General features: G+C 45.1%; 5 protein-coding genes and 4 long non-coding RNA genes across 17 annotated transcripts in view; 5 read left to right on the top strand and 4 right to left on the bottom strand.

Moving 5' to 3' along the window:
• Positions 1–9,610: 9,610 nt before the first annotated feature.
• On the bottom strand, positions 9,611–25,485 carry LOC137166367 (high mobility group protein HMGI-C-like). Its single transcript, XM_067568050.1, has 5 exons — positions 25,393–25,485; positions 22,142–22,225; positions 20,532–20,579; positions 13,281–13,371; positions 9,611–9,768 (listed from the first exon to the last, which is right to left on the bottom strand). The coding sequence occupies exons 1-5, from the start codon at positions 25,483–25,485 to the stop codon at positions 9,683–9,685; spliced, it is 402 nt and encodes a 133-aa protein (XP_067424151.1). The 3' UTR covers positions 9,611–9,682.
• Positions 25,486–52,708: 27,223 nt separating this feature from the next.
• On the top strand, positions 52,709–169,202 carry WDR82 (WD repeat domain 82). 3 transcript variants are annotated; one of them, XM_067568088.1, is made up of 15 exons: positions 52,709–53,087; positions 63,721–63,818; positions 67,796–67,862; positions 68,108–68,207; positions 70,523–70,639; positions 74,178–74,333; positions 74,896–74,965; positions 132,421–132,498; positions 147,969–148,147; positions 150,781–150,876; positions 153,147–153,251; positions 166,972–167,097; positions 167,260–167,410; positions 168,175–168,296; positions 168,712–169,202. In XM_067568088.1, exons 1-15 carry the CDS (start codon positions 52,927–52,929, stop codon positions 168,877–168,879), a joined length of 1,794 nt encoding a protein of 597 aa, XP_067424189.1. In that variant the 5' UTR covers positions 52,709–52,926; the 3' UTR covers positions 168,880–169,202. The 3 variants fall into 3 exon arrangements, with proteins under 3 accessions (XP_067424189.1, XP_067424191.1, XP_067424190.1); XM_067568090.1 differs by lacking the exons at positions 132,421–132,498; positions 147,969–148,147; positions 150,781–150,876; ... (3 more) ...; positions 168,175–168,296; positions 168,712–169,202 and adding exons at positions 78,168–78,310; positions 79,227–83,122; XM_067568089.1 differs by lacking the exons at positions 52,709–53,087; positions 63,721–63,818; positions 67,796–67,862; ... (2 more) ...; positions 74,178–74,333; positions 74,896–74,965 and adding an exon at positions 111,784–111,863.
• On the bottom strand, positions 84,802–99,236 carry PPM1M (protein phosphatase, Mg2+/Mn2+ dependent 1M). Its single transcript, XM_067568091.1, has 10 exons — positions 98,925–99,236; positions 94,605–94,728; positions 93,415–93,669; positions 92,421–92,533; positions 91,524–91,608; positions 90,699–90,817; positions 89,661–89,724; positions 88,160–88,267; positions 87,387–87,535; positions 84,802–86,575 (listed from the first exon to the last, which is right to left on the bottom strand). Exons 1-10 carry the CDS (start codon positions 99,152–99,154, stop codon positions 86,428–86,430), a joined length of 1,395 nt encoding a protein of 464 aa, XP_067424192.1. The 5' UTR covers positions 99,155–99,236; the 3' UTR covers positions 84,802–86,427.
• Positions 169,203–179,789: 10,587 nt separating the features above from the next.
• LOC137166366 (hyaluronidase-4-like) lies at positions 179,790–196,612 on the bottom strand. Its single transcript, XM_067568048.1, has 4 exons — positions 196,080–196,612; positions 186,288–187,296; positions 183,892–183,981; positions 179,790–180,853 (listed from the first exon to the last, which is right to left on the bottom strand). The coding sequence occupies exons 1-4, from the start codon at positions 196,097–196,099 to the stop codon at positions 180,461–180,463; spliced, it is 1,512 nt and encodes a 503-aa protein (XP_067424149.1). The 5' UTR covers positions 196,100–196,612; the 3' UTR covers positions 179,790–180,460.
• On the top strand, positions 189,496–196,181 carry LOC137166400 (uncharacterized). Of its 2 annotated transcripts, XR_010923688.1 has the most exons (4): positions 189,496–189,550; positions 193,583–193,676; positions 195,700–195,813; positions 195,905–196,181. It is a non-coding gene; the product is annotated as an uncharacterized lncRNA (long non-coding RNA). The 2 variants fall into 2 exon arrangements; XR_010923687.1 differs by lacking the exon at positions 195,700–195,813.
• On the top strand, positions 192,401–193,550 carry LOC137166401 (uncharacterized). Its single transcript, XR_010923689.1, has 2 exons — positions 192,401–192,829; positions 193,411–193,550. It is a non-coding gene; the product is annotated as an uncharacterized lncRNA (long non-coding RNA).
• A 5,359-nt stretch (positions 196,613–201,971) lies between the features above and the next one.
• Positions 201,972–220,600, top strand: LOC137166393 (uncharacterized). The gene is made up of 3 exons (XR_010923684.1): positions 201,972–202,121; positions 216,982–217,211; positions 219,710–220,600. It is a non-coding gene; the product is annotated as an uncharacterized lncRNA (long non-coding RNA).
• An 11,710-nt stretch (positions 220,601–232,310) lies between these two features.
• On the top strand, positions 232,311–240,897 carry LOC137166419 (uncharacterized). The gene is made up of 3 exons (XR_010923694.1): positions 232,311–232,395; positions 234,580–234,604; positions 240,681–240,897. It is a non-coding gene; the product is annotated as an uncharacterized lncRNA (long non-coding RNA).
• The window catches only part of ALAS1 (5'-aminolevulinate synthase 1), a 23,344-nt gene continuing 3,595 nt past the window's right edge, over positions 235,328–255,076 (bottom strand). For 2 of the 6 annotated variants that reach the window (XM_067568147.1, XM_067568148.1), the window contains 10 exons: positions 245,516–245,725; positions 243,506–243,712; positions 242,163–242,312; positions 241,792–242,014; positions 240,895–241,079; positions 239,691–239,870; positions 239,375–239,539; positions 237,754–238,022; positions 236,938–237,100; positions 235,328–235,748 (listed from right to left, as the gene is read on the bottom strand). In XM_067568147.1, coding sequence (XP_067424248.1) covers positions 235,588–235,748; positions 236,938–237,100; positions 237,754–238,022; positions 239,375–239,539; positions 239,691–239,870; positions 240,895–241,079; positions 241,792–242,014; positions 242,163–242,312; positions 243,506–243,712; positions 245,516–245,708 — 1,896 coding nt within the window. In that variant the 5' untranslated portion in view covers positions 245,709–245,725 and the 3' untranslated portion in view covers positions 235,328–235,587. Of the gene's footprint in view, positions 235,749–236,937; positions 237,101–237,753; positions 238,023–239,374; positions 239,540–239,690; positions 239,871–240,894; positions 241,080–241,791; positions 242,015–242,162; positions 242,313–243,505; positions 243,713–245,515; positions 245,726–246,123; positions 246,142–246,626; positions 246,766–255,076 lie in introns of those variants that run through there. The other 4 variants (XM_067568146.1, XM_067568151.1, XM_067568149.1 and 1 more) reach the window with 4 other exon arrangements.

Below are 255,076 nucleotides of genomic sequence, written 5' to 3'. Positions count from 1 at the left end.
AAAAAAAAAAAAGCTTTTCCTCCCAATTAAAAGCTTGTGGATTCTAGGAACCTGTTTGATCCTGGAGTCAGTAGTGGCCCTTAGTGCACAGCTAGAAGACAACTGGAATTTACAAAAAGGAAAACTAAACAATATTGGCTTTCTTTTTAGAGGATTTTTTTTTCCAAGACTCCTTATTACTGAAGTGAATTATTTTTTAATTCAGCACACAAGACTAACAAAGAATACTTCCTAAAATCAACAATAAATTTTGCAAATTGCTGTTAACCCCTTCCTTACATTTCTTTGGCAGTTGCTGAGCGATGCACTGGCCATATATCTGGAACCAAATGCGCACCTTGTCATGTGTTAGGGCTAAGACCTATATAATATAATAAATGAATCTAAGAGGGAAATTCTATCCAAACATTCTCTTGCTCTGTCCTGTGCTGAAAGCCCTTAGATCAATATAATACAGATAACAAGACTAAAAGATTACCACTTTGGCTGGGCTTGTACTTTAGCACTTTTAGTGTAATAGCACCTCCTTACAGGGTACTGGACATTTACCTATAATTTAGTAGATGCGTTAAGGTGTAATTTATCTTAAGTGCTCCTATGTTTTAAGCATTCATATGTAATTAAAGTATTTACATGAAACCTGGCATGATTTTTAGTCTCTCTTTCCTTTACATTTTTCAGGCTGAGCACATACACTCAAAGCATGCTGAATCAGTGTGTTCCAACCACTGTAGTAGATGCTGAATACTTGAATAATAGACTCCTCCTCCCATGGAAAAAAACAAAACAAAGACAAAACAAACAAACCAGCATGTTGGGATAAATCCACAGGTAAAAATCCACAAGATTGGATTTGCAGAGTTTCTGCTGTATGCTTCTCTCTGGTAGAGAGCAAACAGTGGGGTGAGACATCCCAGCAGTGCAGGTCACAAGGATGCATGTAGAAGCAGTGCAGGTACACAAGGAGTGTAGAAGCAAGGGCTTCTGTGGTTGGTGCTGTGTCCTCAGGTAGTCCAGTTCCTGGACAAGTCATGCTCTCACTGGCATTCCCACGAATACTACTGAAAAAATCCTTCTGAGATTGCAAAAGAGCAGGAGTGAATACAGTTTGAAGAAGCCCTGAGAAGTCCCTTGCTGATATCTACTAGACTATTGGGACTGCAGAGACCATAAGAATTGTAGAAAATTGATAAGAAAGCAAAGGACACAAGGTGAAATCTACAGCCTACAGAGCTAAGGACAATAAGGAGGAGTTATATTAGGAAAAAAAAAGAATCCTAACAATGGCATTGGCCCATTGCTAGATGGAAATGATAGAATTATCAATAATAACGTAGAAAAGACAGAAGTGTTCAATAAATATTTCTGTTCTATATTTGGGGAAAAACAGATTGTCATATCATCTGATAATTACTTTCTTTTCATTCCTGTAGTATCTCATGAGGATATTAAACAGCAGCTACTAAAGTTGAATTTTTAAATCAGCAAGTCCAGCTAACTTTTATCCAAAAGTTACAGAGAGCTGGCTGAGGAGCTTGCTGGACTGTTGATGTTGATTTTCAATAAGTCTTCAAGCACTGAGGGTGTTCCAGAAGACAGGATGAAAGCTAATGTTTTGCTAATATATAAAAAGGGTAAACAAGTAATTATAGGCCCCTCAGTCTAACATTGATCCCAGGCAAGATAATGGAGTGGCTGCTAGAAGACTCAATTAACTAAGAAAGGCAGGTAATATAATTAATGCTAATCAACATGGCTTTATGGAAAGTAGAGCCTATCAGACAAATCTCTTTTTTGATGAGATTACGAGTTTGGTTGATACAGGTAATAGCACTGATGTAATAGACTTTGAAAGGCATTTGATTTGGTAAAGTAGGACTTTTTGATAAAAAATAGAATATAAAATTGACATGGCACACATTACATAGAATCATAGAACTGGGAGGGCCCTCGAGAGGTCATCTAGTCCAGTCCCCTGCACGCAAGGCAGGACCAAGCATTATCTAGACCATCCCTGATAGCATCTGTCCAACCAACTCTTAAAAATCTCCAGTGACAGAGATTCCACAACTTTCCTATGCAATTTATTCTAGTGCTTAATTACCCTGACAGCTAGGAAGTTTTTTCTAATGTCTAACCTAAATTGGCCTTGCTGCAGTTTAAGCCCACTGCTTCTTGTCCTATCCTCAGAGATCAACAGGAACAATTTTTCTTCCTCCTCCTTGTAACAACCTTTAGATAGATTAAAATAGATTAAAAGCTAGTTAACTGAGTGGTTTCAAAATTGTAAATGGGAATCATCATTGAGTGGGTGTGTTTCTAGTGGGGTCCCACAGGGATGGATTCTTGGTGCTATGCTATTTAATATTTTTACTTAACATATTATGAGCTGGGAGAAAATAAAAAAAAAAATCACTGATAACATTTGCAGATGACACAAAGGTTGGGGGGAGTGGTTAAACAATGAAGAGGACAGGTCACTGACACAGCCATCTGAATTGCTTGGTAAGCATGGCACAAGCAAACAATGTGCTTTTTAACACGGTTGAATGTAAATGTGCACATCTAAGAACAAAGAATATCATCCATACTTACAGGATGGGGGATTCTATCCTGACAAGCAGTGACTCTGAAAAAGATTTGGGGGGTGTGGTGGAAAAATCAACTGAACATGAACTCCCAGTACAATACTGTGACCAAAAGGGCTCATGCAATCCTTGGATGCATAAGCAGGTGTGTCACAGGGTCCACTCACCCCTGGTGGTGTTTCCTCCTGCCCATCCCAGGGATTAGCTCTGGCCAGGAATTGCACTCTCCTCCAACAGTGTCTCTCCTGTTGTCCTGTCACCATCTGCCACTCAGGGGACTCCCTCTGAGTGACATGGCCAGGTTACCACGTGTGTTTCCCCTTGCGGGGGGAGGGGGGAAGGAAGGGAAGGGTAACAAAGTCTTTCCAAAACAAGTTGTACCAGGCAGCCCACTGTCCTCTACCTGGCCTGTGCCACATCCCCAGTGGCTAGTAGGAGAACCCAGGCCCACTCTCTTCTCTGGATTCCAGCCCAGGGGCCCTCTCATCAGTAGTCCAGGTCTGCACGCCTATTCCCTGATGCTTTTTCCATGAGCTGCTTCCCCTTTCTGGGTGTGCTAGCCTCCTCTTGGGTAGTGATCATAAACTACCTGCTACAGTCCTGGGCACACCTCCCTTCTCTCAGGGAGAGGCTATAGCCCCCAGCTCCTGGGCTTTATACAGGCCCCTCCTGCTCCTTTCCAGCTGAGCATCCTCCCAATTAGTGGCCCCTTCACAGCCTAAATGTCTCCCCTGCTCGCTGCTTAATTGGGCCCACTGGCCTAATTCAACCTTCTCAGGGCCAGTATGGGGAATACACCCCATCACAAGGTGAATCTCAAATAGGAGGAGAGATATATCACCTGGGTATTTGGTACTGACCTGACCGCTGCTGGAATACTGTGTCCAGTTCTGGTGCCCACAATTCAAGAGGATGTTGGTAACTTGGAGAGGGTTCAGAGAAGAGCCACAAGAATGATAAAAGCAGACATGTCAAGTCTCACTCATTGGATGTGAGACTCACTCGATAGCACATTATCTCACTCTCTCACATTCCTAAACTTATCTCATTCATTTTGAGTAAATATATAAAGATTTTAAATATGTTTACCCAGGTGTTGAAAGAGACAACAACATATCCGGGGCCCCAGGCTATAGGCTTAGAGCTTGGAAAGCTGCTTGCTTGTGTACTGTGGTAACCATGGAGACTACAGGTCCCAGAGAGAAGAGAGGCAGCTACACAGGGTTTTGTTTTGTTTTGGTTTTTTTGTATATATAATACTTCACAGTCAAAAAAACAAGTTCACCCAAAAAATGAGCAGGACTTGATTGAAAGTTTGCAGGTTCTGCAAAATACAGTTAAAAATTTAAATCACGCTGGACAAATTCATGGCCCTTCATTGTCTCGGTAGCAGGCAAGACTTCTATTTTTTAAATGAACTCTTTAAAAAATGTGGTCTTCTCAAGCCCCCATTGCTGTCCAGGGCTGCCAGCTTTGTCTTAGTTTTACCCCCACTCAAATTCAGGAGAAGAGAAAGCGTTCAGTCTTGTTCAAAAGAATAAGACACTATTCAGACCAAACCTTGGACTAGATGGGACACTGTCTTCTATTATCCAAGTGATGCTGGCAAATCCTGAGCCATGTTTCAAGTCTGAGCCACCAAAAGAAGTTATAATAACAGCAAAGGGAGTCTCATGGCGGTATAACAAAGCACATGAATAAAATGTGAAATGAAATTAGATATTAAAAGTAATGTGGAATCGGAATTCTTTATTTTTGGTTTGTTAGCATCAAGTTAATTAAATTTAATTTAATTATTTTATTTATTTTTTTATTTATTTCATGTATTGTTTGGTTGTTTTTATTTTAATTATTTATTTTGAATTAATTTATTTTGCATTTATCTACTGGAATCTGATTATTTTAGCTTGCTGTAAATGTAATACAAGCAATAATATACAAACCAAATAATATTTGTACTGCAAAGTGTTTTTCAAATGGATGATCACTGTGACAAGGCGATATGCAAAATAAACTTATTTTGCATCACTGGCAATTTCAAAATCAAGATTGGATGTGTTTCTAAACCATCTGCTCTAGGAATGATTTTGGGGAAGTTCTTGGGCCTGTGCTATGCAGGAGGTTAGATTAGGTGATCACAATGGTCTCTTCTGATGTTGGACTCTGTGAAGACTGCATTCAGCAGCGATTCTCCTTACCCTAGCTGCAACCCTTCCTGACCCAGGGAGCCTAAACCCTGCAGAGCTGTAGCTGACAAGCCCCCTTTGAGTTGTGAACCAGGGCTCTGCATGCTGCAGAGTTACTTGTCCCTTTTCTGCTCTGCCTCCTATCCCAGTCACTCCATAGTTTGGTCCCCTTGACCTGTACAGAAATGTAGGGGAGACCTATGCAGAGAGGGCATATGGTCATGGGCATAAAACGAAACAGGATGCTCGGGCTTCTGGGTTCCGATCTTGGCTCTGCCACTGCTTGCCCTTGGATTTGCAGTTATGCCAAAACTAGACTAGAAATATTCAGTCCCTGCTCAAGGTGTACAGGGAAAACCCTGAATCTAAGGGGAAATCCCCATAAAATTAGCTAGCCTCATTTCCCTGCTTTTTGTGAAATGACAGCCAATCAGAGCTACTGCACATGCTGAGGAACTAGACTGTCCATCAGACCAAGAAACAGGCATTGCTCTTGCCAACACTGGGCTGGAACTTCCCTGGAATCCTCCAGCTTTGTGCACAAACAGCTAGTTGTGGAGTAGCAGCTCTGCGACCTCAGATGGTGCCTCCTCCCACCACTGTCCTGGCAGAGGGGGAGAAGCAGTCCTCCTCTCCCACTGATTCACTTGCTGCCACATACTGCCACCCTTGTCCGGGAAGAGGGTGAAGAGGCTTCCAGTGCTGCTGCTACGTCAGCCACAGACCCTGAAAGGAGGTGTGTTTGGGATTGATTAGGATGAGAGTTAGCATATGGTGGCAGAATTGATGGAGGGATAGGACTGACTGAGGAAATATGCTTTGTTGGAGAGTTGTGTGGGGGTGAAGGACTGATCAATAGGCTGTGGAATTAATTGACGAGCTTGTGTGCATGCGTGCCTGTGTGTGTAAGAGCAGAATTAGTTGTACAAAGAGCTACAGAATTGATTTTATTGTGGGATGTGTCTGTTATGCAATAAATTGGGGGAGGCCTGTGTGTGTTCGGGGGAAGCAGAATTTAATTGTTACTCTGATTAAACCAATTCCTACTTATTCCAGTTTGCACACATTTAAATTTACTGTCTTTTTATCAGAAGATGCTGGCAAATAAGGATTTAGGTGTCTACCTTTAGGCACCCAAGTTTGAAAATTTGGCTTACGTGACTTGTCTGTTCGTTCTTATGCTGCGTTCCCTGGAGTTCATTATCCATTATTTTCGTGTAGACCCAAGGGTTGTGCCAATTATTATTTTATAATCTTTGTTTAAGATGAAAGAAGAAAAGCTCAGATGTCCTGAGGTTTGCAAATGCCATGCATTCTCACTGGGAAAGAGAAAGCACAAAGAGCAAAAAAACTGAACCCCCAGAGGTGCTGTATGATTTACATCTTTATTAACAAAATTCAAGGCTAATCCCAAATTAACATTATCTTTATCCATGGGCCAAAACCAGAACCATTTATCTGCCTCTGCCAAATTTTAGAGCACAGATAAAATGGGATATGAATTCAAACCTCCTCAATTTTTATTTTGCAAAATCATAACCTGGCCAATGAGATTTTGCAAATTGAACCTGTCTTTCTTGCTAGTTATTTTGATTTGATTGCAAAGACTTGATATATTTGACTTGATTGCATTGCAAAGATTACAAATTCATATGTTTAGATATAGGGCTTTGGTTCAGGCCCATTGCTTTGCACAGGCTGAAAAGTCAAATATGTGGGGAATAAAAAGCATTCAATGTTTTTTTCTAAGAACTAATAAAGCAGCAGAGTGAAATCCTGGCCTTATTGAAGGCAATAGCAATTTTGCCATCAACTTCAGATGGTCCAAGTTTTCACCTCCAGTCTGTTTACAAAAAGACTGAAACAAAAAGTACAGGTAGGTCTTTCACAGCACCAGACTCTTAAAAGGAGCAGACACATTAATTATTTCCCAACAATACAGAATTCTGCTTATTGTTCCCACTATAGTCATGTTTTTATAGATATTTTTTCTGTTGTGATTGCTGAGACAGCAAGAGGTAGCAAAGATCCACCCGTTTTACAAGACAGAGAACACTGATGGGGCCCAAGTGGATCTGCCTTCCCCACCTGAAACTAACCAGATTTCTCAGTCATTTGTGATAAAACAAAAGCCAGTCTCCTTTCCCTGTGTTTGTGCATACACACCAACTGAGGAAGATCTAGATAATGTATTGAGAAATGCCTGAACATCATTCATGGTAGTTAACCAGCCCACATATTGTACAAATGCTTACCCCAAAGCCATTTCAGGTGAAGAGAAAATCCCAATCTGGCATTTTGCCTCCCACACTCATAGATGAAAAATATTAGCTAAATCAGTCCTCAAGAGTCTGGCAGACAGAAGACTCTCATAGTATGTTAATTCACTTGGCATCAAGAACATGAAATGGATTTGTGTCCATAAAGCATGGCCTTTGAGTTGTGAGATGAGCCCCAACTGGATTACTGTATCTATCTGATATGAAGCCCAGCTCTAGTACCTGAACTCAGAAGAACATAAAATGGATTCTCTAACAGAATGTACCATAGATTATGGCTATTACTCATTATGCCACTGCAACCAGGTTTGGGAACAGTTAAAAGTGGTGAGAGTGGAGGCGTCTAAAGAAAATTAAGGAAAATGCAACAGGAAACGTACTCACTCACCCTTTCCCTTCCAAGACCCTATCATTGCACTCGTGTGGGGGGGGATGATGGAAACCACAAATATTATTTTGTCCATCTGGGGAAGATGGATTATTTTACAAGAGAACTATGGGTGAGTGAATAATCATTCCTTCATCCCTCATCAGTTCGCATCAGCATGACAGTCCAGAGTAGTTTTTGTGCCTGCTCTGAAAAATTTCCATGTCAACTTTGCAAGGTTAAAATTTTCTCTCTCTGTATATTTAGGAGACTTATTGCTTAGGGAAAACACCAGATTGTTAGCCCTGAGACCTGAATTCCTCTACTTATCTATAGAACAAGGATAGCATAAGTAGCAGTGCAATCTTTCCCAACCCTCACCTGAATGCCTCATTCTTGATGCGGGGGTGACCACTGCATTTGACAGGGTCATTCAGTATCTGTACCATTTCAGCCTTGACTGCGCTGACGAGACTGTCAGAAGAAGAGGGGCAAATAGTTATTGTGATGCGGTGTTCCAATAGGAACTCGGCTGAGCCCATCCAATACATGTCAAATAGACTACCATAAAGCAGCCATTAGACAAAAACAACTATTAGAGCAAGAAGTCCACCTGCATGGAGTCAATTACAGGATCAGGGTCTCAGGCCCAGTTCCAAAGGTATTTAGTTCCCTAACTTCCATTAAAATCAATGGAAGTTAGGCATCTAAATATCTTAGTCACTGTTATGTTGGATTGAATTGGATCTGAGGACCAAGAGATGAAAGGCCCCACTTTCCATTACTCATCTCCAGAATCATCCATTCCTCCTAAAAAAACCGACAGGAATTTTTCTGTGTGAAATAATTCCCTGCTAAAGGAACAGACCTTCTGTGAGAGATTAATTTCTGAGCTCAATAAATCCAGCCATTTCACAGGTTTCTGCTGTCACTCCTCTACATTTATAACCAATTATGTCCTGTTAAATATTGCAACTAATGTAAATCTTATATCTTGTCACATATAATTGAAATATTTACTCCACCTATTTTATGAAGCAGGCATCCATTCCAACTGATGGAAAATACCAGTGGGTTTCCAGTGTTTGGGAGTGGATATTAAAAATATCCTTGATCCCAAGAATTGGGATAGATCAAATCTGGCACTGAAACTTGAGACAGACAGCCTCTTGCTATAACTCAAAACTGATTAGTTATAGCTGTATCTCAAGGCACTCCTGAAATGGGAGTGTATTAGGATATTTTCATATGCACAACTACAACACCAGAGGACGCCACGTACCTCTTTTCTAAGAAGGCAGACACACCAGTTGGTGACTGAATTTACAAGGTGATTTTGGAATTGGTAACACCAGAGAAGCAAGCCTTTCGTATAGACACTCCTGTTAATAAAGGGTAGAAGCCAGGGGTCTTTACTCGGTGTTTTGCTAGTGCACACTCAGGCAACGTTTTCATTGATTTCACCAGGAGTTTTGCCTGGGTATGGACTGGTTGTGGGGATATGGCCCCCCAAACAAGCCCTGGACTGACATTAGCTAGAATAAAATATAAGGGTCATCAACCGCCATGTGTCAGGGAGCAAGATGATCAACAGGTGAGGAAGACCCTCTCCCCTGCCCAGCAGTACAGCATTTACAAGTCTTACACTTTCCTCCAAGGCCTCTAGACTGCTGAAGCAAAGATAACTGATTAGATGAAGCACTGGCCTATTGCAGTACAGCAATTCCCATATTTTTCTCAAATTGGGGAGGGTGTGAGAAAGAATTCTTTCCTGACCCAAAGAAATGAGCAGAAACTTAATCCAAGAACGGGTACCGAAGGGCTCTCGATGCCCTGTTGAAAATAGAAGACTATGACCCATTCCCCCAGATGGTATTACTAGATGAGCTCAAGCACTGGCAGTATGACTAGGTCACCTGCACTGTGTCTGCAGGTATTAAGTCAACCTCCCTTCCCTGTGGGACTGTGGTAATTCCAGGCAGCACAAGATTCAAGTTTTAAAGACTTTTTAAGAGACCAGTGTAACCCTAATTCCTTGCAAATGTCTAATACAAACCAGGTGAGGGAATCCCCTTTGCTGCCATTTTTTCAACACATCTTTCTGGCTGTCATGCCTGAGACAGCTGTCTGGAGTGAGCAGCAGGGCAGCAGGGGCTCTGGCTTGCCAAAGTTACAAGCGGGGGGACAATTTTAAGTTTGAAATTATGACTGGTTTGTTTTCCCAATCCTTGTGGCTTCAGTACGGCATCAGCAGGCAGGGGGCTACTGGTGTGCAGCTGGGGCGGTGCTCAGAGATCTCCTGAGGCCTGTAGTCCTGCCCGTTCTATGAGAATCTTTTCCAGTCATGCCTAAAGGGAGACAGCATGAGAGAGAGGAGGTTAGAGCTCTGGAGTCACACATACCTCCCCCTTATAGGGGTAGCACTGGGTTAAAGAGTTCCGAGCACCGTGTGCAATGGGGTGGTCCCTGAGCTTGATGCAGCATTGAGGGGCACCTTCCAAATCCCCAAGGCCCAAAGACCTGAACTACAGTAGTTAAGTGCACCTGGTCAGCAATGCCCAGTGGTGGTTCCAGTGGCCTGTTCCAGGCTTTCACTGGAGGGACAGCAAGAGAGATGGGGGGGGGGGGGGAAGGTGAGTCACACAGCTGTCGGAGGTTTTTGAGGAGGAGAGGAGGAAGGTTTGGGGAGCCTGAAAGTGAATGGAGGATTGTGAGGAGCTGGACTGAGAGAAACTCATAAAGGGCTTGGTTCACAGCCCAGTGAAGTCAATGGCAATACTCTCAGTGACTGCAGTCAGTATTGGATCAGACCCAAAGTCCACATAAGCATCTGAACCTTGCAGTGGTTACTTGAACGTGAGATCAGAGAGACCAGAGGTTATGGGCTGGCTGCAGGAATCCCTGGGTGAAGTTTTCTGGACTGTGTTACACAGGAGGTCGGACCAGATGATCAGGGAACCCCCATGATCAACAGCTGGTTCCCTGTTTCAGGGAAAGCTGGAATGGCTATTGGACTTAGTCCAGGGAAAGGAGTGGCCCAGCAGTTTGCAGTTGGGCAACACTCTCACACTATCAGCAAGACTAAAGGGGGGAGGAGAACAGTGGGAGATGGGCATGGGAGAAACAAAATACAAATCTCCCTCCAGCTTCTAGCTGGGTCCTGGCAGCATTGATTGTGGAGCTGGTGGTTTCTCTTGCTCCCATATGTTTCACAAGAAAGGATGATTTATTATTGAAACAAAACAAGCTGAGGCTTCATCTGTGGTTTTGGGGAAGTATGTGATGGTCAGCCTCATTAATCATGCAGCAGCCCGTTATGAGGGGTGGCAGGAACACCCAACCTGGGAAATCAGGGAAACGTCAATGGTTAATCTGTGGTTGGTGTTATCACAGGAAACAGGCAACTGAAAAATAATGAAATCTATGTAAAGCAAAATCTGTGAGCTGTTAGGAAACCTCTTTCTCCTGCCATAAAACCTGGGTGGCCCCAGAATCAGTGCCCTGGGAATATCACAGAAAGAAGGGGTTCGGGCTGCACAGGGCCCAGGAAACAAATTGCTATTTCTGGAACAGTTCTCCCAACTCTTCACCATTGCCTCCTCCACTACACAGTCGCAGGAGCCCCTCCTTTATTATTCTCCCCCTCCACTTCCCGACCCTCTCCCTCCTCCAAGCTCTCATTAAGGAGACCAGCAAGGTGTCAGGCCAGATCGCATCCACGGATATTTCCAGGTGTGGTTTTTTTAATTTGTGCATTAATATCATGATCATGAAACAAGGGACCATCAGCCCCAGTTAGAGAGCTGTGCATAGGGCTGGTCCTAGAAAGTGCAAGCTTCCTAACACGCTCCTATCACAGCACCTCAGTCCTGTACTGCAAAAGCCATGTGACGATTCTAATCTTTTCTGTGGCAAATCACATGGTGCAGAGCTGCCCTAGAGCAGTCACACTCTGTGTAGACACTGCAAATCCTGTCAGCAGTATAGCACTCCGTTTTTAACCTAGTTGCAGGTCCACAGAACTGGCTCAAGTCACTTTCAGCAACTAGCAGTTTGGAAGCAGCTGCAGCTGCATCACATTCTAAATGAATCTGGAATCTATAAAGTCTCCAGCAACTCAGAGTCACTGACTTTTTTCCATTCACTCCCTGAAGATTCCAAATACAAGACTGAATCCCAGATTCATTTTCAGACTAAACTGCTGTGCATTACTCCAGAGAGGAGGAATATTAGATTTTATACTATGCATGCTTCCACCCTTCACTCCAGGACCCAGTAGCTTTCCTGTCTCCAGTGCTACAAATCTCTGCACCTCCAAGAAGTGAAACACACACACTAGAAAAAGCATCCCAGTCTCCGTAGCAGAAAGTATAGAAATAACTAGCTGGCTGTGTTACAGCATCAAGTGCTACATTGCCATCTCACACTCAACACAGCATCTGCTTATCCTATCTCATCTGTTCTTGCCACATTGTGTAGCAGGAGGGAAATGTATTCCACATGCCACTGCCCTCAGTACTGCTCAAACTGAAAGGAAGAAGAAAGTACCCACTTAGGCTGTGGTTTTCGGTGATGCTAAGAGCTCTATGAAAAACAGAAATCAGAGAAAGAATTGGGCAGGAAGTGAGGTCATCACTTATAAGCCTGTGGCCATGCTGATGTCATCATGCAACTCAATGGCAGGAAATGATATGGGAGCATGAGTCAAAGCGGAAACAGAATCAAACAACTGAGGTTAACAAACCAGGCATTCATCATGTGGCATCTCCAGGGACTTTCTAAGAAACCAAGATTGGGTTTGGCTCCCCGACGTCAGTTAGCTTGCTTTTACACCAGGTTAAACACCACCAACGGTAGAAGGATGAGAGTGCAGCTGTGCTGACCGCATGTCAATGTTAATGACAACTTCTACCTCTTGCTGGTTCCCTTCCCATACCCACTCAAGGGAAAGTGTTAAAGTACTAGCTTCCTGCAACATTTACTGATGGTAAAACTTCATTCTGCACAAGTCTTTGTGACATAAATGGGCCCGAACTGCCAAGGTCAAATCTGGATTCAAATTTTTCCAGGGGTCTAGTGTATTCAGATCCAGGATTTAAGTTGATGCCCATCTCTTATTTTTTATGACAATGGTATTACTTTTATCTAGCATTTTTCATCCTGGAGAATCTGAAAGCACTTTACAATCAGATATACACACTATACACTGATGCCATTGCATCTACCACAGAAATTTTAGCATCTCTGGGGAAATCCCAGCCACTGTTTAATAGCACACAATACTAACCAATAGCTTAGGACAGAAAGAGGAGAGGAGTACCGTACTGGAGACAGCATGTAATTATCCAGAATAGAATTTATCCATGACAATAGCAACTTCCACACTCTTCTGAAAAGAGCAGAGGAGCCTTCACTCCTATTTTTAAGACCAGAAGGGACCTCATCTACTCTGACTTTCTGCATAATACAGCCTGGAGAATTTCATCCAGTGATTCATGCATCAAGCCCATAATTTCTGGTTGATCTTAAGTAGATCCAAAGATTACGAAGTGGCCAGAACCTCAGTCTAATAACTTGTTGAAAGCCAGAAGTACAGTGCTTCCTCTCCTCGCCTGTAATGCCATGCTGGAATATTCAGTACTGATTCAGAGGGACATGTCACATACTAGTTTGCTAATCCTACTTGATGCAGTGTTCCTTGGAGGTCTCGCATGTAAGTACTGACACAATCCAACACTGCTTAGTTTCTAAGATCCAGCAGAGTCCTAGCATATAGTGTTATAGATGCTGGGATATATGCATGGTTTACTGTAAGGATGGCTGTATATTTTAACCCTGTGTAATTTATTTAATCCCAAACCTCCTGTGGCAGGCGGTGAATTAGAATTCAGGTCACTGCTCCCTTGGGGATATCCTTCCTGGGTTTCTTTCTCCTGGATCAGTAGCTGAGGCTGTAAAAAAAACACCAACAAACAACATAGAAATCATGTCAGAGAAGGTAAAATGCAAATAAACCAAACCGAACCAATTTGATCTGAACAGAAAATCCTTAATTAGTGCCTTTTAAGTGTGCAGGAGTTAGGACAAACCCATCTTCTCAGCATGTGCACGTGTTTGTATTGTGTGTGGTGTCCAGATGTGTGTATGTGATGTGTGAAAGTGTGGAAACAGTGGTTGAAGGCATTCAGTTATTATGATATTTGTGAGGGAGACAGACCTGCAGCCAGTGCAATGTCGGCTTAGTGGGGAACACTCTCACGTATGGTGCAGGTGCACAAGACAGGGACCTGTCAATTTAATCAGGAAATCCCATAGCCTGCATGTGGAATATCAGAAATAGAAATCTACTGCAATCCATTAAACGAGAGGGTAGCCATTCAGCTTTGGTCTCTTCTAATTTCTAGACCATTTAACACATTTGCAGATGGAAAATAAAGAGGCTCATATCAGTATGCCGGATATACAGAAAATTTGATACCAATATCAATTTGCCATATGTCCTGAAAGAATCAAGATACCCCATTGGTCTACTGTCCTCAGTGTGATATAAAAGCATCAAGGAGGAATAAAGGATGGCATTACAATGGGAAACAAGCAACTGGTAAGATTTCACCATCAGTAGGCATAGATTCCAAGGCCATAAGGGATCATTGTAATCATCTATTCTGATCTCCTGTATAACACAGCTCATAGAGCTTCCCCAAAATAATTCCTTTTGAACTAGAGGATATCCTTTTTTTTTTTTAAAGGCATTCTCCGATCTTGATTTAAAAATTGCCAGAGATGGAGAATTCACCATGACACTTGGCACATTTTTCCAGTTACCCTCACTTAAAAATGTACACCTTATTTCTAGTCAGAATTTGACTAGTTTCAATTTCTAGCCATTGGATTGTGTTATACCTTTGCCTGCTAGATTATAGAGGCCATTATCAAATATTTGTTCCCCATGTAGGTGCTTACAGATTGATCAAGTCACTCCTTAACCTTCTCTTATGAATCAGTTGACTTGCACCTGTGCTCTAGTTTCCTCCCTTGCTGATTCTTCAGTGTATCATGACACTATAACCACTAAGGATACTTCATGGAAAGAGGGCTCTTAGATACCACTGTGTCAGGGGCTGAGCTCCAGACACGAGGCCCTGACCCCAGATCCTGGAGTCCTATTAGAGTTTTACAGATGTATGTAAAACACCAAAAGGCATAGTGCTTTACCCATCTGGGCTGTAATTTAATCAGTTTTCATAAGCTAAGGAAGAGTTGGGGCAAGTCAGTACTTGGAAAGGTGATCTTCAAGGAAGAAACAGGAGATGCAGGAAGCAATACTGGCAACTCAATAAGGATTTCTGTCAACACTAAGCCAGTGCCAGTATGGCACCAGGGAGAGCTGCGCTGCAGGAGGTGGCCAGTTTTACATGAGATGTAAAATTGACGTCGTGGCCAATTGTGGTCATTAATCATCCCTGGCACTTTTTTCAAAAGCAGTGGTATAAGCCCCAGTGCCCTGGACAAATTCCATCTTGGGATGTTATATTTTATGTCCCTGGATTCTCCTTATAGTTTCATATGCATAAAGTGTTTTTCATTTTCTCCTCTCCTAAAACTCTTGTGTAACGTTGCTGTGTTCTGTTAAATACCTGCTGTGTTCCACCCCATCTCATCCTAGGCACGGAATGAGGCAGAGCTCCTATAGTAAATTATGGTATGGGATCATCTAATGAAAGACTGTATCATAATGCATTGGCACAAAGGAATGAAATTATAGTTGCAAAGGCATCCTTAATACTGGCATTCCTAATTTTCTGAGTGTTTGACTTTGCAGCCTTAATGTCCTTTTAACCACAGCTAGTTAAAATCAGAATTTCTGTCCTGTAGAAGTGGTGATATTGTGAAATTTGTTTTTGGCCTAAATTGGGACAAAAAAATGAAATATCAATATTTTTCACAGAACAGTAAGTCCAAAAAATGAAAAAAAGGTTGATTCAAAATCTTTGATTTCAACACTGCCGAACTGAACTCTTTCATTTTGGTTTGTTGAGCTCATTGAAATGTTTTGTTTGATGTTGGTTTAACATTAATCTGTGCCTGCATAAACTGCTGTGGTGTCTCATGGAAGTTTCATTTCAAGGTTCTCCTATTTTCTGGCACTCCCTGGTTGGATCACATCTTCATGAGGCAAATGAATAGTCATGTGATTCCCGTGATACATCACATGATTTCACCCAAAGGGGAGACCATGCTGCATAATGGGAGATGTAGACTCCTACTCAGGGAATCTGGCTCACAGAGAAGAACTTGGGGCAGGAAGCATTTGAACTTTCATTTCCCATGAGGCACTGCATCAGTTCAGGTGGGCACAGATTGACATCAAACTGCCCTGAAACAAAATTTTTTAATTCAGTTTGAGCTAAAAATGTTCTGATTTGGGTCAGCCCAACCTAAAATGAACGATTTTGCTTAGATTTTTCTGACGGGGAAAAAAAAATTCCCTGTGGGAAAATTTCAATTTTTTGAAAACTGCATTTTCCACTGAAAAAAACATTGATGGAAAATTCCCAACCAGCTCTATTTTTAATGATTTTTTAAAATGTAATATATAAAAATGTGACAGGATGTTTTAGCTGTCAAAGGACAGTGCAAGGCTGTGCCACATAGGAACAATTCTTATTTTACTTGGTTTTGTGTTCAGGAGACCTCGGTAATTATATTTGGATACTTGATGCCTTTTTTGTCTGTCTGAGGTAGTTCATTATTTAGTCCTCATTAACATAAAGTCTTAATGTCTTACAATATTTAATATATTTATCCTCATAGCACACCTGGGAGGCAAGGCAGGTCTGTTATCCCCATTGTACATTTGGGGAACTAACGCACAGAAAGACCGCATGATTTACCCAAAGTCATACAGGAAATCTGTGACAGAGCAAAAAAAATAAGCTCTAAACTAGTGCTCTAATCACTGGACAATACTTCCTCTGCTGGAACAGCCTTTTCTGCCGAGCTCAATTATTTCACATTGGCAGAATCTCTTAGACCCTCTCAGTTCCTCCTACTTCTCCTCACCTCACTTCCTCTTTAGAGCCTCCAGGAAGATAGCAGATAGCATGCCTTTAAACTCATGCCTGGTTGTCCCCTCTTCCCTCATTGCACTTCAAATGCCACCTGGGGTGATCCTGGTCTCTCTACCCATATGTCAAGCACACTGAGAAGTTGTAAAGTGGGCTGAGAGTCATGGCTGAGCCAGTCCCCTTCCTACATGTTGTTGTCAGTTTAACCACAGAGCAGACTGTGCCAGCAGGTGTTTGACAGCTGGTCAGCGCTCTGAGTCCAGCAGAGCATCCCCTCCCAGTCGTGCTCTTTAGGGACCTCAGCTTTTTATATATTGACTTGTTTAGATTTCTGCAGCTCTGTAATAATAGTGCACCCAACCTAGGTTTTCCAACCTCTTATAAACTCACTGTTCAGATAAACAGATGCATGACTACTACGATGACAACATTTAATGTATTCCTCCCACCAGAATCCCCACCAGAGCTCCCCTCACACCACAGTACCTAGCCTCACTCGTCTCCTTATTGGCCTGGGAGAAAAGATGGGTTTTGCGGCAATCACTAGAGATTAACAAACTCAGATTACAGACCAATGGATAAATGTATCAAGAGTGTAAACCAACCACCACTGCCAACTCTCATCTAGAATTTGCAGCTTCTTTCCTTGCATATACCTACTATAGCCTAATAGCAACACAACTCACTCGGATAGGACACCTTTGTTTAGCTCCTTGACTGAGACGAGGGAGTGAGACCCCTTTTGCTTCCTGTACCTCTTCTTAGAGGTTGAAGTTTGCTCCCTTCAAGACCGGACTGTTTGGAATACCCACACGACAGTAGATCTCCTTAAAACTACAAGTGTTGAGAATAAAAACAGAGCAAATGGAATTTAAGCAAAAGAAGCGTTTTGCTTAACAACCCTAGATTTACATTTCTCATAAACTGAACTAGATGCTGCCTTCTCAGCTCAGTTACAGAGAAGAAAAGGCTCTCCCGTGTGTTTAAAGAGCAATTATCTTCTCTGAACTCCCCTGTCAGAGATTCAGCTCCATGCTCGATCCAAAAAGAGAGTTTCCCAGCACCTCCACTGTTTATCAAGTATCTTGAGGTCTTCTTAGAATCATAGAATATTAGGGTCGGAAGGGACCTCAGGAGGTCATCTAGTCCAACCCCTGCTCAAAGCAGGACTAACACAAACTAAACCATCCCAGCCAGGGATTTGTCAAGCCGCACCTTAAAACCTCTAAGGATAGAGATTCCATCACCTCCCTAGGTAACCCATTCCAGTGATTCACCATCCTCCTAGTGAAAACGTTTTTCCTAATATCCAACCTAGACCTCCCGCACTGCAACTTGAGACCATTGCTCCTACTTCTGTCATCTACTACCACTGAGAACAGCCTAGCTCCATCCTCCCTGGAACCCCCTTTCAGGTAGTTAAAACTGCTATCAAATCCCCCCTCACTCTTCTCTTCTGCAGACTAAACAAGCTTAGTTCCTTCAGCCTCTCCTCATAAATCATGTGCTCCAGCCCCCTAATCATTTTCATTGCCCTCCACTTGACTCTCTCCAATTTGTCCACATCCTTTCTCTAATGGGGGGCCCAAAACTGGACACGGTACTCCAAATGAGGCCTCACCAATGCCGAACAGAGGGGAATAATCACTTCCCTTGATCTGCTGGCAATGCTCCTACAAATGCAGCCCAATATGCTGTTAGCCTTCTTGGCAATAAGGGCACTCTGTTGACTCATATCCAGCTTCTTGTCCACTGTAACTCCCAGGTCCTTTTCTGCCAAACTGCTGCCTAGCCAGTCGGACCCCAGTCTGTAGCAGTGCATTGGATTCTTCTGTCCTAAGTACAGGACTCTGCACTTGTCCTTGTTGAACCTCATCAGATTTCTTTTGGCCCAATCCTCTAATTTGTCTAATTCACTCTGTATCCTATCCCTGCCCTCCAGTATATCTACCACTCCCCCCAGCTTAGTGTCATCTGCAAACTTGTTGGCGGTGCAATCCACCCCATCCTCCAGATTGGCAGTAAAAAGAGAGAAAATGGAATTAAAACAGAAGAAGCGTTTAGATCAGCGGTTCTCAACCTTTTTTTTCCCCGAGTACCACTCAGGTCAGGTACAGTCAGGTCAAGTACCACTTGACCTGACTGTACCTGACCCAAGTACCACTCGGGGAAAAAAAAAGGGGGGGCGAGACTTGCGGCGGCGGCGGGGTTTCGCGGCGGCGGCGGGGTTACATGGGGGGAACAATGCCCTCCACCGAAACCCTGCCGCCATTTGCCCCTTTTCGGCGGCAGGGTTTCACGGAGGTGGGAGGGGGGGACTTTCAGCGGCGGCAGGGTTTCACAGCGGTAGGTGGGGGGGGACTTGCGGCAGCGGGGTTTCGTGGCGGTGGGGGGGGGGGGGGGGGAACTTTCAGCGGCGGATTCGGCGGCACGCTACAGCTCGCATACCAACCAGCCTTCTTCGAAGTACCACCGATGGTACGCGTACCACCGGTTGAGAACCGCTGATTTAGATTATCATCTCTAGATTTACACTTCTCACAAGCTGAACTAGATGTGGCCTTTTCTCAGCTAGATGCTGGAGAAGAAAAGGCAATTTGATATGTGTAAACAGCATTTCTCTTCTCTTGCCTTCCCTGTGGGAGATTCAACCCTGAGCTGTGTCCAGAGAACATTCACCTCACTACCTGTTTGTCAAGTGCTTGCTCCTAGGCATACCATATCAGGTGAGGTCACCGTGCAACCCCTTCCAAGCCATGGCACTTTCCCCTAGGAATTCCCTCCCTCTGAGCCTCAAGTTCAGTCCTTCTTGGTTGCTTTGAGAGCAGCCAATGAACCTACCAGGTTGATAGGTTTCTCATGAGCCTATCCATTGTGTTGGGGATAGGTATCAGAGCATGACTTCAGTTTGGCGTGGGTGGAGTTTTTTTTTAACCCTATCCTCCTTGCTCATCTTCCTTGGTTATAAATATAGATTATTGATTAATCAGATCATCTGTCACAGGAAAGATCTCAACTTGGACCAGTTCGGTCAAAGCCATCAGAAGGCTTTGGAAGGGTGTAGCTTGCAGAATTAATTTAACATAGCACTAGTTTCTGACGCAAGTTCGCACTGAAGCCTGTGAGTTCCCTGAGCCCCACCGCCCATCTCCCACAGCCTTCTTATTACATTCTTGGGGAGGAGTTCCATGGGCAACATCTCCTGAGTTCAAAGATTAATAGATTTTAAGGCCAGAAGGAAGCACTGTGATCATCTAGTCTGACCTCCAGCATAACAAGCCACAGAGTTTCACCCACCGATTCCTGCATCAAGCCCATATCTTGTGGTTGAGCAAGAACATACTCTTTAGAAAGAACATACTCTTTACTTAAAGACCTAAAATAGCAGAGAATCCACCATATTCCTTGGTAAATTGTTCCAACAGCTAATTACCCTCTCTATTAAAAATACACACCTTCAGGCTAAAAATAAGGCATCTAGCTTTAACTTCCAGCCCTGGGATCTTATTATGCCTTTGTCTGCTAAATTAACAAGCTCTCTGCTAACAGAGTTCTAGATTTCTCACACTAGTGACCTTCTCTTTCCCTTGAATTCTAAACTTCCCCTCTTCTAGATGAACCTGAGTTCCAGGGATCCCTTTCACTCCATCAGAATTCCCAAGGAAAGCACTGCTCTTGCTGAAAAATCTTTTCTCTGCTTTTGAAACATGGGGAAAGGGAGTGGAAGAGATATGCTTCCTGAATTAAGTGTAACACACTGTCAGAAGTTCTTGGCTCTCAGAACAGCAGAGTGTTTTTGCAGTACAGCAGAGTGTTCAGCTGCTGGCGTGGGAAAATAGAAAGAATCTTGCTCTCCTGTGTGGCCAGATCAGTGCTCAGGACCCAAAGAAGGCTGCATCCAGGCCTCCTAGACTGAAAGAACATCAGCACAGCTAAGGCGCTTGAGAAAGGGAGCAGATCAGAAAACTGGGGTATCTCTGGGCTTTCTGAGAAGGAATTCGAGGAGAGGGAACAAAACAGGATTTTGACATCATTGTACTCACCCACTTTCGGGGTCTCCCTCTTGGTCTTTTCTCAGCTGAAGATTCTACCTTTAGTTAAAACAAAAGAAGGATCTAGTCCTTTTTCATAACTTTTTGCTGTTGTGATCAACATGCTAAGACCACGTCTGCACGACAGCCACTACAGTGGCACAGCTACAACGTTGCAGTGCTACGGTGTAGATGCTTCCTACAGCAATAGGAAGGATTTTTCCATCACTCTAGGAACTCCAGCTCCCCAAGTGATGGTAGTTATGACGACAGAAGCATTTTTCCATTGACCTAGCTGCATCTACATCAGGGATTAGATCAGCATGGACACAGCACTCAGGAGGGTGAAGTTTGCATAGCTACAGTGCTCAGAGGTGTGAATTTTATACAGCCCTGAACACTGCAGCTATGTTGCCCTAAATTTTAAGTATAGACCAGGCCTAAACTTGGTCAGGGTGGCTTCATGTTGAGGTCTTCCTGTGTGACTGAGGATTATGATTAGGAGATAACAATAGGAGGAGGCGATGGGATCTTTGGAAAAAGAGGAGTAGGCAAAGGGTAATGATAACTAGGTGGAGACAGAGGAGGAGGAAAACTAGGAGGAGGAGGTTGCTGGCCAGGCAGCAGGCAGGAGAAGGACAGGCTGATGTGGATTAGGAGCAGGCAAACTAGGATTAAGACTAGGACACCTAGAAGGAGGAGCTCTATAGGAAAGAGAATTTGGCAGATGAAGCAGTGGACTGGGCAGAGTTGGAGGCAGCCTAGAGGAGGATATCGACCAGGCAACAAGTTGAGGATGTTAGAGAAGGACTAGGCAAATTAGGATGAAAACTAAAACAACTAGAAGGAGGAGGATACAGAAGGTGGAAATTTAGAAGAAGGACTAGGTAGAAGAAGCGGAAACAGTGGACTGAGAGATGGAGGAATATCATTAGAAGGCAGAGGGTGCCAAATGGGAACTATGTGATGGTAGTGGACAAGAAGTATTAGGAGGAAGAAAGACAGTGGAAGACGAGGACGAGGATGATAAGAAGGAGGAGGACACTAGAAGGAGTGAGGAAGAGGATAACTATGACTAGGAGGACAGTTAGAGTGATGAGGAACAGGGTGCTGAAGCTTATGACTACTAGAACAATGGGCAGGACAAGGAAGAGGTCCAGGCTGAGGATGATTACGAAGAGGACTAGGTAGGGCTGACAATGAGGGAGAAGGATGAAGGTGACCAGGCAGCACAGGTGCTGGAACTAGGGGTGCTACCACATCCCCTAGCTTGAAGTGGTTTCCATTATATACAGGTTTTACAGTTTGGTTCAATAGCTCTCCGCACCCACACTATACGAATTGTTCCATCACCTTTACTAGGGAGCAGAAGATGACAGAGGACAATCAGTGGAGGCAGGCAGAGGGTGATGATGTAGTGGTAGCAGTAAGAGGAGTGTAAAGTTTGTCAGAGCTTGAAGACTTAAACAAAACTTAACAAGGAGACAACACAAACTGCCCACCTCTAAATGAGACAGCGCCTCTCTCTTGCTCCCCCAGCAAAAGCCTGGAGGGGAGGAGGGTTTCCTTGCCAGTTAGCTCTGCACCCTCCCATAAGTTGAGCATGTGCCCATGTCTCTTACCATCTGCCCAGGGCTGACACTCAGTTTTTTGTTTCCTTTTGGCCTTCCTCGTGGTTTCTTTAGGGGCAAAGGTCCCAGAAGCTCCTGCTTGGACAAAAAGATGGTAATTGTTACTCTGACACGCCGAAGATCTAGCAGTCAAGTAATAACTTCAGCTCATATTCTGTGGGTTCCTTATTTAAACTCTGATGAAAAGAATTAAAAACAAGCAGGCTTCTTTGTTTTAAGATTGTAAATGTGGAGAGAGTGAAATGTGTTATGCTGATAGCCCTGGAGGCAGAAGTCCTCTGTTTAGCCATAGGACAGAAGCTGTACCCCACCCCTCCCTATTAATATGCCTCGTCCTGCCCTGGAAGGCCCACCTCTATGAGAGAAAGCATTTTATCTATGTGATGCATAAGAAATGGATTTAGGCCTCAGACTCATACAAGCTACCAAACAGCCATCAGGTGCTACTGGCTTTCCATCGCTCCTGACCTGATCTCTGTTGTAACCACCATGACCAAGAAATGAAAGGATCCATACATATCCTATTCTGAGTCTTCCAGGAGCCACCCACCTACAGAGATAGCTGTGGAGAATTCACAATGATTCAGCTCAGTCATCAACTCAAAGCAACCTTTTTCAATAATTACATTGTTTGTGTATGTGAAACTAGAGTCCTGCCCCTGTGGCCTGACTCACTAGCATATCTCTCCAGAATTCATTCCTGAGTATGAAATTTACAAAAATATTAGCTGATTGCTTTTCTGACCTATCATCAGATTCCTAGTCTTAAAAAAAAAATTGTGTCTCATTCATGAGTAAGTATAATATCAGTTTGTATATAAGGCTCGCAAATGAGATAAGATTATCCGGATAATCTTAAAATTAATATTATCCGGCCATGATGACAACTTCTTTCTTTTCAAAGGGGAAGGAAGGGGAAAAAGGAAAATAAGTACAAGAGCTATCAGAAAAGTGACCAAGAGGAAAGTAACACAAACAAAGACAATGATGATGATATCAGACGGCACATGTTGATTTCAGTTCCATGTTCTCAGTTGTCAATGTTCTGGAACCTCACTCAGTATCTGAACATGCTCAGGGTTCTATTCCTAACTCGTACACTCAAAGTGACTTTCAAATTCATAATGGTGCTGCATCAGATTCTACCTTTGATCTATCTGATATAGCTGAGACACTCCCCGTTTTTTGGGGAGCTGCGTATATTAATATTTCTCTGGCTCTGTTTGATCAAGGTTATTCTGAGCACACACTATGAGCTTTGCAGAGTATACAGCTGGTAAAGTGGGGGCACAGGCTGCATATAGGTAGACTTGGGAGAAAATTTTTTTTTTTTTTTGAATTTCAATGGATGTATCAATATTTATTTTTAAGCTTTTTTTTCTATTTGTATAGATTTAAAATTTTTGCAGTTGCATAAAATTATGGGTTTAAGGATTTTTTAAATTGATTTCAATTTTCATAGTTGTGGGAAATTATAGAAAGGGTCAAATAATGACAGTTGACATTGAGATTCAAAAAGTTAAAGCTTTATAACTATTAAAACACAAATTGTCAACATATGTCAAAATATAAGTAAATATCTTTAAATCAAACGCTAAGAAGTTCTCAGGCAGCATTTTTCTTACTTTACCTATCTTAAAATTTCAATTACGTGTATCACTGATGGAAATATTTTTTCATTGGTTTATGCATGTAGGGTGAAATTGACATTTACTGACATTTACCAATAGAAATCTAATCCTTCCAAGCAGGGCCAGAAGACAACCGGGGTAAGTGACCCAGGCAACTGCCTGGAGTGCCAAGCTTCGGGGGCGCCAAGCTCAGGGTGCTGTTTTTGTTGTTAGTGACAAAATGGAAAATAAAATGTTTCAAGTAAAATGTTTCAAGTATTCCGTATATGGATTCATTTTTCACTAAGAAAATTAAGAAGTTTCTATAAGCTTATCAGAAACTTTTTTTTATTTGCTTATATATGGCATGAATAAATACAGATTTACAGATCCTAGTGTGCAAATTTATTGTCTTATATGACAGGGATAAATCATGCATGCAAATCGTGCATCAAAGTCGTGAAATGGGCTACAAATTCAATAAAAAATAAGGTATTCAAAAGTTTATCAAATGGGGGGGCATCATTTGGTCTAGGGCTGGCCCTGCTTCCAAGCCAACATATAGGTGTGTGCATAGACAGAAGATTACCTTAGCATACGTGGGTATGTCCATGTATTGTTATGCACAGATTTCATTACTTGTAGGTGTATATGCTGATGCATTATTTATTAATTTATCTGCACTGTATCTATATATATGGTGCATATATAAACACAAATACATGTATTTGGTTTTGTGTGCATATGCACATGAATGTATTGTGCATATATGTAGTATTGTATATATACGTTCATTCGAGCTGTGATGCATGGAATGAGGCATGAAAGAGCATATATCCTCTTCCCCCACCTTCCAAGTCACCCACACAGAAGCAAAACAGGGTAACTCCCTAGTAGAGCTGGGGGAATAACCGATTTTTCAGTTCAGTGGAGAAACCAAAAAATCCCTCCTGAAATTTTTTTTGGGTCAAACAAATATTGTGATCCATCTGAAATGAAACACATAATTTTGTTTTCAACCTTTTTTGTGTTTTTAGTTAAAAGTAGCTGAATTTTGAAACAAAAAGTCAATGTTTTATTTAAAATTTTAAAAACAAAACATTTACATTTGTCTGGAAATCCCCTCCCTTTTTTTTCTGGGCAATATTCACCATATTCAACCTGAATTTGCAAACCATTTCAGTCAACCCCATATTGCATTGTTCAGGAAATAAATTATTCACCAAAGAAATTGCACCCAGCGCTATTCCCCAGCACTCTTGAGTGCCAGAATAGGGTTGTGGCTAACTCACCTTATGACACTCCATGGCCCAGGTGGATGTGAGCTGCCAATTTGGAGGCACAGTTGAGACAACTAGTTATCTGCTGCCAATGGCAAGTACCAATAGTGTAACATGCTTTCCCTTTGCTGAGCAGCAGTAGTGTTTACCACAGAGAGCATTGCTCTCAAGACCCCCCACAAGCCATGCTTGTCCTGCACAATATAGTTTAATTTAGTTTCATAATTTCATTACTGCCAGCTTTTCTTGACTGCCAGTGAGCCACTGCCTACTCCGTGACTACTTAATAATCTCACAGGCTAACAACACAGAATTCTCAATTGTCTTCTTAAGGCCATGGGCACTCACTCACCTGCGGCTGCTTCTTTGGTCTTCCCCTCTTCCTCTTTGGTGGTTCAGGCAGAGGGGATGAGTCAGGATCCATTTGCTTCTCATTGCTGCTCATGGTGGCCCTTGCCACGTCTTGCAGATGATGGCCTGACAGGCTATTTTCCCATGTGCAGCTGATGGAATGGGAATGAAAATCGCACCTCCTTGCTCTCTTTTTCTTCTGTTGCAAGCAGACCCCTTCTCCACCTGCAGGGACTGAAGTGAGGATACAGTCAGGCACGACAGGGGTCGGTCCTGGGGCCGGTTTTGTTCAACATCTTTATTAATGATCTGGAGGATGGGGTAGATTGCACCCTCAGCAAGTTTGCAGACGACACTAAGCTGGGGGGAGTGGTAGATACACTGGAAGGTAGGGATAGGATACAGAGTGACCTAGACAAACTGGAGGATTGGGCCAAAAGAAATCTAATGAGGTTCAACAAGGACAAGTGCAGAGTCCTCCACTTAGGAAGGAAGAATCCCATGCACAGCTATAGACTGGGGACCGACGAGCTGGGCAGCAGCTCTGCAGAAAAGGACCTGGGGGTAACGGTGGATAAAAAGCTGGATATGAGTCAGCAGTGTGCCCTGGTTGTCAAGAAGGCTAATGGAATATTGGGCTGCATTAGGAGGGGCATTGCCAGCAGGTCACGGGAAGTGATTATTCCCCTCTATTCGGCATTGGTGAGGCCGCATTTAGAATACTGTGTCCAGTTTTGGGCCCCCCACTACAAAAAAGATGTGGACAATTTGGAGAGAGTGCAGCGGAGGGCAACCAAAATGATTAGGGGGCTGGAGCACAGGACTTATGAGGAGAGGCTGAGGGAACTGGGCTTGTTTAGTCTGCAAAAGAGAAGAGTGAGGGGGGATTTGATAGCGGCTTTTAACTACCTGAAAGGGGGTTCTAGGGAGGATGGGGCTAGGCTGTTCTCGGTGGTGGCAGATGACAGAACAAGGAGCAACGGTCTCAAGTTGCAGGGGGGAGGTCTAGGTTGGACATTAGGAAAAAGTTTTTTACTAGGAGGGTGGTGAAGCATTGGAATGGGTTACCTAGGGAGGTGGTGGAATCTCCATCCTTACAGGTTTTTAAGCTGAGGCTTGACAAAGCCCTGGTTGGGATGATATAGCTGAGGTTAGTCCTGCTTTGAGCAGGGGGTTGGACTAGATGACCTCCTGAGGTCCCTTCCAACTCTAATATTCTATGATTCTATGATTCTATGACAGCATATCACTATTCCTGTTTGTATGGAGGGCCTGAGGACACAGCTGCCTTCTAGAAGCACAAGACTATATTGTAAGCAGTTATTTGTTCTCACCACCCTCTCCTCTGACATGAAAGCCTTCCACTGCTATTTATTTTTAGGAGGTGAATTTAGTGCTGGTGTTAGCCCTCAAAGTTGCAGTTCTCTCATTATCCATGGAATGGGTTCCATATGGACAGCAACAGAAGAGGGATAGATTCAGCCCAGGGCTTGTAGAGCATTTAGCTCCTTTGGATGTCAGGTGCTGAATCAATGTTACTGTTTCCTTTAGGAGGGAGGCGCCTTTGAAGGACACAGCAAGGATGTGCAACCCAGGATCATGTCTCTCTCTGGTGGGTTTTCGTTAGGCACATTATTTTGTTTGGCTCCTGTATAACTGCTTTAGACAAACTAACATCCATGGAAAGATTCCATAACAGCAGAACTGTTTAATGTCCACTCCTCCCCTTCCCATCTGGCTCTCTTCTCCCCAAGCCCCGTTTAGACTCCACTGTGGTTGGAATCAGCTCTGGCCTAAGGACATGGTTGGCTCCAAGAAGTAACTCAGGCATGAGCTGTTGAGAGCACATGCGGTACCAGTCACTTTTCTTGCTCATGCTTGAGGGTTCTCCTCTAGTCCTGCTGCCAGAGAGGAGAAAGAAGTCAGACTATGAGGCCCCCTCACCCTCTAACTTCAGTGCTAGTGGTGGGAGATTGGGCCAATAGACCTTCTCCCTGGGATCAGTTGTCAGAAGAGGGTGGTGGAAGTGGAATAAATCAGGCCTTGAGTTGAGGCGGGTAGGGAGCCCCAGCAGTAATTTGTGTTGGTTACGTGTCAGACCATCCCTGGTGGGAGGTTGAGCAGCCAGTGCAGCCTGGCTCGCAGCACTACTTTCAGTTCACTGCTCTGCCTGGGAAGGACACTTGCCATCTGACCTACCAGATCTCTGCTCTTCATTTCCTACTGCACTGAATATGAAAAACGTCCAGAAAACTCTGCTGAGCTTAGCAAAGTGAGCCCTGCTGGAGAGATTAGGTAGATGGAGATTGGAGCCTCAACTGAATCCCTTTTGGGCAGTAATTCTGATCACAAAATAAATACAACAACAACAGTGTGGCCAAGGAACTAAAGCCATCTCTGCTCAGGAATCACAGGACTGAATATGTGTAGACAGTGCATCTCTTTCCCCCCTACATACAGCACTTATCTCTTTCTCCTCTTCTTGCCTATCTCAAGACTCCTATTCTATTTAATCTCTCCTCTGTGGAAGCTCCAGCCCCGCCTCAACTAAGAATAATTGTTTTTGTCCTTTTCTGGGCCAATTTGTTTCTCCCTTCTCTGAATCAGGGGTTGCAATGGTGAGTTCTCACCACCAGAGTGCTCCCTTGTGTCAGGGTGTGATGTTGCAGGGGTTTTTGTCTCCAGCATGCCCTTCCGGCTGTCTGTCTTTGCACATCACTGTCCTCCAGTTAAGAACTGGCTAGTCCAAACCCATTCGGGGGTAACAAAATGTCCCAAAGAAACACTGAATCCTGTGCTCAACCCTTGCCTGGGGTTCCACTGCCTTCTCCAGCTCTGCTATGCCATACTCTTCCACCCCACCTAAGTCTTCCTGAGGTCTCTATCCTCCAACAGCCTCCAGTGCTTCACCCTTCACAGGAGGGAGTGAGCAAGCCAGCCAGCTGCTTCTCTCCCAGACTGAACACTCTCCACATATTTATAAGGCCCAGGTGTCTGTTAGCATGTCTAACCACCTCCCAGATGGAGCAAATGTGTTTAAGTGACCTTTAACCTTTTCTCATCGTGATGGGGGTTCACCTCATCACAGGGGTAACATTTCCAAAAGAATGCTCCTAACTTACTTACCAGTAAGTGAATCCCATTTTCAAAACTAACGTGCATACTTAGGAGACTACGTCCCAGTGACTTTCAATGAGATTTAGGCTGCCAAGTGCTTGAATCACTTCAGAAGATTTTACCTAAGGTGACCAAAGCAGAACACAGTATTCCAGGTGAAGATGCGCTGCTGATTTATAGAACAGTGTAATATTTTCTGTATTGTTCTAAAATAATGCTGAGGAGGGAATAAGCTGGATTCAGTTCCTCTTCACATATGAACGGCAGTGTTTGTTAAATCCCAACCAGCTGCACCTTTGCAAACTGGGTTGCACAGGTGTCACTAAGGGCCTAGTTTTCCCCCTCCGTTTCTTGTGACTTTGAGACTTCTAGTATAGTGGGTTGTAGAGGCTGCTGGTGGAGTACACAGAAGGTAAGATGAGTAAACAGGTGTAATGGACATGGTTATAATGTGTATAAGTGAGGTGCGTGGCAAGTTGTTGGTGAAGCTGGCTTGTTGAGCAAAGAAGTGGCAAAGAGTGTGTGGTCGTGCAGTGGGCAGAGGGTACCTAATGTGTACACTGGTATGTGGAGAAATGCCATTCAGACAATAAAATCTCATTGTGGGGAGAGGAAGTGTGTGGTGTTGTCCCTGTTTTGGCAAAATGTAGTTTCAATGGAAATTTTTGGACAGCATCTAATGCAAAGTAAGAAAGAGTATTACTGATGTGGCATAGCTGATAGTGCCAAGGAAATAATTATCATAACTAGCTTTTCGATTGCTCTTTTCATCAATAGCTCTCCAAGCACTTTACAAAGAAGGTCAGTGTCATTATCCCCATTTCACAGAGGTGGAAACTGAGGTACAGAGCAATTAAATGATTTGTCCAAGGTCACCTTGCAGGCCATTGGCCAAACTGGGAATACAATGTAAAGGATGTATTTGGCTGGGGAGCGTGCAGGGAAATAGGACAGAATTAAAGTTGTTAACAGTATCTTAACTCTGCACGTCCATATTTTTAATTGTTTGGGTTTGATTTTTAAATTGTGCAGTTTTAACTGAGAATTTTGTGACCTTCCAACATTTGCTTATTGTAAAACTACAATGGATTTTGTTATTTTATGAAATGATTGATAGGAGTTTACAACCTTAATCCCAGCTCAACCAAGTTTTTGCTTGGGTATTTCCACCCCCCTCTGCCCCAGCCACTCTATATTTGTATGAATTGATCTGACACATCTCGGTGCTGCAATCAGAATTTTGAGTCTAATAAAGCTTGTAATGTGTGCTGGACCCAACAACGGACTTTACAAACCCCTGCAACTGTTGCTCTGGTCTTGTGCTGGATCTGCCAATGAAATGTACAAATCCCTCCAGCTTTCCCTCTGAGTTTTAGCAAACTTCATAGGGGAGAAGTGTGCAGTGAAACTGTCCCCCTGATCATAACCTTTCCCCGATGAGTCCACTCTGGCTTAGTGGTGGACTAAACCCAGGCTTTGTGTGTTGGGTGTAAATGTTCAAGTTCAGCAGGCATAGCATGCAGAACTCAAGTGTTTTCCTTCGCACAAACTCAGAGAGGTCTAGTCCTTGCATGGGGACCACTTTCTAAATCCGACCAGACTGATGGCAAACTTTATAGTGTCTGTCACACATCTGACAAGCTTTGTAAGGGCTGTCAGGCCTGCAGAAAAATGTATGAAGATGGCCAGGAGCTAACAGTGTGTTCATACATTTTTTTCAGAGGTGTATATTTGTTGGGGCATGGGGAGACTTGCAAGAAAAACTATTCAAGAAAAAGTCCTTGGAAGGGTGAGGATGGCTTCTAAACACCACATGATTCTATGCAAGGTTTGTACAAGACAACAGCACTTGTAACAATCATAGTATCTAGTTCTTACATAGCACTTTTCAGCAGTAGATCTCAGGGCTTTACAAGGAAGTTTCATCATTCACGTTATATTGGTGGGGAAACAGAGGCACAGATAAGTGAATTGATTTGCTGAAGGTCACCCAGCAGGCCTCTAGCAGAGCTGGGAATAGAATCCAGGTGTCCTGAGTCCCAAGACTGCACTCTAGCCACTACACCATGGGATTTATAAATGCCACTAGAGAGCTTATGGACCTTTGATTAATTTTGCAAAGCGCAGCAGGCCTGTCCATAGCTTAGGGGATGACACCAATGCCCTCAGTGGAGGCCTATGGTGTATTTATACCTTTCTATTTCTGAGATATCTCTAAAACTAAACATCCCACTTTCCATAAACATTCCTGAGCACTTCATCTCGTTAGGGAAATCTACAGTTTCTAAGCCAGTTTTGTTTTGTAGAAATACATGACAAAAACACTTGTTTTCTGTAAGACCCGTATCTCAGAAAAGGTTTGTATGGTTGCCAGAAACTTATTCTCTAGCTACAATGCACATCTGCAAAATGTGAAGCACTCACAACGTTTTTTTAAAGGAATATCAAGGGGTTAGATAATGGAGCCCTTCACTGTAGAACTGCGGTTGTCTCTTTAAAAGGAAAAGAACATTCACAGAACAAAACTGTCATTCAACAACAAAGAGTCATATTCTACTATCATTTATGATGGGGTGTAAATCCAAAGTAACTCCATGGACATCAGTGTGGTCATGCATGATTCACGCCGATAGAACTGAGAGCAGAATCTGACCCAAGCCCTGCATCAAACTGAGGATAGAATACTGTTCATCACAGCATCTACACAAAGGGACTGAGGAGGCAAGGCAAAAAGAAACCTTTAGTTCCAACAACCGTAGCAATAACGATTTGCTTTCACCTTATGGGAAATTACTTTCACCTTCCGAGAAACCAAACACTCATGTCTCTACAGACACTGCTAGCAGATCAAGAGATATCCGAGCTCACTGCCATTTCCTATGAACTCTTCAGCCAGTGCACTGGGCTGTCTGGGAAGTTAAATGTTATCTCTAGGAGAAGGGGACAGTGGCAACTGTTTGGAAAACATCCCCTCTCTGACAGATTCCTATATGGAAATGAAGCCATATTGCCTAGCTGGTCCCTCACATCAGAGAAATACACTTGAGAAACAGTTCAGCACCAAATCACCTGGAAAAATTCAGCCCTTTTGAAATATTAACAAGGTGAGTTTCCAAGCTGATATAATCAGCACCTCGGGAATCTTCAGATATGGGCACCAGTTCTGTGTTTCCTATGCCCATCACTGGCTACAGAACTCTTTGCTTTCAAGGGAGGGAGATGTGGGCTGCCTCTAAAGCAGAAAAAAAACATTGATCAATTATTTTAAAGTGGGGGAGAAAGATTCCCAACTCGCAGCCCAGGAAACTGAAATCTTCTCTTTAGCCACATAAGGTACAAGAACAGCAGCTGTGCAAGCTTCCCTACTTCACTTGATGACTATCTGTTCTATTCATTCCCTCTGAAGCACCTGGCATTGGCCACTGTCGGAAGACAGGACACTGGGCTAGATGGACCATTGGTCTGGCCCAGTATGGCCGTTCTTATGTTCTTCCCTGACTGAGAAGGCCAATTTGGGGGCTGAGGGAGAAGTTCTGTTTGGGTTCTTAGGGTTCAGTTCCTAACAGTACCATAGATTCTCCTGTGCATCCCTGGGGAAATCACTTAGTTTCTCTCTGTGCTTCAGTTTCCCCATCCAGAAAATAGGAATAATCCTTTAGATGCTCAGATATTAAGGTGATGGGCATGGGGTAAGTATCTGAATAAGCCTGGGGAAAAACGTTTACTCTCTGTCCATTCAGTCCCTCACCATTCTGCAGAGATAGCCAGCAGGGTAGCCAAGTCCTGCCAATTGAGATGGTGGCTTTCTATATCAAAGACTTGTCTGCTAGGAAATAGACTAGTGCTACCAGCTCATTTCACATAGGGGCCACCAGACAGCTACCTTCTGAAAAGGACTATTTATGGCTGACCTCGGCTGGGTTTCAACCACTCACGTAGATGTGATTTCTAGATAGAAAACCCACGCTTAGTGCCGTTCCAGTCAATCTGTTTCTTTGTCTGTCCAGCCAACTGGGTGTCAATCAGAGTAGAATCTAGGTGCAAAATTCATTGTTAAGATAATATAATCATCACAGTGGGCTCTGCTCTTGCTATCCTAGAGTTCAGTCATTCAATCTAGAATTCTTCCTCTTTCCCTGTCCTTCTCCTGTGAAAGGGCAGGTTTTGCACCTGCCTCTAAAAACAGACAGATAGAATGTGAAATCCTGGCTCCACTGAAGTCAATAGGATGTTCCACAGCCAAGGATCCAGCATCAAGAACGCCTTGACTCCAGCTTGTGCCATTTTCATTATAGACACTTCTAGTTTCTGTCCCTGATGAGCACAGCTGTCTTGGTGGGACATAAATGCAGAGATGGTGTAGACCATGAAATTTCAGCTAGGCTGGGCCTACTTATAAAATTCAGCTACCAAATTAATAAGTTGCATATTGCAAAGTATATGAAATGGTGGCTGGAGTCCCTTTTGAAAAGGGATGATTGTTTCTCATTGCAACACACCTATGCTGTCTTTCTATTCTCAAAGTATGTCTGGTATTTCATTAAGATAACTGTTTATTAATTGCCTCCCTTGTCTGGACCATTTTCCCTAATGAACTTATCCTCTGGGAGTAACTCATCTATGCAGTAAACAGAAATGTGTTAAATGCAGGGTGTGCTAGACCTCCATGGCTCCAGACCTCTCAAAATACCTTATGATCAAAGCCCATGGCTGGATGCCACCCCAGGTATTGCTCAATTTAATCACAACAACCCCAATACCCCTTTGTTTGAAGGGTGGAACACTGAAACTAAACAACACATCTAGGTGGCTAGCACCTTTTTCACTAAGTAAAGTGCATGGGTCTCTCCCTTTTGTGTTGTTTTCTGGAATTCCTGTGTTTACTCATGTAAATTACCAAAATGCTTTGAAAAACATTGGATTTAAGAATATAAAAGAGAAGCAATGGAAATAAGCAAGCAGGGAAGCTTCAAGAGAAAAAGAATCACTCTTGACAAGAAACTGACAAGAACTGCCATCTTGCCCAGCTGTCTTCTGAGACCAGGAATCCAGGCTCTAGGGGGAAGCTGCTAAGAGACCATCACCGCCTCTTGCCTGCATTGGTGAGGATAATTGCTTTTGCAGCTAAAATATACTGGACTTTTGGTTTGGGGGTTCATTTTATATGTTTAAAAGTATAATAATTAAAGCCTTTCTGTCATTATCGAACGAGAGTCATGTCAATTCCTGAGCAAACTAATAGCAGATCCCAGTCTGTGAGTTAACAGTGGGCCCTGACATACCCTGATCCAAGACCATGGAGGGACTTGGGCCAGATTTTCAAAGGCATTAGGCACCTAAAGATATAGATAGGCACCAAGTGTGATTTTGAGAAGTGCCTAGGCACCTAACTGAGAGTGAAATCAATGGGATCTGGGCACCTTTGAAAAAAAATCACACTAGGAACCTCTCTGAATTTTTAGGCTCCTAAATACTTTTGAAAATCTGGTGCTCTGAAGATTAGTACTAGGCCCCTGAAATATATGATTTAGAAGCAATCAAGGAATTGATGGAAAGCATGCAGAACTGTCTGATGTGCTCTTAGTGGCCAGTCATATTCACACAGCAGCTTCCCACATGTATGGGGCTAGAGTCTGATGGGCCTTGGCCAGCTGTCTTAGGCAGAAGGAGTTAGAGTAGCACAGTCTTGTGGAGATGAGCACATGGGTAACAGTTGCTAGTCTTTCCTCTGAAAGGAATGGGATTGCTGGAGTCTGGTCGTTGCTACTTTGCCAATGAATTTGCCTAGGAAAGGTACTTTGGGGCAGGTTAACATCACAGGGCGTGCCACTTGTCTACCCAATCTTGTGTGTAGCAGGGAAGTACCATTAATCTGAAAGCTGACAGGGTAAGGTGGAATTGGAGGCACAAACTTATCCTTTTTAGTCTTCCATTGCCTTAGCCTCTATCTCCCCCCGCCCCCAGGGGCTGAGAATGTTGCCATGTATGTGCTGTCATCTCTAACAGAGTCTTGCACCAGGAGTTGTCCCTCGCTCTCAGGATACTGTACAGAGGAGGACTGGTGGTCTTTAGGACTGAATATTCAAAAATAGTTAGAAGCCTAAATAAAACTTAGGAGCCGAACTTCCATTGAGCATTCAGCCCTTAGTCCCAGGAATTAAGTACCCTCAGGGTTTCTTTCTAGAAGCATGAGCCCAGGAGAGCATGTGCCATGGCATGGAATTGTTAATTTTCTGGAATGTGGGTGACCACATTTCTTATGGTAACTGGTAGGCTCCAACAGCCCCCCCGCAACATTTACCAGAATTCTGGACTCTTCCCAATCAGGATTCTGACCAGGCAGAGCACAGAGGAGTCTTGAGTAGCACTGCTGGGTGATGGATATGAACAGAGGTCAAATATCAATACTTACACAAGGAGCTCTACCCCACGGTTAGAACAGGGGAAAGGAGCTCAGGAGATTTGGGATATATTCCTGTGGCTCTGCCACAGACTATGTAGCCTCTTTGTGCTTCAGTTTCCCTGTCTAAAATTATGGGATAAATAATTATTCAGATATTAATAGTCACCACCTCCATGGGGTGGGGGAAATGGAGGGTTAATTCACTTCAGTTTTTAAAGCACTTTGGGATCCTCAGGCAAAGGGGGTAAAGAAAGGCACCATGATTATATGTGATAGCTTATTGCACCTGCTGTCTTAGTGAGCAAAATGGCAAGCCCTTGCTTAGGAGATGATAGGGAGGCATGAAGGGAGGGTGTGCTACAGCCCAGGATTTGCCAGCACATATATGAATTGCTTGCTACACCCTGCTGCACAGTGAAGACAGCCTCGCTGCTCCCAAGAGGCCTGGTTCCAGGGGATGGAGTGGCACAAAGTCATGAGCTAGAGTTCCCCACCTGACATCCCGAGGCCATGGCAGCAGCTTGAGTGCAGCCTGGGGCTCCTGGGAGATGGAGTGAGCTCAAGGGTATTGCTGAAATGCTTAGCTAATCTGGATGTTGAGCAGTCCCAAGCCAGAAAGGAAAGGTTGGGCTCCCAGCACAGCTCCCAGCCACTACACAGGTGCTGAGGGAGCGCTCTTCTACCAAAAATACCAATGTCCATGTCTGGATCCAAGACACTTGAAGTGCCTCCCAAACTGCAGACTCCCTAATCCCAATCAGCAGATCCCTCGCAGGATCTTTGTCCCAGGCCCCTCCTTCCCCAGTCTGAGTTCTAAATTCCCTGTTTGGACACCTCTCCCCGAAATCCATCCCATAGAAATCCAGGCAGATCCAATGGGAATAATCCAGAACCAGCAGAGAAATATGAGAATCAAGAGAAACCTATTAACACAAACTTAAAAAATCATATGCTTCTCTTATCCCAAATACCATCCAACACTGTGTAAAGCTCCAACCCTCAGCAGAGTCACTGGTGCACCCAAATCAGAAATTGGCGTTTACAATGTAGAGCCCTTGTATACACACCCAGGATATGGTTCTCTGCTTGGCCAGTCAGCAAAGATATCTCGGGGACCTGGCAGAGGGATGCACTAGGACCAGACGTTGCTCCGTCTCCATGACCTATTTCTATGCCGTGCTTTCTGGTTCCCAAATTGTAATTAATAATCTTTGCTTTCCCAATCCACATGATCTCCCCGTTTCTAACACATGAGCTGTGCACATGCATTTCAAATGCAGGCTTGGTAACGCGATAAGAAAGAAGCAAGATTACCTGTCAAGAACTTGGACAGCTCCACTTGACCTGGCTCCAGTAGAGATAGTGGTGAAAACAGGAGAGAAAGAGACAAAAATATCCAGTGGCTGACACTCCTCCTGCACTGGAGAGAGGGAACTAGCTCAGGTCTCTGCACACATTCATTTCAGGAGCCTTACAATGAGCCGAGCACTATTTATTTCACTCCCAGTTAGTGATATGGAAAGCAGTGCAAGCGTTGCCTGTGATCTCCTTCTGATGGCAGTCCTGAGTAGTGACAGCAAGTGAAACTTAAAAAAAGTTCACTTTAACTCAGCTGGAATCTTACAGTAAATTCACACACACACACAAAAAAGAACCAAATCACTGAGCCCTTACAACTGCCCTGCTTACTAAAAATAAGAATAGAAGGGACAGATCACTTCACAAATTCCCCACTTCCAACAGGGGTTGGTTATATTTATGCTGACCTTATTTTATGAGAGTTAGAAAAGAAAAAAAAATTGTAGCATCAGTCTGGCTTGAGATGAGACAAAATAGTTACTATACTGGGTCCAAAATAATTGTAGGGATTTTTGCCATGAGCCATAGTTAACACACAGGGTTGGAAAGTGGCCCAGGTTAGAGTTAGGTGTGCTTTGGTGGAGTTGAAAAAAGTAATATTGTCTTGCTATGTAAGAATTATATGTGATAGTATTGATGAGAGTGTTAACGATGGCTGCTGGGAGTATTTTGCAGATGAGAATATAGACTTTTAATATGCATGGTTCAGTTTCTAGCATACTGGTATGTATTTTAGTGTCAATCAAAACAGAGAGGTAGAGTAAGAGCCAAATTCTACCTGCACTCCTCATCCTGTGTAACCCAACTGACGTACCTAAGAGCCAGATTCTGGTACCCTCAAGGCAAGTAGTAACCTACACAAACAACACACTGAAATGAACCAGCAGAGCAATACCTCTCTTTCAGAACTGTGCATAAAGACTTTCCATGAGATTTAGATTTCTGAGCTGATTGGAAAATGGGACTTGGGTGTTCTTGAAAATGTCACCCTGAATCTTATTTGTACGGGATTTAGGCACTGGACTGGGATTCAGGAGATTTGTGTTCAATTCTTTCCTTTGCCACAGAGTTTAAGGCCAGAAGGGACCACCAGATCATCTCTAGTCTGACTTCTGTATAGCACAAGCGACCAGCCATCTCCACACCAAGACTAACCATTAGAATTAGAGCAAAGTATTACAACCCTCAGGATACTAAACTCCTGTGTGCCATAAGCAGAGAACAGGAGGGACAGCGGTGTGCCAATGCCCAGGATCACTGCCAGTCTGACCTGGGGGAAAATTCCTTCCCATCTATGGCGATCAGTTAGATGCTGAGCATGTGAGCAAGACACACCAGACAGCACCTGAGAAAAAATTCTCAGTGCCACCCTGTCCAGTGTCCCTTTTTCAGTTCTGGCCATCTCTGCTGCTTCAGAGGAAGGAAACAAAAAACAAACAAAGAATAATCACACACCATAATACATTGTGGTGGGGGGGATAATTCCCTTCTAGACGCTTTCAGGTGACTGCCTGAAGCATGAGATTTTAGGATCATAAGACATGAACTGGAAGGGATCCCAGGGCTACCAAGTCCAGTCTCTCAGCACTGCAGGCAATCCCATCATACAATCTCACTCATACAGCTCTACCCTAAAGTTAACTAAGTTGCTTGCCCCCACAACTCCTATTAGGAAGCTGTTCCAGAACCTCACTCCTCTGGTGGTTGGAAACTTTCCTATGTGATCTTGTGCAAATCATGTTCTCCATCTGTAAAATAAGGATAATAATACTTCTTTTGTGTGCCTTGCCTGTTTATACTGTAAATTCTTTGGGGCAGAGACCATCTCTCACTAAGTGTTTGCACAGTGCTTAGTACAATAGGGTTGCCACCTGTCCATGTTTTCCCAGGGTTGTCCCTTTTTGGAGACATCTGTTCTGGGAAATCTGCAAGCATGCTCAATACACACTACCAGCTGTCCAGTTTTATGGGCTCAGGAACATCCCAGATGTCCTGGCTTTTTGTACCTCAGAGATGCCAAACTTATTGCACAATGGGGTTCTGATCCTGGCTTTGGCTCTAGATGCTAATGTAATCAAAATAATAATACATATGTTATAAAAAGATTGCTCTTTTGTGCAACCATAGTCATCCACAAAATCAAAAATACTTTAAGAGTTTAAAGCTATCAGTATCTACCTAGCTAATTAGAAATTGCGTATAACACCAACACTGCAGTTTGTAAATCTATCCAAACCATAATCTTTTCTTAAGGAGCAAAATAATTTCATGCACTCCTAATTAAATAAATATAATTAGAGATGAAGTGACTGTGCAAACATAGAATAACCATAATGAGTAGGCCAAAATATAAAATGACGTCCATTATATTAAATCAGGAACTCTTCATGATACAACAAACTATTAGACTTGATAAAACAAAAGAAATGTACTACACATATAGTTAATTATCCTTCTTTATAAACATAAGTTACACACAAAAGAACTATGTTAAAAGAATATTATTGATGTTGTAAATTCAAGCCCTCAAAAGTTAGGAAATGAGAGTTAGAAAGTTAGCAAATAAAATCTTAGTTCTGTTCCCTTGTGTGTACACATTATGATAGAGTCTTTAATTACATGATGACATACTTCTTAGTTTCATAGTTTAATGCCAGAAGGGATCTTAGATCATCTAGTCTGACCTCCTATATATATCACAGGCAATTAAATTTCACACAGTTACCCCTGTGTTGAACTAGATAATGTGTGCTTGGCTAAAGCATATCTTCCACAAAGCCATCCAGTCTTGATTTGAGGATGTCAAGAAATGGAGAATCTACCACTTCCCTTAGTTGTGTGTTCCAGTGGTTAATCACCCTCACCGTTAAAAATATGTGCCTAATTTTTCATTTGAATTTGACTGACTTCAGCTTCCAGCCATTGGCTCTTGTCCTGCCTTTTCCCACTAGATAAGAAAACTCTTTGGAACCTGGCATTTTCTCTCCATGACAGAACTAATACACTCTAATACTCTCAATCTGCTTTTTGATAAACTACTCAGAATAAGCTCTTCAGGTCTCTCATTGTAAGGTAATTCCCTAGCCTCAAATCTTTGTTGTGACTCTTTTTGCAGCCTCTCCAATTTTTCATCATCCTTTTTGAAATGTGGCCACCAGAACTATCTGCAGGATTCCAGCATTGGTCTCACCAGTGCTGTGAAATCAGCTCTCCACTCCTCCTCACTACTCCCGTTTGTACATCCAAAGATCACGTTTGCCCCTTTTCCCACTGCTTCCCACTGCTGTTTTTCCACAGGACACCTGTATCATTCAGTACACAGGGTGAATAGCACTCGGTGAATGATCAGCTAGTCAAATTTTGTTTTATCCTCATTGTTCAATGTGTGGCCCAAGCCTTGTTTACTGTACACTATTCAAACCCTGTTCTGAAGTCAGAATTATTAATTTTCTCGTAACAGAGCTGGCCACCTCCCAAGCACCTCCTCATGGGGAGGGGTGGCTCTGTCACATTCTGCCTCAGTTTCCCTTTTTGGACTCCTTAATAGCTCACAAAAAGCTTTCACAACTCCAGTAATACCCCTCCTTCGGGTCTGGGTTTATTAACAAAAAGTTCAAAATAATTCAAACCATCCTCAAAGTCCTAAAATAATTCAAGTGGTCCCTCCTAGGTTTCTCCTACCTGGAGTTGTTCCATCAGCCTCTGCTGTTCTCCTGATTTCTCAGGCCCTGCAGCATCTTTCCACCCATATTTCAAGCTCTTCTTTCCTGAGGGGCCTCTTCTCTCCTCCAGCTCTCAGCCTGTCCCCCCTTGATTGTCCACAAGCCTCTCTTTTTCTAACCCCATTCCCGACCCCCAAGGCTTGATTTAGTCACATAAACATCTGTCACACATCTCAATTCATTTCTTCTATCTCGGGAGGCAAACAGCCTGTATCATAAGTGGGCTGGGCCCATCTCCTCTTGAGGGGAGAGTCACCCTTTGATATTCCAGGTGGGCTTTTCGATGCTTTCCTCAGAATAATATCTGAGTGCATTATAAATATTGATTAACCTATCTGTTATCAGATTTGCCTGTCACCTTGGGGTATGCTCATTTATTAGGGTTACTTTCCTGGAAGGATGTGTGTGATTCTGTTAATGTACTGCTTGTGTTACTTGTGCATTCATATGGCGAAAGTCCCCTCCCAATGGAGCTATCCTGCAGGACCTAAGGTTTTCAGGGCTGGGTTCCTCCAGCCCCAGATTCAAATAAACCCCCCACATATACACACACACATTCCAGATTAACCGAGTGCATCTGAGCGGACTGGGTTATCAGCACTTTCAGCTGACCCCTTATATGTCCCTGAACTCAGCAGGCTGGGTGACACAGCACTTTCAGCGGCCACCCTTATATGCCCCCTTGCACCGCACCAGAAGAGCACACTTCTGAGCAGGTTGGGTCCAAACAGCACTTTCAGCTGCCATCTTTATATGCCCCTGGACTCCACAGGCTAGGCAGAGCAGCACTTCTCAGCTGCCCCCCCCCCCCAACTCTACAATTGTTCTAGCAATAACCCCCTTCATGAGCAAACCCCACAGGATTTTGGGGCACTCCAGGAATCTTTGGCTTAGGTAAAAGCAGCGTTGCTGCAGAGCAAGATAGGCAAGCCAAGAATACAAAGGAGAAAATGAAGTTTGGAGAGAGAGAGACTGGCAACCAGCTTGATTATAACAGTTAGTTTATTGCCAGGTATATAAAACTTATGATACTAATAGTAATACCATACAATGAGAGAAAAACAATCAAACGCTTACAATACCACACAATTTCAGTTGGGGTATTGGAGAAAGCTAGCCCAGGTTTGATTACAAAAGTAGAAAGGTATACCTGGACTAAAAGAGAGAGAGAGAGAGAGAGAGAGAGAGAGTGTTGGGGAAGATGGGGGGGTCTCACCACTCCATGCAACTCAAAGCTTCCCAGGAGACAGGCTGTTCAGCTTAGAGTCCGGAGTGCTTGAGACAGGCAGAGCCCTCAACACGATCAGTCAGGAAAAGGGGAAGTCCCAGTGGAACTGATGCAGCATTTGGATCCAGGCATCAGAACCCAGGTTTGTACTTGGGCAGGGTTTTTGTAGGGAGGAAACAATGGTTCAAGGGAGAACACTAGGTTTGTTTATGGGTAAACAATGACTCAAGGGAGTATACCAGAGAGTTTTGTTTATGCTGGACAATAGAAGCTGATCATTCCTGGCTATGGGCAGTGTTCCTTGAGGGAGCTCACAATGCAAACAGGCAGATTCAATGTTTTGGATATCAATAACTAGAATGGTCTGATAACTGCGGAGCTGGGTGTGTGCAGGTGTGGGTTCATTAACATCAGGAGCAGAGATCTCCCATCATGCAGTGTGTCCCTGCTTTGCCAATCCCAGAGTTCAGTGCAGTTCCTGCTTTGGAGCTTGGTTCTCCATTCAGTATGCTAATTCTTGTTCCATCTTCGATGTAGATGAGGCTTCTGTTCTCCATTCGATGTGCTAATCAGGATGCCTCCTTTTTACATCTTTGATGTAGATAAGGCTAGGGGAGTTGCCTTAATCCTATCATCCTTGTTTGGAAGGGTTTAGGTGTGTCTCCCACTGCCTTTTCATTGCTTTTGGTTTCTGGTTCAAGCAAAGGCTGGGGGGGATTCAGGTGAGCCAGAGAGAGTCTGGGTTTTCTGCCCTGGTTCCCCAAGAACACAGAGCTCACAGGTAATATATCTCCACAATATGCATGTGCGATAAGCAAGGGTGTTATTCCCATTTTGTAGATAGCAATCTGAGGCACAGAGATTAAGGTCAAAAGTAGAGCTGGTCAAAAGTTTTCTGATGGAACAGTTTCCATCTGAAAATGTTGATTTGATGGAATAAAAATATTCTGTGGAGATGCCCATTTTGGTTGAAATTTTCAAAAACATGGCAGCCTGAGGCAGACAGTTAGAATGGAAATTTCACCTGAACAGTTAAAGTTTGGCAAAGTTACAAGCAACTTGAAAACAGGATTTTCTAATGGGAGGTATCAGGCAACCTTAATACTAGGTGGAGCTACCAGTCTGGCCTGTAATAAGTCATATAAGGGCCAGTTAACATTAAAAACAAAGGAAGGACTGACTTCAATGAAAGCTGGATCCAGCCACAAAATAATTGAATTGGGCCCTAAAAGCCGGGACAGACTTCAGGTTGTTTGGGTGCTGATCACTGACCTGGTTTTTGGGGTACTAGTGTATGAGCATGAATTGAGCTTTAAGGCTTATGTAACCCTAGTTTGTGCTTTCCATAGGGCTGGATTTTTCATCCATGTGTTCAGCACTACACCTCTTCTTCAGATGCAGTAAGCAACTTCAACTGCAACATGATGAAATTTTTATTTTGGAATTTTCTTTCTTTTTGTTGTGATGTCAGGCTCCTGCTGCTTCATGTAAACAAAGCAACATCTGAGGCAAGCTATCTCTGATGGTTGTCCACAGACACAGGGCACTGGAGGTAAGAGCGGACTTGTTAAGTCAGTAGAGCAGGGAGGTAATCCTCCTCTCTTGAGATCCTGAGGGAGACCCACATAAGCACACTTCTTACTGTGTGCCTGATGAAATTGACTAGGCCTTGACAAAACTGAGAACTGCTGTGCTCTTCATATGTTATGATAGGGGAATATGTGCTAAGGATGGCAATGGCATGAGGGCTATCTTGTAACTATGAGATGGTCACTAACTCCTCTTAGGAAGGATTCAGATTTTACCGCAACACAATGTAAATCTCTGTCTGCATTCTTATTTCTTGTTCATTTTTGCTAGTAGATTGGTCACCACAGTTTACTACAATACACTTCACATAACACCCATCACAGTTCACTGGGATGTAACCCCCATCTATAAGGCAGCAATAGAAATAGATATGAGGGTAGCTTCATCCACAGTTACCACAATGCCATTAGAACTTTTTGCTTGCACAATCTTGATATCTCTTATGAAGTAGAATAAAAACTAGTTTCATAGTAACTGTTCCAGGGATGCTTCTTATTCGGAATCCAGAAATAGAGTACAATTATTGAATGTTTTGTTTGGAATTAAGGATGGGTCAGATTTTATAAAGATAAAACATATGCCATGCCCTATTCTAAAATTGTGGTTGAAGTGTAATCCTTAACTTTGGATTTCCTAATTTTTTATTGTTTGATGGAGAGCAACTGCAAGTCACATGTACCAAATTTTTTTTTGCTGAATATAAATATGGGGAAGTGGCCAGGGATGGCAGAGAACAGTTCTTCAATGGACCAAATGATTGAACAGGGCACTTCCCTCTAACTTGTAATTCCCACTAGATCATGGAATCGTACATGTATCGATCCATCTGACTGGTAGTACTATCCCTACTGAGGTGCTGCGAATCAGCATGGCCTGATGTCCTAATCCAGGCCTGCTTCTACTTAAAGACTGGAATAACTTTCATTTCAGTTCAAAACTAATTTCAGTTCTGAATTGATCTCCATTGCAGTATTAAGGGAGCAGAGCTAGCTGAGTGGTGATTTGCACTAAACATCCCCTTTGGGATCCACTGGTCCCAGTGCACCAGACAGGAGATCCATCCCGATTCAGAGTGGATATACCAGTGTTTCAGTCCAAAAGTGCTGCTTCCAAGGAGATTATCTGAGATCGGCCCCACAGATCCAATGGCAGAATTTGACCCCATAAGAGGAGGGGTGAATCCTGGTAAAGCAAGAATAGCATAAACATAACCAGCCTTGGATGAGTCACAACCAGGCATGAGTTGAAGGGTGCAGGGAAAGCAGCTCGGAGTAACAGAGACAGGAAACAACATATTGCAGTGAAAACCCATATTAGACAGTCTCTTCCAATGGCGATGTGGGTTTCAGTTGGTCTCACATCCTCAGCATAAATCAGGGGCCTGTGGGGGGACAGGATTTCTGCCCTGTGCAGCCTGCACTGGCTCCAGCTGCACACAATGATCTATATGGCCACATTTCACACTTCAAACAAGGAGACGGTTAATGCAGGGCTGATAAGAAGCACAGGGCATGTTGGGAGAACACCTCCAGTTCAGGAAAGCAAAGTGCAGCTGCAAGATTAGAAAGAGTATTACTGGAACCAGTGCTGGGTGTGAGCTGGGAGCAGTGCTGGAGTCTTACTGAGACCAGTACTGAGAACAATATTGCTGAGGTCAGTACTGGGGTCTTACTTGGACCAGTACCAGGACCAGTATTGGATTATGTACTGGGACCAGTACTGAGACCAATATTGGCATCTATCCTGGGACCAGTACTGGTCTTACTGGGAGCAGTATAGGGATCTGTATTGGGAGCAGTACTGGAGTCTATACTAGGGCCAGTTTTGGGACCAGTAATGGGACCAATCTAATAGTCTCTACTGGGACAAGTGCTGGGGTCTATATTGGAACCAGTATTGGGGTCATACTGGGACCAGTGCTAGGATCTATACTGTGTTGAGATCTTACTGGGACCAGTACTGGGACCACTATTTGAGGTCTGTACTGGGAACAGTGCTGGGGTCTTTCTGGGAAAGGTACTAGGATCAGTGCTGGGGACACTACTGGGACCAGTACTTGGGTCTGTACTGGGACCAGTGCTGGGAAAAGTATAGGGAACTATACTGGGACCAGTGCTTCGAACTGTACAGGACCAGTACTGAGTTCCAATTATCAGAAAGGAAAGAGAAAAAGAATAAAAAGGAAGTGACAAATTGTCAATCAATTACCCACAGTATTATGCAACTCTGAAACCTTGCTAAGTATTGTTGGTGTTTTAAGTAAATCACCTTCTGGTGGTATCAATAAATCATCCTTTTGGGCCAGGATAAGATAATTAAGGCCTTGGTCCTGCAAATTAAAATATGCCAGGAGAATCCTTTTCCTGTGCCTCATTAAAAACGAAAGCCTGATCTACACTACAGAATCTTGTCAACCAAAGTTAGTTTTTGGCACTAAAACAGTGGTGGTGTACACACTACAATCCTCCTCCCACTCCCTGAACCAACTCCCCTGATTTGGCGACAAAATAAAATACCTCAATGAGAGGCATAGAGCTTTTTGTGCCAAAATGTCAGTGTAGACACCACGTTTGATTATGTCATCGTAAATGGTCTCCAAGAAGTGTCCCACAATGACCATCCTTGACCACTCTGGCCATCAGTTTGAACTCCACCGTCCTGCAGCCATCTGCCCCACCTCCTTTAAAGTCCCAGGAATTTTTGAAATTCCACTTCCTGCTTGGTCAGCATGGAGAGCTCACATCGCATCTTCCCAGCTGATCATGGCAGCTGCACGCACTAAATGCTCTCCTACTTGGAGCACACCGGAACTCCTGGATCTGATTAGCATTTGGGGAAATGAGGCTGTGCAGTCCCAGCTCTGCTCCATCCATAGGAACTTCATTACCTACGGTTGGATTTCTTGTGGCATGGTGGAGAATGACTATGAACAGGACATACTGCAAGGCCATGTAAAAATCAAGGAGCTGCAGCAGGCCTACCAAAAAGCTAGGGAGTTGCTCTGGTGCAGAGTCAAAGACTTGCTGCTTCTATAAGAAGCTGGAAGCCATCCTCAGCCACGACCCCACCTCCACGAGTCCCGTTGGATACCTCCGTGGGCCCAGAGACAGCAGACACCAGACTCAACCCTGAGGAAGAGGTCTTGGATGAGGAGTTCAAGTTGGAGGACGATGCAGAGCAGGGGACTGGGTCATTTGGTGACATGGAGAGCCAGGACCTCTTCTCAACCCCAGATGGTTCGAGCCAGTCTCAGCCCGCCAACTCTGGTGTGCCGAATGCAGGAGAGGGGAGCTCTCATAAGTGATTTTTTTTAGCTAATCCAACTTTGTTATATGAGATACAGTTGTCCTTTGCTTTGTTGCATTATACAGTTGGTTGAAGGGATAGAAATGTACAAGAATAGCTGTGTTTGCATCTGCTTTCCATTCCCCTGTGCAGCTAGGCAGTGTGGTGGAAAGGTGTGTTAGTACACACCAAGATTTCCCAGGAATCCTCCAGAGAGATCTCTAGGAAACTGTCCTGGAGGTACTTGCCAATCCTCTGCCAGAGATTTCTCGGCAGAGCTGCTTTGTTTCTTTCCCCATTGTCAGAAACTTTCCTATGCCAATCGGCAATCACTTGTGCAAGGACCAAAGTAGCACACAGGTGAGCAGCATAGGAACCCGATTTGAAGCTGCTTGCATAGAGGAGATGCACCCTAGCATCCCTGCTTACTCTCAGGATTGAGATATTGGCTTCTATGGCACCCAGCTCTGGAAAATGGTGGCACAATTTGAAATGTTGTCCCTATCTACCTGCATAAATCCCCCAAACAATCACCCAGAGCTTTTTCCCCACTTTGAGCGTCCCCTCCCCCCGGGCACAACTCACCATGCTCTGGGCATTCACCGAGCTGTGCACTTGCCAGGGGACAGTGAGAAAGAGGTGTATTTTCTAGTAATGAATTAATGCTGTTAATTCACTGACAATCATGCTTCTGTTCATTGTCTATTGTGCTGCAATAGATGTGCCCTCGAGGGGAAACCCCTACACTGGCCAAGCGCTTGCAACCAATAAGAAAACGCCTGCTGAAGAGCATGAAGGAGATGTTCCAAGAACTCATCCAGTCCTCTGAGGCAGAAAAAAAAAAGAACAAATGACATGGAGACACAATGTGGCTGAAAATCAAAGAGTCAATAGGCAGGAAAGAAGGGAAAACCAGGATCGAGTGATAGCAGGTCACGAGCTCACACTAAAAGCCATGGAGGAGCAAATGGAGCTACCAAAGTCACTCATAATGCTGCAGACTGAATTCATGCATGCTTGCCCCTCTTGCAGCCAATACAGAATTGCTTTCCATGCCCTCCTCAAACATTACCCACACATTCCTACCAAACTCCTGGCCTGTCTTGGTATCCCATTCACTCCACCCCTTTAGACAGCTTCCAGAATGATAATTGAACTTACGCCTGTGACAGCCCACTCTGCCTGTGATAGCTTGCGCTGCCCCTCACTGCTTTCTCCCCTCCAGCCCAGCGTTTTGTGTGTGTTGTGAATAATTGTTATTTAATAAAGACATACTCTGAAGGATAAGCAATCTTTGTCTCCTGCACACACGGGTGAAGCTTACACTGATACACAGTGCATGTTGGCTAGCAGTCATAGCAGGGCACGGTGCTGTTTACAAAGATACCTTACTGTTGCTCATTTTCAAAATGGTTCCTCCAACCCTCTCTGATTTGAATGGCCCCCCGTTGTGTCTCCCAATAGACATGACATCTAGTTGTTCATAGTCAGGGACAAGGCAATCCACCCCCGTGCTCCACCCAGGGGGAACCTTTTCACCCTTAGCTTCATAAATATTATGGAGCACACAGCAGGCAGCTATAACCATGGGAATATTTTCCTCATTTAGATCTAACCTGCCGTAAAGGCATTGCCAGCATGCTTTTAATCTGACAAAAGCATATTCAACCATCATTTGGCATTTGCTCAGCCTGTTATTGAAGCACTCCTTACTGCTGTCCAGGTTGCCCTTATAATACTTCATGAGCACTGGCAGTAAGGGGTAGGCTGGGTCTCCCAGGATCACGATGGGCATTTCAACATCCCCTGCACACTTGTGATAACGCAGCCCCAAGAGTAGACTTCCCAACTCCAAACTGATTAGTGACTGACCAGTAGCAGTCTGGAGTTGCCAGCTTCCACATGGCAATTGCCATGTGATTCTCCACCAAGAGGGCAGTTCTCATTCTGGTGTCCTTGCGCTGCAGGGCAGGGGCGAGCTCTGCACACAGTTCCATGAAGGTGGCTTTGCGCATTCAAAAGTTTTGCAGCCACTGCTCATCATTTCAGACCTGCATAATGATGTGATCCCACCACTCAGTGCTTGTTTCACATGCCCAAAAGCGACGGTGCACTGTGTGCAGATGCTCCATGAATACAAAAAGTTATCTAGTGTGGTTTGTTTGCATGGCACACAAGAAGCCAGGAGCCTCTGATTCCTGTTCCAACTGGGAGCTCATGCTATACTGCATGAGCAGCTGTGATGTGTTCAGAACACTGACCGTAACAGTGGAGAGCAGTGCAGGATCCATCCTTTCAGATAGAGATGGCAGGTGCACAGGAAACAGGAGCTGTTGAAAAATGCTGCGAAACGCCATCGGAAACACTAGGAACGATGGGACAGAAATCACTGCATCATGGCTCTTGAGCATACACCTATGATGCACTGTGATCCTCTCCACCTTCCCACAACTCCTAGCGGCACAAAGTGTCGAGTAGCACAGTCAGATAGCTACTCACAGTGCATTACTTTTACTGTCGATGCTAGAGCACCAACTGTGGATGTGTTTCAGTGACATAATGAGTGCTGTGTGAACAGGCACAAGCATTGTAATTATAGCACTTGTTGATCATTGCTATAACTTGCATCAACAAAAAGTTCAAGAGCAGGTTTTCATCATCATCACCATTTAATTACTTCAGACTTGTTAATGGCTTTTAACAGAGTGGCTGACTTAGGCCTGGTCTCCACTACAAACCTACATTGGTACAGCTATGTCAGCGGTGTGAAATATCCACACCCTGGAGCGACATTGTTATACCGGTCTAATCACTGGTGCAGATAGCACTATGTCAGTGGGAGAGCTTCCCCTGCCAACATAGCTACCACCTCTTAGGGAGGTGGATTAATGACACTGATAGGGCATGCTAATGTCTCCACTAAAACGCTGCAACTGCACCCCTGCAGTGCTGCACTTGTAGACAAACTCTAAGACACTCTACAGAAATGCAGTGGCTCTTTTGTTGACTGACACTAGGCTCAGGTGTTAAAACCCTATATTAAGAGTCAAGGTAAACACTGCTGAGTCATGATGGCAGGTGAGTTCAGTTTTCTCCAAACAGGATATAAAGGGGAAAAGCATGACTACATGTGAACTAAAAACCTAGGCTAGAAAATGTCGTGGAAAGAAACACTATGAACAGCCAAGCTTAGGGAGAAGGCTTAGACTGAGGCTTATGTTATGTTTCTGGCATACTAATAAAGCTAAACCCTAGGAAGACAGTCAGCTAAAGGGAGTGTTCTGGTACCTAGAAGGATAGATAAACATACAATCTTTATAAAGTCTTGTCTGACAAGAAAAGCTATAGGTAACATCCCACCTCCCAACAGTGCTGCATCTCTTCTTTGTCTGCATCAATTCTGGCTACTTAGACTGTAAGGTCTTAAGGGCATGTAGCGTGTTTTTAGATGCTGTATAAATCACAGCCCTTTGGCAATACTTCCCAGAATATATCTTTGGCCACAGGGGGGCAATAATGCTCTAAAAATGAAACAAAACCATATGCCAAGAAGAGGATGTTAAAGAAAAATATGTGTGATGGGGTAATTGAGGAGATTTAGTAGCACACAGGTCCAGAAGCAGGCGATCTCTCTTGTGATCGCTAGATGGTGCTGTAGCCTCGCACTTCCCCATTCTCCAGATCATTCAAATTTTTTGATCATCCGATCTGACCTTGGTGTCAATTAGATCAGATAAATGGCATTCTGTCTGTGTGTGTGTGTGTAATAAGGTGAAGATCATGTCACCTATGACAGCGGTTCTCAACTGCGGGGCCACAAGCCAGTTTCACGGGGTGTGTGAAACAGGACCAAGGTTAGACTGGCTGGGGCCCAGGGCAGAAAGCTCAGTGGCAGCCCCAAGCTCCGCCACTGTGTTGTGGAAGCCTGCAGCCCCGAGCCTCGGGGCTGAAGCTCAAGCCACTCCATCTGTGGGGCTAAAGCCTGGAGCCCAGAGTCCCAGCATCCCACAGGGCAGAAGCTCTAGCACACTACAGCTGAAGCCTGGAGCCCTAGTGCCCAGCGGGTCAGAAGCCTGGAGCCCCAGCACCTCACATCTGAAGCCTGGAGCCAGAGCCCCCCCACACTCCTCAGGGCAGAAGCTCCAAGCCCACGCACCTCCCGCCCAGCAGCTGAAGCCTGGAGCCCCACGTCCCTCCACCACCCAAGGCTGAAGTCCTGAGGACCCACCTGTCTCTATTATTTGTACAGTGCCTAGCACAGTGGAGACCTAATCCATGACGAAAGCCCCTACTTGCTACTGCAATACAAACAATAAATAATAATCCTCCTTTAGACTTCTAGTCTACTCTCTCCTTTTGAAAATCCTGATACGCTCCGCTCTGAGACTTCTAGCTGGTCAACACAATAACAGTATTTGATGTGATCAAAAAGACTTCTCTTCTATTTCCTGCTTCCAATATTTGGGATTAGAAAGTTGTGCTGTTTCTATTTTATATTTTTCTAAAGGACAACAGGCCTGATTCTGGTCTCACATTGGTAAAAATCAGGTGTAACTCCTGAAATCAGTGGACTTGCATTAACGTAAAACTGGTGAGAGATTAGAACAAGGTCCTACTTATTTTAGAGATAATAGAAGAAGTTCAGAAGAGGAAGTAGTCCTAAATTTGTAACAATATTTAAACTGCTTAGAGTGTGATAAAGGTTGTGGGTCTGAATCGCACTGCAAATACCTGGGGAAGACGAGCTACAAAAAAACTAAGATCCTGTTTTCATACAAATAACCTCACTCAAGAAAGAGATGGGGATGAAATACCTAAAACAAAGAATATGTATTGTCTGTAGACAAAGATTTCTTTGTGGTTTTTCTGGACGGCATTAGTGGCTCTTTCAGTTTTTGGAGTTGCCAGTGCTAACAATTCTAATTTTGCAGCTATTTTACCTACACAATCCCACATCCTGATTGCAACACCATTTTGCATGCCCCAAAAACTATTTCAGGCCACAAAAATATTATCACATCTTGATTATGTCATATGATGACCACCGCATTACTTAGTGATGTCATGGAAAAAATAAAATCACTTACTGAAGCACTCGCGCCTTTATCCAAGTCCACAATGGGCTTTGGATCAGGCCCTAGGAAAGAGGCAAACAAACACTATTTCTTTTCTGTAAAGGAGAAGGAAGGTAAAGGGAGCAAATGAGAATCAGGCCATTAGTCTGTAAAGATCACAGGGAGATACAAGCCCAGAAGATTCTGTACATGTACCTCAATGATAGGGAACAGCCCACCCTCTGACGAAACACTTCCTGCAGTCTTGCCAGCTTCCAACATGGTGACTGGAAATGACATCATACCAGGAGTTCAAAGCCTCTTCTTCTTCTTCTTTCCTTTGCCTGTTCCCCTGAAGTAAGCAGGAATGACATCAGGCCAATAAGTCTTCCCCAGCCCCCCTTTAAATCATTAGTTGGAAAATAAAACATATCTGCAATGTAACAAATTAGCAGGCATGAAACCCCACTGTAACTAGGGTAGATTACAAACTAAACTGAGCACTAATTTAAATATTAAGTACAACTCTGTGTCCTTGTCAGCTATAGATCTCAGCCTGCTTTACAAAGGCTAGCTGCTATCATTAGGCCCATTTTAGAGATAGAAACTGAGCTACAGAAATGGCCATTTTTCCCTAAAGAAGGGTGCCTACATCTTCGGGTGCCTGCCGTCAGACCCCAAAGCATCCATTTCTAGAGGTGCTAAGCATCTGCAGCTCCCACCGACTTCATCCAGGCCCAGCTCTGAGTATGGAGGCCTAAGTGACTTTTCCAAGGCAGCAAACACATCTGACTGCTGCGTTCCAGAGACAAAGGGGGTGAGGTAATAACCTTTATTGGACGGATTCCTGTTGGCGGGAAAGCTCAGAGGCTCCATGGATGGGGCTGTGAGGTGACTGGCAAGGGCCGCGCTGGGACAGGCGCTCCCTCCGTGGCCCTGGGTTGCGGCACCGTAGTAGAGCTGGGTGGTCCCTTTTGTAGTGTGATGGTGGCAGGGGAGAAGGTCTTGGGTCCCAGTTTATGGGGCAGGAAGGGGGTTTATTGGCCCGGACCCAGCTGCTGCTGAGGAGTTCGGTCTCCCTCGGAAGCGCCCTCGCCCGGGGGAAGGAGATGGCGGCGGCAGCTCCCAGTGGAGGGGCTATGGTAGCTACCACACAGGTCCCCCCTAACAGCGGGAGGGAAACAGGACGGGCTTCCGCTGCCACATACAAAATGGCCGCCAGAACCAGCCGAGGAGGGCGATGACGTCCCCCTCCTCTTCCCACAATGCACTGCTCCTCCAATCTCCTCCCCCGAGTCCGCCCGCCGGCGTCCCACAATGCACCGCCCCCTCCCCAACCCTCCCGTTCCGCCAGTCCCACAATGCACTACTCCTGCACTCCCATCTCTCCGCGCTGCCACAAGACCCCCCCTTCCGCCGCCCCACAATACCCCTCTCCCGCCCCCCGTCTTCGGCTGCCCCTGAGTGACTGTATCAGGAAGATGGCGGACACAATGAGCGGCAGCCGCCTTTCCGCAGCCTGAGCCGACCCCGCCTGTGGGCGCTGCCCGCCCGCCCGCCCGCGCGCGCCGGAGCCGCCTGCCCGCGCCGCGCCGCCCTTGCTCGAAACCCGCGCGCTCCAGACCCCCGCCCGGCTTCCCTTCGCCGCCGCTTCGCAGGCCCCGCGGGCTCTACGCTGCCGCCCGGCTCCTCCCGCTCGCCGGCGTCCGTGCCCGGCTCCTGCTGGGCCCCGGCCCGGCTCCCCAGGCCCAGCTCGCGCCGCCCCATCGGCCGCGGCATGAAGCTAACGGACAACGTGCTTCGGAGCTTCCGCGTGGCCAAGGTCTTCCGCGAGAACTCGGACAAGATCAACTGCTTCGACTTCAGCCCCAACGGCGAGACCGTCATCTCCAGCAGCGACGACGACTCCATCGTGCTCTATGACTGCCAGGAGGGCAAGTGAGTGGCCGGGGCCGGGCCGCCGGGGGGGCGCCGGGCGGGAGACCTGGCGGGGGAGGGACGTGGAGGCGCAGCTAGGTCGGACCCCTGGTGCAGAGGGGTGGTACTTAGCCCCTCGAGGCGCTGCTGCCTGGCGCGCGGCTGCAGGGGTGGAAGTGGGGCAGGACGGCATCGATCCTCGGGATTATCTGATGTGCCAGGTGAGGAGCCTGACAGGGAATAAAGGCGGGTTCCGTAAGAGCGGAGAATAGCACGAGTTTAGTGTATACCTGCTAGCCGGAGCGCTAAAGTCGCCAGCTAAAGAGCCGGGGGGGAGAGGGGGGAATGTATGGAAGGCGTGCGGAGAACCGCCCTCCCCAGTGCTGGTTTGACTCAAGTTCATCCCAGGTAGAAGCTGCTGAATGAAGCTGACATAATTTTTTGTTAGCTTCGCTGCTGCCGCTAAAGATTCTTAATAGCAAAAGTGAAGCTGACCAGAGAGTCCTATGTGCTTGGCTGTGCTGCTGCTTGGCAGACTGCTGAGCTGTAGCTGAAGGTGTTGTAATGGTGTGTCTGCAGACTGGGGAACCTTCTCTGCACGAGGATAGGAGCCTTTTTTAATGGAATGAGTGTATAGATATAAAAGAACGGAGAAAAATTAGGATTTGCAAATGGAGCGGTAGCAATAATAAGATTATTTTTATTAGATTGTGTCATGGCACTATGGTAGAAGCACCTGAGTTCTGTCTACACTACAGCTTTCACTTTTGTTACCTACAGGGGAGCTGAAATTGTGGTGATTCACTGCTACTAAATATAAAATTGTAGATATAGACAGGAAGACTTTTGCTTCATATTTGGAAGGCTACAAAATGTGATGTTTGCAATTATGGAGACTAGACTCTTGTTTAAAAAGAGCTAAAATTCTTTATGAATTGATGATAACAGGACTTGTCATTGACTATAGAAAACTTTCCATTCATTGGTGAGTAGACTAGTGGATTTTTCAAGCCTCAGTTTGGATTTAGTTAGTAAAATTGATGGATACTGACAGATAACTTAGGTATATGCCTATGGGTCCTACTTTGAAGTCAGTGGGGTTGCCCTAATTTTCCCTTTGAGCAAAATGCCTACTGTTGTTTACACATTGTCGCAGACACATTCCTTGATGAATCTTTCCATTGAAGATCTAAATCAGGGAGCAAACATTTGTTTGGGGCATGTTAAATATTCTGTTTGTGTTTAAATGAATGTGTTGAAATAACAAACTGTTTTCACATATTTTTTTAAAAGGCAAACTGGTCTAGATGTAACTATTTTTATATTTTAAATTCATAGCTGAAGGTGGCATACTGTACATGACCAATAACTTTTTCAAATGGTGACATTTCACTAGAATACATTCCCAATATTATGTAGGAAGAATGAATTCCACTGTGCTTTGTGTGAACCTGTTTTGAGTAGTTAGCATCTTTACCTACAAACTAAAATTGAAGTGTGTGTGTGATTCTACTGTAGAGCGAGATGAGTGCAGATGTTTTCAGAAACTGAACAAATACGGATTTAGACAATAGAATAGAGACATTTTGATTCATTAACAGAAGAAAGACATGATCCATGTATTAGATTCAGATCAAAATGAACCAAACCATAATTCCTAAATACAATTCTTTCAGAAACAGTAAATGTCTGGTGCATTTACTCAGACTTCCTCAAAAAGTGCCCGTTTCTGGTGTGGCTTTTTTGTTAGTATCAGCTGTGTGTACCGAGCTAGAATTGAGCATCACAGAAGACACAGACATGATCCCTGATTTGATCTTTTGATGTGAGTGAAGATGAGGCAAGGAATGAATAGGATTACAGATACGGTCATGTGGTTGCTTAGTTTAAGTATGAGCACATCTTGATTGTCTCAAGTGTTTTTTAATGTATTACATTTTTTTTCTCAAATCATATCCTGTAGATCTCAATGTAGAGCTGAATTTTTAGGGAGGATTTCAGTGAGGGCAACAGTGAAGTGGAATAAAGGACCAAAGTAGGCTGCATGGCATACATGAAGTAGGCCTTGTCTCGACTACAGAGTTAAATCGACTTAAGTTGTGTCAACAGCCATATGCCACTTTAATTACATCGGTTTTGCACATCCACACAGCGCTCTTTGTGTCAGTGGAGTGCATCCACAGTCAGTGCTCTTGAATTGACAGAGCGTTGCATCATGGGTAGCTATCCTGCTCTGCCATTTGCCATCCTCTGCCACTGGGAGATCAGGGAATGGATGGCAGTTCATCATGGGGGCTTGCTCACTGTCCTATGCTACCCTTCTTTCCGTCCCATCATTCCATGGGCTTCTGACTTTGTTTCACGCTGTTTTTTAACAGCCCCTGTAAACTGTGCGCCCGCCATCTCTGCCAGAAAACATGGATACTGAACTGCTGACCAGTCTGGTGATGAGTGTTACAAAATCAGCATGGCTGGTCCTGCAGTATTTCATGAGCTGAGAAACAAAAAGTGAATCTGTGGTGCCTGCTCTGCTGTGTGCAATGGAAAGAAACAATTCAAGATTGCAGCTGGCATTCACAAAGCAGCTGCACAAGGTGGACTGTCTAGGCTCAGGAAACAAGTACTGAGTGGTGGGATTGCATCATGATGCATATATGGAATGATGAGCAGTAGCTGCAGAACTTTTGGATGCGCAAATCCACCTTTCTGGAACTGTGTGTGGAGCTTGCCCTGCTCTGTGGTGCAAGGAAACCAGAATGAGAGTTGTTCTCTCAGTGATAAAGCCAGTGGTGATCACTGTGTGGAAGCTGACAAATCCAGACTGCTACTGATCAGTCACTAATCATTTTGGAGTAGGAAAGTCACCTGTGGGGGTTGTAGTGATACAGGTGTGTAGGACCATTAATCGCTTCCTGCTACAAAGAATTGTGATTCTGGGTAATGTGCAGGAAATAATTGATGGCTTTGTGGCAGTGGGATTCCCTAACTGCAGTGGGGCAATAGATGGCATGCATATCCCAATTGTGGCCCCAAACCATCTTGCAACAGAGTACATCAACTGAAAGGGCTACTTCTCCATGGTCTTGCAGGCATTGGTGGATCACCAGGGCTGTTTCACTGACATCAATGCAGATTGGTCAGTGACAATTCATGATGCACTCATTTTTAGGAACACTGGACTGTATAGAAAGCTGCATGCTGGAATCTTCTGGTTTGGAAAGAAAGTCCTAATGGGGGTGTGGAAATGCCCATAGTGATTCTGGGAGACCCTGCCTATCCCATGCTCCCGTGGCTTATGAAGCCTTACACTGGGAACCTAGGCAGCAGCAAGGAGTGCTTCAACAACAGGCTCAGCAGGTGCCGGATAATCATTGAATGTGCGTTTGACAGATTAAAGGATCACCGGCACTGCCTTTTCAGGATAGACCGCAATGAGGAAAATATTCTGATGGCCATAGCTACCTGCTGTGCTCTGCATAACATTTGTGAAGCGAAGGGGGAAAAGTTTCCTTGGTGAGCAGAGTGCTGAGGTGGATTGTCTAATTGCCCTGGTATATGGCTGCTCAAAATCAGCAGCTAGAGGCGCTCAGCGGGGGGGCTGTTAGAATCAGGAAGGCTCTGAAGAAGCATTTTGACAGTGAGCACCAGTAATGTCGTTGCCTGACTGAATGCATCACATAAAATGTTTACTTGCTGCCTTAAATGACCCTGTAAGGCTTGCTTCCTGAGCTTTAATTGTAATGAACATATGTTCTTGCCTATAGCCCCTGTTTGAATTTTAGCAGCAACTACCATGTGCGTGACCCAAATAAAGACTCATTTTGTTTCAAAGACTAGACTTTAATTAAAGGATAAAACACATTTTTGGCGAATGGGGCACATGGCAACGAGGAGCAGTCTCTTGGGTCAAGCTCTCCCAGATATGTGTACTCCAGCTTTCATCATGAAACCAGTCTTTGGGGTGGATTGCAGTGGCACTGACAGGGAATGGAAACATGCGAGGATTGTTTTTGGAGGTGGCATGGAACGGCGTTCTGTGTTGGCTGCAAGGGGAGTTGTACACGGATGTGCTCAGACTGCAGTGCTATGAGAGACTTGAGCACCTCTGTCTGGCCTTCCAGTAGTTTTATCATCAAATCCTTTCCAGGCTATCCAGCCTGGGTTTTTCATTAATTGTCTCTTTCCATGTTCTTGTTTTGCTATGTGTTGATTCTGTTGACTGCAGCACTTCTCTAAACATATCCTTCTTGCTACTCCTGGTTCGCCTTCTTGTCTGATGGAGACGCTCCACCCATGTCTAGGAGTTAGTCCTCAAGGTCATATCTGCAGAAGCCAAAGAAACAATGAACAGAGACAGTATTGTGAGTGCACTCAAAGCCTGGAATCACAAAAGTTACATACACTCTTTCTCACTGTCCCTTTGCTAGCACACAGCTTGGCGAGAGTCCCAAATATGGTGAGTTTCGTGGGGGGCAGGGTTGAGAAGAGGGGGAATGGGCGAGAAGGGACAAAGGATCTGGGTGGTTTGCGAAGAGGGTCACGACATGCGCTTAGGGAGATTATTCGGATTATTGGCACCCTTTTCCCCATGCTGGGGTAATTAAACCAGATATCTTGCTCCTGAGGGTAACCCAGGATGCAAAGGTGCATCTCCTATATGCGTGCAGCTTCAGAGTGGATCTGTGTTCTCATGCCTGTGTGCCACTTCGCTACCTGCAGAAATAATTGCAGATTGGCACAGCGAAGTTTCCTACAACTAGGGAGGTGGGGAAGAGACAAGGCAGCTCTGCCAAGGAACCTTTGGTAGAATATTGCAGAGTACCCACACAAAAGTTTCCTAGAGATCTCTATGGAGGATTCCTGGGACATCCCGATGTACATTAACAAACTTTTACGCCGGGCCCCCAAATCATAGCTGGATAGGTGCTCTAGTGTTAATTTGTATCCCTTAGCTCTCCTCTGCCATATAACCAAAGTAAACGAGACCTCAATCTCTTATCACAGTGCAGTATCAAAGCAAAACACATGCTTAGCATAGCTTGTCTCACTTGCTTAAGCCTGAGTGTTGGGACTGGCTAGACCTCTTCAGAGTCAAAAATAGGCTCTGTCTTGCCACACCACCAGGTGATCCTGTTGCATGTCCCTCATCCTCCTCCAACTTCACTTCCTCATCCACCACTTGGTCCTTTGGGTTGACTCCACTGGCCACTGCCTCCAGTTCCCCCAAAGTATCCATGGGGCTCGTGGTGATGGAGTCACCGCCAAGGATGATGTGCAGCTCCTCATAGAAGCAGCATGTTTTCAGCTCCGCACCAGAGCGATGGTTGCCTCCCTAGCCTTCTAGTATGCCTGTCTCAGCTCCTTAATCTTAGCATGGCAATGCTGCATATGCCTTTCATGGTCCTTTTCCTGCATGTCATGAGCAATATGCCCATAGATATCAAAGTTCCTATGGCTTGAGTGAAGCTGCTATTGCACAGCCTCCTCTTTCCACAAAACCAGCAGATTAAACAATTCTGGTGTATTCCATGCGGGAGAGCGTCAGTTGCAGAAAGCTGTCATGGTCAGCTGGGAAGATGCTGTGTGAAGAGTCCATGCCAAGCAAACGGAAAGAGGAATTTCAAAAATTCTGTGGCCTTTAAACAGGGAAGTGATACATACCTGTGTACCTGCAGGGCAGCAGAGTTCAAACTGTTGACCAGAGTGATTATGATGGGCATTGTGAGACATCTCCTAGAGGCCAATTAGTGCAACATAAGCAAGCACGTTGTCTACACTGACACTGTCTCACTCTAACTATGTTGCAAAAAGCTTTGTGCTGCTTGTCAAGGTGGTTTTATTTTGTCGGTGTACCAGGGAGTTAAATCAGCAGAAGGAGCATTGTGTATACACCTCCACTGTTCCGTTGATAAAACTGTAGTGTAGACAAGACGTGGTTTAAAAAAACCCCACACCTTTGTAGGGGAAGTCGAAGAAGCAGGCAATAATAGCAGAGTGGAGGTGATGTGCTGCTGTCCAATAAAATGCTGGCCCATGTGAGGAGGGAGAGGTGGAGTGTGATTGTCTGACAAGAAAACATGATAGCTCCGGTTATTTGGATATGCTTTATTCTCTCAAGCAAATTAAAATGAAATACTGTCACCGCTGTGATTGTTGAATGACATCTCTCTGCATTTTGGTTGTTCTGTTTTGGACTACTTTGTGTAGATTCTTTTTATTCTTGTGTTTAATATGTCACTGGGTCTTATGTGTAGTTTGTCCTTGCTTTCTAAAATGTTACTGTCACCACCTGTCTGAGCCTAAACCAAGACTTCAATTTATTTCAAATTCAGGTAAAATTCTAATACCCTAATAAAAATGGATGGTGTCCACTAATTTTGACACCTACATCTTGATTGTACGTCCTCCACTAATGCTGGCACTAGTGAGCGGTTACTGCAATTGTCTGATTGTACTTTTCGTAGTCCACTTCAAATCAGTAGACAATACTTGGTGGGACTGGGATGCATCTGTGTTTGGGCCACAGGCTTATATCTGCGTCACGTCCTGTTGTGGACTTGTTTAGACTAAGGTCATTGTGGAAAATCCACGGTCTAATATTGCAGTGCTAAAAGGCAATGAACAATTTTGTCAAGATAAATGTATCTGGAAGTGTAGGTTTCCTGGTGGCTACAGGATTTGTTAAAACCACGCATATCCGTTGTCATTGGTGAATTTGAAAGTAGGTGCAATTTTAAAGGCATCTATCGATGTAAGGCACTTTTCTCCTTACTCATTTTTATAAAGTGGCCTAAAAGGCACTTAATTTGTACATTGCTATATTGGATTATTTCTCTTATTGCTAGGCCATAGTGTAGATTCAAAGAACTAGAAACTGTGAATGATGGTAGTTGTAGCATGGTGAAATCTGACAGCATCAGGTCTGTAGATCAGTGGTGTTTTTCCTACAATTTTGCCTTTAAGGAGCCAGAAATCTTTACCCTTTCAAACTTGTCATCCCTAATGATATATTTTTGAACATAAGGGCAGGGTGATTTTTTCATTGCTGTGTTCCAACATAGCATTTCCTAGCTTTTGCAAATGCCCCGTCTAAACTCAGTAAGTTTTACCAACATTACTACGTTGGTGAGGGGATTGATTTTTATTATTATTATTATTGACATACACGACTGCTTTTATCAGGATAACTATTGGTATAAAGTGCTTTATACCTCTGTCACTTATTTCACTTTGACAAACCCCAATAAGCTCTACAGGTATATGCACTTTCATTTTGATATAACTGCTTCCACACTAGGATTCTTTTGCAATTTTGTGCCAGCATAGTTAAAGCAACAAAGCTTTTAAGGGTCAGCAAGGTCAAAGTCTCAGAAGGAAATAGTCTCCTTGAAATGCGAGAGATGGTTATTAACTTAATCGTAGAAAACAATGTGTCTGCATGGTTGCCTGATCTCCTCATAAATGCACCTCAATTGAGCTGTACACCCCCTGACTCCGTTTCTGTTGCATAGTCCAAATGGGTGACAACCAAAGGATTGTTCATTACTTTTGCTACAGTTGTTTGATTCACAACCGAGCGTCTCTGCATGCATACCTCCAAAATTGGTTGCAGTACTTGCCTCAAAGGCATCTTCTTAGCTTAGTTACTTATTTTTTTTACTTAAACTGTAAAATTTGAAATTTTCCAAGCAAATTCACGTTTTAAGATAAGGATAATGTTAATCCAGCGCATTCAAGTTTGTGGGTGATGGAGAATGCAGCATCACTGTGAGGAGACTGAAATGCTAAGCACCTTTATACAAGAATAACCTATACCACACACGAGAATACAAAGTTGCCCAACCTGTGTAGAATTGATGTGCATTAACTCTTGCTCGGGTATAGGCTTGTCAGTAGCTTCATCAGTAAGCCTATCTGAGAATTTCATTCTTAGAATGTCCTTAGGACACTTTGTAATTGCCTCTAACGTATATTGCTTCGTGGGTGTTTGTATTGTTTGATTCAGGATTAATGCTGCTTTTGGCTTGCTGGTGGCAGGACATTTCAAAATCTCTAAAATTTAAATTGTTTAGTGACTATTAATCAGTGGGGTTTTTTAAAGGGAAACTTTTGGCTCTGATTGTATTTTATGGAGTAATCTAAATAATAGGAGTTTCTTGTGGACAAAATTACACATTTTCTGTACATCTTATGAGCCAAAGTATAAGAAGAGAAGTTGAATGACTTCAGTGAATTAATTCTAAAGGTTGTGCACCAGCTTACAAGAGGACTGCCCTTATCAGATTCTCATGCTTTGTGCAAGTTACACAAAACATTAATCTTTCTGACATGAAACCCCATGGATATTTAGCTTTCCATTTAGGTGGCTTAGGTACTTTAGAATTACCATCTGTAGATTCAGGCTGCTTTTTTTTTTTTTTTTTTTTTAATAATACAAAATACGCAGTGTTATTAAATTTGAAAAATTTCTGGCAGTTTGTGTATAATTTTTAATACAAATGTGTTTTAAAATAGCATGGAGATTAGGGATTAATTTGCAAATTAAACTGGCTGGTCCTTGGAGCAGCAGAAAAGTTTGATTGCAAAGTTGTAACAAAATATTAGAACAATCATTTCCCTCGTAAGACAAATAGAATTGTTTTGCAGCAACAAGTAGTCAAGTTTATTTTACTTCAAAGTCTACACTGGCTTGGTTGGCAAGCTAAACTATCACTTAACCTTGTGGCAAAATGCCTTCAAATTATGGCTGTCATGAAGACAAGTCCATAGTCTTGGGCATGCTCAAACAGTTCATTACTCCCTCCTCCACCCATTCTCCTACGACACTACTAACTAATATCAACTAGGCCCATTTCTTCTCCTCCCCTCTGCCTGGTGGCAGCTCAGTTTTATTGCTCTGCTTTAGTCATTTCTCCTCTTCTTGTCCGTGAGGCAACCCAACTCTTTGCTGCACTCCAGCTTAGCTCCTTTGGTCACTCTCCCTCTGACTAGCACCTCTGTGCTACTGTGCCTGAAGTCATTCAGCTTTCCTGCTTATACTTATACTTATACTAGACTAGGTCCCTGAGCAATATGATTTTTCCCTGTCTAGCTAGAGTTATGTAGGGATATTAAAGAGTGGACAGAACTTCCAAATTTGATGTTATGGGGAAGAGAAGCCACTGCACAGGCTAGATTACTAACACTTGAAAAAATGCTTGAGAATTTGAGCAGTGGTACAACGAAGGTAGGGACATGGAATGTGCGTGTAATGGGAGAAGATTTAGTGGGCTAATAACAGATTTGATTCCTGGAATTTGGAGTTTTGATATGTAGGCCATGTCCACACTAGTGAGCTTACAGCAGCTCAGCTGTACTGATGCATCTGCACCGCTATAAGATCTCATGTGTAGCTGCTCTATGCCAGTGGGAGAGAGCTTTCCTATTGACATAATAAAACCACTTCAACGACCAGAGGTAACAATGTTGATGGGAGAAGCTGTCCTGCTGACATAGTGCTGTGCACACTGCCACTTATACCGGCAAAACTGTCGCTAGGGGGTGTTGTTTTTTTCCCATATCCCTGAGCAACATAAGTTTTGCCGGCATAAGTGGTAGTGTAGACATGGGCTAAGACACTCAGTATCTATGGAAATTTTGAATGAATACTTCTTCATACACTAGAAAATGTGGTGGTTGTCAGGTTGTGTTCAGTTTCAGACAATTTCCTGCCTTGAATTGGCTCTGGTTGCAGGCTGAAACTGAAACTTTACACTGTAGTATGTTGCGGTTGAAGTTTGTCCATTTGTATTCTGAAAACAAAACAAATGAATTTGTATTTTAAAAACTTCCTCTGGAATAATCAGGCATTAATTGAATCTCTTTACATGTCAGCCTGAAAGTCAAATTCTATCAGAGGAAATTTAGATAAAAGTTACTGAAATTTTGTCATATTAGAAGCAAATAGTATGTGTGGGTTTTTCCCCCCAATAACAGTCTTTTCACTGGTTGGAAAAAATGTCAAAGATGGTGTTCCCAGCATATTTCTTAAAACCGATCCAGAGTCTTCCACTGCTTAAGAATGAATGAATCCTTGCTAAGAAGAGAGATTTGGGTTTTTTTTAAGATGGTGGAAAAGAATCCAAGTTGCACTTCTTTTGGGAGGGTGCTGTGAGAGAGAGAGAGAATTTAGGACTGATGAAAGCAAGGAGCAAAGTGCCATAGCTTGTACTTTGTTTAGTATTGTAGCTTATACCACACAACTTTGTCAACAGTTGTCCATTCCTAGCTTAAAACACCCCTGCAAATCCACGTTTCCTGAGTCAGCATGAGCATGTGTCAGATTTGACAGTGACTATTGTGATAGACTAAATGAGTCCTACAAATTATTTAATTAATTATCTTAGTCAGGATTTTAATAGAGGTCCCCAGAGGTGGAAGGCTAATCCATTAGTGCACTGTGTGGCGAGGTCCCTTATGGTTCTGTTTCCTGATCTTAAAGATCAACAGTTTTCCTTCTTCATATAAAAGGACCGGGATACCTCAAAGGATTTATGTTGTTTGTTATATTGATTTATGTTGTACTAAAAAGTAGACTTTAACAGTCAGCAGGTTTTTGCTTGAGCTCTTATGTGTTGAAGTAAGCATAATTATGTCTGTGTTTTTCTTCTGACAGACCAAAGAGAACGCTGTACAGTAAAAAGTATGGAGTGGACCTAATCAGATACACACATGCTGCCAACACTGTGGTGTACAGCTCCAACAAAATAGATGGTAAGTGACCTACTATGGTTCAGTATGTTTAATCTTTTTGCACTTAGATGGCACATCCAGATAAACAGCAGTGAAGGACTGGGGAAAGCTTTGGTCTTGAGTGACTTGAATGGCTCATTTATAGGAATCTCTAGGATGGTAATAAACAGACATGTTCATCTTTAAAGCATAACTTGAAGGCATTCCCTAACATCTAATGACCTCTTGTAGCTAATTTCTGATCCTCTTTGCTATAATAATCAGAATGAACATGATGTAGTAGTTGAAAGGAGATAAGAGTTCTATTCTTGACTCTGTTGTTGACTTGCTCCTTGATACTGGTCCAGTCATTTAGTGTGTCTGTGACTGTTTCCCTTTCTGTCAAATGAGCATGTTTACTATCTTATTAGTGAGCTTTTGAGTAGTTATGCCTTGAAAAAGTGACGTGAAGATTCCCTCCCTCCCCCCAGTGAGTCCACAGCAAATTGTGCTCAAGATAACATTTTAAAAACGTGTTTTCTTTCTGACAGCCTTTCAAACTCAACTTGAGATCAGGAGGTCAAACTCACTTCTGGCTAGTGCTTCATCATTGATTATGATTCTGAATCTAGAACTTAGTTAACAATTCTGTTGCATGAGCTAGAATGGAACGCAATGTGCTTCTACAGCTGTATTGGAATTTTCAAAACAAGCAGATAACTCAAAATAACACGTGGCATTTAGCATCTTTCATTCCTATATCTCAAAATGCTTTACAAAGATAGGGATGTATTCTCCCTATTTGTACAGAATGGAGGGCAGGAAACTGAGGTGACATAGCAAGTCACTAATCAAGCCTAGAATAGAACACATCTCTCCTGCATCCAATTTTGGCTCTGTCCATTGGCCCCTCTACTTTCCCAGTGTGATATGTATAGGCAACCCATCTGTTTCAAAGTGTCATTTTTTTCTATAGTCCCTTCTAACCATAACTGCACTTCAGAAGCTTCAATGAATTAAAGTGCTTTCAGAGCCTAAGATGAAAGGCCTATAATCATGTGATGGGGGGATTTGATAGCGGCCTTTGATAGAGTGAGGGGGGATTTGATAGCGGCCTTTAACTACCTGAAAGGGGGTTCTAGGGAGGATGGGGCTAGGCTGTTCTCGGTGGTGGCAGATGACAGAACAAGGAGCAACGGTCTCAAGTTGCAGGGGGAGGTCTAGGTTGGACATTAGGAAAAAGTTTTTTACTAGGAGGGTGGTGAAGCACTGGAATGGGTTACCTAGGGAGGTGGTGGAATCTCCATCCTTAGAGGTTTTTAAGCTGCGGCTTGACAAAGCCCTGGTTGGGATGATATAGCAGAGGTTAGTCCTGCTTTGAGCAGGGGGTTGGACTAGATGACCTCCTGAGGTCCCTTCCAACTCTAATATTCTATGATTCTATGATTCTATGTAAAGGATTAGCTGAGTGTTAAGTTTTAATTTAATTCATCAACTCCCACAGGTACACATTCTTTCCTCAGCACAGTGATTCTTCTTCCCTGTGTCAGAAACAACTGGTATAAATGGCTGTGCTGCAGTATCAGGAATTCTTGGATAACTTAATTCCTGATGCAGTTCCCAATCAATTTTCTGACTCTCATACAGCTTTCTCTCATACTTACAATTTACTTTGTGCACTTACTGACTGTGTCATCATAATGATAGAGTTTTAATTTTGTGTCGATCTCCGTTATGGTATCATTCATTGAGAGAAGCTCTGATTTGGTGAAATATTTGTTTAGTTCCTTTATATTCGTTTTATTAAGGAAGTATTTGTAAATTGATGGTTTGAAGTTGATTATCATTATGTAAGCGTTTTCCCTTTGAGTAGCTTTTATAACAAACACACTGTTAATAGCAATGGATTAGAAAAGATTTTGTGTGTGTGTGTGTGTGTGTGTGTGTGTGTGTGTGTGTGTGTGTGTGTGTGTGTACTGAAAGTAATTGGAAACTGGTCCAAAGAAACTGGCATGTATCCCTGTTTTCCTCCTGTGATGGTCTAGATGCTGGTCCAGACTCTGCATTGTCCTTAATGAGTGAAACTATGGGCAAATGTTAACTTTGCAGGATGTTGCAGTTACAGAAAGAGAAGGGTTAAATCAAGCCATTCCTCTACTGTACGAATGCTGGTATTTGCGCACAAGTACTTCTGTGCCTCTGAATTGTTTCTGATCCAGTTCTTTCTGAAGGGTTCCTCAAGAGCTTCAAACCTGGTTCCTCTTGCCTAATTCCAGGCTGAGGTAGTAGTTTGTACAGTTTGAGGGTCTATGATACCACCCGGTACAGGAGATAACTGTACAGGCCACTGCCTTGCCTGGGACAGAGCACTGTCGGCTAAAAGGATTACCCACGCATGCTTCACAAGTGGTTTGTATTTTGCAGAGGAAGGTGAGATTTCACCTGCATTCTTCTGAAACAGGTAATTGCAGTTTCTAGCAGAAAAACTAGAGATAAAGCAGTGTTAAAGCAGATAAATACTAATGATGATGGGATGTAAAACTGTTGATTTTGGTGGATTGATTTATGATTGCGTTTGAAGTCATCTGAAGTTACTCGAAGGAGACTTTCAGAATGGTGCATCAGTCTGAGCTATTCATGCTTGGCTACAAAGTCACCGTTAAAGTTTTATTGACAGACTCTGGAGGATAGTATGGATCTCTGACCTTAGCTGACTCAATAGAAAATCTCTGTCAGAATTGATAGACTTGAGGGATTTTTCCACATAACATATATTCTACAGGAAAAAGTCATTTAGAAAAATATTTTAGCCTTCCAGATGTCAAGAATGTTCCACACAGATTAGACTCATTACCCTAACCCTGCCTTGCAGAAAAGTCATTTAGCCAGAGAGACAAAAAAACTGCAGTAACAAAGGTGAAAACAGAATTTTCCATCTTTACCTTAATTTGGTATTAATGTCGCAGTCTCAATTTTAGTATTGAACATGACAACTTGAATAGCCACTCAACAGATATCAAAGCTTTATTTAAAAAAAAAAAAAAAAGCTTCGGTTGTCCATAACATCAGTCCGTCCATATTTGAAAAACAAGGCATACATACATAAGCAAGAAGTTGGGAGAGAGTTAGCTGCTTTTATTTTCCCCTCTTTCTGTCTCTCGTAGTGAAAGTTTACCACAGATATTGGAGGCTTAATTTGATTTTGTTTACACTTCTCCATTCACAAATGCATGTATAAGTAAAAGTGGTTCATATTCTCAATACCTTTACTCAAGTGGATTATGTTCTTCAGAATTCTTTTAATCTGGGATGAAAATCTCAACAGAATCTTCCAAAATATAAATTGCTATTAGAGGAAAAGGGTCTTTTCTTCTGTTCTCATTTACCCCAAAGCCTTTTCCAGTCAGGAAGAGGTGCAAAGAAAGCATAAAGGCAACAAATGTGAGGTTTAAAAAAAAAAGCCTATCCAGCTGAGTTTTGTTTTTTAATGCCTGTGCTGAACAGCTAGTGTTTAAATGGTCCCAGCCTAGCTTTGAAGTTGGCATCTCATTGGTGTGCTGAGGGCAGAGTTCACACCTTTGCTGTGACTATTTAGCTGGGGATAGCTCCTGCATGGCTGCATTAACAGGACAGTGGCATTTGCGTGGAAAATCTATACTCTCTTTCTAGCAAGAAGGGCTGGCACCAACTTTTAGAAAGCTATAATTTTGTGAGAAGTGTTTGAATAAAAATTTGATAATTACTTGATTTTTATTTTGTTTCGTTAACTTTGGAGCCAAGAGTGTATAAATCTCATGGCAGTTCATTTACGCTATGTGAAGTATTCATATGATCTCCATACCATTGGGAACATCCTCACTAGTTCTGCTTTCTTTTTCTTCCAGACTGCTTGGCTTCAGTTTCTCACTTGATCCCATTTTAACACCCCTCTTGAAGACAAAGCAGACCAACATTGCTCTCTGATGGAGAAGGTTTATTGTACGATATTTGCTTATGCGTTTCTTATATATTTTTTGCAGATACAATCCGTTACCTCTCCCTACATGATAATAAATACATCCGGTATTTTCCAGGGCACAGCAAGAGGTAAGAGATGTGACAAGGGGATACTTCAATTATCAAGATCTTGGTGGCTGTGAAGCAGAACAAGAAAGGCCAAAGCAATGTTATAATGAACTTAAACCATGTTAGACTTAATTCGCTTTGGTTCTCATGCCATAAAAAATGTTAAGTATTTTGAACTTGTGTGAAACCAACAGGAAAAATGTTACATTGGTAACTTGCTTGCACATCTTTGTGATACCTGATCTATCTAGTTTTCTGTATTGCAGAGTGGTTGCCCTATCCATGTCTCCAGTGGATGATACCTTTATTTCTGGATCACTCGATAAAACCATCCGACTTTGGGATCTCCGGTCTCCAAACTGTCAGGTGGGATACCAAATTCACTTGCCTGTCTGCTGACAGTTGTCATTAAATGTGCAAGAAAAAGAACTTTCAGTTTGAAATGATGAAAATGGGTTGTAGATTGATTACACAAGTGGTCTGGTTTTTGTACTGTCATGATGTATCTTATGGTCCCCACCAGCCCTTCCTGGAATTCCAAAGACGTTATCTCAGGCAGAATCCCTCTTTAGGTATTCTTTTTGTGTATACACCACTGTGTCATCATTCACTTTCCTCCAGGATCCTATCTTGGGAAAGTGCTAGTAAGGCAAGAAAAAAGCAGCAACTTCTGGAGCTGATGAAACAAGGAGCTAGTTGAATGATGTCAGCATATTAACGACACTGTAGCTTCAAACAGTGTTCAGTGTTCTCTAGCAGTCTCCCATGTACCTTGGTATCAGTGGTGACAGAATGGGATCCCTTACTTGAGTGCACTGGCTTTGTTTGTTTTAAAATGAAAAACATTAAGCAGTTAAATACACCAGCAAACTTAGCAGAGTCACCAGGATCTACGTGTTTCCCAGCTATGCTAAGCTTAGTGATGCTGGAAGATTAACCCTATGTTAACATTGCAAATTTGCCTATGATAAGCCCTTACTCTTTCAAGTGCTGTGCATGTTATAACTAATTTATGACATACATGCATTATCCAAAATGCTGTATAAATAAAGCTTAACATAACTTTTTATATTTATTAACATCTGTTAATATTACCAGTTATGTCCATTATGCTGTACTTAGTATTTCTGGTTTCGTAGTAAAATCCCTCCAAAGCAGAAACTTGAAAAGGGCTTTTAATAAAATAGACACGGCAAGTACCTGGCGTTCACACAACCTGACTCTTGCAATGTTTACAGTACTGAAAAATGTTTGTGCAAGAGGCTGGCAGTCCTAAACACGCTTCCATTCTCACTGGGAGCGCAGAGCTTCAGAGCGAGACAGTCACTGTTTCATGAGGACAGACTATAAAGCACAGATTGAAAACTGATTTTTACTCGCAACATAGTTATAATCTGCCTAACAATAAACCTTTAAATCAGAAACTTCTTTTGTTTAGTAGTGTGCATGTTGGTAAGAGTCTCTTGCTTTCCGTACTTTACTTGGACTTCATGAAAGGTCAGCAGATGTTGCTGACATGACATTGTTCTCCACTTCTCACTTCCATTCTATGTGCGTCTTTATATCATTTTGACATTGTAAAAATCTTAGTCTTAGGGAAGACTAGTAACAAACTATCTTTTTTTAAGTCTAATTTCTCCTGCTTTGCATGGGTTCATGCTGAGGGTTTGTCTAAACACAGTGTTGTACCAGTTTAATTAACTAAAGCTATGTAAGAGTGTCCACTAAATAAAGTTGCACCATGTTATCTAAATTTATTTGACATAACACCTGTAGTTAAACCAGTGCAACTTCGTGTAGGGTGAGAGATAACTTGTCCCTTGCTTTTTTTCTATCACTTGTGGGAATCTGATCTCTTTGCCCCCTAGGTTCTAGAAGGTTTGGTTTTGTGTTAAATCAACATAGGCAGTGATGTTGTTTTTCAGAGCTATATCCGCTCACCTTCCTGAATAGTCAGTTTTAGCCCCATAACCTGCAGCCACCTGTTGCCATCACTTCCAGCAGGAGTGCTCTGTGATAATTGTTACCAACACAAGATGCATCTCCCTTCCCCACAGAAGTGTAGTATGTTGCCTCTGCAGCACCTTGTTCGGGTTGGTTTTGTTCTTGTGATACAAGTTTCTTTCCCAGAGGAGATGTAGATGTGTGTTGAGCAAGGGTGTATCTGAATGCTTTCTTAAATTTCTTCGGCAGTAATTTAGACCAGTCAATTCCCTCCTTCCAGAAGCAATCTGATTATTTCATCTTAACAGTGAAGTCAGCCTAAAGTCTTTTTCATCTTTGTCCCAAACCTTCTAACTTCAGAGTGTATTAGACTGATTAATCTTTTTGTGAAGAGGACCATCCGATGTCCCATAATCATCACATGCAACTAGGGGTGAGCTGAGGTCATGTATTTAGTTCCTCATACCCTTTCTGGATGAATGGCATCTTAGCTACTTCTCCAAACTCTTGTGTTGATATTCCACGTACAGAATTAAGGGTAGTGCCAGTGTAGGACATGAGATGCTGACTTTTGAAAAATTCGTAATAAGACTGAAGACTGACAACTGAAAATCCGGATGTTCTACCGGCAGACTGCCCTGGTGAATCTGTGCACGCTGAAGGAGCTGTCAGAAATGGAAGGAGTATAGGCATATATACTAACTTGAATTTATATTTAACTATTTTCCATTTTCTAGGGTTTAATGCATCTTCAGGGGAAGCCTGTATGCTCCTTTGACCCAGAGGGGCTGATCTTTGCTGCTGGGGTCAATTCTGAAATGGTGAAGTTGTATGATCTCCGCTCTTTTGACAAGGTAAGAGACAAGCTAGATGCATTTCTGACGCATTATAGCTTACAAGAAAGAGCATGTAAATCCTGGACTTGGGATGCCTGGATTTCCCTAGAAACATCTCAGCATGTACTACAGCCAGCAGCACCAAGGAGATAATTTTTAACATATGAAGAGGGCTTTGTATAAGAGTTTCTTGTACAAATAGGTGTCACCACCAGATTCTTAAATCCCATTTTGGACCTACATCTAAGTTCATTCTAGTTAACTTCAGAGCCAGAGAATTATTAAATATCTGAGTCCCTTGTAAAGAGCATTTGTCCTGGGTTATCTCCTTTCTTTTTCTAGTGCTTGCTTATGTCCATTCCATGTCAGGTGTGTGTGTATTCCACATGCACTGGTGCTGGAGACTTTTCCCTCAGTGGTATTGATAGGTCTGGCTCTAGTGCCCTTTGCAGCGAAATGTGTGTGCGCTAGAGTAAGGGTTGCTGCTGGCTCCCCTCCCCTCCCTTTCAGTTTTTTTTTATTGCCAGTGACCGTGCTCGAACGTCCTTGCCTTGGCAAGCCTTCTAACGGTGTTATGTGTAGATATTTGTTAGATAAGTTAATTAGTTAGAGTTGTTAGTTAGTTAGTCCCACAGGGACATAGCATCAGGGATGGGCCATGCCCCGGTCCCCTGGCTTCAAACCATGTGCTTCATCTAAGAAGCCCATGCCCATAAATGAGCCTCACCAGAGCTGCTTAAAGTGCTTGAGTGAGACCCACATCCGGGATAAGTGCAGGGTCTGCAGAAACTTCAGACTCCACACTAAAAAGGACCGAGACATCGGGTTAAGAGCACTCCTGTTGGAGTCTGCTCTCAGACCGGACTCTGAGCCTGACCACTCGGGCTCTGTGCCCAGCACATCAACATCAACTTGAAGCATCCTGCCAGCACTGAGTTCATCCCAGCACTGGTCACCATCCCCGGTGCCAAAGAAGTGGCACAAGAAGCTGCATGCCAGAAGAGAGTGCACCTTGGCCCCTAAGAAGGACATACAGAACGAGGGACAAGCCGAGACCCATGCCAGGCCACTCATCTGCTCTGGAACTCAGGTCAGCTACAGCTTCGCCCATCAGTTCCCAGTCCTCCCCAGGACCCAGCCATGGACTTGTTGTCGCTCCCTATGCTTCCCACTCTTTGGGAGGAGAGACCTCCATGCCGAGACCCTGTGCTGGGGCAGCCAGCTAAGTGTGTCGTGGGGCAGGCCTACGATGGGGGCCCTGCACAGATCCCCAATGCCTTGACACGGCTCTCCGACCCCTTTTCGGTCTCCGACTCTCCAACAGCGGTCACCAGGACTCTTACTGTCCCCAGAGCACTGCTGCCAACAACCGGACTCCTGATATTGATCACCAGACCCTTGATGCAGGTCACCAGCACCGCTACTGGTCTCTGGAGTACCATCGTCAATCCCCACATGCTCAGCACCGATTGACAGAGTCCCATCACTGCTCCCTGATACCGTACACTGCACCTACTGGTGCACTAAAGAGTTGGAGATGAGGTCAGCACTGCCCTGGTCCCCAGAAGAGGACCTGTCTGATTCAGAAGGGAGGAGATCACTTTGTCCAGGGGTCAAGTGGACCCAGCCATAGCTGCAGGTTTCCCCCAGGCTTACCATAGGGCTTGTGGCCACCAACACAATGGCCTGGACCATGGTAGGTCTGGAACCCATAGGGATTCCCTCGGGCCCCAGTGTCGCAGATGCAACAGTTGATCTCGGGAACATCTGAAAAACGCTCAGTGACAATGTCATGCCTGCCCCCAGACTTGGATGAGGAACCAGACCAAGCTGCAAGGATTTCAGTGATGCCTCTGGAATAGGCTTCCCTGGCGGCAAAGAATAGTCGCCCACTCCACCCTTACATGCCTTATCATCCTCATTGCCTGATGAGGCGGTGGCGGGTTCTTCTGCCTCGGTCCCACAGGATGATTTTAGAGTGCACCAGGAGCTATTTAAGAGGGTAGCTGCGAATTTGGGTTGGGAGGCAGAGGAGCTGAAGGAGCCAGCTCATGCATTCTTTGACATTTTGGCAGCAGCAGCCCCTTCTAGAGAAGCCTTTCCTGTCCATGAGGGAGTTGTCATACTTGTCAAGACCTTATGGTAAACCCCCTCCTCTCTTCCTCCTACATCTAAAAGGGCCAAGAAAAAATATTATGTGCCTGCCAAGGGGTTCGAATATTTGTACTTTCACCTGTCCCCAGGATCGTTGGTGGTGTCAGATGTGTGTCAGGTGGAGATGTGTTGCTCATGTCCATTCCATGACCCACCCTCCTTCCTCTCTGTTGGAGTTCCAGCAAGAAGTAACCTGAGAACGCTCCTTATACTGGTGCATATGTGCCACTATAGAGGGCACTAGACATGGAACAGACATGAGCAACAAATCTCAAAGAACAACAGTTACAGAAGGTTAATAACCTTTTTTTTTCTGTTGACACAACCACTTCTCACTTACCTGTCTCTTCCTCTCTGACATTTGTTTTCCCAGCACGTTTTCTCTCCTATCATATACCTATGCGTCTTCGTGCCCTTCCCCCCAACATACTCAGCACTGAACTGTACTCCGTTTCCTTAGTCTTCCTTTCCTGCATCATTTAACGTTTTTGATAACAGTATCACTAAGACTGGTAATGAACCTGGTCCACCTTCTGTTGCACCAGGGACATTGCTACACAGAATGGGGTCTGAAGCACAATCTACTAGTGCAGAATCCACTGTTGTTCTCTGTTGTCTGCCCCCAGGAGAACTAGCATCAGTAGAGGGGGCTGGGAGCAAGCCCATGCTTATCATCACTGAGGAGCTGAAGGGCATTGCTTCTTTTTTCTGATGACGCCCCTGGGAGTATGGAGGCTGATAGGAGTTAGGTGGCAATTTCAAACCATTTTTCAGGCTCCCGTAACCGATGGGAAGAAAAGGTGCTGCAACAGTTAATGTTTCTTCCTCCTTGCTGGCCATGCTGGAAGAACATCTGGGTGAGGTGGACCTAACAGCAACATCAGAGAGAGAAGGAAAACTGTAACTGGGGGACAATAGCTGCAAACAGGCTGAGAACAACTCTTATTTTTAGATCAAAGAGCAGCAGTGCTGATACTCCATTTCTTAGTTTAAATTAGGTTTGGAGGCCTTGTTGGCAAATAGCAACTGCGCCTGTATAATCAGATGTAATATGAGATTTGATTCTCCTCTCAGGTGGCTGTAATGGTGAACCAGTTGTTTGTTCACTGTCATTTCCTATATAGTGGTGAAACCACAAGTTTCCTAAACATCCTGTTGTGGTTTGGTTGCTATTGGAGATGACAGAATCGTGTGATCACAATGTGATAGGTTGTTGCTACTTTCCCTTGCCATCTTTTGCATAGCAGCTAGTACTGGCTTGTTCAATATCAGTCCGGTTCATTTCCTTTTAGGAATCTAAAATGTTTTCGTGTGAATATAAGCTGACTTTTACCAACAGAGTAAATGTCTGGGTGCGCATGCATCTAAATAATTCCCCCCACTTTTTTTTTTTTTTTTAAAGGGTCCATTTGCTACATTCAAGATGCAGTATGATCGAACCTGTGAGTGGACAGGCTTGAAGTTTAGTAATGATGGGAAGCTTATCCTTATATCAACCAATGGAGGGTTCCTTCGACTGATTGATGCCTTTAAGGGAGCTGTACTGCATACATTTGGGGTGAGCGTCCTGTCTTTGTTGCCTTCTTGGAACCCGCTCTGTCTTTGTGCTACGTCCTTGGCAGGGATGGGATGATGTGCTGCATTTATTAGCTTTGAGGATAAAACCCCAGTCCCTTGTATTCCAGGGGAAGGTCTCTGGGGTCTCCCTTCCTGCTACAGTAATAGAGGTAGCTGACCTGTGGATGATATAAGCGTTAAGGAAAGGGCTTCTTTACTAATTTGCTGCTGATTGGTCTCCTGATTTATCTTAAATCTTGGCTTACTTGAAAATTTCTCTCTCTCTCTTCCCTTTTAGAAATTACTTGTGATATTTAACTCCCTTTAGTGGAGCTTTCAAAGTTCCGCTAATGAGGGAAAACTGTTTGGGTTAGTACCTTGATAAATTATTGCCCATCCCTAATTCTTACATCTGTGCTCTGTCCCCTCTTGTGGCAATTGGAGGACTTCGCATAGGGCAGTCTGTAATGCTTGGGGAGGGGGTCCTGTTGCTCAGTAGGAGGTGTGGTTTGACATGTCCCTTGCCACAGGCTTGTAGGCATTTAACCTCTTTTGTATTGTAGGGTTATAACAACAGTAAGGCTGTCACGTTGGAGGCATCGTTCACACCAGATTCCCAGTTCATAATGATTGGTAAGATATCCTTACCCCCTTGTAGGCTGCCATTGTGGGGCCTATTACAAAGCCATTTCAGTGCTTTGAAACTGGGTATTGATATAATTAAACTGAAAGTTGGTTTAAAGGCAGGAGGCTATTTTAGGATTTACAAAACGCTCTCCTCACAATGCTGTGGGAGTCGCTTATAAGGCTTTCGAAATTCTGTCATTTGAATACAATGTACTATAACACTTAGTTTGGTAGATAGGTTAGTCTCCTGTTTCCTAGTGGCCAAGTGTTTGCTTCAGGTACTACTGCTACAGCTGACACTAATTCATAGTTTCTCAACCTGTCGTGGGGTACACAAGACAGGCAGGGGGTACCTGGGGAAAAACTAAGTGAAGGGGAGGCGGGCGGCAGCTGCTGACTTCTGAGGAAGCTGGGCATCAGCAGCCCGCTTCCCACCCGGTCCCAGCTCCTAGCTGGGAAGCAAGCAGCAGCTGCCAGCGTTTGGGGGAGGCGGGTGGCAGCCCCCAGCTCCTGGGGAAGCTGGGTGGCAGCAGCCCACTTCCTGCTGGGTCCCAGCTCCTAGGTGGTAGCCTGGTGGCAGCCTCCTGAGTCTCATGAGCTGGGCTTGCAGCTGGGTGGCAGCCACCTGCGCCCCGGCTCCAAGCCAAGGGACAGCCCCCAGCCCCTAGCTTGAAGATGGCCAGCAGTTGCCTGTTCACATCCCTGGGTCCCAGCTGGCGCGGAAGCCTCCTCTGCCCCAGCTCGGATTGGGTGGCAGCCCCTGCTCCCTGGCTCAAAGCCCTGTGCCCAGAAAACTTGTCAATTTCAGCTAGAGCAGTGAAATTGACAACTATGACAGCCCCAGATTTTATCAGTTACCCTCTTTTCCTGTCTCTTTCTCATCCCTTCCTCTTCTCAAGTCTATGGCAAAAAATTTGGCGTGGCACTTTATATTCCCCAGCATTGGCATTCTGCTCAAAGCCTCCTAACTTTGGCCAACATCACCTCTAGCCCAGGTATATACTTGAGTTGTGCACCCCTGGTGTAAAGGTGGTAACCCTGCCCACACTACATCTGACCATCTGTCATATCATGGCCTTATATATTGAGCCCTTCTTCCAATGTATGGCTTACGTTAGTCTGTAAATATAAAATCCCATGGAATATTGAGTGTTGGGGAACTTATTAAAATTTTTAGAAGTTAGGGGGTACTTGCTATTTAAAAGGTTGAGAAACACTGCACTAATTGATAACTTTGTTCCCCTCTTCCCCCCAACCCACCAAACACACACAAGTTGGTCCCCTCAGGCTGTTGTTGACATGGATTGGCAGAGCAAAATATGGAGAGTTATGTAGTAAGAAAAAGCAACTAAAGTAGCTTCCTCCATCCTACCTGAAGACTAGATTTTTTTCTTTTTTGGGCTCCCCATATACTGTAATCTGTTCAGTATCAGCTGGGATATCATAGGATACACTGCCCTCAGTGAATGTCAGCTGGTCTGCAAAATAACTCCACCATCTTCACATTCATATTCCTCCTAAAGATCCTCCTTACAGTGATGATTACAAGAAACTAACTGGCTGATTATCGCTGAACTGGAGGTAGTTCTGGATAATCTATACTACACACACAGTTATAACATTGCATTATGAAACCTTACTACCCAACATAGCCAATCACCACCTCTACCGCTTTATATCTTTTAGATCTTATACTTCAGATATGCTAATCAGTAACTTGCCCATAAATTCTTCTTAATAACTCAAGTTATGTCTAGGATGGTATTATGGCCTCTCAGGAAAGACAGATTTTGGTGGTGGTTCTTTATTCTGGTTGATGTCTTTTTCTGTTCCTGGAGACCCTCATTTTATCCTTTGGAGGCAGCTCAGTTCTGTCTGTCTTGCCAGGAATTATATCACTTCTCTAACTCTTTGGTATACTCAGTTCTCCTGCTATTGGACAGATTCACTTCTTTCTCAACTGCTAACCTTCAGAATCAAGCTTCCCTCCTTCCCCCATTTTACTTTGACTAATGTACCCTGTTAAAAAGTCAGGATATCCTGTGTAAAAGGGGCAATACTAAAGAATTCTTAAGGAGAGGTCAGTTTTAAAAATTCAAGGTGTCCCATTAAAATGCAAATTTGTAGACTTCTGCTATAAAAACATGTACATGTATTAGTGATCAGGGGAGCTGAAATCTTTAACAAGCTTTGCCATTCACATTTAGTGTAACTCATTGAAATCTGGTTTACATATTCTTTGGTTATATGCAGACTGCATATTTTCAGTGACTAGATTGTACTTTTCTGTTGCCTGATTTTCAGCAAGCTGTTGGTCATGCACATGTGTGAATCTTTTATTTGATTCCGCATGTAACTAGTAAGAAGCTTATCTTACTCTGTGTGTGAATTGGGAACTTGTGCAGATAAATACAGTATTCCATCTGCAAAGTAGATACATGCACAATTTGCTGAAAACCAGGCCTTCAATTATATTCAAATTGCAGGATTATAATCAGCTGGCTCTTAGGATGCTGTTCAGCTTTGTTTAGCACTACAGCTACCTTTTAACACGCCTCTTATCCTTTGATGTTGGTCTTTGAGACATTACTGTGCATTAGCAAGGCTCTTTCCTTCTTAGGGCTAGTCTGCATTAGAAAATTAGGTCAATCTTACTGTGTTGCTCAGGGGTGTGAAAATATCCAGCTCCTGAGCAACATCATTAGATCAACCTAAATCCCTGTGAAGACAGCACGAGGTGAAACGAAGACTTCTTTGGTCGACCTAGCTACCGCCTCCTGGGAAGGTGGATTATCTGTGCTGGTGGGAGAACCTCTCTCATCAGCATAAGTAGTGGCTGCACTGAAGCTCTACATTGGTGGTACCATTTTAAGTGTAGACAAGTTCTCACTCTGCTAATGCCAACTGTCGTCTTTGTCCAAATGAAGTGACTTGTTGGGGCTGCCTTTTGGTAGCTGTAACCTCCACAAGTTGGGGGTAAATTATCCCTTCAGACTTGCAAGTGAAATTCCCTTGGCTTTGAATGGCATTCTATATAGGCAAAATTTAGCTTTGTAACTTTTTTTTACAAAGCTAGCTGTCAAAGATCGATTTCTGTAGGCGTGCCACTCTCTTCAGGTGTCTCAATCACAATTTACCAGTGATACTTTGTGACTTTCTGTCCTCTGTGTTGGTCTTCCATGTGTGTTATGTCTTCTCCAACCCACAGGCTCAGAAGATGGCAAAATTCATGTCTGGAATGGGGAGAGTGGAATGAAGGTGGCTGTGTTGGATGGGAAACACACAGGTCCTATAACCTGTCTGCAGTTCAATCCCAAATTCATGACCTTTGCCAGTGCATGTTCCAACATGGTAAGAACACAGGTTCCCTCTAGATCAGTGATGTTCATCCTTTTCAGCCTAAAGGCCAGACACCTTATTTCTGGCAGGTCAATGGGCCAGAATTAATATTGAAGTAGATTCTCTGCCCTGTTCTATTCCCTTTGCACTGCTCAATGCCAAAAGAGTGGAAACCACCCACAAGTCCCCTGCGGGGGAGTGCCCAGCAGGCATAGAGCTTGTGTGCTCAACAAATATGCTTCCCTCCTCGCAGCCCCCGGTGCAGAAGTTGTGCTTGAGACGGGGGTGGGGGAGTGGCTGGCCTTCATATTTTTCTAATTCTCCTCTCCTGGCCTGCCCTGGATGACTGTGTGGGAGAGGGTAGTTCTCCTTTGCTAGGCATTCCCCTAAACTCAAGAAGAGCCAGTCCAATTTGTATACTGCCCTTCCTGGGGTTTCCACTGCGTGGCAGGTGGATGAAAGTGTGGCAGTACCTTGGAGACAGAAAGGAACAATGTACATGGACACATTGAGAACAAGCAGTGCATGTGCATGCATACAGAAAGATGGACTCTTTCAGGGCACTATAATGTGACACTCCATCATAAAAACTGGAGGCTTTAAGGTGCTATTCAAATTCACTCTTATGGGTCACTAGAAGTAGAGGATCCTGAGTTCTTAACAGTCCAGTGAAGGTATGGGAGGACTACTAGGTCTGCGTATGCCCGTCTATTGTGTGTAAGATATAGAATGAACAGTTGCCTCTGGCACCATCAGCTTGACATGCTTCCCAAACCAAACCAGTCCAAAGCAGGGATGCTAATCCTAAACTGCTGGTAGCATGTATCAGATTCCTTGGCTTGCTTTGGGGCTCACTGGATGAGGAATTTCAGTCCCCAGTGGTTAGGAAATATTCTAGCTCCATGCTTACATTATCTTCTTCTTTTAGGCATTTTGGTTGCCAACCATAGATGACTAATTCTGAAACCACAATTCCTTCTGGATGGCTTCCATACTGTTAATAGCAGCGTATGCTTGCGAAGATAGTGTTGGAGCTGCCTAGTTCTCCTGGACTGTATGTTCTCATACCCATGTACGTTCCTGTATGTCTTTTATTTTCTGCATTCCTTCAGAAGGAGTCCTCCATTTGACATCTGAGAGTCAGAAGTTGGGTGCAACATGTACCTACTTTCCAGTCAAAGTCCAGTAGGTTCCAGCAGAATTTGTATCTGGCACAGTGATACTTGTCAGAACGTGGTGGAGGAATAACGGACAGTCTGATTTTTATGAAAAGTTTGCTGCAGTCTCTAAGGTGTAATTGTGTTTTTGTTCTCTTTCTGTAAACACACAAGGCTACAGACGAACTGGGATGGGTGGGTAGGACATGCAATTCTGTCCCACACCTGCATGTTTTATCACGCCTGAGATCTCGAGTGTCATTCCTGAATTCTACAAATTACAAACTTCATTTGTGCCAAATACAAGCAAACTGACAGTTTTTAACCGAAATGTCAGATGCAGAGAGATTTCTTTTGCTATCGAACACTCTGGCAAAGTGAGAGCATGTCTGCATATATGCATCATGGCGTTCATCATCAATTTCTGGTGCTCTAGTATCTGGCAGACCATACAGGTTTCGCCTGCTGACAGAGAAAGCTTGAAGCAGCCTCTGTGCCATTCATCATCCCAGCATCCAGGGCACATAGAATATTGAAGAGATCTGGTGGGCATCCCAAGCAATAAAGGAGTCTATCAGCAGGAAGATGACTAAAACAAAGACTGAAACTGCAGTAGTCTCCTATACATCTTCCTTCTGTATCATCTTTGCTGATCTTACTTGTAAATATTATGGGGGGAGGATAGTAGGGGAGGGGTCATATTTTTTTACTTTTAGATATTAAAGAGTATGATATGGGCCAGTATTGTGGGATGAGTCCAGGCTGTTTCCCTTCCATTGATACAGCTTTCTCCTCCTGTTCTGTAAATAAGATCCATTAAATTCTCCCCAAACTGGATCCAGGCCTGTATCCCTTTTGTTAGTAATACTTTCACACACAATACTTTATTCCATTATGTATTTCCTCACACATTGTGCAGGTTCTCAACAATTACTTAAAAGGCTGTGGCTTATCTAAGTCAGACGAGTGTTATCCTGAGCCAAATGGAGAATTTTGAGCTGAGTGCACCTGATCCCTTTTTTCCCTTTGTATTTTGCCCTGGCGTTGCTGTAAGGAATGCCTTTGCAGAAGTATTGCACCTCTCTTGGTAGTATACTGCACTCTGCTGTCCGCTCTTGGGCAATGCAAAAAGTAATCAAGCCAACCAGCTGGTATTGTTCCACTTTCTTTTTTTTTTTTTTTTTTTTTTTTACTAAGTCATCATGTTGTAAAATTGGTCTGATGCATCTCCACTAGCATGATGAGACAGGTACAATGTACATGGAGCTATGCACTGTGCTCTCATCTTAATCAAATGCTTGAGACTTGGAGACTGAGCGTACAACGTTGGCTTAGAAAATCCATTCTTTCCCTCCTGCTGATGCCCTCACCCTCCAAAAAATTCAAGAGACTGTCAAGGTGGCGATCTGAACAGGGAATAGCTGATCCTGGATGCCATTTTAGTGTAATCTCATACCTGAAAATAATTGTTACACCTCTGGTAATAGTGATCTTGATGTATAGTTTCCATCTCCACTGTAGGGCCTTGCATATAACGCAGAGCATGTCCCTCTGGAATAATGTATGGGTTTGTGGTACAGCCCTGCCCTTTCTCTGCTCCAGCCTTGCTTCTTACAACTGTTAGCATAACACACACTTCCATATGCAGGGGCGGGGATGTAGAATGGGTTTCTCTTCACTGCCGGTCCCCTTTGAAGTATTAGTGCATGTTGTGCTGCAGTTTTATCTATGACAAGCACTCTACTCTGTATATCATCAAAAGGGCTGCTGTGCATGAGACAGTCTGAGAAATTAATTGTTTGAATCTATGCTGTGACTAAAAAACGCTGTTTAGACTCTGTGATGTGCCTCTGTGCTAATTATACTGTACATGTTTAAAGCCAATACTATGGTGTGTTCTGTGTTACATGAGTTAGTCTGTTACTCAGTCTCAGTGGGGTTGCTAGACTGACTCTTTTTTTGATCTTGCCAAATGCTTATGCTGCAGGAGTTCCAGATCAGAGATTCCTTTGTATGGTTGCACCAGCATCCCTCCTCCTGTTTTATACTGTGCTGATTTCACCTCAGAAAGCCAAGGGCAAAGGGAAATGGACATCTGTCCTCACACATGACTAGGCTTCTGCAACTGTTTCTTTTTCAGCAATTTACTGTTGCATTCCAGGCTGTTTGGGGCTATGGCTACCATTGTTAGTGTTTCTGTGAACAGCCATGTTTTGCAGAGGTTTATAATTTGGTGGTGGTGGTGGTGAGTTTAAAATTAAAAAAATAAAATCCAGGTTGAAACAATGAAAACCTGAAGCAAACTGACTTTCAGGTTTTTGCAGAGGTGCTTTAGATGAGTGAAACGAACAGTTAGTCCCCAACAGATATTACTTAGGCAGGGAGGAGACTCGGGAGATTCATTCTTTTGAAAAGTGCCACTTGCAAACCTGCTCTAAACTCTTTTTCATAAGACTGTGTTATGTATCCCCAGCTGCATTATAACTTTCTCCATGTGTATTTGCAGCATGGAATGTTTAGTACCATGGAGTACTGAAATATTGATCAAAGAATTTATACATCAAAAACATCAAGTTTTCAGGTAAAGAAATTTGCAGGATCAGACACAAGGCAGCACTGATGGTCAGTGTAAAAATTGGTAGTATTTTGTCTCTAGAGAACAGGATATTTTTCCCAGACTCGTTTTCTTTGTTACAGGAGTCTCTCTCAATCTTAACGTAGCTGTCGGGGTTTGTCAGTGTTTTAGGGAAAAATGGAAGGAAAGCTATCTTGTGTTGCCGAAACAGTTATCTGAAAACTTTAAAAAAGCAACTCAGTTGCAGTCATTAGCTTTCATATTATATAACAGACTAAAAGGTTTTCAAGGAATATGCAGGGTTTGAAAACTAAAGAATGTTAGGACTGACACTTCAGTACTTTAAGGGGAAACTGGGTATAGTCAAAAAAGTACCTCCATAAAAATAACATCACCTTACCCAACATATAGTGTGAGAGCTTCTGTAGCTATACCTTGTCACTTTCTGACTCCCATGGGCCCTGCAGAGTCTATGTGGGAGAGTGAGCTGGATTCTGTTATGCTTCAGGCACTAATCAGTGAAGTTCTGATTCAGAAATGGTGATGGTGGTGTAGAAAGAAGCCCAGTTTGACCTCTTCTCAGATCCATATGAGATTACAAAGGAGGCAGTTTTTTTTTTAAAAAAAAAATCCTGTCTGTGCCCTAATCCTGCAAATATTACACAGATGCTTAACTTTAAGCATGTCAGTAATGCCACTGATGCATGTGCACAGAAGTTTGCAGGATCGTGGTCTTGATTCATAATCTGATCAGATATGATAAGAAGCAACTGAGAACAAATAGGGAAGCTACAATGTCTTTTCTGATCTCAGTTCTGGCTATGTTTGCACTTTAACAATCTCCAGTGGGATTTCTGGGTAAGGGACTGGGATCCTGTTTGCCTTTGAGAGAGGCTATCCATTGTAACTGCTGTCCTCTGACTATACCTTTGGTTGTGAGCTTGGTTTTGTGAATTTAACTTTTAGGTGGTGACCATCTATTGGATGAGTGTAAATGCATTAATGTCAAATTATGAGATGCCATAAAAATACTGCAGATGTGGAAAATTCAGTGTTACAGCTGTTATCAAAATAAATATTTTATAGACAGATTGCTTTGAGTAATGTAGATTCTGCATTTACTACTTGACAATTTGTTTTACAATGCAAATTGATTTACTGTTTATTGGGGAAGGAAAGAGAAGAAACTAATTTAAAATTGCTGATTTATTTTATTAAAAATGCTCCCTGCCGCTAAAGAGTTTGTTCTACCTAATTATAAGGGTTTATAATGGAAAATGCTATCTTATGCTATTGCTATACTAACCATCTGTTATAAGATGCTTTTCTTGCCCTTAAATATACCAGTACCTAGAATAACTAGGCATGAATTTTGTATTGGGACTTGTTTGCTCGTGTGTGTAGCTGCACCCTGATCAGGTCACTGTTTAGGATTGAACCTATGACCTCTGGATTTAAAAGCATGAGCTTGCTATAAAGCATTGATTCTCCTATTTACCATTGTGGGCTGGATAGGCAGTTCTCTGTGTGTTATGTGGGCCTCATCCACACAATATATATACTACCTTTATAGCCCTGAGGATGTCACATGGGTCACAGCTGTGTGCTGATTGGGCCGCAAGTGGGCCATGGATTGAGAACCGCTACTCTAAAGGAAAAGATCCATTGGCTTGAATGTAGTGGGAGATGCAAACCTCTTAACATGGTCTGGCTGCTAAAGGATGGCAAAGATCTGCACTAAGCTAATGTGGGTTAGATATGAGCTGTTAAATCATTAAGTGAATTTTATTGTTCGTTTAACAGGAAGAAAATAGAATTGGGGAAGTAAGTTCTAATAAAATGCTCCCCCTAAAGTATGTCTTCTCTGAGCCCCTTACTTATTCCAATACATTGTTCAGATGGGCAGGAATTAAAGGCTCTTTTTTATATCCTCTAACTTTCCAAGCCTGCCTATCTAATTGCATAAAGGTTGTATGAGCAAAAGGTAATAAATGTCGTGTCAGGTAATGGCTGTCCATAAGCAGGCTAGAAAGAACAACTTGTCGAGATGAATTTCCCTACTGAATTCACCTGAAAGCTATTACCTATTGAGGCAAAAGTAAGGCGGGTCTAATGGAAAACTTGTGCAATTGCATGTGCAATTCTCCAATGTCCTGCTCTAAATCTGAGAGAACTGTTAAAGATATGAAAAGGATGGATCATCTGACTGGAAGTGATGCATTAACAGGTTTTTTATGCAGAATGAATCTGTAGAGAAATGATATTTTTTCAGTTAGCTCCTCTTATCCCAATGGAGCTTAAAGCACTTTACAAACAATGTATATTAGAGACTTTATTGTCACTGAAATCTGGCAGTTGTAGAATGCCGCATCTGTTTAAGAGTGCACAGAAATTTAGGATAGACAATCCTAAAACAGCAGACAGAATTCAGCGAAACAAATAGTTGCCCAAATCTGAGCTGAATCCTAGATGTGGAGCCCAGAAAAGCAATCATCAAGAGTTGCCACCTCTGAAAGATGGTACTTTCAGCACCATAGTCTTTCCTTTCACCATGCTGGGCCATTGGTTTGAGCATCAACTCAGTGACAAAACACTACCTTCTCAATCACCAACCCTACTTCAAGCAACCCGAGTCTTCCCTGGAGGTTTTCCATCCATGTACTAACTTTACCAGCTTAGCACTGGCATCTGATGAAAGCTGAAGACCCTGAGGTCATACAGGCCTAGAGTATATGAGCAAAGCTCTCTTGTTAGCAAGTGTTAGACTTACATAAAGATAATATATTTTATTATAACAATTCTGTACATTAAATTGCAAAATATACCATTCAAATGCTCTTAAATAACTGAACAATGTTTGTCTTTATACAAGAAATTTCTTGTGCATCTGTGAGGTTTATTTCGGTGTCTCGGATTATTCAGGGCTCCTTCACCAAATGCCATCTTCTGATTAAAATGGCATTGGTTGTAGGGACACCTTTGGGAAATGGAGGAGCTTGGTGCTGTTTCTTCAGCACTTGGATGCTTCAAATATGGATGGGCCCCGTACCTAGCATTGCAATCCTTCCCCACAGCTTCCCCTGCTCTTCTAGTGAACTGTAAATCTCAGACTACAGCGACTCCTGGTAGGTGAGGCATAGACCAGTCTCTATCTGACCGCTGGGCTCTGTGACGACTTGTAATGTATAGGAACTTTGATTAAAACCTCAGTTGCTCTTTGGTCTGCTTGAGCCCCAGATTTCCAGAAATAAAACTTACAAGCTTCCCAGCTGCCCTCAGCAAATGAATCCTCAAATTCTTGGTATTGGTAAACTATAAAAGAACTGTCCCGCTGACAGAGATGTTCAATGGGCCAAAGTCAGTGGAATAAAGATTATTCTACTAAGGAGATGTGGGGGTGAGACCTTTGAAACCTCCCTGCTGTGACCATCTGGTGCATCATAGAGATGCCTGAGATAAGGCCTGGTCTACACTAAAACATTAGGTCGACCTAGCTACATTGCTTAGGGCTGTGAAAAATCCACACCCCTGAGTGATGTAGTTAAACTCCCCTAACCCCTGGTGTAGACAGTGCTAGGTGATGGAAGAATTCTTCCATTGACCCAGCTACTGGCTCTTGGGGAGGTGGATTACCTAGGGGGATGGGAGAACCCCTACCATCGTCATAGGTAGAGTCTACACTGAAGTGCTTCAGGGCTGCAGCTGTAGCGTTTCAAGTGTAGACATGCTCTGAGAACTGCTTAAAAAAAAAGGTATCCATGTGAATTAAAGAACAAAGACAATTCTCTAGTGAGTGACCAGCCTTTCTTAAAGGGCTTAATTACGCTATACAAAGTTGGTGGAACAATAAGCAGGTTGTTTCTCCTTTCGAGATATCCTGCTATTGTTTAATGATTCAGCTTAATGGTGAGTTTTAACTGTGCCTAACTTCTTTAAGAGTCAGTTGTAGTTACCACCCTGTTCATGGGTGGTTCTTAGTGAGCCAATCCCCATCTTAGCCTGACCCCCCCTTCCCCCTTGTAGTTAAATCATGCATGGAGTTAGCCTCAGCAATTCATGTTCTTGCTGGACATCCAGTACTACCCCTCACAGCCTGTCCATTCTTGGGAGGTTAGAAGGGAATGAGTGGGTAGAGCACAGATGGATAGTTCCAGAAATGGCATAGTGAGCCATTGTCATGTTTGTTTTGTAGAAGAGTGTAGCAAAATAAAGTTCTCTTCCCATAAAGCCGGCACTGTTCCCATACCTGTCTTACCACAGTATCTGGTTATACAGTATCTATTCCTCTTAGTGAAAAGAGTGCACACAACACTGACCTTTGAAACACATCTGTCTCTTTTGGTGCTACTTAGCCATAAAGCCCTATTATGCAAGTCTCACAGAGCCTCTGTATGATGCTAACAGTTCTCATCCCTGTTGTACAGGGGGATCACAAACACAGAGATATCATCATAGGATGCCAGGCTATTGCTATCCAGAATCCACTGCTGGCCATTCTTCTTCCCCCGTGCTTTGTGCACCAAGCACCTGGCCAGTTCTGAAAACCTGCAACAGGAAAACTAGGTTACTTTGGATTCATCATGGCTCTATCCCTCAAGGGTCTAATCCATGGCACTTGCAGTGTTCAAGCATGACCTGGTGCCTGATTGACAGCCTCTTTATCACCCCGATGGAGGCCATCATTATCCTGTTTAACAAAAGGCAAAATAGTTCTGCCTTTCCCCAGTCCCCTGAAGGAGTCTTTCACTCCGGTGGCAGAAGTAGAAGTTAGGTGCTTTTAGCTCTCACCCTTTTGCTCAGTCCTACTAACCCTGTCTCACATCTCTGGGGCCCCAGATGATGCTCATAACAATTACAAGGGAAGTCAGTATCATTATCCACATTTTACAGATGAGAAAACTGAGGCACAGAGCCCAAGGTCAGCCAGTAAGCCACTGACAGAGCTGGGAATTGAAATTCAAGGGACATGAGTTCTGGCCAATGCTCCATCCACTGAGCCATGCTACCTCCCCCTGCGTTTATATAGACGGCCTCCAGTAGCGGATGTACGGATGCTGATGAGCCTTTAACCAGACTATGCTGGCTGATGGTACAGAAGGGCAACAATGTTCCACAAGTGACTGGGAGGATAAGCTAATTTGGTCTAAGTACAGAGGCTAATGAGGTAAGAGTTGAATTTAACACACAGGAGCAAGACCTGTTAGCCAGGGAGTGGAGTGATTTGTGACTTACTCCACAAAACAACCTTCACTGAGAAGATGAGCAATCGCACAGCCAAAGTGAGGGCAGATGGAGGCCCTTTCTCATCTCTGTGCCAGCTCCATAGAGTAGAACAGATAGAAAAGATCTATACTACCTGTGAGGGTCTGTTCTGTTTTCATCAAGAAAGCTTCTGACTATCTGGGCCACCTCTTCATTTGACAGAATGTCCCAAAGGCCATCAGTTGCCATGACAAGGGCATCATCTTCTTTAACGTCATGCGAAGCAAAGTCAAACACTTTCACCTAGAGAAGAGAGTTAGTGATTTACTTAGATTTTCCCCCATCAGCTCTAGCAGTACATGGCAAATGGTATTCTTCATGTTTCCCCTATTGTTTGGCCTCAGAAATGTAAGCAGATTCTTTCTTTGATTTCCCTATTTAAGGGTGGTCATGTTTAATTAATCTCTTACAGTACGTGACCAGGGTCTGTCCATGAAGGTGGACCTATTTGTTCTCCCAGAGTCAGCCAGAAGACCTCCTGAATCCCTGACTAAATGGGTCATCTTGGTTTATAACAAATTGAGGCACTAGTGTCACTCTAGTGGGTGGCTATAAAAGGCTGGTGACTGCACCATTGAATGGGTAAGCTTGGAACAAGCAAGGGGTTGGAGGTTCCTCTGAAAGAATCCTGTGGCTATGAAAAGAGACCAAAATACCTGAACCTTTTCCAATCCCTGTCCTCTCCACCCCAGGCACTGGAAGCTGTGCAGCATGCAAAGCAATATCGAGTTGGGAATAAGGCTATACTAAGTCCTGCTGCTTCAGAAAAGACATCCCATGATCAGACTGTTAAAGGGGGATCCCTAGTTCTGGCAGCTAGACTCTTATGCTCACTACTACAGTTCTCACGGCCCTATGGTCACTTACCTGGGGTATGCAGGAGAGGAACGGCTTGACTTCAATGTCAGTGTCAATAACTTTCAGCTGATGATCCCCCAGCCCTCGAGAGACAGCCAGGGTCCCCAGCAAACGAGTCTTTGGAAGGGAACAAAGCCACGTCAGTGCAACCCAGAACTCGGTGCTGTGAAGGAGCCATAGGGAGCTCTGTGACTGGGTATCAGTGCCCTGCCCCTTCCCAGGCAGAATTGCACAAAGGCAACAGGCCATGCCACTTGGCACAGACCAGGGGCCAGATTCTGCCTGGCCTAATATGAGTGAAAAGTCAGAGGGAGCAAATGCCTGTGGAATGTTTTCACTGACATGAATGCACCCGTCCACTAGACCTTAGCATTGACCAAAGAAAGGTCTGGGGCTGTGATGGAGATTCTGCCTACAGGAGGCGGGGCTGGGTTCAGGGCTCTTCTTCAGAACTAGGGAAGCCTGTTGGTGCAAATTCCTTTGATTTTGGGGACCTACGAAGTGAAAGGAGAGTCCCAGCTTTCTCTTAGAAAGGCAGATTTTAGTTCTTTTCCTTCTGGAGAGCCTTGAAACCATAAAGCAAGGTTTTAGCAAGGGGCTAGCAGCTGGGGTGCTTTAGCATGAGGCTGGGGTGACAAAGTCCCACCCAGAGATGCATGCACTTGCTATGCAAGATGGTGCTCCCCCCCCCCAAAGAATTCTGACTCTCCCCCAAATACTTAGCGCCTCCCCCGCACAGTGGGGTGATCATGGTGGGTGATAGAAATCAGTTATGTTTGGAAGCAGGGGCAGTAAGACGTTGTGAAGCCCTGCCTCAGAGTGCTAATGTTGGTGCTGGATGTGCTTGTGTGTGAAGGTCAATGCTGAAAATGAGCACCTGGTCTCCCAATTAATAGAGAAGGGGCCAGGCTGGATCAGACCCATGGTCCAGCTAGTCCAGTGTCCTCTCTCTGACAGTGGCCTGCACCAAATGTTTCAGAGGAAAGTGTGAGAATGACACCTGCAGATCTCATCCTGTTCTCTAATAGGGTTGGTGTCAGCCATGAAACAGGACATTTAATATCCCTTCCAAAAGTTTTGCTGTTGTTAATTGTAACTCTGGATACTCTTGATATCCATGGAAGTATCCACTTCCTCTTTGAATTGTGGTGAGTTCTGGCCTCAGGGCAATGCCACGCACGGCCGTGCCCCCAGCAGCCATTAGAAAGCACTGCACATTTGCAAAGGAAGCTGATGAGGCTTGCCTGGCTGCCTTTGCCTCTGGCTGTGTTTGCGGGAGTGAGCTGCAGGGGAAGCCATGGGAGTGTCTGATGTGGAAGGGTCGCCAGAGCTTCTCTCTGTATGGGATGAAGAGACTATGCAGGTCAGCTACTCCAGGGCCAAGCTCCACAGCACTGCCTATAACTAAATCAACTAAGGAGTGCTGAGCAGCTGTTGCTGCCTTGACAGGCATAGCTCTGTATGTCTCTTATGTTCCCAGTGCGTAGGGGTCTGTAGAGCGTTCAGTTACCTGCTTCCCATGGCCGTGGATAAGAGGGTACTTGAGGTCAGCTTTCTCCACTGTCTTGTATCCCCTAGAATAAATGCAATACATCATCAGCCTGGGATTTTATTTATTTAAAGGCTTTTCTATAGTGCCCATCACCTAGAGTGTGAGCCTCTCTCAACAATAGTGAACTCACAAGAGTGCCTGTGACTCAGGCACAGAGAGACTAAGTGATTTGCCTGAGCTTACACAGGAACTGTGTGGCAAAGCTGGGAATTGACCCCAGATCTCCTGAGGCTTGGTCCATTTCCTCAGTGACAGGACCAGACCCTTCCCCCCTCACTTCTCACCATTTGTACTTCAGCTGGTGCTCGCACCAAGACTGGATTTCCTGGTCAAATACCAAGAAAGATGATGTGCAAAAGGTCTTTTATGCTGCAGATGGACACTTCTCTGTCCTGAACCCATCGCCAAACTTCTTTAGAGATAGACAAGAACAGTGGGCTTTCTAATGGGTGGCAAAAGCATTGCCATGGGAGACTGAACTCAGGCGTCTGTTCATCCTTCCTGCTCGCACTGCAAGCAGCCAGTACAAACGCACCATCACACTCTGTGCAGCGGAAGGTGTGGGAATTGGTTGGCCATAAGCATTTTGCACCAGTTGCCATCTGATGGCCATGCAGTGGCCAAAGGAATTGGTGGATGGGATTCTGCATCACTCAAGTCTCCCTTATTGACACTCTCAGTAGAGGAGTCCAGAATGTAATGTGCATGAGACTGTAAACTCTCTCCTTGAGGCGAGCTGCCCCTGGGCAGAGGCTGAGGAACACTGGCAGAGCAGCTTGCAGTGTTGTGGTGGGGAGAGGACTTCAGTCTCCAGGGTGTCAATCCAACTCCTGTTGCCAGTGCTAAATTAACATGGCCCCTCACAAGCAGCGTGCAGGATCGGCGTGTTCATGCCAGCACCTCCCCTTCCTGTGTCCCACACCTCCTCACTGCCAAAAGGGAGACCCGGTGAAGGAAGTGCAATGATAATGGTATCTCTACACATTGGAGACTCACCAGCCGGTCATGAAGTAATCCCGGTACAGGACCTTCTGGCCTATGTCATCTCCTTTCAGTCTTCTAGGAAACTCAAACCGGGAGAACTCGTCTGCCAGGAGCTTGGGGTAGAGAAAGGCCTAGAGAAGGAATCGAAACGGAATTGTCATCTCCAGGGTTAAGAATGCACTCAGTCTTCTCTGAGACAATGACAGCCCTGAACCCCTGGATGGAGCCCAGGGCTGAATGTTGGCAGTAGGGTTGTGCTCTGTTCCCAGCTGTGTCACTGACATGCTGCGTCATTTTAGATAAATTGCATAATCTCTCTGCATCAGTTTCCCCAGCAGTTGCCCGGGAATAATGACACTTAAGATCATCTCATGATGCTTGAGATCTACCTATAAAAATGCTATGTTAGAGCTAAGTAGTAGCGTTATTCGCCATGATCTGCAGTAGCTCAGCCATTACCTCTTGGGGGTTGTGGAGCCTCAACTTGATCCCCTTACTTTTCAGTATGGCATTTAGGGGTATGGTGTTGCTGAAAGTGCAAACTGACATAAACTCTATTTGCTGAGCTCCCTCTACCACCGTCTCAGCCTGGCGTTAGGGGGCGGCGTCCTTCATAATCTGGCCATTTACCAGTTCCCCAGCATTGAAGAGGCTGTGCACTGCAAATGATGCTCCTGACAGCCTGGACATAATCCATGATGTTAGGGGAAGCTTTGCTGCTGGGGGCACTTACAGGGCAGGGGCTGGTGAAGGGCATGTGCTCACCTGTACCCTCTCACAGGCACACACATTCATCATTACGATATTTGCAGGCAGCTAAAAGAAGGCATCACTCACCAGATGTTGGATTCTCTGCCTTTCTGTCTCAGGAGTGAACTCACTGCTCAGAGGCACTATGCTCTGTTTCCGAACAAGGATTGCCCTGCATGGAAAAGAGGTGAAGTTCTAAGCTTATAGCTATCAGCAAAATGCTTTCTGACCTTCAATTTAATCTTCCTTTATGGTACTCCTTCTCTGAGGCAGTGACTGCAGTACAGTCACTCTCTGCTCCATCCTTCCTCATGTCACTACTGATTGTTTTGTTCCACAGGTTCAGCTACATACCAAAACACATGCGGCCCAATTCATCACTGGTGTAAGATGATGCAAATCCACTGAAGTCAAAGTTACAGGGGTGAATTTGGTGCATGGGCAGATGGATACAGCTGGCCTAATTCAGTGCTGATGTAACTTCCATAACCTCATTGCAGTTGCATTCTTACACCAGAGCAGAGTTTGGCCCGGTCAGTTTAAGAATGACACCACACTGCTGGAGGATGCAATGGACTGACGAAAGCCAAGGAGACTCAAAAAGCTAAAATCCTCTCCTCTGTATTCGAATGGATCTACAGGACAGGATCAGGAAGAAGGGACAGAATGCTTATGTCTCGCTAGCCCAGCAGGAGGTGGTATTAGCTGCAGCCTAATGGATCTAGAACCAACAAAGCAATCGGGGCCTCTTCGCTTGGTAGCTCCTTTCAAATCCAATAGCCCAATGCGATCTGCATGTTGCCAGTTAGAAATAGCCCCGTCCAACCTGTCACTCGCGTGTGGAGGCAAGGGAATTCTGTAGGGAGAGCACATTGCCTGAAGGAACAGATCTCCACTGACGGGATCACCCGGTGTGCCACATCCATGTGCTCCGCACCCCAGAAGCCTCCTGCAACACCCCCATGAGCTGGGATCTGAACTCACCTGCTGTCCCCAGCATTAGCCACATAGAGCTTTCCCTGTAGGTAGAAAGCAGCCAGAGCAGTGCAGCCCCCTGGTTGATTAGTAGCTTCCATCTCCAGACTAATCACTTCATCCTGTTGGTATGAACAACTCCTGTTAGTGACAGGATGGCTCCCAGGAAAGGTGGCAGACTAAATCCAGGAGGGGCACCAGAGAGCAGATAAAAAGATGCTGATGAATGGAGATGTTGCTTTGGCACAACTAGGAGAGCTGCTGCCATAGCATCCCAGGACCCTAGTATGCGACAGATCTCAGACCTGCTGGACATCAGTGTGTGGGGTAAGGGGTTGAGGGGGAGCTTTTCAAAGGAACAAAGGGCAGTTAGACTCCCAACTCCTATTGAAAGCCCATGGGAGTTGGGCACCTCACGCCTGTGTATCCTTGAATGTCACCCCCCCTAATTTCTCAACAGGGGCAAGTTGAGGGCTTGTCAATATGTGCAGTTGCATTCATTCAGGCAGGATGTACACTGATTCAGTTAAACCAATGCAAAAAGCAAGCTGGCACACTGACTCTGGTCTGGACCAGGCTTATTTCAGTTTTGTTTATGTCAATTAGGATCAGGTTTAAGCTAAACTACAATAAACTGCTCTGAAGCCAAACTAAAAGTGCGGCTAGAGGGGTTAACTGAACTGTTGTGAGTTTGGGTAGCCGTAGAGAGATCCAAGTGAGAAGGGAGGCGGGTGACTCCGCAGGAGGCTGCAGATGCAAGTTTGGACAGTGTGATGGCAGACTGGTTTGTGGCACACCAGGTAAGAGCTGGGCCTCACTGTGCTAGATGAGGAAAACTGACTCATTGTCCTCCAGCATCAATGTTGGAGGGAGAGAAGGGGCCAGTCTGAGTAGCACTGGGGCCTGAGCAATTGCTTTCATTGCTTGTGACCATCCCTGACACTGGGTGGGGGAGGAGCAGCAGTGGGACGGTTCTCTGAGTACTGACTGAAGGATCACTCACACATTCCTGGAAGGCATTCTCCAGCACTCCAGTGACCACATCTTCCTGCCGGATTTGCTTTTCCTCCACGAACTGGGGGTCGCTGGGGCAAATGCAGCAGCCACTCAGATGCATGGGGGGCTGGGCGTCAATGATGCCTTCCACCACCTCCTCCAGCTTCTGCTTGATGCAGTAATGCAAGTAGTTGGAGGCGATTATTGCTGCTTCTGGACCACCATGGCCATCAAACAGGGCCCAGTAATAACCAGTCAGATACTAGGGGGAGAAAAACAGTGAAGGTAAGAAGGGCTCTGTGCAGGTAGCAGGACCACAGCCTGGAAATTTTGACTACAGGGTTTTTATATATATATCATGCTGGCGGGACACATAACCCCTGATTGTGGCTTTTTCAGACTCACTAGCACATCATTTGACACCCCTGACGTACGGACTGTGCTGCGCTCTGGAAAGTTTTCTGTATGTTCTTGTTTTACTCTTGGTACAGGACAGCGGCAGTGCCCTGCAGGGGTAATGCCTGAGCTCATGCCTCCTGTAGTGTTTCTGGGGAAATTCGGGACGTTTATTGATAAAACCAACAAACAAAAACATGAATGTTCTCACTGCATGGCTATAAACCATCAAGCAGCATTTCTCATTCAAAGCAGGGGCAGGTCACCCTTTGCCACTCACAACTGCCTTTCCCTACATGGCTATGATGCAGACACAAATGGGTCACTGACAGCAGCTCTTCGATGGTAAATGACAGCTTAGGACATGGCATAACACCATGGAGTAGTTAATGAGAGCCACTTAGTTAGGGATATCAAGGATATTTGTTTACCAGCCGCTGGCCACATGATGGCAAAGGGATACACACTGGAACTCTGACAGACAGCAGTGGGTAGACTCATGCTATCGATGTGGTCAGAGCAGGTAGGGCCTCGCACCATCTAGATAGCCAGAGACAGTGGAACCTACATTATGTGGCCTGTGACTGCTTCCACCCCAGAGCGCTGCCCTGCTTCTTCAGACACCCCCTTTCAGTGCCTAATCCAAAACCCATGGAAGTCAAGGGGAGGCTTTCCATTGCTCGTTGTCCAAACAGGTGCATATGAAGGATCACACAACTCACCTAGGTTCCCTGGTGACTGGGGAACTAGATATACAACCATACCTGAGATACAGGTCGACTAGACAGAACATGTAATCACCTGATTGGAGCAAAGAATCAACCAGTCCTGGTTCTCCTCCATGCCAGTATCTTTCCTCCTGACGGATATCTGACAGCATGTTGCCTGGTCCTCATTGAAATCCGATTTCTCTGCATTGATGACTCTGAGGAAACAAACATTCCAATTTAACTAGGAAATGGCAAATATACCTGGTATTGTGCTAGATCCAAGACATTTGTGTAAAAAGTTGCAGTAGTGCCAACTCTTGTGATTTTATCATGAGTCCAGTGGTATCGGGTGTTCTTCAAACCCCAGCTCCTGGAATCAGGGGATTGTGAGAATCTCAGTTTGCATTTTAAAAAATATATATTTCTGGCCCTTCTGGCTGCAGAGGAAAACTGGGAAACATGACCCCTTCAATGGCTCAGTGGCCAGAAGGCAAATGCAAAGAACCCAACACTTACCTTTTTAAAAAATCTCATGATTTTAAAGTTAATCTCATACTTTTGGTGACACTGAATCATGCTTTTGAAATGCCATTGTGAAGCACACATGGGCAAGTCAATGCCAGGGAGGATCTCCTATGCGTCTGAGCAAATACAGGAAACTAATTACCAGGAAGAGCCCCAAGCCATTTATTGAAGATGGAGGTATCCCAGACAGTAGGAGTCAATGATGTCAGTCGTGTACATTCACTGCCCTTTTTACCAGTACAGGTGGTTTCGATGATATGTATAATAATAGTACTTTGTAATTCTCTAGCACCCTCCATTCAAGGATTCCCAAGTACTTTATAAACATGCATTGAGTTTAGCCTCACAGCCCCCTCTCAGATGCTGATTAGTAGCATTAGATACACCCACACCCTTTACAGATGGGAAAGCTGAGGCACGGAAAGCTTAAGGCCTCCATTTTCAAAGGCAGTCACTGATTTTTGGGTGCCCCACTTGAGATCCCTAATGCCTGGCTGTCAAGGGCACTGAGCACCCACAGCTCTCATTAAAGTCAGTTGCAATTGTGGGCACTCAACATTTCTGAAAACTAGGTGTGTGGTGTCCCAAGTTGACCACCCAAAAACAGAGGCAACCAAAATCAGTGGAGGCTCTTGGAAACATAGGCCTTCCTCGAGATCACACAGCAAAAGTGGAGCCAGGAATGGAATCCAGATTGCCTGACTCCCAGTCCTGTGTTCTGACCACCAGACCATGCTTGCACCCTTTTCAACCACAGTCATCTCTGTGGCACGTGACAGTGATCTAACAAACAGGGCTATTATGCATTCACAGCAGGAACAAGGAACCAGCTGAACTGGGAGGACATGGCTTTGTATTCAGCACATAAATGTCAGCAAGTAATAGGAGATAAGGAAAATTATAGTGTGATAATCTATTATGTGTACAGTATGGAGGGTCTGTGTTAGAGCTGGGGTTCTCTGTGATCTTCCTCACTTTGGCTTTGAGAGCACAGGCATATCTGGCAGCCAGGGAACTAGTACCTAAACCAGGAATTGTGCTGTGTCTATTTCCCTGCATAATAATTGTTGCATACATTTGTCCTAGTGTGAAAGTTTGCCCTCTCTTAAAGGCATCTTTCTCCATGTTCCAGCTGGTAGTCAAATCTTAATGCCAACAGGGCCAGACCTGTGCTATTGCTACGTTGCCTTGTGCCACTCTGGCAGTCCAAAGCAGCTGAAATGCCAGCTTACCTGACCCCCAAAGGATTCCCTGGGTGGTGTAGCGCTGCTAGGGTTGAGCACGGAGATGGAGCCTATCGAGTAAGGATTTAAAGGCTATTTTTGCAAGTTGCTATGCAAGGCCATGGGAACATATGGCCAAAGATAAAGCACAGTACAGCCAGAGCACAGGAAGACTGGTCTCATCATCTGTGAGCTGTCCAGCCAGTCTTGCTACTTTTAAACTCTTATTGCTCTTCTACAGAGTGGGACAGGCAGTCATCACCATCCCTTTTCCCTGCTCTCCTTCTAGATACTTCAGGCCTGGCACAGCCGAGAGGGAGAAGGCAAGGAGCCAGTACAGACCCTTGATTTTTTGCCCTGATCCTGGCTCCGCAGCATTTTAGAGCTGGCTGGGGGTTGCTCTGAATTGCATCAGCTGCCTGGGGCCCCAAGAAGCATTGTGCTCCAGCCATTCCCCCCTCTGCCCAAGATACATCCCTCCCCACCCCAGACATGCCCCCTACACTCAGAAAGGGGCCGAGGAGCCGGTCCCACCAGCAGTCTTCACCTGCTGGGGACTCCACGCATGCCAGGGGAATCCTAAGTACAGGACTCAGTTCAGGCTTCCACTCCCTTTGCACTGCAGGGGTCGCCAGAGAGCTTGGCCCATCCAGGGATGAAGCGAACAGCTCCAAAAACAGGCAGTATTGTTAATGTTAACCCTAAAGAGTTGCCAAAGCCCAAACATCCGCTTTGCTCTTCTCCACGTGGCTGATCCAATCTGCACTGTCACAGCCAGCACCACATTGATTTATCTCCTCAGGTTTGTATTTGCATGATTAGAATTCTTCAGCTGCTTTCCTTAAAGCAAAGGATTAAATCTCCTCCCCCACCTGAAACCCCTGGCTGACACAACACCTCCCTGCAGCCCGCCCTGCCTGCCCCTACGCGCGGAAGAGCCTCCTGTGACCAGTTCCCTGCAGCTGTGAGGTTTCAGCAGGGGACTGTGATAGACTTTGTGCAGCCCAATATAAACAAAGTCATCCCAAAAGAAGGCGGAACATTCAAAATGAAGAGCCCGACCCTCCACTAGTGGAAGCAGGTGTAGCTCCAGTAACTTCACTGAGGTGGTGCGGATTCACACCAGCCTAGGCCCACTGGAAATGCGTGAGTGGGTAAAGCTGGGGACACAGAGCCTCCAAAGCCCACAGTAGCTCCTCTTTATTTGCAGTTCAAGAGGTGCTGGCATTGTTCTATGAAATCCTGACTAGCTTGGATCCTAGGCACCTGAGAGGCTGCCTGGCTCCCCATTCACCTGTGCCTGGTTTGGCTGACTTTACAGGACATGGTGGCAAGCTGGGCTAAGCCCTTGCCTTAGCTCTTATTTACAGCTGTGGAACCTTTGTCTATAATTGTGTCAAGTCTCCCTTTCTAAGCAGCACTGGGTGTGGAGAGCACTTGGCTGGGAAATCTTCAGGGAAAGCCCTGTGTGCTAGGCAAAGCACTGCTGGTGATACACTGGAGGGTGTGCTTCTCACCCCCCACTTGAGCCATTGCCCCAGCATAGGCTAAGGAACTCTGCTGCCATCTACCTTGACTGGTATCCTGGCCAAACTCCAACAGCAATAATTACATTCTGCCTGTAAAATTCTCCCTGCAGTTTCAGGTGGCTGTGCCTTTCTTCTCTTTCTGCCCTAAACAGCTGTGTGGTGCTGTTAAAGGGCTGCTGAGCTTCATTCAAAAGATGGGATCCCTGGGCTTTGAGGTCCTTTGGTAGAGGCTCTAGAGAAATGGAAATACTATGTCATCCCAACTCTCTTGCTTCCTTTCTAACAATGTGGAAGATCTGGATCCTTCAAAGTGGAAGTCTTTGATCTGGCACCAACTGCTGATGCCCTGCGGAGCTGGCAGTCTATGAAGACAACAGTGGTTGTCTCCAAGCAGTTCCTAACTGGGCAGTAGTTCTCTGATCTCTACCTCTGCAGCAGTGCCTTTTTCAGCAGCTGTAATGGAGATCGAGGAGTCCATCATCCAGCCCTAGGGGCTGTATGAGCAGCAGCATGCATGCACTATTTCTGTTTACGTGCTAAATTCCCCTGACAGTGAAAACCCTCTCCCTTTCCTAGTCTATAGCCACTGGGAGACAGTGGGGGGAAGATATGTCTTGTCTACTTGGCACGTTTTCAGAAAACTCATATTTCACCATGCTGCACTAAACTTGTAGATCTTTCTAACTCTGGCCTTACCTCCTGCTGCTTTTCTCTCCCTGGCACAGCCTGGCACATTCCCACAGGGGTCACAAGACCACTAGAGGCAAGAAAGACACGCCCCCTGATAAATGTTGAAAGCACTTCTAGCCCCAAACCTTAGTTACTAAAACTGTGGCTGGTGATCTGCAGGTAGGGTCAACAACAGATACAAGGGGAGAGAGGACAAAAGGAACAGGATGAAGATCCAGCATTTGCATTTACTCCTGGGTTTCAGGCTGGGATTTCAGAAGGATACAATAGAAGGCTGCTGAGACATTCAAGCTGCTTATCCCATCACAGTTTTATTTCCCTTTCCCCCCCAAGCTGTAAGAAGATCCACATTCACATTCACACACATTCACACACACATTCCAGGCTCAGCCACACACTGGATTCTCCCCGTTCCCCCAGTAACCCTGAGCAAAGGGAACTCACTCCGCGTAGCCTGTCCTCCACTGCAGCGGCCTGTCTTGGGAAGGGCAGTAAATAGGCCGTCTGCCAAGCTGTTTCTCCCCGGAACAGACTCCACGCAGAAACTTGGGCCTTCTGTACAGCGAGGCAGCTGGCAGCTGCTGCTCCACCACCTGCCCGAGGGACTTGGCATTCGCTGAGTTTGTCGTGGATCCACTTCTCAAAAAATGCTTCTTAAACCAGTCTGAAGACATTAAAAAGGAGCGAGAGGGGAAAACATCTGCTTCGTGCTCTGCTCGCTGTGGAAGCAGGGGAGCTGCCCTGCTCTTCTCTCTACAACTTAGAGACCAAAAGAGAAGTTGGCAGCTGTGAGACGAGTCATAAATGCTAATGAAGGCCTCTGTGCAATCAGTGACCTCACTGCCTGTGACTCAGCCACACACACTCGCTGACTACAGTAATAACTCAGCCCCCTGCTTCTCTCCATGCTTTGCACAAGCCCTTGCAATACCAGAACTGCACACATGCTGTTCCCCTTGTTACTTAAGAGAAGATTTTGGTTATTTGCATTGCACTAGTTTCTGGATGATCCAAGCAAGATTGCAGTCCCATTGTGCTAGGCACTGTACAAACCTGGGGAGAGGCAGTCCCTACCCAAAGGGGTTTACAGGGTAAATGGGACAGACAAGGGAATGCTGTTATCTCCATTGTACATCTGGGGAACTGAGACTCAGAAAGAGAGGAAGTGACTTGCTCAGACAGAAATTGAACCTGAATCTCTTGAGTCCCAATCCAGTGCTCTAACCATAAGACAAGACTTCCTCAGGCCTGGATGTGCTTGAAACTACTGGGAATAGTAGGTTAGCTGTTTTCCTGATGGCTAGTAAGGATGACATCAAAGTGACACAATTATGGCACCAGACAAACTTGAGCAACCACTGAAGGGCAAAAACAGAACAAAAGAGGCCCTTGTCACAGGTTAGTAAAGGGCAAGGTCTAATGGTCTGAGCACAGGACTGAGAGTCAGCAACTCCTGAATCTACTGCCAGCTCTGACAGTTACTACCTCTATGGCCTTGGTTAAGTCATTTAACGCAGGGGCAAATTAAAATTAAAAGGGCCTCTGACCCTCCAGAACTACAGGATCCCCCCAAATCACTGAGCAACTTCTACTCTCACACTCCATGCTCTTCTCCAGGCCCCTGCACAAAGCTTTTAATCTTGCATCACAGTCTTTCCTTCCCCAGCCAGAGAACATATTAGACCCCAATCCTGCTGCTTTTGAAGTCAGCTGCAGGATTCCCCTCAGGCTCTGAAGCTGCTGAATTTTCCTGACTGAGCCTCCCTCATGGAGATAATATTGACCATCCTACCGCACAGGATTTGGGCACGGGGGGGGAAGGTGAAGATTAGTTCATGTCTGTAAAGTGTTGTGTAAGTGCTAAGATTGTCACCAGATCTGGCATAGATGTCTCCCTTGGGTCTCAGTCCTCTGGAGACAGCAAGGAGGTTGCTATTGTATGCCAATATTTCTCGAGAGCATTTGTTAGGGCTCCCACCCTAGAAAATGGGGCAGTTAATGCACATTTTGGGTGCACATCTGTGGCTCTCAGAACGCTCAATAATGGCCTTTGGAAAACTGGCTGGTGATGTGGCACAGGCTCATCTCCTCCTTGGCCTTGTCTTCACTAGACTACTTTTACCTTGAGTGGATTGAGTGCCAATTAACTTGAGATACTTAACCCACTTCTTAAGACTAGTGTGAACGTGCCCGCACGCATGACTTCCAGTGTAATAGAGGCCATAGAATTTCACTCGGTAATTCCTGTTTCGAGTCTAATCTATCTCCATCTCCTGGGGTGGAATCTTGGCCCCAGTAAAGTCAATGGGAGTTTTGCCATTGGCTTCAGTTCTGTTAGGATTTTACCCTTTGCTTCTAGCTTTTCCAGGCCTCAAGGAGAAGCAGCTGGAAACAAGGAGTATAGCCTTGTCTTCACTCAAACAGACGCTGTATCGCCTAGAACAGCAGTTCTCAACCGGTGGTACAGTGGTACTTACCGGAAGGCTGGGTGGTACGCGCGCCGCTGAATCCGCCGCCGCCGGAAGGGCCCTCCCACCCGCCCACGTGAAACCCTGCCGCTGAAAATGGGGAAACGGCGGAAGGGTTTTGGCGGCGGGTATTGTTTCCACCGCGAAACCCTGCCGCCCGTCTCTCCCCACGGCCGCGAAACCCCGCCGCAAATCCCTCCCGCCGCCACCGCGAAACCCCGCCGCAAGTCCCCTCCCTTTTTTTTCCCGAGTGGTACTCGGGTCGGATACAGTCGGGTCAAGTGGTACTTGACCTGACTGTACCTGGCCCGAGTGGTACTCGGGGAAAAAAAGGTTGAGAACCGCTGGCCTAGAGTTTACCTCAACACCATGCAATTTAAAACTACAACTTCCTTGTCTTCACTAGGATGGTAACATGGGTTAAAAATACCCCTTTTTCCGAATAAAGGCACAGCATAGAAGATCACTCTGCTCCTGCTGTGATAACTGGCCCTACAGATTTCCCCTAATTGTGAGCTCATCTGTAAAAAGTGAGTGAAAGTTCATAAGATATCACAATAACCTATCATAACAAAAAAAGAGACAGCAACACTAAATTAGTCAAAACCAAAAGGCTGACTTATAATTCAAGGTCTGTGTTAAAGTTGTGCCTGGTAAACAAGAACAGTGTCAGACTGGAAATCAGTAAACCAAAACTGGTGTGTCAGAAATTAGGCCTAACTGGTGAACAAAGTAGAATCATAGAATCGGAGGACTGGAAGGGACCTTGAGAGGTCTTCTAGTCCAGTCCCTTGCACTCAAGGCAGGACCAAGCATTATCTAAACCAGCGGTGGCCAAACTTACTAACCCCCCGAGATCTCCCTCCCCGCTGGGCAGAATCCTCTAGCTCCACCACCCTGCTGCACGGCCAAAGCTCCGAGCGCCCCACTCCAATCTGATAGGCGAAGAATGGGGGCGGGGGCATAGGGAGCTGCACAAGCTGCACTTTAACTATAAAAGAGCCATATGTTGCTCATAAGCCATGGTTTGACCACCCCTGATCTAGACAATTCCTGGCAGATCTCTGCCCAACCTGCTCTTAAAAATCTCCAATAACAGAGATTCCACAACCTCCCTAAGCAATGTGTTCCAGTGTTTAACTACCCTGACAGTTAGGAAGTTTTTCCTAATGTCCAACCTATACTGTCCTTGCTGCAATTTAAGCCCATTTCCTCTTGTACTGTCCCCAGAGGTTAAGAAGACCAATTTTTCTCTCTCCTCTTTGTAACAACCTTTTATGTACTTGAAAACTGTTACCATGTCCCCCCTCAGTCTTCTCTTCTCCAGACTAAACAAACCCAGTTTTTTCAATCTTCCCTCATAGGTCATGTTTTCTAGACCTTTAATCATTTTTGTTGCTCTTTTCTGGATTTTCTCCAATTTGTCCACATCTTTCCTGAAATATGGCGCTCAGAACTGGACCCAAAACTCCAGGTGAGGTCTAATCAGTGCGGAGTAGAGGAAAAATTACTTCTTGTGTCTTGCTTACAACACTCCTGCTAATACATCCCAGAATTGTGCTTGCTTTTTTGGCAGCAGTGTGACACTGTTGACTCATATTTTGCTTGTGATCCATGATGACTCCGTGATCCCTTTCCACAGTATTCCTTCCTAGGCAGTCATTTATTCTTATTGAATTTCATCCTATTTACTTCAGACCCTGTCTCCAGTTTGTCCAGATCATTTTGAATTTTAATCCTATCCTCCAAAGCATTTGCAACCCCTCCCAGCTTGGTGTACCATCCACAAACTTTATAAGTGTACTTACTCGCTATGCCATTGTCTAAATCACTGATGAAAATATTGAACAGAACTGGGCCCAGGACTGATCCCTGTGGGACCCGACTTGATATGCTCTTCCAGCTTGACTGTGAACCACTGATAACTACTTTCTGTGAATGGCTTTCCAACCAATTATGCACCGATCTTATAGTAGCTCCATCTATGTTGTATTTCTCTAGTTTGTTTATGAGAAGGTCATGCAAGGCAGGATCAAAAGCCTTACCAAAGTCAAGATATGCCACATATACCACTTCCCCCACATCCACAAGGCTTGTTACCCTTCCAAGCCAGCCAGAGACTCTGAGTCCTGCAGTCATGGTTAGGAAAAGATGCTGCTGGTTAAAGATGCTATTGGTTCAGGCTGGTAACAATAGGGTAACCATTCAGAGCAGAGCAGGTGAACAAGGAGGAAACTGAGCAAGAGCCTAAAGAAGAAAGAAGAGGGAGAAAGGAGAGAGGCAAGTGAGAAAGGGAAGAGGGGAGACCAGAAGAGAGGGAAAGAGGGGATTGAGGGGGAAAAGAAGTGTGGAGAGAAAGGAGCTAGTGAAGGAAGGGGAAGGGGGAAGAGAGGACAGAGGAGTGAAGAAGCAGAAAGGAAATGCAGGAGGGAAGGGGTGAAGAAGAGAATGAAAAGGAGGGTGAGGAGAGGATGTTTTTAGAGGAGGCAGCTTTATCAGATGAAACCTACTGTCATCTAGTGCTCTGGGCTGCCATGCCCACGATCCTGTCTTTATTTCAGAGCCTGCTTTAGGTGCAAATTCAGCAAGATACTGGTGCAGCTTTAAGCATGAGAGTAGTAGCCCACTCAAGTCAATGAGACTGCCTGTGTGCTTGACATTACGCATGTGCCGAAGAAGCTGGCTGGATCAGGGCCTTAGCCAGACTGTGCAGGTTACCACGTTATGTCAAGGAAACTGGTTATAACCTGGCTGTCCCTAACTTGTTTGTAAATTGAAGGCTCAAGGCCCATGTATTTAAACACGGTTAAAGGTCCGGTCTACACTGCAAGATGTAACTATGTTTGTAACCCAGGTTAAGGGACAACCAGGTAGTAACTAGTGTCCCTTACATGTAAGGGAGGGAGGGAGCCCCTGGAATGGTGGGGAGAATGGGGGAACCCTGCTGTGAGGTGAGAGGACTATGGGGAGGCATATAGAACTCTTGTGGGAGGAGATTGGGGGACCCTGGTATGGGGGAAGCGGGACATGGAGGCACAGAGAGCCCCTGCAATTTGGAGGAGAAGGGGAATGGAGGACATGGGGGAAGTGGGCATGGGGATATATCAGAGCCACTGACATGGGGGACTCTGGTATGGGAGGAGGGGAAATGGGGGGCACACAGAATCCCTGTCAGGGGAGACTGTGGGAGTTGCAGGAGGAAGCCCCTGAAATAGAGGGGGATGAGAGAGTGACACACAGGGAGCTGGGGGGAGAAGGAGGGATCCAAAGAGCCATCAGCTTGGTCTACAGAAAATAGGAAATGTGCGACCCAGTGGTAATATAAAGATATCTATGGGAGGAGATGGCGGAGTGTGCAGCAGGTGTGGGATCCAGTAACTCTATGATGTCATGTCGTGTGTAGCACAACCCTTCAGCAGTAAGATTTGGCATAGTTTGTCTTTAGAGACATTGACAATTCACTTTGTTGATTTGGAAACCTTGGCTGATGTCGATGGGATAGACTGAGACCAACTCATGCACCTGGGCACCAAAACAGTCATCAGATTATAATGGCTTTCAGTCACTGCCAACCTAGACGGGATTCAAACCTGCCACCTCAAAGGCTCCATATCCCAACATCAGGTTCCAGAATTATCTGATCCCCTGCATTAGCTCACCTGATTACACTCGCTACAGTTTCATGCTAAAATCAATAACATCATTTCAATGCATCTTCGACTGGAAGTACTCAGGGCACAGACTGTACCTTCACAGGTGTTAGTACACCAGCTAGCACAATGGGACTCTGACCATGACTCTGGGTGCTGCTGTGATAAACATACTAAAAATAACAATTATTCTGATGAAACCCAAAAGCAGAAGTGAAACTTGTGGGGGAGGAAGGTAGGGTGAGTTACAGGGACTTGCAGTTTATATTTGAATTGTTCCTGGAAGTTCAAGTGACACATTAAAGCCCTCCAAAATAAAAAGATTACATTATCCAGACACTGTTGGATAATTTTGCACCCAGACGTGGGGTTTGAGCTAAATGCTTCCATTAGATCTTGCAAACATTTTAATATTTGGAAAGAAAACATGCTTTTGTTGAGCTTGACATCTCCCACAACCCCAAAATAACAACTCTGCTATGACCAGGAAGTGAAAGTGAATATCAGCAAAAAGGGAAACTATTTCCACTGTTCATGTTGAGTAAAGAGCAGAAAACAAATGGTGAAAAACACATTGGGGTATACGAATTCTCTCCATCTGGTTCATTGCAGGCATTGGAAGTAACGCAGAAGAGAAGGATGTTTGTTGGATTATTGTACTGAGGTAGCGCATAGATGCCCCTATGAATGCCATTGAAACAGGTACAGGTATGTACAGGCATACAATAAAAAGATAACCCCCCCCCCCCCCGCCCTTTGTTTTTCATAATACCATGAGCTGATTTCCCTTTCCCCACAAAGATAGCCCTGGCTTCCAGCACATTCCTGACGTGTGTTAGGGGGTCACACCCATAGCTTCTTCCTCTGGGGGCAATCCCAGCAACAGAATTCAGGGCCAGCAACAGAATTCAGAGCAAACTCTAGGCTAGTCTACAAATTGCTGGACGGGGGAGTTTAGCACTAGTGTAGCTATTTATTCATCTGTGTAAATATTAATTTGTATGCAGTGTTGTAGCCATGTTGATCCCAGGATATTAGAGAGACAAGGTGGGTGAGGTAATGACCCACTTCTGTGGGTGAGTGAGACCAGATTTTGAGTTTACAGAGCTCTTCCTCTGACCTGAAGAAGAGCTCTGTGTAAGCTTGAAAGTTTGTGTCTCTCACTCGCAGAAGTTAGCCCAATAAAAGATATTACCTTACCTCACCCACCTTTTCTCTCTAAATATTAATTTGATAATTTACTGAATTAAGCTAAACTAGTATAAGACCAAGGTTTAAAATGGTTTAAGTGCATCTACATTGTGGTTTTAGCCATGTAACGAAATCTATTTCAAATCCATTTGGTTCCACTAGTGGAAGTTTTCTAATACAGACAAGCCCTCTGTGGAGTTCCTCTTCCTTCCCAAATCCCCTCCCAACGTTTTTCCTTGCAAGTGAGTAATCTGGCTTGTGACTTCGAACCTGTTCCTTAAGAAGCAAAGCTAGTGTCACTGCCAGTTAGGGTGACCAGATAGCAAGTGTGAAAAATCAGAACGGGGTGGGGGGTAATAGACACCTATATAAGAAAAAGCCCTGAATATCAGGACTGTCCCTATAAAATTGGGACATCTGGTCACCCTACTGCCAGTAGATGGTGCTAGATGATTTGAGCATCTCTGTGCTATTCACTCAGGGAAAGTGAAGAACTTGCTTTGCCTGCAGTGGGGTTTCTCTGGAGGTGAAGACAAAAGGAGTGGGAGAGAAACAGCAAACTGCATGTTTTGCTCTAAAATTTGGCCTCTCCAAGTTCTGGGGAAGAGAGACTCTCCATGGTATGCTCACACCTTGAATACAGCATACAGTTCTGGTCACCCCATCTCAAAAACGGTATGATAGAACTGGAAAAACTACAGAGAAGGGGAACAAAAATGCTTAAGGGTATGGAACAGCTTCCATATGAGGAGAGATTAAAAAGACTGGGACTTTTCAGCTTGGAAAAGAGATGAGTAAGAGGAGATACGATAGATGTCTATAAAATCGTGATTGGTATGGAGAAAGTGAAAAAGGAAGAGTAATTTACTCCTCATAACACAAAAACCAGGGGTCACCCAATGACATTAATAGGTAGCAGGTTTAAAACAAACAAAAAGTACTTCTTAACACATTGCACAGTCAATCTATGGAACTCGTTGCTAGGGGATGTTATGAAGGCCAAAACTATAACAGGGTACAAAAAATGAGCTGGATAAGTTCATGGAGGATATGTCCATCAAGGGCTATTAACCAAGATGGTCAGGGATGCAACCCATGCTCTGGGTGTCCCTGGCCTCTGACTGCCAGAAGCTGGGAGCGGACAATAGGGGATGGATCATTTGATGATTGCCTCCTCTGTTCATTCCATCTGAAGTACCTGGCGTTGGCCACTGTCAGAAGACAGGATACTAGGCTAGATGGACCATTGGTCTAACCCACTATGACTGTTCTTATGTCCCCTCTTGTCCAGTGTCATCCCTTGTCCTATGTCTTCCTACAACTTCCCTTGACACCATATTGCCCTGGCAGGATTACTCAACTGCCCTTCTCTGCCTCGTACACTGTCTCTTTTGCCCTCAATTCCCAGTCTCCTCTCCTCAGGAATCTTAGTTAGGGTCTCTCCTCAGACTCTTCATCTCCTTATGATGTGATTCCTTCATCTCCTGGCTGATGTGATTTCAGAGCCATTGGCTATTATCTTTGAAAGCTCATGGCAATTGGGGGAGGTCCCTGATGACTGGAAAAAAGCAAATATAGTTCCCATCTTCAAGAAAGAGAGGAAAGAGGATCCAGGGAACTACAGACCGGTCAGCCTCACCTCAATCCCTGGAAAAATTATGGAGCAGGTCCTCAAGGAATCCATTTTAAGGCACTTGGAAGAGAGAAAGGTGATCAGGAACAGTCAACATGGATTCACCAAGGGCAAGTCATGCCTGACCAACCTGATTGCTTTCTATGAAGAGGTGACTGGCTCTGTGGATGTGGGGAAAGCGGTGGACGTGATATACCTTGACTTTAGCAAAGCTTTTGATACGGTCTCTCACGGTATTCTTATCAGCAAGTTAAAGAAGTATGGGTTGGATGAATGGACTATAAAATGGATAGAGAACTGGCTAGAGCATAGGGCTCAACGAGTAGTGATCAATGGCTCCATGTCTAGCTGGCAGCCGGTCACAAGCGGAGTGCCCCAGGGGTCGGTGCTAGGGCCAGTTTTGTTCAACATCTTCATTAATGATCTAGATGATGGGGTAGATTGCACCCTCAGCAAGTTTGCAGATGACACTAAGCTAGGGTGAGTGGTAGATACCCTGGAAGGTAGGGATAGGATACAGAAGGACCTAAACAAATTGGAGGATTGGGCCAAAATAAATCTGATGAGGTTCAACAAGGACAAGTGCAGAGTCCTGCACTTTGGACGGAAGAATCCCATACACAGCTACAGACTGGGGACCGACGGGCTAGGCAGCAGTTCTGCAGAAAAGGACTTGGGGGTTACAGTGGATAAGAAGCTGGATATGAGTCAGTAGTGTGCCCTGGTTACCAAGAAGGCTAATAGCATAGTGGGCTGCATTAGTAGGAGCACTGCCTGCAGATCAAGGCATTGGTGAGGCCACATTTGGAGTATTGTGTCCAGTTTTGGGCCCCCCCACTACAAAAAGGATGTGGACAAGTTGGAGAGAGTCCAGCGGAGGGCAACAAAAATGATTAGGGGGCTGGAGCACAAGACTTATGAGGAGAGGCTGAGGGAACTAGGCTTGTTTAATCTGCAGAAGAGAAGAATGAGGGGAGATTTGATAGCAGCCTTTAACTACCTGAAAGGAGGTTCCAGGGAGGATGGAGCTAGGCTGTTCTCAGTGGTGGCAGATGACAGAACAAGGAGCAACGGTCTCAAGTTGCAGTGGGGGAGGTCTAGGTTGGACATTAGGAAAATGTTTTTCAGTAGGAGGGTGGTGAAGCACTGGAATGGGTTACCTAGGGAGGTGGTGGAATCTCCATCCTTAGAAGTTTTTAAACTGCGGCTTGACAAAACCCTCGCTGGGATGATATAGCTGAGGTTAGTCCTGCTTTGAGCAGGGGGTTGGACTAGATGACCTCCTGAGGTCCCTTTCAACTCTATGATTCTATGATAATCTAGGCCAGAGACAAACCTGTCCATGTTGGTAAGGCAAAAAGACTGAAAAACGTGTCTACAATACAGATTAAATCTGCATGCGATAGGCATACATTTCAACGGGAGTGCCCCATTGCACCCTCCACCCTATCAAAATCCACCAGCTCCTCTCAGTTCCATCCCACGTCTCCGTTACTGCTCCATTCTTCCAGTCTGTCTGGTCACCCACTGAACCAACTGAACTTCCCCTATACCTCCTGCTGCTACTGTGCCCCCTACTCTCCCTCTCCTCTGCCCCTTCCCCTCCTGTGCCCCTATTCCCCTTCCTCTGCTGCTGCTACTCTCTCCCCACAACCTCCACTTAAGGATGAAATGTGTATGAAACAAGCATAGACATCTGCCAGTCTGCCCCACAAATTAATCAATTTCTACCCCAAAGCCACCAATGCTCCTCCAGTGTCCCCATTGCACCTGCCATGCTTCTTTCTTTCCCTCTAGCCTAGCCTAGCTCCCTCTGCATGCCAGTCCTTCAGAGGTGCTTTTCGCACGTTGGGCTCAGAAATCTGGTTCCTGCTTCCAGCAAGCTGAGCGGGTAGCTCCAATTTCCTTTCCTGCCATCTGCTCAGTTCCTACCAAGGCTGAAGGCAGGGAGGGTACTGATTGGCTGGCAGAGGAAGGCGCGACAGAAGCATCAGTCACAAGCCTGGCCCACTCTGGCAGCCAGCTACAAAAATCAGAATAGAGGCAGACCTGAGAGAAGGGGCAGAAGGCTAGGGGTTTGCACGTATCGGGACTGCAATGCTTAGGTTCCCTGGAGCCACAGGTGTGAGGGACTGACTCAGTTCTCTTTAGTGGGTGTCTTCTGCCTGGTGATGATCTGGAGGAGATGAATCAAGTCACAAATTATCTAATTATCCCTGGTCAGTGTGACATACAGCAATAAGGACCAGGAAGGGTTACTGTGAACATCATGATAGAGGCAGCAAAGGGAAGATCAAGCAACCATCTCTGAGAGGCAGCTGCAGGTAGAACCTGGTGAGTCAGAGCCAGGAATAGCTATGAGCTGGCCCACAGCAGGATGAGAAGGGGAGAAGAGCAGCTCAACAGTATAATCACCTGGTGTATCTGGAGAAGCAAGGATGTGGTGAAAGGTCAAGGGTCAAGAAAGAGCCTAGGAGCCTGCAGGGAGAACTGGCACTGAAGCAACTCCAGCTGGCAGGATGTGCAGTCACAGGTGGGTAGTAATGCCAAGGGAGGGCCTTATTAAAACAACACTCCTCCCAGAATCTACAATAGCAGCTGCATTAACAACTGTACTGTGGGAAGAGGTCAGACACTGGGAGGCAGGCAGGAGAGGCTCAGAGATGGGGTTTCAGCCACCTGTAATGGTGCAGCAGCTTACCAAAGACTGCTGGGCACTTACAGGGATGGGGACTATTTTAGATGGGGATTTACCCAACCCAGGGTTGGAAGTGGGCAAATCAGGCCAGATGCTGGGGCAGAGGCGTGTAGGTATAACTCTCCTGTCTATCCAGGAGAAGCCCACAAACATGGTTCCATGGGGACAGCCAATGCTGAGAGCCCAGGTGGCGATGCGAGAGCCCCTATGGGGCACCAGGTCAGTAGAGGTAGAGCCCAGGCACTGCAGGCAGGGGTGAGACTAGGGGTAAGCGAGCAGGATGGTCATTGTCTTGCTTGGGGTACAGTACAGCTGTGATGCTGGGCTTTTGCTTTTTGCCCTGCTCTGATTGGCCACCCTCTTTTTTTGGCTCTGCTGATTGCCTGGCTGTGGGGTTGGGTTATTTTTGCTTGGCTGAGGGGGCAGCGCTGAAAACATTTTTCACCCTGGCCAGCAACATGGCAATGGCCGCTTCTCAGCCCAGGCCTTTGAGGCCAACTTGTTTGCTCTCCAAGAGAGGGTTGGACTTCAAGGGGCACCTTTGGGACTGGCCTTGAGGGGCAAGGTTTCTCTTATTGGGCAGCACCTAGCAGGGTCTATTGAGGGCTATAATAGGGCTGTGGTGTTGGCACACTTTTTCTACCAGTCCTACCATAGTGAAGATCCCTTGTCATCCTGCAGATGTCTGAGTTTAGTGGGCACCTACCCAGGGAGAGCCTATTGGGTCCAGCAGTTGACTTCAGCAGTCCTGTGCTCCTTCATCCGAGCAGGCACGGGTGGGTCTGGGCAGCAGCATGGCCTAGTGCAGTGTTCTTCATTGCAAGGCAGAGGAGCCAGTGGCAGCTCCCATCAACCCTAAGTGCGGCTCCCTGACTAATTGTTTATATTCCAATTTATTTTATTTTTAACATTAGAATATGTACCAAGCCTATCAAAGTCCGCCTTCTTTACACGTCACATTGACCACATGGTACCATGTGCGCAATAAGTACATCTAAGTATATCCATTGTATAATAACTGTAATATCACCATAGCAACCAACGTGTTAATTTAGTAGTTGATGTGGCTCTCACATTGAAGGTTTTTTGCCAAAGTGGCCCCCGCTTGAAAAATAGTGAAGATCACTGGGTGTAGGGCACCAGACTGGGACTTGAGAAGTTTGGGCTCTATTCTGGGCTCTGCGGGCCCCTGCCAGTCCCTCTGTGTAGGTCTGTTCGTTCGCAGGTGAGTGTGGGACAAGGGCTGGCTGTGCTGATGGGGGGAGCACCTATCACTGCATGGGGTAGGGGCTGGCAGTGTGTGCCAAGGGGTGTGTATAGCACTTAGCACTGAGGGGCCCAGGGCTGGCCTTGTCAAGGGGTGTGTGCAGCACCTTGCACTGAGGGGCCCAGGGCTGGCCGTGCCAAGGGGTGTGTACAGCACCTTGCACTGAGGGGCCCAGGGCTGGCCCTAGATAGATCCCTGTGTACCGAGGGCCCCGCAGGGTCCCTGGCCAGTGGGCTACGAGAGCCCCGTGACCCTGTCAGCGGTGCGGCGCCCGCCCTCGCTAGAGCTCCCGGCGGGGCCGGTCCCGTCACGGCGGCTTCCCGCCATCCTGAGGGGGTGGAGCTTGGCCAGGCCCCGCCCGGCGGCGGCGGGAACCCGGAAGCGGGAGGCGCCGTTGCTAGCGCCGTTTCCTGGGCAGGGCGGGACTCGGGAGCGGAGCCCAGCCGAAGCCATGGCTCACCAGACCGGCATCCACGGTAAGGGCGGCCGGCGGGGCGGCTCTCTCGGCCCCTTCCTCTCCCGGGCTGTGCCCGGACCCGACCCGACCCGACCCGACCCCCCCCCCGCCGCGCGTGTCCGCTCCCGCCACACCGCCCGGACCGACCCGCCCCGCCCCGACCCGACTCGCTCGGACACTCCCTGGCCGCGGCTGGGCTGCCCCGATGGCCTGGGCGTCCGGGCTGCGGCCCCGGCACCCAGCCGCTCCGCTCCTTAGAGATGCTTTTATAGCGGGATCCTTTCGAGCCTGAAGCGGCATCTCTGCCCTAGGGAGTTTGCGTGTCTCCCTGATCTACCTGCCCCCTCCTTCCCCCCCCCCCCCATGTCCTAGGCCAGGGGTTCCCAACCTCTTTGGCTAGAGGGCCGCAGATATCAGCTTTACAACCCTGAAGGGCCCCCAGTCTCTGCCAGCAGCCCCCGCCCTCCCCCATCCCCCGGCCAGACAGAAGGAGTTCAGGGAGGAGGCTGCCTACTCACTGATCTCCCATCTCCCCGGCTACAGCAGGGAAACTGCTCACCTGGGTCCCTAGGCAGTGGCTCCCTTCTGCAGCCAGAGGGATGGAGGATCAGTGCTCTCCTCCCTCTGGCTCCGGGGACCCCAGCACCTATGGACCCAGGCAGGGCACTTTTCACTGCTCCCTGCTACAGCCAGGGGCAGGGGAGTGCTGATCTCCCATCCCCTTGGCTGCAGCAAGGAGCCTACTCTGGTCTTTTAGCCCTGTGGAAATGTGCTCTGCCTAGGTCCTTATGCAGTGGCTCACTTCTGCCACCAGTAGGAGGGGAGCCGTGGGCCACTTTGAAAGCTCCAGCGGGCCACAGGTTGGGAACCACTGTCCTATACCCTGCACAAGCGTCCCACCATGGCCCCCTTTATCCAGATCTTTGTCCTCTACGGCCCATAGGCCCCCGGCACCAGCTTTCCCTGGAGAGGTTGTGAGCGTATCCCACATGCCCTCTTACCTGCAGTCACATTTCTTCTGTTTATTAGTTGTATTACGGTAATGCCTAGGTGTCCCAGACATAGACCATTGTGCCAGGCTCTGTACAGACACAAAAAAGATAGTCTCTGCCCCAAAGTGCTTACAATCCACATTAGAGCCCGTATGTGCTGCACAGTCTGCACTGGCATCTTGCCCTTATATTCTTGGGAGCATGTGTGTAGTAGCATCTCTGCTATAAAGCCTACAGACTTGCCGGGGATGGCCTAAAACATCATGCCTCACTAAGCCTTCAGCATCTTCCCTTCTACCATACTGAGCTTGATATGGCTGCAGCACCTTCTCTACTACAGTTTCTATATATGTTCACAGCCGATATTTGGTTCTATAGAAAATGGGTGCAAATGCATCCTATAGATATCTTAGTGTCCTCCTGTCTTTCTGCTCAGGAAGCTGTTTATCAGTAACTTTGTCCATCTGAAATGTTTTTGCTTTTCCTTTGCTGCTCCATTATCTCATAACAACATGTTTAGCTCTGCAGTGTGAATCATACTCTCGGGAACCATTTCCCTTTCTGCAAAGCAGGCTGCTGCTTGGTTTGTGTCATTTTTAACGTGTTCCCACAAAAGCCTAGCTGAAGCTTAAATAATATCTGCGTCTTAGGTTTTACCTGGGTCTTATTTCAACTCTTGATTTGTCAGGGCTATGGAAGTTTGAAGAGTGTGCATGGTTTGGTTCAGAACTCTGTATAAAGGCAGCAATGCCTTGTTAATAAGGTGTGGGGGGTAGGAGGTGGGAGAAGAGTTGAAATATAAAAAGTAATGGTAGCCAGGACAAAAATCTCCCCTACATTTGTTGTTCTCTTAATTGTAATGACTTACAAAAAATGTCCAGGGAGCAGACTGGCACGCAAAGCCAGACTTGATGATAAACACATTACATCTCCCAAAACAGCATGTGACACTGTCCCAGCAGGGTCACTTGAAGATCTCCCCAATATGTAGTCAGGCCCAGGTTAAAGAAATTTGGAGCCCTGTGCACTGTGAAAATTAGGGCTGGGCATCTGCCTTAAAGGGATACCATCCCACACAGACCCCCTAATGCCCCTGGCTCCCTACACACACCCCAATAACCCCTGACAGCTCTCTCACACATCCCAGCAGCCCTGACATACATCTGACTCACTGCTCCAGCACTTCAGCTCACCAGCCGCAGCCTCCAACACTCCCAACTTGTGCCTGGGATCTTCCTGGCCACTCACCAGCGTCCTTCATGCTGAGTGCACTGCTGTCATCCCAGTATAGGGGAGCTCCTCTCAATCCTGGCTGCCCTGCTCCGCTCCGTCCCACTGCACACCCTGTACTCGCAAGCCCCACACTACTCCCATTTGGCCCAGCTGTCCCTCCATCCATGGTGTTGTGTCCTGACGCACAGAGTGCAGCACCACTCAGGTTTGTAGTTTTGGGGGGTGTTTTGTTTTGTTTTTTCTGGTGTTTGGGACCCCTGTGCAAGTGCACCAAGAGCACGCTGGTTAATCCAGGCCTGCATTTTGTGCAGTTAGCCTTTCTTGGATGAAATGCTAGAATAAGACATTGAAAGGTGTCATTATTAAGGGGGGAGGAGTTGGCTAGGAAGGGCATAAGGGCTTATAGCTAGAAATAATTGGATAAAATTGAGCAAAAGAACATCTAAGTGAAATACAAGGAAGTTTTCCTATCAATGCTATTAGAGAGTGAAATAGGTTCCCAAGGTGAAAACTTGAGTATTTAAAAACCTGGCTAAATCAGAACACTCTGTTATTACTGTTGGGAACAATCACTGCACCGGTTGTCTATGCTGCTAATAAAAATATTATATCATAGACAACTCTCAATGATGGTAGAGAGCAGTGCACTGGTATGGTAGCTTTCTAATCTACAGGAAGCCCTTAGATCAGCTGTACAAGTCTGGGCAAATATCCTCCCACCAAAGCAGATCCTTGGCCTGGATGGTCATTAACAGCTGGGAATGCAACCAAAAGATACATTTGTGGCTGTGTGACTGTGTTGCTGAGACTATCTGTCTTATGGCCAGCCAAACATTCCATGGGACCAGCCAGAGTTAACCTCCTGGATTTCAGGTGTGCTCTTGCTGCTTTGATGATAAATCCCAAGAACAAAACTGGGGTTGATAGATTATCTGCTTGGAGCCTTTATTCTACAAGCTTTGTTCCAAAGTTCTTCACACTAATGTAAGTGCCAATTGTGTGTTCACCTTCTATGGATTTGCAGGTGCTTCTGGGGTGGAACATGACCATCAATCTGCAACAGCAAAACTATATAGGTTTTTGTTTATTTTAGCAGGAGGAAGGAATGCCTTCCCCTGGGGTTTCAGTTGGAGGAATTTCAGTAGTTGGAATATAATTCCCTACATTAGAATTTGGTCATTATGTTGAAGCTACCAGCTCTATTCTAGCAGAAAGTGCGATGGGATCTTTAATGAGCACGAGTGGTCAGGGAATTGGTTTTATGTCTCCCCTCCACTACCTCAGGGCTGTGGAGCCCTGGTGCAGTATTTACTTAAAGGGAAGCATTCCAAGTATCACCCCCATACCTTCCAGAGTTTCCTTGGAGGCATCTCCAAGTCCAGATTGTAGCTGCAGGACAGTGGGCAACTGTATATTGGACATTAGTAAGAATTCTCTTTTTAATGTCCTCTAGAACTTCTTTGGAAGCAGCTGACTCTTGTTGAATTAAGAAGTTAGCTTCAGAAAAAATAACCAGATAATTGGGGAAGGACTAAATGAGCCATGGGAGGTGATGGTAATTATATTCAAATTTAAGAGTCCAAACTATGTGTGGTTTTTCATTACTTTATATTGGTTTTCTATCTGGTAACTAGCTTACAGTATTAATCAAGACTTAAAATATTGCATAAATTACGCAACACAGTCAATATGAGAGCGTAGAAGTTAGATGCAGCCTCTGAGGTCATCTTGTCCTTCAGAGGCAGGGTTGTTCTCTAAAGTATATACTGCAGTATTTTGTCCAGTCTAATTGTAATGAATCAAGCAATGATGCTTCCTCCCACTACCCTGGAGAGACTGTTGGGCAATATAATAGATCTCTGTAATACTGAATGTTTCCTTATATTAAACATCTTGATGTGATTCTTTTGCAAGTGTTGAATTTATGGCCACGGTTACTTAGTGGCTCAACCACTCTCTTCCTATACAAACTTCTGTTACTCAAGGACAAAGCCAAGAATAACCTCTCCCTTATATGCTCCAGAAAAAGCTGTACTAAAAACAGTTGATGGTATTTACATACTTGTTACTCTAGGCTCTTCTGATGTGGTATTTGTCACTTATTATATTGGCGGATCTCAGCATTCTGGCATAACAGTCAGTGTTCTTATCCAGTAGCTAGGGTACTCTTCTTTGTCATGGGCTATCCCTGGTGCTCTTCCAGAGTGCTGCCTCCTTCATCTGGAAGGACTGGCTATAGGAATAAGAGGGGAGGTTGGACTCTATGGCCCATTCACTCCTATACCTCTCTACTAAGGCTGCCAACCTGGTGTGAATTTAGAGTCTGGATCCCCACTGCTAGAAATTGAAGTGAAACCCATCAGCTCACTCCACAAAAGCCAGTAAGCAGCCATCAGACAGCAGTGACTTTCAGCCATTATGGGCTGAACCTGCGCTGATGCCCTTAGGGGGAAATCTCCATAGCCCCTAAATGTAACCTGTCTTTTTCTCGTCCTTGCAGAAATATAGTGTCATGTGCACAGCACTGTAATGTAGCCCAGTAGGTCACAGAAATAAAGAAAATACAAGAGTAGATTAAGCCTAGCACCTCCTCCCCCTTATCTCAGCTCTGACCAGCTGCATTCTTCAATGGGCGAAATAGGGTTGATTCCAAAGATAGTCCATTCTATTTCCCCCCCACCCTTTGAAATCTTTCTGTTAGGGGTTGGTGTGGTCAACCAGCGGCATTCCTGGTGACTCATAGCATTTCCTCACTTAGTCAGCCATGAATCACCTGATGCTGTTTTGGTCTCTCTCCAAGGCAGTGTACATCATCGCTTCCTGTCTTCCTTTCAACTCAGTTACACACCCTTTCCCTCTTCAACCTGCAAGTTAACAGGAAGGAGGTTTGAATTGTTTTTTAAAGTAATTGCAGATCAGCACCACAGTGACAGAGGAGATTGGTGTGTGGAAAACCCTTTTGTATCCCATCAAGTTTGACTTTGTCCAGTCAATAGCATATAGTGGTGCAGCTGCTTGCCTATAGCACTGTCTGGCTTGGGGAAAACTAACTGGGTTTTAAAACTTCCCCTGGCAGAATTTAGCTATGTTAGTGAAATCTGGGTTAGCACCTCTAGATTGCCCCTCCAGGAACCTTATTAGCACATGTGAGGTTGTTTCTGGACATATAATGAACCATGTTAAGTCAGAATCATGTTTGAAACTGTCTCACTTAACAAGTCTCAGATGTTCTGGAACAAGCTTGTAGTATGGTATGGTATCAAAACTGAATTATGAGAATTAGGAGGGTGGTGAAGCACTGGAATGGGTTACCTAGGGAGGTGGTGGAATCTCCATCCTTAGAGGTTTTTAAGCTGCGGCTTGACAAAGCCCTGGTTGGGATGATATATGCCTGCTGGAGACCACCCAGCAAGAGACTTAGAGCTGCATATTTGGGCAGAGAACCTACCCCATTCTTTCTGCAGGCTTCCTTGTGTGCAGATCTCTCTCTGCTTTCTCTGCTCTCCTTCCTTGCAGACATACATTTAGAACCATCTCACACAAGCCTGCTGAGACAGGGATACAAAAGGGATGATATAGCAGAGGTTAGTCCTGCTTTGAGCAGGGGGTTGGACTAGATGACCTCCTGAGGTCCCTTCCAATTCTAATATTCTATGATTCTATGAATGCAAACTGTGCTACTGAACTTTCACCGGAGTTCTTTACCCCAGAGTAAAAGGTGGCATAGTGTGAAGGGTTTAGCGCTCTCTGTCCATTGTAGGCTAAAGCACCCAGTGCCATTTGACCTGAGCCTTCATCTGTCCTTTGGGAGGCAGTAAATGACTATTGGATCTATACACATTAAATTCTCTGAATCTGACTCATTTTGTGCTTCATGTTAAAGCTTCCAGGAGGTAGAAATTTCCTTTCTAAATATAAATCTACTTATCGAGTGCCTGAGATACAGAGCTCAGGCTGTGTCAGTGCTTTAAGGAAATCTGCTGATTGTGTTTCATATCTTTTTGTCCTCTACTGCTGTCTAGAGACTTCCCACCATGGTACTGTTATTGTCTTATTTTTCTTCCTGTGAAGAGTGCATAATGTCAGATCAGAAATGGCAGTGGCTAGACTCTGATTCCCAGTTTTGTCTTGAATGTCTGAGACAGGTAACTTGCAAGGAAGGAGGAAATTTCCAGATCCTCCCTATTCTTGAAATGTTTCTGGTTTGGCCTTCCTGCTAAGGGGCAGCTCCTTGGAGAACCGCTTTAGGATTGTAGCCTGTCCTGAGCTGGCTGACATCTAACAGCTAGCTGGCAATGGCTAGCCCAGTTTTAGACCAATTCAGAATGCCCACGAGTGATTGCTGCCATAGAAACCCTGACCTTACTTTCTGTTGTGACACCTCATGTTTTCCCCCACTACGTGTTGTAGTATGGAAAGATGAGCAAATATGGGGATCTTTACTAAGTGCCAGGCTGGCTTAATGGAAAAACATTTTCCCAGTGCATATCTCTGCATCCGTGTCCCTCAGCTCTTCTCTATGGGGACTCTAACATGCAAGGATTTACGTGCCACTTTTACCTAGTCTCAGATTTATAGGCATGATTTTTCAATCTGGGGAGGACGCAACAGTTGTGTCAAGGCACTGAGCTAGGGCCAAATACTAGCAGAGCAGAAAGCATGAAGTGACATGGGAACAATTTCTTCAAAGTAGGTAAAGCTTTTCAGGGCCTCCATTCCCTGATTCAGCATGTTGGATATCTAAAAATCCGCAGTGATACAGGGTGCCATCTCAGCAGGCTTGTGTGAGATGGTTCTAAATGTATGTCTGCAAGGAAGGAGAGCAGAGAGAGAGGTCTGCACACAAGGAAGCCTGCAGAAAGAATGGGGTAGGTTCTCTGCCCAAATATGCTGCTCTAAGTCTCTTGCTGGGTGGTCTCCAGCAGGCATATAGCTGGCTTCTATGCTTCCTACCCCATCGCCCCAGTGCATGGGATGGGCATGGTGAGAGAGAGGGAGTGGCTGGAGTGTATTTATCTCCAGCTGGCATACAGTTCTTAGAGGACTGTACACAGTTGCCATAAATTAGAGCAGCCTCCAGGCTGCTTTAACTTATGCTTGGGCTGGGGCAGAAAACCAAGGGTCAGTAACCCTGACTACCCCACTGCTCTGCTGTGGCAGCTGAACACAGCAAAACAAATTGTTCCCAAAACCTGCAAATTGTTGTTATAGGTAGTTATATGTTTTGCTCTGTAGCTGAGGATAGCTTTCCTCCTCTGGTCCTATTGGTGCTTCACTGTGACCTTTCTTTAGTGCTTGCTCTTGCAGTATCTGCTTTGCTGAAACAATGGATGCTTTTTTTGTTTTTTGTTTATGCCACACGCAATGCCTACTACATTAGAGGACAGAAGCTATAACAAATCACTCAGTGCTCATGGTAAGATTGGAGACTTCAGTCCACCGACCTTGAAAACTCAGCAAAATACCCTTTGTTACAAAAAGTCTCTTCCCAGGAATCTCTCCTTTGCTTGCTTGATACAAATTTCACAGGACTGGCATGCCCTTTCCCTTAGTAGGGGCATGGCAAGTCCATCTATGTTCAGTGCTGGGCTTGCTCTTTCAGAGAGGTTGTGATGGGCATGTTTTAGGGCTGTAAAGAAGGACCAACCCGTCTTGTAGAAACTGTACTCTGAAGTGAGCTCTGATAGGGGAGCAGTAAGTCATAGTCAAGACGAAGTGGAGAGCACTTCCAAAGGGGTAGCCGTGTTAGTCTGTATACAGCAAAAACAACAAGAGTCCTCTAGCACCTTAAAGACTGACAAATTTCTGTGGGCATAAGCTTTCGTGGGCTGCAACCCACTTCTGGCACAAGTGGAATTTGTTAGTCTTTAAGGTGCTACAGGACTCTTGTTGTTTTTGCTGTGGAGAGCACTGTTTTTCCTCTTGTCTGCTCAAAAGGAGAAGTTGATTGACTAAACTGGAAAGCTGAAGTAAAAACACTCTTGTTTTGACCATGTATAGTAGTATCTTATTATACTTCCTTTATTCTCAGCTTCAGGAATGTGCTGGGTTTGGGGGAAGGAGATATTCTCATCAGGTGATCGAATGCACTCTCTGGGGTGGGGCAGGCAGTGCAGTGACAGATCTGAGTATGGATCCAGAATTGTAATAACAGGGGTTGCTACAGGCAAACTAGGAAAAATCCTACTTACTATCTGGGAGCCTAGGAAATCCAGTCTGAACAAGAGAAATTGAATTGCTTACTGGTTGCCAGACAAGTTGCTGACCAGCATTTTACAATCCTGATGAGGTTTTCCAAGCAGTGTGTCTGACTTGAGGCAGAAAATGAAAATTGGTCCCTTGCTTTATTCCTTGTAAACATCACCAAGTGGCAGATGTAAGGAGTCGCTTGCATGTCCAGCCAGTTACTTTGCCACATTCCTCATCTGACCCCTCCTGCCTTTCAGGAAGCATGCCCATGGCTCATCATGTGTGAGTGCTCCGCAAAATGCAGTCTGGGCTTAGTTACAAGGAAACGGAGGCGGGAGGCTAATTTTTAATTTTAATTGAAGGATGCATGTGTTATGCATTGAAAACACACGGCCTAAATCGGGTCAAGTTTCTTTTTGCAGATGAGAAACACAGCATATTTACAACCCAACTTGTTTTGGCTACAAAATAAATCTGGATCATCTATATCTTCTTGTCTTGAAAACAAACTTTAGATCTAGGTTGTCCTTGAGGAAGACAGAAAATGTCTAGTTTGGCTGCACTTTGTGATTGAGGAACAGTGACAGATCTGTATGCGTCAGGAGTTCATGTGGTGTGCTTTAGAGGGTGTGTTGCAGGTCATCTTTGAGGTGCAGTGACGCATCTGTGTGAGAAACTTGCACAGTTCCTTCAGTGCAATGAAGTGTCTGCTTTTATCAATCATTCTTAATCCAAGCTCTGAATCACTGAGAGATGAAATGAGACCATCTCTTCAGAAAAGTCTTGTGACCGTATCTTGTGATAACTTGCAAGTCCAGTGTATCACAGAGTAAAGACCCGTTTTGTTTGTGGACCTCCTAGCTGTGGCTCTTGATGTGAGTTAGAAAAGCTCAAGGAAGGCTGGAAGGGCTGGTGACATGGATTGTTCTCATGAAATTCATGTGGCATGAGCTGAGACAGGCATTCCTTGTGGCCAGAACAAACAAACAGGGCAGCTGTGTTTTTCAAATGTGAAGCTGACTTGTTGCTTGGGCAAGATCCCATGTTGACAGCTCTGCAGCTTCAGGACCCTCCCAGTCCACAGAGCAGGGACAACAAGAGTGGCAGCAGTGCCATCTTCTGCCACCCATGTGCTGCCGGTGTGGCTCCCTCTGATCTTGCATAGTAGGGTAGGTCGGCTTCTGTGATACATTCAGTTCTTGGCCTTTCTGCAGAGACTACTACCAAGAGTACCATTTGTGATACAGAGATCTGTCCACTAGGAATTGGCCTGAGGCCATGTGTCTCATAGCCCACAGCAGACTGACAGCCACAACTTTGGGTTACTTGAGCTAGATTTAGAATGGGGGTGAACCAAAGAGGCTCTGTATCCTATTTTTACCTTTCACATATCTCTTGAGCACTCTAGTCCCCTGTTTGTGTTCGGTTTAAGCAAAAACTCCTGCTTCAATAAGTGTCAGCTCCCCCCTCATAGCCACAGTGTATGAAACAATAACATTTGCAGTGCTTGTAAATGAGAAAATTTCACAGCGTGTAATTTTGCAATGGATCCTACCATGGATTCATCTCAACTTAATGGCTGTATGTGCTATCCTGGGCACTCTAATCAGTCTTTTTCTGTGCAGCTATAGAAATGAAGTCTGTAATTGGCCTGTATGACAGGTAGGTCCAATTTTTTCTGTCCACGCCAAGACTCTTCCTGGTGCAGCTCTTATTTTGTACATTGTGCACCGAAAGGTGGCTGTGCGTGCCATTTAGTGTGTACAGATAATGGTTCAGAAATTGAGAGAAGCTTTAAACCAAAGAAGAGTTTCACTTGATATTGAGCTGTAATTTTGTAGATGTGTAAATAATTAAAGCCCCATGAAGTTAAGCACCTAGTGTCATCGGAGTAGAGGAAATCCCTTGGAAAGAGTGTGCTAAGAACCTTTAAGTGAAATGAGATCACAGCTTGAATCTGTCCTTTGGGTCCTGGGTGCCTGACACTTGATCCAAAGTTCCTGGTCATTGTTTGACTCTCAAGAGACTATGGCTAGCAGCCTATGAGATTATTTTACAGGGCTGGCATTCAGGCAGTATTGTATATACTGGGATAACGTCTTTGCTCTTCTCTGAAACTCTGGCATTAGGCCTGTGCTTGAGACAGCACAGGTCTGTTTTGTAATCTCTCTCCATCCCCCAACAGACACAATAGGGATGGCACAGTGCGTGTGACTGAGCCCTGATGAAGGTTTTGCAGGCCAAATTAGTGTTTTGTGTAAGGTAAAGAGTCAGCTCTAAACTGAGGAAATGTTGAACTAATTCTGACCGGAACATAGGAGTTGAGAAGACCAAGGCTTTCGAAATGCATAGCGACAACTAGTCATTTAGCAGTTCATAACAGGTGACTGGTTTAAAAACTAAGGCCATGATTTGTAAGCAAGGAAAGGAGCTGTATGTATTAGAGCTCATAAAGAAACAGGACCAAACTTCATGGAAAATTCAAAAAAGAGGTTTCATTCTGTTCTTCGTCACAGATTTTTTTTCAATTTTCTGCTGAATTTTTGTAGTAGTTTAGTTTCAAAATCAATAGTTTTCTAAAAGGAAAATTTTTGGCTCTGGTCAGTTTAAACATCAGATGGGATTTTTTTTCACTCAAAACTCAATACCAAAATGCTCAGCTGAAATAGCATTTTGCATAGTGAATAGCCAACATTTCTGTTGTCGTTATTTTGCAAAATTTTGAAACCCGGAAAACTTGCAAAAACTCTGGTTTTGAAAAAAGGCCCTTCTTGATGAAAGTACTTTTCTTTCAAAAAATATTGACTAGCACTAGCAAATGCTGAATTTGAGCAGAACTGTTTGCACACAGGGTGTTTCTGCATTATAGAATCATAGAATATTAGGGTTGGAAGGGACCAGGAGGTCATCTAGTCCCAACCCCCTGCTCAAAGCATTGCAGAGTTAGCCTGAGTTCATACCCAGGTGTTGCCCCTGAAGGAGTTGTGTAGAAGAAGGAAACTCTCAGTGAAGCTTGAAGACCCAGCTCTGCCATTCTCTGTAAATAAAGGGAAAGGACAAAGGTGACTGTAAGCAGGCTTTTATTTCTGCTGAACCTGCACACACCTTCTAATAATCTCTCGATGCAAATACAAGCACATGTAAATGTATAGGCAAATTATATGCCAGCCACAGGGTCCTAGCAACGTGCCAATACGCTGTTCAGAGTTTCAGACTGTGAGCACTCCCAATGTACAGGGTCAAGAATGGAAGCAGTTGCTTTGCAACATTGTGACCAACCCACAGTGGGTACCTACATCTACACAGTGAGTAAAAAAACCCACAGCACTGTCTCAAAGCCCAGGTCAGCTGACTTGGACTTGCAGGGCTAAAAATTGCAGTGTAGGTGTTTGGGCTCGGGCTGGAGCCGGAGCTCTGAGACCCTCCCAGTAGGGACTCAGAGCCCCGGCTCCAGCCCTAGCCTGAATGTGTGCACTGCAATTATATAGGTTCTGCAGCCCACACCTTCTGAGCCCAAGTCAACTGACCCGGCCTAGCCACAGTTATACTGCAGGTCTTTTATCTCAGTATAAACATACCCTGGGGAAAGATGCGGTGAAAGACTTAATTTGTCTTCAGTGTGTTGTGTTGCCTCTTGTCCCTCTAAGCCCTGCTTCTCCAGCAGCACAGGAGCAGAGTATATCTGCCCCCAGACTCAGGGGGTTGTGAATGTGAAATGAAAGCAGCTGCCTAGAGTCATTCTAATGTGCAGATTATGTCCGTGAATGAAAGATTGATGGCTAGAGGCTTAAGTTACCTGTCAGGAGGACAGAGTGACTCCACGTATTCAGAAAGGCATCCGTTTCAGGGAGCATGTATTATTGATCCTGAAGCCTTGAGCTGTCACTGGGACATGGTTTGATGGTGAAGCTTGTGCAAACAAAAGCGAGCTCCCTTGCCCCCCCGTAGGCATATGTGTGAGAAGATGGAGTATACAAAGTGTGTAACCAGAGCTGAGCAGGGAGCTTCTCCAGCAAGCAGTTACTTTCCTGGTACATGTCCCTGGCAAGCTTTGGGCATTTTTTGACATGTTTGCTCCTTCTTGGTGTGCTGAGCTTTGGGCAGCTCTCTGCCTATGTGACCTGGGGTGTGGGTGTGGTTCTGGGGACACTACATCAGACCTGTGTCATCCTCCGAAGGGGTGCAAAGTGGTCTGGACCATCTTCAGATCTGTGTGTCCCTCCACCTGGTGGTGGGGTGAACATTGGGCACTGTCTTTGCTTCAACATGTGTTCCTACTTCAGTAATACAGGCATTTCCGAGTAGTCCTCCTCACTCTTGTATCACTAACACGGGGAGATTAGTCAGTTGTCATGAAAATGACAGTCATAAACACATGATTATATCTTTACCAGCAAAAGCAACGAGAGTCCCGTAACACCTTAAAGACTAACAAATTTCTGTGGGCATAAGCTTTTGTGGGCTTCAACCCAGTTTGTTAGCTGCATGAAGTGGAAACCACAGATAGGGGGTGTATATATACATTCAAGGGTAAGGAACATAACAATGGGGAGAGCTAGTGCTAACACAGTCAATTCAGTTAGGGTAGATTCACAACCGTTGATTAGAAGGTGAGAATGTGTGAACAGTGACAATTACTTCTTGTAACGAGAGAACCTTTCCAAGTCCCTATTCAGACCCAGACTTTACCAGGGGATCAAGTAGACTGGGGAGGTGAATTGTGAGGGAGAGAGATCTTTCCAAGCACAGATAGCTAATGAAAAGAGTAAATGGCATCTAAGTGGACAAATGAACTGGTAGCCTGTATAAGAGGGAGCCAGTCTAGAAAAGGAATCCTTTGGTATTAAAAATGGTAGATGGAAGGTGTATCGTGCTTCTGGGGAAAGGATTCTGTGTTGCAGATGCAGCTTTCTCTCATTGAGTTATTTGTTCTCTTTATTCTTAACCATCCAATGGGGCTGGGTGGTGAAAAGATACAAATGGAGCTGGCCACAGCCTTTAATCCTCCCTGGAATCTAGTACAGCTAGAATATATTTGTAATCACTACAAAATGAGGAGATTGTGTCTCTCTCTGCTTTGAGTGGAATAAGCTTGTCTTCTGTCTGCACAGTGTAAATTGGTCTAATAAGCATTTCACCCATGATACATGCATGGTACCTCTGTTCCTCTGGTAGCCGGAGATCTGGGGCTTTCCCTTTCACCAAGACCTTTTTGTGTTCTTCTAGGGGGACGCTCTAGCCAATCACAGTGGCTCTTTGCTCTAAGGTCTCCAGGTGGTTTATGCCTTTGGAACCTGTGAAACCTTCTGCTCGCCTCAAGGGGTATGTCTACACTGTAGCTGGGAGGTCTGATTTCCAGCGCGGGTAGACAGACTTGCGCTAGCTCAGTAGCAGTGTGGACATTGTGGCATGGGTAGTTGGTTGGGCTAGTCACCTGAGCTCAGACCCAGGGAGTCAGGCAGGCTAGCCTGAGCCACTGCCTGTACCTCAATGTCCACACTGCTATTTCTAGCACACTAGCTGTAGCAGAGCCGAGCTAGGGTGAGACTATCTGCCCATGCTGGGAATCACAGTTCCCAGTGTAGACGTGCCCCTATAGGCTGAGTGACCCTTTCAGTAGGGCTCAGTATGCTCTGATGTAGTTCTCTGGTTAGTGCAGTCATGTTTTGTGTTCTTCTGAATACGTTCTCTGTCTTAGTAGCTCTCAGATTGGAACAGTGAGTTGTCTAGCAGGCTTTTGAAAAGCAGCCTCTTGCCTAGCTTCTGATGGCTGCAAATAGATTTGCCAGAGATACCTACAGGGAGTCTGTTGTGCATTTTACTCTGTAGCCCTCTGTCTGCAGGTTTCCAGTCCTGGCCCCTGTTCTTGTAGCTGCTTAAAATGTGGCGGCCCTTCACTAGAAGCAAGTAGGCCCATGGCTCTGGTTCCTTGATTCGTCTCAAACATCTTGGTTTAATACCACGGTCTGGAAATAACTGCCCTTGTTTGTTTGCTGCTTGGTGCTAATTAATCCAGTAATGGCCTTGTAACAAGAAAACCTGCTATCGAGTCCAGTGACCAGTGACAGTCGCTGCTCAGCACAAAGCTCATCAAGAACCTTAGGTGAATATTGGTGACTTTATAGCAGGTTTTCAGGACTCTCTAGGAATGTCTTATGTGGGTATGAGATGAGTGGCACAACTTCCAACACTTAACCGCTTCTCTTAGCAGCCTGTAATCGGACATGACGAGTTCAGGTGCTCTGAGCTCCTACTGAAAGTGTCCTTGACTAGCTTTCCCCTTTCCCTCTGGTTTATTTGCTATTTGACCTCCCTCAGGGCTTGTTCACACTTACCCGGAAATTCGGTGGCAGTCGACGGGAGTTACGCAAACTACGCAGAGTAGTTTGCGTAACTCCCGTCGACTGCTTCTGCGCGCTGTTCACATTGCGCTGAGCCGACGGGAAAAGCATTCCCGTCGGCTCAGCGCTACGCCAGTTGAGGAGGTGGACTTGTTAAGTCGACGCCCTCATCAATTGAGTGGGTCTCACTGACCGCTCAATCGATCATGAAAGATCGATCTGGCAGTGTAAACATAGCCTCAGACTCATGATGGGATTTTGAAAAGTGCCATGGTGATCTAGGAGCACAGATCTGCTGACTTTCAATGGGATTTGTGCTCCAAAGTCACTCTGTTGCTGTTGAAAAGACCACCCACAGTGTGTGTGTGTGTTTGTGTGTGTGTTTGTTTGTTTGTTTGTGTTTTAAATCAGGAAAATAATTGTCTCTACTTTAAGTGACTCTTTAAGTACCTGAACTGCAGCTAAATAGAATGGATAAATTCTGAGGGCTATCGGTCAGCACATTTTACCAACTCTAACATTTACTTAGGGGGAAAAATGAAGAAGCTGTTTATCTGGGTTAGAGCTCTCCCAATGTTTTCTGTTCAGAGATTGGAGCCATATAAATACCTGAACTAGACACTTTCTCTTCTCTCTGCTTTGCCAGTGTGATAGATATTAGGGACAGAAAAGACTTACGGGGGTGTTCTTTTCACTATCATGCATTCCAGTGAATACAACTGTCTGTATCTTTTTTTCCTCAAAAGATCTCATTAAGTGGCAGATTGCCATAAACATGAAAGGAAGGAAATAGCCTGCCCAGGTATGGGGAAAGGGGATAAAAATATCAGAGGAAGCTCATGTGGTAAATATGTGACAATGAGCGTGTCACTGGCAGCAGAGCTGTTGCTGTGATAAGTTGAAAGTATGATCCGTGTTTTTGAAACAGAAAGAGCACCTTGCAGCTATGCAGAGAGTGTTTCCAGTCTCTTTGGCAGTTGTCTGGCTGCAATACCATTTGGCTTATAGGGTTGGGCTCCTGCCTTAATTATAGGGGTCCCCTGCCTCCCGCAGTCACACTGACTGCGTTGCTATTTCATCTCAATGGATATTAATTATGGGTTTCTCCCCACCTAGTCATATGCCCCAGTGTGCAATCATTAAGTGTCCGGAGGTTATTTAAAATCCCTACGTTTCCAGGGGTTTATAACTACTGTAATGTACAAAGTCCTAGCCTGGTAGCCAGTTCTCTCTTACCCCCTCCAACTGGGAAGTGGAGGGGGATAGAAATTAGTGGCCTCTGATCAGGACAACTATTAAATTATTTTTAAAGCTGGGAAATTTCTGTCCATTAATCGGTGGCATCTGAAACTGTTCCAGTTGCAAATAGTTTACATGAACAGTCATTTCTTAATGCATTTTATTGCTTTAGCCTGTCTTCTCCTGTCCACATGGGCATGTAATTAGTATTTGTCTTAACAAGAGTCCTGCCTGTGGACTGAAGAGAAGAGAGGCCCTGGCCTGTTAGATTGGCAGCTGCAAGGATGATCCCCTACTAAGGAGCTTTTTTGTTTGTCTTATTTCAGAACGGGTTCTCAGCCTCCTTCCAGTCTCAGCTCAATGTTCACTTATAAATGGTTCTCAGATGTGCCCCAGAATTCTTTGTGCCAGTTCTCATTGCTCTTCAAAAGAGGTGCCTTGTCCATGACATTTTGGAGGAAGCTCTGTGGGAATTGTCACAATGGAGGAGGTGACTGAGGTATTGAAGGAGTTGTGGCTGCTCAGCCTGAAGAGCAGAGATCTGGAAGAGTAACCGATTGTGAGGGCTCTCCCCAGGGATAGCTGTTGGTGACTGATCCTGAGCAGGCTGAGAAGAAGTGAGTTATTAACTCCGGTCAGTTCAGTTGTGCTAGTGATCTGCAAGCTAAAGTTTCCCTGAGGGCCATTATTTTCCATCTTCTGCGTTCTCAAAAATGTTTCTGTGGAAGGAAGTAGGGAGATTGGGCAGTTCACATAGGAAGGATTCACTTTCACTGAAGTGTTTCCACAGTAAAACTCAAGTGCCTGATGTTCCTGTTCACATCACGGGACTAAGTGGAACAGATATGGCCCCTGGTGGAAGGGAAAGGGTCATCCTGAGTGGTGGTCCAGAGGCCTTGCTCCTCTGCAAGCGAGTGCAGAGCTCTCTGCAGCTCCTTGCTAACAAGTGAGATTGTGACAACTTCCTTTGCAATGCTACTTACCTGTGGATATCGAAGCATTCGTTGGCCACCTCTGCAGATGCTTCGTAAGACCCTTTGTTAGAAAGTCTGACTAAAATCTGCTTTTAGCCAGGAGGTTTGTAATAAGTGACACAAGCAAGCTGGGAGGGGAAAACTTGCTCTGGACAAATCAAAGTATTGATATCAAGGTGGCTCGTGGTACAGAATGGAGATTTACCACCGTAGCCAACTGGTGGGGAATCAGATAATTACCGCTTACAACACTGGTATGTTCTAGGCTGACAGCCAAACAAATGCTTAGAAGTGTGTTTGTGTACAGCATCCAGATCACCAACCAGGATGCAATTGAGTAATGTAGACATTAATTCAACTCCTTGAAAGGGCTGCTCATTGCAAGGACTGTGAAATACCCCCTAACAAATGTGAGCCATACATCCTCAGTGAAGTGGGTGGGAGGAGGAAATTAAAGGCTCTTTCCATTATTGGTGGAGATACCTTAGACACTTGGCTGAAAGATGAGCTCCAGAAATCTTTGTATACCCCTGAGACAGGAAACCAGTTCTCCCCAACTAGAACCATCATTGTCATTTCCGCTTGCCAGTGGTTTGAAGATGTCATTTGAGGGAGCTCCTTGCCCCTGGAAGCATGGAGGAAAAGTGCATGTGCTCTGTATCATAATCAAGTAGTCTGGATCTGTGCTATAAAATATAGGGTTGGGTTTGTGACCATCTGGCTGGCATGTTCAGTGAAAGATTAAGCCATTGGGAAACCAGATGGTGCTTAGAAAGACTTAATGCTCAGAACAGGAGTGGCCTTTCCGTTCACCTCCCACACCTGCTAAAATATCCCTCTTTTCCATTTGGTTCCATCTCTGAGACATTGCACCCTCAAAGAAGCCATGAAGCACTGCAAAGGTGATGGAGTAGACTTTGCAGACATCCAGTTTTCATGATGCTCAGGTTTAATAAGTGCCTCTGAGGTTACCTCCCGGGGAGTTCAAGGGAAGCTGCCTTTGCAGTTCTGACCCTGGGCTGTAAGAGAACAAAGCAAAGCAGAGTGGTGCTGTCCTGAGGCTGGTGCTTTACAAGAGGTAATGCAGACAGGTAAGTCTTAGAGTCACTTTCTGTGATGGGTGACAAATGAAACCTCAGCTGAAACAGAAGACCAGAAAATCAATATTATTTGAACTTAAAGTAACCTCTTCTTCTTTCCTCCTCCTCCTCCAGTCAAACTGAATGTGCTGGGAATGGCAGCCTGTAACAGTGCCTGTCCATTGACATCTAATGCCCTGTATTCAAAATCCCATTGAGCCAGTCTAATGCTCCATTTGGCTGCCTGCTTTGGGATGTTGTTATATTTATATAAGTAAATATAATAGGTGGCATTTCCTTGCCCTTTCATCAATCTGTCTCCAGCAAAATTGCAAACTCTCGGCTTGTATTAATACTTTATTAAACGCCTTACACTGCGTACACTGCAAGAAACCAAACCACACCAGGACAGCAAACGTGAGCCCGGCTGAACTGACTTGGGCCTGTGCTATGGGGCTAAAAATAGCAGTGTGGATGTTTCCACTCAGGCTGGAGCCCAGGCTCTGAAACCTGATGTGGGTGTGCGTGTGTCTCAAAGCATGAGCTCCAGCCCCAGTGGGAACGTCTACACTGCTGTTTTTACCCCACAGTGCAAGCCTGAGTCAGTTGACTCGGGCTCAGAGACTCTGCCCCAGTTTTTGAGGTTTTTTTTGCAGTATAGACGTACCCTTTGGTTTTCGATACTCATCTGGAATGTCTCACCTCTTCACAGAGCAGCCACGTTCCCTTTATGCAGTAGGGATGACAGACCACATGCAGTAGTGATGTAATACTGACCGTGTTACTCCTGTATATTGCACTTCCTGTTCTAACCCAAGTCTCTCCTCTCTGAATGTTTGATGGTTTCTTTGCCCGTGAACCAACATGTAGCATTTCAAAGATCAGCAGGAAACCCTAGTGTTGGGGTAAGGCTGAGGCACTGTCTGCTGGAGACGCTTTCTTGCACGTTAGACATGAGACTAAAGTTCTGACCGCTCATGGTTAGTAAGATACCAAGAATCTGGGTGCCAGCCCCAGATACCTAGCCTAACTACTAGTTCTGATCGTTACTGGCCTGTTGCTCTTCTCCACTTCCTGCCCTAAGCTGCTGTATAGTGTTGCTGGATGCTGTTAAGCAGCTGTTGAGTTTAACTTAGAGGTGGCTTCTTCTCAGTGAGGTGTGAGGTAGAGCAGTGGCTCTCAGCCTTTCCAGACAACTGTACCCCTTTCAGGAGTCTGATTTGTCTTGTGGAACCCCAAGTATCGCCTCACTTAAAAACGACTTGCTTACAAAATCAGACATAAAAATAGTGTGTCACAGCGCACAATGACTGAAACATTGCTTAACTTCCTCATTTTTACCATATAAAGTAAATCAATTGGAATATAAGTAGTGTACTTACCTTTCAGTGTATGGTATATGGAACTGTATAATCAAGTTATTGTCTGTATGAAATTTTGGTTTATAGTGACTTTGCTAATGCTTTTTATGTAGCCTGTTGTAAAACTAGACAGATATCTAGATGAGTTGATGTACCTCCTGGAAGACCTTTGCGTACCCCCAGGGCTACGCGTACCCTGGCTGCGAACCACAGGAATAGAGTGATTCCTTTGTGTGTTGAGAGTATAAATTATTCCTGTAACGTGCTATAGGATCCTCTAGGAGGAGTGACTTGGGTAGTCTGCTAGCGTCCTTAGGGTTTTGATTCTAATTAGATAGGTATCCACAGTCACCTGTAACCATGGTTGGTGGGAGGAGAGGAAGACATCCAAGGAATTGTATTCCAAACTGTCCTGCATCACCCTCTTATAATCAAAGCAACTCTGGCCCTGGGGAAAAGGCTACCGGGTAGTACAGCCAGTTGTTGCTAACATACAAACAGGTCTCAGTTCTGCAGAATCTGAGTCCTTAATTGCCAAGGTTTATCACAGCTCATCCTTGAGGGATCACAGGGGGACAAGCAGAGAATGAAATTCAAAACAGCTACAGTTCCGATTCCTATAAAATTCTGGCAGCTTCTGTGTTATGCAGCAGTCTCGCTGGAGGTCACATGCTTCTCGATACAGCATCCAAAGCAAAACGTAACCAAGGCAAGTGTCAGAACAAAACAGAGCTGCCTCTGCCCATCATTCACCTTCCAGCCGCCCTCCTCCCCCTGCCCCACATGCAAACCTGGATATGCTGTACATTTAATAAACTGACACTTGAGCCTGCCCTGCCTGCCCCAGCCAAACTATCATCTAAATTTGGGCGATTATGTTCACCCCGTCCAAGTATCAAGTTCTCTGGATCACATGTGCTCCCAGCCGGTATTTAACTCTGAAACCTCTGAGAGACAGGACTTCACTTTGTCCCTGGTGTAGATCACATAGCAAGTGAAATCAGCTGTTTTGTTTTTGTGTCCATTTTTACCACCAGGGATTTTTTACTCTCTCCCTTTTAGTTCTTTATTAGTTTTTGGTTTTTTCCCCCACCTTCCTTGCTTTGAAGAGCAGAATAACATTTGGTTTGTCTACTAAATTGGATCACTATGTTTCTGGTTCTTTTAGCCACCACAGAGTTAAAGGATTTTTTTGCGAAGGCCCGGAATGGCTCGATCCGTCTCATCAAAGTCATCATTGAGGATGGTAAGTTCTGTTTAATTCCATTTCTTTGTGCTGCCTTGTTTTCCTCCCTTGTCGGCTTCTCCTCTCTATGGCTGTGGCTGATCCTGCTATAACAGAAGAGAGCTTACCGCTGCGGATGGAAAATCGTGGTAGGGCTGTTGGAATTCAGCTGCTCAGAATAGACTGCCGAGTGCTGAGTGTGGGGTGAACGCATCTGACATTTAAAGGAGCAGAATTCTGATCCCTTTTGTTTTCTTCTGTGGGATCTCTATGGGATCCAGTGTGAATCACTTGCTTCCATTGGTGAGCAGTTTTGTACAGGCAGCCAGTAACTGCTTCCCAGTGGGAGTAAGGGGTTCATGGTTAGTCTGGCCTGACGTTGTGCTGGTATCTGCTTTGCTGTTCTCTGCCAGATCTCTTGGATGTTGGTGCTGTGTCCCGACAATATTCACTGGGGCTGTTTACCAACTGCCCTTAAAAGAATTCTACAGGAATGAGACCCACACTTGGATACCACGGTGATGGGTGCTATAGAAACACCTAAGAGAAGGATAATCATCCCAAATGCTGCAGCAATACTTGTACATGGCAGTGCTTTGGACCAATAGTGTAGCCCAGGGGTTGTGACCCCCTGGGGTCATGAGGTTATTATGGGGGAGTTGCGAGCTGTCAGACCTTGTGCAGGCTGGTAAGGATGGCATGGCAGGGGGTGGTCATCGCTTTTGGGGGGTCATCACAGCTTGAAATATTTTCAAAGGGGTCCCAGCAAAAAGAGTTTGAGAATCCTGGTGTAGCCTTTTTAAACGAGGCAGGGAGTGGTTATGTGATTGTTCCCAATCTGGGAGTTTATTATCTTATTCTGGTGCTTGAGCTTTTCCTCAGCAGTACCTATAAAGACTAAGTGCATGGCTACATTAGGGAGTTTACAGCAGTGCAGCTGCACCTCTGTAAGCTCTCTGATGGAGCCGTTCTAAGCTGACGGGGGAGAGCTCTCCTGTATGCTTAACTACTCTCGCCCACACAAGCACCAAAATCTTCTGCTGATATAGTGCTGTCCGCACTGGTGCTTATGTCACTCGGGGGTGATTTCTTCCCCCCAGAGCAATGTAAGTTCTGCCAACATAAGCTGTAGTATAGACATAGCCTCAGAAGGGCAACATCCCTGAGGGCTTGTTTACTCTTACAGCACTGCAGTGGTGCAACTGTGCTGCTACAGCAATTAGTGCACACTGATGGGAGAGCTTCCTGAGCGGTGGTAGCTGTGTCGACATAACATTGTCTACACTGGGAGTTCAGTTGGTATAATTGAATCATGGCGTAGTTATAACTATGTGACGTAGTTATACTGACATAAATTTGTAGCGTAGACCGGGGCGAGTCAGCCAAATGGATGCTCGCTCCTTCTGTTACCCGACAGCAGCCTAGGATAGGGTGAGCAAAAACTCCAGGGGCCAGATCCTTAGCTAGTGTAACCTGGCACAACTTCACTTAATCAGTGGAGGTCTGTAGACTTACAGCAGCTGAGGAACTGGTCTCAGATGTAGTGATGGTAAGTGCAGGTGCTCACTCGGACCAGATCCTAGACTGCGTCTCTTCCTGTCACAGCCTGGTTTATGGCTTTCACATCTCCAGTTTCTTTGCTTTAGGATTTTTTTCAGTTCCCACTCTTTCTTTTTTGGGTTTAAACTGAGTTGAGCAAATCAGTCTGTGACATGTTTTGTTTTTGGTCTATCAAAAGGTAACTTTTGGTAGCTCACATTTATCAAATTAATAAATGGAACAAAGCATTGATTTGCCTGCTAACTTACTATAGAACATTTATGGTAGGTTTTCATAGCCCTAACTGAAATATGTCCCAGAGCAGTCTGGATTACTGATTAGTTGACCATTGTAAAATCCGCACTGCAGACATTAATCTCATTCCATGCCAGCCCATCAGCTGCTTACTAGGGCAGAGGGGCTCAGGGCATGTCTCTCTTTGGGGTGACGGATAGGCTTCTCTTTGACTCCATCAGGTGGAGACTTCTGAAATCAGCTGGTGAATCTGTTTATCCTGTAATAGAATACAGCAGCGTGCATTGCATCTGTGTTCTCTTCTGGCCAGTGCTTTGTATGCTGAGTCCCTCAGCATCGCACAGGTGTGTTCTCTGTAGTACTGCCAGGAGATGTATCTGCAGGGCATGTGGAAATGCATGAAATCTGCATTATAGCTCTCATTTAACTTGTGGTGGTAAATGTTAGAGACAAAGGGACAGATTCTATGCCCCCCTTTAGTCCCTGTATATTTCTCCATCTGCATAGAGGGGTTGAACAGGAGCTGCAACTGACCATGGCTTTGGTTCCTTTGGTGCACGCATTGCAGTGTGTCACTGTAAGTAGCCCTACGCTGTCCTCTGTGCAGACCCTAGTATCAGGATGTGCAGAGGGTAGGAGGGAGCAGGCATATAGCTCATGATGCTAGGTGAATTCTGGGTTGCCCTGCTTACGTTAGAGCAGCTAGGGTGTATTCAGACTTGCATAAGGGGCTACTTCCTTCCCCAGATCTGCATACAACCTAAGAGACTTAAAGCCACCTCTGCACCCTCACCCATGTGTTGAGGCCTTTGCTGGGGAACCTGCTGGAGGAGCTGCACAGAATTGGACCCCAAGTGCATAATAGGAAGCTGACTAGTTACTGCTACCCATGGAGCAAGAGGCGCAATTAACCTATGACCAATCAGCTCTGATTTGCTTTTTCTTGGATAGATTATCATAGCCGCTATACTAGGATGTTACATTGTCCCCTTCACCCTCTCCTCTTTGAGTCAGTATCTCTGGTTGCTTGGTGCTAGTTTTGTATCTTTTCCATGCTGGGTGAGGGATTAGTGCAAGTTACACTGGTAATGCTGAGCAGATTCTCCTTGCTTCCTTGTGTCCCTGGCATGATGCAACACCCAGAGATTTTCCAGGTAGAGACTGGACATTGGGTACTACAGGAAGGATGGTCTTGTGATTAAACCATGGGGTTGGACATCAGGCATTCCAAGTTCCCAGCTCTGTCACTGACTCACTGTGACCTTGGGCAAAGTCATTTAGTCTGATTTTCAGAAGTTCTGATCAGCCACTCCTTCAGAGTAATTAGTGGGAGCTGTGCGTTCTCAGCATCTTTGAAAATAAAGTCCTTAATCTCTCTATGCTTCAGTTTCCTCATCTGTAACAAGGAATAATCCTTGCCTGGCTCATGGGGCTCTCATTAAAATTAATTCAATAAGGTTTATGCACAAGAGAAGTGCCCAGTCTTTCCCCTCTGTGCATTTAATTCAGCACCACTGATTCAGTATTGGATTATTTGCAACTGGGGATCCCAGTGAGGATACATTCATCGCCGCTCATGAGAGCCATCCTTAAGTCATCGCTGCAGAGACTAAATGGGGTATCTTCATCTGCAGGACATGTTGCTGTAGAACTTGAGGATCCCATGGGGCACTGCATGCGAGAATTTAACTGTGAACTCCCCTTAGCTGCAGGGTAGGTGTTGTGGTTTTCCTGACCATGTGTTTGAAGCTTGCCATGATGATTTTTGTGTGGGACATTGTGTATAGTCCCAGCCCCTGATACTAGAGCGGGGAATAGGTGTAGATCATGGGACTTATCATCTGATCAACAGAGATTGTGTAGAACTGCTTGCAGCTAACCTGGAATTATGATCAGTCCTTAAATTGTGTGTTGCTCTTGAAGTACAGCGGAGAAAATTGGCGAATGACGTTTTACACATCAGAAAAGCCTGACTCTGTCTGAGCAGGATGGTTACAGGAAATGCAGAGACTTATTTAACCAGTTTACTAGGAGTTTTGGGGCTAGAAAGTGAGTTGAGGGAAAATAGCAGTTGGCTCTCGTGATGGATTTCACTGGGTCAAAGCACATAGCAGCAAGACCCATTGATGAAGGTCTGATTGCTGCCAATTCAGTCCTTCTAGTGAGTCAGTGCTCTGATACAGGGCTTGACCCTTGGGCTGAGGACAGCCTCTGCAATTCCCTTAAGGAGTCAGAAAGAGGGAGTGTGACCCTTCCGTGCCCAGGGTAGCCACCTGAAAATGCCAAGGTCAGGGCAGGCTGCAAAAGGAGAGCAGATTCTCCAAACACTGGTGGGTGACACTGAAGTCAGACTTCCCAACCAGCCACAAACAGTGCTTCTGATTCCCCAAACCGATTATCAAGAAGCCAGTTCACAAATACACACAGCCCCCTTTACTGCATTTCAGTCTCTGGCCCCCAATCAGCCACTAGGTCCAGTAAAGAGACCAGTTATTTAAACTCTATGCTCTTTACCAAAAAGGTTTCTCCTGACCCCAAAGGGTCAGCCACAGTACCAGATCAATATAAGTTTAGATCTTACCCAAAATACCATGCTGCCAGCCAATCCTTTAATAAATAAAACTAAAGGTTTATTATAAAAAAGAAAGGAACAAACTATAAGAGAAATGTTAAAGGATTAAAGCAATCAGATGCATACAAATGATTTGAAAGTCCATAAAAATAGATATATCAGGTTTCTAGAATTGTGGAGTTAGCAGGCTTGTATAGTCGCTCTGGTATACATCCAGAATCTGGATGGGTCTCAGTCCTTTCTTTCACAGCTTCAGTTATAGATGAGTTGATCCAGAGGTAGATAGGTGGCTGAAGGCTGAACAGGATTGAAGACAAAATGGATTATGGGAACCTGCCTTTTATGTCCTCTGGCCCTTGCCATGCTGCTTGTGGAATTTCACGGGAACGAAAATGGAGTCCAGAGTCACATGAGCAAGTCCTGGTGACTCATCAGGTATATCCCTGGCTTCTCTCCCTGGGCCCCTTGCACCTGTGAATATCTTTATGGGCCATTAAGCAGGCCATCCCTGCAGCCATCCTGTCTGGGGTGTTACCCAGACAGCACAATTTGAAATACAGATATATTAACCATATCCATAACTTCCATTACACATATAACACATGAACATGTACATTATCATCTTACTTAGCACATTATAGCCTTTCTAACAGCACCTGACATGGCATATCTCATATGATTTATTATGATTTTGACATACTGATGTCAAACAATATACTAAATGTCTTTCCCCCCACCCCCTCCAATCCAGCCAGCGTGACAGGGAGATCCTGCAATGAGGAAGAATGATCTAGTGGTTAAGATGCTGGCCTGGGACATGAGAGACCCAAATTCAATTGCTGCTGTTTACAGTCTGTGCCTCAGTTCCCCACATGTACGATGCGGCTAATAGCACTGCCCTGCCACACAGGGCACTCTTGAGGGTAAAAAATTAAATTGTGAGGTGCCAAAGTATTGTAGGTCAGATAAGTACATAGGATAACTAGGGTGGGCTTTGATTTAGATTTCCCTTTTTTGAAAGGGATACCTGTGAGATAACTGGAGGACTTAGTCCAGAATTCTGCTTGCTTGTTCTGCATATGTAGGGAGAGCAGAATAGGAGAGTCGAGATCTGCTGTATGGATCTAAGAGGAGAATTTGGCCCTAAATGGAAGTTGGCATATGAGCAGAATACGGAAGGGAGGAGGCTGAGGCTGGGGGAATCCCATCTTTGGTTGGAATACCATTCCACATGTGTCTGTGTGGCAGGAATGGTGGAGGAGTTACCTGATTAGGCAGATGAGTGTATTCGAAAACGAACCCTTGCTAGCCTGAGCACATCCAGTGCAGTGACACTTATCTACAAATATTTATACTCCATTCATCTTTGGTTGAAAAGCTCCGGCAAATGAGTAATGAAAGCAGGCACGTTGAGCTTGTGCTGCCGGAGCTGTTCTGTCATAGGCTGGCATTGCTGAGATGGCCTGAAATCAAACAGATACGTTAGCAGAGAAATGGATTGATATGGTGCCTGGCTGACCCTGGCTGTCTGTGTCCTCCACCCCCTCTCTATCTATCCAACCCTGAGTTTGGGCAGCTGAGGATGCTATTCCCCAGCTGGGTGAGAAGTTAGAACTTTCCACTCCTTGGCTCTTTGAACTCGACAGGAAGCATCCGGCTCCTTTAGAGCTGGCTGTCAGATCATGGCTTCTATTCAAAGGGCTAGATGGAAGGTGCTGAGACACATTTTGGTTTTATGAAAGTTAATTTTATTGCACAGCATTTTTGTATCATATGCACTGCGCAGCAGCTGTACTGTTCGGGTTATAATAATACTTAGTGTTTACCTGGCACTTTTCATCTTCAAAGAGCTGGTAGCAGCCAGCCCCTGTGAAGTAGGTAGGTTTAAGTTAGATGCTCCCCACAGTAGCTCTGAGCACAGCAGTATTGGGTAGCACTAATAATGCCCCAAAGAGCTCTCTGCTCCCTGCTTTGCTAACAATTCCACTCTCTTTTGGAAATGGGGAGTCGGAGGCAGAGAGGTTCAGTGATTCGCCCAAGGTCTGGGGCGGCAGATCCAGGGTTAGAGCTTGGAACACCAGGCAGTGCCTTTGTGGATGGCTCCAAAGGCTGTTGTGAGACTAATGAGTTCTCTTTGTAGTGTCCTCCTGCCATTGTTTGCTGGTCTGTCTGTCCTCCTGCAGACATCTATGCTGCTCTTTTGCGGTGCTTGGTATGTGGAGACCGAAACTGTGGACAATCTGCCTTTTAAGGTAATTAAAAGTGAAGCAGCCTGCTAGTTGCTGTTCTGTGAGCAAAACTAAGAGAGGCCAGGAAGCAAAACATTCTCCCAGATGTAAATATCATGCTGTGAAATGGATTAGGCTTTTAGAAAAATGCCTAGCCTGTGTGAACTTCTCCCCAGTTGAGTCATGCAGTAGTTGGGGGTGGATGGGGACAGGGCCCATGCATAATTTTTTTGGGCCCAGTACAAACTTGTAACATGGGCCCCCTCCCACACACATACCCATGGGGGTTGCAGCCTGGGCCGGGCCCCCCAGGGCCTTCGGGCCCTGGTAAAATGTACCCTTTTCCCCCCATGTGGGGGCCCTGGATGGGGAAGCATCTTTATTTACAAGTGGTTATGCCGCACATCTCCACAGACTGTGGGCCTTCAGGCTTGGCACAGTTCAATTCCATCACAGCTGCTGCTTCTGTTCTTATTCCATCTGCCTTCTAGCTCCATTGCACTGCTTCTTGACCAGTGGGAATATCATTTCCCAGAGTCTGATTTGGAAGTTGAAATAATCTTTCACAATGTTGCACTGCTCCCTTTGAACAGTCTTGTGATAAAATACTTGTGATGTATTTTAAGAGCTATTGCTGCAGAAATGGATGGCCAAAATAACAATCCCCATCACTAGAGACTAGCAGTAGCAGAATAACAAGCCTGAGGAAACAGGAATAGGGAAAGAAATCAGGGGATGAGTTTGTGTGTGCAAAGCAGCGGGGAGCACGTGAAGTTGAGCAGTGAGGATCAGGGGGACAGAAGCCAGTGGTGGTGAAGGCAGTGGGCAAAGAATGTGGCAAACCTTTGTATGTTTTTTGAGGAAGCAAAGTTTCTCTTTTACTTGTGTGCTCTCATCTAGAAGCACCACTTGGTGCAGTCATGACTGTTAGTGGCCACTGAAAACAGAACTCCCCAGCCCTCACTAACAGTTAGGAAAGACTAGGAGGAAGTCTCACTAGGTTTGAAATGACGGAGAATCTCCCGTTTCTTTTTAGAATACATACATCAACCTCAAAACCTGCTTAGCTTTGAGATCAGATAAACCTGTGACCCTGACAGAATTTCAAGCTGACTTTAAGTTCCTGCTCTTGGAGATGCAGAGGTTCTGGACAAAAATGCCAAAGGATCCAGGTTGTTTCAAACTCTCTTTGTGTTTGAAGTTGATTCTTAAGGACCACTGAATAGATCAGCAGTGCCACGGAATGAACTGGGACATACATGAGCTCTCAGGAGATCCAGCAAATGAGGCACATCAACTGTCAGCCCCCCATGCATCCCAACTGCAGGAATCCATTGTGCCCAGTTACTTTAGCCTTTGTGGGAGCCCATGTCCTAGAATGGACAAATCGTCTTTCCTTGCAGTCGGCCAGGGCCATCCTGGCATCTTTCTGACGTTTGTTCTTCCCCCGCACTTCCCTCCCCAATTTTATTTTTAAATATTTTGTCTATCCTTTCACCCTCCTGCCAGCCAGTGGGGCAGTAGTTCACTTCTATGCTTCCTGAATTCTGTGCCCGTCCTTCCAAGGGTTAAAATGCTTATCATCAATTGCCCCACAATCCAAGATGCAGATAAATGCAGCAAGAGGATGCACAAAGGATGAAAGAAGGTGGATACTGATTTTTTTTTATTCACTCTGCCTTTGAGGCTTTAACTCTGAACTTCGGCTGAAGAGTCAGTGGTATTGCCTGAACTAAGCAGTTTGTTTCTCTCCATCCACAGCTACTGCAGTGCAGCTGTCTCGGGCGGGTGCAGACAGACTAACTCAGTGACTTAGCCTATGCTGCATGTGCGCATATATAGGTTGGGGGAAGGAGTGATCAGCATTTAAGCAGCCAGACTCTGTTGCTGGGCTGGCCCCAGGAGCGATGTAGTGAGAGGAATGCGTTGTGCTGGAGTAGTGAGTCAGAGCACCGTGATACGTGGCATGCAGCTGCTGCAGCTCAGTTGTGTATGCCTCCTGTAAAATGTTAACAAATGGCTGTTTCCCAGGTTTGGACACTGTTGAGATCTCTGTTCTGCCAGGGCAGGCTCTTCTGCTAGGGGATATTGGTCTGTTTCTCATAGTAATTGAGTGACAGGTTAATTTTCTATCTCTAATTCCTGCTGCTGCTTGGAATCTGCCCTCCGGGGTCCAATGCAGGATTGCTCTCGAAGGTACATCTTATTGTTTATCCAGTCCAGTTCTAATTGTCACAAACAACATAAAGAGACATCTGCCCTGGCTTTCCCTGTGTGCCCCAGATTTTCATTTCAACATTTGAAATGTTTGTTCAGGTCCCATGGCTGCAGTGATATAAAGTGGCAGTATATCCCTGCTTCACTCACACCACGTAGTGAGGATGTGTTGAAAACTCCATTCCTCAGTGGAAACAGGTTGAGATTTGGGTTTTGGTGGGGGAACTTGAGGGAGCAACTTGCGTGTAGACGAGAAGTGGAAAGTGCATGATAAATGTGTGGCTGAATGCCAGGTAGAGTTCTTTAACCACCAAGTTGCCTTCGTATGGAAATACTAAGGTAGTAAAATGTGCTCTGTGCTCCCTGGGAGCGAACAGTGCTGTGAATCGTCACAGCGAATGCACTGAATGTCTTGAAGTGAAAAGTCAAAACGGCGAATGTAGATGCTACCAGAACTGTTCTTCTGCTTAGGGGAGTGATACCTGCATATCCACTGTTCCATTCATAGCACATGGTTACTGGACAGAAAAACCCTCCACTCTCTGAAGCGTGTGCGTTTTGGTTGAGTCACGAGCTGGCATTAATGGCCTGGGAGATAGTAAGTGTACTTTGGCATCTTGTCTAAATATTTCTTGACCCTAACAAATGTGCCAACAAGTGTCCTGGTTTTATTTTTAATGCCGTCAGGCTTCCCTGAGGTTTGCTGGTAACCCACAGGTTACTCCCGTTGTCTGGGAAGTTTCCCCCCAACCTTCACATGCTGTACTGCTCCACTCCCCTTTGATTTCTTCTCTCCGAGCTATGACCTGTGGTTTACTGGGCCACAGTAAATACTGGAGCAGGGTATTTCACTGCTGTTTTGGTATTTGTTAATAGCAACCTATTGGCTTCCATTTCTCCAGGTGAGGTTCTAGTAGTGAACATTTTAACAAAGGGGTGAGGTTCAAATCTTCTCTGTAAAAATGAGCACAATTGATTGCCCTCCTTATGCCAAGCCATGAGCCCAGGGTAAAATCACGCAGCCTTTAGTTCAGTGGCAGAGCTTTTCTGCAGCTAGTGGTTGGAAGGAAGGAAGATGAGTCCAGTGAGTGATGAAATCATGCAGTGTCCCAGCCCCAACAGTCGGCTCTCATCTTTTGGTCTAGTTTTGTGCCTTTCTCTCATTAGACTGGAGCTATCTTAAGAGAAGAGGGAAGCTTTTAAAACTGAGAATGGAACAAACACTGCTAGTATGGATTTGCATAGCAAATAATCCCATTAGTTACGGTAGCAATTGAAGAAAGCATGGTAAATAGTGGAAGATAAGGGATGGGTCTGACTGCAGCTGTGGTAGAGACTCCTCAAGCAGCAAAGGCAGGCTGGCATAGCAGGAACTGAAATTAGCATGAGCAGTGTTAAAACATCAAAGAAGAAAGAGCTCATAACGCGGCAGATAAAACTGAGGTTTCTGCCAACAGTCACACCTCTGAACTAATCTTGTCAACTGTGCAGATGCTCCTCAAATGCATCTCTCTGGCTGCTTGCATGCTAAGCAACTTGATTTGCATATCCATTTGTGGCAATTGTGCATGTAAATTGGGTGGATGGTTGCGTGTGCAGAGTTTAGAAAATCAGACCTACTGTAGGTTAATCTCGCAGAGAATGTAAGTGCTGCCATAAAATGCAATGACTTATTCGAGGCTATTTCGGGTTGAGGAGTTAATTTCTCCTTTTCCTCCTAAAATACTTCACCAGAGCAACACCTGCAGAATAAACAGTAGCCTTTTGCTGACACAAGGATTGATATTTTTAAAGTACATTTCAGATCTTGTGCATCTCAGGTCTATCTTTTGTTAGTTTGAAGCTAAAATACACCGAAGAAGGTCACTTACTGGTTTCCCAGTGTTTCTTGTCTGTTTCGACAGCTGGTTTAAATGTTTGCTGGCAATTTCTAAAGGTGATGCAAGGATCAGGGACAGTGTGGCTTCTGAATAGCTGGAAGTTGGTAACCATCTTGTTTGCCTCAGAAATCCATCCAGGAGAAACAAGGATTACTAGAAATAGAGGGTGAGATCTTGGGAAATGCTCAGCATCGACTTAGCTCTGCTGCCCTAGAAGTCGAGGGGAGTTTTACCACTGACTTCAATGGGAGCAGAGTTAGGCCAATGCTGAGTACATTGGAGAATTTCAGCTGGAATGTTTTCTCTTACTGACTTTGGCTGTTGTTGGGGAGATCAGGGCTCGTAAGTAAACTGACTTGTAATGCACTGTTCTCCCTGACTAGGTTTTCCATGGTTTAGCTTCCTTTGGAGCCTGGAAGTGCCCATGTTTCTTTGACAGGTACTTGGAAGGGTGTGTGAACCCTGGGTATTGCTCCCTGTCAGCTGCTTTTCAGGATTGTGTCTGCTGCCTAAACACTTGTCACTTCAGTCTAGTCTACACTACAGCTATGACCAAGCCAGGGGACTCCGTTCCAACATCGTTGTCCCCTGCCCTGGTTACAGAATGGTGAAAAGTGTAGTGTAGCTGGGACTGAAGTGTTCCTGGAATCAGACATAAGCCCATAGTTAAGTCCCAACCACTCTACAACTTCTAATCGTATCGCTGCCTGTTCACAGGTGTAGACCTAGCAGGGCCTCACTCGACTGATGGAACTACCTGTCTGGACAGCTGGTCCACAGATGAGAAGGAATAATTGCCCCGTGCAACCCATTCTTCTGGAGAGAGAAAGGCAAATGAGGGATCCTACATATTCAGCCCCTGCCACAGCCCTTCAAACCCTGAGCAGTCCACTGGGTGTCTGTCCCTTCACCTCTGTGTGTCTAGAGTTTGGAGGTGCTCCCTGTAATCCTAGTGGCAGGTGCCTCTTGTTTGCTGTTACTTGTCGGTAAGGGCATGAGGGACTGGTGTGGTGCGGAGGTGAAGGGACAGTGAGGGAGGGAGAAGGTTGGAGCAAACAGCCAATCAACATCTGGCAGAGAAAGCTCTGTGAATGTCCAGAGGTCCTTGTTTTGGCTGCTGCTGCTCCTACCGGCTTCATATTCTGGCCCCACTTCAGGTTCACTCACTGCCCAAACTGGCTGCATTCCTGAGAATTATGGGCCTGAGTCCCATGAATTTCAGTGGGCTTTGTGTCAGGCTCTGTGATGGATCAGTCTTTAGCCTGAGAGCCAAATACAGCAGACCGGCTAGCACTGCTGATCTTCTGTGTCTGATCAATTCCCATATGGCAAGATAGTTTTCTTGGTCCCCTTGCTATGAGAGGTTGTGAGTGCCTTCAGAACTTGTGCTTCTTTACTTTGCCTGGGGCTGTGGTGAGCTGCTGGTGGAAGAAAGTCCTACATCTCATGGGGATCAAGGGATGGCCTAGGCCCTTTCTCTTCCGCATTTTCAGTCTCTCCATTCTCTTTCTGAGTTCATACTGGATTTTTCAGAATATTTATTGTTTCTTCCTAGAGCCAGCAGACGTACACTGTCCAATTGAAAAACCACCTTTTCAGCTGAAAGTTCTGTGTCTGACTGCTATAACAGAAAGGGATGCTTTGAGCTTGTGCCTTTGCCAGCCCATTGCGTATAGTTCATTTCACTGGTGATGCTCATTGGCGCTCTGTCTCCTGCGCTAGCGTGATGACCCCGCTCTTGTGTGCTGCTCTGCGGGAGTTCACAGGCGCGCCATGCTCCAGTCGCTGCGAGAAGGGGTTCTCCAGTAATAGCTGCCCCAGAGCTGAAACGGAGGAGATTGCAGGCTGGGCTGTGCCCGGAGGGGGTGGCGAGCTGGACTTGAGTGTACTAATTTGCTTGTAAAGGAGCAGAAAACCCCTTAGGATGTCTAAAAATGGAACTTGAAAAAATATTTAAAATTTGAGCACCCAAATGGGCCAAATGTGAATGTTTTTTAGTGGACTAATTTCCACAAATTGAAATCGGCAGTGGCCTTCTAAATCCTATGCTTCCTTATGGTTTCCGCCCTACCCTAGAGGCCGCTTTGCATTCAGCTTCTGAGAAACCCAAGTCTCTAAGGTTATCACAGCACGAGCAGGAACTTTACAATGCCCTGACGCATCACTAAGTGACATGGGGCTGGAACCCCTAGTGAAGGAGCGGTGGCAATCCCTTGAAATCTCCCCCAGCCTCTGCTGGCATAGGGTTCCCACTGAAACAAATGGCAACTGTACATGCGGCAAGAAGCTGAAAAAAACCCCAGAAAAACCTTTCTTTTTTTTTGGCCTTTCTTGAAACATCGTGAAGTGCAAATTGCAGGCTCTCTGCTCCCAGTCACACACTGGCTCACCACACGTTGGTGCCCTGCACTTAGTGGACTGTGTTTAGCCGCGAGCATGTCATTTGTTTTGGAACACGAGGCGCCTTGACTTGTGAGTCTGATGGAGATGGGTTATCTAGGGACTAGACTCCTGTAGTTTGCCAGGTGAAACCACCGTGCCCCCTGGGGCCGCTGTGGCCCTAAGAAGACAGTCCCTGCTTTATTTACATACTGGCAGCTTCACTTCTCCGGGTATGGCTGCAAGGCTGGACTGTCAGTGGGGCTCTGGAACGCTCCCCAGCTGCCTGTGCGTGCTTTCCCTAAGCTCTCTGGCTGTGGCTGTTTGCTGAAGTCCTTCCAGTTTTGAAGCCCCTGGGGGGGTGTATGTTAGGCTCTGACTCAGAGGTATTACATGAAAGCTGACCTGCGGGCCCCACTCTGCCAGTGTCAATAGCTGCCTTTCTCCTCAGCGCCTCTCATCAATCCATGCCTTACTCGGATGAAGATGTGGTCATATGCTGAGCACAGGTGGCTAGTGTGTTCCTGCACATCCAATCCTCCCTTTACACTGGACTCCGCTACCCACCCTGAGAACTGCCTCCTTCTTGCCCTCTTTGCAACCCAGCAGAGACGGGTGTTTGCATGGAAACGCCAGTTCTACGAGCTAGCATTTTTTTGGCTTTCACCCATGGATGGTTCCTTGCCCTGCTCCACTGCTTGCTCAACGCTTTCCTTTCCAGGCATGTTTGACAGCTGCCTGTGCTGAGTCATGCCCTTTGCGTGGTGTGGCATTGGAGTTGACAACAAGCAGGACAGGAACAGGAACCGCGTGAAGTGCGGCACATTGCCCTGTGTTGTGAAAGGAGAGGCTCTTCCATGCTGACGGCGAGATCAGGGCCCTGGGCTTCAGCGAGATGTGTTCGTAACTTCCCTTGCCCCTAGATGGTAGGACACACGCAGTTGGACCAAGCCACGGCAGCAGTCTAAGGGCAGGAAGCTGCTGAGGTCGATCATATTTCAGCGGCATTTTCTCTCCCCTTTTTGCATCAGAGGGGAAGTTGAGATTTCTGGGAACGTGTTGCCAGCCCCGGCTTGTGGTAGCCGCCAGCCCCGGCTTGTGGTAGCCGCCAGCCCCGGCTTGTGGTAGCTGCCAGCCCCAAACTCTTTTTTGCCTTCCCCTGTCACCTTTGTAGTTGTTCATCCTGAAGTGTAGGGACCAGGTCAGTGACCCCAGGGCACTGGAGAGGGATGGGGAACCAGCATCTGCCTGGGTGGGGGGATTGTGGGCAGGGAGGTTCTGGGTGGCTGTGGGGGTCCGTGGCGTGGGAAGCTATCTATGCACATTGATCAAAGTCTCCAGAGCTGCAGAACGCTGGTAGCATTACACGTGGGGGGGCTCTTGCGAGAGCCTGATCCAGCAGGTCTGCCATGGAGGCTGTTCTTGGGTATGAGAAGCAGGTGGAAGAGTGCGATTGCAGGGGAGCTCAGCTGAGCAGGGGGTTTCTACCTGCCTTTGGACCTCCTGGAAAACAGCTGCTCTGCAACATAGAGAAGCAGCTGGTGCGATTACTGACGGTTCATTTCCTCGCTGCAGGCAGTGGCCAAGCGACTCCTGCAGCTGGGAGAGATGCAAGTCATGTCAGTCTGTGCTTGCCACACACCCACAGTGGCTAAAGTGGGGCTGCTATTCACTCCACCATCCCCGAGAGGCTGGCACTGGCCTGCGTGTTCACCCCACAGCCTGGTGGTTGGGATGTGTAGGTGCAGCATGTCTCACTTGTTTTCCTGCCCGTTAATTCCTGCTGTAATGTGCGCTTACTGAGAAACTGTGTGAGAGCTGTATCTCCTGGTGGGGAGGCCTCTGGGAGGAGGCAGCCATCCAGCACATTTCAGTACGGCAGACACCATTGGATGCAGCAGGGGATTCTGAGCAGTTGCCATTTGGATTCATTAAAACCGGAGTGTGTTGTTCTAATGCAATAGGTAGCTTAGGCCAGCCGTTGGGAGCTGCGACTCCTGAGCCCTGCTCTCCCGATGTGGGTGAAGATTCATATTCTAGTGTTAATTTGTGTTCAGAAATCGTGGCATGGGTTAGACCACGCCCTTTTGCCCTCCCATGGAGCCTTGCTCCTCCCCTTTACATCCTAGTGGCTGGGTGGTGGGTGGATGTCCCAATGTTTGTGGTGATGATGTTGCATGCACTCCATTCCCCCAGAGGCTCTGAGAGTGCATGGCCACCCCACACTTAAATGCCCGTAAGGAAATAGCCTTTGGATTGCTTTGCACAAGCTCTCCCAGGTGGGAGAGAAGAGAATAGGGCCTCCACATCTGAGCCGGGAGACTCTCACGAGTGCAGAGCATTAGAGCAATGAGGCTCGCAGCCCTGTGGCCTTGCTAACCTTTGCTTTATAATTCATAGTTCTTCTCTTCCTTCTTTCAGAGCAGCTAGTGCTGGGAGCCTACAAAGAACCTTCCCGGCACTGGGATAAAGACTATGACTCCTTCATACTGCCACTGCTGGATGAACAACAGCCATGCTATATCCTCTACCGGCTGGACACCCAGAATGCACAAGGTTTTGAGTGGCTCTTCATCTCCTGGTCCCCTGACAATTCCCCTGTAAGCCTTTGGTCTCTTTCAGTTCCTCTTCAGAGGCTTGTAATTTTCTTGGCATTCGCAGAAATGTTTGTGTAATGGGTGGAGGCTAGAAAGCTGTGTTTAAGGACAAATTATTGGAATCATTGTTCAAAGGTTCTTGTATAATTTTCTGAAGACTTACTTAGCAGAGCTAATGATCTAACTTCTGTGTAGCACTGTTCAGCCAGATGGACCCTACTGTGTACTGCAAATGCTCCATTCTGTAGTGTGCTTGTATAATGTCATGTGCAATCAGTTCTCCTCTGGGGAAAGCCTGGATATTGTTTAACAGACTACAGTAAACTAAATGACAGATGCAGGCAAGAAGTGAAATCCAGCCTGTAGGGAGAATTTAGGCAGGTGGAATGTAATTATCCATGAGGAAATCAGGTAAAGATATTTGACACCCCTAGTCGGGCAAAACGTGCCCCATGAGTGGTCAAAACCTGGGTTTTGTGTCTCTTTTGAAAGATGTTACTGCCGGTGGTGTCCCCTCCCACCTTGCGCAGGTGTCGATCCAGTACTGACTCGAGGGAAGAGAGCTACCTATTGAATCCTATGACCACCCAAGCAATGACCCAGCCCAGGCCTACTTCACTTGATATCTGACATATAACCACATGCAGGCAGGGTTACAGCAGGGCTGACTCATAGACTTTAAGGCCAGAAGGGACTGTGATGATCATCTAGATTCTAGTCTGATCTCCTGCACAGTGCAGGCCACAGAACCTCACCCACCCACTCCTGTATTAGACCCATAACCTCTACCTGAGTTACTGACATCCTCAAATCATGATTTAAAGACTTAAAGTTACAGAGAATCCACCAGTTTACCCTAGTTTAAACCTTCAATTGGCCCATGCTGCAGGGGAAGGCGAAACCCCCCAGGGTCGCTGCCAGTCTGACCTGGGTAAATTCCCTCCTGACCCCAAATATGGCGATCAGTTCAACCCTGGGCATGTGGGCAAGACTCCTCCTGTACATCCTCTCCAATCTCCTTAGCATATGCCCAACGCGTGCGCAGGTGGCACGTGACCAGGATTCATCATTGAATTGATACGCTGACTGGATCCTGAGCTTCCCGGGCCAGGTACTGAGGGGAAGTGTGATATGAATGCTGGTCTATGCCCGCCGTCAACCTGTATTACTCTAGGAACACATACCAAATCCCACTAGATAAATCTTAACTCTAGAGCAACAGTGACGCCTGGTGGCCTGTAGAGATATTGATGATTATACCTGACACCCTAGCACCTAGCGTTCTTTGAAGTACTTTACAAAGCTCCAACCTCCCTGTGAGATACATATTCTCCAATCTCATTCCCACTTTTCAGGGGAGGGAAAGTGACAGCTGATGACTTATCCCACGGTCAGCTCAAGCCAGTGGCAGAGAATTAGAGTGAAATAAGATTGAATCATGTTAGCTGAATGCTATGGGAGGCAATGTGCCCTAGGTGGGTAGGGCAATGGACAGTACACGGGAGATACGGGATCTATTCCCAGCTCTGCCATTGGCTTGCCACTTCACCTCTCTGGGCCTTAGTTTCCCCATCTGTAAAATGGGAATAATGATACTGGCCTCCTTTGTAAAGTGCTCTGAGATCTACTGATGAAAAGAATAGAGAGGCTAGGTATTATTAATAAAGCTGTCACTGCTAATGCCTGTGCTAGTTTGGGTTTAATGTATCAGACACTTTCCACCAGCACTAAATTCACCTCTCCCCCCCGTAATTCCAGGACCCGACTTCTGTTATCACTGGCTATTGAGTCATGCTGTGCTTTGTGGTAAGGTGACTCCTGGTTCTAGGCACAAGACGAGGCAACCAAAACACCAGGATAAATTATTCTCTGGAGTTAGCCATGGTAAGGCTAGAAACAATGAGTTTCAATTAAAACCAAGCCACAGCTTTCTCTTCTTGTTTTAAAGTCGAATTTTAAACAGTGAGATCAACCGGAGAAAGGATCCAGTTTAGAGAGAGACTGGAATCCAAACTGCAAGTGGCACGTTGCAATCTTGGAGCTTTGTGCTTAGATATTAGTCCTTTAAAGGTAGCGGAAACACTTGTATAGTTTGACATGCCAGTAAAGTTACTGGATTGGGTTGACTAGAATCTCGAAGATGTCTTATGGGTCTCAGCTAACTAATTCCATAACTGTATGAAAATGAAACCCCTGGCTGATAGGAAAGTCTGTTTGAATAATCTTAGGACAGTGAATGTGACAGTGAAACTGGGATGGTGCAGTTGATGACAGACAAGGGTGGATTCCTGCTAATGAGAGGAGGTCTGTCTTCTCTGTTGACTTGTAGTGTCACCAACAGTTAGAAGTCTAGCGCTGTAACAGCTGCAGAGCTGATGCCCTTGAATTAGCACAGGGCAGGAGTTCAGACTCTTCCATGGTGAAAAGTTCCAGTGGGGCAGCCGTGTTAGTCTGTATACAGCAAAAACAATGAGAGTTCTGTAGCACTTTAAAGCTGCAACCCACGAAACCTTATGCCTGCAGAAATTTGTTAGTCTTTAAAGTGCTACAGGACTCTCATTGTTTTAGTTCAGACTCTGATTCTGTTAAACTTTCTGCCTCACTGAATATATCTTGCTCGCTCTGTACTTGTCCAGGTTAGGCTGAAGATGCTGTATGCAGCGACCCGAGCAACAGTGAAAAAAGAATTTGGAGGAGGACACATAAAGGATGAGCTGTTTGGAACAGTTAAGGTATGGAACAGTTAAGGTACCTGCTCATGGCATGGACTGCAGGCACACGGCACCCCCTGGCCTTCTGGATTAACATCTGAGGGTGTCTACAAGTGCTGCAGCGGCCCAGCTGTGTCTACGCTGCTGGAGCACTGTGACATAGACACTTGCTGCAGCAACAGAAGAGGTTTTTCCATCGCCGTAGTAAATCCACCCCATTGAGAGGTGGTAGCTAGGTTGACAGCCTAGCGGTGTCTATACTAAGGCTGAGGTCGGTTTAACTATGTCTCGGATGTGAATTTTTCACACCTCTCAGGGACCGTAGCTAGGTTGACCTTAGTTTTAGGTGTAGATCAGACTTGATACAATAACCAGTGCCAAAACTGCCTGAGATACCACACTTGGGGGTTAAAATGTTCCTTGATCACTACTGGGTTTTTCCCATCTTTGTTACTGCTCTCTGTCCTTGTTTCTTTAGAGTCTATCTTCATTCTTTTAAGGCTAAAGGGTGTACCCTCAGGCGCTCTGTTCCTAAAGTGCCTGCGTGCAAGTGAAATTGACTAAGATCTTTGACCTTGTCTGTTCAGCTCAGCAGCAGGTGCTGACATTTATGTGGGTCACTACCTTCGCAGTCAGGGAACAGGCTGCTTTCAGTTTGCTCACCCCTGTGATAGCAGGTTCCTTTAATCCCTTCAGTGCCTAGAGGCTGCATCTTCTTCCAATCAGGGTTATCCTGACAATTTCCTTAGCCCTTGTTTTGTTTGAATGAAGAAATCATTCATAAAATGATAAATCATATCACCCCTTGGCAGTGTGTTCAGTGCAGAATGGGAGGCTTCTTTTCTGCTAATCTAGTGGAACATAAAAAAACCAAATTATTACATTTATGGAAGAGTGCGGTGGGAGGAATGTATGTAATATTTTATAAAGATGCTGTAGTTTTAAATAAAAACTGCCACAAGGTGGCAGCTTGTCTCAGTACAGGAAACCAGGTTGCTATACAGTAAAACTTGTTTGCTAACTGCAGCCACCTGTGCTAATAGCCGGCACCCATCTTAGTCCAACATAGCCCAAGTTTTTCTGACTGTCAGAACATGTTCCAACACAGGCTTATTTTTCAAGGGTTTTTTCCAAAGGGACATGATGGAGATGGAGCTCCCTTTTTGTGAGCTGGGAGCATCTGCAGCTGCTAGCATCGGCCAACCTGCATTCTGTGGGTTAGCAGCATCTGTGTCTAGAGCTTGGGATAAGTACATGGTACAAATGGAAATAACTAACACCTCCAGCTGCCACAGATCTGCCCAGGTGTAAACTGTGTTGCAATCAGGCAGCTGGAAGGAGAAACCACTTCCAGATTGGGGATTATTTTAAATGTGGAGAAAGCTAGTTCAGGTTTTGTTTAACTTCTAAAGGAAGACTTAGGGCTTGTCTGTGCTTGGAAACTTGGAACATATTATTAATCATTATTCCAGAATAGCTATTTTGGTAGTTTCCTAGTATCAACAAGCCCTTACAACTGGTGTAGACTATAAGTTCTGAGCAGGAATCAAATGTACATCTTCATATAGGTCGTAGTGCCCAGTGGCCCTTTGTGCTACCCTCTTATATGTAGCTAATAGTAATAATGGTTTAGTTGCTTAATGTTGTGTAGACACTTCTCTAAAGATACCGTGTTGACTGGATCACTTCTCTTTTTTGTCATGTGCTCCTAGCATGGGAAGAGTGGGAACTCCCCTAGCACTCAAAGATTTGATTCTTTCAGACACTGATAGGTGAGCCTCATTCTGCGATTTTTGTTATTGTATCAAGTAGCCCCCTGTTATAGTGGCCAAAAATATGGAGCCCCTGTATTGCCTGTTTACGGGCTGCGCTGTATTTCCCTGGGAAACTTTGGGGCCATGTGAGATCACACTGTACTGGATTGTGAGGTCAGAGTTGAAAGCAGCGGTAGTGTATAGCGATAGTACTAAGTCTTAATAAACACAGGAAGTAACTGACACTGCTCCAGGTCAAATGCCAACCATCTCTGGCATCTAGACAGTGGCATTTGAGGACACTGAGGTGGTGACCTTGAAATATTCCAGTCTACCAGGGAGAAAAGCATCAAGACACAGGAAGGCCAGAGGATGGCCATGTTGTTCAGACGTTTCTCTAGACCCTAGGACCTCCAGGGGTGTGTTCTCTTCCATCTCTCTTGCATTGGTGGGCATTGTGGTCTGGGAGGGAGCAATCTCTATTCTGTAATAATTATGTGATTAACATTTACTCTGTCTTCTGTCTGGTGGCTACAGGAAGACATCTCGCTAAGCGGCTACCAGAAGCATGTGTCGTCCTGCTCTGCCCCAGCCCCGCTGACGGCAGCCGAGCAGGAGCTCCAGCAGATCCGCATTAATGAGGTGAGAGGCTGGGCGTAGGTAGGTTTGTGTCGGCAACAGCTGCAAAACAGTTAATGCTGGGAGCTGTTGCTTCCAGACAGCGAGATGCATTAAGCTGTGGAATAGTCTCTCCCCAGGGAAAGGCTTGCTGCTTCCTCACTTGAGATAAACACAGCTAGACTCTACAAATTGCTAGCAAATGTACTGTGGGATTTAGAGCTGTGTTGGCAGAGAGATGGACTGGGTGTGACACTGTCTGATTCTCTGTGCGCCTTGGAGCCAGTGCAGGGAGACAGAGATGGGAGAAACTCAAATGAAAAAGTCCCACAGCCAAAGCAGAAGTGTCAAATCAAAACATGACCAAGCTCCCTTGAATTGAGCCAGTTTCACTAAATTATCTTGTGCCTTTATTTTTAAAGCTATAACTGCCATTTTATGTTTGGCTAAATCTCTGAAAGCAGCATTTGCCGTCAGTGTTTTTTAAAATTAACTCACAAAATAAACTCACTAAAGCCTTTTAACTGCCAAGACATATGCCCAGGGCTCTGTTTCATTTCCCCTGCTGTAGTCAGTGGGCAAATGATGGTTGAATGTCTAAAACGGAGCAGGGAGCTGCGTTCTGAACACTGCTGTATGCATGAGCAGTGTTATCAGAGCAGAACCCAGAACTTGTATTTTAGAGGGAGGGCAGGAAGAAATGATTTTCAGATACTTTTTTTTCTGAAATGTACTTTAACACAGTTCTCTTTTAGCACCGCGCCATGTAGGAGGTACTTCCTAAAAAGACACACAAATAGCTTGGAAATCTAAATTTTAGGTGTGCCGTGATGGACAGTGGTGTGAAACGAAGGGAAAGAGTGGACTAAGGAAGGCTGGGGTTACAGCCGTACAATCAAGTGGTTACTTTCCTGGCCTCTACTTCTTGGTGGTTCAGTGTGTGGGCACATACATGCTGACGGTGAATATTATTGATGCATTTATGGAAGAGTAATATTTCAGAAGGAATTTCATTCAGGAGTGGATAGAAGCTTTCGGGGATGGGAGGAGCACTCCATGTACAGGCGGCAACGAGACTTAATTGACAGGCCATCAGCAATGGCATTATTGGAGGGGGTGACCTGAGAGGCTGGGCCGGATAAATCAGGAGCGTCAGAACTACCTGTCTGTATTTCTGAAGTCTACTCTCTATAAGAGGTGCAGAATACAACATGATCCGATCCCAATATTTATCTGATTGCCGCAAGGCTGGAGATTTCTCCTGCCAATGATCTTTCAGCGAGCGGTCTTGTCATGCTCAGATATTTACCTCTTCAAGCTGTACCAGTGCACTGTGGGGAGAAGCCTTCCAGCTTCTTTCTGCTTTTCACTTCACCTGTCTCTTTCCCTCAGATTTTTATTTCAAACTAGTTTTTATGAGAGCGTTGACATCAGCATTACAGATCTGCAGTCACTAATCGGCTTCTGGCCCCGTTGTCTCCTTCCCTCCTGCTTTTCCACAGCAAACAGCAACAATAGCTCCTACAGCTCTTAAGCCTAATCTCTCCGGATTGGTCTGGATTTGTTTGCTGTAGTCCTCTTCACTTTTGCTGCCACCTTAAATTTGTGCCTCAGATGAAGATGCTTCTTCCTTCAAGGTCATTGGTGTACCAGGCCGGGTCTGAATTCAGCTGCCTGAGCTTCTCAGAGTATGTTGAAGGGATCCTGAGGTTCTGGGGTGCTGCTGAGAATTCCAACACTTATGCAAAGCCTGATGAGCTGCCCCATTTCTACTCCCTTCCCCAAATATGCACACATTTCACCTCTTCCCCTGGAGTCGTTTTCTCCTTTCGCTTCTTCTAACACTCAAATAGGATTGGAGCCATAACTGTAGTTCTGTTTCAGCACCAGTTATATATTTTGTATTGTAATCCTTATTTTGAGAGGGAGTCTGACAGCACTGGCCCCCCTGCATCACGCTCTTTCTCTTAGTACATCAGTCTGTGTGGTACAGTATCCGGAAGAGACTCTGTTTTACCCTCACCAAGCTGTTCACCTAAGCAGTTAAGATTGTAGCCCACCGGTCGGATGGGATCTATTACAGTAGCACACTTGGTGCTCAGATGTGTCTATCAATGGTTCTGATCTCTTCCCCTACACCTGAAATCAGGTTCCCAGCTCTACTATAGCATTTCTTTGCCCTTTGGATGGGTAAATGATGCTGATATCGCCAAAGAGAATCCCGTCTCCTTAGCCTAGCCACTGCACCCTGTAACCTGGTGTTGCAAGGGTGGGGAGATGAACGGAGTGTCAGTTTGTTCCGGATAGAGTTGAAAATGTTGATTTCCATCTCTAAAGCCCTAAATCGTCTCTGGCTCACCTCTTTCACAGTAGTTGTGATCAGCTACAGTGCTGCTGCTTTTGATCTGCAGTATGAAGCTGAACCGGAGGCGTTCCCTTGGGAGCCTTGACACAGTATACCGAACTCCCAGTGGGAAGGATTAGCTTATGTTTGTAGCTCTTAGGGCAAGACACTTAGATCATACTTAGATCACGGTTCTCCTGGTCTGAGGGGGCTGGGAGCCCTTTTATTCTTGGGCTCCCTAGTTCTGATTTCTGTTCTTGGGGATTAGGTGGGAGTTGTACTGGATGATGTCAGCTGATGCAAAATGTGTCCCAAACCTATTACTTTAGGTACAGTAAATAGCATCGAGGCGCCATACAAATGTGTAATAGACAAACAGAAGGAGACAGGGACAAGGGGTTTCATCCGGGAAGCAGCAGTCTCTCACTGAAATACATAGAAGAGAAATTGATTAAAGGCAAACATTGTTTAGTGAGGGAATTTGATCAGCATTAGCTGTGCAGTAAAATGCTGCGGCAAATGAGAGAGTATCCAGTGTTCCAGCGGACTGTCAGGCCAGGAATGGCTCTACAGCGTTGCATCTGGTGTCCTCTGCTTCTGGCCTCTCCTGTCATGCTTCTCTCAGTGGCTTGTATCAGTGTTGCTGGATTAAGTGTTTTTTGGCTGTGTTTTGCAGGGTAAAGTTGCCCAGGTAAGTGCCTCCTAGTGATGCTCATCTTCTGGTTGCTGTCTTTGATATTTGCTTCCCCCCATTGAATTAGGGGCCAATTCTCAATTAGAGTCGTGCTAGGTGCATGGTGTGCTGCGTTCTAAGGATACAATGTCCCTTGGATAGATTTCTGAAATCAAACTATTTAAATATTAAAACACCACTACAAAATGATGTCTACGTGAATTCAAATGGTCTCTGCAGTGTTTTGTTTGGGGTTTTAAAGACACAAACCCCAGGAAATTAAATGATGGCTCCCAAAGCACCTGTATGTTCACTCATTGATATACATACCTTTCTCTTTCTAGCAAGGAAGGGTAGTCTGGTGGTTAGCGCAGGAGATAAGCCTCCTAATTTCCAGCTCTCACTCACTTCTCTATGAGCTTGAACACTTGACTTTATCTTTGAGCCTCAATTAACCCATTACTAAAAAAGGCCTAATACCCTGTCCTACATGGGGATCTCTCTGAACTATGTAATATTTGTAAAGCATTTTGAGATGCTGGGGAAAAGGTGTTATAGAAGTGCGTGCGCACACACTCTCCACATGCATTGTGACTTAGTTACACTTGCTTGGAAACTATAACTGCTTAAATTTCCTGACTTTTTTTTCCTATAAAGATTTAAAAACTATGTCATATGAAGGAACTCTGATTATAGAGCCAGGTAATTGTGCAGTTATTGACATCGCATGTACATTTATCTGGTTTTACTCATTTTGTAATAACTTGCAAGCTTGACAGTGAATCATTCCTTTAATTTGCCTTTCCCATGGTATGTCAGGTTGCTCACAAGTGCTAGCTAGACTGGATTTACACATGGAGAATTTCTTGATCTTTGAACATAAAATGTGTAGGTCAAAGATCAAGGCTGGCAGAGGCCCAGAAATGTGCTCTTTGAACTAGTTCTAACGAGCAGCTGTAATAAATAGCTGGAACTTGATTTTATAGTCTTATCAGGAACAAGTTGACTACAGATTTCACAAAGTTTAATTATTAAACACTAGAATTTTGTGTGTGACCAGGGCACTGTTACCTTAAAACAACAAAAAAACAAAAGGAGGGGGGGAATAGTTTGGGGTGTGCTGTGACCCGTGTCTCTTCCCTCTTCCTGTAGATACAATTTTATATGAATTTCTGTTCTGTTACCTTTCTGTGTTTTAATGCATGTGTGGCTGAATGATATCTGGTCCTAATCTGTTGTGTGGTATTGCTGTTGCCTTCCATCCCAGAGGTGGCTGTATTTCTGGGGTGGTTGAAGTGATGCATACATTAATCCGTTTGGAAAAACTGTTAATATTCTTGGGGATCCTTCAAAATGAGAGGAACTTTCAGAAATAGGAGGGTTGTGGTCATCTTTGTTCCCCTTTTTAAAGATAGGTAATATTTTCCCTTCTTCACTCCTCTGGGACCTCACCTGTCATTCATAAGTCCTCCTATGTCACTGAAATAATTTCAAACCAGCATCAGCAGTGTCATCGCTCTGGTTCATTGGAGAGATTCTGGCTGGGAAAGTCCTTTTGCCCAGAAACCTGGAGCAAGGAGAAGTGCTGTATAAACAAGTGACCGTATCTGTTTGCTTGACCACTAGACAGTGACTCAGACACAGTGCTTAACTGCTTGTCAAAGAAGGGTCACCCAAGCTGCTGAGTAGGACTGGAGCAAAGAGAACAGAACCTCTTCAAAGACAGTGGCAGGTGAAGGGTGTGAGCAAAGCAACAGAGCTGCCCATCAAAGGGGAGGGGGAAGGGTCTAGCTGATCTGTCCGCCTCAGAAATAATGCCCCATGACAAGAGAATGGGGTGTGAACAGGCGAACAATCCCAAGGCTAAGCTTCAGTTATGTGTGTTACTGCTTTGATCAGAGGTCTGTAATGACAGTATAGGGGAAAGATTGGGTGTGAGCTTCTCAGGTAGTTCAATGACCATTATCTTGTCAGAAAGGCAAACCATAGTATGGTTTGCTGCCCAAGCCAGATTAGGCTTTCCAGTAGGATAAACTATAGTTTGATTCTCTATTGCTGCTAGGGCCAGATGCATTAACTTTCAAAACGGCTTGATTTACACGCTATTTTAAAACACATTTCTGTGAAAACTGTCTATACAAGACAATCCCTTTGAAAAATGTCTGGAACACGTCGAACTACTCTGTAGGATGCTGGGATAAAAAAGGTCACATCAGGCTGAATCAGCAGAAGGTAAAACTGAAGGCTTCAGGCAGAGAAAGTGTAAAGCACATGTCCCAGAAGAGGATGAATGCAAACAATTATGAGAAACTTCGACATAATTGTGCTTTCCAGAATTCATGGAAAGCTAAATATCCATAGGTTTCATGTTGACAGGATGAATTTTGTGCATGTGTGGTTTGCAGAAAGCATGGGAAAATTTCTGATCAAGGCGACCTTCTTATAAGGTGTGAGACCTGTGGAATGTTCTTATGCATCTTATATGACAATTCTGCTGCTCATTTAAATACATGGAAACAGCTAATTTCCCTTTGTCCATAAGAAGCTGCTATTAGGTTACTCTGTAAAATGCGATAGGGAGGTTAAAAAAAGTGAAAATTTGGGAGGGTTGAACACTGCTTACAGTCACAGAATACAATTTCAGTTTTAAAGAGTTTGAAATATCATGCAGCTTGCAGGTCAGCCATGGCCTTTGGCTTGGGTCAAACTATATTAATACCCATATAGTGAAAGGCTTTAGAGAGGCAATTGCCATCTCAGACATGCGCAAAGTAAGATTTATAGCTGTTTGCTAATGGATCTGCTGATAGGTCTGTAGCAAGAGTCAGCAAACATCCCATCTGTACAGGATGAGAATCCTGCATTCTCTGCTGATATTGTAGACCTGGAATCTGAGGCATCTGTGGTATCACATAAGCAATAAATATAGCTTTAGGAGCTGTGGGAACACAGCAAAAGAATTCAAACCAAAACCAGTTGGGGTCTGAATTTAGATGGTGTAGCCGTGAATATGGACTGTTTGGCTGATTTATTAGAGCACCCTTTTCAGTTACTGTGCATTGTGGTAGAGAACAGGTAAATGGAGGCTTTGTTTTCACTGCCAAAGAGGTGTGTTTCCTAGTTTTTATTGTGAGGTAACTAGGTGAGGTGAATCACAGGTGAGGGGTGTAGGTTTGATTTCATATAGCTTCCTTGTGGTAAAAAAGACAGGTGCCTTGTGTTTGCACTAGAATTGTACAGTACGGTAGCTAGCACGCATTAGTTATCCAGCAGTTTAAAATCCCACCCCTTATTTATTTATTTATAAGTGAAGCCACAGCCAGAGTCACTCTGGAATACCAGTTTTGTGTATGGATTCAGAACCTGGGCTGCCTTAATTGGGAATGGATCTAATCAACTGATGACTCAATGTAAAAACCATTGATTTTCCAAACTTAATGTTGCAGTGATGCAAAGACTCCAAGTCAGGAATTCCAAAACAGAAAGTTAACTCAGCCTTACTGCACATCTTATAGAATCACAGAATATCACAGCTGGAAGGGACCTCAGGAGGTCATCTAGTCCAACCCCCTGCTCAAAGCAGGACTAACCTCAGCTATATCATCCCAGCCAGGGCTTTGTCAAGCCTCAGCTTAAAAACCTCTAAGGATGGAGATTCCACCACCTCCCTAGGTAACCCATTCCATCTTGTTTTAGAGTGTATGTAAACAATAGATTAAGGCTTACATTTAACAAGGGAATGGAGTAGAGAATGCTATGCATATGGTATGTGGCAGAATTAACGTTGCCAGAGCAACCTTAAACCTTTGGGATTTTTCTGATGTTTGAGCACTCAGTCTTGCAGCCTTATCATTGCATTAATGTTGATCCCCTTCACCTTCATTTAATTTCCTAGACATCTAAGGGGAAAATTACAATCTGGAGGTATTGTGCTAGTGAATTCCTTTTTCCACACCAATTTGCTGTCTGCAACTTAGAGCTCCTCTAGTTTTGCCAGACAAGCATGTATGCTCTTTGAATCAACATTCCCACTTTCCTAAGTTCACAGATGTGCACTGCATCTGTTTGAAGTGTGCCCATCTAGTTGTAAACACCTCCCCTAACATGCTATCAGTTTTCTAACACCAATACAGTTGTTAAGTACTTAGCCAAGCTAAACACTAGTCCTCCATGAAATCTGGCATAGACCTGAAACTTTAGACATTTTTCCTATAGCCTGTCTAAAAGTGTGATTTAAGAAAAAAAAATTTTTTTTTATTTATGTTGGAATATTTTAAAATGGGAGAAATGTATCTTTTCCCTCCGCTCAAAACCTGCGGATTTTGCTACAACTTTCTCACCTTCAGGCAGAGACCAATGGTGGGAAAACTTCAGTCTAACATTTTTGAGTTAATGGCTGGACACTGGAAGTTTCCTGGATTCTGTGATATTGTGACCAATCCAAGGCCATTGAAGCTGCCACTGTGCTATAAACTATGGCCACTTGGAACGACAGAGGAACAGCAGGGATAAACCCAGATCCGTCTGCTCCTCAAGCACAGTCTCCTCACAGTGCATCTCTTTTAGCAGTGTCAGGTTTATGAGACACTATCAGGCAGTGCTGATATGCGCACACTGAACCGTTTGTTGCAACACATTGCATATCCCTGAAGACTTTGTTTGACGTTAGTAGTGAGAGAGAGAGAGAGAGAGAGAGCTGGTGGCAATATTTGTGTGGTGTTGATCTGCAGGGATATCCTGGATTAAGATTTTCATCCCATTCTAATGTAGCTGGATAGAGGTCTCGTATGATGATACTGTTAGTAGTTCTTTAGAAAGTGATGGACTGATTAATCAAAGGACATACAATTTTAATATTGAGTTATACAGTTTGTTGAAGCCTTAGCTCACTCTTCATGCTTGCCCTGCCACTGGAGACACCACCCTTTCATGTGAGTGTGGATCTGGGCATGAGATGGTACTCAGGCCCCCAGCTGTATTTACCTCTGCAGCACCTAACATTGCTCCACTAAACAGAGCTCAGCCCTGCCCTGAAGGTTGTCTCCCTTCTCTGGGTCTGTATTATGTTTGGTCTTCAATTCTTCAAGGCTTCTAGATGACTGCTTCTTAAACGCTTTTTTTCAGAAGACAGATCCTTGCGTGGATCCACCTCCTCTTCTAACTCCCCAGTCTCCTACTTTTTTGTTTTCAAATATTTAATTCCTCAGAGCACCAGGAGGTGCTCTAGACCACATCTGGTCCATGGACTTCAGTGTGGAACCAGATGCTCTAGAGATACTCATCCAAAATGTGTGAGGGTTCAGTTCTCACTGAGAAAACAAGTAGGCTACAACAAACAGTTGCTGAAGGTGTCTGGAGTCCTCTTCTAGTCTTCCTCCTCCTCCACCTCCCTTGGCATTAGTTCTGCCAGGTCCTCCCACCTATGCCGAGCAGGTATGAGCAGGCATGAAGGGACTCTTCCTTCTGGAGGTGCATTGCTTGGTGTTGATGTTCTCCTTGTGCTTTTTTTTGTTGTGCTCCCAGGATCTCTGCTCCCTGGCCTCCAGCAGTGAGATGGTAGGCCTCTCTCCTCCAGTGTGTCCATTCCCCTCCTGTCCTTTGAAAGGCTGTCCTTTGCGTGCCATGCTCTGTCCAGATAACCCCTTCCTTATTCAGTATTCTCCGTCACCCTTGTTTGAAAAATTAACCTGAGTGGGGAGCTGCCCCTCGGTTTTGCTCTGAGTTGCTGATCTGATTTCTCCTCTCCCCATGCTCGCAGGACTCTAGCACTGAGATGGTAGGCTGGCCTCTGGATATTTTGTGCTTTCTCTCCATGCCTCTGTCTTTCGCCTGCTGTACTCAATCCTATGCTCCCAGTTCTGCTTGGATTATTTTCTGTATGGAGAAAGCTGCTAAATTACCTCTGGGCAAGTCACTTACTGGTAATATGTGCTACCTCCTCAGAGTATAAGGCCAGAAGGGATCATCTGATCATCTAGTGTGACTTCCTGTATCTCACAGGCCACTAAACACCACCCAGCCGCCCTCACAGTAAACCCAACAACCCAAATTAGACTAAAATATACAGCCCACAGGAGACTAGACTGTTGTATGCCACAGACAGAGAATAGGAGGGACGAAGGTCCACCTGTGCCCAAGGCCCCGTTGTGGCAGGGAGCTGATGAAGTGAGAAGAGACCCAGATAATCCGGCCAATTAACCTGCACCCACACGCTGCAGAGAAAGGCGAAAGATGCCCAGGGTCACTGCCAATCTGACCTGGAGGGAAATTCCTTCCCAACCCCACATGTGGCCATGAATTAGACACTGAGCATGTGGGCAAGAACCAGCCAGCCAAGCAACTGGGACGCAGTAGCCTTAATGCCTCCTCAGAGCCTCGGCCCAATGTCCCATCTCCAGCCATGGCCATCCCTGATGCTTCAGAGGAAGGAGATGCAAAAAACAAACAATACACTAGGGGAGAGGGGGGGAAGAATCCCTTCCTGGCCCACCTCCTGGGGGCCAGCTGAAGTCCTGAAGCATGAGCTTTTAGGAACATAAGATATAAACCAGAAGTGAGCCCCGGAGCTGCTGAACCTCACCCCTCTGATAGTTGGAAAACTTCTTCTAATTTCTAGTCTGAGTTTGCTCAGTTTATATCCACTTGTTCTTGTGCAATCTTTGTCCTTTTGCTTGAATAGCACTTTGTCCTCCCTGGTATTTACCCCCTAATGTATTTATAGTGAGCAGTGATATCTCCTCTCAGCTTTCTTTTTGCTAGACTAAACAAGCCAAGCTCTCCTCTCATAAGATAGGTCCACCATTCCCCAAGCATCCTAGTAGCTCTTCTCTGTTGGAATTCCAGTTGGAATTAATCTTTTTTGAACATGGGTGACCAGAACTGTGAGGTGTCCCTAAATACGGGTTGTGAAGGCCAGAGAATCATTTTAGGGCAGAAAGAAGTGGGACCTCCATGCTTCCAGTCCTGCTGTGCACATTTTCCCATGGAGGCCACATTTGGGGTGGAAAGCAGGTGGGACCATTTATCAGATACTTTATTCATGAAACATTTTTGTGAAGGATTTCTGATCACTTCTGAATAATTCAGAGCACGATGTTCAGCGTGTGGTTGCGAGACCTGAGTTCTAGTTCCTGTTCTGTCACTGACCTACAGTATGACCTTGGGCAAGTCACTTCATCTTTCTAGTTCTTGGTTCCCCATCTGTATAAAAGGGAGAATACTTGCCTCCCTTTTATAAAACACTATGGCTGAGAAGTGCTTACAAGTATTATCTGTAATAGATACTTGCGCACACAATCTTGCTGGTTTGCAGCACTATAAAGATTAGTCAAAAAAAAAAAAAGTCACTCTGACCATTCAATATGCAAATGTGGATAACTCCATCAAATCAAACCCATTCCCCTGTGAGATACAGCTATGCTCTGGTACTCAGACAACTATTTCTATGGCATGTTTCATTCGTCAGCTCCAAGGCAGTTTGGCTGTACTTTTTTTTTTTTTTTTTTTTTTTTTTTTTTTTTTAAAGTCATTGTTTTTTAAGGGAAAGTAAGATGTTTTTTCCTCAAAAATGGCTGAACTATATTTGCTCAAGAAAAAAATACCTTCCTCTTGAAGCAGAGCCAGAGCCTGAAAGATGGGTGTTTTTTAGAAAGCTCTGAGCAGCTGAACCTGGGAGTTGCAATGGAAACCATTGTACAACCAGTACCAGCTATACCGGTACAGCCCACTATCCCAATGGGAGGCAGCTTTCCCACAAATGGCTTTTATAGCACATTCATACTCTCGGTGCTTAGCAACCTACAGTCACTGAGCTGAAGGGATATGTGAAGCTTTTCAGATAGCCATTCTCTCCACTGCCTTCTCTGTCGCTGATGTGACTCCGTTTCCCTGTATTCATGTGACAGATAGTAGTGGGCTGTTGGTGCTGCCCATCGCTGGTAGAATTCCCCAGCCCTGAGGAGGTAGGCTGTGTTGCCTGCAATGTGTTGTGCTTTGAGCTGTGTCTGAGGGATTCTTTCTCCTCTCTCTCCATTGGGACAAGTCATTCTTCACCTCCTCTCTTGAACATGGCAGCTCTGCTCTGAACAGCGCTTCTCAAGCTGCCGAGAGAGATGTGAAGAGTAAGCTACCTGGTGGGTGAAGTTGAATTTCCAATGGAAAGAATCTGTGATTTCTTTGCTTTCCTCCCCTCTCCCCCCCCTTGAAGTGGATTTTGGTGCACTGGAGAGTGGATTTCTGGATGCAGAGTATTCCTTATTAGAGTGGTCCACTGTAAGCCTTTGTTAACATAAGGGGTCACATGCCAGCTGCTTACCTCCACTTTCCAGGGCTTGCTCTGAGGGATTTTCCCCATCACCTGTGGTGTTCTCACTGGGAATCTGGTAGATGGGTTGGCACTATACACTTATTTTACCGATAATGAATGGTGCACAGATACGATAGTCGGTTGCACACTGGAAGAATGTATTGAGAACTAAAAATTGCAAACAAAATCTTGCTCTGTCATAGCACCCAAAAATTTGAAAACCACAGTTGCTATTTTGAGGAGAGATTATTTATTGCAATAGCACCTAGAAGCCCTCGTCAAAGACCAGGACCTCTAGGTACAGTGCCAGGTGCTGTACAAACACAGAGCAAAACTGGAGAATTGCAGAGCAAGCCCTGGAATGACAGTAGGGAGCCTGCCAACTCAGCAACCACAGATGCCACAATGCCAACAAAATTCAATAGTCATTTAACTTTACCAAAATTATCTGCTTTCTAACAAAAATACGGCTGTCAGACCACCAATACTAAATCAAACACTGGGCAGTGGAGGAACAAGAGCTGGATAATCCCGCTGAGTCACCACAATGGAAATTTAAGACTTCCCAAAGGCAGGGGGATGCTTTGGTCCCAACCAGCCCTGCTGTTCATTCTGGAGGGCTGGTTCAGAGAGCTTTACGTGGCCATGTGAATTGAGAGGCAAGCACCACACAGAATCTGCTCTGACTGGCACTTGGGAGCACCATCTTCCCTCACACCTTTCAGGCAAACTTGTTCCCAGGGGTTACTCTGATCAGTGAAAGGTCTCAATAACACTTTTCCCCCATGGCTAGTTCCTGCTTAAGTGGATGAGTTGTGAGGAAAGTTTTCATTGAGGGAGATACCCTCAGCTCATCATTGCACATGTCTGGTTATAAATAACTGGGTGCACAAGACCCACAATCCAGCATATGGGAAGCTGCAGCTATCATTGGCAGCTTCACAATAAAGAGGGATTTCAAATAAAATAAGAATGGGAAGAGATTGTGGTATTTCCATGATCAAGCTGTACTTCCATTCTCTAGCATTTGGGGTTTCTTGGCTCACATTTCTCAGCCACAAAAACCCCTTCTGCACTATGACTTTAACCAGCTCAGCCATGCGAGGACATCTTCAGCAGAGCTCTGATGAGACTCTGCTTAGGGCTTTCTGAGACAGCAACATTTTTGCTAGGACTCTCCTCTGTATTACCATGTACATGTATCAGTTGAAGGGTGCAGCAGACTTGGAATCTCTCCTGTCTCTCCCAGGGTCCTGGGTAACAGGATGGTGCTACTGAATTCTGAAAAAGTTCAATGAGAATGAGAGAAACGAGGGTTTCTAAGTCAATAACCCGCCCACTTTATTAATATTGTGTATCTTAAGGTGCTTGTGGCCATGGTGTCTGAGCCTTACTTAGCTTTCATGTTACAGTAAATTCTAAGGATGGAGGAGAGAAATCCCTGTGCTTCTGCATGGCTTTCTTTTGGTGCAATCTGGATTCAGTTATACTAGTTCCTAAAGCCCTTAGCTGGAGCATCTCATCAACCTTAAGAAGAGAGTTGCTGAAAGAGGCCTGTCTTGCTGCTTGTTTTAAAGCTGGCGAGCCCCAGGCTCAATGTGATCTCCCTCCATCAGTCATGAATCCAATAGCTGAGGGCCCTCTTCAGAGAATGCCTTGTCCCTGGGCACCATTGGGTATGAGGCTCCATGTCCCTGTTGAGTATACTTGCTACAGAGGAGGGGTGCCTAGTGTCTGAGTTCTGCTCAAGTCCATTTTGGACCTTTAGAGTTGAGTAATAAGACACTGAGATGTACCTAGTCTTGCAGAGTTAGTGCGATGTCCTGATGGTTCACACCACTAAGCAGGCAGGCCACTCCACATTGCACAAGCTGTAGTTTCCAGGTGGCCTTCCTCAGGAACAGCATGTTGCAGCTGTAGCACTTGGATCCCTGTGTGTCTGGGATGGGCGTGTACCATCTCTTGGCCAGCCACAAATAGATTCTGGAGCGCTTCTGCTGACTGGGTGTCCGTGTCCTGTTCAGGATCACTCCTTGCTGCAGTTCTGAGGGCTGGGGCATGGTTACTTACACAACATTCACTCTTCTGCCAGGCCAGCTAGTCCCAGGACCCTTCTCCCTGGCGTTAATGTTCTTAATGAGGCAATGCACGGGATGTTCCCTCTGCTGGAATCACTCCGCTCCTGGAAAGCCCTGTAGCTCGCTTTGCATGCATGTGCCCTGTGGGCATGCCTTCCTGGCAGGACCTGCTCTCCTAGCAAGGGCTGCCTGGGAGTTCCTACTGCTCAGTGAGCTGAGTGTCCCACCCTGGCCGGGTTAGAGTAGCACAGTTTGTGTTTGGTTCTTTCCCTTTATCCCACCCACCTCATCCTCTTCGCTGTCTTCGTCTGAATCTGGTCTGATGCTGGGGTCTCTGTTTCCAGGTGAAGACCGAGATCAGCGTGGAGAGTAAACACCAGACTTTGCAGGGACTGGCTTTCCCTCTGCAGCCTGATGCTCAGCAGGCCATTCAGTTGTTAAAGCAGAAGAAAATCAATTACATCCAGCTGGTAAGGAGGCAGAGGCAGTCTCTCATGTGCTTTTCAGTTCAACATAGGCTCTCCTGCCCCATCCCTCATGTTCTCCCTGGATCTCCAGAGCCTTTGAGTGTTTATTTCACGGTGCGTTATGCTGAACTTTCTCTCCCCCTTCCCATTCTCCCCTTTCACCAGAAACTGGATCTCGAGAGGGAGACTATAGACCTGGTCCATACAAATGCCACAGAGATAGCCGACCTCCCCAAAAGGATCCCTCAGGACTCTGCTCGCTATCATTTCTTCCTGTACAAACACTCTCATGAGGGAGACTACCTGGAGTCTGTTGGTAAGCTCTGCACAGTGCTCAGCCTTCTCTGCTTGTTTCAGACCCCAGTTCCCCCCTGCCCTGGGCAGACATGGTGTTATTCTACATTCCACCCACGGGTGCAGTGCAGTGTTCGTGTATGATCCATGGCTGGAGCCAAGCCTACCTTCCCCTCAGCACAGATCACTGCTGCTCCCGTGAACAGGCCAGGCATGCAGATGTCTCTGCTGGCCTGCTGTCATCCTGGCAAGCAGGCAGTTATTCATTTAGAATTAGAAGGGGTGTTCTCCCCGGGCCGTTCTTACCATCAGCTGTTCAAGGATCTTGAACCATTTCCCATTCATGCCCTTCCACTGAAGGGCGTTTGCTCAGTCATCTGTCACCAGCTCCTCAGATGCTAGCAGAGGCTCCCGTAAACTAGTGCCCTGACCCAAACTGCTGCTGAAGAAGTGCTACGAAAGCCGGTGCCAAGACTTCTGGGATGTATCTGGGGTAGTCCAGCTGCAAGCACCAAAATGTTTAGTCCTAGGAGGAGGAAGCTGTTTGGCTGCAGGAGGCTTTTCCTCTTGATTTTTGTTTCCTCTCTGTGGTGGTCTTGTGGTTTCAGTCCTGTCTGGGGTAGTCAGCTTGCACAGGACTGCATGTGTGATCGCTCCCATGGGCACATTGGGCAGATTCGGGTGGGGACCTAGGGCTGGATTCTCTCTGCTGGATCTCCTTTTGCAGATGCTCCTCAACTTTTAAAGCTGGGGTTACGCTGATGACTGACTTGCATTCTCTTGCAGTGTTTATCTACTCCATGCCTGGGTACAAGTGCGGCATTAAGGAGCGTATGCTGTACTCCAGCTGCAAGAGCCGGCTGCTCGACACTGTGGAGCAGCAATTCTCCCTGGAGATTACAAAGAAGGTAAATCCATGTCGTCTGTCACGTCAGTTGCCAGGGTCCCATCGGTGGCCCCAGAGGAAGCATTTTGAATGTGTGGTGGGAATGCTGGCCGAGGGGCTGATGGGAAGGTGCCAAGGTACCTGCTCCCCCTTGGCTGCCTTGCACATGGCGATTGCCAGTGACTCTCCAGGAAGCCATGTGACAGGAAGTCTCAGCTCCCTGAGCCCAGCCAGATGATCAGAGTGGAAAGGCCGCTGTGGGTGGAGAGGAGGGAGTTGGTTTTGCTCCATGGGTCACTGAGGAGCAGAAGGCAGTGGTGAGGTGCTTGTCTGAGAGTTGGGGGAGAAGGCCCCTGTTGTCTCACCACTGTAGCTCGATGATGTCAGGAGGCAGCGTGGTGGAGTTAACCCCCCTTGCTGTGCTGTTTGTGTGCCAGATCGAGATCGAGGACGGAGCCGAGCTGACCGCCGAGTTCCTGTATGACGAGGTTCACCCCAAACAGCACGCCTTCAAGCAGGCGTTTGCCAAGCCCAAGGGGCCCGTGGGGAAACGGGGACAGAAGCGACTTATCAAAGGTCCAGGAGAGAACGGCGAGGACAGTTAGATCCCAAAGGGCAGGAAGCTGGGTCAGGAACAGGCTGTGAATTTCTGATGGCATTCAGATGGCAATTTCCACAGGATCCACATCTCCGCTTCCGAGCCTATCCGCTGAGCCCTGACAGGCTTTCCCTCCACCTCTTCTTTAGTAAAATCATGGACACCTGGCTTCATTTTGGGGGGAGGGCAGGCCAGGAATCTGGGGGCAGGGGAGGGATCTGTGGGAGGTTTTTATTTTCTCTTCCCCCTTGTTCTTTTGTTGTGTAATTCCTGAGAAGAATGGTTGTTCTAGTTTGAAATGAGATTTAAACTGATGCTCTTGTCACTTCACCTGCCTTGTGACCTGGTTTACCTGGTACCTGCACTGATCGAAGGGCTTACTTACGAATAAGCCATGCTATGCAATGGCCTTGGAAGGAAATCCTGGTTGGGGTTAATCTGATGATGAAAGCAGAAGGCTTTTTCCCACCCCTTGAATGTGTTGCTACAGACATCAGCTGTCTGTATCCAAGTCCCTAAATCTTGACAGCTTCCCTCTGTGTAATAGTCTCCTTAGCTGGTCAGTGCCCTGTGACGTATGTGCCAGATGGCTGGCAGCATCTCTTCCCCTCCCCCCACTTCACATTGAGTCTTGCAGGCTGGGTGTGAACCCACTGACGGGGCAGGTGGTCAGTGATCGGTGAGCACTGAGAGCAGTGGTAAGCGAAAGCCAGGCAATTCCTCACCCCTGGGCAGAAAGGCGGTGGCTTTCAGAGGACTGCTCCGTGTTGATGGTTTGCCGTGGATTTGTGTATCCAGGTGTGAAGGCGCCTCTAGTCACCTTCATTTCCAGTCCTGGGCTTTTCTGTCTTACAGAGCAGGCAAGGAGTAGTGACCCTCTGCCACAAGTCTGTGGCACTGGAGTCTGCTCTACTAACGGATTTCAAGCTGTGTCCTACTTGCCATGTTTCGAACTCTGGCAGGCAGTTAAACGAGGTGCTCTTTTCCCTTTGTCGCTTGTTTGCTTCGTGACATGAGTTGAGAGGACAGTGGAGGCTAGCCCTGAGCCACAAGCTGTAATCCTGTGCTGAGCCATCAACCCCTGCTGGCAGCTCTTCCTTGCTGGGATTTGATCCACTTGCAGCTCCGCGCTGCAGTCTGAACCCATGCAAATCCACCGATCCTGTGATCTCCAGTACCTGGCTCTAGGCTGCCTTCCTGTACCCCACTGGTGCAGGAACATCTCATGACACTCGCTCCCAGCCCTGGGGCTGCATTACTGTCCTTCCCTGACTCACCAAGATCTACTCCTAAATCTCTGACACCAGTTCAGTCCTGAATCCACTGTCCAAAACCACAGACACACCTGAACATAGGCTAGCAACCCACAGCCATCCAGGTGTGCGTTGTGCATCCCAGTCCACCCAGAACATCATTCATCATCTCCTGCAATGGTTTAACCCTCGATATGCCCTGCAGTTGCATCTCTGTCCTTCATTCCAGCCCTGCATTCATCTACCAGGGCAGTGGGGATAGCCACTTATAGCTGTGGGCTATGGTACACATTCACACTGATCACTAATGGTGCGGCTGTGCTGGGAGAACATTAACAGTCTTTCACACTACGCTGAACACCAGTGGCAGGTTTATCTTTTGTATTCCGCACTCTGGTTAACAGCATTGTCCATTCCGTGTAATAGGGAAATTCACCCTGACTGGGCATGCTTGTGCCTGAAATAGTCTCTTGTAGATCCACGTAAACCAGGTTGGAAGAAGAGGTCTCTATGTGAAATTTTTTCCCAGGGACAGAGGTGGTAGCTGTGGCCCATGAGGAAAGGTGAGGTGAGCTATGGTGGTAATGGGAAGCCTTCCCAGCCCTACTCCTTGAAGGAGGGTCCATGTGCTGTCCAGGCCCACGCACACTAGAGCCTCAGGACCATTGCTGCAAAAGGGGAAGAGTTGCAGCTTTTGAAAATCTACCTAGTAGATGTTTGTTCCCATGGGTCACAGTTTTTAAAGCACATGCTGAAGATTCTCATTCTGGCCCCTCTAACTTGGCCATTTGTATCCCATGTGAGGGCACTCAGCCTTTTCTATACGATATAATGGTGTGGTGTTAAATTAGACTCAAAGCCATTGTTTCGTTTTGTTTGCTGCCATATAAACTTTTGAAGTATGTTTCAGCCAGGTTGATTAATCCCTGCGGAGGAAGAATCTGGATTGAAGTCAGCTCAGCCCGTCCAGGCAGGAAATGGTTGTGACTTGGTCTACAGCGCAAGACGAAGAGATGGTGAGAGAGGGATTTTACAAGTCCCTTGGCTCAGCCAATCTGTTGAAATGGAGAAATGTTACCATGTTGCTGGATATTCAGCAGTCCCTTAGCCCTCATGGGTTTGGCTGGTGGCTTTGCCACCTGGAGAGGATTATGGCAGCATTGGGACGGCTGACTTTCTGATGCCCAGCAGTGGATTTAGGGATAAGTCTTGACCTGGCAGGAAGACAGACAGACAGTCATTGACAGGGATTTTAGCAATGGGTCCTCACTCACCTACACAGACTACACAACAGGTCTCAGTTTGCGCTGTGTTTTCACCTCCCTGACTTTTCAGTAGAACTCTTGCTTTTCCTGTCAATAGTGATGGGAAATAGTTAAAAGGATTCTCTCGTTGTGACCAAACCATGAAATATCCAGCCATGTGTGCGGGAGGGGGAGTATCCCTTCCTCCCTCTCTAGAGGTCAATGGCTTTACAGACCTGGACTCCTGCTTTCCCTTTGGAGTGATGCAGTTGCATCGTCTGTGGCTCCTGTTCTAATTGCACAGCCATTGCGGACGTTTCTGGACCTCACTGAACTGTCTGAACATCTGATTCTTAGCTCTGTAACTTTGGGGAAGTGACATGAAAAGGTCCATGTATGGGGTGGGCATCCTGTGCATGCAAAGACCTTTTCCACCCGTGTTTTATATTGTGCTGTGGCACACGAACACCTTCCTCTGCCACTGTGAGATCCAGTGAAGAAGTGATCTGTATTAGTTCTGGTAAGACAGGGGATTTGTCATGCTGGTGCCTCGTGTTATCCCATTCCATCAGGAATGTGCACCCAGTCGCTGTTCTGGCCTATTATACGCTCCTGAAAAGCAAAGTGCTGGAACAGGAGAATTGTGTAGAGAGAGCAAGTGCAGGAGAGTTGTGTAGCAGAGCTCTAGTCTCTTTCCCTGGGCGAAGAATTGATTTCCCCATCCTCATCTGGGCTTAGAGGGTTCATGGAGTTTAGGTAGTGTTTGATTACGTGCTTCTGGCCATCCTTGATTCCAGGAAGATCCGATCATCTTGTAGGCATTACGTATATCTGGGGTGATGGTAGCTGTTGATTCACTGACTTGTGTCTCCAAAGTGTCTCCCCCATTTAAAAAAAGTTAATACGTTTTAGAAAAGAGTCAACAATGTAAACTAGGTCTCCCAGACTGTATCTAGACCTTCAGCTATTTGGACTTGTCAATTAGTTTTGATCCCACTGTTTTGCTCTGTTGATGCAAAACATTGCCATGTAATAATTAGGTACCCTCCTAATACATGATCAAATGTAGCTATAGGACCTAACAGAACTTCCGTGGAGGAAGAGAGACCCAGCAGCTGGTTTCAGTACTTCCTCTCTTTACCCCACTTATTCCATAAAGTAACTCCATGCTTAAGGCCAATTTCTGGTCCTGGAGAGTAACTGGAATCAGGAGGGATGAAGGGGTGGCCTTGTAGCCACTCCTCCTTCCCCTCTTTAAATTTGTGCCTGGGTGGAGTTTGTGACTCTGACCGCTGGGCCCTTGGGAATGATGTCTGGCAGGTCTTGTGCGTGGAGAGTAGCTGGGATCTTTGGAGGCTCATTGAGGAGCTTAAAGGAGTCATGCAGCCTGAAGATCATCTGCCACTTCCACAATGGAGCTGTTTCCTCCCTCCTCACCACCATTTCCTTTGGTGATTTGGAGGAAGGACTACCTGTCCCCACTCAGCCTTCCAAGTTGCTTTTTTAAGGAAGGCACATGGATGGACTTGTCCTGAGCTCCCTGGGCTACTGTGTAGATGCCACAGCAGCCTTGGAGTTGCATTCTCTGGCCCTTCCATAGAGAGAGGGATGGGGGAGAGTGTGGGACCACAGAGCTCATTTAATGAACTCTCTGCCCTCTGAATAACTCCATTGGGTTATTCAGTCCCTACCATTGGGCAGCTCTGTAGCCGCTCTGAGTCCCCTTCTATACCAGCCTGAACATTCTTGGGGTTAGCCAGGCCAACTCAGAGCTGGCCTGTGTGGGAGTCATGGGTGACGGTATCTATTCCCCTGCAAGGACAATATCAAGCTGGCTTCTAGTCTGAAGACACCAAATCTATGAAGCCCTGGTCTCCAGTCTGTCTTGCGAGGTGCACAGGCCACCCAGATATTGCCGAATGGTGAAAGCCAAGAGAATTCTTGGTACAAATGGCACCACATGGAATTGATTTTGATCTGGGTTGCTATCCCAGCTGCTGACAGTACAGGTGAATGTGGTTGTATGTCAGCGCATCTGTAGGAGCATGGGGGTTTCTCAGGGCTCCTAGGTGATGTGAGCAGTCAGCAGTCCTTGAGTCCTCTAGTGGCTACCCAGACTCCAAAAGGCACACATTGGTAGCACTGTGAGCTTGTCTACATTAAGGAATTTTAGGGGGGAAATTCCCTGCTGGTGCTTTCATCTTATTCAGCTACAGCAGGGGCAGCCATTGGCAAGGTTCCGGCAGCTTTTGGAGAGTTTACCACTGAGTCATGGTGGTAAGATTGCCAGGTGCATTAAACCCATGATCTGGTTTAAATGTCATGATGGTCAATGTGCTGGAAGCTGCCTTTGCCTTATCTGCACCAGGACTGCTGCTGCAGCAGCTGAATCAATGATAGCTGCATGGCAGACGCAGCCTGGGTGGAAGAGGGAGAGCTGCTTGTTGCTGACCGGGCTGGGTGGTGGTGTGGGTTAGAGGTTTGGGGGGAAGCAGAACACACTGTACTGAACACTGTATTTTCTAAAGAATAAAATATTTTTAAAACAATTTGACTGCTTGTGGTTTGAGTGGAAATTCTAGCTGTCCCACATTGCCTAGCACTAGTGCACTCCTTCCCGTGTGGAACCTGGTGCACCTCTGAAATTGACAGCCCAGGCCTGGCATGCATCTGGCAAAAGTCCTAGGGGCAGCTACAGTAATCCAGGAATGAAATGAATGTTACAAAGACTAAACTGTCACACTGCAATTTGTAATAAAAACCCTCCATCATTTCTCACCCTAAAAGCTTCTTCATTCAGATTTGCTAGTTTATTTGCCATCTTCTTTCAAATCACTGTAAAAACATGACCTTTTTTATATTTCTTCAAAATGTCGTCAGAGCTGAATTCATCAGTGTGAAACTTTGGGGTGGGAGAGGAGAAACCAAATCAGTCTGACTTCTGGAAATCCTCGTTCGTTCTCCTCTGCCCCTCTTAAATCATTAACTCTCTCTCTGTCAGGGTAATTTTTAGCTGCTAGCAATGTTTAAGCAGGATAATTCATGTCTATTTTACATGCTCTCTAAAGATCTACTTAATCTCTAAGAAGATGGCTAGTTCCCAGGTGGAAATTACCCTAAGGAACCCATGGGATTTGAGTCAACAGAGTTGTTAAATTGCCCCATAGAACTTGATTGGTTTTTGTTTTGTTTTTTAAATTGTCTCTGCTGTAGAATCCTATAGGTTGATTTAAAAAACTCAATTTCCTTCTCAACTACGTTCTGTAGGACTCTTCTCTGACAGGTCACAATGTCTCTGAGGGGATACTGTTGTTTAATAACTATTTTACAGTAGTGACCAAAGCCGCACTGAAGACTGGATCTCTATTGTTATAGAGCCTGGACAACTGTATATGAGGCTATAGTCCCTGTCCCAAAGAGCTCTGTGTAACTGCACCTTCAAGTCAGCGTCTTCTATCAAGGATTGGTTGGCTTTTACAGCTCCTGTTGCATCCAGCTGTCTCCTGGACTAGGCTAACATCAGCTACCCAGCTCCCTGCTCTAATTCAGACCTTTCTTATCCAGCTTTGGGCTGGGGAAGAGTAACTTTCATGGTAGTCCTCTCTAGACTGTACAGCTATTGTGATGGTCATTCATGGGGACTTCCTTTTGAGTGGTCTGTTACAGGAAAGCCCTCCCAGATGAGAGGGTTGTACGAAGCTACCCTTTAACAACTGGACAGCATTTTAAAAAGCAGGCTGCGGATCTGCTTTGTGATACCTAAGACTGTAAGGACCCTTGGTCCATCTCAGGGCCTGGACAAACTGTCCTTTAATGAGCTGTATCCCAAGGGCTGTAGGGATTCAAATAGAACTGGGCTTGTTCTAACCCTGCTGTAATTCCCATACAACAGAATTTTTGAGACTTGAAATTGCCATTGGAGGAGTGGGGTACTTATTGTTGTGCAGTTGGAATCAAAGAAGGGGCAATAAATGGTATTTGCATCACCGATTTGCTTGTGCTGCCAGACAAGCCTGCCACATTAGCTGGGTGGCATAGTGATGGGAATGTGAGCTGGAGCTTCTTCTAGCTCACCCGTCACCTGCTTGGTGCGGAGAGGAAGCTCTGTTGTTGGCACTGTATAAGAACCAAAAAGACATAATAAAGCACCCACAATGGGAGGAAAACCTGGAACCTCACTGTCACTGTATAGTCAGACCTAGACAGACCGATGATCACCTGGAGTATAATGGTGATGCGGATGGAGCCTGCCTGACTGTCCCATGCTCATGTGGCTTCCATGGGCCAGAATGTGAAACTCTTCAGCAGTGTAGTTGTGACCACTGGTTTGCTCCACATCACACTGTTAAGACAGCTGGGGCTCTCCTCACACAATCCCCCAACAAAGTCCGTGTGCTAATGCAGAAAGGCTCTTCCTCAGGGTTTGGCCCCATGTGGTCTGTTAGTGGGGGGGGGGGGAGGTGTCGGCCTGTGCTGGAGGAATGCGGGGCTTGGTGGGGATGAGGGGTCAGAGCAGATAGGTAAGCAGTAAAACAGCAGGCCCCTTGTCAAACAGAGGAATTTGAAATCCTTGTAAAAAGGAGGGTGGGCAGGCAGCAAAGCCCCTGGAGAATCAAACTAATCATATTGATTAAATAAATAATAAACAAACATATTGATGCATAATTATCAACCCTCCAGCGGTTCTTGGGAGGCCTGGCACTAGAATTGTGAGCAGTGTGGTGGGCACGTGGAGAGGGAGCAGGTCCCAGCTTGTGGTAGAGGCCGGCTCCCCGCCACAGTGAGTCTCCAAATTCCCCCTCACACTTGTGCCTGCCGCAGTTCCCAGCACCTGGCCTTTCCCTCCCACTTCTCCATGGTTTTGAAGGGCTCGGACAGGGTGACTGTAGTGAGGCGGGGTGGGGCAGGAGCAGCAGCCTGTTTACCCCAGGGGGCAGAGCCAGGCCAGCCTCACCCCTCCCACTGGAAGCAGGTGGGTGAGACAGGAAGTACCAAAGGCAGGCAGCAGTGGGAAGAGAGCTGCCACAGAGGGAGGTGTCTCCCCTCCCCCCCGCCGGGGCTCAAGACCCACTGTGGCACTGCTGAGGCGCTGCCGGACGCCTGTAACGCTGAGGGCCTGTGGGGCTGCCCCTTGCGGTTTATTCGGGGAGGCTGACGGCGACCCTGAGGCCCAGGTACTGTAAGAAAGGGAGGAGCCCAGGGGAACCAGACACCTGTCCGGTTGTGTTGTGGCCTGAAGCCGGGTCAGTGAGTTGCAGCTGGAGCGCCACTGACCCTGTGGCCGAACCCTCTGCCGCTGCTAGGGCCTGGGCTGGGACACGGGGGAGTCGGGACAGCCTGCGTCCCCCTCACCACCCCACCCGCGGGGCGATCGTGTCACCCAGACATGGGAAGCCTCCCCGGGCTATAGACTGTGCGCACGCCCCGCCCTGCCATGCCTGAGGGGGCAATAGACTGCTACTCGACTGACGTGTCCAACGGTGAGTGGGTGAGTGAGGCCATGTGGCTTCCCTCCGAGCCGGAGGGGGAGGAGCGAGCGGCATCCACCTCGACAGTGACTAAAATAAAACTGGCGTGGGCTGAGTGGGTTCACTTTCAGGCAGGGCCCAGCTTGAGCAGCTGGTGGCCAAGAAGCCCGAGGACTTGATTTGATTCGACTTTGAAGGTGTGGTGTTAGAAAGTGCTGGCTAACGTGCTCTAAAACTCGTGTAGACACGGCACTGTCCATTTTAACGTGCTCTAAATGGGTGCAGTCGAATCTATGGTGTAGACGTGGCTTCCTCGCTATCAGTTAACTCGCGTGAAAGTCTATGCTCTCCCATCTATACTAGAGTTTTAGAATGTGTCAGCTAACAGGGCTAGCTTATAAATCCCCTTTTAAATCCTCGGCCAGATGACCTCTAAGTGTAGACAAGGGCAAGGCAGAGTTTGCACTGATTTGGTGTTTACCCCCTTTGCAACCAGGAATAAACTGATTAGCTCATCTGGGGTAGTACCCCCCCAGCTCACCCTTTCCAACCTTTAAGTCTCAGTTCTGGTGCAGCTACACCAATTCCTGCTAATTAGTGATTCACCCAGTGCGGACAAGGTCCAGAGGCTGTCTCAAGGCCCATGCCTGACTGCCCGTGTTCATGGTAATGTGGAGGAGTTGCTGTGCTCACCAATGTGCTCTGTTGAGTCTATGCTGAGAATTAAAGCCTGTGGGAAATACCTCCATTCTTTTGTTATAAGGATAAATGCCTGGACCTCATGTGCTACTGAGATCAAAGCTCCTGTCCTCCATTCCAGCTGGAAACTGAACCTGGGATGAGGTTTCCACGCTTTAATCCTTTTGTTCCTAGCTCCCAAGCACGTGGCGGGGAAAGTCTGAGCTGCTGGCAGAGGAAGCAGAATGCACTCCAGCACTGGGAGAACACACCAATCTGGACCACAGATACTCATCTATGGGTCATTAGCCTTAAAATTAAAGGGGACGGTTAAAGTTAGAGGCACGTGGAAGTGTTCAGCACAATTGCCTTCCCCGTTTGCTTATTTGCCAACAGGATCTGGTTTCCCCTGTGTTCAGATAACTGTGAGCAGCAGTCACCTGCTAAAAGCCCTTGTTGCTGGCTGCAGCGCACCACTTGCCTGCAGTCACGCAGCATAAATACTAGGCCGCTGCTGCCACCATCCTCCTTGGTCAGCAGCAGAGGCATGTCTCTGACTGCCAGGCCCACCTAAAAGGAAAGGAGTAACTGGCAACAGTATTGGGTAAGATCTCCCACCATGCAGTTCTACCAGCAGATGACACAGTGCCTTGTCTGTATTCCTTCTCTACAGCTATGAGTAACCTTGTTAAACACCCTGACCCCTTATTCTTTTCCCTCTCTCCTACCATAAACTCCCCAGCTCTCAAGCTCGTAAGTCTTCCCTCCTGTTCTCCCAATGCTTCCTAATGTCTTCTGGATGGCATGTGCTCAGCACAGAGTGACAGAAGGTATAAACATGCCATCATGCCAGGCGTGGCTAACTATTTACTTGTAACATTTTCATTGGTTCTATGTGAGGGTGATGTGGCTCCAGGCAGTCTGCAAAATGAAAGGCAGTCTTGCATTCTCAGGCTTGAAGTGCTGTTGTTTGTGTGATGATGGCAAGGGAGGCCTTGTTTAAACTGTAAATGCTTTGCTGGTATAGCTACGCTGCTGGAGCCCCTAGTGTAGATGCATCAGATGGTAAGAGAAGGGTTTTTTCTGCTCTGGTAGGAACACCAGCTCCCAGAACAACATCAGTATGCCAACAGCAGCACTCTTCTGTCAGCATAGCTATGTCCAGGCCTGGGATTTTGGTGAGGGGGGTGGTTTTTTCATACCCCTGACTGATGTAGTTATGCCTACAACACTTTGTAGGATATACTTGGCTTAAGTGTCTTCTGACGCTAGACTGCCTAGAATGGAGTCAGAGAGGAAACCACCTGGTTAAGTGAATAAAGAATTTGTACATCATCCAAGCTAAGCATCAAACCACCTCAGCCTTTGGTAGCTGTGTGGTATCTCGTGGGAAAAGAGTTGAGGCTGGGACAGTCAAAGGTGCCTAAGGGAGGTAAATACCCAATCCTGTTGGCCTTCAAAGGGATTTGGATGGCTGACTGCCCTTAGAAAGTCTCCTCCCTAGTCTCATGGCAATGCCTAGTGGACTGGAGCCACCTTCACAGGTACCAGTTTCCCTGCCCATCTCAAACCACAGACCCTAAACAGTCTCCTTGCGGAGATGGTTCCAGGCTGGGCTGGAGATCATTCCCAGGGCAGCTTGCACTTCTAGAATTGGAAAAGGTGCAGAAAAGGGCAACTACAATGATTGGAGTAGAGAATAGCTTCCATGTGAGGAAAAAATAAGACTGGGACTTTTCAGCTTGGAAAAGAGACAACTGGGGGGGATATGAGCGAGATCTGTAAAAATCAAGATTGGTGTGGAGATAGTAAATAAGGAAGTGTAATTTACTCCTTCCCATAACACAAGAACAAGGGTTCACCAAATTAAATTAATGGGCAGCAGGTTTAAAATGAACAAAAGGAAGTATTTCTTCACACAACGCACAGTAAACCTGTGCAACTCTTTGCCAGAAGATGTTGTGAAGGCTAAGACTATAATGGGATTCAAAAAAGAACTGGATAAATTCATGGAGGATAGGTTGATCAATGGCTATTAGCCAGATGAGCAGGGATTGCTGTTTGCCAGAGGCTAGGAATGGCCGATGGGATGGATCATTTGATCTGTTCATTCCCTCTGAAGCACCTGGCATTGGCCACTGTCGGAAGACCAGATACTGGGCTAGATGGACCATTGGTCAGACCCTGTATGGCTGTTCTCATGTTTCAGAGGCTAGATGGAGCATTCAGGGGCCAAGCCTGTAAGCCACAAACATGGTATTCACATGAAAAATATTTAATAAAAAAATCAACCTAGACTCAGCCTCCCTTAACAAAGAGAGGAAATGCAACACCACATACACATACAGGAATTAAAATAGCACCGATCACATTGGGAAGGCACCTAAAAACAATGAGTAGGAAAAGTCCACCCTGCATATAAATATTAATGTATTTAAATATGATTATGGTTCTTGAAGAGGTGAGAGTGTGGCCGTTGGTAACTCCATTGTAAACAGCTAATCCTGACCAGCGTGGTATTTTAAAAAGGAGCAATAGAAAACTGTTCTTTGTCTGGCTGTGATTCAGGAAAATTTGCACCATAAAGATTTTTAAAGCTGCTTCTGTGCTGGTGGCAAGTCACTGAACTAAGTGAAAATCCTTCTGGCACAGGGAGAGTGAGGGTGATAGCACCATGCAAATATTGTTGCAAAGAATTCTGGGAAAAATCCACACGTGTTCACTGTTTTGTGACCCACCCTCTCCCGTGGGGAGGGTGGGTTCATGTATAGGGAGTCATGGGATCTGGTGGGGTTCACAAATGTCTAGAAACGCTCCAGACCTCTTGCTGACACACACAACCTGCTGCTGTTTTTCCTCCTCTCTCTTCATTCCTTTTTCCGGGATTCACATCACATCACTGGCTTCACAAATTCACATTGGAAATAATTTGCCTCAAAAGTGGTTCACATGCCCCACGTCCATGTTGCAGAAATAAGCACCACAGGGATGCACATGTGCCACGCCCAGAGCCTGTTGCTCTGACCCTGGGAATGGCAGTGATCCCCGCTCCAGCCCTGGTAGCAGTGACATGTGAACTCTTGTCTCATCCTGTCCGTCTGCTGCGGGGTCAGGGCTCCTTTCACAGACACATGCATTCCATTGGTGGCCATGTCCACTTGGATCTGGAAGGAGCTCGCGTCCAGGTGCAGGTAGCTGTCCGAGTCCATTTTCCTGCGAAGGCAGCGGCCGTGGTTGTTGCAGACAAACTGGCTGCAGAGTTTGGTTGCCATAGTCACGTTGACGATGTAAGGGCCTAAGGTGCCAGCCAGGTATTTCTGGATTTTTACACAGTTGGTCTGGAGAAGGAAAATTAAAGCAGTTACCCTGGTGTTAAGTGCCGGAGACAGGCTGTGCTATTCTAGAGTCATCGATTCCAAGGCCAGATGGAACCATTGTGATCATCCAGTCTGACTGTCTGTATAACACAAGTCCTAGGCCTTTCCTGAATTTATTCTTGCTTTAAGTCCAAAAGCTGTAATTGAACTAGAGCAGATTTTTTAGTAAAAGTTTCCAGGTTCGGTTTGAAAACTTCCAGTGCTGGAGAATCCACCACAACCCTTGGTAAATTGTTCAATGGTTAATTACCCTCTATTAAAAAATAGTGCCTTATTTCTAGTCTGAAATTGTCTAGCATTAACTTCCAGCCATTGGCTCTTATCGCTTTGTCTGCCAGGTTGAAGAACCTTCTATTGTCAAATTAGCCTTTTTTGGCCACAGCACTGATCTGGGAGCTCATGTTCAGTGGATTATCCATCCTGACCTACAAGTCCTTTTCCGAGTCACTACTTCCCACGATAGCATCCCCCATCCTGTAAGTATGACCTACATTTTTTATTCCTAGACATATAGCCTTACATTTGGCTGTATTGTAATGCATTTTGTTTGACTGTGCCCAGTTTACCAAGTGAGCCGGATCATTCTGTATTATTTACCACTCCCCAAATCTTTTTGTCAGTTGCAAACTTTATCAGTGATGATTTTGTTTTCTTTCAGGTCATTGATAAAAATATTAAATAGCATAGGGTCAAGAACCAATCTCTGCAGGACCCCACTGCAAATACACTGCTTGAGGATGATTCCCAGGTTTCAAAATATAATTATAAACTATCAGCCAGCCAGCTTTTAATCTATTTAATATGTGCCATGTTAATTTTGTATCATTCTAGTTTCTTAATCAAAATACTATGTGGTACCAAGTCAAAAGGCTTACAGAAGTCTAAATATAGAATATCAACACTATTTATCAGCCAAACTTGTAATCTCATCAAATTAACATCCAGTTAGTTTGATAAGTGCTATTTTCTATAAACCATGGTGATTAGCATTGGTTATATTACCCTCCTTTAATTCTTTATTAATTGAGTCCCTTATCAGCCATTCCAGTAATTTGGCTGGGATCAAACTCAGGGTGACAGGCCTATAATTATTTGGGTCATCCCGGTTTTACCCTGAAATACAGAAATAACATTAGCTTCCACCCAGTCTTCTAGAACTTCCCCAGTGTTCCAAAATTTATTAAAAATCAATATTACGGGTCCAGAGAGCTCCTTGGCCAGCTCTTCTAAAAATCTTGGATGCAAAGGATCTGGGCCTACTGATTTTAAAAACGTCTAGCTTTCGGAGCTGCTATTTAATAGCCTTAGTTAACCAATGGAATGGAAAGTATTTCATAATCATCTGATATCAATCCATCAGCTGGCTTTTTCTCAAATACAGAACAGAAATATTGTTGAATACTTCTGCCTTTTCTGCATTTTTACTGACAATTCTACCATTTCCATCTAGTACTATTATTAAGATTTCTTTTGTTCTTGATGTATTTAAAAATCTCCTTACTGTCCTTAACTCTACTGACGATAGATTTCCCCTTTTGTTTTTTTGCTTCCCATTATCAATTTTCTAAGATTTCTGGCTTCTAATTTACAGTCATTGCTAACACCTTCCCTTCTTATTTTCTATTTGTTATATTGGGGGTCTCTCTCTCTCTCATTTTTAAACCACTGTATCTGTCTTTCTCAACTATGGGATTGAGTAATCCCATTTGAAAATGTAAATTACTTTTAATCTCTCTCCTCAGTTGTTGGTTATTATTAGTCTTCTAGTAGTACCTAGAGACCTCAACTGGAATCAGGACACCATCATGATCCCAGTTGAGGCCTCTTGTTGCTACTGGAAGACTAATGACCAGTAATTAGTAGTTGCTGTTTAACATCCTCCTTAAAGTTCGACATCTTTAAACTAGCAGCTCTTGATAATTTGTATCCAAAAGTTTCAAAAGAGCTGGCTGAAGAGCTCTCGAAGGGTGTTAATGTTGATTTTTAATAAGTCTTAGAACACAGGGGACGTTCCAGAGGACTAGGAGAAAGCTAGTGTTGTGCCCATATTTAAGAAGGGTTAATAGGATGACCTGAGTAATTATAGGCCTGTCAGCCTGGGACTTCATTGCTGGGCAAAATGGTGAAATGGCTGATATGTACTTGATTAATAAAGAATTAAAAGAAGGGATTAGCATGGGGTTATGGAACTAATTCATAGCAAGATAACATGCCAAGCTCTGCTCTGAAGAATTTAATAATAGACAAGACAGCCAAAGCCTGAGGGAAAGGCAGTGGTGTCATCCTCATGTTGCAGAGGGAGGGGAAACTCAGGCAGGTAGATTAAGTGACTTGCCCAAGGTTACATGAGGTATCTGTAACAGCACTGGGAATTGAAGCCAGCTCTCCTGAGGCCCAGTGCAATGCCTTAACTAGAAGCCCAGCTTCCCTTCTTAATTAATGGGATGTAGATCCCTTCACTACTAGGTCTCTGCTCCAACTCCAGCTCAAGCCTAGAGTGGCAGGCTGCAGTTAACCTCTGAGAGCTGTTTGCTTGTCCCTGTGATGAGCTTCCAGGTCTCAGTCCAGCCCTGAGTGAAAAAAATGTTATCTTAAATCCTCTCCCACCTCTGGCAACAACTGGCATTGAGCTGGCATCTGCTGGGCCCCACCTCAGCCCTTCAGTGTAGGGATCATTGGTGTGGGGAGCTCACTTTCAGCAGCCTACTCACTCCTTGGCTGGTTTGCTGCCACTGCTCCTAGCCTGAAAGGAGCTGGCTCTGCCCCACCTCCCTCCTGAGAGCACCGATGGCTAGGTCAGCTGTGCGTAACAGCAGTGCTCACAGGTAGGTGCATATAGTCCACTGCTGCTAAGGCAGGGAGGAGCGAAGGAGTGGTCATTTGGGGGTCCATTAAAGGGGCCCCATCCCAGAAGCAGGTGTGCCCACACACACCCACTCCCACCCAGCCACCCACCCATGCTAACAACCAATGGTAGCTCCATGAGCGGCCTGTATTACCCGGTTGCGAGAATATTCCACGCCTCCCCAGAGAACGATCCCGTGAGCCCCCATGGCTGCCGCCTGCCCGATTGTGTACACCAGGTCTGTCTGCAACAAGATAAACCAGCAGTGGGGTGAGAACGCTGAGCACGGAGAAGCTGCCTGGGCAGCTGAGAGAGTCCATCAAAGCCAGGCCCATGTGCACCCAGCTGTCTGTTCCTTTCCCTGTTCCGCAGCCGAAGAGAAGTCAGAGCGTGGGGTTAGTAGCCTGCAGATGATTAGAAGGGCGGTCAGGGCAGACCCTCCTTCAGGGCAGTGAATTCCTGCCCTAGAGATGAGCTATCAGTGAGGCCTCTTCCTTTTCACTGTTCTCAGTGTGACTCAAAACAACTTTGGGTCCTCAGGGGAAGAAAGGCAGAGGGGGGCTCCTTCAGGGTTTCAGCCTGGCCTGAGTTTTCACAACCACAGGGCATGTGCCCAGGGAGAAGCGGGGATACTACTGGTGCTGCCGTGTGACTGAGATGACATACATCATAGAATTGCTCACGCGGCACAGCTGGCCTTAGACTACATACAGCCCCCAGTGCAGAATGAAAACACAGCTGTGCCAAGCTGGGGTCTGGGCAAAATGATGGGAAATTGAATGTGGGGGTGTAGGCCCTTAGCATTAACTCTCTGTATAGCCTGAGCTATGGGGGAGGGGGAGACAGGTCCTTTGTCTTATGGGAGTTTATGGAAGATGAGTGAGCAACAGTGCTGGAAGCAGGAGCTGGTTGTCCACAGGATGGGGCCAGAGGGGTACCAGAGGTGCACAAGGTTCCTTCTAACATCCTGCCTGAGCCTTGATTTGAAGGAGCCAGCTGTAGGAACGAGGGGGAGATTAGCTTCCAGAGCCCATTCACTCTGTGGTGTTTCTGCTGGCACGGCATGCAGAAGCGCTGACTAATGCCAGGGGTGAGAGTGGAAAACTAGGAATGGCTTTGGGTCAGTCCCTACCTGGGCCAGATTTGAACCAGGAACCTGCAGGTAAATGGTTCTGTAGCTCCCTGCCAAGCATGCTCTTTGGCTGGCTGCAATTAGCGATACCATCAGCCATTCAGAGCTTCCATTTGCACAGCTGTTTGTCCAACATCTCGCATAGGCAAGATTCAGCTAGAAATCCCATGAGTTTTGGAAAGCCTGATTTTATATTTTGGCTTTTCCACGGTTGGCCCTAGCCAGACACCAGCAGCACAGATGCATGGAAGTTGCCTTTAAAAACTGTTAGATTAACTTCATCAAGCGGCAAGAGAGGTCTGGTGGAAGATTAGGATGATGGCTGGCAGAGCAAGGGATCTTATGTTAACTGCCCCTCTTTGATGATTCATCTTTATTCTCAACACCTCTGCTCTGAGGGATTGACCATCTGAAGTATGTCAGAGTAAATGAACAGGGAGTGGGGGAGTGAATGGAGAACTCCAGATGGACAGGTTGGGTCTACACAGGGGCTATTTACCTAAACAGTCCCACCTATGTTCACCTGAACCTGTGGCAAAGCTGCAATGTAAACAAGACTGGAACCATTTTTAAACACCATTTGTGTTAATAAAAAACCATGCAAAAAAGCAAATCTAAGCAAAATGGTGGTAGAAACAGTCCCAGCCACCAGCTAAACCATGGGAATTTGTGCTGAATTTCCTCAGTGCAAACCAAGAAGCTTTTTAGGCAGCAGCTGCGGCTTCTGTCTCAGATTGCTAATGGGCAGACGGTTGGTTGCCCCACATCCTGCAGGTTTCACACTGATTCCTTGTGCTAGGCCATGGAGCTGCAAAGCATGAGATTAAAAGGAAGAGGAGCATCAAGGAATCCTGCTCCCCTAGGAGGGAAGGATTTGCCTTTTTTAGCTCAGTTATGCAAATGATAAGGCCCTGCCCATGGGAGGGCTGGAGTCCTGCTAGCAATGTGGTGTTTCCTAGTTGGGGTCCAGTAGGGTTTCTTGCATGAGCCTGGACTGGAAGTTAATCATTAGCAGGGCTAGGGCAATTTAAAAAGGATCCCTGATCCCATGGGGATGCAGTGAAACCGTTCTGGAGCCCTGCTGCCTAAGTCTGGCATTTAACGTGGGATCAGCTGTGACAGGACAGGGGAACTGGGGCAATGGCTGGGGGGAAATCGCATCACATGAAGCTAAGCACTTCACACGGAATTAAGGTCTTGACAAAAATGGAGGGGAGGGAAGCAATTTTTCCCCCGACCTGGAGACTTTCCCCCGCCATCCTCCCAGGCCTGGCTGATGCACAAAGCAGAGTCACCTGCTCCTTCCCAGCTCCCAGCAGTGGCTGGGCTGAAGGTCTGGGTTCACTCCCTACTGTTGGCCCATTGCTGGGGGTGCTACACCCAGAGAGCGGGGAGAAGAAGGAGGGACAGTATCTCACCTGGGTTAGCTCCTTCAGGGTGTAGGTGTAGAAGGGCCGGGCGTACACAAAGACAGGCAAGGAGTGCTGGGCAGAGGGCAGCTCAGCCACACGCAGAGCCTCACTCAGCTTGGCCCACACAAATTTCTTCCCCTGCTGGGAGGCTCTCAGCACCTCCTCCATGTAGATGGAGGGGTAGAGTGCCTTGCTCTGCTCCCATAGCCACACCAGCTCATCGTTGCGCTGCACCTCCACCTGGGGGCAGTGCCCGGTGAAGCTCTCAAAGTCATCCCAGTAGTGGTAATTGTAGCATTCTGGGAAGAGGTAGTAGCCCCACCAGCCGCTGGGGCGCAGCGACCGTGCCAACTTGAGGGTCTCCGCCATGAACCTGGCTGCAGCCGTCTCGAACTCCCACTTGGCCTGCAGTTCCACCTGCTCATCAGGCCAGCCTCGGTTCTTCTCCCTCACCAGCTGGGTGGACATATCCCGGTAGACGTTCTTCTTGTCCCAGTTCCGGATCCACAGGGGCCTCCAGTTCTCCCAGTCGATCACGGACAGGCCGGCGAAGGACTCTGAGGGCATGGCGGTGGCGATGTCCTTGACCATCTTGTCCAGGTGGTCCCGTAGGCTGGCGTTCTGGGGGCAGCCGCCGTTGATGGCCACGGGCGGCGTGGTGGTGTTCAAGTAGTAGGGGTACAAACCCAGCTGGTCGTAGTAGAAGATGGTGACGTTTCCGCCTGTGAAGTCTTCCTGAGCATTCACCAGGAGGCCGAAGGCATCCAAGCTGAGGGGAACCTCATAGGAAGTCCAGCACCGAGCCGTTGGAGCATTCCAGGCCACCAGAAAGGGCTGGTCTTTCATGATGGGGGCCAAGGATGGCTTCAGGTTATGACCCCTGGGCAGCTCGGGACACAGAAACAGCAGCAGCAAGACGGTGTGGTGCATAGGGCACCTGTGTAGCCTGACGGCTGGTGCGCTCCATGCCAGGAGCCTGCCCGAGCTGGCCCCCTCTGCAGTTTGCTCTACTCCACTGTAAGAAGGGTGGAAAAGACAATCAGCCAGCCTGTGAATATGGGCATGATTCCAATGATCACCCACGGCTGGGTCCAGCAGGGGAAGAGAGGGCCAGGGAAATCTGTACCTCAGCAAACCATCCTTCCCTCCCCACCACCTGGCACTTAGGGCTTGTACACACTACCACTTACTTCAGTGTAACTTAAGTCACCCCGGAGTGTGGAAAAGCCCCCTCCCTTCCTCCTTCCCTCCCTCCCCGAGGAACATAAGTGACACCAATCTAAGTGCCGGTATGGACAGTGCTATGTCTGTGGGAGAAGCTCCCCCGCCGACATAGCTACCCCCACTCGGGGAAGCGGAGTACTTACTCCGACGAGAGAGCTCTCTCCCTTCACTAGCAGCGCTACAGTGGCACAGCTACCTCAGTTCCAGTGTAGACTAGGCCTAAGTTAATGACAGCACATTCACTCATGGGTAGGTGGGGATGCCTTCCCAGCCCTCGTAGTGATCTGCTTCTGCTGCTCTTCCTCCCCTTTCAGGTTCTGTATGAATGCATGACCACTCCATCTCTGCTCCCCACGCTCTGTCCCTCTGCTCCCAGCCCATCCTCCTTCTGCAGTGCTCCCTTTATCTCCTTCTCCCACAAATGGGACCTTAGCCCAGATCCTCATAGGCATTCAGGTCCCTAATTCCCTTGGGCCCTTCTGACTTTATTACATTGCTCACTGTGCTTGAGGAGGCCTCCCCATCCAGTGCCCTAAGTGCTCCATCTATCTTTGTTGAGACGCACTCCCTCCCTTTGGTTCACCTCCCCATCTCCTCTCCAATGCCAGCTGTGCCCACTCCTGACCCCAATCTTTCATTCTGAGTTAGCATAAGAATCCCAGGGCAAAGGCCAGGCCTCTCTGAGTGCTTGTATAGCCCTGCTGAAGTTGATGGTGCTATAAAAAGCACAATAAAACCCTGCTCTGAGCTGGCTCTCATGTTTCTGGGCATTGTTTCTCTTTGAGTGGGTGGGGGTGGGTCCAACAAGCAGCACTGGTGGCTAGTGGCAAAGAATGTGGCTGGTATCACGTGTTGTGTGGAGCAGGAAAAGGGCTCTCCAGGGAACTGTTATGTTTGCAAATTGCCTCTGCGCCACAGGCTGCCCTCCTAAGTAAGCTAATTTGCCAAGTAATTCAATTTGCAATGTGCATGGATGAGAGACGGATGCTCTTCTTCTGGCTCTGGCAGCTCAGGGTCCTTTATCAGCTTGCAGTGCAATTCATGCAGACTAAGTGCTAGGCTGCCTTTGTTCTAACTGCCCCCAAATCCACTAGGGCATGAACCAAATCACCCCACTAACAGGATGCAGATGCCAGCTGACCCAGCTGAGCGTAGCCCTGTTCCATCACGGCATCCACTAGACCACCGGACTCAGTAGAGTGAGTGATGTCCCGATATTTGGGTCTTTGTCTTATATAGGTGCCTATTACCCCCCACCCCCACACACACTCTGTCCTGATTTTTCACACTTGCTATCTGGTCACCCTAAGAACCAGGGCATGCCAAATCTCTAAAGCAAAGGGGTTAGAGAGAGTGGTGGGTCCCTTTGGGGGTAGTCACAGTGTGCTTTGTCAACCCCCCACTGCAGGGGCCCCAGCTCTCCCTGCAGTCAGTGAGAGTGGAGAACACCTTTCAGGATCAGGCCCTTAGAGAAAACAAGCCAAGTGCTCCTGTATCTAATTTAAGCCTGGGAGTGTTAGCACAGCTTGTGCAGCCTAGTGGCTGAAGAGTCCGCCTTATTCTGCATGGGCCACAAGTTCATGTTCTATTAGAGGTAGCCTTTTATTTTACTACATCAGACACCCCTCCCATCAGCTCTCCCCCAGGCTCCATAGTTGGTCCTTGGAACCTCAGTGTGCCAATGGACCCAGAGCTGCTCCCCTCCTTCCTCTTCTCTGGATGGTCCCTAAGGTTATCTCTGCAGGGAGGGTGGTTAGGGGGCAGGAGGGAGATAATGTCCTGAAGTTTGCTCTTAAAGAGAGAGATGTGATCAGCCTCAGAACTGCAAACCTGTCAACAATTAGCCAAACTGATGAAGAAACCTGCCTGGCTCCCATGAGGCAGGAATTACTCAGCTGAGCAGCAGACAAGATTGGTTCAGGGAGAGCTGCTGCCTTAATTAGAATAAAACAGCAGGGGAGTGAGGAGATTCTGACTTCCAATGCTGGCTGTGGATTCCTCAGCTGGGAATTCCCCCTGCATGGGTGGTGTGAGTCCAATATAAGGTATGCAAGGAACCTATTAAGACCTTACTATCTAAACTCCAGCTATTCGTAGACAAGATGCGTTAGACAACTCTGTGTGTCAGATGGCCAGAAAAAATTCACAAATGAAGAACTCTGGAGGCGGACGAGCCAGAAATCGATAGGACAGAAAATTATGGAGTGAAAATGGAGACAGCTAGGACATACATGGAGGAAAGACCCGAATCATGCCCCAAGACAGGCATTGGATTAGAACCCCCAGGGCAAGAGATGAGGAGGCAGATGAAGGATAATATGAAAATGCACAACAGAAGCAGAATTGAAAGCTATCAGAATGACCTGGGAAGAAGCTACAACTGCAGCAGGAGACCAGCAGAGATGAAAGGGAGTGGTGCACCCACTATGTTCTGCATGGAATAGAGTCGCTGCAGAAGAAAAGCTGCAGGGAACAGGAGGGGGATGTAGTTGGTGGGTTCTGAGCTCCAGCTGGTGTGGATGGCAGGATGACAGTTGTCACAGTTGACAAACACGAACGTTCCTCTTTGCTGGCCCCTGGGCCAACCTGGGATTCGCAAGGCACAAAAGTGGCATGAACCAGCCAGCATGAGGGCAGTTAGTGCCACCTGACCTCGTGGGCTCTGTAACAGGGACATTTGTCCATTGGGATCTGGCCCAAGAACACTGAATTCATTTTGCCCAGGCCAACAAAGAGACATCAGCTGCTGACGACTCGCAGTCACTGTTGGCTTGTATTTGAACCAGCACCCTCGAGGTAAAAGGCTCTATAAGCCAGTTATCTACCAATCCCGAGCTACACGGTTTCCCTGAAATAGACTCATATAGAAAGCAAATGTGGGAGAGTAGGAGTAGAACGAGAATCCACCACTGAAGCTGTTCTGAGAAATCCCTGGCAAGGTTGGCACCCCTTATCTGAGCCAGTGCTCCCACGCCACATGCAGAGTGCCCGCACTGGCACAGCTGCGAGCGCAGAGAAGTTGGTTGCCTTGTCTGGTTAACACTTGTTCAGAAGTTTGAAGGACTCCCCCATTTTTCCCTGGACCAGGATTCCTAGCCGCATTTGCAGGACATCGAAGAGCCATAAGTTTATTCCAGGCGCAGTCTGATTGTGTGATTTCCCCCCGGGTTATCCCGCAGGAGTGACAGCCTGACATTTTGCCCGTGGATAGGCTCTCTGCATGTGACAGTCTTCCCTCCATGCCCATGGTTTGCAAGCAGCCCCACTACTCAGTGAGCAGCTGGAGGTTCCTGCCACTCACACAGTCACTCTGTCAGCAGGAGCGACCCTCTTTCCGTTTAATTACAGCATGAAAACTTCAATGGATCAGAGGCAAATCCTGCAGATGAGACCCAGAACCCCTGGCGGTTCCTGGTGGAGTTAATGATAGCAGAGTAACCATGGCAACTACCTTCTCTGGCCCCCCCCCAAATTCCCTCCCTTAGGAAAGCTTTGTTGAAATGTAGGTTAGCTGGGGAAAACTGCTGTCGGAGTTGAACTGCTCCGTGCCCTATTAGTGCTCTGAAGTGCAGGAGGCCGGTAGCAAGGGCCTTGTTTTTTCATGTTTCATTTTACCAGAAAGTGAAAGGTCTGAGCTTGTCAGGTGCTGGGCACCCCCTGAGCAGCCTCAACTCTCAGCAAAGCTAGAAGCAACACAGGGAGCTCATCCCCTTCAGACACACGCTCACCACTTCTCAACACCTACCCAGGCGTGGAATGAGGGTCTTTGTGCAGTCCAGGAGGAAAAGCTACTCTCATCTGAGCCAGGGGTAGGAACTCCAGCAGCACTAACTGTGGGAATGGCGCAGAACCTTCCTTCCTGAGAAGTTCAGCTGGCACTGGGGAGAGGGTACACGATCCCACAGGGATGGCCGTCTGGCCCTGCACTGGGGCATACAGTCTAATTAGACTCACCCATGTGCCCTTTGAATCTGAAGAGTCTTTTTAATCCGTGATGAAATCTGTGGCACAAGAGTTCAGGTCTTTTCATAGAAAAAATACTGGATTTGCCTTTGTAAGAAACTACTGTCTCTGGCGCTAAGATAGAGGAGGTCTTAGAGAAGTTTAAGACTCCAAGAACTACAGTTTTAGGGGAGGGTCAAACATCCCCTTGCAGAAAGGCCACAAGGAGCAGTTTTAGCAATTAGCTTCCAAACATGGCTACCAGCAGCACCCAGACATTCTGGGAAGGCTTCCTAGGCCACTCAAAGATGACAAAGATCTCTCTCCTTGGCCTTGCCTGCCTCAGTGAACGATGGTGCTAAACCAGGAGTTTCAGACTGTCAGAAGATCCTAAATCACTTATAAAAGGTCTAGATCCTCACCTTTGTAAGACACATGGAGACACTCAAATAGAAGGTGGCTACAGCAAAGCAGTATTGTTAACCTCCACTCATCGCCAAAATATCTGAGTCTTTCCAGTACTGCAGTAAGTGATGTGACTCACAACTGTCACATCTGGTTCTGGTTCGTTCTCTATTCCTCCTTTCTCTCCCTGCCCAGCTAAGTCCCATCTAATATGAACAAACAAACTATCTTAAACAATCCAAAACACCTGAAATTTTACATAACACAATTCATCCTGCAGGAGACTATTTCTGGAAAGATTGGGACAAAATTCAGAAAAGGCATTTTGGAGATGCTGAGGCTACAGATTTCACCTATTTACTTTCAGAACATTTTTCCAATGGCTTTTTGTCTCATTGTCTCTCTTAACACACAAGCATCAGACTGGATTTATCCTGATGTCCTTTGTTAGGAGAAATGCCTTGGACTGGTTTTAGGGGAGAGGCAGCAGTTATTTTGATACCTAGAAGGTGCTATTACATAGGATGTTGTCATGACCCATAGGCCTTGAACCTGGGATCTGCAGGATCAGTTATGCTCCACCTCTCCACTTGGCACCCTTCTGATAACTGTTTACTCAGGACCCATCAATCCCAACTCCAGTCTGAGGCTTTGCTCCTGAGATCCTATTGGTGGAATCCCAGAGCAGCTGATTGGCCTGCTGGCCCTACTTAAGTTAGCTACAGGAACAGGAAGCTGTAGGAACAATTGGGATCCATGATGCTCCTGCTCCCCTCGCTTGACTTCCTGGCATCCCATCCCAGTTTGACTCCCGGTGTGTGACTTGTGGTTCTGATCTCCTGGTATCCTGAACCAGTTGACTCTTGACTCCTGTCTCATGACTGTGGGCCCCAGGTCTGACCACTAAGTTGGCTGTCCACAACCTGGATGTGAGAAGTGTCTTCACTGCAGAGTTAGCCTGGATGGTTGACACCCAGGTCTGAGCACCCACGTTAGCCCAGCACAGGAGTGAGCAGCCACACTACAAAGTCATACTTGAGTTACTGGGTTCTCACTGGTAGAGCTGGGTGGCAAATGGTTTTCCCAACCCATAAGAATTTTACAGCATTTGCAAAATATTCCCATCCTGAATTAGGACAAGAAGTCAAAATCTTGAAAATGTCCATGAACAGAAACCCTGAAAAAAATGTTGGTTTGGGTCTTTTAAAATGATTCATTTTGATAATTTTGAAACATTTCATTGTGTTTTAATGTCAACCTTTTAATTTTTTTAACTGTAACTAAAAATTAACTACAATTTCAAAACTTAAGTCATTTCAACCCAAAAATCAAAATGCTTTCTTCCAAAATTGTTTAAATGGGCTACTTTGACGTTTTCAAACCTTGCTCCCCAGCTTGCTTTCCCATATCAAATAAGTCATTGAAAAATGACATGGTCCTGGGGTGTGGTGGGTTTGGTTTTGACAAATTTACATTGTTTTTATTTAAAAAAAAAAATTTTTAATTAAAAAAAATTCCCAACGCAGCTCCACTCACTGGTCTTTGCTCTCCCATGTAGGATTTCTGGGAGCATATCCCAGGGCTCTTGATGCTGCAGAAACCTGAGCTGCTCCATGATTCTTTCCCTGTGAATTGTGGGAGAATTTGTCTGTCCTTCTGAGCACAGAGAGGGAATGGTGGAGGACTGTCAGCACTCAAGTGATTTAGCCTGTTTCCTCTCTGCAAAGCAGGTCAATTGCCAGCCCAAGTGGAAACGGAACCCAGGTGCTAACCCAGACCTCAGCTGTGCCAGCTAGTCAGGATTGAAAGCACCATTAAACTCAGGTGAGTTTTTGTGTGTGGTCAGGAGGGAAGTTAAGGGACAATACCTGGATAAGACATATCTGTACATTCCAGAACACATGTATTATATATACCCAGAGGTGCTGGAACTAACGGTGCTGCACCCCCTGGCTTGAAGTGGTTTCCATTATATACGAGGTTTGCAGTTTGATTGAATGGCTCTCAGCACCCCCACTATACGAATTGTTCCAGCACCCCTGTATACACCCATCAGTTCGATGCATACTTAACTAGGCATCACTATCACTTTGTAAAATGTGCATGGCCCGATACCTATGGCCATGACAGGGGGTTGGTGTGAGCCAACCATATCCACTGATCACATGGGCTCATTAAGGTATCAGTGCTTTTGTGGTCACTAATGAGGTGAACCTATGTGATGGATGGATACCGTTGTCTCTTTCTGATTGTTCTTATTGTCAGTATGACGCTTCTGGGGGAGCAGAGTTAAGGTTGTTTGGATGACCCAAACTCTGCAGCATGTACTTTGGAATGTTGTAAAGCAAACCCATATTTTGGTGTCTCAAAGTTCTTATCTCACGTATGGTTTGAGAAGAGTACAGAGTTTTCTGAAGGGCATTTGGGATGAAGAGCCAGATTCTTTCCACCTTAAGGCCAGGTTTCATGAAGATTTTTGCCTGGGCTTGTATTACAAATGCACAACGTCACCCTCAGCATTCTCCCATTTTCCAGTGGGAAATCCCCAACCTAGCTCCTCTGACAGTTCTCCACACACCTCTTAACAGTAATAGCTCCAATCTCAGCACTACCAGCAGCGGCAGCTAGCGTGTCTGGCACCACTGGTGTATGGTTTTTAAGGGAACAGGTGAATGAAAACTCTGAAATACCATTACCTCTAAATAATCTCTGTGCTTTTCACCATCACATCCATTCCTCTGTATGAGCTTCTTTAGAATTTTTTTTAAACCAGGGAAGAACACCGATTTGAATAACTATACATGCTCTGTACTACATATCAGCCAGAACAGCTGGATCCTGCTCGACTCGGCAGAATTTTGTTCTATGCAATGTATAAAGGAAACAAACAAATATCTCATCCCTTTAAAAATTATTTCTTTCATTCTTATTTCACTGCTCTCCTTTCCTGCCCTTTACCATTCACCTATCCCCAGCTTTTTCCATACTTGATGGAAAGAAGAAAAATGATTAAAATGAAAATTGCTGTGCTGAGGTTCTCTCTGAGTTATATTATTTTATGAAAAAACAGTAATACAGAGCTGTTGTTTTAACAAAAAACAGAAATAATGGCTCAAGTTTAGAGGGACCTATGATTTTCTTGGTTTAAAAAAAAAAACAAAACATTAAAAATTTCTTGTGTCCATGAAAGGTATTCAGGATCAGAATCTGAGCTCATTTAACATGGTGTGAATCAGGAGGAAGGGCACAGAAGTTAATAGAGTTACATCAGTATAAAACTGGAATCTGATCAGAACCTGGTCCCTGTTAGAAAAAAGAGCTGTTTTCAAGTTTGTTTTTCTTAAATGGCAACTTTTGAAAGCTGGAATTTGTTTAAGGACAAATTGCTGTAAAATGTAGGAAGAAAACATTATCTTCACATCAAGTAATAATTTAAAAAAAAATTGTCCCTGAATTTTTGCTACACACTCACTTGAGTGATCAATACAAAGCTGTTTGTAGCCAGAAATTTATCTGCAATTTCAATTTTCTGTGGGGGAGGATGTCACACAAAGGTCGGGAAGCTACGGACAGAGTGTCGTCATATAGTCAGCAAATGATAATGCAAACTGCACCAGGAGGGGGGAAATCTATAGAGGAAGGAAATACATTCCCTAGCCAAGTAAGTTATGACATTCACAACCAGGGAAGAGAGAGAGTGAGTTTAGAGGAAAGGATGGTAATCTCCCTGGCTCCCCCTTTGCACTCTATTACAATATATTACTGCTTACTCCACCGCTGACATATGCAGCCCCTTCTCGATACACTGTAAATCTTATTTCCCATTTCTCCTGGCTCTTAAACTCAGTTACTGTGTGCAGCACTTGGACAGAGAGCAGTGCAGGCGTGGAAATCGCCTCCACCTGCCGAATGTGCAGATGTGTGCATGAGAAAGAGAGACGGTCTCTCAGAAATCTCATAGGTAATTGCAAAACTTGCACCTCTTTCTCATTTCCCCCTTCACCCCGCAGCTGATGGATGGGGTAATTTCTCTCTCCCCATTTTATTCTCAGCTGCCCTTGGTATAGGATCTGGTACTGCTGCTGCTGTATGAGCTCCGACAGGTGACTCCTGAAGGTTTCAAGTGCAGCCTTCACTCCCTCGCCTTTGAAGAGAAACAATGTAATAAAATAATCTAGCAGGAAAATGAATGGAGAAAAAGAAAGAGAGAGAGATGGATTCACCTACCAGAGGGGTTTTGCAGCCATGGTAGTGAGCTTGTCCCTGTGCCCCCTTTTTCCTCCCAGCAGTGCCCTGACCACTTTAATGTGCTGTCCTTAGATCTTTTAAGGCTGAGACCTGGAATACCAGGGCACCTGCTAACCCAGCTCCCTGGGTGGGTCCACCCTGGCTTCCACTGATTTCCCAGCTCCCAGGCTGCCCAAGGTAGCTCAGTGCTTCTTGCCTGCACCACTTTCAGATGCATTTGCAGATGAGTTTTGCACAGAGAGCCACTAAGTAGGTGTTGCTAAGACCATCAGAACTGCAGGGGAGGAGGCCTACCTGTGGCTGCCCACCCCTGCCTTTGAAATGGTACAATCCATGACTGTGTGCTCGCTAGAACAGCTGTGTTTATGAGTATCTCCTCCGGGCTAACATGCTTGATTGTGGTGTGTGTGTGTTCATTCAGTGGCACAGAGCCTCTACGACGCTCAGCTCATTTGGCCTCTGGTTGACAGACACAGAGGGCAGCGATATCTCCCCATGCCCACCTTTCCCCTGCCCTCCCTGGAAGGCGGCCTGTTGGAAGAGATCCTGCCGCCAGCATGCCTGGAACTGAGAATAGGTTGGCATTCAACAGTCTCAACAGGTTAAAGCCAGAGGGAACCAATGGTCCGTCTATATACACTCTTGGCGCTTGGCAGGTTTTTGGACGCATTCTAGACAACAAGGGATTTTCATAAAGTCTGGCTTGGCCTTGGAAAGCAACTCAGATTGGAATGGGTTCCTGGCTATCGTGTCCCAGGGATCCCAGCTCAAATGGGCTCAGTTTCTCAGTTTATTTCTAACAATGAGCGAGCCAGCCCCGCTAACAGGAGTGAAAAGCAGCAACATGCATTTTTTGCCACTGGCGGATCTGACTCCAAATACACACAGGGAGCTGTACTTCAGTAAGAAGGTGCCACTTCAGAGTAGAACCATGCTCTGTGAGAACAAAGTGTATGGAAGATCATGTGAAGCTGATCTGCTCTGGAAAGAGAATCTGCGGCTTTTCTCTGCATTATCTCTGGAGTGCACAGATACCTAAGGCTCCGGGGATAACAGATAAGCTGGTTCTTTGTGAATGACTCTCAGAATGGCTGGGGCTCATGTTCTCAGAGCTTGCCCACTGATGCTACATGTTCATTCACACTAATGAGCTCCTGCCCATTCCTTCCTTTTGCTCTGCAGGGAGTTGGTGTGAGACAGGAGTGTTAACAGCTCAGCACTAGCCCATTTTACTTGTGCCAGGTCAGTAGCTCTCCTTCTTATTGAGGGAATTTGTGTAGGCCATTGAAGCACAGTGAACCGCCAGTCACTACAGAACTGGGCTGGCTTTGAAAGCAGCCTAGAGATGAAATCCTCGGTAGCCCATTGCCAGGCTCCAGAGCCATCACACTGAAGGTGTGCACAGTCCATAGTACAGAGTGGCACAGAGCTGCACTGGCAGTATTTTGCAGGAACCCTGGCAAGGATTTTGCCGGATACCTCTCAAAGTTTCCCAGCACGTAATGGGAAGGGGATTCAGTAGGGGTGCAGCTTACTTCACTGGTGGTGCCGGTCCTGCTTCACAGGCCAGTGCCAACCAGGGGTAGGGAGGACATAGCTACACTGCCTTCTGCTCTGTTTGAGGCACCATGCAGCCTCAGGGAAAATAGGGTGAAGGCATTCCCTGCTCTTCCCACTGTGCAGTTACCCTTGGCCCCCACAAGAATCACACAGGATGTGAGGGGAAAGTTCCTTGGTCCAGATCCTCAAACGTATTCCACTGAAATCAGTGGAAGTGAGGAGAGTAAATACCTTTGAGGAGCTCGGCTCTTATGCCCTCTAGAGCCTCCAACTCAATGTCCTCCTATGGGCCAGTCTGGGACCTTCGCCATGCTGGACTGCCATCCTCATAGCTGCCCCTGTGTCTGCTGGCCATGACTTAGCTACTCCTTTCTGAACAGGGACACTAGGGTTTAACATTATGTTTGAAACAAAAAAGTGCTTAGCTGTGCTAGGAACCAAACGTATTACAAAATCTCATTTGCTTTTCTCCACGGACATTGATGAGTTCCTTTTTGCTCCTCGCTGAGGCTGGGCAGTGCAAACAGACTAGTTGGACACGCTTGTTTGTTTTGGATCAGTTGCAGTGTCCCTGTCTGGTGCTCATGCACTAGCACAACACTGCAATTTGGGTGGCAACCGCTGCAGGGGAACATTTCAATCCACACCAAATAAAGCTGCTGCTTCTAAAAATATAAATGATTGAAAGTGTTTCTACTGGTCTCAAGCCGTGTCAAACTGACCCTAAATCTGGGGCCTAAATTGAGTTTGCGCTGTCCCTTTAACGGAAGCCCTGGGACTGTATAACTATGCCACGTTTGCCAGTACTGTGCCAGATGAAAGCATGAGTTGCTGCCACCTAACACAGGCTTAAATAATTAGGTACTCGTTTTAGCTTGTATGTGTATCTTTGTATAGTATGGCATTCTCCCTCCCAGCCAAGAAAATTATGTGAAATGACAATGCAGAGGATAACCGTCTCTGGTGTTTCCCAGCAACATCACCTCAACTCTGATGATGATCAGAGAGGCAACCACTCTAGGTCTCTCCAGCTAGCTTCATCCAGTAACATATGGCTTGCCCATCACCAGTGGCATGGAATGGGTTGGCTTTTGGTGGGTAACTGTAGCTTGCCAGACACTAAGTCAGAATCTTCCTTGGGCCAAGAGGGACATTCACTGGAAGTGTGCAGCGTAGGACACTATCTGTCACTGGGGTGGGAAAGAATTTGTGCCTGCTGGGAGCTGAACTGTGGATCCAGTGCTGAGCTAAAGGAGAATGCTCATAAGCCGTCAGCGGCTCCAGCATTAATATCCTCCAAGTCTTCAGCTACCAGGGGGCAAGACAATGACAAGGCTTCCAGGAAAATCAGGCCCCAAGAAGAGCAAGCCAGGATCAAGCCAGGAATTAATACTAGTAGCATAGGCTGATAAGCTGTTCAATTGTACAGTTATCTACCAATGCATGAGTGATGCACATCATCCCTCAGACCTGCCCTCCAGCATCCCAGGGTTCTCACTCTAAGAGAGACAATAACACCCTTCAGAAGGAAAGTTATCCAGGGTCCTTCACAGCTCAATGGAGGAAAGGGAAATGGAAATCTGTAGATGCAGCATCACAAACAAGAAAGAAAAGAGCAGCTTGAGAACTGTAAGAAGCAGCAGCTAAGCAATCTCCTGAAACACATACAGGACACCCCCATCTGCTGAACTTCATTTCACAATCCAGCCCCATCCAAACAAGAGCATTTTGCTCTCTCCTCTGTGTGCCAGGGTGCCCAAATTTTAATTAAACAAAACAAAATTCAGCAGGCTTTTTCTGGGAGGAACGTAGGGTAAGGTCATGAGAGCCACACACTCCTTAGAGTCTCCAACATCTGACCTACGTATCATGCCAACCCTGCAAATCCCCCTTGGACATGGCCAGTGCATTAACAACACATTACATTTTGTCTCATGGCCTACGGTTGTTTTCACCTACTGAAATTCGAGTATCTTCCTGGTCTAGAGGAGTTAAGGGAGGGAAGCAAGTAAGTTCAGGTCTATTTGATTTAAAGATATCCCTGACTCAAATGTGGGTAGATGGGCATTTATTTTTAACAATGTTTTAAATAGAAAGAACTGAAACCCTTTGATCATTGTAAGACCCAATATAGCTGAGACCGTGTCATGGTGTCCCAGCTGCTAAAGGGTTACCAGGGAGATGAGCTGCCTCCTTGGCTGGGGCTGACTAGTTGCCCTGCAACAGCTGGTCTCATAAAAAGGCTGCAAGGTTGACGGGGCTCAGAGCCACGTAAAGCAGGGGCCTTCAGCAACTTCTGGGAAGCCACCCAGGTAGCTGGAGCCCAAAGGAGAAAGCAGTTCACAGAGTGAGTGTGGGAAACAGCCTGCTGGAGAGGTGTGCTTGGAGGCAGGCAGGGATTGGGAGAAACAGGTTCTAACTTCTTCACACAGGGTCCCTGAAGAGTGAGTGGGCCTGGGTTCCCCACCAAGCCAGCAGAGGAGTTAGTGGGGCCTGAACCCCAAGAAGTGGAGACTGTGGTCCCTTTGCTAAGTTTACTGGCCTCCTGATCTACCAGAGTCTTTGCTGCTGTGAGAGGGGAGAGACTATTAACCACCTGGCTGGAGGCATAGCAAGGAACTACCTGGCATAGACTAGATGGTGATTAGCTAAATAAAGGGGAAACTTGCCCATCATCCTGCTCAACAACAAGGGGCTACCAGAGGCTGACAGCAGCCCCAGACAGACCCCTGTTCACCCCAGTTAAAAATGATGGCCTACTACACACTGTGCATGGCCTCTCCGTTAAGGGGAACCGAGAGGAGCCATGCCTTGCAAAACCCAGCCATGGGGCCAGAGCTACTCTGCAGCATGCTTCTGTCTCCCTATCCTGGTCCAGCAACTCTCTGCTCTCACTCTGACTCCTGGGGGTAAACAGGTGGGGATGGCTTGCAAACGGCAGGCAGGGGGATTGGCTGCTCTGCAGCATCATCCTCCCTTATATGGGGGGGAGGGGATTTCACAGGGGAAGATCAGCTACAAAGCGCATTGATTTCCATGGGAGTCTTTCTGTTGACTATGATGGGTTTTTGACCAAGCCCTATGCCAGCAGTATTATCAGAGGGGTGCTGCTGCCCCACCAGCAATAAGGCTGAGACTCGCTTGCTATTTAACAAATGATATTTCACAGTGCTGCACCTGCTAAGTCACAGTGTCTTGTCGATCACTGTGCCTCATGGGGATCGAGGGTACGGTTAGTGTTTGGAACTCAAGATAACTTGAGCAAGGGGTTCCCAAAATGTAACCCACTTAAAAAAAAAAAAAAGTCACATGAAGTGTTTATGGTTCTTATAACATTTTTGGTGCATGTCCTGGGCTCCAATTATGGCTCTGCTCCCCCTGCGCACAGAACTCAGACCACCCCATTGGGATTGATCTCAGCTCATGTCTGACACCCATCACTCCTCTGGGAAACAAGGTTTAAAAGATTATTCTACACAGTGGCTTGATCCAAGATGATGAGCCAGAAGAAAATAATTTGTATGTGCTGCAGTACTGGGGCTCTGGCACAAGCCGGCCTGTTTGCCAGTAGCTTGAGCTCAGAATAAGCAGGTGGCTCAAGGTGATGTGCTGTGGCTTTAAAGCCACCCATTAGCAGCATGCTGTGAGTTTGAGCCATCTCTGGAGCAGCTTTCTACGAACATTAGTTGCTTTTTCTCTGCCTTCTATAAAATTGCCTCTTGCAAGTTTTCCCCCAAGGTCAAAGCTGCTTGTTGGAGACCTGATATTTCCAAGTGCCCTGCAACGCATATCCGTATTCAAACTTTATTTTAGAAACGTTGTTGGGGAAAACAGCGTTACTTAAGTAGATGGAAGATGGAAGACTCTAGTGAGCAGCAGCAATAGGGCAATGTAATCATGACACCTACTCCTCACCCTGGTCCTGAACAGTGAGACTGGGTGTGATCAAAGAAAAGCAAGTAGCTGTGATTCTCATCAATGTCAGCATAATCAAAGGGGGTGCTGAGCAAACAAGAAAGGCACCATAATTAAATATCTATTCTAAGGAGGGGCCTGCAGTCAACATTGGCTGGTGTCAGTCAAAACACTAACACGTTTATCACAAAAATAAATGCAGAAAAAAGTCAGCTTTCTGCAATAATTCATCCAGTTGACACAAACCAAGGTGTCGTACCGTGACTGGTCCATTGAAAGGCAGGGTGGTCCAGTGCACCTGGCCTTATTATCAGCTGCCCTGTTAGGTTTAAGGGACGGCACCTGAGCCTTATAAAAGAGGAGACAACGGCAGGTGGCTGGTAGATGCCTGTAGACACTGTGGTGAGTCAGAAAGTTCCTGCAGGGCCCTGAGGCAGCAGGGGAAAGCCCCTAAAAGGGAAAACCTATGGTACAAGCAGTATTGGGAGGAAGATAGACTCTCGAGGAGGAGGGGCTTGGCCCAGCTGAAACTGGGATGAAGACTTTGTAAGTTTGAGATCTATTTTGAAAGAGCTTGTGCTGGACTAATCAAGTGGATACCAGAAGGGGAATGTTCTGAATATCTGGACTATGTGGACTTTGTAGGGGGCCCTGAGTGAAGGGGAAACTGAAGCCAGCCTTAGCAGAACCATACTGGCCAGCAGGAGATGCTAAGGGCAGGCATGCCCTTTGACACAGGGGTTCAGGACTATCAATTTCACTCTTTGAAGTGCTGTGTTTTGTGTTAGTCATGTGATCCTTTCTAAAGCAGTCACAGCGAATGACTCCCCCTTCTGCTCCCATGCAAACTGCTATAGAAAAATAGCAGCTATAATAACAAGCTATAACAAGCTATAATAAATATTATTTTTAAATATACTTTGTCCCAAAAGACTTGATTGCTGTAGAATTTTTCACCCCTGTTCAAAAGGAAATCTGGGTATAACCTTAACTGGGGTGATGCTACTGCCCCATATCATGTTGATGTGCCACGTTGGGGTGCAAGCTGAGGTCATTTTGTTAAAGGGGTCATGAGATGCAAACTCCTCTCTTCCCCCCCACCATTAAATTGGTTAAAGATAATGTTAAAAATGAAAGTGCTCTAAAATCCACATACAGAGGGAGATTATCTTGAAAACTGGCATGCCATAGCTGAGGTAGTGTTTACGGTGCAAGTTTGGCCCCCATATTCTCAAAAGGCTCTATAATCCATGTCTGTAGTAAGATCATCATGGCCACTAGCGTGCCATTAACAGGGGCGAACATTTGGTCCAGGGTATCCTCACATCCAGCCTGTCCGGTAAGGAACTGATTTTAACATTCAAATTGCTCTAAACTCCGGTTAAGGAACATACCAGGAAGCTACATTTCTGTATTTCCTGGCTTGCTGAGGTTTAAGTCTAGGTGCACTTGATGTGCTAGAAGGCTGGTCAACCTGAACTTTGCGTTAATGATGTTTTGAGGAAGTGAATCCTCTGAGTTTCATTTTGATAACTCTGAAACTGACCTAGATACTGCTTCCCAGAGAGGTGGATTAACTACAGCAGTGGGAAAGCCCTTCACTTCATGTAGGAAGCGGCACAGCTCCAGTGGCATAGATGTGCCATTGTAGTGTAGACTTAGCATGAGAAAATGGGAGACAAATAAAAAATAATTCCAAATCTGATTTTTAAATCAGTCTCATGATTGGAGGGGGTGGGGGAGGGTGTGACCTGCTTCTGACTTGAATGCCCCTGCAACTGCTTTGTACATAAGAAAGCAATCTTCCGGCTCCCAGTGACAGGCCATTGAGCTCGATAATAAATGTGTAGGTGTCTGAACAGCAATGTGCTTCCGTGGGAGTGGAATTCCCTTAGGGCCAGGTGTGGGATGTGGCAACAGGAAGGAGAGCTTCCTGTCCAATTGTGGTTCTCTTCTCTCCCCTCTCTTCATTCCCCCCAGGGACTGGGGAGGGAAGGGGATTTATGGGAATGCTGCACCGTGGGCTGGTATCTGGTATTGAAGTGGATCTTGGAGAGCACAGTTATGCAAAACATTTCTAGAGGGAGAGAGTAATTTCCTCTGTCAATTGCAGCCAACAATATTCTGCTGTCTTTGTATGCCAGGCGATTCCCTTTGTAATGGAGATTGCCTCTTAACAGACGTCTGCAAATGCAGCTGTCTAGGGAATTAGTTTCACATAATAGCAAAGAGAGAGAGAGAGACTGTAGCCAAGTCCTCTTTGCCTGGAGTGAGACATAAATCTGCCAGGTGATCAGGTTGCAGTAGAGCAGGGAAAGCACCCAGCAAAGAGGCAGATGTCAGGTGGCTAGAGTGCCTTGGGAGTCAGGACCTCTGGGTTGTCTTCCCGGGTCTGTCACTGACTCGCTGTGTGATCTCAGACAGGTTGCTTCCTCTCGCAGTGCCTCGCCTTCACCAGCAGTATAATGGGGCTAAGCCTTGCCTCGGAGCAGCGAAGAATGCAGCAGTTTGTCTGAATGTTGCCTTTGATCTCAGTTGTTAATCAAGAATTCGCTCCCATCCCCTCCCAGATGTCATTTGAAGTTTGGTTTCAAATGAACCCACAGTCTCATGTCACCTGGCTGCCTATCAAAAACAATCAATGTATTATAACTATGCAAAGCCATAAATCAGCCAGAGTTAACTCAGAACTGGGCCCAGCTAGCTGAGCCATGCTAAATTCAGTAGCAGCTGGACATGCCTTTAACCATGCCTTTGTCATTGCCAGGGTGGACTCTGATGTGCTTTATTTGGATAGATCCTGGAAGTTATGCAAATACCACCCCCCTTTTACCTGGGCAGGCTGGCATGACTATAAATTCCCAGTACTTTGTGCTACACTTTAGCTGCCAGCACGCTTTTGGGTGCAATTCAAGGTATACTATTGGTTATCATCTGTAAAGCCATGAATGGCCTAGGACCTGGGTGTTTGTGAGATCACCCCAGCAGCTGATGACATGCTCTTGTTCTCTGTTCACAGGGCTGAGTTTCTGGGGGAAAGGGCAGCAGGACATTTTTGGTTGGGGCACCCTCTGCTCTGGATGACCTTTAGACTCAGCCATTTAATCTGACTGTCGGTGATGGGGTGGTGGTTTTATTTTCAGAGGGCAGACATGGGGTAATGGTAGAGATGGGTCGGTCTTACTCTGGTGGGATGCAATTGTTTTTTCAGAGGTGATAGCTGGGAGGGTGATAGTGTTGGGTTTTTTTTTTTTTTGTATTTTTAAACACTTACAGAATTCAAACAGGCTTTCAAGAAGCCATCAAATGGTAACTGCTTTCAGTGACTAATGATCAAGGCCAAAGCTGCACAGTCCCCAGAGCCACTCAGACCATAGAGAAGGATTCTTGAACCTAACTTGTGACAGAGGGGCATTTATTACATTTCAGTGCCAATTCCTAGAGAAACACTTTCACAGTATGTCACATGATCTTTGTGCATGGAACTGTGCTCCGGTTTATTGAATTATTTAAATCCAGTTTTTCCAGCTCCTGTAACTTTTGAGGTTTGGGGTAGCTATTGCTGAAGAAATTTTCAAGTTCATTTATATATTGGAGTTCTCCACCCTCTATAGATGTTAAGGGTATGTCTCCAAGGTGATTAGACATCTGTGGCTGCCTTGGGCTACGGGGCTGTTTCACTGCACTATAGACTTCTGAGCTCAGCTGGCGTCCAGGCTCTAGGACTCTGTGAAGGGGGAGGCTCTCCCCAGTGTGGTCACAGTGGTACCAGATGAGGGTCTGATCCAGCACTGACTGAAGTCAATAGAAATAGACTTGAAATAGAATTGCCTTTGGTGGCCATCATGTTTTAAACATGGTTTTGGCTATTACATATCCAAGGTCAGTGTTTAGTGTCAAAGAGGCACTTAGAGTAGGATTCCCACTTATTTTTCTTTACTGTGTGCCAAAATAATTGTTGTGATGATGCATCACTGAGGAACAATACTATGTCCCAACCCCTAAAATAAGTTCAGAAGCCTGTTTGCAGAATGTGGGGCAGAATCAGATCCTTGGAAACTGAGCCCAGCACAGGTGTTGAGTATAAACTAGCTCTCTGGGAAGTGCGGAGATTCCTTTTTCCAGGGAGGGCACAGAAAAACTTGTTTTGTTTTCAAACAAAGTGTCACTCAGTTGAAACCACCCAGATTCATGCTGATCCTGATGCTAGATTCAGGCTTACCCTGCAGGTTAGGCCACCTGTGCTCAAGACAGGTCCTGAGACCTTGGCAAACCTGTCAAGGTTCAGGTTTGTACTGAAAGCATCACCCAGCTCCACTGACTTCAGAGTTATTCTGAATTTACACCTGTTCAAACGAGTCTAGGCTACACTAGAAAAGCATTGCAAGTACAGCTTTGCAACAGGCTAAATATAAGCACCACCTTTGACCTACAATTGTTGACTAAGAACTGAATTAGAATCTGGTCAGTGGGGTGTATATGAACACACACAATTATCGGATGAGTTGGTTTTTTTTTTTTCTCATCATCAAGCATAGGCTATAACAAAGCATTTGGTATAGAGAGGAACAGCTGGAAGATTGACATGTTTTGTATCTGAGCCAATTCAAAATTTCATATACAATCAGCTAACTTCTAATGTTCTGGGGTCTCATTGAGAAATTAAAACAAGTTGTATATATGATACATGAGAGCAAGCTTTTTGTCTGCTGCACAGGCAGCCATCCAAAGGCCCCTATAGTAACCGACTCAGTTACTAGAACTGTTCTGACATCTGATTGTACCCCAAGATCCTCTGACATACAAAGAAGTTAAAAAAAATCATAAAAGGCACAGAGGAAAAGCCACCAATGTCTGAGCAATCTTAAGAGATGTTAAAACAATAGGCTTGACTTTAGTCTCAAACTGGCTTAAACCAGGAATAATTCCCCTGACTTCAGAGTTATTCTGGATTTACACCAGTTCAGCTGAGTCAAGGCTACACTAGAAAAGCTTTGCAACAATACTGGCAAACATGCCTACTGTAGATGCAGCTTATACTGGAAAAAAGGCTTTTTCCTGTATAGTCTATACCAGTCCCTGAATGAAATAAGTTATACCAGCAAAAGCACTCTAGCTGCTGCCATTGACTATACACTAAGGCTTTTGCCAGTATAGAGATGTCAAAAAAAACAAAAACAAAAAACAAAAAAAAAACTGGCAACATTACTCTTTGGGCAAAAGTTTCTAGTGTAGATCTGGCCAGAGACCAAAATTTGGGCCAATGGATGTAATTCAACCCACAGATTCAGCTTCCATTGCCCCTCTAGATGATCATCTCAAAACCTAAACTACAAAAAATATCACTCTACAGCTTGCACACCAGTTGTTTTTAAATGCTTATCAGCATGCACAGCTTTTAGATGCAAATCTCAGTAATCTGGACACATTAAAGCAAATTCCACAAAGAGGACCCCTCCACACTCCCAAAAAAGCCAACTCCAGCTTAATAAACCAAAGTAGTAATTTATGTAGCAACAAAACTTGTAACAATTCATACAGCTGGATTCTTATTCTTGTGCTTACACTTGTACTCCAGCAGCATCATGCTGTTCGGTTATCTCCAACCCTGGTGCTACCAACACACTCCTGTGGCCCCTTTTGAGCTTCAGCTTTAAACAAACGATCATTCTTGTAAAATACCTGTCCCAAGCTATTTTGGCTGCAGCCTTCCTCCAACACGCTGGCAAGGAAAACAAAATAATGAAGATGCACTCAGTCAAGTTTCCCACTCTCTGCCAGCCTGCCTTGCTCACTTCACTCCTGCTTGCCTAGTGGCCAGGCTCAGAGAATGCAGGTGGCTGTCAGAGGAGGATTCTGCTAATTGATCATGGGCTGGTCTGGACCTGAATAGCTGAAGGGTTCTGGACACAAAGTCATGGATACTTTTATAGCAGGCACTGCCTCTTGAACTGTTGGGACCCAAGCCTCTGGCAGAATTCCAGCAGGATCTTAAGACTCCAAGCATTTCCAAAGGTGTAGGGTCTGAGTCACTGAAAGAATGTAGCTGTCGTAACTGGGTTTGGTTATTTATTGTTCTTATTTCGCCCTGGCTGCTCCCTTGGAAAAGGAAACTCTTCAGAGAAACATTTCCTCATACTTCGTTGTATTACTTCCCTTCCTCTTGGAATCACAGTGACTGCTCACCAAGATCACCAATACACCCACTTATAAGAGTCCTGTGATTTGTCAGCCAGATTACTAGGGGTGAGCCTGACAGAGAAGATCAGATCTGAAACTCCTCATCATCTGATGACTGCTGAGTCTAGAGCCAGGTTTAAAAGCTCCTGGAGAAGGGGAATAGAGCAAACTGAAATGAGCAGGGTGACCAAGAAGTGGATGGATTTAGAATAACATCTTGGCTACTGCCACAAGCTAGAATAGGACCATCACTAACTGCAGAGAACTGCTCGGTTGAATTCTGTCCTCAGTTCCACCCATGCAGACCCTCTGAACTCTATGGGGCTGCAGGGACATAAGCAAGGGCACAAGTTGGCTTAGAAGCTTTTCACTTCTGGATAAAATCTGCCCTAACAATGGTGGTGAGAGAGTTTTTGAACTATCACCACAGAAGCACATCTGAAGGCCTCAAAGCCTGAAGCAAGTGGAGGAGGAGCTAAACCAAACCCCAGAGATGACCAATGGCTTAATGTGTGGGATGAGGCTGGGAGCCCAGTTGCAAACTGGCCCCTATCTTTAAAATAGGCTTAATTGAAACCAGGGAACTGGATTACAACAGCACCTGACCTTTGGGGTATTCCACGGCCTGATCTGACTTCTACCGTTTGGACCCATGTCCAGCTGCAGCTAACCAGATCCTCTCCATTCTCACCAGTCCTGTGATGCCTTGTCTCCCATTCCCGTGTCCTCTACAGATAGACAGAACGTGCCTTCTGCTATTGGAAAAGCATGGGCCTGCGCTGCCCGGGCATGCGATCAGTACCTTGGCTTCAGTACCTTGGCCCATTCACAGCAGCCTGGGGTCCTCCCGCTGTTAGCACCAGCCTCTCCTTTAGGGGTGAGAGCTCTCCCATCCCAGACAGCTTCTCCTCTAGAGCCAGTTGGTTTTAAAACTGACGAGGTTCCATTTCTGTTGCGGGTGTTGGAAAAAGGCTAAGGCACCGCACTGTATGTTCTTGGGAGGGGGCAGCAGGGGCTAGCCTGGGGCAGCCAGAAAGCAGATGGATTCTTTCCCAGGCATCGTTGACTTTGGTGGGAGGTGTTAGTCGGGGACACAGGCCCCCATCCTGCGCCTTGCTCTGCCTGGACCAACTTCAAGGCCCCCACAAAACCCCCTGGAAGTCAGGGGGTCCACATGTTGGAGCGGGCCATCTCTGGCTGGATGGCAGGAGGAAACCCCGGGAAGGGTTTCCAACCCAGCTGGAGCTTAACAGCAAGTTGCCATGGCCCGCCTTGCTCTAGGGTGCAGTGGGCTCTGTTCGCCCCCCCCCCGACGGCTCGCTCCCTCCTCCTACCCCGCAAAGGGCTCAGTGGACCAAGGGCTGCCGGCGGAGGGAGGGAGGACAGACGGACCAGCCGCCCCGACAGACGGGCGGGGGCAGCTCAGTGTGGACGCTGCCCTGGCCGGACAGCAGCCAGCTCTGGCCCTTTGACGCTCGCTGGGTTTCTGAGGGGCCCCCGCCTCCCTGCTGCCGTCGCTGGGGTTTAAGCCCCGAGCAGGGGCCGCTGCTCCCCACACAAAGGACCCGGGGCCAGGCGCGGGGAGAAGCCGATCCCAGCCCCCCGGCGGGCTCGGACACGTTACCTCGGCTGCCACCCCATCGCCTCCTCCAGCGCGGGGGCTCGGCGCGGCGCAACGGGGCCGGGCGCTGCCCTCTCGCTGCCATTCATCCCGCCAGCGGCCGGCCACCTGTGGGCCGGGCCCCGCACCTGCCGGCCACGCCCCCCCGCTCCAAGCCACGCCCAGCTCCAGCGCTCCCTCCCTAGCGCGCTCACTCACCTGCCTGCGAGCGCGGCCGCCCGCCCCGCGGGCACCTGGACGGGGAGCAGGCAGGTGACTCACCGCTGAGCGAGCGGCGCAGACCCCTCGAGCTGCTGGCTGGTGCCTCCTCGCCTTCCCTGTCTTGGGGGGCCAGTCTGCAGCTCCTCCGCCGGGCACCAGCAGCAGTGACCGGGGCAAGGGGAGAGCCGACCTCGGGGGGCAGGAAGGGCTGCGGGGAGGATGGAGGGGTGACTGCCAGGCATGGGGAGAGAGGGAAACCCGGATCCTGAGGCAGAGGCACAGAGGGGGGAGGGAGCCCTGGCTGGGGTTGGTGAAAAGAAGGAGCAAAAGTGGGTGTGGAAAAGGCTTGTTTTGGACGCACACATGCACAGAGGCTATCATCAACCACTTCAGAGGCGAGCGGAGCAAACCGATCGTAGCCCTGCACTCCGCCCTTTTCCTGCTTGTGCCCGGCGCTGGCTGGCTTTGTGTGCGAGGAGGCAGTGTTGCCGGCACGTGTTGTTCAGGATTCCAGGAAGGTTTGATGCAGACACTGGCCTGGGGCTCGCTCACAAGCTGTAGCCAGGGCTGTTCTTTTGGGGGTTGTGGTCCAGGCTGTGTGACTGTCACCTTACCGGCAACGCACTGTTTGAATGCCATTGAACAGCACCGGTACTGCTGAGAAGAACTTGTCTGAATCCTTCTAGGATTTAACCTGAATGTGAGTGTCACCTGCTCCTTCAGGGTGTGTTACTGTCTCTCTTTTATAGCTCCTTCTTCTTAACAATGAGGGCCTACGACCATTTCTTAAGGTAAAATCGGTGGCTATGTCTTCACTGCAGAGTTTAACTTGAGTTATCGACACTCTAGTTAACTCCTTTTGAGTTAGCCTAGCTCCGGTGAGGGCAGTCACACTGTGAAATGACGCCTGAATCATATCAAGTTGTTGTGCTAGCCACTGATGAGTTGTGCTAACTTGAGCTATAGCCTAATGGCCAGCCAGCTTGAGTTAAAAGCACCACTGTATTCTGGTTAAGGGTTTTTGTGTGTTGCTGGGACTCAAGTTAGGGTCAACACTTGAGTTAACTCTGCAATGAAGAGAAGCCCTGAGCGAAGCATGGAAGTCCCAGATTCAGTCCCTGCAGATGACCAGTGAGTGCACAGTTGTACAAATCAAAAGGGTTACGAAAATCAGAAAAGCTATCCCACAGGCTTTATTCAAATGAGCACTTGAAGAACGTCTGCAGCATTCCCCCGGCTCTATTGCTCAGGAGCACATGACAGCTGTATCTCTTGGTGCTGCTCCTTTACAGTCTCTAGGTGCCTTGGGCAGGGGCTGTAGTCCTGAAGACCTGAACTCTGCCACTGGATATATTTCCATTGACTCTTGAACTTTAAGCAAGTTGGCTAAAGTCACATAGCAAGTTCAGGTTTGTCTTCACTAAACTCTTGTACCTCCAGTTATGGTAGTTAACATATATATAACGGGTGGTATGGTCCCTCCCCACACATTTGATCCAGGCTTTAAATATTTGTTTGTTACTCTAGGGAGTCCTTTAGAAAGCATAAGGGCGAAGATCAAACATTAACTTGGATCAAACGTGTGGGAAGGGTCCACATTAGCTGTTACAAACATGTTACCTACCTCCAATTACTTAGCAATCAATTGACTCAAGGTACAAAAGTCTAGTGACAAAACACCCAGACTTGCTATGAGACCTTAGCCAACTTGTGTAATCACTATGCTTCTGTTCCCTGCCTATTTGTGTTTAATGATGAAGAAAAGCATTTAAGTACTAAATACGCACACCCATCTGACAGGAGGGGTTACAAAGTTTCATTCTTCACTGTAAAGCCTTGTGAGAGTCTCTGCTGAAAGGTGCTTTAGAAAGGCAAGGTAACTCTATTATTCAAATAATTAATAGAAGAAAATCTAATAACCCTTTTTCTAGAGAGCTTCTAAATCTCCGATACCTTGAACTAGTGGCTCCATTGTAATCAATGGACTTGCTGTACACGTCCCTCTCTCAATAACGCATCAGAATCAAAATGATGGGCCCACAGATCACAAGGTTTTTGAGTTTGATCACAGAACCTAGCTCTCCTCTTCCATCAATGGGGCTAGAAAGCTATTTTGGACAACTGGACTGTGCAAGTGACTGTGCCGGCCAGATGTTGGCTGGTGGGTTTTCAAATAGGTAGCGCTAGACTATAAACACTTCACAGAACAGACATTTAACCTATCTGAGTAATCTCAGAGTGAACAAGTGAACAGCTGGAGGGGAGTGGAAAGTGCACATCTGGCTGTGGAGAAACTCACTGTCTTGGGCAGGTCCTTCGGTCACCCAGCAGAATCATTTTACTTTCTCCTAGTCCCTGATCTTTCCTGTTTTCCCTGCTCCAGTTCCCCAGTCATTAAGGTAGTGCCCCATGACAACTGTTTTCTAGGCTAAAGGTGGTGGAGATATACTGGATTTAAACACCACCTTTTACCCATGCTCTTAAAGATTGCATAAGGGAATGAGTCAGACTCCAAGTAAAGCAACAGGAAAACCTCCCTTATACAAACAGTGTACAAATAAGCAGCAAAGTAAATCAGTCCTGCTCAGCAACCTTTTTTTTCCCCTCTGTTCAGGCCTTGCTCTGAGTAGAGAAAGATGAGATGGTGATGAGATGAGATGAGGTGGTAAGAATACCTGCGACCTGTCCCTATTACTGCTTACAATGGGGATATAATTCTCTAAAACCCTAAGGCTAGATGTAGCCATTAGCCGAAGGGGGTAGAACAAATCACCAGTAACCAAGAGGTCAGATTCTTCTTGAGGGTTATAGATAGAACAAATTCAAATAATAGCCTGGCAGGAAAAGTGCCATTGAAACTGCACATGCAAGAGAGGATGGGCTGACTAGTGGCTGGAACAGGTGGAAGAGTCAGAGCTCTTGATGTCTATTCTTGGCCTGGTCTACACTTAAAACTTAAGTCAACATAGCTATGGCACTCAGGGGTGTGAAAAATCTACACCTCAGAACGCTGTAACCAGGCTGACTTCACTCCTAGTGGATGTGCAGCTAGGCTGACAGAAGATTACTGTTGCTTGGGAGGTGGAGTTCCTACAGTGATGGGAAAAACCCTTCCATCGGTGTAATCTGCACCTATGCTGGAGGGTTACAGTGGCATAGCTATGGTGCTGTAGCTATGTTGCTGTAGTCCGTGTAGTGTAGACAAGCCCCTTCTTAAGTTTGCCACTGACTTTAGGTATGTCTACACGACAGTGGCTGCAGCTGTGTTGTTATAGGGGAGGTGCTCCCTACATCAATGGAAGGGTTTTTTTCCATTGACATAGGCCATGTTTACACTACAAAATTATGTTGACCTAACTTATGCCACCACAGGTGTTAAATCACTTGTGTGTGTGTGCACATTTGGCTCCTTGTATTGGCGGTGTGAGTCCTCACCAGGAACGCTTGTATTGATTGTATCGTCAGTGTGGGGCGTTGTGGGATGGTTCCTGAAAGGTAGTAACAGTTGATGGAAGCAACATAGCATTCAAATGGCTCACCAAGTGCCAAAAGCTTTTATCTTTTAATTACCGAAAGAAGTACACCTTTACAATGCTCACCCAATCCTTCCAGTACTTGGAGTCATTGAGAGAGCTGGCAATCGGTTTTTCTTTGGTTGCTCACTGAAGAGGATGTGCAACCTTTGATGGGGCTAAAGAATTTCACTAAGTTACACTTGTGTTTGAATTTTATCAATCAGCCATATTGATGTCAATTTTTAGCCACTTCCCTAAATTAAACTACATCGCCCTGTCAAAGAATAGTGTCCCATATCTGAACAATAGGAATGAGTTCAGGACACATGGGGAACTACATCTGCTGGGCTTACGTAGGCAACCTTTCATGTCAATAGACACAGAAAGTGACTTTTTGAAGAATCAGCAGCAGCAAATGCAAAGTTTAATATAAACTCCAGCAGTCTGGAAAATTTTAAACCCAGTTGCCAAAATTACAGCAGGACTCTCAATTTAGCAGGAAACAATCTTGTGCTGTGCAACCAGCAATGTTTAAGAACTTGATTCACATTAAACTGCCTTGACCTATCACAAAATAGCATACGTCACTCAGTAAATGGCTTGCAGTTCACCCACTTGAACAAACGTCAATTTGTACTTTGAAACTGCCTTTACTGAGCTCCCGCTCCTGGAGGTCTTGGATCTCCATTACAACAGGTACCACTTCTTGATGCAGAGTATTGGTCATAATTTGAGTTTCCTAGCACACTCAAATCTTTGGTACCTTAGTTTGGGCCATAACCAAATTACAAATAGAATCAACAAAGCTATCAGTAGCACCTTCTTAAAGGTTCTGATCTTCAGTGAAACCAGTTAGAGATGATGTAGAGGCATGAAGACATCTACCTGAGGTTTTTCTAGAATCTGACCAATTTAATTAAGTTAGATATCTCCAGCAATCTCTTGACAGGATTCCCTCCCCAGATTCTTGAAAACCTGCCTAAAACTTTAAAGATCTTGGTTGTTAGAAGCAACCACATTGCTTTCTTTCAACCTGCAGCTCCTTCCTAACATGGAGGTGTTGAACAGGTGTGGGAATGATCTCCCCTTCCTGTCCTTCAGCAGCATTCCCTGCAAGGGCAAGCTTTGAAAGCTGGTTCTGAGCAAAAACAAGGTAGGTGATCTCTTATGTTCTTATGCGTTTCAGCATATGCTCTTGTGCTGGGAAGAGTGCAAAAATACCAGACTGTCATTGGAATGGAGGAAACAATAGACACACCCACTCTACTTGATTCTAGCAAGGGTTGGGGAAGCAAAGGTTACTATGCCACAGTGAGAGAGCTGTATGGGCTTAAGGTGTGTGTGGGGGGTGGAGGTGGGGCAGGGATACTTGAGATTCTGAACTCTAGTTGAGGGCAGGGAAGTAGCAGTATTACCATGCTCCAACAAGGAAGTAAGTCAATGGCACAAGGCTCTGTTAATGATTCTGACCTGCAAGCGTGGGAAGCAGTAGAGAGGGACCTGTCTTTGATGTAGGAGGATAATTCATGAATGATGATTGGCTAAAGTGAGTAGGGGAAGCAGCAATGCTACATGCCCGCAGGTGTGGGGGGTAGAAGAACAGGAATCGGTACCATTTTCTACCAGTGGGGATATGTAATAAGGAGCTCCATTGTCCCATGGAGTCCTACCCTGGTGGGAGCAGTCTTCACTGGGGAAAAGGGTAGAGAATAGGGGCGGAAATCCTTTTGATTCTATGCTTTGAAGCTTCAGTGGTGTTCAAACACCAGGAATATGAAGCGTCTTCTGTGTGTGTGTTGCTGCAAAGTTTGAAACCCCTGATCTCTATCAGAAGAAAAGACAGTTAAACACCAGGTACTCTCTCATTGCTATAATATTGAGATCCCAACAGAATGAAATAAAATTAATGAAATGCAGAGAGGTAAGGCTGCTGCTCCATTCATAACTCTCATTTCTGTGCCTTGGTGTCTTAGAGGATCTCAGATCAGTACATGCGGCTTTTACATACCAAGTGAACTGGATTCTATGATGGGATAAGGAAGAAAGTCTGTCCTTAACTCTACATTTCCTGGTTTTAGTTGGTTCGTGTCAGCCCTCCGTATCATCCTTACTGATTTGTATAGCGCAGCAAGATGAATGGCTCTTGTACACCCCATATCAATGCCAGAACTTCCATTCAAGTCAAACCATACGCGATGATGCCTGTGCATTTTCATTTCCTTTGTATATTTAAAAAAAAAATCATTAAAAGACAGAGCAATTAAAAAACAAACGGCTCAAACGGCTGTGCCGTTGATCTTTTCTTGGGGGCTTTGTGCATTGTGAAATATTATGCAGTGAGCATTAAGAAGAATGCATGAAATTCAGAAAAAAATGGAAATATTCTTTCAATGTCCAGCTTTATTCTGTGCTAAACTTGAGCACGTTGCTGACTCTATTGCTTTGAAGCCTTTACCAGATGAGGATTGTAATGTGCTTTCAGGCAACTGAAGAATCCTGCAAGTTGATATTTTGAGTCTTGCCATGAATAACTTCAGTGTTCTGAAAGAAGCCCTTGTGATGGGTGAAGGGACCCAGGTTCAGCCTTCTCCTGGACAGCCCCACTATTTGGTGCATTCCAAAGAGGAGATAATGGATCTACAGAAACATGAGTTTGAGCCAGGGTATAAGCCATCCCTTGCCAAGGATGGTTTAGCAATATCCCAACATGATGCGTGAAGGTACGTGAGCCCCAGTGTTTAGAATGGGAACGCTGATGCTGTCAGTTAACTCTTGAAAGGCTGCCTCCCTATGTAGAAAGGCTGCTGAGATACTCCAGTGATTGGCACATTGACCCAGATAGAAAGCCCTCTCCTACAGAGAAAGTTGCAGCGTTGCTATAGCAGGAACACGGTGTCACTGAACACGGTGTGATCCTGGCCCTTCAGCTTCCTGCGGAGCACTGAGTTCGCACTTCGGTACATTTATAGGGAGAGAGGGAGACTGGCTGGTTCAGTGGATTTGCAACTGGAGATGGAGCCTTTCACATCTAGGTCACTTGTTTTAATCCAGCTCAGCTTCGTAATGACAGAAATTAATCAGATGATGGCTGTTCTTCTGTGAAATGAGCTGGTAGCAGAGCTGGCATTTGAGGCTTGTGATACCTTAGGTTACAATGCCCCAATTTTGGGAGCTTTAAGGATGTGTAGGGCTAATCCTGGTTGCTAACCCATTTTGCTGTGGGGAGCAACCTTGAAAATGGAACAGACCACTAGGGCTGAAAGTCTGTTAGTGATTTTATTCTTAGAATCGTGGATTATCCATAAGTGCCCCTATAGCAGGTCAGGCCTGCCTTTTGGGGGTCATATAGCCCAGGCCATGGGTCCCCTGCATTTCTGAGGGATCCCAAGCCAGTTAGCAACTGGAAGGTGGAGACTAACATCTGAGTTGTTGATGGCTCTGGGTGGACTCAAGCTGTCTCCAAGCGCCTGGCTAATTCCATGTAGATGAATCATTAGGAGCAGCAGCTCAATAGCATGAGAGCCAATGTGGTCTGGTAGGACTAAACATGGGTCAGAGATCTAATGGCTCTGCTGCCTTGGTCAAGTCACCTTAGCTTCTTTGCCTTGGTTCCCCATCTGTAAAATGGGAATGATGACTCCTACATATCTTGTGAGGATATATTAGTTAATAATGGTGAAGAGCTATTGGAATATTATTTTTATTGCCATTTTGTCTTTGGTTCAGTACAGACTGTAACCCAGGAGACAAACATACACTGTGCTCTCTCCTGGAGACTTCAGTGTTGACCTGTCCTATTGTCTTAATATAAAATAGAAGTCACATGGATGCTCCCTGCATGTGGGGAATATAACAGCATCCACTATATATCTTTGCGTTCCCTTGACAGCCACCCCTGACCCCTACTGCTGGGTCTGAACCGCTGCTCTGGCTCCCTGAGACAAAAGAAAAGAAGGAAAGAGATGAGTGGCCCAGGATCCTGAAGGGAACTCCTCATACTGGCTTGTAAGCCCCATCTCACCTGCAAAGCCCTGGAGATATATTGTGAACTGTGGCTGGTGACAGGCTACAGTAATGGGGAGTCCGGCTCTCTTCCCAGTTCTGTGGTCTTAGAGAAAGGTAGGTGTGTATTGTTTATCATCATTTGTTTTGCAGTAGCACCTAGCAGCCCAAATCACAGAGCTGTGCCCCACTCTGCCAGATGCTGTACAAACATAGAATGAAAAGACTCCAGAGAACATGCAGTGTAAGGGTGGGTTCATACTGCAGTCACAGTCACAAGGTGTGATTGTGGCTCAAGTAGACATACTCAAGTTAGCTTTAATCTAGCTTCAGCATGGGGTAGTGCACACTGAGGTGTACTCTGCAGGAGCTTTTCACTGCTACTGGTACCTGAGCCAGCTAAAGTAAAGCTAGCTCAGGTATGTCTACTCCAACTGTAGTCACACCCAGGATGTGATTGCAGTGTAGACATACCTTAAGACAAGAAATGTAGTCACGTGTAGTAGAAATGAACTAAAAATGTAAATAAATTAATGTTTCTTAAATATACTATATAAGATTTAAATACTGCAATGAAATGTGTTCTACAGACTTTCTGTTCACATTGAAAGTAGATGAAAATTGGCTTGGAAAATGTTTTTGGGAAGAGAGCAAGAGTTGCTATTTTCTTATTTTGATGGCATGTCTGCTACCACTGGAACAATATAACTAGAGCTTGGAGGCAAAGAGTTTTTCTGTCCCACAATTTTTTTGAGATTTTGAAACATTTTCCTGTCTCAAATCAGGATAAAAAACTGAAATCTCAATTTTCATCATTCTTGTCATCAACAACAACAAAAAAGGTGAAAGTGGGTGTGTGGTTTGGATCATTCTAAATATTTCATTTTGATAATTTCAAAAATGTGTTTTAACATTTTTACTTTTATTAGCTTAATTTAAAAAAAAAAAAAAAATGTTATTGCAAACTGGATAACTGGAATTATTTGTTTAGAAAAAGTCCCATTTTAACAATTTTGAAATCTTTGGTTTTTTTCCAAAAGATTTTTGAGTCAAGAAATGTGTCAGTGCTGACTCTTTCCCAGGAAGCTTCTGCTTGTGACAACTCAGCATCTTTCAACCAAAATACCCCAAGCATTTTGTCAAAAATATTCCTGACTAGCTCTAAATGCAACAGTTCTTTTCAAAATCAGAAGTCATCTTGACATGTGACAGACAAGGTTGGCTTGTTTGCAAGACTGGAGAAATACTTACAATTAGGCTTGGCAGAATTAGAGTCACAGCGTTTAAGACCAGAAGGGATCACCAGATCATCCATTCTGACCTTTTTTATATTACAGGCTGCCAACACCTGTGTCCTAAACCCAATAACCAAAACTAGACCAAAATATTGCAAGCCATAAGAAACTAGACTATTATGTGCAAATTTGTGTCTGTGTCATTTCAATGGATAATATTGAGATTTATCTTTTAGCATTCTTGTAATCAATTTAAATGTTCACATTTGCAGGAAATTATGGGGAGGGTCAGTCAATAATTATTTAATGAAAGTAGAAGATGAGATTCAAAAAGTTAATGCTTTATAACCATTAAAACAAAAATTGTCAACACCACATATCAGAACAAACAAAGTAAATATTTTTAAATCAAACTGCAATAAGTTCTCAAGAAGCATTTTTCATACTTTGCTTATTGGTAAATCTTGTTTATTGATAGAAATATTTTGTTGGTTTGCATGTGTATGATGAAATTGACATTTACTGACATTCACCAATAAAAATCGAATCCTTCCAAGCCTACTGATAACTGCATTTTAATACAATTAGAGGTTAATGCCTTTCTTCTTCTTTTTTATATTTAGTTTTGATAATATAATCAAGATTTTTTATAAGCATTATAGTGTAAAGAAAGTTTTTATACTTAGTTTTTTACTTGCAAGTAAAATGCAGGATTTCTATTTACCAATCTGTAAAATATGATTATTAATAAAATGTATGCTGATGTTAAATTACTTTTGATTTACAATTTAAATGGTGAGATAAATTTAATTGTGATGCTGTGCAGAGATGAACACCCAAATAAGGGGGGGAAATGACTATAAGCCTTGAATAAAGAAAAATTGTCCAGAAAGTTTGGAAATGACAGGAAAAAGGAGTATAGGTGGCATGAATATTTTATTAAATTAAGTTTAGAAAGATTTTAGCAAAAAGATTTCTGAAACTATGGATTCAGTATGCCGCCTGCCGATGAAAGAGGAACAAAGCACTGTTTGATTATTATACTGGATTATAACTGGTGCCAAAGGCTATCAACACATTTCCATAAGGCAAGATTTAAAACCGTGTCAAATCAATAAAACTGTAATAAACTAACACTTCCAAGCCAGACAGGGTGCAGTTCCAGTCTTCATGGGAATCTGTGACAGACAGCTACAGTAAAAGATCTGTCTGTTGGCACCTGAGATGTGTACAAGATGATCTAGTGTGTCAGACTACTTTACCTACTCCAGGTCTTGCCACTCTTCTCCTTGTGAAGGCTGCAAAGTTGTGAGGAGAGATGGATTGGTTCGATGTTTTTCAGAGCTTTTCTCTCATTTTTCTTTCTTTTTTTTCCCTCAGATGTGTACAAGAAGATCTAGTGTGTCAGACTACTTTACCTACTCCAGGTCTTGCCAATCTTCTCCTTGTGAAGGCTGCAAAGTTGTGAGGAGAGATGGCGGTTGAGAGGGGGATTGGGCTGGAAGCCAGCTGCTCTGTTCCCTTTAGCTCCAGCCCATCCTGTTGCTTCTCATTTTCCTCACACACTCCCACATGTAATTCCCTTCCTTCTTTGGGGTTTCCTTCCTCTCCCTTCTGGGTCCTCTACCCTGAATTCCTAATCCACTGGGTCTCCCATCTCTCAAGCGCCCTCCCGCACAGACCAAAGGAGTGCCAGGGGTCCAGTTTTCTGTGGGGGTGGGTCCTGGTGTCTTCCTCCCAGCTCTGGTGGCTGCTGCTCCTTCCTGCTGGTGGCTGTGTGCAGACTCAAGCAGACATCACTGGATCAGCTTTCATGCTTCTCTTTGGAGCCAAGAGGGCTAGAAACATAACTTTTTTCTAATGGAAGCTGAGATTCTGATGTCAGCACAGCCTCAATCCTTCTATGGCCAGCCTCCCCCATTCAAATATGAGTAAGGTCCCCAAAAGTCATGAGACTGGCTTGAAAATCATGAGATTTTGAACATCTAGTAAATGATGGGGACTTTTTATTCATCTCCTGGGTCTTGAGCCTTCAGAGGGTCACGTCTCCCAGCCTTTTCTGCAACCAAAGGGCTAGCAACTTACGTTGTTTAAAACAAAAGCAGAGTCTCACATAATTGCAGGACTCCAGGAGCTGGGGCTTTGAGAAAAAAGAAAACCAAACCTCAACAGCATGAGCACTGTAATCCAACTCTGCCTCTCCAGGGCTACCCACCTCTCTCCATGCCCCTGGGATGGAGTTTCTCTCATCTGTCCTCCTGGGGGAGTTGTGCCTTTTGAATCTCCTTTCTCACTGCTTGGGGGTAAAGCTTTCTAGTGCTTCCTCCATCCCCCTTCAGAGCACCACACAGCCCCTCTCTCAGTCCTTCAGTCACCCCCACTCCCTCTCACAGCCCTTCCCCTTCCAGCCACCCTAACCCCCACAGTCTTCCCCCTCACAGCTCTTCAGACACTCCCTACACCCCACCACCCTTCATCCTTTTCCCCTCTCCCCCTCACAGCCTTCTGAGCTGCTCACAGCCCTTCAGTCCCTTTGAAGCTTGGGAGTAGGGCCTCCTCCCCACCCTGAAAGCTTGAGCTTCAGGGGAGAGAAATCCCTCTGAGGAGGACGAGAGCCTCTGTGGGATCCTTCACCTTGCAGGGGGTGGGAGATGGGTGCTTTGTTGGGGATGTCACAGGGAGTGCACTGCCTGCCTCCTCACGCATCCTAGGAGGGCTGCTCTTCCCCAGGAGTCGGCAAATTAGACAGGGGATTTCCCCCCAGGCAGGCTGTGAAGAGAAACTTGTGGCCCTGGTACAACATGAGACTTCTCTCCCCCTGAGCTCAGACCCTGCTGCAATTATCTTCCCTCCCTCTTTGGAATTTGGGGGATGGATGGAACTTCTCCTGTCAGTGTCAGGCAGGTGCCAGCCCCCGCTGAAATCATGTCACTTATGAAGAAATAGCAAAAGAAACCCAATGTGTTTCCAAAGCAAGGAACCTGTTCTCTGAATGACCCAGTTAAATAGGAGCACAGCTGTGAGAACCTGTCCCCTGATTCCTTAAAATCTGCAGCAGGAGGCTGGGCAGGGGAGGGGCTGGGGAAGCTTCTAGCTAGAAGCTTTACATTGAAGCAGAGCCAGACCAGGTAGCTTTAGGGATCGGGATGTTTCCCCACTTGTAACAAAGTTCCTTGTTCAGTATTAGGAGAAAGAAATGACTTTTGTGATTGCTTTCCATTGTCACATGACTAGAGCTATCAGCTGTACCTGGTTACTGGGATGGTCCTGGTTTGGAGGGACTGTTCCCCGTGGAGGAGCTGGGAGACCAAGGAAGAAGGAGCATGGATGGGCCAATAGCAGCAGGCAGCAGCACTGATACCATCTGCAACCAGGTAGGGGAGCAGCATGTTTTGAGGGAGATGGGGACTAGTTTGGAGGAGGGGGCAGCATGGTTTTGGGAGAAAGGGGATGTTGAGATGGGGAGGGAGCTGCATAGGAAAAACCTTGCTCAATTCCCTCACACACACTGGCACCCCTGTACAGTGGTCCTGGCTTTTCATCTGAGAAATCTGGTCCCAACAGCTCTAAGGGAAGTTGTAAAAATGCAAGAGAGACTTTTATTTATATAAAAGTTGTGCAGCAGGGAAGCAAGAGAGCAAAGTGGCCACCAGGTGGCTCCCTCACCTAAGACTAGGAAAGGACAGCACCAAACGTTGTAGCTGATATAATAATACTTGGTCAGTCATTTTGCTCTCAGAATAATATATATAGTACGATAGTAAATGAAATAATCAATTCACACAAGTCTGGTTCTTTTGGGTAATGTTGGTCGCTAATTTGGCTCCTGAACCACTGAGGTCTGAGTGTCACTGTACTAACTACTTATGCTAAACTATCTGTTCAATCTTGTATTTAGCTGTGACACTCTCAGTACCTTTCCCGACCTGAAGAAGAGCCCTGAGTAGCTCAAAAGCTTGTCTCTCTCACCAATAGAAATTGGTCCAATAAAAGACATTACCTCACCCACTTTCTCTCTCATGGAAAAGTACACTGCCATCTGTTGATCTCATCTGTATGTCGGTTGTGCCCATCACCAGAGTTCTTAGACCACAAATGCAACATGCAATCACTTTTTACAGTCAAAGGTTGCAGACCTAAATGAAGACCAAGTCTATATTGAATTTCAGATTTTAAAGATGAGCTTTTTTATTGAGGTACCCAAGACAACTTAAAGCACCTGAAAAGTTTCTTAATAAGTGAAAAATACCATTTCCTACTTGCTCTGGTAAATCAAAAACGCTGCAGGGTATTTTATTGCCCGATCTTTGGGATGGCAACATGCTGGAGAGAGTTCATCCCAAAGAGTTATCTTTTTTTAATTTGAAAGTTATAACAGCCTGAAAAAAGGAGCAATACAAACAGCACCGCTGCTACATGATTGACCAGTTGTAGCTCATATAATAATAGCTTGTGAGTCATTTTTTGCTCTCAGAATAATATATATAATACTGTAGTAAAAGAGGTCAGAGGGAGATCAGAATCAGCCCCTGTAATATAGTATACTAGATTTAACATCATAATACTTAGCACAATTCATCCACAGATCACAAAGCACTTTGTAAGTCACTGCTCCAAGGAGCTGACATTCTGAATCATTAAGTTACTTTAAATTAAATCCAAGGCCACATTGAGTAACTGGTGGAGCTGGGAATCTAACCCATTTCTCCTGCATCTCATTCATGCTCTCTCCACTGGACTACATTGCCTGCCTTGGGTGGGCCACATACTCTGTGCACCCTCCTCATGTAGCCAAATCCTTTTACACCCTTTCAGCCCCATTGATTTCACTAGGGTTCCAATGGTGTAACTATGGGTAGAATACAACCCATTGAGTTCCAGGGGGGTTGTGTGTACCCTTCCAAGGGCAGAACACAGCCCTGCCCTCTATGACCACAATAACTATTTATGGGGCCAAATCTTGGTTGCCTGACTTACATAAAACTCCCATAGTCTTCAGTAGGAGTATAGGGAGCTCAAGGAATGCAGGCTCAGGATAAAAGGTTTGCAGCTGTATCTCACATATGCCTCAGGTGGATGGTAAGGCACAAGGCCCAGTTTCTTCTGCTTCCTAAGAAGGTTGGGCACTTCTGCTATGTGTGCATCAGTGGAGGAGTCTGGAAGGAGGCCCAGGGCAATTGGAGATTCCCAGAAGTCTCTTAGTCCAGCAGTCCTTGCAGCCTCCTATCTCCTTCTGCAAATCATTAACCAGATGCAGAGGAGGAACTGAGAGCCTGCAACACCACTTGAAGACAGTGCCAGGCAAAATGGAATTGTTTAAATTCATCTCTCACTGGTTATCAGAAGACCCAGGCTCACATGGTCAATATGTAAGTGCTATTTTGGCTTCCTGTTGCAGTGAGGAAATGGAACATCAGATGGCGTTCATTTAATCAATAGCAAAGATGCAGATCGTTAACAGTGATGGGGACGGGGGGGCCTGGGATAATAACGCATAAAGGAAAACAGATGCAGCCACTGCTGATTTTCAATCCCAGGCTGCTCCATAATTCTGACAGGCACCTTCTTGCTATGTCGAATACAGCTGCATTGCTTTTCTGTTAATAAAGGGAATCGCAGACTAACCCAGCAATTTATAACCTGTACATGACCTTGTTACTTCCTGTGTGCTTGCTTCAAATTTCTATTGCTTTAAAAATATAGAAGCAACAATATATAAAAGGTCCTGATTCTCCAGTCACTTGCACTGGTGTAAATCTGGAATAAAGCCACAGAAGCCAGTAGACCCTCACCAGTTTAAAACTAGAGTGATGACACTCAGGGCCATATGATGACTCTTGGATAGCTAACTTAGGAGCCCAATCCTGTAAACCCCTTCAGCTCCTACAGGAGTAGATGTTTTTGCTCAGCAGCAAATTATTAACATCATGAAGGTTTTAACATTGAGCCATAAGAGTGCAGCAACGGATGATAACATCAGAAATATTGCACTAGGCCTTGGACACCTGCTCTCAAAGGTACAGACAGGCTTTTTTCTACTGAACAGCCCGTTTGGGTGTTGGAAGATGGCTCCAGGCTACTTTAGATCACTGACACACCACTGACTTCCATGAACTTGACACAAATTTAGCCTTGGAGACAATTGCATCCCTTCTTCTTTTCGCTGTACTTCTGCGTTGTTTGTTGTTGTTGTTGTTTGTAGCTTCTAGGAGACCGTGTCATGGACCAGGACCCACTGTGCTAGGTGCTGTACAAACACACCAGCAGCCTAACTGTTTGTTATCTGTTTTTTACTTTGGCCTCATGTACCCAATCTACTTTAGAAAGATGACCCTCTGTCAGGCCATGCATGTTATATAGTACGGGTTGGTCTTGCCTGTGTCGATAAGACAAAACCCCTGTCATTAGAAACATGCTACGAAACCATGCAGCAGCGTTGAACATTACAGTAATATGTTTCTGTAACCTGACTAAAATGTGTTGGTGTCATCTACACATACAAGACTAACCTGTGCTCAAGTGCAAACAGTGGGGACTATTGGGTTATAACATGATCTCTCACCAGGTTAAAATTGCTGGGGAGAGGAGGTTGGCTGAGAGGGTGCTCTGCAACTGTGTGGTCTATTTCCATTCCTCTCTCCACTTATGCATCCGGGCAGAGTTCCTCTGGGCTGTGTTTGCTGGCTCCCTAGATGCCTTCAAGGAGCAGTGGGTGCTGTCTGGGGTTCTCTGCTCTGTCCCCTCTTCCGGTTCCCTCCATCAGACCCTTTGACCTCCACGCCCATTCCTGTTTTTTCATTAGTTGTCTCCCATATTCAGTTGAGTCCCGGGCCCAGTGACTCCTCCCCTTAGGCTGGAAGATTAAAATGGCTGTGAAGACGGGCTTGAATAAGATCAGTACCACCCATTTTGTGTTGGAGGGCTGAGACCAAAGCCTGGTTTGTTTAGATTGGTAACCGTCTGGAGCCACGCAATCTGTGTACACAATAGAAGGGAATGACGCACGAAGAAAGGCATTGTTGAAAATATCTGTAAGTGCTCTCCACTTTCCCTATGCTAAATTGTACGCAAAGGCAAACTCTAAAATGCCAGCAGAGCATATTGTGGTACTCAACACTGGCTATTCTAAGTTAATTCTACCACATAATTGTTGTGAGTCAGGGGCTGGGCAGTGGATATGTCACCTCATTTTCTTTCAGACTTGGCCAGTTGAGTGAGAGGAAGGGGAGGGAAAAAGGGAAATCTGTCTGTTAAACCCAATGTCTCAGCCAAATGCCTCCTGCAGCTTTGATCAGGTAATATATTCTCTTTCAGTTGTTGCCAGTGGCTGTTGTGTAGCATTGCTGTGTGCTATTAAATCAGCCCTTTGCTGTATTCTACATAGACCACACTAGTGGTCTCATTAATGCTTTCACTGTTTCACCAATATAACTGCCATCTGAAAGAGGATCAACTAAAAGGCTTAATCAACCACTTAAATGCAGTGGACAAATTCCACATGGCTAAAAGTGCTTGTCCATCACTGGGGGCATTCTTGAAATGAGGAACTGAGGCAAACAGCTGCAAGGTTCCAACCTTACTTTGAATTTTAACAGTAACTTTGTTATTCATAATAAAAGTTGTGATTTGTACTCTTATATCATCCTCCACTTTAAGGACCTTGAAGTGCTTTCGGACATTACTTGAGATTCATCATACGTGCAAGAGGTAGGTAAAAATCGCTAGCCTCATTTTACAGCAGGGGGAACTGAAGAACAGAACAGTGAAGTAACTTGCTGAAGATCACACAGGAAATCGGTTCCAGAGGTCGGGATAGAACTCGGCCATCCTGGCCCCGACTCTCTGTTCTAACCATCAAACTGTATTGGGTTTCCCATCTGTATGTACCTTTGTGTTTGAAGACCAGAAAACACAAAGAAAGAGTGAGAAAGGGAAATGAAACAAAAATCTCCAGACTGACTGGTTGTAAGTCTTCCCTTTTCCTAGAAGCCACTGCAATCCGTCAGCTAGAAATACATTGTCATCATAGACAGCACTTCTTCCAATCTTCTTGGTCCATTTGAAATTAGGACATCCTGGCCCTTGCAGTTTTGAGCCAGAAAGCAGAATTGGCAAGTAGGGCATGACAGGGAGAGGACAGAAAAGCAGGATGTGGAGGAAGAGGTGGCTCAACACATGAAACTATCACTGTACAGCCTCTGATACAAGATTAGGACTGTTGTACTGCCTCATTATAACCAAGTGTGGAGGAGACAGATGAAACCTCCCTGAAGCCTCACTCTTCTCCAGGTGGACCCTATCCTCCATGTTCCTGGTGCTGCAGTACTGTTTATTCAGCCAATGAGTGACTAAAGCACAAGTTTTCATAGAATCATAGAAATAAAGGGCTGGAAGGGACCTCAAGAGGTCATGTGGTCGAGCTCCTGGTGCTAAGGAAGGACCAAGTATATCTAGACTACCCTGACAGGTGTTTGTCTAACTTATTCTTAAAAACCTTCAGTGATGGATATTCCACAACCTGCCTTTGAAGCCTATTCGAGGGCTTACCTATCCTTATAGTTAAAAAGGTTTTCATAATATCTAATCTAAATTTCACTTGCAACAGATTTAGCTGATTACTGCTTATCCTTCTTTCAGTGAATGTGGAGAACAATTGATCACCGTCCTCTTTATAATGGCCCTTAACATATTTGAAGACTGTTATCAGGTCCCCCCTTCAGTTTTCTTTTCTCAAAACTAGGGGTTCTCAATTTTTTTTTGCTGGGACCCCCTTTGAAAATATTTCAGGCTGTGATGCCTCCATCAAAATGATGCCCCCCAATGCCATGCCACCCTCCCCATGTCATGCCACCCTTACTTCTGCACTGCTACTGGAGGTGGCACTGCCTTCAGAGCACCTGGACAGCAGCTGCTGTTCTCTGACCACCCAGCCATGTGCAGGACTGACAGCCGTAGCCCCGGCATGCGCTGAGACTGACAGCTTGTGACCCCTCATAATAACTTTGTGACCCTTTGAGGGGTCCTGACCCTCCAGTTTGAGAACCCCTGCTTTCCTCATAGATCAGGTTTTCTAAACTGTTTATCATTTTTGTTGCAGTCCTCTAGACCAGTGTTTCTCAAACTTTTCTCTGCCATGGCACACCTTGATACCTTTAATTATTTTGTGGCACATCACCATATAGTCTTCAAATGAACTCATGAATATTCATGAGCCAATTCAGAATTCTTCAAGTAGGTTTTCAAAAAATTTCGTGGCACTACTGCTCAGGCCTGATGGCACCCCAGTGTGCTGCGGCACCCCGGTTGGGAAACACTGCTCTAGACTCTCTGCAGTTTGTCTACGTCTTTCTTAAAGAGTGGTGCCCAGAACTGGACACAATACTACAGCTGAGGTCTTGCCAGTGCAAGGCAGAGCAGGCCAATTACCTCCCATGTCTGACCGATGGCACTCCTCTTTAATACATCCCAAAATGATATTAGCTTTTTTTGCAATTGCATCACATTATTGACTCATATTCAATTTGTGATCCACTATAAAACCTAGATCCCTTTCTGCTGTCTACTCCCTCAGTAGTTATTCCCATTTTGTAATTGTGCATTTGATTTTTTTCTTCCTAAGAGAAGTACTTTGCACTTGTCTTTATTGAATTTCATCTTGTTGATTTCAAACCAATTATCCAATTTATCAAGGTTGTTTTGAATTCTAATCCTGTCCTCCAAAGTACTTGCAACTCTTCCCAGCTTGATGTCATCCACAGATTTTATAAGCCTATTCTCCACTCCATTATCCAAGTCATTAATGAAAATATTGAATAGTACTGGACCAGGACTGACCCCTGCAGGACTCCACTAGATACGTCCCCCACATTTTGACATCAAACCATTGATAGTTACTCTTTCAGACAGTCTTTCAACAAGTTTTTCACCCCCTTTACAGTAATTTCATCTAAACCACATTTCCCTTGTTTGTTTACAAAAATGTCATTTAGGACTGTGTCAAAAGCCTTACTAAAATCGAGATATATATAACATCTACAGCTTCCTCATTTGAGTCACCAATGAATGTAAGAACATAAAAATGGCCATATTGGGTCAGACCAATGGTCCATCTAGCTCAGTATCCTGTCTTCCAACACTGGCCAATGTCAGGTGCGTCAGAGAGAATGAACAGAACAGGTCATCATCAAGTGATCCATCCACTGTTGCCCATTCCCAGCTTCTGTCAAACAGCAATCCCTGCCCATCCTGGTTAATAGCCATTAATGGACCTATCCTCCATGAGCTTATCTAGTTCTTTTCTGAACCCTGTTATAGTCTTGGCCTTCACAACATCCTCTGGCAAGGAGTTCCACAGGTTGATTGTGTGTTGTGTGAAGAAATACTTCCTTTTGATTGTTTTAAATCTGTATCCTATTAATGTCATTTGGTGACCCCTAGTTTTTGTTTTATGAGAAGGAATAAATAACACTTCCTTGGTCCCTCATATAAGGAGAACTTTTTCCCCAAGGGCTTACTACAGGTATTGGGAACAAACACACTGAGTCTCTCCTAGATGAGTGGCTGCATGTAGAATACACCTACGTGAATGATAGCTTGGATCAAGTCCAGAAATAATGCGACTCATGCAAAGTCTGCAACGTAGTGACATTTAGACATGGCAGCGCCTCAGCCATGTCCTAGGGAATTCAGCAGAGAGTCAGTTGCTATGCACAGCTTCTCTTTGAGGTACAATGAAGAAAGAACCTTCTTCTTTTCTGCCCTAACCGAGGAGGAATCCAACATACTTCTAGTGCCACTTTATAGAGAGAACTAAGGGACTGGAAAACTCATCTTATTCATAGACATGCCTCCAAAAATAACCTTCCCTCAAGTAAAGAAAAATACCAACTCTTGGGCTCACATCTCCTCTTTTGGCTACATCTGTGTATCGAATGTTGTCACTGAAAACATAGACATCAGCTTGTTAGAAGACCCATTGTTAGAAGACATGGGTGTCTCAGTTTGGTGGCAATTACAAATGCCTGTAATCAAATATGCTTTTACCCAGTAAAAAATGGGAGGAACAACTTAATTTTATCCTGTTGGATGAAAACTGGAACTAAAGTCTTCTCTGCATGAGAAAGTTGCACTTGTTTAACTTAAAATTGTTTTCTGAACCAGTATAGCTAGACTAATGCAACCCTATATGGCCATTCTTATTTTAGTGTATTTTAATTCTGTTCCCAATCGACTTAAGCTAAACCACAAAAAGTCACATTCATACAGAAATAATTGTGTCCACACATGGAATTGCACTGGTTTAATCAGGTTTAAATTCACGCCTTAAGTCATACCAATATAACCTTTCCATGTAGACAAGGCCTCAGTTACAGCAAAATGCCAAACTAATCTCTCTATCACCTGGTCTTGTCTTACCCCAAACCAAAATCTTTAAATTGATATTGTTAGGTTCCAGCAGGAATCTGCTCAGCTATAGTAAAAGGCTGCAAAATGCTGGAGGTGTCAGTGCACGTTGGCATCTACAACACATATGCTCTTGTCCTGGAACAAAATGACCTGCTCTAGCACAGCACTTTGCTTTTCAAATCCTAACCTCCTGTCGCACCGTCAGTCAAACTGTGCCTATAAAAAACATCCCTCTTCCAAGTCCATCTTAGAAAGCCAGCCTCAGCAGTGATAACCATCTTCAAGAGAAGGCAATTAGAACAGCCCAAATCATCCTTCATGAAGATCACGGCTTAAGGCTTAGTGAGACAAATACCCTCTCCAGAATCAACAAGTGGGATGGATGCATTTTTCCTGTGGGTTTCTACAAGACCATACATCAGGGTATGGCTGCATCACTGTCCCCCTACACATCTGTATCTCTGCTCAGCTACTTTCCTCCTTTCTGCCCTTTATAGCTAATCTTCCTCCCTCTCCTTCCCTCTTACTACTGTTACTTAACTTTGTGGTATCCACTTAAGCAATCTTCCCATGCTACCTACGGTCAGTAATGCAGTAGACATTCACCTTGTCCTTAATTGTGTTGCCAATTATTTTTTGTTTACATAAAGCACATTCCTTTTACACACCAATGTTTTCCACATGCATTCAGCTTTTGTTCCTTCACCTGTACTCATTTTTGTTTCTTAAAGTATAAACTACTTAAGACAGACAGAGGGGGATGTAGAAGGTGAGGTTTTATGGTGAACAATGCACAGTAAGTTGATTTTTCACTACTTATTCTTTTGTTGCATAGACATTCCCAACATTTCTTTGAGATGTTTATAAACACTTTCCCTGAGATCTGTCCCTGCCAAGGGCTTTTTATTCTGATAATTTAATACCTTAACCACTAGTTTCCCCATTATCTGTAAACCAAACTAATCAATCATATAACCTGGTTTATGCAACCTTGTTTCCCAAGCTTTGTTTGCATAGAAACAATGACATTTATATTTCTTTATTCTCCTTCTTGTCTCAAAGAAAAGTTGATCCTTCCTGTTCTTCAGCACACTATTTGTAGTTCTCCACATTCACATGCCAAGACATTTTTCTGCAGATTTCACCTCTATTGTACTTTGTCTGTCTCAGATTTCTCTCCTGCATTTACAAACACCAAGTCTATGAATAAAAATGGCTGTTACCCTCTTTGACATATGTATTCATAAATGAAAATCATTATCTGTCAAGTTTGGACATAATTACTTCTATTTAAATATTGTCCATTTTAATCCCATTTTGTTATACAATTAACTGAGAATAGTCATCATTAGGGTATCAGCTATTAAGGTTGCATGTTACACTTTTTCACATTGTATTTTCTATTATTTGCTTGAAGACTATAATGCAAAGGAATTACTATAAAAATAACAGCAAAACTTTAGGCTCTCTCATTAGCTTATGTAAACCCTAGGGCCTGAAGCCATAGAACAGCGGTCCTCAAGATTTCCAGACTACTGTACCCTTTTCAGGAGTCTTACTTATCTTGCGTACCCCAAGTTTCACCTCACTTAAAAACTACTTGCTTACAAAATCAGACATAAAACCACAAAAGTGTCACAGCACACTATTACTGAAAAAATTGCTTACTTTCTCATTTTTACCATGCAATTATAAAATAAAGCGAGTGGAATATAAATGCTATACTTACGTTTGTGTGATACTTGAACCCGTTTTTCACTTGTGAACCTTGTCTGAAGCACAAGCCCCACTGCCCAAGGCTGAAGCATATAATTTAGCTTCTCAGGGACCTCTGTGGCATGGGGTCCCAGGCAAGTGCCTTGCTTGCCACACCATAAGGCCAGCCCTGAACTTTGACCACCAAAACCTGTCCTGTGACCTCCTGGAGGCTGCAACCCCCAGGTTGAGAAACTCTGCTCTAGATGAATGGAGTACCCCCTGGAAGACCTCTGAGTACTCCCAGCAGTACATGTAACCTGCAGGGGCATAGGCAGAGCTGATCTTTTCACAGGGCCTGTGGTTGGTACAGGTGGGCATAAATTCCACTGGCTGAAAAACAAGTGCTTCCCAAACTTGTGACTTCTAGCCATGTGGCCAGAAGTTCAGGAAGCAACCAGCTGAGAAACGAAGCTGCCCAATGCTTTAGTTGCCAAAGTAATTTAAGTGCAGCAGAACGTCTGTAACCAATTGGGTGGGCCTGCTTTCAAAGTGGGTGGACTCTGGCCTGCCCAGGCCCACCCATAGCTACGTCACTGGTACCCTGGTTGAGAACCACTACCCTAGAGAGTAGAGACCTCACTATTGACACCTGTTGGTGATTAGGGAGAAAAGCAGCCCAGCTCTGCCTGAGAATTCCAGATGGACAGGCACTCCATAGGGGAGAAGGCTGTTTGTAGGCATCTTTTGGTAAGCAAAGGGAAATGGCTGAATGGGCCAGGCCTCATTTGCATTTCAATTATATGTCAGCTTGGGGCATTTTGGTTAAAGTATAATTAAGGTTTGAGTTTAGGGGCAATAAAATGCTATTATCCTTGTTGGGAAACAGAAGAACAAGAGAGCTGACCTACCTATGCTTGGAGTGAGGGATCACCCTGACCAAGTTTGCAGTCAGCCATAATTGGGTTTGGGAGGCTAGACAAGACTAATGTGAAGAAAAGTGTTTCTGTTAAGTGTGCTTCTTAAATGGTAACTATTTCTTAGGGTTTTAATGTACTGCTGATTTTTTGCTCTGAAGAGTCAGTATAGAGCTGAAACTAGGTTGAAGCAACAGATTGCACAAAGGCAGTAATGAGGCAGATGTTTTGGCCTGAAGTTGCAGAGAGCAGCTGCTGAGCTGAGGGACTATAGGGTGGATCCTTTATTTAATAAAGCCTAAGTTACTTCAGTTGGGTCAGGTGAAAGAGCTGCTGGATTTTTTTCCCCATAGACTCTGCCAACCCTGGACAACAAACTGTGAGTGGGGAGCCATAGAGTGGGAAGGGATGTGGTTAGACTGCACTAGCTATTCACAACTGTGAGTGTACTGAAGGTTAAGATTATTGTTAAGAAACTGCAGAGAGTGGGGGAGAGTCTTACCTAATATTTGCTCTTGATTTGTTAATTGCTGGCTTTCTCAAGTTTATTGTATTCCCCCCCCAATACAGTTTTCTTGTTTTAAACCCCTGGAGCTAGTGTGCGAGTGGGCAATATTGCCTGTTGAGGATACCCAGAGGCTTCCTAGGTTTCTGGGTAGTGGGAGGCTCAAGCTGCTATTATTTAAGTTTTCTGAAAGAACCCCTAGATTAACAAACCTGGCCCTTTTTGCTGCTAATACCTGACAGAAGGGTCTCACTTATTCACACTAAGAAGCATTGGGCCACTCAGGATATGAATGGGAAATGGGCAATGAAAGTTCACTGTCCTGCCAGCAGCAGTGCTGGTTCTATAGTAACTGATGTGCTTCTTTCTACTGAGACTTGAATCAGTGACTTGCAATGGTGCATAAGGGGCACTGTGTTGCTGGTGATACCATATTTTGCATGATGTATAATGTAAAAAAATATGAATGATGAGTGGGATATTATTTTATTAAAAAGGCAGACATTGTACAAGCTACACTGATTAGTGAATTAGGAACTTTTCTGGGCTTCATTCAAGTAATTTGTTTTACTATCAGTTGTTTCCATGATAGGATAGGACTATACTCTGAAATCGTTTCTGTATGTATCACAGCCCTGTGATGTGTACTTCATATTCAATTTTAGGGCATAATGTCCCTCACTCTATCATAGGAAAAGCATGACACAGAACTGCAAAATACTTATTCCTGAATAATGCTGGCATTTTCCCAGGTGACTTAGAACACCATCTGAGAGTAAAGTTAATGAGTTTCATGGGATGCTAAAGTATCAAATACTTGCTCTACTGCAACATGACAATAGACTGAAGCTGGTATTTTGCAAATCACCTTCCCTTTAAAAGGAGCTTGTGATGTTAATAGTGCAGTGATGAAAGACCTGTTTCTCTCTCCCCCTCCCCATCTATTTGTATACTACATGACCTGCTATTTTCCTATGAACTGTTGCAATAATAGAACGTATAGATTTGTATTTTTAAAATGTTTGAGGTTGGGAATGATGCACTTTCTAATTTGTGGTCTGTGTGGTTTTGCTCCTTTGGTCTGATGGCTCCAGTTGTGACCTATGATGGGTACGAGTGGAAGCTGGCAACCTTGTTTATAGATTCTCTTTCACAATGAGCCTGATTGACTGAGTGATGATTAATTAAAGGCTGCTAAACAGGAGGAAATAGTGGTTTTGACTAGCACTGTGATCTTTAATGGCTTTGCTTTTGTGAATGATTTTAGGGTTCAAGTAGTTTAGTTAGTTACCAAATTGTACCTTTTTATTGCTACAGCTCTTTCTGATGGTATTTACTAAAGATGAATTCCTTAGTCCAGATGTGTTCTCTACAGTTCACCTAAAGAATTAAATCTAGCCTGCATGGGTAGTTGTGTGCATGGTGAAGTGTTGTGGTTAAATGATTTTTTTCTTTACCCAGCATTATAAGACAATTTTACATTCCATTCGTGACATAATATATTAAACTGTTTATTGTAAGTTTGTTTATGCCCTAGTTAAAGGTTTTCCCTAAAGTCAGTCACTGACTGCCAAGGCACTTGTTTTCCGAAATGGATGCACAGAACCCTATTTTAATTACATTGATATATATTAAAGGAAATAACTGAAGCCAATTTAAATCATATGGGGTGGATAAGTGAGCTTTTCATTGCACTAGTGATCTGCTGCATTTTGTTTGGATTACAGAACAGAAAGTGTGTGCTTTAATGAGGTAAGTTTTTCCTCTCTTGGGAGGAGACCTTTGTACTTGCATGCATCACTGAGTCTAAATAAACTGGATAAACTAAGTGCACTTTTCACCTTGTCAGTCAAAAGTCTAAATGGGGTACATACTACATGCTTTGTTCTCTCCCCCCGCTGTGTTTGTTGACTGTACTGTATCATGCTTCAGCCTGGGTTCCATAGTGTGGTATCAAGCAATCACAACTCTGTTCAACGAGTGCGCACTATTAATGTTATTTGCTAGAACACTTCGGGGTAGGGGAGTTTTTTTGCATAGATTTCTATGAGGAGACAATTATGTGAAAGGAAAAAAATACTAATTTTCTGAGAGAAACAAATTGATACAGAAGAGAATAGGATGTAAGCTGTCCTATTGAGCGAAGGATAGGAGAAAGGCAGTGCTGGGACGTAAGTGTAATTGGTCCAAGTTTATTACTGTACAAAGCTGTAATACCTTAATTATGAAGTGTCCCTCAGGAAATGACATGGTACAGTTTATTATTTTAACCTGTGGAGATCTCACTAGTTGAAAATGTTCTTGTTAAGATAGATTTAAGGAGTGCAGTACTCTGTTTCAATACCCTCAACGCAGGAAGACCTATACGTTGTCAGGTCTGCCTCTACACTCAGACTTCCTACACTTTCTGCCAACTCTTGCTTGATGTTCCATCTAGAGAAACTCTTTCACAGAAATTGTGACAGTGACAGAAAATGGTGACTCAAACTCCAACTTAATCCCTTCATATGCAATGGAGTTCATTTTTATTCCACTTTATTTTTCTGACCACTTCTCTTACAGCTAGTACAACGGCAATGAGCATAGAGGACATAATCAGGACACACTGTTTTGAAGTTTGTCAGATCTATGTTTAGACTATTGATTTAAAATGTTTATAATTTAATATGCAATTTAAAAAGGGTACTAACATTAGAGGGAGAACTAGACATGGACACTGGTAACATAGGTTACATTCAAGCACTAGCAGATACGAGTTTGCTCATGCCACTGAAGTAGGATCTTTCCCTTTCACTCATCACCTCAAAATGCAGTGGCCTTCTACAGAAATTGCATTCTGCTGAAGAGTGTGGCTTCAACTCTAGACCAACATCCTTCCATGTAGCCATCAGTTTCTCTGTTAGATAAAGAAAAGACATTTAAGAATGTGATTAATACCTTTATAGTACCTAGAATTCTTTCCAACCTGTAGAGTACTGCAAATGAACTGCAGTGTTTAGGAGTGAGGTGAAAGTAAAAATAACCCAACACAAACAAAAAGCCACCTAACTGAAATACCTGCAAATTTTTGCTTAGCAAAGAAAGATATTAAGGGTGCTCTCAATTATTGACACTAGTTCACCTTCAAAGTTACAAATCTATCCAAGGTTCCTTATTATTCCATAATAAAATGGAAGTTCCTTTCCTTAGAGGATCAAAAAGCACTAAGCTTTTCAACATGCTCATGAGGTAGGTGCTACCCCATTTTACAGTTTACTAACCTGAAATGGAAGATTTTCCCAGGGCCAAAGTGGTATGTTTACACAGGCCATGGAAGCAATCCTCCCCGCCCAGCCCAGACTTGGGCTAGTGCTCTAAAAATAGTTGTATAGAACCCCCCCCCCCCCCCCCGGCTCTATCTTCAGAGCCCAGGCTCCAGTCCAAGCCAGAACTTCAAAATACTGTCTAGTTCTAGAGTGCTGTGTTGTCAGCCCAGGCTGGGAGGCTCACTTCAGCAGGCTGTGCTGAGTTCCCAGCTCTGGCCCAGACTTGAAAATCCAGAAGTCCCAAAATCTCATTTTTCCCTCTCTCAACATTAAAAGGGAGTGGTTAGTGGTAACTAATCAAGATTGAAACAGTGAGATACCAGGCTGCTCTGCTCCAATGGATCATGATTAAATGTACTGATGACTAGGTGTGTTATGGAGACTGCAAAATCATGGAGTACACTACTAAACTAGCAACCACTATAAGACAACAATTCTGTTTTAAAATCATATTAAACATTATTTTAATGACAAAGAACCACAAGTGGCTAAAGTCTGGTTTAGTATTTCTTTGGGTTTCTGAACCGCAGCATTTTGTAGCCTTCAGACCTTTGGCTCAAAGGCAAATCAATGAGAAAGTATTGTCAATGTTTCCAACACTTCATTCGTAGCAATAATTCACCTTTGTTCAAGGTGAGCTTTGCCATCTGGGCACAGCAAAATGTAGATATTTTCTTTCAATTAAATTAGCACTAGATCAGGGATCACATCTTAGATCTTGGGAATGAAGATTCTATAAAATGTGCTGATGTTCCTAACTGTCCCATTCCATTCACTCACCGAGGAAATAATTCATCATCTGAGGTGTGTGGTGAGGGGTAGGGGCAATACGCAGAAGCTCTTCTCCATGTGGAACTGTGGGGTAGTTTATTGCCTGTACGTAGATGCTGTGCTGGCTCATCAGCTTGTCACATATCTCCGTATTTTTAGCAGCATCTGCAACCTAAATTTACAAAATGGTCAAGTGCAAGGTAAACTGTGAGCTTCTAATTCAGACTACATAATCCTAAAGAACCTTGTAGGTTTGAAAAGTTAGTTAAAAGCTATCTATCTATGGAAGATTTCACTTTAACTATGGACTACCCACAAAAAAAATCAGAGCTTAATAGTTTTGTCCTCCCTTACATCTGTGCTTACACGAATAGAACATGGTATACAAGGGAATTTAAAACTTCCTCCTAGAATTCTTGCCGGAGTACTTCCAATAGATAACTCAGTCATCATCCTAACATAGGAAACCCTTTATTTGGCAGAAAGCACATCTTGGTACACTTGAAGATGTTTAAATTTTAGAATATTCTACAAACACTAATGTACAACAAAGTAAGTGACAGGAACTTAAAGCATTTGCCAATTCAATTTATTGGCTAGCATCATGCTGCAAAATTTTTAAGAGCAGCACATTTTAGTCATTTAAGGAAAAACTTCAGTTTAAGCTTAGATCATACTACATATAACCTAAAATAAACCACACACTTTAGCATGCTGTGAAAGAATATAAATCAGATTTTTTTTTTCTATTACAGAAACAGTTTATTCTTGGGGAACATCTTTCCCTAAACTTAAAGAAAAGATACCATAAACTTAAGTAGTTACCCTGATTGGGATGATGTGACTGGGACAGTGTACTACAGGGAGTCCAGCATCCATCAACATCTGTCTCATGAGCTTAACATTGCGTTGGTGCTGGCGTCGAAGAACTTGCCCTTCTGCACTCTTTAGAGTTCTGACCGATTCTATCGCACCGGCTAAAAGCATGGGTGGCAGGGATGTTGTGAATATGAAGCCAGCAGCATAGGAACGTATGGTGTCTATCAAAGAACTTGTACTGGAAATGTACCCGCCTACACAACCAAATGCTTTGCCTGAAAACAAGAAATGCAGTCAAGGTATTGACTCTATCCTTTAGAAAAGATAGCCGCAAGCCAGGATCTGACAGTTGTACTTCTATTTTTATTTGGAATCAGATCACTCTGACTCAAACATTTGAGAAGTTGTAGAATTCCAAATCCTGATCTTCCTATCAGGAACAGAATTAGGTCTTTCCAATAATTTATCACATAAGGCTCCTTAATTTTATTCTAGTGCTTACAAATTAGCACAAGACAAGTTAAATTCTCTTCCCCCAGACCCTTGAAAAAAATCCCAGCTGGTTATGAGAAGCCTTGTGACCACTAGTAGAGCATTGCATAAAACAGGAAAATTCACAAACAGCACCGATTAGCAATTCCTGGCACAAGAGACTCACTGTATTTTAATACCCAAGAAAACTAAATTCTATCCAAAAAACACAATAAGTATTGGAGTAAATAAAAAGTATGTATTCCATGAGTTGGCTCACTCAGGACCATTATTTGTATTATACCACCTCGGGCTTTTTTCTTCAGCAGGTTTACATGCTAATCTATCCCACAGATACCTTAAATAGACCTAGCTCTAGCCTACAAGTTGCATCTTATTTATGTGCTTCATTCAATCAGCTGGGCATGTATACTAATCACCATTTCAAAGGGTACTACCCAATCTTTAAAGGCCAAAACAAAGCCAAATTAAACTGAAGCCTACTGCATTATATTTTTGGTTATATCATGCTGCAGTTTGAGATCACAAATAACTTGGTTTAAGAATTATCACCATATGCTTTTCTAGAGTGGAGGTTCAATTCTTGCTCTATAGTTTAGGTACACAATTTAAACAGCTTTTCCATTTCCAATAGTTGAACTCTAATCAGCTGAAAAAAGTCTGCATTACATTCAGAAGTATTTTATTGGTTCTTTCAGTTCTCACCAAATCTCCTTACATAACTCCCATCTCAGGTTTCTGGATTAGGAACATTCTACCTTACACAAGAGTTTATACACAGCACTGCACCACAATTTACTTTCTCACATACGAATTCAGTCGTTAGAGGAGTAGTGATTATGTCATGAGTGTCATTTTGCTATCCTAAAATAAGCTAATTAAAAAATGCTACCTGAAATGGTTTTAAGTGACACTTTGGCACATCAGTCCCATTAATTTTCAAATGCACTTGTGCTAATTCAGTCAGGCTCCTTTGAAAATCCCAGCCTTCATCAATTCCTAGGAACAAGTCATTTTACCGACTAGGTTTGAGTTAACTTATTTTATTCCTTCATGTCTGCAAAGTGAGCTTTGCTGACATTTGTATAAAACAGATTACACATTTTATTAACCAAATGCCAGAAAATATACATACCAAGCGTTCCAGAGATTATATCCATTTTATGCATGACTCCGTCCCGATCACCTATGCCACCACCCCGAGCTCCATACAACCCAACAGCATGTACTTCGTCTACAAAAGTGATCGCCCCATGCTCATGAGCCACATCACACAATTCTTCCAATGGACACACTGCACCTGAAATCAAAAGAGTGATCACAATTTAGAATGGCAAGTTCTTGTTTTTGATAGTATATACATATTTCATAATTTACTGAAACATTAAAATGGTCTGTTTAAGGCACCCATTTAATTAACTAAGGCTGCAAGCCTTTTAAAGCAGACTCACCATCCATTGAGTGAACAGTTTCAAATGCAACAATTTTTGGAGTAGATGGATCTGATCTTTTCAGTAGTTCTTGGAGATGATGGACATCATTATGGCGAAATATGTGCTTAGGCACTCTGCTGTTCCGAATTCCTTGGATCATGGAGGCATGGTTTCCTGCATCTGAATAAATCTCACAACCTGAGGGGACAACCAAAGGATATTAGTTATGGCTGTACTGAAAAAAGGACAGAATTTTTAGGTATTTGTACACTCATTACATAAAATGGGATGGTTCTGGTAAATTTATCTTCTAGCCCCAGAAGAGAGGAGTTGCTATAAAAAAATTTGTTCTATCAGAAAACTTCACAATAAAATATTTAAGACAGAATACCCACTAAAATAGCTATATTTTTGCTTTAGAGAGCTTCCAAAATGGACACTTATTTTCAGGAATTCACAACTTTAAATGTGCGTAATTGATTTAAGGCAAACACACCTAAGCACAAAAGAAATACTTTAACTTTTTATATTTGGAAGTTACTGAGTCAACTGTAGAGACTTCTCCAGCAACAGTATCTACAGGATTGAAAAGACCCAGCTTATCAGGGTTTACCTAGACTGTAGCAGTGGAAAACATCTTCCCACCCATAGCCACATGGGGTGGGGAAGAAGACAGCAGGTCTTTCCAGAAATGAAGCCGGCCTCCAAAACCAGCAGGGTATTACAGCAACCAGGCAGGGAGTCTTCTGCCACCACCCATCCATCCCAATGCCTCTTCAGCCCGTGATAGCAGCAGGTTGCTTTCACAATTTGAACTTCAGACATTTGCTGGCTGATTGTCCCCATTCATATCCTTCTCCCTCAGTCCCTCCACTGCCAGCCTCCGCTCTTCTCCATCTTTCCCTATCCTTTAAAAATGCCTCACTTCTATATTAAAGAGAATAAAGGTATACCTATCACCACCTTGGACACACTGTTCATATGTTGTTCCCCCACTGTGTCTTACAGACGCAGCCTGATGAACTTACAATATGGCATCTAGAACGTTGTACCAAATCCTGATCAGCTACTGCAATAATGAAGACTTTTTAAAAAGAGATTTTAGTGACTAAAAATGGTCACTCTTATCTGGAAGATGTTGGTTTTCAATGAAACTTAAGGGTATTTTACTTGCAGGCAATGTAGTACTACATTGCATAGCATTCACTATATCAGATCTCACCTGGCAACATTTTAGCTAATGTGAAAAGAGTGGAATCATTAGCTACAAAGCACGAGGAGAACAGCAATGCTGCATCTTTTCCATGGAGATCAGCCAACTCTTGCTCCAAATCAACATGAAATTTACTAGTTCCAGAAATATTTCTAGTGCCTCCTGCTCCAGCACCATGTTGTTTCAATGTATCCCTTTAAGAAATGTACAAAAAGAGAAGCAGCATTAATAAATACTATGACTCAGCTATGTGTGAACAATTCAGGGAAAGGAACATTATCTTCCATAACAAACCCCCACTCTTTAGTCGCTACTGCTTTTAGGTAAGTACCCATTTCTCTTTAGTAACAAGAGCCACAGCTGTAATTGTGGACACTTTGAATAAGTATCTTGAAAGCCAAAATTAAGTTTTGCAAGAAACTTCAGGAGTTCAGAGCTAATGCAATTTACTGGCTATGTACCTTCTAAAAACCATAAGAAAACTGCACTGCTTTATGCTGAGCCATTGTGTGTTCAATTAGGTAGAGCCATGTTAAAATAATTACACTGTGCTGTCCAGCAGTCTTCCATAAGCCCCAACCTATAATCAAATATAGAAAGGAGGAATATCCGGGGGTTCACCCATTGAAGTGTTGAGCGCTAGAGCCCACTGTATTTTAAGTTTAGGGCAGTTAGTATTTAACAAGTGAAAAGGACGATATCCATGTGCTATAGTGATCACTTTCTGCAGCAGCAGGAGTCTAAACATCTGAAGCAAATTAACTCAGCCTTGACAAGCTCAATTTTTTTTCCCCCCAAAGAATGTATGTTCTAGGGAAGGCAGTTTTGTGTAGTTCTCTGTACATCACTGAATACTTTGCAGTTACCAAACATTTTCCTTTTAATTTCCGTTATAGAACTACTTACATAACGGTGCCACACACACGAGGGTGACGACTCATCCCTAGGTAATCATTGCTGCACCATACAGACACCTCTTTTTTGCTGATGAGGGAATCAGAGTAATCATCTGCCATAGGAAAGACCTGTGCCCTTCTGTTCACGGTTTTGAATACACGGTATGTGTGATCTTTTTTTTTCTCATCAATTTTTTTCTCAAAGAACTGGTCATACTGGAAAGTAGAAACAGCTAAAGAGGAGAGAGAGGCTATTAAAATACAAGCAAGGGTCAATGTCAAAACAGCTGGTTGCATCTGTATACTGCAGATATGGATCTAACAGACTAAGTAGCAGATTTAAACTTGTTTTGCTATTCAGAGAACAAGAATGATCCTTACATTTTGGCAAGTTGTCCTGAAGCAGATGAGAAACTTTTTCTGGTTTTTGCTTTAACATAATATCCTGGAATTTCTTCAGCAAGCCATTCTGTTCTTCTCCAGAAGTCTTGATGTTCGTCACGGTGGGATTCACTGGTGTTTTAGCAAACTCTGTACATTAGAGATGTTGCAAAGAAATTCAGTGAGTATTAGTCAGTTTATCACCATCTTATATCAAAATGCATGAGATCATATGCCATAAAAAGTTCTGAATCCAGTATCTTGTTTAAAAAAAAAAAAAAAAAAAAAAAAAAACTTAGTTGAGACACTAATGCAGAGTGATAAGACTCAGTAGCTGAAGACAATGCAGAAAGCATTCTTTCCTCGGACCTTGTGAAATCAGATCTTGTCCAGCAAAAATTGAGGTCCAATTCAGAAGATTCAGTGATTGCCTGTGACCAATTCAGTTGACATAAGTTAGTATGTAGATTACCAGAGCCAAACATGTGCTTCAGTTCTAGGTAAAAGTGTTCCCCTGTTATTCTAAGCTTTTGCTCTATTGATTTGGATCTTTGTTACTATGGTCTGCAGCAGACTGGAAAAACTGGAGTGAACAGGTAAAGAACAAACTGACTTCTTCCAGATGAAGTAGCAAGAGTTTGTTGGTATTGGTGAAAGAAAAGCCTTCTTTTAACACTGAATTTTGACAAAACTACTTTAATCTCAAAAGTAACTTTGTTTTCTTTATGGAAGGGACAGTGTTTTATTGGACTAGTGACAAGGCTCCAATCTCTGATCAGGGCCATTAAACTTCCACAGTAAAAATATTAAGGATAAAATGGTCCAGGGTGGAAGGGAGGCTGTTTCTAATCAACTACTTTTGTCTCTAGGGTCCTGCTTTCTGCCTCTAGCTACTTAATTATTTGAATATTTTCATGTAAGCAGCAATGCTAACCTGTTCCACATATTGGTAAGACTTTTTGGTAAAGATTGCTTATAAAAATTCCATGCATCAAGACCTATTTTTTAGGAGGTAACTGGTAGAGTTCTGTAGCTTCACATATTGGTTTTGCAACTCGAACAATCTTGCTAAAACCAGCTACAAAAAACATTTGTACAAATAAAGAGTTGGTATGAAACAGGTTGCACAACAATCTGAGTAATATAAACAACCCTGCATGTGCACAATTAAAATCCCTATATTCTACAAAATCCTTTTGTTGCAGTGTCCTGTGACCTTCCCTCTGGCCTATAAGGTAGCAATTATGTCAGACATGGCTTTTATCTCTAAGACTAGTGTTAACAAGCCAGGTGTTACAAGAGAGGCTATATTTCACTCTATTGCAGCATATATAAAAGCCTACCTTTCCTTACTGTCTGCATTTCCTGCACATCCTCTTGGAGTTCTAGGCTGGCTTTGCAGAAAACATTACTGTTCCTATGGTTCATCTGAGCTTCCAGGAAAGGGCATTTAGTGGCAGAGCCCTGGTTAGTAACAGCAGGGGGATGGCGAGTAGGCATCTGGGATCCACTGGTATTCTCCTGGGACATATCTTTGGGATTTTTGCCCCCTTGGATAGGAAAAACAAAACAAGGGTTAAAAACAGAAACTGAGGTGATGTCATTTCACAAGAACATAAAACTTTTCAACTTCATCTATTACACTAAACCACAGGCCATTCAGAATTGCTCAACTGAGCCATCTGTCCTTCAGTTATCACACAAAGTATGGCATTTCAGTAACACATGAAGTTTCAGTATCTGATTAACATTTAAACCCAAACAAATGTTCTTGAGTGCAATACTATTTCCTCTTCCCCAAATGAGGAGATAATGTGGTTTGTGGAAAAGTTTAATTTCAATTTAACATTTTTCTTCAGCTGACAGTTTCTCAGTTGCACCCCCTCCTCTGCTATTTCTGATAATAAATCCTCTAGGGAATATTCTCAGCCAAGGTCAATAAACAGCCATAAATCATAAGAGATCGGAGAACTCCACTGATTCGGATTTTTTCCAGTTACATATTTATGATCAGCAGAACTTTACTGTCAGACATTACACTAGAGTTTGCAGAGTATGAACTTCAGTTTTAAAATGGTCCACTTACTTTCAAAGAAGTTATTTACGTTAAGTTTATATGCAACAAGTGTTTAAGAAGATTAAGCAAACTAGAGACTGCCAGTTCAGGCTGTTAGTTTCCAGAAGTTTCCTTCTGCCTGGGCAGTTCAAGGTGTGTTTTTTTTTTTTTTTTTTTTTTTTTTTTTTTAAAGTCTTCCTTTTCTACTTAGGCAGGAAGTATTTATTAAGCAAGTCAAGGGTTATTATTGTGAAAACCAACTGAATAAAATTGGCACCCTGAAAGTCTTACAGAACAAGTCTTACAAAACAATGGTCATTACCAGTGAAGATTAACATAGTGCAAGTACATACAAGTTAAAAGGATGCAATGTTGTAGAAAAATGCACCTAGGATGCAAGTTGTCTTCCAAGTGCAGATTATATCCACCTTAAGTTATCCTATAATAATTTACTGTCTGATCTGGAACAGCCCTAGGGACACAATTCCTTTTCCTCTTGTGTATGCAACATTGCTTCTTCTATATTGCATACTTTTCACCTTTGCTCTCACAGCAAAAGGGGAGTGTTATAGCCTACTCTGCATTTCCTAGTTTTTGGAAGGTGTTATGTTCCTCAAACAACCAGGTTCCTCTTCCCACAATTTGCTATTCAATTGCTTTTCAAATTGAAGTTTAGAAATATTTTTTAAAAGTCTCAGTTCAGCATGTGCTGCACAGCTTAACTGAGTTTATTTACACACCTTTTGCATTACAAAACAGACAAGATTCAGATGTTTTACCCAAACCAAAGTTTAGAATTCCAAACTCATGACACTATTCCAAGTGCAACAAGCAAGGCAATTTTACAGGATTAAGTAGTTTGCCTTCAAAGCACAATGAAACATTAACTAGATGAGACTGAAATCAAAGAGACCAATCTTTAAACAAAAACAAAAAAAAAAACAAGTGATTTAACAAACATATAAGCAACAGTGAACAACATTTTGAGATGTTTACTGGTCAACATTTCTGACTTTTTGGGATGTTCATACCAAGCATTGAGACAGCAAAACTAGGTGCAATTGAGAGATTTTACTGTAAAACCTCTTGTAGCCTAATAAATGTAAGGAAAAGAATGGAAATATTACAACTGTATTTATGTTTAAGTGGAATCTAAAAAGCCTTTTGATGAGGAAACAAATTCCCCAATACCACCCTTAAGACTTGGATAGTATAGATGAAAATCAATATGCTTCTGGGTATGATCACTTGTACATCATTAACTAGCTGTAAAAAGAAACACAAAATTAACACTGACTTTCAGTGGGTGGGGTTGTTTCTTCAGCTTGGTGGCAGTGAGAAGCTGAAGTACCCAGGGCACGGGGCTTGGTCACAACTTCCATCATTTTAGGGCAGCTCTGGGCATAAAAGAGCAGTGACTTGCCAGCTTTCTGCAGAAAAGCCTGGGATACCCGTGACAGGAAGGGGCAGCGGCGAACAACAGTTTCCATTTTCAGGTTTTCTGATCCTGTAGCAAGATGCAGAAATGGTAACAGCATTAGATGATTTCTTACATATGAAACAGACCACTTCAGAGTTGAATGATACATAGTACAATTAAGAATTATAGCAGATGGAAGGCAGTTCAGGGTAGTATTTACTAATAATAATGGGATGAATTAAGCAAAGAACCATGTAGAGTATCAGAAATTCCTTCTGAACAAGGAGACACGGGGATGTACAACTATCTTCCAAAAGGAAGTGGAGGGAGCAGTGGCTCATTTAAATGGACACATCCGCCGCTTACTCACAGCAATGTTGGCTAACAGAAACACCAGCGAACATTCCTGTAATCAGACATTTATTAACACGTTCCCCCCACCCCTTGTTGCCTTCCTGTTTGTTCACTCAGCGTCACCCGCTTACCTGGGTGCTCGCCCCCCGCAAGGGGCGCGACCAAAGCACAAACCACAGGGAAAGGCGACTTTACAGGCGGGCGGGGCAGCTCGCGGCTGTAGCCCAGGCTCTTTGTAACTGACCAGATTTCAGCGAGCCCGTGGCCGTGTCCCTCTCCCAGCGGCCTGAGGGAGGCCTCTAGAGCCCCTGGGGGCTGGGCAGGAGACGCACCGAGCGCGAGCCCTGGAGCGGGTTCCCAAGTCCCTCCCCCGCCGGGCTGCGCGAGGGGACAGGGCCAGCGGCCTGGATCTTGGTGGCCCCGTAGCCAGCAGCTCCCCTGGGACTAGCCAGGCGTGGGCCCCTCGCCCTTCCTGAGCGAGCCGAGCGCCGCCTAGGGGCGGCACTGCCCGGCGCCCCCACAGCCCGCGGGGCTCCCCTCCACCCTCAGCCCGGGCTCAGGGCGCTGCGGCAGCGGGGGGCGACGAGGGGCCCGGCTCCTGCCGCCCTGGGCGAAGCAGGCTGGTTCGCCTCACCCGCGGACGTTCGGCTGCTACAGCGTCTCCCCGCGAGCCTTCTCCGCCGCCTCGTCCTCCAGTCCCTCTCCGGCCGGCCCGCTCGCCGCTAATATAACCACCCCGAGTACCGCGCGCGCAGGCGCACAGCAGCAGAACACCATCTCAACTCTCCCCCGCCTGCATAGCGGTAGCGCATGCGCACCCGTCCCACCTCCTCTCCTGCGCTATAGCGCACGCGCGCAACCCCCTGACTCCCCAGTCAGTTCTCCGCCTGCGCGGGGCGGGGGAAGGGGCTGGTGGACGTTGGTATAGATGCTTGCTGCTGAGGGAGAGGAAGAAGAAGGGGGGCTGGGGGAGGAGCAGGGGGGTTGAGGGGAAGGGAACGACACGACAGCCGTTGGGGGCGGGCAGGGACCGAGGGGCTTGGGAAGGGAAGGAAAGGACAAGCCGTGGGGGCGGGGCAGGTGATGAGTGTCGAAGGGAGGCGGGACGGGGAAAGGTGGGGCTGGCACAGCCTGGAGGCACAATGTCGTGGGGCAGGGTCTCTGGGGCAGGGAGAAGGGGAAGCTCGAGGGGCAGAAGAGAAGGAGAGAGAAGAGGACCTGCTGGGGGAGGAAGAGGGGATCTTGCACTTGGATGCTCCCTGGCAGCCACCTGACCTGGGAATTGGGGCTGGAGAAGCTTGAGGGCGACAGGTGTCTGCATGTTTATTTGCAGCAGGATGGAAGAACCAATAGGCTGCCAGTTCAGCTCAGGTGAGGATGGTGGGATGTAGCCACACTGTCACCTCCCCATCATGGCAGCACCAGCCCCCTTGAGAGGCAGCCAGTAGCTAAGGAGGCACTTCATTACTTCCATTTTGTGATTCAGCATTCCCATGGTACAAGTGGTGCTGTAATAAGTGACCTACAGTTAAACAATAGAGGCTTAATGGTTAGAACAGGGTCTGAGCATCAGCTCCTCCTTTCTAGTGCTGGCTCTGTTACTGATTAACGGTGCAAGTTCTGGCAAGATATTTTAACTTGGTGGCTTTTTTTTTTAAAATATGTAAACTGGAGATAGTACTAAGCTAGCTTTGTGTTTGTACAGCACCTGGCACAGTCAACTAGGCACAGCAACACTGCAAATAGAAAAAGGGCTTTGAAATTCTAAGATGAAAGGTACTATAGCCAGATACTTTGATGAGGTAAGATAAATATCTCATTAGCCATGTGTGGGTCTAAGATTTGAGGACTAGTGGGATACATAAGTGGAACAGGGCACCTGCCTATGCTGTCTTGTAGCAAATGTATTTGAGGGAGGCAACAGATGAGTGACTCCTCCTCCTTCTACCCAGCTGATTCCCAATCATAGCAGCAGGAAGACTTGAGTAACCATTTCTTGTAAGGACTGTTACCCTTACTTCTGTACTGTTGCTTCTCATGTCCTTCCATCCCTCCCATTCTAAGGCATCGCACAGCTTATGTGTAGACTGCTTTAAGGTCCTTTGATTTAAAAAAAAAAAAAAAAAAAAAAAAAAAGCACTACTGCCCTGCCAATTATTGTTTGATGCTGCTGTAAGACCTCCCAGGTCCCAGATAAGGAGACAGCTTCATTTTGAATGGTTTCAGGAAATAAACAAACAGTATTCAGCATTAATCTTAAAGAGGATTTAATGTTTACCTCATTCAGGTTACAGCTAATGTAAACAGGGTTTTGGTTTGTTCAAACACTGACACTTTTTGTTAAACTCTGATGCTAGCACTAGAGAACAGCCAGCTCTGCATCATATGGCGGAGAAGTAGGAAAGTAATGGGGAATTCATAAGGGGAAAATGATAAACACCTGTAAAACAAATGACAACAGCAAATTAACTGACCAATGCAGCATTATTTTTTAATATACACAAGCTGTAATTCTGAAGATGTAGTGGATATTTAACTCTGGAATCAGTGTAATCTACCTTTTTTTAATACATCACATTTGGTGATTTACTTGGTACTAGCATTTAGGTTATTAAAAGCACTTCACAAACTTCCAGTCAATCATTTCTTGGTCTGAGGTGGAAGTGATCACGGACACTGGTGGGATGATGATCGTGCATTTTCAGTTCTGTTTTTATTCTACAGTACACATATTTGGCTGGATGATTTCAGGGAAGATAATGTTACTTGGATTAATACTAATGGATTAATTTTCTTTTTTTGGGAGATCAAGAATACTGAAGATGCACAAGCCTCATTTCCAAAAGGGCTCAGTGCCCCACTTTGAAAGCCCAAACACTTAATTTAGGTGTCTAAAAGGGAGCGGAGCTCTTTTGAAAGTCTAACCCCCACTTAACCAAGTGTGGCTTTAATGCATTTTGGAAAGGTGCTTGGATAGTGTGGTGATGAGGAGGATGGTGTAAGAACCTATATAGAATTAAGGGTGCTGAACATTTGAAAATCTTCCCATCCAGAGCACTTTACATTTTCAAGGTGCCATGCAGACTTTACAGGCTTATCCTTAAAGTAGAAATCCCCATTGTAACTGGGAAAACTGACATTATTTGCCTGATCCCATGCAATGAGTTAGTGGCAGAAGCAGTACTAGAACTCTGCATGATGTTGAAAGACTGCCAGCTTTTCAACTTTATGATGTGGTATGTGGTTAAGATGTCTCATGAGAAGAGCTAGGTGTTAAAAATCAGGGCTACCTCGTCTTCCAACTGTCTAGGATCTCTGAACTGGGGAAACCTGGGACAAAGTAAGGCAAAATTCTGTCCTCACTTAAACCTTATGCAAACCCAATAAAAAAGAAACAGTATCTATGGTCACAGAGGATGGAATTTGGCCTTTTGCTCAATTTTCTATTGCAGTTTTTTCTACATCTGAAGTGTTTAGATGACTTTTGTTTAAATAGTAAGAATTTTAGATTACATTGGTCAAAATTTTTATATCAAAGCTGAAACAGGATTTGAACTCACTCTTGGCTATATAATGCAAAGACACTATCCACCAGTGTTACAGTCCAGTGTCATTAGTGGAGATTTACACTGAAATTACCCACAAGGAAAAACAAAATGAATGACAAATTAATAAACTGAATGCAGGGGCTAAGTATCTGATCAAAGCTTATGACCCGGTCATACTCAAAGTTAGGTGCATTCAAAATTTTGTACAAATCAAGTGTGTTCTTGAGAGTTCATTTTATTCAATAAAAAGCAGTCTTACATATGAGAAATACATTTCTGCATATGGAACCTTATGTTTTAATAAATGGCATTTTTGTATGGATTAGGTGTGGGGATGAAAACAAAAGGCAGTAAGTGGTTCATTGCTTGGTATTATCAGGATAAACCCCTCCACCCTGATTAAGTTCAGTAATGTACAGAGAGCAGTGCTTTTTTCCCCCCTAATTTGACTAGTTCCAGTAGTGGCATGTCTCCAATATTCAAGTGTTGCAAAATGTGAAAGTTAGCACGTATTTTTAAACACTGCTTTTAAAAAAGGATCCAATTTGTATGCTGGACTAATGACCTTTCCTCTCCCTATTAAAGTTTCAAAAAAGTTTGAAACTCTTTTCTTCTCTTATTTTTATCCAAGTTCCCATCACTGCAATTTATTATTCATTTAGGAAAATATTTCCTACCTGTGGGGAGACTGGTTGCCAAATTTAATTGGTCAGAGATATTTTCTTCCCATTAATAGCTTGAAATGTTAACAGAATTTAAACTAAAATTGATGCTGCTGAACCTAAGTAAAACAAGAATTATTTTAGATCATGCATATAGGACTATTTCTTGTGTGGATGTTGATGCAGATTTGTTGGATTTACACATCTTCCCCCACCTTCTTGCCGCACTCTTTTTAATATAAAACACATTGTGCTCATGAAGTTAGAGGGACTAGTAGTATTTGGAGCAGGATATGCTGGAGACAGATACCATGCAAAAACCTCCTGCAGTGGTCTGCCAATGCATCTCAAACCGGAGCTGTAACTACCAGTTGCTTCTCTGATTATGGACCCCCACAAAAATCTTAAAATGCTTCTCAATCCCAACAAGCTGCATCTGGTTCTATCTCCAGGCCTGGGGATGAAAGGCTTGCCAACTAACCCATTGCGCTACTTGGGAATCCATCAACTATTGCTTTTATAAATTTAAAAATGTGGTCCCTTCTGGCCTTAGCCTCTGAATCTATGAAAAATAAAGGAAAGTAAACCACAAAGAAATCTGGGGAATATAATGAAAATGGGGAGACTCTGATGGACCCTGTTAAAAAAAAGTTGGATCAGGATTAGAATGACTGTGGCTAAGTTACTAAGATCTCCCAAGAGCAAGGAAACTTTCAGCTTTATCTTTAAATATCCCTGGATTCTGTAGTCTTAAATCAGACTCCTCATGTGATTTGAACATTGCTTCTTGTGGTTAAATAGAAAAATATCTGTTGTGAAAAAAAATATTTAACTTTGTAGGTGACTGGAGAGGAGAGAAGTTAAGTAGTTTTGGAGTACAGTTAACTTGACTCTTACTGCACTTGCTGGGTCCTGGAGGGCTGCCAAAGAGTGCATCACATTGGGAAGGTCAGGGCATCTAATGACAAGGAGAGCAGGTGGGAGGTCAAAAGTAGGAGGGGAAGTGTCCAACTCTTTCCCCCTTCCTGCTTCTCCATGGAATGGAAAGCAGGCAGGAAGACAGAGAAAGGGAGAAGAAAAGTAAGGTGATAATCACATTTAGTAGTATTCCCAGATCTTAGGTCTTTTGGGTGAAACTAGTACCAATAAAGATGGCACAAAATGTTTTAAAGGTAAAGGAGTTTTAATTAAAGCTCATTCTAATTTAATGATGGTAAGTACATTTTGGGGCTTTTTACTTTTATTTCTAAGATGTAAAAAAGCTTTACTAATAGAGTTGGTAGGAAATTTTTAAACGAACCCTTTTTTGCCAAAAACTCAATTTGTTAGAATCAAAACTGATCAAAATTGACCGTTTTGCAAACAAACAATCTCCCAAATCAAAAAAATAACTTCACAACTTTTTTCCAGTAATCAAATCCCATTTTTGAAACAAAAGTTTTAGCTTTGGTTTTGAGATTTTACTAAGTTTAGAAAAGGTTAAAGATAACAATGAAATGTTTTGATTGACCCAAACGAAACTCTTTCAGGAGTTTTGGTTCATGAAATTTGAGATTTTCACTTTGTCCCAATTCAGAATAGCAATTAAAAAAAAAAATATTTTACTAAAAAATTACTAAAAAAAAAAATCTAATTACTAAATGCCGATTCCTGCAATTAGAAGAAATGGTCTGTACAAACCAGACCCCCAATCCCAAAAGTGGGCTGTGATTTTGGATTCTTTTGAGCTACATTTATGAAGATTACCCTGACCTTAATTCCTCTTGTGCTACTCACTGATTTCACTGGGGTAGCACAGGTGTAACCTAGGTCAGACTTTGATCCAGTATATTGAGCAATTCTTTATCAGTAACTACATACAGGGAAACATTTGTTTTGGTACATGAATTGGAGTTCATAGGCCCAGTTGTGTCTGGTGTTGGGCACCATTGCTCCCCATTTGAGTAAAGTTGAGGGCACTCAGCTTCTTGCAAGACTTGGCCTTAAGTTGTCAGGGGAAAATTCATGTTTTATATCCCAGGCCAGGGCCAACCAGGCTACTGCAGGAGTTTAGAAAACACTACTGCTGAAGATATTTTTTCCTAACTGTGTAAAAATAGTTCAGACGGAAGTTACCTTTAAAAAAGTCAATAGGAGTACTTTCCCCTTTTTTCAAGACAGGTTTGTCTAATGTTCCTGGAAACAAAAACCTGAATAGCAGGTTTGTAACCTCTCAGTCTAATTAGATACACCAGTTAGAGATTAAAGCCTGCATTTTACCAGGTGCAGAGGGATTTTTGTGCTTCTAAAGAAGAAATTTCAACAGCTTCTTTAACAGTTAAACTGACAACCATTGCCTGCCTCCTAGTTTAACAGAGCAAAACAGTATATAAATTGTACTAGCTCCACAGGAACATGGGCAAAATTTAGAGACAGGCCCAGTGCTACAAATGACTCATTTTTCATCTCCACCCCACATAGGTGGTTTTGTCCTTAGTGGTTTCCTGCCCTATTGGCACATATGGAAAATTGTGAAGTAAAAGCAATTGTGCTATTTTCTCCATGCCCATTGAACTAGAAGAGGGGAGACAATGATATTTTGGTACTCTTCTTAGTAGATCAAGATGCTTTACAAAAGAGGGCTATCATCCCCATTTTAGAAATGCAGACAAGTCGTTTAACTGCTTCACTAGGACACAGTCATCAGTATCAGAAATAAAGTACCAAACCCATATTTCCCAATTCCTATCTCTGTTCTTACTCCTATTCTAATGGAATGCCTTAAAAATGCATGACCTATTTGTACAGCCCCCAGAATGCTGTTTAATGCTTTATAGATTAAGTAAGACATTCCCTGCCATAGAGAATTTACACTCTGAGGCCAAGATCCTGCAAGCTTTCCCATTTGAGCAAAATCTGTGTGGGCACAGGGGTCTGCCTGCATGGAGTAATTTACATGATCTCAGCCTAAATGTTAGTAAAGATGTAATGAGTGACAGCAACCAAGAATGTGGTATGAAAGAGGAGGAAGAAAAGGTTAGATTACAGAAGAAAGGTCTTGCTATCAGAACCATCAAGAGAGGCACCTAAACCCATGTGTATATAAAAAGGAGAAACAGCACATTTTAATCTTGTTTCAGAACACAAAATAAAATGATGGCCTTTATAATAGGTCCAGAAACAGCAAACATACATACTAATCTTGTCTATTTTGGAAAAAACCTAACTGTCAAATATTCAGCTGAGTTTTGTATGGTATTTCTTACAGTAGATGGGATCCACAGTTGCATGATATTTTACAAGCAAGTTAGAGATGGCATAAGAAGTGTGACCATGGTATGCAGTTAATTTGTATCTAAAGTTTGCTTGGAGGGGGATAATATATGTATCTCTGAGGTTTACTGGTAGATGGGATCAAGGAGTAACACAGAATCATTGCATTCATGCCAGATATGTTCTCCCCTTATCCAGGTGAGATGTTCCTCATCAAGGATGTCACCATCAGTGCGTAATTTGTAATGAAAGAGGTCCCAGGGATCAAGCAATTTTTTTTTTTTTTTACTTTCATAACTGATGTTGCAAGCCCAGAGGTGTCAGGGCTATGAACTTCCAAGCCTAGAAGTGCTGGCGCTAGCTCTGGCAAGTCTGGCACAAATTAAGCACTGATCATAGCAGCTGAAGATAATTGCTTTTGTTTTGTAGGAGTTGGTGTCAGCAATGACTATGATTATTGAAGTTATATATTAGATTATGTTTTCATTTTTTTAGTAGATCTTCTTGAATCTGTAAAGCAGGAGACATACAAAGTGGAGAGCAAGATTTGAAGATAATATAGCAAAAGATGGCATTACATTTTGGACTTGGATCTTCAAATTCATTGGAGTTTGAGTTCACGAAGTGTAATTGACTTTCTGGCAGTCAAAACTCTTCTGATCTGATAGATTGTGGTGTTGGCACTTTTGACAAAAATGTATGCAATAGTGTAAATTATGTTGGAGTGGTCTGATGAACATTTTCAGGGTCCAGGAAACCGATCATAATATTGTGTCTGAACTGTAGCTGAGTTGGCAGGATGAAAGCTAGTTAATTGGAGTAAGCATCTATTTTTCATATACTTTTGCTGTGTGTTGAGGAAGTACTCAGATCCAAAATTCTATCTAGTAATGATGTTACCTGTGACACATCAATTTAACTATTCAGTCCACTAAAAATAGATCACAGTGACCCACTAACTATCAGCCTTTTAAAAATAATCTTGGAGGACACATTACACTTTATAGACCACATGAAATGGAACATGCCCCTCTATGTTGATACACCCAGTAGAATGACTAAAAATCTGGAAAACCACTCTTTTCTCCTTTACAAAGCACAATGGAACTTCCATCAAAAGCAGTAAGCCATAGCTGATCCATCATTAGAATAAATATATATCGTACCACCAGAAAGAGAGAGAGCACTTCTTGGCTCACCATCCCCCAGTGGAGAAATGAACAAACACCCATTGACAGCCTCAGATTACAAGATAGATTTAAAAGTCAAAAGAACACTGTTCTCACCAGAAATCTTCCATGTTCTAATGGTTAGTTTGCTCTTTATTAGATTGAAGTAGCAGTACAGTTTCACAACAGGAGTAACACAACACCTTTGCAATCCATGCTGCTTGAATATCACAGTAGTTACCTAGCAAGTGGCATTTGTGTATACCTGTTGAATCGGTTGCCACTAGTACTCTGATTAGAAATGGTTTTGAATACATGTAACAGTTTTTTGGGATTCCAATAATTTTCTGCAAGTTGCTTCTAAATTGGAATGTGCACAGCATTCTCTTAATTTTTTTTGTTTGATGTTCCCAGTAAGAGGTGAAGGAAAGATTTTTTTCATCTTGCTTTGTA

This window comes from Emydura macquarii, unplaced genomic scaffold (assembly GCF_026122565.2).
Source record: "Emydura macquarii macquarii isolate MOO-44397 ecotype Brisbane River unplaced genomic scaffold, CSIRO-AGI_Emac_v2 contig_2846, whole genome shotgun sequence".
Lineage (NCBI taxonomy): Eukaryota > Metazoa > Chordata > Testudines > Chelidae > Emydura > Emydura macquarii.
The sequence above is the reverse complement of the archived record's forward strand: the minus strand, read 5'-3'. Positions and strand labels throughout refer to the sequence as shown.

Bases quoted from the DNA above. Each gene is read 5' to 3' on its own strand.
- LOC137166367 (XM_067568050.1), bottom strand. From the start codon at position 25,485: ATGAGCAGCAATGAGAAGCAAATGGATCCTGACTCATCCCCTCTGCCT. The intron at 22,226-25,392 runs GTGAGTGAGTGC...TTGTCCAAGCAG, and splicing joins GACCAAAGAAGCAGCCGCAG to GAGCTTCTGGGACCTTTGCC. The intron at 9,769-13,280 runs GTTTGGGATTAA...GTCTCCCTTTAG, and splicing joins TTCACCGCCTGCCACAGGAG to GCATGACTGGAAAAGATTCT.
- WDR82 (XM_067568088.1), top strand. From the start codon at position 52,927: ATGAAGCTAACGGACAACGTGCTTCGGAGCTTCCGCGTGGCCAAGGTC. The intron at 74,966-132,420 runs GTAAGATATCCT...TGGTTCTTTTAG, and splicing joins TTCCCAGTTCATAATGATTG to CCACCACAGAGTTAAAGGAT. The intron at 132,499-147,968 runs GTAAGTTCTGTT...TCCTTCTTTCAG, and splicing joins CAAAGTCATCATTGAGGATG to AGCAGCTAGTGCTGGGAGCC.
- PPM1M (XM_067568091.1), bottom strand. From the start codon at position 99,154: ATGTCTTCAGACTGGTTTAAGAAGCATTTTTTGAGAAGTGGATCCACG. The intron at 91,609-92,420 runs GTGAGTTCAGAT...TTTTCCATGCAG, and splicing joins GCTAATGCTGGGGACAGCAG to GGCAATCCTTGTTCGGAAAC. The intron at 87,536-88,159 runs GTAAGTGACCAT...TCTCTTCTCTAG, and splicing joins TCCTCTCCTGCATACCCCAG to GTGAAAGTGTTTGACTTTGC.
- LOC137166366 (XM_067568048.1), bottom strand. From the start codon at position 196,099: ATGGCTGCAAAACCCCTCTG. The intron at 187,297-196,079 runs GTAGGTGAATCC...CCCTTCTTACAG, and splicing joins ATGGCTGCAAAACCCCTCTG to TGGAGTAGAGCAAACTGCAG. The intron at 180,854-183,891 runs GTAATACAGGCC...TTCCTTCTCCAG, and splicing joins TGGAATATTCTCGCAACCGG to ACCAACTGTGTAAAAATCCA.